Source organism: Bombyx mori, chromosome 4 (genome assembly GCF_030269925.1).
Source record: "Bombyx mori chromosome 4, ASM3026992v2".
Classification (NCBI taxonomy): Eukaryota; Metazoa; Arthropoda; class Insecta; order Lepidoptera; family Bombycidae; genus Bombyx; species Bombyx mori.
In genome coordinates, this window is record NC_085110.1 from 14,766,703 (window position 1) to 14,978,207 (window position 211,505).

General features: G+C 37.2%; 3 protein-coding genes, 4 long non-coding RNA genes and 2 other non-coding genes across 20 annotated transcripts; 4 read left to right on the top strand and 5 right to left on the bottom strand.

The window, feature by feature from the left end:
- Positions 1 to 2,386: 2,386 nt before the first annotated feature.
- LOC101739329 (transcription factor Sp3) lies at positions 2,387 to 27,269 on the top strand. 12 transcript variants are annotated; one of them, XM_021351108.3, is made up of 17 exons: positions 2,767 to 2,926; positions 5,333 to 5,450; positions 5,882 to 6,198; positions 8,274 to 8,348; positions 10,202 to 10,318; positions 10,949 to 11,059; positions 13,096 to 13,198; positions 14,107 to 14,304; positions 15,721 to 15,869; positions 16,679 to 16,759; positions 17,088 to 17,150; positions 18,663 to 18,806; positions 20,778 to 20,913; positions 22,568 to 22,757; positions 23,561 to 23,707; positions 24,195 to 24,339; positions 24,685 to 27,269. In XM_021351108.3, exons 1-17 carry the CDS (start codon positions 2,867 to 2,869, stop codon positions 24,850 to 24,852), a joined length of 2,322 nt encoding a protein of 773 aa, XP_021206783.2. In that variant the 5' UTR covers positions 2,767 to 2,866; the 3' UTR covers positions 24,853 to 27,269. The 12 variants fall into 12 exon arrangements, with proteins under 12 accessions (XP_062524335.1, XP_021206783.2, XP_062524333.1 ...); XM_021351107.3 differs by lacking the exon at positions 2,767 to 2,926 and adding an exon at positions 3,743 to 3,892; XM_038021891.2 differs by lacking the exon at positions 2,767 to 2,926 and adding an exon at positions 3,987 to 4,000.
- On the bottom strand, positions 16,933 to 19,298 carry LOC134198820 (uncharacterized). The gene is made up of 2 exons (XR_009973038.1): positions 19,178 to 19,298; positions 16,933 to 18,861 (listed from the first exon to the last, which is right to left on the bottom strand). It is a non-coding gene; the product is annotated as an uncharacterized LOC134198820 (long non-coding RNA).
- Positions 27,270 to 30,097: 2,828 nt separating the features above from the next.
- Positions 30,098 to 85,824, top strand: LOC110386026 (uncharacterized). The gene is made up of 2 exons (XR_009973036.1): positions 30,098 to 30,563; positions 85,450 to 85,824. It is a non-coding gene; the product is annotated as an uncharacterized LOC110386026 (long non-coding RNA).
- A 2,423-nt stretch (positions 85,825 to 88,247) lies between these two features.
- Positions 88,248 to 126,921, top strand: LOC134198819 (uncharacterized). Its single transcript, XR_009973037.1, has 3 exons — positions 88,248 to 88,636; positions 108,607 to 108,652; positions 126,465 to 126,921. It is a non-coding gene; the product is annotated as an uncharacterized LOC134198819 (long non-coding RNA).
- Positions 117,608 to 123,366, bottom strand: LOC134198818 (uncharacterized). The gene is made up of 2 exons (XR_009973035.1): positions 122,874 to 123,366; positions 117,608 to 118,658 (listed from the first exon to the last, which is right to left on the bottom strand). It is a non-coding gene; the product is annotated as an uncharacterized LOC134198818 (long non-coding RNA).
- Positions 126,922 to 143,242: 16,321 nt separating the features above from the next.
- Mir263a (microRNA mir-263a) lies at positions 143,243 to 143,337 on the top strand. Its single transcript, NR_107242.1, has one exon. It is a non-coding gene; the product is annotated as a microRNA mir-263a (primary transcript).
- A 7,408-nt stretch (positions 143,338 to 150,745) lies between these two features.
- Positions 150,746 to 153,274, bottom strand: LOC105842305 (uncharacterized). Its single transcript, XR_009973034.1, has 2 exons — positions 152,120 to 153,274; positions 150,746 to 150,929 (listed from the first exon to the last, which is right to left on the bottom strand). It is a non-coding gene; the product is annotated as an uncharacterized LOC105842305 (transcript).
- Positions 153,275 to 164,939: 11,665 nt separating this feature from the next.
- Positions 164,940 to 166,414, bottom strand: LOC110386035 (chymotrypsin). Its single transcript, XM_038010573.1, has 2 exons — positions 165,998 to 166,414; positions 164,940 to 165,086 (listed from the first exon to the last, which is right to left on the bottom strand). Exons 1-2 carry the CDS (start codon positions 166,412 to 166,414, stop codon positions 164,940 to 164,942), a joined length of 564 nt encoding a protein of 187 aa, XP_037866501.1.
- Positions 166,415 to 176,327: 9,913 nt separating this feature from the next.
- On the bottom strand, positions 176,328 to 177,806 carry LOC110386022 (chymotrypsin-like). The gene is made up of 2 exons (XM_038010574.1): positions 177,390 to 177,806; positions 176,328 to 176,474 (listed from the first exon to the last, which is right to left on the bottom strand). The coding sequence occupies exons 1-2, from the start codon at positions 177,804 to 177,806 to the stop codon at positions 176,328 to 176,330; spliced, it is 564 nt and encodes a 187-aa protein (XP_037866502.1).
- Positions 177,807 to 211,505: the final 33,699 nt, after the last annotated feature.

Here is a 211,505-nt window from a genome sequence, read left to right on the forward strand (position 1 = left end):
AATAAATACTATTATTGAACGGGTTCTTACTACGATTTTTAGTTTTAATGAGTTCCCGAAATTTGGGCATTCTTCTAAGAGCCATGATCGTAGAAGACTGTGCGCAGGACGTTAGAAGCAAAAAAATCTGTCTACCCTCTTCTAGACCGTCTTCGGAAGCTTCCACTGAAATCCGATCACTTTTCCCGACAACGTAGATTCGGTATCTACAGTTATTTAAAAAAACTTTAAGAACAAATTGTTTTATCTAAGACTACATAGCATTCTGTGTTTCAAAGAAGTTCGAAAAATCTGTTTCATGTTTTAAAATAAGTAGAAAACGAGGAGCAAGCCTAGCTGCGTATGCTCGTACGCACGCTTAAGTTCGGCTCCTCTTATCTATGACGTACTTATTTGGTGGCAGGTAATGTTTTGTTAATCAGCTAATTGACGTGAGATGCAGCATGACTCATAAGAACTAGGGCGTGTCTGGACGCGGGGCGGGTAGCGCAATCGGTCCGGCCCGCCCACGATTACTTCCGCATCCGTCAGATCATCAACTCTTCATCTCTAGTATAATAACTAAAAATTATCTACCACTGATTCCCCCTTAAAACTTCACCACAGTATTGAATAGAAGGGCTTAGTTTACAGCGATTGTACCTTTATTGGTTTATCACATCTAATCATGAAATAGTTTGACTAATGCCAATTCAACATTAATATCGCACTAAAGTGTCACTAATGCCGTTCTATTCATCTAACGCTACGAGTTTCTATGTCTTAAGTATATACGAGTAAACTAACACAACACTGTCATCATCTTGAGAAGCAAAGGGATGCTCACGCAATCAATTTATTGATCGTTTACTGGCTAGCTACAAAACAATCAATAAAGCCTGACCGAGCTCAAGCATTTGAAATAGTGTTGTGTGCCTATTATGACGGAACTTGCAAGATACTCTTCTATTTGAGTATGCCACAAATCAATTCAAGCGCTCATGAGTGTTGGTGATGCACGGCTAATCGTTTTACTATAATAACATGAAGCTTTTCCTAGGTAAGGAGTCTAGAAAACACTTAAAATTAGATAGGTAGACTACTGTTGTCAACATAGGTGAAAAAAGTACATATGGCAGTAAAATAACAAACACTCGAGAAAGATTGATGAATGAATAAAACGAGAATGCCACCCTCTGCCGGAGACTCATTCTTAAATAATAGGGTGTTTGGATTATAGCCACGGGCCATTTTTATTGAAATAAAATAACTTGAAGAATTAAGCCAAGAGACAAGTTTTTTTTTTCAATTAAAACACATAGTTGTTCTTCACAGTACTTTATATTTATATTGAAAAGCGAATCAAAAAATATATTTTCTTATAAGGAAATAGCGTTGAACAATAATTCTGCGGAAACTATAGTGTTTTATGAACGACACTCGATTCTATGATTCAGTTTCCCGTCCCGGTCGAAGAAAAATTAAACTGTTCTTTATTCATTAACATCAACGTAAAGTATAATTTGTATCGGAATTCTCAATCCCGTCTAAACAATGAGTTCAATTGATTTCATCACTCGCTTCGTTCGTAAACAGATATACTCAAAGCGTATCACGTCATTTAGCTACTGTGTACCACATTTCCAAGTCAAGGTACACCCATACTGCGTCACTCACAGTTCAGTAATGTCGCATAAATAACCACACTACTTAAGCCCAAACAACTTTGTTTCTTACGTATTAAAGTCTAATTTAGTTTGATATTTTCTTAGGGACTAGTGAACTGAGATCGCATGTTTCTATCGTGTATTTTAGAGAAATTTGGACATTAGAGAGAATTGTATAAAGATCAAATCACTTTTAGGAGTTGAATTTTAATTAGGCACAGGATACATGCTCTCATGGGACATTCGTGCATAATGGACTTGAGTAAAGTGAATCAGCCGACGCTTGACAAAATTGCGGTTTGACTTTCACTCTTATTCTGAACCTGTCTAAACCTATAAATAATGAGAGCGTTGGATCTTCATAATATAGTTTGTTATTAGTTTTTTAGAAAGTTTTGTGAATCACTGCTATTATTTAATTTCAAATTTTATTCAATTGTTTTGTAAAATGAGATATTAAAAGCAAAGTATTTAATAACAAGTGAGGGTTTTTAAATTTTTAACCATCAAAGCGGAATTCTGTGTCTGATTTTGAATATAGAATTAGATTTTTGATGCATATTTTACATATTTAACACCATATCGGTATCAAGCACTTTGAGTGGTGAAACCCTTTATCTAAAAATCACAACGAGCAACTTGTTCTTATCGATTGTTTACAGACCACGTGTAGATGTGCAATGCATCTGACGCGTCGAGCGTAACAAACATCGTGACATGTGTGCATTTTTTGCCCGCCCAAGGAGGCCGCTGGTGCGAGGTTATACACCCATTATTACGTCCTTCCTACTTTCGATTATTATTATCGGGCGGCAGCGACGCACCCGCGACGGGGAGGAGTAGAAAAGCGCAGCTGCTACCTACCAATAATCAAGATCTGTCTCGGTTAGAGCGAGACGGAGCTCACATTAATTATTAAAAAGTTAGAAGATATAGTTCGTGGCGCAATTGCCAAATTAAAATAATATGTACATGACATTCTCTACGAATCCAAAAACGTATCTATCAATATTGGCCTTTAAATTTCGGTCTTAATTATTAGAATATCTGAATAAAGTTTCTGTTGCCCGAACGTGATGGGAGGCGGATCTACGAAAATTGCCGAGCGTATTCGTCATGACTCGTCAGTTCACTCGCCGCAGTTTGGCGGCCGGTCGTGAGGATGGTGCGTTCTATACGTAGACAAAGAATTATTTTTGTTTGCCATCATAAAGTAGATAATGTCGCCTGAGCCTACAAAAGTGCAGGTGGAATACATCAACGAGGAAAAACCTATAAAGGTAATTCGCACAAAGTGAAAGGATTCTGTGTTATTGTGTAACATATCGGACGCCAGCGGGCAGTGGTCTCGTGTTGGCGCAGGGGGAGGGCGGGGCGAACGCGGCCCCGGCCGTGTGGGGCCCGCCAGGCCACACGCAGGAGGTTGTGACCGTATTGCGAGCTACTCCCTTGCCGAAATAGAAACAGCATCCTCCTACGGAGTTGCTTCCCACCTATTTATAAACACAACTCAATCAGTTTATTGGAATACCATATTTATCAAAAGACAGCAACAGCACCATGCATGCCTAATTATAGAACAAAATATCCAACGTGACATGATTCTTTTAAAACAGGCTTTATGAATTCACATTTTGATCTTTGGACGAGTTTATGAATTACCTAAATTATTATGCATAATGAGGGTTGTTTAATAGTTTACCAGATGTATAAAATCACAGTCATGCGATTTCTGGTGGGTGGATCAAAGGGCGGCAGCGGCCTTGCCTACGACGACTCCCGGCACTTGTTAGGAAAAGGCGTGTCGATACAACTATTGTAACTTTGTTTCAAACTACATAAAATATATTATAATTTAAAACAATGATGAAAATATTGAACTTCACTCCAAAATTATTTTTGTGTTGGTCATAATTTAATTGTCAACGCTACTTAGTTATGGATACTCGTATTTGTATAGGCCTAGTTAAACTAGCTGATATTTTATATTCATATCTATTGATTGACTGAATGGTTTATTTATCGGAAACAAGAATGAGATGTTTTAAATAGCGAATGTTTGTCTATGAAGAAAAAAAATCTTGAACGAACAACGCCAATGTAGTAAACAATCATCGAACGGTATCGTTTAAAAAGTTAAAGAGTTTGACAGATCTTCCTTGAAATTTGTTACCTACTTGAAAATGGTTTTACCGCCAAATTATAAAGTTTTCAAAGCAATGTTTCCGTTAGATTTATCTGTTATGGTAGTATGAATTACTAGATTAAAAACTTCCATAATAATATGTAGCTAGTAGCGTAATAACTTATTGGATGTACATCTTGTATAGGAATAAGAAGGGTCACCACGGCTGGTGAGAAGACGCCCTTGCATTTTTTTGAAAAGTCAATCTAATGCTCTCCCTAATATTTTAACGACTTCCTGTAAAATTGTTGTAATCTATAAATACTTAGTTTAATTTAATTTGTTTCATACCAAAATAATAATTATGAAATCCTAGCCTACTGTAAACATTATATTTACAATAAAAGGCATAACTTTAATTTCTCTTGAATCTTTAATATTTTATACAAGGTAGATTCAGTAATCAGTCTAATATTTTTATCTATCATTGTTGCAACTCTTTAAAAAAATATGTATATTTTGAGTTTAAATTAGCAGATTTTTGAGTGCTTAGAACAATATCAGTGTTTAGGTCACACTAAAATGTATATTATTATTGTTTGAATAAATTATGCATAGCACAATAGAGGTGGTAAAATAATTTAAATGTCTAAAGTGCTGTATTTAAATGTGATGTGTCAGAATGAATATGTGCAAATAATAAAATAGGTTTTAATTTTTGGACTCCTACTTTTGGACTATGTTACTTATGAACTGTACTTATATACTATAGTATTATAAAATATCTCTTAAAGGAGTATAAAATCTAAATATAAGAAGTTGTTTAAAATTAGCTACATTTCTAAATGGATAGCTAAATTTCTAAAAAAAAAATCATGCATATTGAAGTTATGTGTAAAGGAAAATCGCCATAAGAAATCCATTTTTTTTAATTTAAAAAGTCACATATTTGAAAAAAAAACTTAAGCTAAACCTACTATGAAAATTGAATAGGATTCATAGTGGCCAGTAAAAAAAATTTTAGTAGCCGTGAATAATATTCGAACCATATGTTATAGTTATAACCATATATTCAAGGTTATGAATTAATTTTGTAGAGCATGTAAGGTAATATTAGCTTTTCTTAAAATAGAAATGAACTTCCCATAAAATTAAAATATTATTGAATGAAATAAAATTGCAAAATTAGTAAGTCTACAGTAAAAATTAGTTGAGAGCTAAGCTAAATATTTAGTATTCAAGTCGGTAATTTGCCACTGGTTTTGAATATATAAGTTCTAAGCTATGTAATTTATTCGGTATGCCTGTCATAATATTGCACACTTTTCTTTCGTTGTGGATTACATAAAAAAATTGTTGTAATGTGATAATTTACACTAGTTTTGTATGATCTGTACTGTAAATAATAAATTTTTGAATTTTTTGTTTCTTATAAAACAATATATTTTTTTGTTTCGGCTATCCTACTGAAGTTCATCCTATAGAAATAATAGTATTTACTATTTGGATAAAAATCAAAACACATACTCAATTTACTATTATAAACGTGATTGTGTTTCAGGAGGGCAGCGGCAGCCAGTCGCCCCTGGCCTTATTGGCTGCTACTTGCAGTCGTCTCGGTGCTGCCAACATGGGGCCCGAACAGCAGCAGTCAGATAAAGAGCAGCAACATCACTTCAGTTAGTATTGCATTGTCTGGTTAGAAGCGAATGCAATAAGCCTCACTTATTTCAATGTTTCATAATGATATTTATATCAATACTACTAGCTGCACCCGTCCGCTTAGCTGGGCATTTAAAATTAACATTATTATTTCTCACCCCCACAAAGATTCTCATCATTAACACCCCCGCAACTGGTGTAGGGAGTCCAACACTCATATAAATATTAGCCTATCCATTTAGTACGTGTATTTTCTACATGGATACCAAGTTTCAAGTCAATCGGATGCATGGTTCAGTAGTTATAACGGAATATCCATAAAAACCACTGTAGATTTATATATTAGTATAGATACATATATCATATTTGACAATAAGTTCTCTAATACTGAATTAGTATAATAAATATTATTAGATTATTCAGTTCTGATGATGGTTTTAACAATTAGGTCCACAACAACAACAGACACAACAGCAGCAAGTGCAACAGGCACAGCAACAGCAACAAGTGCAGCAACAGCAAGTGCAACAACAGGTTCAACAACAGCAAGTGCAACAGCAACAAGTACAACAACAACAAGTGCAACAACAACAAGTTCAGCAACAGCAAGTGCAACAGGCACAACTTATACAACAACAAGTGCAAGGTGACGCAGCAACAATAGCTGCAATACAACAACAGTATTTACAACAACAGCAGCAGCAGCCGCAGTTAAGGGTTATTAGTTCTGCTGTAGTGCAGCAGTTGCGAGCTCAAGGATTATCAGTGAGTTTTTATTTTTAATGACTCTTTTGTTTGAAGCTATTCAATAGACAAGATATGTTTATATTGATTTATTTAATTGATATATTTTGTACACACAGCTGTTAGAAGAAAAGCGACAATAAAAATACAGAGAGAGAAATACAAGGGCACTACTTATTTCATGTTGAAATCTCTTCCGGTAGGGCCGTAGAAGGCGCATTTACGTTGTAGATGTCTATGGGCTCCAGTAACCACTTAACACCAGGTGGGCTGTGAGATCGTCCACACATATAAGCAATAAAAAAAAAAAGAAAAAAAGAAGAATTAGGAACACAAACCTAGTGTATACAGTAAACATTACATATAATAGTTAGGATTATGTAGGATTAGTAGTTAGGATTATGTAGGATATTAAATAGTAAGGCTCTAGTAACCACTTAACATCAGGTGGGCTGTGAGCTCGTCCACCCATATAAGCAATAAAAAAAAAACTCTTTCGTAGAACCATTTGATAGAAGGAATGAAAGAGAAAGAGCGATAATGAGCATGTTGCCTTAAATGGACTCCCTGGTTTGTGATATGTCGAGCGATTCAGAACCATACGTGGAGTCCTAAAGCTGTTTCGGTAGCTTTGAGATTAGGCTGGTCGTTTTTGAAGGCACAGCGATAAATACTACAAGTGGAGTTGTCACTAAAACAAGTATCGAAGATCGATGCGACCATCGTAGCCGTTGTTCAAACTCTGGTACAGTGCCCAGTCAAGTAGAACTGCGGATCGCGAGGGTTGCCAGCGACTGGATTATTAAGTATAAATCGACTGCCACATACTCATCCCACAGCCCTAACATGTGGTTTGTTGACTTGGCGATTGTACTTATAAAAACAAAGAACTTATGTGCCAATCGACAATGAGTCCGAATAATTATTCTGAAAAATATACAACTCAATTATAAATTCAAATAGACTGTTGAATGTGTGAGCATTTAATTTTATGTATGAACGTCATGAATGAATCTTTACTTGTTTTTTTGTTTTGTATATTAGACAGATTACATAATATGAGCTGTAGGTAACCAGTTCTTTTGAGTCTGAGTCACAAAAACAACACATTACAACACAACATTTTAAATATAATAATATAGACTTCTGTTTACGAAACACACTTATCCGGATTACTTTATAGTTAATTTAACATACTATAAGATACATAAGATCTCATTTGAGGATGGACAAGTCTGTTCGGCGGGCAGTCCGTGGGTTTCGTCACCAATTGGGTGTTTGTTTCTGATTCGGATAAATTCATACCATCATCAATTTCTGTGAAGATAAAAATAACGTATTTTCTTTGGTATAATTATACATGAGGCCGTCAGCGCAAAAGTGGCCTAAGCTTACCACAGTTAGTATGCAGGCAATTAGGTTTGAATTTTCATGAATTTGAATTTGAGTAGGCAAATAAACAATACGCGCAAAAATAATGTTTACAAAGCTACCTGTTATCTATGGGTGAAACTATGGATAGGCCGGTTTTGCATCAAAAGTTATTATATCTATACATATAAATAAAATTGGAGTGTCTGTTTGTAATATTAAAATAACCGCCTTTTACTACATGCATATGAATATATATACGGTACATACAACAAAATAACATTTTATATAATATTTGTCTGTCTGTCTGTCTGTTTGTTTGTTCCAGCTAATCTCTGGAACGGCTGGACCGATTTTGACGGGACTTTCACTGATAAGCTAGGTAGCTGATGATATAAGGAGTAACTTAGGCTACTTTTTTTAGACTAGCTTCGCCCCGCGGCCTCACCCGCGGTACGACAATAACCGCGGGTAACATCGCGGGACTCAACTATCAATAATAAAATTTAATGTTTCCGAAGCGAAGCGAGGGCGGGTCGCTAGTTTTAAATAAATTCCAATATACGTCATATAAGCTTAAATATAAAAAATTGTGGGTTAGGCCACTTTTGCGCTGATGGCCTCACATATAATAGTTTTCTCGAAGTCTTGCAGACCGACCTTAGTCTCCCTGAGTTGTTTTTTCTGTCTGCACTTACAAAAAAAAAAACGTTCTATTGTTGCAGGGCAATGAGTTGTCGGCGGCTATTGTGAATGCCGCGAACAGTGTTCCGAATGGCATTCAAGTTCAGCAGCCACAGGTACGTTACAACGTAAATAAAGCAGTTTATTTGGATTTTAATAAGCACATTCCTAATAAATAAATGAAATATCAAATAATAATAATAATAATAAAAAGTGCGCTTCGGAACTGGTGGTAGGACCTCTTGTGAGTCAGCGCGGGTGGGTACCACCACCCTGCCTATTTCTGCCGTAAAGCAGTAATGCGTTTCGGTTTGAAGGGTGGGGCAGCCGTTGTAACTATACTTGAGACCTTAGAACTTATATCTCAAGGTGGGTGGCGCATTTACGTTGTGGATGTCTATGGGCTCCAGTAACCACTTAATACCAGGTGGGCTGTGAGCTCGTCCACCCATCTAAGCAATAAAAAAAAAACAATGATTTTAACTTTGAATTCGGAATTTAACACGTCAACTGCCATGTAGGTCACCGGTGTCCTACGTGGCGCACTGAAGTAATTATTTCGATTTCTCTCTTCAATCTTCTTACTAAGGCGCCGGAATATCGGAATTGATTCTGGGAACGATGCTGAGAAACAATCTATTTCTAAGAGACTTAAAAGACTAAAACATACATTCACAAACAAAAGAAAGCAAATTTAGGCAATCCAGGCTCATTAGTAACAAAAATCGACATAGTTACTTCAGTGCGCCACGTAGGGCACCGGTGACCTACACGGCAGTTAACGTGTTAAGGTAATTTTAGTATTAACACACTTGGCCTCCTGTTTATATATTTAAAGGAAAGTTTCAAACGTACTTTTTATCAATTTTAAGACGTCCGAATAACTTGGAAATCAGTGCACGTATCAATGACAATAAAATAAGGTCACATATACAGGGTTAACAGTATAAAAAAATATATTTGAATTTTTAATGTGACCAGTTATTCAGACTGTAGTACAAATAAGATTTGTCTCAATACAATATCGAATGTAAAGAAATGAGTTTTACTATCGGCCCTACAATATTAATGAGTGAAGGCTAGCTTAGAAACTTCGTTGTTACGAATTCCTTGCTTAACTATCAGTCAAGTATTCAACTATCAGTCACGCTTTGGTAAATAACTCTGTTTTAACAAATATTATACGCATATCATAAATCGGTCTTCGCTCAGAAAACTGGTAATCTGTAAATCTGGTAGTTTTACTAGTCGTAGGACCTCTTGTGAGTCCGCACGGGTAGGTACCACCACTCTGCCCATTTCTGCCATGAAGCAGTAATGCGTTTCGGTTTTAAGGGTGGGACAGCCGTTGTAATTATACTGAGACCTTAGAACTTATATCTCAAGGTGAGTGGCGGCATTTACTTTATAGAGGTCTATTGGCTCTGCTAACCACTTGACACCAGGTGGGATGTGAGCTAGTCCACACATCTAAGCAATAAAAATAAATAAAAACAAAACGAAAATGACGGTTTGTGACGTCACCGCCATTAAGATGCTAACGTGCAAGAGAGATAGCGATATGCACCCACTACGCCCATCCCCTTTGTGCGCTTTACTACCCGTGTCCTGCGCAGAAGATGTTTAACCTAGCCTTGTATACAGCGGTTCGTTTTATTAATGACTAGCTGACCCGGCAGACTTCGTAGTGCCTCAGTCGATAAATAAAAGACCTAAACTTTTGTATAAAATAAACTTAAAACAAACAAAAGTAATCCGTCCGACGGGTAACACATCAAAGGAAAAACAAAATTGTTATTTTTATTTAATTCCAAGCATTTTCATATTTATCAACCTTTTAAACCTCTGGACTTCCAAAAATAATTCAAGACCAAAATTAGCCAAATCGGTCCAGCCGTTCTCGAGTTTTAGCGAGACTAACGAACGGCAATTCATTTTTATATATATAGATAATTTTCTTATATTCCAGGTTATTTCTATGCAGCAGCTGCAGTCGCTACTGGGCGGCGGCGTGGTGCCGAACGAAGGTGCTACATATCAGAACTCACCGCAACAACTCTTGCAAATACATCCGCAACTGTTGCAGGTATTGATATTTCGCGAAGCAATTGCTCTTGAGTTGTTAGGTCTCCTTCGGAGGCGCTCGGGCAGCTAGCAAATCCCACCACACCTGGCTGAGCCTTTGCTCGCCCACCTGTCCTGGTGAAACTGGAAAGGCCTCCGGGCCACCAGTAATCTTTCATTAATAAAAAAAAAGGTAATCATATTTACAATACAATTGAGACTTCAACCTCAAGTCTAAGATGGGTGACGGCTTTTACTTTGTTAAACCCGTGAGCTCGTTCAACCTATGTAAACAATAAAAAGGAAATATGTTCAATTTAAGAAATCTTCAAAGGTCTGGCTTCAGAGAAAATCAATTATATCCTTTTTTTTTAAGAACTCTTAGCATCTTCATAAAAATCAAGCTTTCTAGAGATAATAAAAAAATAAAAAAAATTAATGTAATTAATTAGCTAGTCATATTAGAGATAAAGTCACACAATCGGGAAAACGATACTGTTTTCTTTCAAGATCTTTGTTTTATAAAATTAATAATATTCTTCTTTAACCCACTCGAATATTTTTGTCTAGTTTCATTGTGGAGTGGGGCACTGGTTTATAATTATAATATTTTTACGTCAGTTACTGTTATGTTTATAATATCCCTCCCCAGCAACAACCGGGCGGAGTGTACGGCGGTTGCCTGGTGGGCGGCGTGGCTCCCATGCAAGCCGTCACCGTCGACGGGCAGGATGCTCTCTTCATACCAGCGCAACACGCTCAGGTACTACAATCCATATTACAATGTCAATAATCCCATCCTCGCGGATCGTTTGGAACCTCTGGGTCTGCAGGAGGGACTTCGTTTCCCTCTGTATTTTGTACCGTATGTTCCATGGGGAGTGCTCTGAGGAATTGTTTAATATTATCCCCTCATCTCCTTTTTATCATCGCACCTCCCGCCATCGGAGCAGAGTTCATCCATATTATCTGAAACCGCTGCGTTCATCGACAGTGCGTTTCCAGAGGTATTTTTGCCACATGCCATCTGGCTATGAAATGAGCTCCACTCTACGGTGTTTCCCGAGCACTGACATGTCGTTCTTTAAAAGAGGCTTGTGGAGAGTATTAAGCGGTAGGCAGCGGCTTGGCTCTGCCCCTGAAATCCATGGGGGACGGTAACCACTCACCATCAGGTGGACCGTATGCTCGTCTGCCTACAAGGGCAAAAAAATAAATCCACATGAGCTTTCTCGGCTCAATCAGCTCTAGAATGTGGAGGGTAGAGGTAAGGAGAACCGTCTCATATGAGATAAGCTTGAAAAAGTGTCCCATTTTCAGCACTAAATAACAGTTTAAAAATCCTCCAGAATGGCGCTGGCATAGGCACAGGGTATGATATGAATTGAGCAGTTGTTATCTGATAGAAGTCTGCTGAGTTAGGAAATTTAATATATTTAATGACTAGAGTAGATAGTGACAGTGTAATACATATACAAGACCTCACATGTTTATGTAGTCCAAATTAATTTCGTCAATATAACCTAAAATTATTGCTGTGGTAAAACGTGGAGACATCGATTGCATTTTCTTATCAGCTTTAAATAAAATACTTTTTGTGATTTTGTAGTGCTTACAGTTCTTTCGTCCTTTTTATTTCTCTATCTTATTCTAATAACTTTCAGCGCCTTTTTTAAATTTACCCGGTTGCTACTGTGGCGCCACTCTTATTTAGTAGATTTTAACGGACACTTTCACACACAGAGACGGTTCTCCTTACCTCTACCCTCCATGCCCTAGAATTCGTAACACGTATGCTGTTACCTACCTTCAAACATACGACCGAATGCTCATTAGTATTATATGTTTGAACCAATCCTCAGACCCGACGCAGTAGTGCCTTGTGACATAAAGTCGTCGTGGCCTAAAGGATAAGACGTCCAGTGCATTCGTATGTAGCGATGCACCCGTGTTCGAAGCCCGCAGGCGGGTACCAATTTTTGTAATGAAATACGTACTTAACAAATGTTCACGATTGACTTCCACAATGAAGGAATAACATGATGTAATAAAAATTCAACCCGCAAAATTAAAATTTCCGTAATTACTGGTGGTAGGACCTTTTGTGAGTCCGCGCGGGTGTACCACCACCCTGCTTATTTCTACCGTGTAGCGGTAATGCGTTTCGATTTGAAGGTTAGGGCAGCCGTTGTAACTATACTGAGACCTTAGAACTCATATCTCAAGGTGGTTGCATTTACGTTGTAGATGCTTATGGGCTCCGGTAACCACTTCACACCAGGTGGGCCGTGAGCTCGTCCACCCAAATATGCAATAAAAAAAAACATAAATGGGCAGGATGGTCGGTCTACCTATCATCACTAACTTTATATCTAAGGTGGACAGCGTTGTCTATGTTGTTGAGTCTATGAGTTCCAATTACCACTTAACACGAGACGTGTCGTCAATTCGTCTGTCTATCTACCCTAATAAATACATCTAAAAAAATTTTTTTTATTGCCTAGACAAGCGAAGGGGTACCTAGTCTTAAGACACTCTTAACACTTCTTATGAATATTGCCATTCCCCTTGAGACTTGTGACCGAAGTGTCGAGTCCTTTTGTAGACAGAGCCTATGACAGTTTTGCGGCAGAAATCAGAACGAGCTTTTATGTCACCATTTTTTTTTTTTAATTATTTTTCAGGCAATAAGACTATTTATTAGAAATCTATACATAAATTCGCATTTTTTATAAAGGATCTCTATCAATGTTTCTGGTTTATTGGATGTTCGGTTAAACAATGTGATTTTCTTTCCAGAACTTCTCCGGTATGGGACAAGTCAGTCTCGTGAACGGACAGCTGGTCAGAACGCCGGTACTGCCGGCTGGCTTCCTGCAAAACGTCATGCATCTACCAACAGGTAAACTAAACCAATAAAAAATAAATAAAAATAATAACATACATATCACATTTATAGACCTTATTTGTTTAATTACATCAGAATACATCGTAACGTTTAGTTAACATCCAGACCATCACATTAGCTTCGGGAATGCTTAAGGGATTTTCATTTTCTTTGCTTATCCAAATACTAAATACTTTTTTTTATTATTATTCTTTAAATATTGAAACGATAAAGCGTATTACTCTTCAATAATAGTAAACAGCGACCTCAGAAAGTCGTTTGATTATCTTAAAAATAGTCGTTGTACTCGAAGGAGATACACTATGTCGTTTTACATAAAAACTATTTATTTCAAACCACTATCTAATGCATGTACGTAACCCGAACTTAATCATGGTTACTTTCACTAGATGATGCGTTTTATTTGGATGTGTCCAGTGTGCAGAATAATGATTTGTATGCAGACGGCGTAGGATTGAATTTGGAATCTAACGTTAGCTACTTAAGCCAGTTTGACATTTGTTATTCATTGATAGAATTGAATTAGCAAAGATAGGAAAAGCCGGAAAGAGAGTTACTATTTTTTATTTATTATAGCTGACCCGGCAGACTTCGTAAAACAAAATTGTTATTTTTATTTAATTCCGAGCATTTTCGTATGTATCTACCTTTTAAACCTTCTCTGGACTTCCACAAATAATTCAAAACCAAAATTAGCCAAATCGGTCCAGCCGTTCTCGAGTTTTAGCGAGACTAACGAACAGCAATTCATTTTTATATATAGATATAAATCTGTTAGTAACAACGACTGCATACAAGTGAGAATTGTGCACGCAACACCTCCAATAAAACCGTCGCATGCCTGTCGCTTCTAACAACTGTCATACTAATACGTGTTTTCCCCGGCCCGTTCCCCGGCACAGAGCAACAGGCCACCGTCACGATCCCGGGCACTAACCTATCCATACCCTTGAGCGCTTTGACCGGGAACCAGCCGATGATCACGATCCCCGGGGCGAACGTTACGTTACCGGGGATACAAATACAAGGACAGTCCGTCCCTTGTAGCTCGGTCGCCGACAAGCAAAAGGACAAGGAGCCGTCCAGCCCCACTGCGCAAGGTACCGCGTGTTACCGTGCTGGAGAACCTTCTCGATGCTTCTATTCCGATATCGATTGCTTAATTATCAACACGTCACAAACTACAGCTACTGGCAGTGATTGGTACATTTGCAATGCTAATTTACTCTTTATAATGTCATAATGTACACCCATTTCACGGTTTGCTATCTCATTTTGTATGTTTGTTTGCTCTGCTTTTTTTATATATGATTTGTCATTACTAAATGAGACACCGTAAATACGGGTTTTTATTTCATTGCAAATTAGTTTAGAGATAAAGAAAATATGCTTACAATAATCGAAATAAAATAGTCAAAGCTTTCTTCGAATAATTGTGCGAGAAAAATCATTTTAAATACATCACGGTCCACTTGATGTTAAGTATTTACCGGAGCCCATAGATACCAACAACGTAAATGCCGCCACCCACCTTGATATATAAGTTCTAAGGTCTCAGTATAGTTACAATAATATGAGTATGGCTTAGATTAAGTAAGCATATATAATACCAATCAATACTTTGTAGTAAATGTGGCAAGATTGATATATTTTGTTTAAAATATTTAATAGAAGCATATGAAAATTTTCTCCACTAGTAATCATTCATTCATTCCTTTTTCACTCATTGTAATAGCTTTTGTGTACTTTCTTGAATTATGAGCTTGGTTTTTGCACAACATCTTTTCACTTGTAGACTTCACCCATCATTTATTTAGTTTTCATGCAAGGACTATTAATATTATTTGCCTTTTTAGACAATAAAATATATTTGCACACAAAAACACTTAGTTGTTCTGGTTTAAAACATTGAAGAAATAAATAGATCTTGAATGATCACATATAATATTGAAATATAAAATAATTTAGTTAATACATTGAACAATTAAAACATACTTTCAACAAGGAGAGGGTAGGATGAATTTTGGAAAGGGTGTAATCGGGCCAGTCAGTTGGAATGGATCTAAATCTATTACAATTTTAGTATTGAGAAGATTAGTAGCGAGACAGCTGGAGGTTTAATCGCGAGAAATTTGCTGAAGAATATGAAGGCTAATCATAGTGGTCATCTTGTTGTGGAACTTCAGAATTGAACTGGGGTTTTGTTCAGTTATAATATTTTTATGGGTTCAGATTTGCTTTGAGAATTTCAATGTTCTTACTTTAATTCAAAATCATAGTTTTGCAGCACCACGTACAGTGCGGTGTGGTCTGTATTAAAAAAAAGCAATGACATCTTCAGATTTGAAGAGTTTCAATGTTCTTAATTTAATTCAAAATCATAGTTTTGCAGCACCACGTACATTGCGGTGTGGTCTGTATTTTCAAATAAAAACAATGACACATCAACTCGCCCACGCGGTGGGTGTGTGGGTGGGTGGGGTGAGTGCGGTTGTGCATAGTGAATGTGCGTGCAGGAGGCGGCGTGGCGGTCCGCGGGGGTATGGTGCCCGTGCAGGTGCCGGTCAGTGCCAACGGGCACACGGTGTACCAGACGCTGCATCTGCCACTGCACGCCGCGCACCACGCGCCGCACCATCTCCAGATCATACCGCAGCTGCAGCAGGTACAGTAGCTTAGGGGGACTAGAGACTAGAGTTAGAACAGGGACAAATCAGGGATGTCACAATTCTTTTGTTGAATAATTAGATTTAACTTTGTTGAACTGAAAATGACTTTTATTTAGTGTTTAAGAATATTAAATAGTTTAAATTCAGTCATCAAATTTTTGTAACTCATTAAAAATATTAAAAAGTTAATTACCTAAAGTTAGGTACCTATTTAACAACTAAATAGTGCCCCAGCCCTATCAAAAAACTATTGTCCCCATACGTAACCTGATTCACCCCAAAGTTTACTCTTAATTCTTTTTAATCTAATGAATTTAATCTACGGTAGCTCGACCCTTCACACTACTGACAACCGATGAATTATCGCTTTCCGAACGTCAGAAAGCAGACCCATTTAATAGATACTAGTTTGTAAGTAGTCATGGTCGCTCATAGATATTGGCAGTAGATAAGTCTGTATCTAAGTACAGGACTTTTCAGTTACAGAATATGGTTGCGTTGTGGCTCATCAGCAATTAATCTGTTGTATCTATTAGTTGTCATAAAATATGTTTCGAAAGTCAACTCAAAAAATAAACCAAATTACTGAAAATCTTAGTAATTTTAGTTAGTGTTATCGTCATTTCTAAATACTTGATTTTTAATGAAATATCGACACGTATACAGTAACTTTAAAATTATTGTTAGCTCTACTTTATATGTTCATATACATATATGACTCTAAACTGTATTGTTATGATTATAGCAAGAGTTCAGCATTATTATTATAATATATGAATAATATAATATAATGATGTTTTTGTAGATGCAAGCGCAGCCGCAAGTGGCGAACGTCCTGACGCCGTCCGGTCAGATTCAGCAGATACAAATAGCATCGTTGGGTAATGTAAGTACTCTGTGAAATTTGAATATTGTTAATGGCTAGGGAAAATGTACCAAAAGTGAATAGAAAAAACTCATTGAAATTCCATCACATCCCTTGAAGGTAGTTTGATTTATTTGGATTTGGTAGTTTATATGGCATAAAAATTATAATGAAGTAAGATAAAATAATAAACATTTTTCATTATATATTTTTTTATATACGTACTATTTTAACAATTATTACGTTAATGAGTAATGTATATTGAATTACGTCCGCATTAAGAGTTTTAAAAGTGTATTATTGGAACATACGTGCTGTATATAAAATGCTGGGTTTGGTTTCGGTACAGCAAGGGGCTGGCACACAGGCGGCCGTGAGTTCGGCCTCCACACCTACCACGATAACACTGCAGGTAATTGACGTACCTAAGCCGCAATAGGTATGCGCGGGCTGCAAGGGATCAGCTCACGAAACTCGAAACGGTCACCGCTGTAACATAACGGGAAAATATTATAATGTTTATTGACTAATCCAAGTATCACTTTAATATTATTTTGTATATTTCTGGACCCCGCAATGTAAAGCACACTAAACTCGAAGTTCATAAACGATCCTTCGGGCGCTTATCCGCATTTTTGCTGCTACCTTCTAAACTGATTTTATTTTTGCAGTTAAATCACGTTAAACTTTTGATAATAAAATGATAGATAAATCTTTAAGTTTATTGATTAACCCCCGAGCTTAGCACGCTTTACATTGAGGGCTGAAAGATATCCAAGGGTTAAAGCAGTATTTTGATAAGGAAATCCGAATTGTTTTCAATTTATGCTAAGGCAGTGGTTACCGCTTCGATAATATACAAAATGTTCTCACTGCGAGTAATATTGGGCTTTTATAATACCCTATTCGGATATTATGGAGAAGACGGTTTATTTATTTGCCCCTTTTTTTGATAGGCATTGCGCAATAGAAATTTTTGGGGCATCTTCCTTTTTAGATATTAACCTAACTTTTTTGTAAAAGCGATCTCTTTGCGAACATACGTTTTGTATTTGTACAATTTTTTATACAAAACAATGAAAGAAGTTCCATTATTATTTTACGATTTCACTTTGTCATGCTGTAAGTTCCGCCCCGGCTGTCTTCGAATCAGATGCTGTAACAATCCAGGGTGATTGTTATCCGCGATCATCTGATGATTTAACTAAAGGATTTTAAAGTAGTGCTTATACTCTTACTGCAGTAAAGTAAGCTCAGTGAATTCTCGCGGTGAGGTACATTTAAAAAATGACCAAATGTTTGATGGTTTTATATGGTTTTTGTCTGTCACAAGCTATATTTTCCTAGGTTAAGTCAGATAATTAAAATAAAGATCTATCGAGATGCGAACACGCTTCTTAAAATTGAAAAAATTGAAAGAGCTAAATGTTAGTCTAAGACTAAAACCTAATACTAATTATTATTGAAGGTATTCGCAGAGATGCACATAAATAGTGGCAAAAAGTGTGATATTTCCTAGGTTAAAGTCAGATAATTAAAGTAAATTTCTATCGAGATGCGAATACCCTCAATAAAATTTAAAGTATTAAAAGAGCTAAATATTAGCCTAAGACTAAAACCTAATACTAATTATTATTGAAGGTACTCGTAGAGATGCACATAAATAGTGGCAAAGAGTTGATAAGCGACATCATTATAATTAATATTTATCAATTCGCTCTGCCTACTGTTACTAATAGATGTGAAAACCATTAAACATAGGTCTCTGGTAGTCTTAAACTTAACAGCATGCATTATTTTGGTTTATTTATTTATTTTTCAATTATAAACGTTTTATTTATACACTAACATTCCAATTCATTTTTATTAATGTATTATTCTAACGAAAGATTGAATATTGTCAAATTAAACGCTGCACGGAAAGGCGGTATCGAATCCGATGCAAGCGGAGACTGCAACGGTCCAACAGCAACAGCCCACTCAGACAATAATAACGAGCACGCCGTCCGGACAGCAGGTCACCGTCATACCGGCCCAGGCTAACGTGCAGACGTCCGAGGTCGTCCAGGTACCGCGCCCGGGAATGTTCCGACTCGTCAACCGGGAATATTGCTGAATCGTATCTGTAGTTTAGCGGAGGTAGAACTACATTAAGCAACCACTGAGACATGTTAAAATAAGAGTTGACATAAAGGCTATACCTATACTATACTTGAGACCTATACTTATACTTGAGACTATACCTGAGACCTTAGAACTTATATCTGAAGGTGGATGGCGTATTTACGTTGTGGATGTCTATGGGTTCCAGTAACCACTTAACACCAGGTGGGCTGTGAGCTCCTCCACCCACCGAAGCAATAAAAAATAAATTAAAAAAAGGCTGTAAATAAGTGGTCATAAATTCCCAAAAAAAAAAAAAAACTGAGACACACGTACAATGCGGCTTTAGAATAAATATACCACCGGAGTGCTTCTTTACTTCTATGACATGTATTTCAAACAAGGTTTGAAGGAAAGCAGTCGACGAGAACTTCCTTGAGAGACAATAAAAAAGGGGTTCATTCATTCTCTCAGGTAGATGAGGTTCTAAAGTTGTTAACATTGTGAGACGTGCTCTCTTACGTGGCCCACGTTTTGTCTAATGTAGTAGTTCGTAGTTGCTTTAAAATTAGATGTGCCCTTTACGTATACTAGTACTAGGAATTCTAGTGTAACAAATGTTACTGACGTATGTTATGTTATTATTTTATGTTTTTTTTAAATTTCATAGATTCTATTCATTTAAGTCAAATCCTCATTGTCATCTAATTAATACTTCTTCTATGTGCAAAATTAATGATGTCACGAAATTAAGTGATTGAGTTTTGATGAGAATGAGAATTATAATAAGTGAGGATTTTCGTAATTGCCCAGAGTACATACCTACTGACTGGAATCGTTCGTTTTTCCACGGTTGGTTTACAGTATGGAGGGTAGAGGCAAGAACTACATTATCTATGTATGAAAAAAGTCTGTCGAAAAGCGACCAATTAGGGTGGCGCCACCGTAGCAAGTGGTGTAATTTCAAAGATAGCGTCAAAAGTTATTTATAAAGTTATTTATAAATTTGCATCTGAGCATTCTTCACTACGTTTTGCCGCTGCTACATTTATGTTGTTACGGTAGCAAGTATCTATAGTATTTATAGGTAGATATTATACATTCTCCTTGCTACGCTAGTGATAGTTTGAAGGGTTTTTAAGTTGTAATTTGTTGTTTACGGCTGGACACTCAACTTGAGCACCAAATGCGACTCTACCCTCCACAATTTAAAGACACAATTCGTTTGACCCACAAAAAGAAACCTAGACTCTGTGAATAACTCAGCAAAATAAATAGGATTTCCTTAAGAATGCTCTGAGTTTTCTCTTGGGATAAAGATAGTATTTGATCAAAAGTCGATTTAACACTTTACTTGTACAGTATACAGTACTAGTAGATACTCAACGTTTTCCACTCCAGTTGTATTGTAGTCCATATTATTATAAAATGTGTACTATAAGTAGTTTGCGGCTAGTGTTCCATTTATCCGCTCCTTAATCAGATGGAGTTGAAACTTTTTACTCTATAGTGAGCGAGTGGTTTCGGACATACTAATATCAACGTGACTATTCTCGTCACTATTGTTGCGAGAGTTTTGCGAAGTGTGACGGTGTTCACCAGTAAACCAATATTAATATATACGAGTACGTATATTAAAAATCTGCAATACCTACATAATAACATTAATTTAGTGTGAACAAGTGTATTAGGCTTAGTAAAGTACTTTGTGTATGTAACAGCATGGAATTATATATATACATATATAGCTTTGCTCAAAATAACACCTGCTTGACACAATGCACTGCATGTTTCTTTGTTAAATGTCCGTATTTTGTTATAATCGATTTTAGAAGATCCGTTAGTTATTTATTCAAAATTTTAATAATTCTTTAGGTCTTGTTTAATAGTGCCTAATCATTTATCACATGTCAGTAATATCGTTACAATGGTACAGGTGCCAACCCTAGGCGTGGGTGGAGTAGGCGGCGCTGTTCAATTAGTACCAGCCCTGGGACTGCCGGGTGTTCAGTTCGCGCAGATACAACAACAACAACAACAACAGCAACCGCAGCAGCAGACCGTTAATATTGGTGAATATTTAAGACTTATAAGTTACAAAATCGGGAAATAGGGAATCTGAAAATGATTATTGTTTAATTAGATAGTAGGTAAGGCGTGTTCTAAAACATAGGGATAGCTAAGTTTTAATGTCTATGAACTCTAGTAATGACTTAGCATCAGGTGGACCAGAAACTCGTTGACGCATCAAAGCCGGTAGGCAGCGGCTTGGCTCTGCCCCTGGCATTGCTGAAGTCCATGGGCGACGGTAACCACTCACCATCAGGTGGGCCGTATGCTCGTCTGCCTACAAGGGCAATAAAAAAAAAATAAAAAAAAAAGCCAAAGGTAAAATATAACAAAAATTATCATTTTACTAAAAGTATTTCAGGTCATCCTATTTCACTATATTTAATCTCCTTTCATAATATTTTGTTCGATTTTAAGCAGTGATGTGTTTTGGCTTAAGGGTTGAGATAGCCGTTGAACTGTAAAACTGAGACTTAGAACTCATATCATAATGTGGATGGTGGCATTTATGTTGTTGTTGTCCGTGGTCTTCGGTAACCACTTAACATTAAGCTCACCGTGGGATCCCCCACCATCTAAGCAATACAAAATATATATAAAATATGTATTTAATATAATGATTTGCTGGAATATTAATTCATTACATACGTTCCATTTTACTTGTGTTAGAGTTACAAATTGTAAATGAATGTTGGCCTAAAAGACTAGAAGTCAGGCCATTAAAATAACTAAAAAAGGTGCGCGTGGGCAGGTCTTTGTTTTCTTTTGTAATTTGTTATTATTATTTTTTCTTTTTGTATAATTTTATTTAACAAGTACATATATAAACACCTGTTTTTAAGTGTTATTATCTAAATTGTATTGTGAAGTTTTAATAATTACCATCAATGCCGAGTCGACCATCAACAACCGGTAGGTACATCACAAGTTAAATTTTTGTTCGAAAACTTTAAACAATACAAAACATTTACTTGTTTTATAATAAAATATTTTATAATACTTGTATTAGTGAACAATGTTCGCCGAAGAATAATGTTGTTGCTTTGCGAAATAACCTCTAATTGTCTTCGTATGGGTCGCGTCATCACTAACTTAGAATTGCAGTAAAATGATATTCAATTAAAATGTGTTATTAATCGATTGTTATTGTAATTCGAATTGTGGAGGAGTACCTATAAAATCTGATGATTTATTTTTGGAATTTGTCATTCAGAATTATATAATTTTGTTGCACTCATACCAATGATAATCTTTCCTATTGAATTTAAGTGTCATGGATTCAGATGGCATACAGAAGTCACAGCTGTTTAATTTGACATCTTAGTTTTTTTAACATTCAAAATTATATAATTTTCTTACACTCATACCAATGATAATCTTTCCTATTGAATTTAAGTGTCATGGATTCAGATGGCATACAGAAGTCACAGCTGTATAATTTGACATCTTAGTTATTTTAAAATCTTGTATCTAATTTAAAAAAAACAATGTGTAAGTTTTAGATAACAAATAATACTAATTAATCTACAAACTACCTACGAGTAAACAAAGTATAATAATACAATGTCATACATTTATTAAACAGGTTAATACAACAGTATGAACAAATAATGCACAATTGAAGGTTTTTTGATTAACTGTTTAAACTTTCTACAGGGCAACAAATCCAGCAAGATCCAAATGAGCCGGGCAAGTGGCAGGTGGTGACTGTCAGTACGGCAAGCAGTACTGCAGCATCACCTCAAGAGTGTGAAGCAGCCAAACAAAGAGCAGAAAGCCCCAACTCTTCAAAAAAACACATGAAGCGAGTAGCTTGCACCTGTCCTAACTGTGATCAGGGAGAGAAGTAAGTATCATATGCAAACTGTTTGAAATCCAATATATTGTTGTGTTCTTGTGGATTTTGTGAGTTGTAGATATGGTTGAAAATACATGCTTACTATGAATTCTGAAATAAATGTGAAGCTTTTGTGTTATGTGGCATTTTGAGGGGTAACCGGACATTGGGCCAGGATAGTAAATATTTTATGTCTCCGAGCTCCTGCTGGCATTTGAATTGGTAGTATTTATTAATTTTTGTAAACTACCTAACATAAAATTAAAATGATTTCACCTGTTTATGAATACCATCGGGAAGAAATTGAAAAAGTAGAAGAGTTTTTTACAGTGGATTTTTTCATACAGTATTTTCTATTTGTGAAAATAAATAAAATTGAATGCCTGCTTATAAAATTTAACTCAATTCTCACTGTTGTATGATTTAAACATTGATAAAAAATTTAGAGGCAAAAAACTGTGATTTTGACTAAGCTTAAAATAATAGCATTAAATTACTAAATATGTTCATAAATTTAAATTTTGTCAGTGAAAATGGAATAAGTAAATACTGCAATAGTGATGTTATATCCAAATCTATGTTTTTGTCTTGCTTCAAGCATACATGTTGAAGCTAAGTCAAGGTAATTTTTCATACTAATTTTTGTACGCATTCCCTATTTAGAGACCTTACAAAATTTTGGACAGTATAATTGCATAAACTTCAAATATTTATTCACATATTGAACAAAAATAAATTGGCATACTGGTATACTATAATTCTTACTTTCAAAATTTAACTTCAGTCACAAAATAATGTTGAAACGTTTTTAGTCGTGTTGTCGACCGCAAGAAACAGCATGTGTGTCACATTGCTGGCTGCAACAAGGTATATGGAAAGACATCTCATTTACGAGCTCATCTCCGTTGGCATTCTGGAGAGAGACCCTTCTTGTGCAATTGGCTGTTTTGTGGAAAAAGGTAAATTATTTGTATTATAATAGAAACTACTGGATATTGTGTATTATGTTATGTGTACTTGGATTTTAACCACTGAGTAATGTTACTAGCTGAAAAAATTAAGTAATAATAAAAAAAACTAAATAAAGTGTTCACTTGCATTGTTCGATCATAATTAGAAATTCTGTTGTTGCTAAATTTATACTTGGATGACTAACTGTTTGATTTAATTTCTATTCAGAAAAAGACGTGAAAATTAGTGTTTATTGGATCATTCCTATTAAACTAAGATGGTTTACTTATTCAATCTTAAGCATGCTATAGAAAAAATTAAAAAAAATTCAAATATAGTTATCAATTTTTAATATTTCAAGATTAATAATTTTTACATAAGATTACCAGGGCTATCTTGGTCATAGTCATATTAAAATTCACTCAACCTATCAAACAGAAAAAGCTAGTGCTAGTGCTAGTCTTGAAGATTGCCTAATTTTTGGAAAAAATGCAGGTTCACCAGATCGGATGAATTGCAAAGGCATCGTAGAACACACACAGGGGAGAAACGGTTTGAATGCCCCGAGTGCAGTAAACGTTTCATGAGGTCTGACCACCTTGCCAAACATGTTCGGATCCATACGAAAAATAGAATTACGGTATGACTTCTTATATAATTAATCACTTGAGAAACGAAAACGATAAAAACGCATGGTTTTAATTAGAGTTTTTTGAATGTTTTTTGCATTGCGAAAATAATGAAAATTTGAAACTAACAAATTTAACTCAAAATAGAACAGATTAAAATATGTCTTGAGTGGTGAGTTTCTTCAACTTCAAGGTTCAAGAGAACCTATGTGCACTAAGACAAGAACCTAATATAACACCACCTTAGTTCAACAGTAGCTAAAAGTTCCATGCACTTTGCTATATTATGACATAATATTAATTTCAAACTAAATACATGGCTTAAAACTAATAATATTTTAAATATTCTTTTACAGGAAGTAGCAACATCGACACAATCAATGTACTCTGATTCAGGTGATGATAGTTCAGATGAGAAAATGATGTTGACTATAGAGACCATCCATCCTGAGGGAGAGAGTGAAGATAAGCTTGTCATGATCCGTCCTGGACCAAAGGTTGAACCGGAACAACTGGACAGCTAGGACGAAGACAGCGACGAGTAAACGTCGTCGCTGTCAAAATAAATAAAGTTAATACTACTGTGTAGTATGTTTAGACTTGCAGAACTTGAGGGAATCACATAAACGATATTGTGAAACAGTGCACGCTTGTGGAATTTATGTTCTAGGCCAACAAGTCTTTAGTACAACAAAACATTGTGTTCTCACGGTTAGCAGTTTATTGGTAATAAACTGTCTAATTAATTTGGTATAGTTGACAGTTTGGTATAGTATGGGCGACTTCTGCATTGAAATCGCATGCGCAATACATACCCAATTTCCCAACTTAAAAGTGTTGAACTTGAGCTTAAACTTTAAATGTGCTATCTGCTTAGCTTAAAATAAAGTACTACGAACCTGAAGTGAGTGTTAATAGAAAGTGCATCAGTTATGAAATAATCGTTTTTTTTTTATTAGCTCTTTGCTAACTGTAGTTTCATGAGTGAAAATTTTAAAAAGTTGTGTTAAATTTTAATCGTTACGAAAGATTTATGTGTTAGTATGTTTTTTAAACATAAGCATGTATATAGATTACTCGAAATTCAATTTTTATTTTTGAATGAAACGTGTACTGTTGCAATCTATTTATATGGAAAAGTCGTGCAAAATTTGGTGATATTAAATTTGACTGAAATAAGGGACTATTGAATGTTAATTGAATGATAAGGGGTTAAATTTAAAGTATTTCATAAGAGAGTAATAATAATAAAAATTGTAAATAAAATATTTTTGTCACTGAAACACTGGTAGAAGATGTCTGTAGTGGATTTAAAATGTATAATATTAAAAAAAAAAACATTTCCACAAGTAGCCAAAGTGTGGTAGTATTTTTAATGCTCTTTAGATTTAAGATATTTCGAGTAAATAAAAATTCTGGAGAAAATAGTTTTAAGTAAACGCTGCAAAGTATTTTCGGAGTGTTAAAAATTTTTCTTCATTTTTGAGGGATGAAAAAATATCAGATCGCCGATTATTTATGTACAGCGTATCCATCTTATATAAGAATTATTTCGATAACAAATAATATGTTCATCTGTGATTCGATAATGAAATTTTGACAGGCCTGTCAGTGCTCATGTTCATAAGAAAATGGGAATGTATGTAAATGCACAATGTTTATATGTATGATGTTATTTAGGTACTTAATAACAATTTTTTATTGAGATTCAGGGCATTGAGTCATTTTAACTAACACACATTTTATGAGTATGTAAATAAACCATTACTGTAGCGCGTAATATGTGTCTGAAATAAACACTTATTTCATAGCAGATTAGTAATAAATATAAATAAACTTGGTTGCTACTGTATATTGTACTTTAAGATATTATTTCGAGATGTGACTTATTACTCGATTTTTACTAATCGACTTGTGTTTAATGCAAACATGTGTATACTTAGCTTGTTCTTCTATATGTTCATATAAAATTTGTAGGGTTGATTCCATTTCAATTGGATTTAATCTAACTGTAAAATATATTCAGGCATTATATATGAGTGACAATCTGTCAGTTTTTTAACTACCAACTAATAATTATTTTCTGATAATGTGAATGGCAACCAGATCATTTTGCGGACGCTGAAATATAATGATTCACTTTTAATATAAATATACGATTTACTTTTTTTATCCAATTTTATTCACATTAGTGAGGCCGACTAGTAACAGTAAATAATAAAACATTCCAAAACTACGAACTCTAAAAAAAAAACAAAAAGAATTATAGGATTAATTCCGTCAAAGTTAAGTGTGCCTGCATGGTGGACATAAATCACTTTTTTTGAAGCTATGATAGTGACATTTGCTGACATATTTAATGTTAGAGTTTGCACGATGTTTATTATTAGTTTTTATTTACGAACACACACAATAACCCATACTAACCTTATGTAATAAAACCTGTATGTACTAATTTAGTGCTCAGTGTTCTTGTTGAAAGATCGGCAGTATATCCCCACTTTATTTAACAAGCACTTGACGCTTGTTGATTATATAAAAGACCTGCAGCCGTTAAAAATTGAAATGCAATAAAATAGTTCGTCTTGAAAAAAATATTATGTTATTAAATCAAGCTGCACTACGTATAAAAATTGTTATTGAACTAATATTTGTTTTCCATATGCATTGGATAAAAATAGTAAATGCTTAAGTACAAGCAAAAGTGTGAGCCGGTTACTGTTGTTTTAATATTTACATATGTCTCTTTACATCGAATCATGTGGTGGGTCCAAATTTATAAACGAATCTGGCTAATTATATATTGAATGTAAATAAAATTAATTAACAAAACATCAGGAACGCATTAATTTTCTCTAAGCTGTGTATATGAATTATGCTAAACGTGTAAGTGTAAAAATGGTTTTATTGTTGGACTTGTTAATAAAGTATTTTATTATAACCTTCTTGTTTAATTCGTTGTAAAAACCTGTTATATAGGTACCTAAAGCAGTCATTATCATGTCTACTCGCCGGATCTTCTCAGTGGGTCGCGTTTCCGATCCGGTGGTAGATTCTGCGAAGCACTGATCTTCCTAGGGTCAGTGCTAGTTACATCGTCAGGTTTGAACCCCGTGAGCTCACCTACTCGTTCTGCGAATCTACTAAAGCACTTCGAGATTACTAGAATAGGTAGTAGAAAAAAAACTTGCCTATTGATTTCTTTAATTCCTCTGTAAACAAACAAAAGTAAAAAGACCAACAGAAAAAATAAATCTTGAATAAAAATAAGTAAGCAGTATGTAATCAAAAGGAGCTCCCGAAAACAGTTAATACAGTCAAACCTGGGTAAGTGAGAACTGGATAAGTAAGAAAACTCTATAAGTGAGAGTAATAGCAAGGACCCGTCATTTTAAGCTCCCAAAACCTCTATTAGCGAGAAACAGAAACCTCTGTAAGAGAGAGTCGTTTTTCCCTCATGGACCTCCGTAAGTGAGGCTGCTACTTATCTATACCTCTATAAGCGGCAGTCGAGCTTTATTTATTTATATTATTTAGGAGGAATAAATGACAAAACAAATTACAAATTTAACATCTGCTATTTTATGACTCATTCTTAACTTTTCTGGAACTTCCTTCCATTGTTTTTGAATTGTTTTCTCGTCATTAATGAACCTATGCTATTTCGTGGAACTAAATAACGTTGTTATTTTATCGTATTCTTTTATCGCATTATTTTCGAATGGACACGTGTGCCTGTGTACCGTCCTGTTTGTCGGACTTACTCAGTTTATCGTTAATCAATTGCGAAGGAAAGTTCTGTTCTGCATCATGTAAAAACGGAAAATTAAAGTACTGTCATTAAAGTCATAAACTTAAAATAGTGAATGCATTTGAATGCGGAAAATCGCGAATCGAAATTCGGAGGGAGCATTAGCGAGAAACTCGGGTTAGTGAAAAACCTCTATAAGCGAGAATGAGATTGTGCTCCCTTGAACTCTCGCTTATCCAGGTTTGACTGTATTCTCGACGTGATCATAATCGTCACTGAAAATTGTTTTTTATTCCATTCGTCATATACAGTATAACAATTTAATACTTATAGAATCCGTGTTGAAAATAACATAATGTAACAATTTAAAATAGGCCGTAGCGCAGGGTTATTGCCCTGACGAACGAAGCAATTGGTTACAAGGCGTCAATCAACTCGTGCAACGCGAGAGCGGTTGATGAACCTTGAGCTTAGTACGCTTTACATTGAATGCCACAAAAATACCTAAAAGATAAACATTTAGCAACAATAAGCATTCAAAATTAATGTGGTTTTAGTTTCATTTGCATTATTATTATTATAAGGGCGACTGTTTCCTTTATACCTTCAAGGTAATTTGCTATCTAGGAAAACCATTTGAAGGCTCGATAGTCTTACGGCTCGATAATATGAACTTTTATTATTGCCTATACAAATGTCCACCTGATGGTTGTATGAAAGAGATCGCTCTTAGCGATAAGATCGCCAATTGTACTTTTTTGTAATTAATGTTTCGCATTGTTTTTATTTTTTGGTGTACAATAAAGAATACTCTCTCTCTCTCTCTCTAAAAAACAGACTAGAAATTTTTCTCTAGAATTTTTTGTAACGCAGTTCCATTTCACAGAAATTTATAGGATAAACTTTTCTCGCCTATTAAAAATATGATGCTTTCTAGACTAGATACTAGAGCATTCCAAATTAATTTTTTTGGGGATAAAAACGGACAATGGATAGTGACAATGTGTCGTGTCATTGTTTTAGGAAGAAAGGTTTACTGGTCGCCCGGAGCCCTTTCCATTTTCACCATTTTCACGAGGTCTTCGATTCTTCCGTATTGTAATAAATATTTTAATTGTTATCCACGAATCGATTCCATATTAAACGTAATTTAATACATTTGATTTAAGCATGCGAACGTGCACACCCATTTGGAATTCTTAACGTTCGCCTTAGTCAACCGCACGTTAACTTGTGGTTGGAAATTGCTGATGTGTCCGGTGGTTACATCCCGGAGGAACACGCGATAGGATTTCCTGAATTATCGCAGATTAGAGTTTGCGTTGACGGTATCTTACTCATAGACTAGATTGTAAAATAAATCTCTGTAAAACAATTGAGCTGCTATTCTAGACTACTTGCAGTTTACTTCTTTGGATATATAACCTCTTTTCTACATAATGAGACGTCATATAATATTCAATGCTACAAACTAATAACATTACCATAGAGTAACGTGTTTTAAATTGCTTTATAAAATTAGCTACATCACCTTAAAAATGTTGATGTTTTGGCATGTAAAATATTGGCGACATCCTTTATATTTATTAGTTCCCGATTAACTATCAATTTATGATATACGAGTTTAAGAAAAAAATAATTTTTGCGGAAAATATTAAAATAAAGCTATCATCAAAATAACGATCTCAGTAAAAATAATAATCCTAATAAATGTATTATACAATAATGTAAACCAACATATTGGCGGGTTCCCAGTGCAAATCGTCGATGGCGCACTTACATCGCTTAATTAGCCCCTGTTTGTTCCGCAACAAGCCTCTCAACATAATTGCTCTCCAGCGCGATTCGAGTTAACAATCTGGCGTGGTTGGGTTGTATTGCACTCTTATCGCGATGTAACTAACTCGTGTCTTGTATACCGTTCATTTTTATCTTTCTTGTTGGCAGAACACAGATAATTCATTCTTGTAATTCATAAAATGGTCGTTGCTTTTACTTCTACGCTCAAATTACAAAAGTTGTGTCGTGAAATGTCAAAATATATGAATCTTTACTATTGACGTTTGTTACTAATGTTAAACTGCGGTAAATCATTCTGATTCTGTTGTTCAGTTCAGTTTAATTCCTGATTTGTCGAGAAATGAAGGCAGCATTCGAATCAAACTATCATAAAACGATAACCGCTACAATTCAGGTCGTCGCGTCGGTGAGCATTTCGCGTGTCGCTACGCGACTAATGGCCGCCATTAGTGTGCCGTGAAATCATAAGACGATTGGCGACCGCTGCCCACAAAACGAAATGTTTCATTTTTATCGTTTACACGGCGGTTCGGTGTTTCGATACTTAGAAAATAAACACTTTATGTATATTATTAACGTTCCGTTTCAAACTAAGATGCCAGAATGAATGTTTTAAAACGGAGTTTCCTATCTACTTTAATCTATGAATAATTGAGAAAAAACTAACCGGAAGAAAACACTGAGGTAAATCAAGATTTAATAGCACTTCTAGATTTATGACGTTATTCATTATTTAGCAGTTGAGTACCATTTAGGTAGGCGGTTGTGCTAAAGTTTCCTGGCATATGATATAATTATAAGATATAATAATGATATTAACGAAGGCGTGTAGTAAAATTCACTTTATATTACTACACAAAGTATTATGTTAAGTAGCAGTAGATAGACACTAAAAGAGAATCATAATGGTATTTACCGTTGATAGTAAAAGGCGAGCAAGAAAGCAAGACGTGGTTCCGCGCTCGGCTGAGCTTCCACGCTGCCTTCACATCTAATGAAAGATACGCGATAAAAGTTAATTATGCCTAGCTGCCTAATTGCGGTCCTCGGTAAAAATATAATTATGCGCCTGTGCGTTATAATTCATTGACCGTTTATGCGTAATTTCACTTTACACATCACCTTTACTATGGCGATTGAAGCAAATACATACCTACCTTAATCATCTAACCCAACCTATTCGATATTATATTTATTTATTTTTGATTCTTCTTCTTCTTCTTCTTAGTCGCATACTTCATTGCTAAAGGTCGTGTCCCTGAAAGCCCTTCGTGGCTCTTTGTACCACCAGCTTCCATTTCCTTCGGTTTTCGGCTTCTCTCAGGGCGGTCATAACAGAGAGTCCAGTGAGAGCAGTTATCTGATCTGACCAACGGTTTGGGGCCGGCCGGCGCGGCGGCGGGTCTTTTTTATTTTTTTCCGCTCTGTTGTCCGAATCGTCCACGACTCTGCACCATAGAGAAAAATCGAGAAAACCAACGTCCGGACTAATCTCATCTTGGTAGCATTGGAGACTTTTCTGTCCTGCCAAATACGTGTAATTTTTGATTATGTACATATATTTAAATGAAATTAAAATAACTATTTTTCGTTCGTTTCGTTAGTTTTAAATTTCAGTTGTTTATCAGATTAAAATGTGATATTTTTTTTACAAAAGTTTTCTTTTCAAACATCTCCAAGCTAGAATTAGCTCCTGTGCTAAAACACAATACAGAGACGTGCAAATATATCGAATACACACCAAATGTACCACATGATTAAATAGATAAGGTATTTACCAGGACCATAGGAATTAATCACAATGTGAATGTCACTATCCATATCCATATAATATCGAAGTTTTAATTCTTTGACATTTTGCGCATCCATCGTTATTTCAGCTGTGGTCTAAACGGAATGCTGTCAAAGGTGTTCACTATACCAAGCTCATAGCCTTGCTTTGTTCTTCAAGTCGTTGGTCAGATGGTCCGTCAGGTTTGACGGTAGGCAGCGGCTTGGCTCTGCCCCTGGTATTGTTGTAGCCCATGGGCAACGGTAACCACTCACCATCAGGTAGGCCGTATGCTCGTCTGCCTACAAGGGCAATAAAAAATAATATAAAAAAAACATAAGGAAAGGCACTAATTCTGCCACATGATATGGCATAGGAACAAGATACACGGAAATTGAATTCTCTGTTCTTTTCATAGTCATCGTCGACGCCCTAGACACGTCCTTACGGATCCATCAGATCCAGTAACCCTTGCATTAGACGCCATTAGCTCTAACACTAGGAGTAGGCATCCCGGTAACCGTATTCGTCGAACTCAGCAAAGAGTTCGACGTGCAACCTAACCTATACATCAGCCCGCTGAGTTTCTTGCCAGATCTTGTCAGCGGATTCCGATCCGGTAGTAGATTCATTCGCGAAGCAGCTACTCTTGAGTTGTTAGATATCCTTTGGAGGCGCTCGGGTAGCTGTTAGCAAATCCTACCCCTCCTGGCTGAGCCCATGCTCGTCCACCTGTCCTTGTAAAACTAGAAAGGCCTCCGGGCCACCAGTAAACTCTCAAACATAAAAAAACACGAGCGTCAAAATGGACGCACCGCAGAGTTTTCTTTATAACCTCTTATATTTTCGGTTGTAAACCTTACCAACTCAGCCACGTGTATTAAAAAAAGAATGAAATCTTAGTACTTCAAACATTTCAAGTTTATTTTGTGTTACTGTTTATCAAGTGAGGACATTACTTATGGGATTGAGGTCCAGTCTCAATTTTAATATAAAACAGCTGTCTCGTCCTTAAAATCGGCACGTATTAGTGCTTAGGGCAGCAGGATATTGTTACCTACAAAATGTCCTCTCGCCGTATCACTAATATACCACATTGCTTTAAAGATTAGGTAAAAGAAAGAAAAAGATGAGAGCTTTCAATACGCTTTTATTGGTTTGGTGTTATTGTGTGTGGCTTATGCGTGTTTGTTTGTGTGTAACCGATTTTTTTAACGACATTTTCGTCGAGTCCTAGACGTCCGATTAACTTAAATATTTGGACACGCATCAAGGTACGATGACAATGCAAAAAGTTTATAATTTTGCTCTGATATCTTGACCACTATAAACAAGATATGATAGATATAATAAATTGTTAAGTGTATTTTTCTAGTTTTCAAGCTACATTTTTTTTTAAACAGTGAAGCTTTTTTCTTGATCAAGCTGCTAAGTGTGGTCGAGTAAGTACTGCAAGTAAATAAACTTGCGTGTAAAGGTCACAATTTCTAGTTATTCCTAGCAGGTGTGATGATCAATTCACCTGCTTGTGGCACCACGGTTGGCGCGTGTCAATCCACGCGTGACGGTCGACGACTTACAACATCCGTACCTTATAATTGACGATCAAGGAGCATTATGGCAAAGATATGGATAGATGCAGTAGTTTATTTTTATATCAATTACTCCTTTATTCTATCAAATAGAAAGGAAGCGCCTTGGATTTAACTGCGGTGTCTTTCGTACTGATTACTATGATGAAGATATCATCCACTTCGCGTCTTACGATGGTGACTGATCTAACATGTGCTTATATGTGGTTAGCATATCGAAATATCCTTTTGAATATACGATCACACGTCGCGCTGTACATCTGGTCCTGATTCGAATATGAATATGTATAAGTTGTATAAGAGCTTAAGTCGATTCTTCCCAATTTGACGCTTTCTTCTTCTCGTAAGGCAAGACTCTTTAATTTATTTAGACCTGTTCTGACATTAGAAGAGTAAATGTATTGAGCATCTTTTTCCCTGTTGACTTGAAGTGGATTACTTGCACACATAACACGAAAAAAAGGTCACAGAATTACTAATATTGTTTTGGTTAAAATACATCGAATTCTCAATATTTATAATAGACTAGCGGCCCTATCGGTCTTTAACGAAAATTTCAAAGATATATGACGTTGTTTTATTTTTTTAAGTAAATAACACTTATTGCGGCGTAACTATAGTGATATAACTATATGCTGTTGAGACAATTTTTGTAAATAATAATGTGCTCTACAAAGTCGTAGTACATTAATTTAATTCTATCATGAATAGTTTTCGCAGGGCCCGCGATGTAAAGAACATTTTAGGTAATATTTTTACACCTTGGGTTATATTATTGAAGTTTTAGTAAGGATCCGTAATTTTATTAAAAAAATAAAATAGCCTATGTCACTCGGGAATAGTGTAGCTTCCAAACAGCGAAAGAATTTTTCAAATCGGTTCAGTAGTTTCGGAGCATATCCAATACAAACAAACAAACAAACAAATCTTTCCTCTTTATAATATTAGTATAGAGAAGTATAGATAGATATAAAATTCATAATTCAAGAAGTAATTCAGAAGCCAAGACATAAACGTGTACAGACATTTTTTGTGCGGTAGCCATTTGTAAACACAGCCTAAGATTGAAGGGATCGCTTCGTAGTATGATGGCATTTGTGAAATGCCACATCCATATTATTATCCGGAATTCACGAGAACGAATGCAATGAAGCATGATCGTAACGACTTCACTGGTCAACAGGAATATTTTCGATGCAATATTCATCTATTCAATTCTATACTGTTGTAAGACCATAAGACAGAATTGTATTCATTCAGTAATCTTACAAAAAAGTAAAATAAAATACCAAATGCAAATAATATGAATGTTTATTTATCCGATTCGATATCAGCAATTTTGTTTATAGGTTTTTTATTCATAAATTTATTTTCAAAACATATCACACATGTTTTGAGTAGTTATTGGCAATACTGATGACATTCAAAACCGAAAAGCTATTAATTAAATAAAAAAATCTTTTTTCTTTTTTGGTGAAATGGAAATGGTATTTTCGAAAGATATTTTTTTTTATTGCTTAGATGGGTGGACGAGCTCACAGCTCACCTGGTGTTAAGTGGTTACTGGAGCCCATAGACATCCACAACGTAAATGCGCCACCCACACCTTTAGGCTTTATTCTAAAATAATTTTAAAGAACATTCCGAAATACCCCGAGTTCGTGTGACGGAACAATTGTAGAATTATTTCTTTTAAAATAATTATAAAAAAAGCAGTTTTGGTATTTCGTATTCGTAATCCTCGGAGGTTTTTAATAATACATAATGGCGTATAGAGGTATGAAGCAGGACTGGTGAGCAGTCGACCGTAACAGAGCGTCGGTTCTTGACCGCACTTCACTAACGAAATCTCACGCGGACTAGCATTAAACAAATTAAATCATAGTTTAGAAAACGGATATATCGGAATCCGTATAGAAGATTTTACAAGGTCTTGTGGTACAATGTTGAAACAACTTACTTCTAGTACCGATTATTTGCTGAAACTGAATCAGATTTATGTCGGAAAACGAGAAATTGACTTATTTTGTTTGTTATAAGTATTTCGTGATAAGTTTAGTTTGTTTCTTCTCAATAAATTAAGGTTTATTTATGTAATCTTTTATTAAAAATATTTTATTAAAAATTACTGATAGTAAACTTTTTCGGAAGCAATTTTTCACATGGGTTGAAGAGTTTTAATTCTCTGCAGTGAATACACAACAAACTATATTACTACTAGACTATCTTTATATTTTTCTTTATTCTCTTCTCAATGAACTTCTTCGAATAAAACTCTTACTAGTGATCTACGTATGCCGTGGCAATTGCTCTACTGGGTTACTATCATCCCAAGTATTTTCACCGCTAAGCATTCGCATTTCGATCAGAAAGGTAGTCGAATTAGAATTCTGTTGATATTGCCAGCGCGTGGCTCACAGTAGGCGACTTTTTGCATCATCTTTACCGAATAAGCAACAGTCATATGAACTTAAAATGGATATATTCATACTAAAATAGTGTGATAACAAAAAACAAGATATAAATGTACACGTGGATATTATTTCTCGAAATAACCTTTAACTTGCTTCAATTTCTGTTGTATGATTTATATTTTTAAGCTATTGCATAGCTTTTATCGCGGGCCTTGAGCGCGGCGACCGAATCACGAAATTCCGTAACGAAAAAAACCTTACACCCCTGACTCCGCCTACCATGTAGCTCGCGTTCAACATATTCACACGTTGCGCTTGTGTAGTGTTTTTGAATAAGCTCGTGGCGTGACGTCACACTGCATGCGCATCATGAAAAGTCTGCCCATCTCTTTCTCGCGCGGTCTAGCTTATGAGTGTGTAGGGGACAGTTAAGGTTTTGCTTTTATTAATGTTTAATATAGCGTGGTCTTGTTTTATTATTGTTTTAATATTAAATTATCATTGTCTAATTATAATTGCATAAGTTGATAAAAAATGCTATGCAATAGCTTTACCGCGGCAGTTCCCGAGTGCCACACGTTTTTTTTTATTTTTAGTTATTCTGTTGTTTTTTTATGTGTTAGGAGATGTGGCGCCTCGAAGTGCTGAGCAACCGAGCATGACTGAAAGACGGTTCTTGATCGCGCTCGACGACTAACTTGAAATTTTTAAAACGATTGTTCGAAAAGTGGTTTTGGTAAAACACACTTTTGATGAGTTTGGGTTTTTCTTGGGATTTTTACATTGACTTATGTTTGAGGATTTTAATTAAAAAGGAAACTTTGCTGATTACTTACATAATTTATGCACTTTCTTAGTTTGTTGTATGTGGTAATTCATAAACGAAATTATCGTTGTGATCAAATTAAGTTTAAAAACATTAAGTATTCGTTGATTTTCTTATTCACTTTAGCGCTTCGAAACGCTTAAGCGATTGAAAAATGTGGCATTCTACTTATAAGTGCATTGGGATCGGCTACTTATAAAGAAAAAGACGAGACGATTGCTGAAATAATTTTGGTTTATTAGTGTATGTTTGCTGACAGTATTATAAATTATATTAATTTGAAAAATCTGCTAGTGTCCGTTCGTAGTTTATTGTATCCGCGTGTGAAGCTTAGCCTAGCTTGTTTTATATGGTTTTTTTAATAATAATCTTACCGAATAACTCATAAAATAAAACATTATACTGGTTATTTTTTTCGTGACTTTTGATTGTGTAATTTAATATATTAAAATGTTATTGGTAATATTATTGGGTGGTGGTACCTACCCGTGCGGACTTACAAGAGGTCCTACCACCAGTAATTACGCAATTTATAATTATGCAGGTTTGATTTTTATTACACGATGTTATTTCTTCACCGTGGAAAACAATCGTGAAGATTTCTTAAGTACGTATTTTATTAAGAAAATTGGTACCCGCATGCGGGATTCGAGCACCGGTACATTGCTGGATACGAATGCATCGGACGTCTTATCCTTTAGGCCACGACGAGTTCCATTTTGGTGAGCGATTTCACGGGAGCCTTGCTCTTTTAAACATGCATTTATTATAGCTGACTCTTCATCTGTTTGGGTCTCTCTCGACGGTCTCTAAGCTGGCCTACAGCAGAGACCCGAAATATTTAAGGGATTTATTCCGATTTTGCGTTGCGTACTAGAATAGAATGTTTGAAACTGTTGAACAGAGATTCGGTGTTTTTTTACACAAACAAAGTATTCAGTGAATAAAATAAAAATAAAAACTCTAGTTTTATTGAAGAGAATTCTAAAAATTGTTTATTTGTAAGTGTGATGTTTTAAGTTCTTAATAAAAAATAAAAAAAACGATTTCAAATCAAAACAAGTAGCCTGTTCTCAACTCGACTAACATGTTGTTATTGTGGTGTGAACGCATCCTAAAACGATTTGGGCGGGAAAGATTAGTCGTGATTTTGTAAGTTTTTGTCTTTTTCTTTAGATGTCGAAAAAATGTCGTCGGGTCTTCGTACCGTCCGCCGACCGTGACGAGCGATGATCGCCGCTCTGAGAATTGACTCACACGGTTTGTTAAATAAATAACATTTGAAAAATATAATATTCTTTATTAAAGTTTTTGAAAGTATTCGTTTGAGATTGAATATTAAATCTGGCCGTTTTAGATATTGTTAAATGTTTGAAATAACACCTAATCTATCGTAGCATCTATGGTGCGTTGATAATATGACCTATGACAGAAAAGTACATGAAATGCCAACAAAAAGTACAGTTTTATCAATCGCGTAGGATATACATATCAAGAGATAGCATGGAATCTCTATAATGTTTAATTATGTGTTTATCATTATGTGCTTTTATTTGAAATTGTTTTTAACGACTAGGTAAATATATTCGTCAAATTAATTTTAAATCGCACTAGATATAAAAAGGGCATAATGTAAATAGCCCTTTATTAACACTACAGTTGAAACCTCGACCCATAAATTAATGACGCAGTAAATTGATTTAAATGTACTTTTAGTGGTGAGTACAGTTTTCATAGGCAACCTCACACTCAAGTGCTAACTCCAAGTTAAATTCCAATGAATACCGACTAATTGAATAGTCTGACAATTTCACACATCATTGTTAAGGCGAGTGACTTTTGATATTATAGTGATGAAAAGAAAATTGTTTCTTTTTTTCTTTTTTTTTTTAGTTAGACGGTTAGCGTGGCATGGACATGTGATGCGTAGAGAGAAGATGCGTGTTACTAGGAGATGTATGGAAATGGTAGTGCAAGGTAGAGGGGGAACAGGTCGACCGAAGAAGACATAGATGGAGTGTGTGAATGACGATATAAGAGAGAGAGGAGTAAGTGTTGAGATGACGACTGACAAAAGAGAATGGAATAGAAAAATTCGCTGTGCGGACCCCTCCTAACGGGATACGGTGGAGAAAAAGAAGAAGATTTAGTAGAACGATGTCACGGCCCACCTGTTTTTAAGCGGCTACTGGTTTCATTTATCACGTAAGGGTCCCGAGGGCGAGTGAGCGTTAAAAAAATATATCTTCATCTTGGAATAAAAACTATTCTTACATAATATTTTCGAACCTTCTCCGCGGGATCTAGAAGTCTCCAGAATTATGTTAATGTAAGTCACGAAAAGATATACTTTATTACAATGTGAACACTACCGATGATCTTTAGACATGAAATCGAAGTTTTAATTGAATTTTATGACGGCCGTACCATCCTTTATATCGGAGCGTATGACTTTTGCAGCAGAAATAGGCAGGAAGGTAGTACCTGCTCATGTTTGATCCCCAGTACGCGAGTATAATTGAAGACATGACTGGATGAAGGGGATGTGATACAATTTGTTATTTTTGAGAAAACGGGTAACAAACTTTTGTTACTTGTACTTTATCTTCGTACATAGGCTTTAAGCCCGGAGTTTTAAGGTCTAATATAGTTTATAGGTACATAACACTTTCATTCAATGTAAAAACACAAATCTTAAAAATGGTACTTAGCCCTCTTATGCCCCATCCACTCTTGCCTTCAAATATTAGAGAACGTTGCTGCCCAGTCTTCTGTCACTATCTTAATGACGAAACTAGAGGAAGAGTGGGTGGTATTTTGTAACCTGGTAACTAAGACCCTTAAGTCATGTTTTATTTTAATTTTTATTCTTATGAAAATTTATAATATAATATGGAGTAAAATAAAATGAAGATGATTAATTTGAGACATTACACAACTGGAATGAAATTAAATGAAATGAGATGAGATGATATGGGATGAAATATAATCTCAGTAGAATGGTGGTCATTTACTGAAATTTTTTCAGTGGACTTTTTGGAGGATCCCGAGAAATTACGTCCAGCGGCTTTGTTTCATTTTCCCACATTTGTGCACTCTTACAATTAAACAATAATTAATAAACCACCGTTATTACACATTTAAACCTGAAGAAACACTAAATAGGCAAAATAAAACAAATCACACAACTTCACTCCTCGCGTTCCCCCCAAAAAGTCCGGAAAAGTGGGAGCGTTCTAAGCCGAAACTACCCTCAAAATTGAGTATTATCCATATATTAATTGTCGAGAGTAGTTTAAAAATCAAATGCTCGAACTGGGTCTAGATGTCAGCGCTGCACTTTACCAACCGGCTGATCGCGCCAATAGAAGGCATAACAGGCGAAAGAGTGTTACAGAGTCACGGCTCTCAGTACTTCTCAGCCATGAAGGAAGGACCAAGAAGAAGAAATAGAGTTATAAAAGTAGTTAAAAAATAATAATATCATCGTCGCCTATCATAAACTGAATACCACTGCCTCAATTCAGAAATGAGGTAAGAGTCACAGTCTTCTTATCCATACATTGACGACCGTGAATCCCAGTGAACAAGGTTCAAATTCGTTCATATGTTTTTTTTTCGTTGCTTTTCACGCGTTTTCTCTTCAGTGTCTTCATTTACGAAATGGTCTATTATATAATTTGTGGTTAGAAGACAAGCTGAATCCGGAAAACTGTGGTTTACGATCGACGTGCACCAATAACGTTCCTAATCTATTTCAATATAGTCGCAGTACCGTAAACTTTATAAATGATCGTCTACTTGAAGTTTATGGAAGACTCAATGGCTTTAGTTTTATGCCTATTCACCGAAAACTCTGTTTCATGTCCCATAAATATTACACTTGCGAGCAAACGTCTTTATACACTGAGAAGCTTTTGATTTATAAATGCAGTTTTGACAACAAAATCTAACTGCATTAGAAACAAAATTAGGGCTTACAACGCGCCTGTATTGTTAGTCCGCACTGATCATTGACAACGAAAGCTTCGTAAGTGTCTATAGCTTAAAGGATAAGATGCCTGATTTTTTTATTGCCTGTATGCATGGACCATCTCACAGTCCACCGGGTGTTAAGAGGTTACTGGAGCCCATAGACATCTACAACGTAAATGCCGCCACCCATCTTGAGATATGAGTTCTAAGGTTTCAGTATAGTTACAACGGCTGCCCCACCTTTCAAACCGAAACGCATTGCTGATTCACGTCAGAAATAAGTAGGGTGATGGTACCTACAGCGGATTCGCGGAACTGGATCTGCTCTTGAAAGTTTCCGAAGCTCATTTTATTTTTTTATAAAAACTTTGGTGTTGAGGATAGCCACAAAAATGTAAAGCGCTGATTGACAGCCTTGCTCTCTCTGCCACTGTTGTTTGTTAAGCACGTGTATTTTAATGTTTTTAATTTAATTTTATCAATCCTGGAAGAACTAGGCGTCTCCTCAAGACTCTCCACGATTTGCTTACGTAGGATTTTAGAGTTATTCGGCCAGGTTGCGAGGAAAAAGGGTGACAATCTCGAAAAACTTCTCATCATCGGCTAAGTGGAAGGAAAGAGGCCTAGGGGGCGTAGTCCCATGCGCTGGTCCGATCAGATTAAGACGACTTTGGAATCCAGCATCAATGTCGCTATCCACTGCGCGGAGGACAGGAGCGAATGGAAGAACATAGTCCTAACAAAAGTGCTCCGTAAAGGTCACGACCCTCAGCACTGAGGAATACGACGCACGGAGGACGAGGAGGATTTTATTTATTTTTATTTCATATAAAATTTACGAAATTTTACGTTTCCGTTCTCGTAACGTAAGATAAGATCGTCATTGCGGAGAAATCGCTCATAATGATGATTCACGCTCTAAATACAACTTAGAAACGGGACGGTGATTTTAAGACATTTACACTTTTTTTTTTTTTGGAAATGAAAAGAAATAAATATCATGGTCAGTTAATATGAAGAAACTAAGATTTGTCTGATTTTTCAGGGATTGGCACATTTGTGTACGTTTGATTTTTTTGTTATTATTATAATAATATAATATATTTAACTCTACGCTAAATGGCCACATATGTGGGCATATTTTTGAATGAATGAATTTTCACTATTTTTGTTATTGTTGTTTAATTATTATGTTTTTTATAATTTAAATTGAACTAATCACAATAAGGAATTAACTAGATTACTTATTTTTGTACTTTAAAAAATCGTCCCTGAAGAGATTAATTTGAGAAAACTACTATGACTTGAGTTTCAAAGAAGCGGTTTCTATTATTATTAAACAGTCCATTCAGTACTTTTCCAGTAGACTTATTTATTTAATAGCAATTGATTGAAAAATTGAAAAAAGTTTGATTAAAAATAACCTTTTTTTTTTTAAATATAATTGTAAATATTTTAAATAAAAACATGTCCTGTGCGAATCGCGTATCCGTCTAATTATTTTAAAAGGCTGAATAAATTTATCAATCGCTAATAAAACTCAAGTTTTTGCGCGGATGTAAAATTGATACGAATTTTACAAGAAGTTTGTCGCCTGGTCAGTAACGGGAGTTTCAATTAGTCAGCATATTTATTAAGGCTACGGCGTACCACAAAAGCGACAGTAGCAGAATAAATTTTTAATCGTTCGAATTAATTTAAATGGCCAACTATATAAATTTTACGAGTACCACAGATTTAACTTAATGTAATTAACAATCGAGATAAAAATTGGCTTCCTTTTGACATTAAATTACGACTCGGGATATCGTAAAATTATTTTTTGTACTGATTAGTTTCTCTACATTGTCTGACAGAATCTTTTGTTCCGCCATCTTTTTTTATAATATATTGTTGCCATACTACTTAAAGAGCTTTTTTTAATAAATAAAAAAGGTAGTTTCATTACAAAACCTGGCCCAATTACGCCATGTAGGGTAATTTTAAAGATAACGCAATATACTAATTAAATTAAAATTTTCAAGTTAGCCCACTCGATAAATAAAACACCTAAACTTTTGTATAAAATAAACTTAAAAAAAACAAAAGGAATCCGTCCGACGGGGGACACATCAAAGGAAAAACAAAATTGTCATTTTTATTTAATTCCGAGCATTTTCATATTTATCCTTTACCGTTACCTTTACCTTTTAAACCTTATCTGAACTTCCAAAAATAATTCAAGACCAAAATTAGCCAAATCGGTCCAGCCGTTCTCGAGTTTTAGCGAGACTAACGAACAGTAATTCACTTTTATATATATAGATAATAATTTGCTGCTTGCAGCTGGACATTCAATGGTTTTACTGGTGGTAGAACCTTTTGTGAGTCCGCGTGGGTGGGTACCACCACCCTGCCTATTTTTGCCGTGAAGCATTAATGCGTTTCGGTTTGAAGGGTGGGGCAGCCGTTGTAACTATACTTGAGACCTTATATCTCAAGGTGGGTGGCGCGTTTACGTTGTCTAAGGGCTCCAGTATCCACTTAACACCAGGTGGGCTGTGAGCTCGTCCACCCATCTAAACTTGTCTCCCACATGCGACATTTCTCCTTATAGTACATATATTAATAGTATAAACATCCTTATAGTATACAGTATACCATATTATATGCTATAGTAAACAGTATACAGACATTCCATTTTAGTAAAAAAACGTTTGACTCAATGAAAATATTCTGCACAATAAATAGGATTTCCTCAAGAAGACTCTCAGTTTGTATTTACTCTTTAGATAAATATCGTTTCTGATCGAAATTCGCTTTAATACTATGATTATCTTCCTTCCTTGCTTACCCTCTGTAATACAAACTTTATTGGATAAACGACGCTCCCATGTGGCATAGAACAAACAAACTTACAAACATAGACATTCACTGTTAGATTATATCACGCTTTCGATCCGTATAAAATATCTTAGTACATTCGAATTGGCATTAGCTCAGTTTTTTTGGTAATTTGTAATTTATTTTATTTTTCTTTGTGTTCGTGGTAGTTTGAAAAGCGGTGACGTCTGTTCAACAAGTTCACGATGTATCAGAAAAACGTAAATATTATGAAGTCATTCCCAAAAACGAAATTAATTTTAAAATTAATTTAAATGAAACTAAAATTGAGTAATTAATAATAATAAACAATTACTAATTAAGCAAATAAAAATAATTAAACTAAACTTAATTTAGCATTAATGTTTCAAATAATAGCGGATTATCAAAAATCTGCTGTTAGGAGTCACCATCGCGAACGATTGAGATGTGTTTCATATCACCAGTGTGCTTAGTGCGAGTTTTTTAACGTTCTTTAGAGCGTAAAAGTTAATCCAAATTTATATGCAATGCCTCTAGCGGCAAACTTGCCTATGCATGCTTCGCCCAGTAAACATAAAAGAGATAGCAAGCACTCAGGTATCAAATATTCAATCATTCAAATCGTTGAAGACGTAACGTTCCCGAAACTGAGAAACTTTTAAAGTGAAAATCGTTCTTGTACGTATTATTTGCAGGCGAACCTACGATACTGTAGGTTATACACTCGAGCGGGAAAGTGAGCACAGGCTATCAAAAATTTTAAAATTAATAATTGAAAACGTTCTCATGGAAAGACTCGAATGCGTCAGATTTTGATTGTGTATACCTACTATTGTATGCGCACTCAGCAAATGTAGCGGCCAATGTGGACAAGTAAAACACAACTATAAATAAATTTATAAAAAAACTCGAAGAACCAGGCGCAAAAACTCAAAACAATTAATTATGAGGTATCTAAGGAATTTTCAAAATAATAAAAAATAGATTCTCGAAGAGCCAAACGATATCGTTCTAAATATTCGCATCGAATCGATCATCGTTCGATCCTTGAATCGATTCGACGCGAAATATAAATGGTATCGCTCAAAGTTCGTTAAACTCTGGATAATGGCGGTGATCTATATTACTTCAGCAGAAATAAATCCGATATGGAGGTATTCAATACTATTTATTTCAAGGATTATAGAGTCTCGAAGTAATGTTATAGTAAGGGTCAATCTATCTAGCGGACTTTTCAACGAAGTTATGGAATGCATTCCTTCTCCTACTCTTCACCAAAACTCATAAACGCTTATTTGGAATAGCAGATGTTATAAAGTTTTACAAATTGTTTCTTCAACACACAAACCTAGTTGTATAAAACTAGCATTGGTTATAACAACATAGTCAACTGTTCAATTTTGTATAAAAAAAAAACTAAAAAATACTTTTATGGCTGAGAGTATAATAGGTATTAAAAATGCTAGTCCTCTTAATTTAAGGCACAGCGATAGTTTTTCGTTTTAAAACGATATTAAATCGCCTGTGTCTTACATTTTTAACTTAGGTACCGCCGAAGGGTGTGACTACGATACTTGGCGACGACGAATCCACTATATTGTAAAAGGAGGCGGCAGAACTGGAGATGGAGAGCTCTCTTTCTCTCTGGGTCCCGAGCCGCTGCCTTTAAGGCGGCGGTCCGATGGAGGGTATTCGTCCAGCTCTGGCCCCTGTGGGCAGTGGTGATGGTCATGGGGTGACTGACGGGTAGAAGCTGTGTCGCACTTTACCTTGTCTCTAGCGCACTGGCACCAGGAGGATAGGACAATGCGTCCGTGGTCCTATACGTGTGGTCCGCGTTTCCGTCGTTGCTGTCATAAGCGGACGTACTGTGGAAGAGCAACCCGGTCGACGGTGTGACGGGTTTCGACCTGGAAGACTGGTTCTGACCCAGCGGAGTATCCCGGAACACTAGCGACACTGCCCGGGGGCCTCACTAGCCACCGTATCGCGGAGACCGGCATCATTAATCGTAGACGATCGCCTAGACGACCTGTGGCTTTGAGAGTTTGGTTGTAGTGTTGACCGCAGGGACTCGACTCCCTTCCTCTGCTCGGGATCTGACACCGGGTACCCCCTAGGCGTGGACCCCTCGTATGAGGTTCGGCCTTCTGCCCGAAAAGAAGGTACTATACATAAATAATAGGTCTCTGTCAAAAAATACCGGGAAAAGAACAATATTCTTAATACACAAAATGTTAATTATTTATCCAAATTTATTTTATCGCTTTCAAAGTATGCTCTTATGCGATTGTGTTTTCGGAGAATATTAAGATCTTCATTCTGGAACGTGGCATGTTTCATACCGAACAGAAAAAAACGAGTTTGGAACCATAAAAAAAATCAGCCATTTCCGATACTTTTTAGAGTTAATCTGTACAAGAACAAACATACAATCAAATGAAGAAACCAAGAATAATAATTTCCAACAAAATTAATTTTTAGACCGTAGTCAAAATAAATGTTAAATTACACTGAATATGGACAGTGAATGAGTAATGTAAGGGAAATAAGATGTAATTTTGTTTGTATATTTATGAGGTCAGTGTTGATCGATCTTCGTGTATTGATGTGATGACGGGGCGGCCGCCTCCCGGATAATGACGCGCTATGCACTACAAGCAAGGTTGATACGTAAGACTGTGTATTAAATTTACTATTAATTTTCAATAAATTAGTTGATCTATGGTTTATTTTATTGTTGGGTGAGACCCTAAGCATATTGTTGGGCCCGCGGTCTACTCCCAAAATATGCAGACTGTCAAGTCCCACATACCCTACGTGCCCACTAGGCGCGGATACCTCGTATGAGTTTAGCCCATCTGCCCGATAAAAAAAAACCATAAAAATAGTAATAAATATATTACCTGTGTGGTATTAATATTATATTTTCTATTTGTACCGGGAATATTGGTGATGGGAAAACATTTGGCCGACATTCCGCCCTTTGAGGATCTTTTGTATCGTTCCTTCAATTTCGACTTCTAATCTGTAAACACCGCTCATATGTTGAAGACAGGATAAATACTTGGTCCGCATATTATGCATTGCCTAAGATGCCCATTCTTGTAATTTCTAGTCTCACAATATGTGATGCATAAGTTCCACTTCTTCCGCGGAAAATCGGCAACCCTCGACGTTTTACGGTTGACATTACTGCCAGGTAAGCCGTTGTGGTTTTTTAACTTGGCTAGCATGTAAAATCTCTATATATAAAAATGAATTGTTGTTCGTTAGTCTCGCTAAAACTCTAAATAAATTTGGCTAATTTTGGTCTTGAATTATTTGTATAAGTCCAGAGAAGGTTTAAAAGGTAGATAAATATAAAAATGCTCGGAATGAAATAAAAATAACAATTTTGTTTTTCCTTTGATGTGTGCCGGTCGGACGGATTCCTTTTGTTTGTCTTAAGTTTATTTTATACAAAAGCTTAGGTGTTTTATTTATCGATTGAGGCACTACGAAGTCTGCCGGGTCAGCTAGTCAATAATAAAATGAAATTATATTATTATTGACGTTTTCAGCCCTGGCTGTTATAGGCATGCGCGGGCTGTCTAATGTATGAATGACTCTAGCGACCGTCCATTACTAGAGGTATGCGACGGAAACTGCGACCGTAGGAATGTATTCAGAGCTTTCATCACACACGTAACATTAAAATAACGATCACACTTCGAAGCTGTATAGTAGAATCTATCTTCTATCTGTATATATAAAAATGAATTGCTGTTCGTTAGTCTCGCTAAAACTCAAGAACGGCTGGACCGATTTGGCTAATTTTAGTCTTGATTAATTTTTGGAAGTCCAGAGAAGGTTTAAAAGGTAGATCAATATGAAAATGCTTGGAATTAAATAGAAATAACAATTTTGTTTTCCCTTTGATGTGTCCCCCGTCGGACGGAAGTCTTTTGTTTGTTTTAAGTTTATTTTATTTTTAAGCTTAGATTTTTTATTTATCGATTGAGGCACTACGAAGACTGCCGGGTCAGCTAGTTCTCTTATAAATATACTAGATAGACGTGATATTGGTAGAGCGTATTGTAAGCTCGCAAGGATAGATAACCACCCTATTTCTGCCTCTACAGTATATCTTGCCTAATTCTGCCGCGAATCAGTCATCTGTACCGGTTTAAGAGTGGGCAGATGTTTTCGTGTATGTGAGTTCATTTTCCGGTTTAGTGCGATGAAAAAAAAAGTAATGGAATATTTTCTTAGCATCCGACCAAGATGGCTGACATAAAGTCATCAGGGTGAGGATTTCGTTGATCAGGCATCCTTGAAGTGGGCCACGCGTTTGGTTGTAGTGTTGGCTGCAGTTACTCCTTCTACCTCTCTTTGTTTCTGCTTTGGAGACTCGAGCGCTCAGGTGCAGGGTGCAGAGTGCTGGAAAGTAGTTTAGTTACTTAGCCAAATCGTCGCCGAATCATTACTGCAAAATCATGTTGATAAATGCAGTGTTAACTTTAAGTTCACAAATATTGATATAAAGGACATAATTGATACTTTCAAGCTCATTAATATTAAGAAAACTGGTGATTTATGGGGAATTTCAATTAATGTTATAAAATCCATTATTGATATAATTGCACCTTACCTTGCTACAATATTTAATGACTGTATTGATGGTGGTGTGTTTCCTGATCTAATGAAATATAGTAAAATAATACCTTTATTTAAATCTGGTAGTACTTTTGACCCCTCTAACTTTAGGCCCATTTCAGTACTACCTACATTGAGTAAAATTTTTGAAAAAATTATTCTGGAACAACTTTTGAACCACTTCAATTCCAATAACCTGCTTCATAACAAACAATATGGATTCACTAGAGGTCGGTCAACTATTGATGCAGGTGTAGATCTCATTAAAAATATTTTTCAGGCTTGGGAAGAGTCTCATAATGCCCTTGGGGTTTTCTGCGACTTATCTAAAGCTTTTGATTGTGTTGAGCATAATACATTGTTGAGGAAATTACACCATTATGGTATTAGGGGCGTTTCATTAGAACTTATTAAATCTTATTTATCCGGAAGAATCCAAAAAGTAGACGTTAAAGGAACCAGATCTTCCGGTGTCTTACTTAATATGGGTGTTCCTCAGGGTTCCATATTGGGTCCCTTCCTATTTCTTGTATATATCAATGATTTACCTAAGTTTATTGAAACCCGTCACGAGGTCGTATTATTCGCTGATGATACATCATTATTGTTTAAAATTAAACGACATTTGGAAGATTATGACGATGTGAATGATGCTATCTCGCGCGTGGTACATTGGTTTAGTGTTAATAATCTGTTATTAAATAACAAAAAAACAAAATGTATAAAATTTACCACACCTAATGTTAGACAAGTTGACACTAATATTACTGTAAGTGGAGAGACACTGGAGCTTGTGGATTCGACAGTTTTTCTTGGTATAACAGTTGATTCCAAGCTGCAGTGGGGTCCTCACATATGCAAGTTAGCGAGTAGGCTTAGTTCTGCAGCGTTTGCGGTAAAAAAAATACGAATGTATATTAATGAAGATACGGCACGCCTGGTTTATTTTAGTTATTTTTTTTTATGTCCTATGGCATTTTGCTATGGGGCAATGCTGCCGATGTCGAAACGATTTTCATCCTGCAGAAGAGGGCTATTCGTGCTATTTATAATATGCACCCGAGGGAATCCTTGAGGGACAAGTTTAAGGAAATCAAAATTCTAACTTTAGCGTCCCAATACATTTTTGAAAATTTATTGTACGTGCGTAAAAACATTGAAGAATTCCCCAGAGTCTGCGATTTGCACAATGTGAACACTAGGAACAAACATAGGCTTGCGTTGCCGGCGGCTCGAATTAAGAAAATAAGCAACTCTTTTAGGGGGCTGGGTGTACAGCTTTTCAACAAGATCCCACTAAACGTTCAACTACTACCTGTTCATAGATTTAAGAAAACTGTTAAGGAACGTTTGTGCAACAAGGCATATTATAAAGTTAAGGATTATTTACTAGATGGCACTACGTGGGAATGAGGCGCTCGCTCCTGGCCTTTTCATTTTTCATTATTATTATTTTTAATTGTATTTTTTTGACTTGTTTTTTCTTTTATTGTGAATATTTCTATTTATTTAAAAAAAAGAAAATATTTGAGAAAAAACAAAAAAAAAAAGCCCGCTGAGTTTGTTTCGCCGGTTCTTCTCAGGACTGTGGCTTTTTTTGGAACCGGTGGTAGAGTTAACATTGTTATTTGTATTTTGACATTCAACAAGTGTGTCATACTGACATCTAAGTTGAAATAAATGATTTTGAATTTGAATTTGAATTGAAATGTAATTTGACAGTTCCACATACCCTGTGTATACCGTTCCGCGAAGGACCTCGTGAGGAGATTCGGTCCCCCAATAAAAAAAAAGATGTGTGGTGTCGTTGGGACACCGGATAGGAACAAAGTTCCTTATTATAAAAATATTAATTTTAAGTTTTATTCGAGGTATAAAGAAAATAATTATTCGGGTATACATTTTTTACTATGATTTTTTTATTGACAAAAAAAACTACTTTACAAAGTTATCAACTTTATTTTATTCACAATGATTTATAAAAATTATATATGTCGGCGGCGGCGGCGGGGATGGCTAAGCGGTAGTTTCCGTCATCACTCGTATTTGGTTGAACTCAGTTTATAAAAAGTCAAGAAAACCTTTTGAATAATAATTATTGAAACTCAACACACACAACTTTCACAATGACAGGATAAACCGACAGTTTCGTTGCACATACCGACAGACCGACCGACTGACTGACTGACTGACTGACAGAGACTCACTGACTGAGACGGACGGAATGACTGTCTGACACGGAATGTCACGACTCTGTCCACGTACCGCCATTTTATACTGTGGCGTGTGGAGTCTACCCTTCATTTTGTGATATTTATCAAAACAACATTTCATCATTTAAAATAATAATCAAAACCACCGTCTTAATATTACTAAAAGTCGTTATTCACGACATATAATAATAATATACAAAGAAACAGCTATTTATATGAATAATAATAATAACCCTCATCACGTAGACTATACATTAGACACTGTATAGTTATCATATTAAGACTATACATAAATAATAAAAATCTTACGTTACGGACGTTTTTTCTCGGTTAGGGTACCCCTCCGCATCGTCCCATAAGAAACTTCGTTCCAAAAAACCGAGAATCCTAAAGACACTTCCAATTTGGGGCCGAATAACCGTGTGTGATTTGTTCCCAGGTACTATTTGTTATTAGTATCGTGTCCGAGTGAATAAAAACGACAAATTTGTCGCGAAGATACCGCAAAATGATTTACTTCGGTATATGTACGCTTTCTAAATTCATCAATACGTTAAAATGGTTTCGTTCGTGTGAAATTCGACTAGTAACGTTACGAACATTCAATTTCTCGATAATGTCGCGTTCATATCGTTTCAATATGAAATCTATCCGAGATTGGCTTACGTGCTGACACCGTGGGAGAGGCCCGTGTACCACTCTTGTGCACATTGAATGGTACGGTTTCTAGTTTTCTATCTTAAAAATTTGTATTTAGAAAGCAATGGTTGTAGATCTTTTTTGAAAACTTCTGCTATTTTTCTCAGGCTTTAATGATTATACTAGAAAATTGATATTATTTTTGAAATTACTTTTACTAGGTTTATTCTCGTATTTTACGTACGTACGTATGTACTATTTCCAATGTTAAGAATAAATGTCGGAAATATTATATTGACAGTTAAAGCGCGAGATTAAGCCTTGAAACTAGTTTTAATTATGTCTCCGACTCTTGAACACCGAAGAAAATACCTACATGCAATTGTTCTTTGTAGTTGTAAATCATAGTTATTAGTGCATGACACTAAAATCGCTAAATTGTTGTTTTAATTAATTATTTTTATTCAATCTTTAACAGCACGTATTTGTTTTTAAACGTAATTATATTTATTAAATAAATTTAGGATGAGAAAGTTTGCTAGGTATTTTTAAGACAAAGCTTTACCGTTTAAATTATTTTTTTAAATATTTTCCGATTTCTCCGCAATTTGCGGATTGAATTTGTTTTTTTTTCGTTTGAATGAGTTAATAATCTGAGGTGTTTTGTTGAGTAAATCGATGTAATTTCTTTTTGAAATTAGGTTCCACTCTGTGGTTTTTTTTAATGAATACAATCGTGTGATTAATGTTCTTATGTAATATATCTATTTTGTACCACTAAATAAAATCTAAATAAGCTAATCTTTTTTCGGGACAAGCCCAGATCAGCTCGTATGCGGCGGCTGTTCTTTGTGTAACCAGTGTATGATTTTATTTATTTTTAATTTATTGCTTAGGTGGTTGGACGAGCTCACAGCCCACCTGGTGTTAAGTGGTTACTGGAGCCCACAGACATCTTCAACGTAAATGCGCCATCCACCTTGAGACATAAGTTCTAAGGTCTCAGTATAGTTACAACAGCTGCCCCACCGATGAAGTCGTCGTGGCCTAAAGGATAAGACGTCCGGTGCATTCGTATCGAGCGATGCACTTGTGTTCGAATCTCGCTGGCGCGTACCAATTTTTCTAATGAAATACGTACTCAACAAATGTTCACGATTGACTTCCACGGTGAAGGAATAACATCGTGCAATAAAAATCAAACCCGCAAAACTATAATTTGCGTAATTACTGGTGGTAGGACCTCTTGTGAGTCCGCACGGGTAGGTACCACCGCCCCGCCTATTTCTGCCGTGAAGCAGTAATGCGTTTCGGTTTGAAGGGTGGGGCAGCCGTTGTGACTATACTGAGACCTTAGAACTATATCTCAAGGTGTCTGGCGCATTTACATTGTAGATGTCTATGGGCTCCAGTAACCACTTAACACCAGGTGGGCTGTGAGCTCGTCCACACATGCAAGCAATAAAAAATAAAAAAAACCTTCAAATCGAGACGCATTACTGCTTCACGGCAGAAATAGGCAGGGTGGTGGTACCTACCCGCGAGGACTCACAAGAGGTCCTGTCACCATTATGTAAGGATAGTTTTTGATAAATTTGAGGAGAGATGTCTGTTTCCATATCCGACAATTGACTTTTCCTTCTTTACTTATAGCTTATTTACAAATTAATGTATGTAATATAAATGCGTGTGATTTTTTTAAGTTAACCGGATGTAAATAAAGTCGGTTAAAATGAAGTTCAAAGAGTCTGAATGATTTCATACAAACAAACATACATACATCAAACCATTCCGATTCAGGCACCCGTCGCGTGCTGACGTGCTCATCTACCGTTCGATTGCCCGACCTCGGTTTGGGGCACATCTGGCGTCCAAGTGTTTTTCTCGGAAGTGACTACCTGTGCTAATTGCGTCGCATCGTCGTCTGTGAGCGGGCGGACCCCTAAATTCCAGGAATTCGTTCGGTAACTTAGTGGCCCGTTTGCAAGCGGACGGCTGTGTGCCGCAATTAATTGCGATTATTACAATTTTTGGGGCCTCGCCGTAAGGCGAGTGTGTTTTTAAAGTCCCGGGGCAGCCCCCCCTGGGCACTCGTCTATTATAATGGAGTCCACGGTCGATCTCTTTGCAGAATTTCTTCGCCTTAGGTACCCAACGCTATCGGCAGAATTTTTAGAATTCAAGACCCATCACGCAGCGAACTCGCCGGCGGTCTCCGTCGCTCCCATCGCTCCTGCGTCGTCCATTGCGGCCTCCGTCACGCCCGCCGATCCTGTGTCCCCGATACTCGCGCCCAAAACTTCTGCGTCGACCGTTGCAGCTTCCGCCCCAACCGTGCGTTCGTCGGCGACCTACGTTGCTTCCGTGCGTTCGTCCACGGCCTCCGTCGTGTCTGCGTCGTCTACTGCGCCCGCTAAAACACCCACCCGCAGGTCGCCCGCGCCCTCCTCATCCGATTCAGAGTCGGACATGGAGGTCGACCCTTCCCCCGCCGCCACGACTGATGGATTCACAGTAGTCCAAAAAGGTAAAAAGCGTGCTGCGGAGGCCCGAGCTTCCGCGGCCGCTAAAGTAAGCAAAGCCGCGAACGCGTCGCGTCCCCGCCCTCCGACCCCCGTCGCTCCCGCTGTCCGTGCAACACCGTCGCCGCGTCCAGTGGCACAATCTAAAACTCAGACCCCTCCCCCGGTAATCCTTCAAGACAAGGCAGCTTGGGACCGAGTTTCCCTGGCCCTTAAGGCCAAAAATATTAATTTTGTCAGCGCCCGTAATCTCGCCAACGGGATTCAAATAAAAATAACGACACCCGACGACCATAGGGCCCTCTCAAGTTACCTCCGAAAGGAGCGTATAAGCTTCCACACTTATACGCTCCAGGAGGAGCGCGAACTCCGCGTTGTCATACGTGGAATTCCGAAGGAGCTAGATGCCGATCTCGTCAAGGCTGATCTGATAGAACAAGGCCTACCAGTAAATTCCGTGCACCGCATGCACACCGGCCGCGGTAGGGAGCCATACAATATGGTTCTAGTCGCCCTCCAGCCTACCCCCGAGGGTAAGCACATTTTTAACATACGGACCGTCTGTAAGCTCTCCGGTATCGCCGTCGAAGTCCCCCATAAAAAAGGCACTCCTAGTCAGTGCCATAACTGCCAACTGTACGGGCACTCTTCCCGTAACTGTCACGCGCGCCCCCGATGTGTTAAGTGTATGGGCGATCACGCCACGGCCCTCTGCGCTCGCGACCAAAAAACCGCGACGGAACCGCCTAGCTGCGTCCTGTGTCGAACACAGGGTCACCCCGCGAACTACCGTGGATGCCCCCGAGCTCCAAAAATAAATCGCCGCGTCGCCCGCCAAAACCGCCTCCGAGCTTCCCGCCTAGACATCAAAGCCTCAGCACCCTCTGTGCCGAAGGCTAAGCCTGCCTTCGTGCCGGCGCCGGTGCCCAGCGGCTCGGCCTGGGCTAAACCGTTGCCGTACACGAACACGGCTGCAGCTCCTCCCTCCGCGATTCGTCCCGCCCCCGCGATACGTCGCTCCCCCGCGATTCATTCCTCCCCCGCGACCAGCACTCCGACCGCGTCCGATAACCTCGCTCTAGCGATCGACTTTTTTCAGTCGATCAACTTTGAGCGTGTTAACGCCTTGGGTGACGCCATTCGCGCCGCCTCCACTGCACAACACTTCATCGCCGTTGTGCAGGAATACGCTGACGTATACGCGTCGTTAAATACGTACGTCCTCCCCTCACTCCGCCGGTAATCAATGGCGTACATTAGTAGAATAAAGCCCTTATCCGTAACGATAGGATTTTTTAACGCTTACGGTCTCGCAAATCAACGTGATCAGGTTTGTGATTTTTTGCGTGACCATCAAATTGACATTTTCTTAGTGCAGGAGACCCTACTCAAGCCCGCGCGTCGCGACCCTAAAATCGCGAACTATAACATGGTTAGGAACGACAGGCTCACTGCTCGTGGTGGTGGTACCGTCATTTACTATAGAAGAGCCCTGCATTGCGTCCCGCTCGATCCTCCCGCGCTCGCTAACATCGAAGCATCAGTGTGCCGAATCTCACTGACGGGTCACGCGCCGATCGTTATCGCGTCCGTTTATCTTCCTCCGGATAAGATCGTTCTAAGCAGTGATATCGAGGCGCTACTCGGCATGGGAAGCTCTGTCATTCTGGCGGGCGACCTAAATTGTAAACACATCAGGTGGAACTCACACACCACAACCCCTAATGGCAGGCGGCTCGACGCGTTAGTCGATGATCTCGCCTTCGATATCATCGCTCCGCTAACCCCGACTCACTACCCGCTAAATATCGCGCATCGCCCCGATATACTCGACATAGCGTTATTAAAAAACGTAACTCTGCGCTTACACTCGATTGAAGTAGTTTCAGAGTTAGATTCAGACCACCGTCCCGTCATTATGAAGCTCGGTCGCGCTCCCGATTCCGTTCCCGTCACGAGGACTGTGGTGGATTGGCACACGCTGGGCATTAGCCTGGCTGAATCTGATCCACCATCGCTCCCGTTTAGCCCGGACTCTACCCCGTCTCCTCAGGATACCGCTGAAGCCATAGACATCGTAACGTCACACATCACCTCGACATTAGATAGGTCATCGAAGCAAGTTGTGGCGGAGGACTTCCTTCACCGCTTCAAATTGCCCGACGATATTAGGGAACTCCTTAGAGCTAAGAACGCCTCGATCCGCGCCTACGATAGGTATCCTACAGTGGAAAATCGTACTCGAATGCGTGCCCTACAACGCGACGTAAAGTCTCGCATCGCCGAAGTCCGAGATGCCAGATGGTCTGATTTCTTAGAAGGACTCGCGCCCTCTCAAAGATCTTACTACCGCTTAGCTCGTACTCTCAAATCGGATACGGTCGTAGCTATGCCCCCCCTCGTAGGCCCCTCAGGCCAACTCGCGGCGTCCGATGATGAAGAAAAAGCAGAGCTGCTGGCCGATACATTACAAACCCAGTGCACGCCCAGCACTCAATCCGTGGACCCTGTTCATGTAGAATTAGTAGACAGTGAGGTAAAACGCAGAGCCTCCTTGCCACCCTCGGATGCGTTACCACCCGTCACCCCGATGGAAGTTAAAGACTTGATCAAAGACCTACGTCCTCGCAAAGCTCCCGGTTCCGACGGTATATCTAACCGCGTTATTAAACTTCTACCCATCCAACTCATCGTGATGTTGGCATCTATCTTCAATGCCGCTATGGCTAACTGTATCTTTCCCGCGGTGTGGAAAGAAGCGAACGTTATCGGCATACACAAACCCGGTAAACCAAAAAATAATCCGACGAGTTACCGCCCGATTAGCCTCCTCATGTCTCTGGGCAAACTGTATGAGCGTCTGCTCTACAAACGCCTCAGAGACTTCGTCTCATCAAAGGGCATTCTCATCGATGAACAATTCGGATTCCGTGCAAATCACTCATGCGTACAACAGGTGCACCGCCTCACGGAGCACATTCTCGTGGGACTTAACCGACCAAAACCGATCTACACGGGAGCCCTCTTCTTCGACGTCGCAAAAGCGTTCGACAAAGTCTGGCACAACGGTTTGATTTTCAAACTTTTCAACATGGGCGTACCGGACAGTCTCGTGCTCATCATACGGGACTTCTTGTCTAACCGCTCTTTTCGATATCGAGTAGAGGGAACCCGCTCCTCCCCGCGACCACTCACGGCTGGAGTCCCGCAAGGCTCCGTTCTTTCTCCGCTCCTATTTAGTTTATTTGTCAATGATATTCCCCGGTCGCCGCCGACCCAGCTAGCCTTATTCGCTGACGACACAACCGTTTACTACTCAAGTAGAAACAAGTCCCTAATCGCGAGTAAGCTCCAGAGTGCAGCGTTAACCCTCGGACAGTGGTTCCGAAAATGGCGCATAGACATCAACCCAGCGAAAAGCACAGCAGTGTTATTTCAAAGGGGAAACTCTCCGCTTATTTCCTCCCGCATTAGGAGGAGAAATATCACACCCCCGATCACCCTCTTCGGCCAACCTATACCCTGGACCAGGAAGGTCAAGTACCTGGGAGTCACCCTGGATGCATCCATGACATTCCGCCCGCATATAAAAATAGTCCGTGACCGTGCCGCATTTATTCTCGGTAGACTCTATCCCATGATCTGTAAGCGGAGTAAAATGTCCCTTCGGAACAAGGTGACACTTTACAAAACTTGCATAAGGCCCGTCATGACTTACGCGAGTGTGGTGTTCGCTCACGCGGCCCGCACACACATAGACACCCTCCAATCCCTACAATCCCGCTTTTGCAGGTTAGCCGTCGGGGCTCCGTGGTTCGTGAGGAACGTCGACCTACACGACGACCTGGGCCTCGAATCGATCCGCAAACACATGAAGTCAGTGTCGGAACGTTACTTCGATAAGGCTATGCGTCATGATAATCGCCTTATCGTAGCCGCCGCTGACTACTCCCCGAATCCTGATCATGCAGGAGTCAGTCACCGTCGACGCCCTAGACACGTCCTTACGGATCCATCAGATCCAATAACCTTTGCATTAGACGCCTTCAGCTCTAACACTAGGAGCAGGCTTAGGGACCCCGGTAACCGTACTCGTCGAACTCGACAAAGAGTTCGCCGTGCAACCTAACCCATTCATCAGCCCGCTGAGTTTCTCGCCGGATCTTCTCAGCGGGTCGCGATTCCGATCCGGTAGTAGATTCATTCGCGAAGCAGCTACTCTTGAGCTGTTAGGTCTCCTTCGGAGGCGCTCGGGTAGCTGTTAGCAAATTCCACCCCTCCTGGCTGAGCCTTTGCTCGCCCACCTGTCCTGGTGAAGCTGGAAAGGCCTCCGGGCCACCAGTAATCTTTCAATCATAAAAAAAAAAAAAAAAAAAAAAAAACATCAAACCAAATTATAATAATAAAAGTGTGCTAAAGAGTGACTCGGTAGTAGTTAGCGCACCTGACTTTTGCGCCTAGGGTCGTGGGTTCGATTCCCACTTTTTATTTATTTATTGCTTAGATGTGTGGACGAGGTCACAGCCCACCTGGTGTTAAGTGGTTACTGGAGCCCATAGACATCTACAACGTAAAGGCGCCGTAATTAGGTAGGCAGCGGCTTGGCTCTGCCCCTGGCATTGCTGAAGTCCATGGGCGACGGTAACCACTCGCCATCAGGTGGGCCGTATGCTCGTCTGCCTACAAGGGCAATAAAAAAAAACCCACCTTGAGATATAAGTTCTAAGGTCTCAAATATAGTAACAACGGCTACCCCACCCTTCAAACTGAAACGCATTACTGCTTCACGGCAGAAATAGGCACGGTGGTGGTACCTACCCGTGCGGACTTACAAGAGGTCATACCGCCAGTAATTAAGCAAATTATAATTTTGCGGGTTTGATTTTTATTACACGATGTTATTCCTTCACTATGGATGTCAATCGTGAACATTTGTTAAGTGCGTATTTCATTATAAAGAATGGTACCCGCCTGCGGGATTCGAACACCGGTGCATTGCTAAATGCGAATGCACCGGACGTCTTATCCTTTAGGCCACGACGACTATATCGGGCAAACATTCCTATGATCAACAGGTATGTTTGGTCTTTGTGTGGGTGTTTATTATCTATATATGTATATATTTAAACGTATATAAATATGTCTTCCATATCCATCCTAATTTGGGACCAGATGATCGTACGACATTTGTTCCTATATATTATTATAAAAACAGCTATTTAATAATAAAAAACAATAAAACATATTTTTTACGTCATACGTACTGAGAAATCGTGAAGTAGTAATCATCTATTGTTAGTACAATCACTCTGATATTATAATAAGAAATCAAAGCCCACAGAAGTCTCAATTTAGTTTAATTTAGCTGTCAGTTGCAATGTACATTCCGTTTGGTATCGGCTAGGATTTAGCATTAGGGATGTAGTATAAAATATTATTTGAAAGTGATAACTTTAGTTTTAGAAATATCGATAAGTTTACCATAGCTAAAAATTGTAATGAGATTTTATTTATTAAGTTAATTTTTGTCAATATTTTTGAGTTTAAATTCACGTAGTTATTGATTGTGTTGTCCATAATTTGGTTATATTATGTGCTGACTTGTCGTTTAGGACAACATAATTCAAAGTATGTTTTCAATCTCATATTTTAAAGTGAGACTGTATTCACGGTTTGATGTGGAATCACACATAATAAATAAATAAAAAACCCTGTTAAATAAAAGTCCTGAACTTTCAAAAAAACTTTGTCACACACACACACACGCCAAGCACACGCACACGCACAGGTACACGCAGACGCATACACAAACACGCACACACACTCACAAAGAAGAATCATTTGTTCTGAATACTGCTAATATTTAATTTTTCAAGTAAGCGTACGTTCAAGCGTGAATTGCATGCGCATCATACACTTTTTTTCTCCTTTCCTAAGCTGATAGCCTTGAGAGGCTATTTCAGCGTAACCTTAACTAGTAGGTGAGCTCACGGGGCTCAAGCCGGAGTAATACTAACACTGACCCTAGCAAGAGTAGCGCTTCGCAGAATCTACCCCAGGATCGGATGGGTTAATTCGCTCGTCGAGCCTTTCGTCGCAAGCGACGGGTTCGACGAGGACGATGACCGGTGCTTGTGGTACCTAAAAGCACCAACGTACACAAGTTACATTAAACTACTTTACAAAACGATTACAGCGTTGTGTCCGCTTTTATGTGTGTAAGCAGTGTGAATTCGGCTTTACGTTTTGTCGAATTGAACAGAATTGTACAACAGGGTAATGGGCCGTTGATGAAACGTAATGAAAGTCCTACTATTGATAAATTTTCAAAATGTGAAGACTTACCTCCATAGAATTGGCAGTTTTAAAACTACATAAATTCAAATTTGGAAATCTGATTATATTAAAGTTACGCGCAGAAGAGGCAGCCCTATTCGTTACCAATGGGATTCCATCACCTGCTGGCCGGCATTGCGTAAATGACATTCCTGGGAAGCTGTTTTTTGGTGGAACTCACCGGAACGGATCCGGACATTCCGTTTCGAGTATTCAGATATTCAACCTCACGATGTGAGTCGAAAAAATAATTGAAAACTTCCGACTGAACAACAGTCTTTAGATAAAGTCAATTTTAAAATTGTTTGAGAAGTAGTTGTGGTAAAGCCTAAAATTATGCCTTTAAATCTTAGATGTTTTTAGTTGTAGGCTTGTCTTGGAACATTGGGGTTAAAATGACCTTGGATATGTTTTATAAATAAAGTAAAAAAAAACTTCTTGTTCTTGACGTGAGCAGTATAACGAAGTAAGTAATCTATATAGGTATATATAAAAACGAATTGCTGTTCGTTAGTCTCGCTAAAACTCGAGAGCGGTTGGACCGATTTGGCTAATTTTGGTCTTGAATTATTTGTGGAAGTCCAGAGAAGGTTTAAAAGGTAGATAAATATGAAAATGCTCGGAATTAAATAAAAATAATAATTTTGTTTTCCCTTTGATGTGTCCCCCGTCGGACGGATTCCTTTTGTTTGTTTTAAGTTTATTTTATACAAAAGCTTAGGTCTTATATTTATCGATTGAGGCACTACGAAGTCTGCCGGGTCAGCTAGTGTAATATAAAACGTAAACGAAATTTTTTAGAATTCTTCTAAAATGAATCGTATGAAGATATCCATAACACATAAGAACCGATTGAAATACGAAAAATTGAATTCGTATGCCTAATGACCTTATTGAGTAATCGTCGAGCAAATGGTATGTGGTTACTGTAACTCATTTATGAGGATTCTGCGGTCATGATTATTACAGAGCGTTGCGAGAGGCATGCGAACGGTATCTTAGGTGTCTAGGCTCTATCTTAGTATCTTAGGTGAAAATTATGCTTATAAGATTTCTAAGTGACGTACTTAGGTGAGCAGTTGGACATTTACCTCATCTTGCGTACATTCAAGTGAAAGCAATACATATTTTAATATATTAGTAAGTTATAGTTATGTAAAGCCTTATTTATCATTGAAAACATAAGTACTTCGTGCGATTAACATCTATATTCACATTTTGAATTGGTTATTCTTTTTTTTAATAGCCTTTTCTTACAATATAATAATAGTAATTGCAACAGATTAAAAATAATCTTATAACTTAAATTTGATTATAAAATAATATTAACTTTTTACATTCATTTATTTTTTTGTAAAAAAAAAGAGGGCTTCTTCCAAAGAAATCAAATAATCTCAATGCTGGGCCATCTGTATCCAATTTTTGCCCCCTGTCGTTGTGATGTTATCCTGCCATCACGTGGAAGGCTTTCCTTTTTATCGCTTTCCTTCTGAACCATTCCACGAAGTAATTCTTTAGGTCTATCTTTCGTTTTGCAGTCACAATACATAGTCCGCCCAAAATTGGCTACTTAGCTAGTTTTTATTTGATCAGTGTTGTACTTTTTTAGCCTTTATAGGCAAACGAGTATACAGCCTATCTGATGATGAATGGTAATCGTTGTTCATCAGCGGCACAGCCAAGTCGCTGCTTACCACTGAGTATCTCGTTCGAAAAATTTCATGCTAAAGCCAGATGGTACGTACCAGAAAATATCTTTTGAAACGCGGTATGATTTTGTGACTGCGTGTGCAACAAAACATGTAGCTTTCTTTATACATTTATTTTTATTTTATTTTTAAACCAAACCACCATTTATTTTTAAACCAAAGTTTCATAAATAAACTAACTGACGTGCTAAAGAATAATACTTGCATAGATATTAACTTTTATCTGGGCTGGACTGTTATCTCATATACCCTTCACTTAAGCATTTGGATTTTTTTTGGTTTATACGGCAAGTATTAGGCTGAAGTTGGTGATAAATTTCAAATTTTCAATTAATTTTTAAACTTTCAGAGATTGCAATCTAGATTTTACAGTTTAGAACAACAATGTATTAATTTATTCATGATTTATTTGGATCTTGAACTAGTCGGAAGAATATATAAGTATATAAACATTAATCTATATAAAACGTACAAGGATCTTATATGCCTTTTTGTTATTTCGTTGAGAATTTTAAATGAAATAAGAACAAAATAAAGAAGAAATGTTCGAATGTCATTCCTAAAAAACTTGCCTCGTGGGAAACTCTCTGGTTAGCTATAAGAGTAATTACAAGAGAAATAGTTGAAATATTTTAGGTTTCTAACTGCAAATTTTATAAGAATAAATTAACTTCTTTAAAAATTTAGGATACCTTAATGTATTTTTATTTATTTATTTTTTATTGCTTAGATGTGTGGACGAGCTCACAGCCCACCTGGTGTTAAGTGGTTACTGGAGCCCATAGACATCTACAACGTAAATGCGCCACACACCTTGAGATATAGTTCTAAGGTCTCAGTATAGTCACAACGGCTGCCCCACCCTTCAAACCGAAATGCATTACTGCTTCACGGCAGAAATAGGCAGGGTGGTGGTACCTACCCGTGCGGACTCACAAGAGGTCCTACCACCAGAAATGTTACCTATTGTATGCTTTTAATTAGTTTTGTTTATAGATTCATGAAAAATACTAAAAAATAATAGAATCTATATAAGTAAATGATAGACTTCTACTATGTACTTTTACTGGTGGTAGGACCTCTTCGATTTTACTGGTGGTAGGACCTCTGGGAGTCCGCACGGATAGGTACCACCGCCCTGCCTATTTCTGCGGTGAAGCAGTAATGCGTTTCGGTTTGATGGGTGGGGCAGCTATTGTAACTATACTGAGACCTTAGAATTTATATCTCAAGGTGAGTAGTGCATTTACGTTGTTGATGTCTATGGGCTCCAGTAACCACTTAATACCAGGTGGGCTGTGAGCTCGTCCACATATCTAAGCAATAAAAAAAATTTTTTAAGTTTGATCACGTCTCTTGGTATGCGTAGTTGGGCCGTGTTATCCTTTAGGCCACGAAGACCCCTTCTATCACGAAGCAGGCTATTCGTTCTGGTTTGAAGTGTGGGATAACCGTTTTACAATCCAATCGAGACTTCCGCGTCTTCGCCTTCCTCTGAAGGAGATCAGCGTTCGTTTATTCCCAGTTGTCCTGTGAGTTCGTCCACGCATTTAATGAAATTAGAGGTCCCGCAGTAGTCGAAATTCGACTATAATTAATTGGAATTGTAAGTTTGTACACTATTATGGTTGTATTTTATACTTCTATAATCATATATTTCGCCAAGACTATACTATAAAAAATATTAACAAAGACTAACAATATTTAATCTATTCTAAATTTGACAACAGACGTCAAGAACAAAAGTTTGACAATAAATAGTATGCATGCGTGTGTGCGTCAAATACATGGTATGTAGTGTGTGTAATGTTTTCTTTATTGATTTAATGTATCTTTTATGCATTATTTAAAAAAAATATTAGCATTGTGCACTTCTTCTCTATATTCTCTATAAGTGTGGAAAATTTCATACTCCTCCGTCCGCGCAATTTTCGTAAAAAGGTATACAAAGTTTTTGCTTCAATATATGAAATAAAAAAGGGCCCTTACTATTGAGATCCTATAATCTGAACTCTGAGTTGAGGTAAAAATAATTATTGTGTAAATGAAACCATCTTTTGATTTTTTAATGAGAAATAAGACAGATGCTTTTTCCACCGACGGAGGCTAGAGATATACACTAATTCAAAATATTTAACAATTTTCTAATAAACAAAAAAAAAAGCATTTTCGTGCATGAAAATATAGGTAATTTTCATTTTATTTACATCGTTAATATTATTAATAAACTTAGTTCCCAATTAGTGAACTAAACGAGGATCTTCAGTAAATAAAATTTGCGATTCAAGAATTAAATAATAATTCCATAGACATTTGACTATTTCTTCTCTCTTCTTTTGAAAAATCTCATATAACTGAACACAGAACGGGTGCAACGACCGCACGATTTTATCTTTTACGCCACATTTGACGGCTAAACAGTTTCGGCACGGATCGAGAATGCGCATCCTTCACTAAGCGTGTTCGGATCACATCGATTTACCGACGGCAATACTACATAATCCAATAAGAGTTATAAAAATACTAATTTGAAAATATAAATGAAAATACTAATGACTATGAAAATACTAATGTATTTTCAGCTGTCCAGTACAATGTAGATACGGATTGCCAGTGGTCACAGCTGTCGAAGATGATAGATGAACGCAATAATGTTGGCCTTGTGCAGCTTGTGCTACGTTTGTTGGAATTCAATTAAAACCTTCTATTGTTTTAGGCATTTATTTCTCACTAGCTGACTCGGCTGAGACCTAAACTTTTGTATAAAATAAACTTAAAACAAACAAAAGGAATCCGTCCGACATTAAAGAAAAAACAAAATTGTTATGTATATATGTGGGATGGTATGGCGAAATCTAGTGGATATTTAGTTTAACAACAAAATCTTTTATTCTTTCAAAAAATACTACATACACATTCGTAACATCGTTATGTCCAACTTATATCTGTCATTTATATTTTCTTCTTTTAAAAATAAAACTCGTGTGCCAGTGTGAATTAACCAAAAAGTACCGATATCCCACTCGGCCATTCCTACCCATTCGTCTGCCTCAGACGAATCAGTTCATAGCTTAATAAAATTAGCAAGGCTAGTCGTATGTATCGGACCTCCTCCATTCCCAATCTTCAACTTTTAGTCGTCCTCTTCTATGATTCTCTCTTATAATTTCTTTTTCCATCTTCTTTGGTACAGCGATAAAACTACTTCCATTCTTCTCTTTGTACAGTATTCTATTTTGTGTCAAATGATTCTGGTAAGGTACTTTAACCAACTTCTTGCAGTCTTCTTTCTCTAACTTCTTATAATCTTCTTTCTCTAACTTCTTGTAATCTCCTTTTTTTAATTTCTTGTAGTCTTCTTTGACCTCGTCCTTCTCAACAACAATAGCACAAAGTGGAATCTTCTCCATTAAAATACCATTTCTTGTAAACTTTACTTCGAATTCACGCAGTATGGGGTTGCCAATGATCAGCTTTACAGGTATTATATCATCTTCTACAATGTAAAATTTGATATCCGTAACAGCATTATCAATCTGTAGCTGAGTAGTAAAAACACCTTTGATAAGTAGTTCTTTGTTAGCAATGCCCGTAAGACGAACTTCTGAATTCTTGTCATAATTTTGGATATTATTTTCAATTTTTTCAAATTCTGATTGTATAATAAGGTTCGCGTCACTACCTGTATCGATAAAAGCCACCATCTCTGTTCCATTCAATAACACTTTCTTGTAAGGGATTTTTTCTTCTTCGTTTTTCTTCTGAATAATTAAAGACTTCTTAACTTCATTCTTACATTCGTTTCCCTTGTGACCGAATTCATTACACTTAAAGCATTTAATGCCCTTTGTACAACAGGAGGATTGATGGTCTAAATCACCACAGTTATAGCATCTTTTAAAATGCGGTTTTCTTGATGGCGATGTGCCTGCATCTGCATTTACTCGCGGAACTGCCTGGTGATATGATTGTGTACTCATTTTCTTCCGAATATCACTGTAATCGTCCAGCTTCTTTCGAAAATCACTGTAGATGTCTAGCTTCTTTCGAAAATCTTTCAAGTCTGTAGCTCCATATAAAATTGCTTTGTTAGATTCAGGATCATTGATACCATCTATGACGTATTCCATTAAAGCAGCATCATCTACTCTTCCATGCAGTGCTATTTCTTTCATAACTAAAAAGTATTGTTGTATAGTTTCATCATTTTTTATCTTTCGTGAAATAAGCTTCTTGTGAATCTTAGCACTATTAACCTTAGGGCCAAATTCTTCAATAAGGGCTTCCTTCAAAGTAGGATAGTCTTTAACTCTACCAATAGATCTTAAAAATAACTTTGCTGTTCCACCCAAAAGTTTCTTTGCATAGATCAATCTTTCCACTTTGGTCCACTTCATCAAATCAGCAACATCTTCAAATTCATCAAAAAACTCCGAAATCGGGTAAGTATCATCTCCGGTGAAAGGTGTCATGGACTGCTCCAAATCACGAAACGAGATATGCACCTCAACGTCTTCTCTTTCGTCATTATCATTATTCTTCTTAGGAGGCATTTTTTACTTTAGGATTTTTATGCAAAAAAAAGATAATAGTCTCGTTGAACTCGTAAATAAATAGTCGTAGTAGTCGTTAATAACAATTTTCAAAATCAGTCTTCTTCTTAAGTAGGTAATCTTCAGTAAATAATCTTATGTAATCTTCATAATAAGTCTGCATAAAATAATGTTACACGAAACTTCATCAATAATCTGCATCATAAAATCGTTATTTTTACACGTCTCCAAGTCTTGGATGCACAATGAAAATGCACTATAGCAGTCAACTTATCTCTGTAAAAATTCGTCAATCCACTGTGATTTATCACCGAACGACATCCTGAACAGTATCGTGGATGGTATCCCGGACGAGCCCCCAAAAAGATGTGGGATGGTATGGCGAAATCTAGTGGATATTTAGTTTAACAACAAAATCTTTTATTCTTTCAAAAAATACTACATACACATTCGTAACATCGTTATGTCCAACTTATATCTGTCATTTATATTTTCTTCTTTTAAAAATAAAACTCGTGTGCCAGTGTGAATTAACCAAAAAGTACCGATATCCCACTTATATATATAATTCCGAGCATTTTCATATTTATCTACCTTTTAAGCCTTCTCTGGACTTCCACAAATAATTCAAGACCATAACTAGCCAAATCGGTCCAGCCATTCTCGAGTTTTAGCGAGACTAACGAACAGCAATTCATTTTTATATATATAGATTAAATTAAATAGATAGAAGATAGATTAGCCTTCAAAACAGTTCGAGCACTCGTATCCGATCCGGACTCCTCAAGTGAGCGGTGCGCTTAATCTAGCTTCAGATACTCGTGACGGTGGAACGTTTTTGTTCTGTTAATGGTGCAACTACAGCTTCGTGTGACCGAAGCCATCTATCGATTGCCAACGATTTACCGGAGAAACCATTTAGGGTACTGAATGATTCTTCGTTGACTGTAATTTCAAATTATTTATTGTATTTCATATTTTTACTGGTGGTAGGACATTTTGTGAGTCCGCGCGGGTAGGTACCACCACCCTGCCTATTTCTGCCGTGAAGCACTAATGCGTTTCGGTTTGAAGGGTGGCGCAGCCGTCGTAACTATACTTGAGACCTTAGAACTTATATCTCAAGGTGGGTGGCGCATTTACGTTGTAGATGGGCTGTGAGATCGTCCACTTATCTAAGCAATAAAAAAAAATGAAACACGTGTGCGTTTTATCAGATTTCATTAATGACTAGAATCCCTTTATAATTTCAAAAGGGTTCTTTTTGTTATATAATTGAGGCTTCGTCTTTAAAGTAGGTAGGTACTAGCTTTTACGTTGTGGTGTCCATGTTAAACCAACATTTAATATCAGTTCCTCGGCCCGTTTATACATATTATGTAGTAATAGATAAAATAAAGATGATCGAAATAATTTTGTATCAATCCTCTTTGAAAAGAACATTTGAATTTCTAACTACATATTATGTACATGATTGTTTTGCCGCAAAAATAGAAATGTGGTTTTTAACCTAAAAGGCAACGCATTCTCCGAGTATATTCTCTATCATCTAAAAAAAAAAAAAAACTGTTGGTATGATTCGAGACATGACATCTATGATTCAATAACGCGTTAATTTTGTTTATTGTACAGCTATCATGAGATTTGGAATTATTTGACGTCGCTTAAGGTTATTCGTTTAAAAGAGAACATATACATTACATTACATTTAGTCTTTTGTTCTGTTTTTGTCGGAGATAAAGATACTTTTACGATTAGTTCTCGTATTTATTGTTTTCATTAAATTATTTCCGACGAAGTCGCGAGAGAATACGTTAAGAGTAACTTAACTATAATAGTATTCGCAACGTCGGAAATAATTAAATGACTGCAATAAGTATTGATTAGAGATTAAAACTTAAAAGTACTTTTTTCTTACCTATTTGCTGGTAGCCTAGGGGGCTATACAAGCCACGTCCGGACGCGTAGGTGAAGTCACGGGCGAATTTGCTAACGCTATCAACTAAGAGTTTTTTTTGAGATCTCGCGGCTCAAACTAGAAGGCTTTGATGGAAACGCGACCCACTGAGAAGATCCGGCGAGAAATTCAGTGGGCTGCCTCCCTGGGGTAGCAAAAGCAGTGCAATGCAGTTGGCGGAAACGCGAGCCACTGAGAAGATCCGGCGAGAAACTCAGTGGGCTGTGTCTATGGGGTAGCAAAAGCAGTGCAATGCAGTTGGAGGAACCGCGACCCACTGAGAAGATCCGGCGAGAAACTCCGTGGGCTGTGTCTCTGGGGTAGCAAGAGTAGTGCTTCGCAGCATCTACGAGAAACTCAATGGGCTGTGTCTGTAAGTTAGTCCGCTCGTCAAACGCTTTGATCAACAGATCGACGTGTTCGACGAGGACGGTGACCGGGCTTAATGATGTTACCAGTACATTGCGTGTAGCTCAGGAAGGCTGTAGTGAAAGTATTAGAATTCAATATTTTTTTTATTGATATCACATCAGCCTAGTTCTAATAACTACCAACGTCTTCGGTTCCGGAAAGAATTCGCCTAGACCACGCCGGTGCAGCTATAATTGAGGCAACAAAAAATACTAGTTACAAAGTTGAAAATATAAAAATTTTGTTGTGTAGAAGAAACGAGAAACACCCGTTGTTCAAGTTTGGTGTTTCTTCATTGAAAACGTTGATAGTGATCTTTATGAATTAAAATTTAGCGATTTTGTGTGTTCCCACGGCGGGCTACATTCTTTATAAGTCATGTTTGTTACACGAGCTTTTAATCTTTCTAGGGATAGAAAAATTGTTTTGAACTAAAGCTGTGGAAGAAACCTATAGTGATCTTGCTAAGAAATAGGCAGCGGCTTGGCTCTGCCCTTGGCATTGCTGAAGTCCATGGGCGACGGTAACCACTCACCATCTGGTGGGCCGTATGATCGTTTGCCTACAAGGGCAATAAAAAAAAAAAGTAGTTAGCATGGCATGTGATTAGGAAAAGTATGGATTTAAATGATTCATATGGATATGGGATTTCTAGCTGGAGAATCCTAATAATTCTGCCCGGCTATTAACAAGACAATACACGTGCTTCCTACACCCGCTTTTGTTTTTAGACCTACCTGCCAGTAAGTATCCTCGAGAGGATATTTTGGCTTCAATTTGGTTGATGGCTCGCCTCACGATCTCTCAGCCTGAGAGAATTTGCTCACATATGTCCTAACAAGAGTAATAATATAATATAATATATAAATATTTACTAACAATCACGCCACGTTAACTGGTCCCGTGATAAGTTCGTAAAGAACTTGTGTTACAGATACCAGATAACGGAAATAAATGTAAGATTTTTATTATACACATACATATATTTAATATACATCCATAGCCCTGGAAAACACATTTATATTTATCATACAAATATCTTCCCTTAGCGGGATTCGAACCCGCGACCCCCTTGTGTAGTGACTATGTCACTTACCACTACACCAGACGGCCGTTGAGTAGTGCTTCTCCGAATCTACCACCGCATACATTCGAGTTCGACGAAACTGGTGACTGGGTGACTGGTTCTTGAAATGATTGAAAGCACCGAGAATGACTCCCAGTAACTATAAATGCTAATTTCATATAATCCTTTTATCGGTGACCACACGTACACAGTCGAAAACACGTTTTTTTTATTCCTTAAAGGGGTGAAAGAGCTCACAGCCCACCTGGTGTTAAGTGGTCACTAGAGCCCATAGACATCTATAACGTAAATGCGCCACCCACCTTGAGATATAAGTTCTAAAGTGTCAATATAATTACAACGGCTACCCCACCCTTCAAACCGAAATGCATTGCTGCTTCACGGCAGAAATAGGCAAGGTGGTGGTACCTACCCGTGGGGACTCACAAGAGGTGCTACCATCAGTTGCGGGTTTGAATGTTCACGATTGACTTCCACGGTGAAGGAATAACATCGTGTAATAAAAATGAAATCCGCAAAATTATAATTTGCATAGTGACTGGTATTAGGACCTGTTGTGAGTCCGCACGGGTAGGTACCACCACCCTGCCTATTTCTGCCATGAAGCAGTAATGCGTTTCGGTTTAAAGGGTGGGACAGCCGTTGTACTAAACTTAAGACCTTAGAACTCGTGTGTCAAGGTGGGTGGCGCCATTTACATTATAGATGTCTAGGCTCCGGTAATAACTTAAAACCAGGTGGGCTGTGAGCTCATCCACCGATGTATGCAATAAAAATAAAATTAAAATACACTTTAACAATTATACAACTGTATACTTAATGTTATATATAAATAATTAAAGATACAATAAAAAATTTGCATGTCGAATATCATGTTGTGTTACACATTAATGCTAAATGCACTTATTATAATGCATGATTGTAATTGCGACAGAGTTCATTGACAGCAGGCCACGTTATAAGCGGCACGAGCAGAATCTGCAAATTTAATTGTTTCAAGAAAATCAATGTGTCATTGTGTTTTGTTTTGTAAATTCTGAGAGGTTTTCACAATGACAGTGTGTAATTGTGCTAAATTTTTTTATTTGTTACGAAAGATTCAACTAAATATATTGGACTAAACCGAGTTTTGATTTGGCTATCCCGAAGTGTTTTATGTTTAAATATACTGCCGTACGCTGTTGTATGTTAGTAATAGTATCATAATATGTTAGAAGCCTCCGCTCCCTCCGCTAAAGTATCTAAACTAATTATTCTATAATTTGAACTTGAGTCATTCAATTCAAGTTAAAAGACACGCGAATGAACAAACAAAATCATGAAACATTCACACTTATACTAGGTTTTTACACCTTTTACTAACGAAATTCCCGTTTAGTATACAAAAAGTTATAGTCATTTTTCTATCATATTTATAAAAAAATATGTCTTTCAATCAAAATGCACCCAAAGTATCAATGCACATCTGCCAGCGCAGTCGTAATTTTAATCTTTCAATGCCTTTCTCAAGTAGTTTGTTCTCTTGAAGAAGAAAAAGTGTAGAAGGCTTATGTTTTGTCGATATTTCTGTTAATAGAGTGAAGTATCAAAAAAGTAGCCTATGGAAACCTTGAATTCGTAGCGTTAGCTATTTTGGAACAGAAGTTAATTGGGAAATGTTTGAATTGTGCTAACGTTATTTTCAAGATATTTTTGCATGTAGTTTTGAACATTAAGACTGTCGCGATTGGTCTGCGCAGAAAATTCACCCGCTCGGTGAAAGATTTTCCCTTTTTAGTTTCCTCCCTAACTTCTTTATCGGCATTGGTGCTTGCGTTTCATAAATAAGTTTATATGCCTATAAAACTCCACGATTGTGTAAGCACGCCTCCTAACAATGCAAAGAGATGTGATGGAGGTTGAGGTATTGACGAGCGCGATGTCCGCCAGCAATGGGGCGACTATGCAATCAACAGTGTCCAAGGACAGAGATTGGGCATTGCTTAGACAAAATTCTAAAGCTCCTTCTCGTATGGTCGGTTGTACTATAGCTATATATATCACGCGTTAGTGATGTCAACAATTTGTTTTGGGTATGCGCCCGTTAAACTTACCAATAGCATTGGGGGCTTTCGTCCACAATAATCGCTGTTTTGTCTCGTCTCTATTTACATTTACGATTCCACGGGCTATGCATATGCGCCATGCGAACAACTTCACGGGTGTAGCTAGTACCTATTAGAATGTTATAATACAAAATGTTAATAGTACTGGTTTTCAAAAAGCCACAGTCGCAAAGAGCTCGCAAAACAAACTCGTTGGGTTTGTCGTATTTATGCGCTTATGTTGTTATTTCTGTTTTAAAAATAATTTATAATTCTTTTCTTAAAAAAAAACGAAATATTAATATTAATAAAACGAATAGTTCTCAGCGAACATCTCATTACTATTTCGCACTCTCCATTAAATAATCATAGACTTTCAATTGAAATGCTGCACAAGTGTTCCTTAATAATTTTCTTAAAGCGTATTAACATGGTTAATAAATTTTATGAAATGTTATTAGTAATGACGCACGCTGACCACCAATAAGGGTAGCTTATTATATGTATAAGTTTTGCTCATAGTATTGGACCATCTGGGAATTCAACTTTATTCTGTTATAGCCGTACTGGCCCGCTTCGCTGGGCATTTAAAATTAACATTATTATTTACTGTCATTATTATTAGGGAGTCCAACACTCATATTAATATTAGCCTATCCCTTAAGTACATGTATTTTCTACATGGATACCAAGTTTCAAGTCAATCGGATGCATGGTTCAGTAGTTATAACGGAACATCCTTAAAAACCACTGTAGATTTATATATTAGTATAGATTCAGATCGGTACCAAAATAAGTCACATTTTATTTGTCTGTAACCTCTAGTTTTAAGCAACTCTACGGAAGCTCAGAGTTCCCAAGCTCTGAATAAGCTCTGATCATTAGAGCGAAGAAGTCGCGTAAATCCTTTGTTGCCATGTAACGAACAGATTAGTTTGAGCAATCGGTTAGGTACCGTACGTATTTATTGTAAACGATACTTGGGCGTTTTTTTTTAAATTAAATGATTATTTTTGACGTGTAATTAGTAAGAAATTGTACATTGAAATGTTTTCGAGAATAGCGGACAAATAAAGAAATATAATGAATAAATTTCTTTGTGTGATATTAAAAAAATACAGATTTTTTTCATTTGGTATATTATACATATAATGTATTATTTTATTTATATCAAAATACAGTTTAGCTTAGTAAAACTATAGCACAAATTGAGTTGCTCTTATGAAGAGAAACAACATTTAAAGCTATTGCTTCACCACTATTTTTATATGTTTTTATATTTTAATATTTCAAAAATGCTTTTTATATGTCTAATGTTCTAATGTTTCAATAATCGAAATTCTATTTATGTCATCTAAAGAAGAATGTTATAAATAACATATTAACCTCTTTTAGGATTAATCGTATAGAGGTTACATACATTTGTAATTTTCTTTTGATTTAAAAAGAACACATCAAAACTTATTATAAATTAATTAATTATTAATAAATTATCAAATTTTTTTTCTTCTCTGATCTTCTCTGAAGATCTTCAGAGAATATATAGTGCTATTCACGAACTTAATTTCTTTAATCTTAAAAATAAAATTCTATTTTATACTGAAATTTGGTTTGACTTTGTTACATTCATTATTCCAGACCTTATTATGATAGATATTCATTATTATAAGTATGTTAATCATGCATTTAAAAATATTTTTAAAGTCAGCCATAACAACAAACATTCCATAGAAAATAGTCCGTGGAAATACAATTAATCACGTTCATAAAGAATTTAGAAACTCAGTGTTAATTAACCTATACAACGAATCTTATGCTTATTTAATTATTAATAACGAATATTATTAATTACAACGTCCATTACTGAGAACTTGGGAGGTCGACGAACCTCCTTGCACGATATAGCGAGACGTGGTATGAAAACGTAACAAATAGGGTAGATCTCCAAAATTAGAAACGAAAATTAGTAAATATAACCGTGTGCCTTAGAATAGTCTGCCACTGTGGTATGTGGGGAGAGAAAGAGAGAAAGAGAAAGAAATCATTAAGTGAAAATGAGTTATAAGTGTAGTTAAAAGCGGCGTATATGCTTTGTCATTATTTGACATGCGAATTTTAGTGCAGTGCAAGATACTATGATATTATATAATTTACCATTCATTCATCCATAATTCAACTAATAATTAAGAAACCTATTTATTTTCAATGTCGTCCCTAGGAAAATCATTTATGTAATAATAATTTTCACTAATAAGGTTATCTTTTAGTCTTTTCTTCAAATGAAAATCGTCTAGGTCTCTTAATTTCTTTGGTAGTTTATTAAATATCCTAACGCCCATACCTAGTATACTATTAGCCTTTAAAGTAGTTTTGGATTTTGGAAAAAATCGTTTGTATAATGAATCTAGACCCTTTAGTAAGTACATATATCAAGTTGGAAGTCGGAAATGCACTCTTTTCTTTTGTTACTTAGATGTGTGGATGAGATCACCACCCACCCAGCTTTAAGTGGTTACTGGAACCCATAGACATCTACAACGTAAATGCAGCAACCCAGCTTAAGATATGAGTTCTAAGGTCCCAACTTCTCTAGTCTTCTTTATACAACAACGGTAAAACCGCTGCCTTACCCCTCAAACCGAAACGCATTACTACTTCACGGCAGAATTAGGCGGGGTGGTGGTACCTACCCGTTGTGGACTTACAAGACGTCCTACGTCCTACATTTGTTAAGTATTTATTTCATTAGCAAAATTGGTACCAGCATCCGGGGTTTGAATACCGCCACAGTTGCATCGTTTGATACGAATATACCCAGGGATCTTAACTTTTAAGCCATGACGACTTCAAAACTTTTCACATTAGGCTCATATTGATGTTTGAAGGTTTTTTTTCGCACTTTTATAACACTAATAACATACAACCGTGTACTTCCGTTATTGATTTCAAGTTATTAAATAAGTAATTACATATAACTACAGCTTTAAGTGCACGGCGTTGCAAAAACGCTGAAAAATAGATTTCGCCAAAATTAAAGGTCGTGTTAAAATCCTTTAAATATTACTATTATCACATTACTATATGTATTTTTCTAGATTATTAAGTATGACAAAGTGTTTTATATGAGTTATAACAGTGACGCAAATTCAAAAGTGAACAAGTTCAAATTCACGATTGGGAATTTAAAACTGTAAGGTTTGCTTTAAAAGCTCTCGGGTTGTTCATGATGCTGATGTTTTAGCCTTCCGTGACGTGCAAACAATAGATTAATGTAAAAAGCTTCCATTCTGTCGGCTAAATACGACTCGAACACTGATAACATAAAAACCAAACGATCAAATCCTGCATATTCATTCTTATTTGTAAGATTTTCTGGAATATATTCAATTTTATTTATTTACTTAATATTATTGTATTTAATTTTAAATAAATAATATCTCTGTCTAGTAGTTTGTTATTAATTCCCTTGAAGTTAATCTCCAAACTTAATAATATGCACAACTCGAACCAGAACTCATATATCTATGATTTTCTTTCCTTTTTCTCCTCCTCCTCGCGTCGTTTTCCTCATTACTGAGGGTCGAGACTCCCCCGCTGCATCAGTTTCTCCCATACGACTTCCCTCCATCTGCCGCGATCCTTTGCTTCATGAAGGGCATTATGGAAATTGATGCTCAGAGAAGATCGTATTTGGTCCGACCATCTCGTGGGACTGCGTCCTCTGGGACGTTTGCCATCTACCTTTCCTGTCACCATCAGCTGTTCAAGATTGTGACCCTCTTTACGAGCAATATGTCCGAAGAATTCCAGCACCCTACGAAGGCATATAGTGGAGAGTCTGGCTTTGATATGAAGCTCTCTCAGAATAGACACGTTGGTGCGAAAGGCGGTCCATGGAATCTGTAGCATTTTTTTTTTTTTTTTTTTACCATAGACTTTTCTTTTTACCATAGATTTATTTACAAAACATGTAAGGACATATTTTTGTATCAGTAAATTATTTGCATTTAACTAGCGAAATCAAGGAATATAACGAGTCTAAATAAACTATAAAGAGGTAAATGACCTTCGATTCATGTTTTCGTTAGAACAATAGCAGTCATAGAGCACAGAGCACTAGTTATGTTTTATGTAATTACGCTTGTTCATGTCCCGTGACGCGAACGGTTCACGGACACTTCGAGAAATCATTCTGCGTTTTATTTCATGCTTTGCTGTATAAAATAATGGACTTGTTTTTTAATGTTTTCTTTGTTGGTAACGGTTATTTATATAAAAAATATTTTGAGCAAAAAATAATTTTTGTAAGAAATTTTAAAGCCATAGGTAATCTTCTTTTTTAAATACATATATGTCTTGATCATGAAGCTAGGGACTCAACGATATATTTATATTTTTAGCTTTTTAAAAGTTATAGTTATTTGCGGGAATGTCGACGTACCATGTACATGTTAATGCTTACTCGTAGTTAAAAAGTCCAATTATTATATATGTTCAATTTAACGCGAAACAACAATTTAACATTTACAATTACGAGTAGAAAATGAGGAGTGTAATTTTACGTTTTAGTTTTGGCGGGGTTTCTGTCTTCACCACAGACTATATCAATGTGTAGAGAACGCTGACAGTGGCTTTATGTAAATACATCTACAATCCATCACAGTTACATTTACTATAGACATAGAAGGCTAAACTTCTTCTGAGGTTCATGAATTCATGGCTCTTAGCTATCGGAGCCTAAATAATCCAGAGTAAATTGGGTTGCCAATTTTATAACTTGAAGTTAAGTGGTTTGTATATTAACTGTTTTCTTCAAACTGGAACGCACTGTTGCTTCAGGCCAGAAAAATAGAGAGGATGTCAGCTTTGGCCCACAGTACCGTTTTCACAGAAGCGAGAATTTAAGCGATATTAAACATTCCGATAAAGAGCCAATAAACTTGGTCACTAAACTAATGTATGTCTGAGGCGCGAATGCGACCTTCGACCCAGCAGTTAGGGGCATTAAATACGACAAAATCGGGAGAGATAAAACTATATACTAACATCACTTGGTCCCGATACAAACTTACAGGGTATGTACAATTTTAAGTCACGAATATGTACCTATATAAGTGTTTTTCACCTGAAGCGGATCACGGTTGGTATTGATTTGCGAAAGACAAAAAGGTAACGCATATAACCATATAAGCTCATTTATGATGCCAGGCCCTTTAAGTGTTTTTCTTAGATTACGAGACTACAGGATTGAATTAAAAAACTGGTTTAATTAGAGAAACTTTTACTTGATATTGTATTATACCCTTAATGGCGGTTTATGGTCAGCGATGCCACTTAACATCCGGTAGACGCTCTGGTTGTTACTAAAAAACAACCAATTAAGTACATAATGCCACAATTTTATTCATATTTTAGTTGTAAATTCGTGTAAAAGCATTTTAACACGAATTACTTATGGTCAAGCAAGCACGAATCTTTCATTAGTGCCTTTTTTTTTTTTTTTTTTTTTTTCCACAGGAGAAAATCGCCGGATCCCCACCCGCGCGGCAGGTGGGGTATGTGGGAGTTGAACCTCACTAAAAACTCCTGCCGCTCACAACCGGCGCCCTACCTCGGACCGGGCCGGAGCCCAGTCGGGGCTATTGAAACGGCGGGACAGGGTTGACGCAGAGCACATTACATCCATCCCACCGTCCCACGGACGCCGGACCGGTGGCCGCCAGCGAAACGACCACCGGTTCCCTCGTTCAGCGGGCCGAGAGCCCGCTTTGATGGCGCCGCGTTACACCTTCCCCCAGAGCGGTCGGGGGAACGCGGTCTACCATCACCCGGCTTCCTATTGCGGGTGAGCGTGCAGAGCACGCCACCCCTCGTCTGGGTCCCTCCCCGCACAAAACGGGTGGGACCCCTAGCTCTTAGGGGGCCAGGTCACGGATACGACCCCGGTCCCGACCCCCTGCTCGGCGGCGGCGGGTTTCCGCGTAGTGAGGAGAGCTTTCCCTCACTCGCCCCGCCGCCTCCTTCTGCGAGATGGTGCACTCGCAGAAGTCGAGCATAGCCTTCCATGACTCATCGCTGCCAAGCATCGACGCCACGACGCCAGGCAGCGACAAGTCAGGTCCTATCTTTGCGACCAGGACACGGCGCTGCACCTCCCAAGCGGGGCAGACAGCGAGCGTATGCTCCGCCGTGTCCAGGTCGTGTCCACAATGGTGACACCTCGTCGTCGGCTCAGCCCCTATCCGGCGCAGGTACTTCCCGAAGCATCCGTGCCCGGTCAGCACCTGCACCAGACGAAAGGTGAGACGTCCCTCGCCACGATTCACCCAGTCATCAAAGACCGGGTAAACCGCCTCGACGGTCCGTAGCCCCCACGTGGGGTTGGCCAATCGCCTCGACCACGACTCGAGCACGGACCGCCGAGAATGGGCCTTCCGCGCCCGCAGCTCACTCTCGGGGACCCGCGCCACGCCCCGAGCACGAAGCTCGCTGCGCCACCGATAGTCGGCAGCGAGCGACTCCGCCTCCAGCTCCCATGGCGGCGTCCCCGCCAAAACACACGCCGCCTCGAAGGAGACGGTGCGATATCCGCGGATGACCCTGATGGCAACGGTGCGCTGCGGCCGGCGCAAGAACCGAGCCATAGTGGCCCGGTTGCGCGGCTCAGCCCACACAGGTGCACCGTACAGGGCCATCGATCGCACCACCCCCGCGTAGAGACGGCGCACAACCTGATCCGGTCCCCCAATATTCGGGAGCAGCCGGCTCAAAGAACCGGCCGTCCCCATTCATTAGTGCCTAACGGATGTTCGGTGTGCGGTTCCGTAGATTTTGTTCAACATAATCGTAAATTTATCTTGTTTATAAGTTTATTATGAGAACTAAAGCCGTTTTAATAATTATGTACGCGACCGTTACGTGTAAAATTGAGTCAGGTAGTCAAAATGATAATGGTTTGTACGACTCGTTTCTAACTACTATACCAAGGTTCTAGTCGGTAGGCATAATATTATCTAATGCGTGCTTAAGAACGACTTGAAAGAATAATATCACTATGATTTATGCATATTTTTTTATGTATATTTGTTACTCTTTACGCAAAATTATTGAATGGATTTTGATGTAACTGTACAATAATATAGCTGACACACCAAAATAAGATATAAGCTATAATTTATTATAATACATTTTGAAGTCGTCGTGGCTTAAAAGATAAGACGTCCGGTGCATTCGTGTTGAAGTGATGCACCGGTGTTCGAATCCCGCAGGCGGGTACCAATTTTTCTAATGAAATACGTACTAAACAAATGTTCACGATTGACTTCCATGGTGAAGGAATAACATCGTGTAATAAAAATCAAACCTGCAAAATTATAATTTGCGTAATTATTGGTGGTAGGACCTCTTGTGAGTCCGCGCGGGTAAGTACCACCACCCTGCCTATTTCTGCGGTGAAGCAGTGATGCGTTTCGGTTTGAAGGGTGGGGTAGCCGTTGTAACTATACTGAGACCTTATATCTCAAGGTGGGTGGCACATTTACGTTGTAGATGTCTATGGGCTTCAGTAACCACTTAACACCAGTTGGGCTGTGAGTTCGTCTATCCATATAGGAAATAACAAAAAAAATCTATCTCTTATGTGTAAGCCATTATCGCCAAAATAGTGAACCATAAATACAATAAAAATTGATAATTTATTTATAACGCACATTTGCTAGTAAAAAATTTATCCTTATATCAAAATAAATACTTTTATCGCATCTGGTATTTAAAGTAGTTAAACTTTGCCATTTACACTACATCATTTGGACAAATATTTGAATAGTTATGACTATAAACTGAGGGCGGCATATTATGAAAAATGAGAAAGAAAATTCAATAAGATATAGATAAAATTCAATACCCGAAGCGAAGCGAGGGCGATTTGGTAGTATATACATAAAGTTTCAGTTATGAGGAAGAAGGCATGTTTCGAAATGGGTGGCGGCATTGGTTTGATGTTTATTGACTACGATATCCGCTTTATCCTAAGTTAACTGTGCGGGAAGTTTATCGTTTGAGGACAAATAATCGCGACTTCAACTCAAGCCAAATTCTATCATAATTATTTCGAAGTAGCAGTATAGTATCCGGCAATAAATATTGCACATCCATCAATGGAAAGAGCCAATCGGCTAACTTCGGCTTGCTTTACTTACTTGGGAATGCATTACGAATAAAGCATTCTTTCCGTCACACGATACACTAACAATCCGCTATGTTTTTTAAAAATCCTACCTATGCTGATAGCCTTGAGAGACTATATCAGCGTTACCCTAGCGTGTAGGTAAGCTCTCGGGGCTCAAACCGGAGGTGTTGCTAACACTGACCCTAGCTAGAACAGTGCTTCGCAGAATCTACCACCGGTTCGGAAAAGCGACTCACTTAGAAAATTCGGCGAGAAACTCAGTGGGTTATGTCTATGGGTTAATTTACTCGCCGAGCCCTTCGTCGTAAGCGACGGGTCCGGCGAGAACGGTGACCGGTGCTTGAGGTACCTAAAAGCACAGTTAATGGATCGGGATCCGCAATGACGTGCTTAGGGCGTCGTTGACTGTTTACCATTAGGTCCACAGGATCGGGGATGTAATTTTCGGCGGCCACGACAAGTGGATTTTCGTGTCGTCCGCTATGTACATCACATAGGTAGTGTGCGACAGAGATAACGCTCTGGCGAGCCGAAGTAAGTTATTTGTCTCTTTTCAAAGGTCGATTTCCAATATTTATCGTCGGGTACTGTACATGTTTTCCTATTTTATTTTCCAATTCTTGAAAATATGCGTTCGTTTAGTTCCATATTTAATAAATAAATTGGTTAGTCGTACCCATTGGGCAGGGTTTAATACTTATAATACTTGGCCATATTTGGTCTTTGATACTGAAAAGGCAAGGTGGTAATATTCTAAACCAATAATATCACATAGCGAAAGCTTTTCCATGTTTTTTAAACGCCCTACGTGTCTCCGTTGCAACGTTGGCACGCGAAGAGACGAAACGAGAAACATTTATAATTTTAAATAGATCTATTATTAAACACCAGTCATTAATGGTATTTATTATCTCGTTTAAAAGGTTAAGCCGGGTTGTTTGATATCGAGTTTCACGCAAGCCGTAGTGAATTCTAAAGGCGCGTGCTCCGGACAGCTGCTCGCGCAGATGCGACCGCGCATTTGTCCGGCACCGCGCCCGCTGCAAGGAATTATTCAATTTTAATTAACTAGCAAACGTCGGTTGCTTCGTTCGTGTTTTAAAAAGTCTTCCGGTCGGACATATTGAAAACTAGCAGCCGCATAGCGGCGAACGGTCGATGTTCACCATAAAGACACAAAAAAGGCAAAAGAAACCGGGGGAATTCGTTGTATGATGGATATTAATTCTGTAAGGATCATTTTTTATAGAAAATAAAAGTATGTGGCTCGAATTATCATTGTTTCTCGGTGCCTGAAATTGATAGATAATGAAAGAAACGGTTTTTTTCTGAGTTTAATTAAATACTAGATCCTGTAGTTTGTTCCGGCTTTATAAGGGTATATGGAACGATATCATATTTCTACATATTTTTAATGCGAAATAATTGTAAGGAGACCGTTAACACGAGCAATCGTTTGTTGATGTCTATGGGCTGTATTTAAAATCCGGAGAATCGGGAGGTCTGCATATGTAATGAAAAAGAGCACATACTAGCAGTAGACAGGAACCAGGATTCATTCGGCAAGGACATTAAGACGTGAATGTTGCTTTTTATTGCCTTAGATGTTAAAAACTTAGGTAAGAGCAAAATTTAAAATTATCTCTTTTCTTTGGCAAGTCTAGTTAAAATAGAATAGTCCTAATAAAAAACAAACACTTTAAAGATAACACAATTTTTAAGCTCGGCAGTAATTCATTATCGAAACGCATATTTGTCGAAAATCAAACGAACAAATCGTCGTTGTCAAACCAGAATCTGCTATGTGCACTTTTTGAGATTTTTCTTTTTGACCTTTTCGTATAGTTCACAGCCCTATTTACCGTATAAAAAAAACTGTTATGTGTCTACAGCTTTAATATTAATCTATAGCTTTCATTTGATATAGTTCTTAAAAATTCATCTTCATATAAAATTTTACACGAAAATGTTTTTATATTACTCGTTAATTCAAAATAGAGTTTTTGCACATAGCAGATTTTGGTTTGACAGCGACGAAATGTCAAATAATTATTTATCAAGTTTCATTAAATTAAGATTTGTTAGTGCGCTTACAAATAGATGCTTTGTTGTCTACGAGTATGCGTCTACGTACAAGACGTTATCCGTCGGTATTTGTCAGCGATGCGCCTATTAGATCTTTCGATAACGTTTAACGCATACGTTTACGGCATCTTTTGACGTCATTTCAATTAAATCTCACATTATTTTGTTGTTGCAATTAATTATCATGCTAGTTTTATCATTAAAGCACGAGCGGCTAATAGAGAGCTCTTGGATTTTATGATAATCCTTTTAAACATTTGAGCGCGAACCGTCGATACATCGACTCTCTATTAATGCGTATAAAATGCGGAGCGTCGGAATAGCGATTATTTGTGCAGTTTGATTATAGCACTTTTAATAAGTTCATAAAGAACATTTTGAAATAACGGCTTAAAATTATTTTGTTGTGTATTTTTGTAAATTTTTTTTTAGTCAAAGTTTTTCATAAGGTCGGTATCAATTCAGTATCCTAGACTATATATTCAGTATACCTATTCAGTATTAATCAGCCACAAACTTGAATATTCAAATAACAAGTGTGAGGTTTGTTAACTTAATATTATTATGTCGGTTGAAATAGCTGGCCGGATTTAAGCTTAGCCAGTGATCAATTAAATTAGCATAGAAATGTATTTTTATGTTAGGTCATCTAACTTAAACGTGCGGCGATTCAAAAAAACGAATAACGCCATCTATCGAGGTCTGCTATGAACTTTTAACTACTAACATAAAATTAAATGAAAAAATCGTGATTGTCAAATATTATTAACCGACTCAGTAGTTCACTAATAATCAACGGTAGGCCTTTTTATTTATTTATTTATTAATACGTGAAGCAAAAACTTTGTACCCCTTTTTACGAAAATTGCGCGGACGGAGGAGTATGAAATTTCCCACACTTATAGAGAATATAGAGAAGAAGTGCAGAATGCTAATATTTTTTTAAAATTATGAATTACAAATACATTAAATCAATAAAGAAAACATTACACACACTACCATGTATTTGACACAACACACATATATATATATAAACATACACTTTGTTTATTGTCAAACTTTTGTAATTGCTTAAAGTCTGTAGTGAAATTGAGAATAGGTTAATATTCTTTATCTTTAATATTACGAGTATTTGTCTATAGTGTAGTCTTGGCGAAATCTGTGACTATAGAAATATAATAGTCTTTGACAATAAAATCATAATAATGTCCAAACTTATAATTTTAATTAATTAAAGTCGAATTTCGACTACTGCGGGAACACTAGTACAGATAATTTTATTATAAGCTATCTGTGGCAACCTAATCACAGGATAGTCTGTCGGAGGCAATGTAAATGCTTCCGCCCACGGCATAAGTTCGAAGACTAGAATGCCTCGGATCGAACGGCCATAATGTTCTATTTAGGGTTCCTGGAAAAAGGCGCCATATTTTTTAAAACTCCTAGTGCTTGTCTTTCTAATTTTTCGTAACAGTATAGATTTACGTTTAGAAATTGCAAGAATTTTTATGCTAAATATTACAAAAATTCATTCAAACTTCCTAAGTCTTCGTAATCGCAAATACTGTACTAAATTATTTCATTCATAAAACTGACCACACCCACGCAATCACGAAACCAGTGCTATAGGCAGCGCGGATGTGAACTCAGGGCGAGGCTGGGACCAGTTTTTACGTCCTTCCCTCAGGATACGGCCTCTCATCCGGCGATCTGTCGCGACCGTTCACTCGAATTGGAGGTAATGACGACGTAATTACGTACATTACATTTTAAATGAATGTTTAAGGATTATTGTAGTACCTGTTTTTAACACGCTCTGCTTACTACGACCTGTAAATATGTAGGTACACATATAACTATGAATCTTTCAATGTCATTTTCAATAACTTTAACGCCAATTAAGTGTATTATTATCTATGCTTAACGCATCCGATTGACTTAAGCATTTGTACCCGTATTAAAGATCAATATTAAAAGACTAATGTCCTGATCAGTGTCATTGGGATTAAAAAGACAGCTTTAATTAATTATTTTTTTCGGTGACCAGTATTGTTAATTACCAAGAGTAGTAGATTATCTGTGTGCTTGGTGCGAGTTTCTTAACTTTCTCGATAGCGTAAAAGTTAGCCCAAAGTATGCAGTTGGAATAGCGCCCCTAGCGGCAAACGTACGCAAACGGTCCCATTCCATACAAATATGAGCTAACTTTTACGCTATCGAGAACGTTAAAGAACTCGCACTAAGCACACCTTGCGGGTCGGGGATTCGATATTAGAATGTGAATTCCGAGGACAATAATCGACAAACGAAATCTCAATCTGCGTTTCAAATTTGGATTTAGGTTTTTCCTATTCTTCAAACAAAATTCACGATTGTTTATTACGAACCGGACAGAAAGCCGATTGCAACTCGCCTGCGTCCGTATTCACGATTGGAAACATGAGGTAAGCTAGATAGGAAATTTTTAAAACAACTGAAAACATCTTCATTTAAATATGTTATTCGGAAGTTTTGGAACGAAGTTCCTTATGGAACATTGCGGAGGGGTACCCTAACCGGGATAAAACGTCCGTAACGTAAGATTTTTATTAGTAATGCACATACAGAGTACGACTTAAATTTGTAATAATGTACAAAAAATAACATATTTTTTTATCATTCATTGACCACGATCTCAAAGCGTTCGTTTGCGCAATACACTAACTCTTATGCAAACAGCCGTGAATGAAGTGTACCACAATAAGTTCGCACGTTACCGAATGACCGTGGGTTGTTACGAAACCTCCAGTTTTATTTTCTTTATACCTCGAATAGAACCTAAATTAATATTTTTATAATAATTCGTTTCTATCCGGTGTCCCACGACAACACACATCTTTTTTTTATTAAAGTTATTAGTGGCCAATAATTTCAGACGAGAATACTCGGGCCCAAGCCAACGTAAGTCAACGACTACCTTCGAGTTTATAATTTTACAGTGTTCAATTTTACCGTTGTGGATTCTATTTGAAGTCAACACCTGCAGCTGTTATCAGCAGGTGACGTGTCCCACAATCGTTGTGCCCGCTTCGCCTTATGCCGCCTTTTCACGGCATTGGCCCGAACTTCAATGTTTATTGTTCGATAATTTGGTGAATATTAACAAAAACTAATACTAATTACTAACACGCAAAGATACCATACAATTATTCCGGTCTACCACTGTTTATTATTGCGAACAGTGAACCTTCAACTACGTCTTGGTGCTTGTTCAAATTTTACATATAAAACTAAGCATATGTACCGATATTTTATACCGGTCATCGTCCTCGTCGAACCCGTCGCTTGCGACGAAGGGCTCGAGGAGTGAATTAACACAGCCCACTCAGTTTCTCACCGGATCTTCTCAGTGGGTCGCGTTTCCGATCCGGTGGAAGATTCTGCAAAGCACGGCTCTTGCTAGGGTTCGCGTTAGCAACGTCGTCAGGTTTGAGCCCCGTGAGCTCACTTACAAGCTCGGCGAATCTAGAACAACCCCTCGACGTTACTAGAATAGGTAGAAAGAGAAAGAAGATATTTTATATATGTGTATATTCACAGGATGTGTAGATTGAAGAAAACTTTCTGAGAACAAAATCCATTTAAATAATTATATTTCTTTCGTAAGAGCATTAATATCAGTGTGAAGCTATCTGCAATAATTACATTACGGGTAGCATTAAAACTCAGATTTTATTTCGCTTGCAGATTCGAAGCCCATTATAATGCTGTTGACATAACCACGCTTCCGGATGTAAGGAACTGTTTCAGTAATACGTACCTAAGCTAAGAGCCGGAATTATCAACTTTAGTGGAGCGTGTTTAAGGTTTAAATTTCTGGATTGCAACAAAGTAAAATAAGCCCCACAATACGGCAGGATTCGATACATTTTGTTCGGCAGCTATCAATACATCAGTCGCTGTAAGTGGGCAGTTAGAATTTATAAAAGTATTTCACTCTAACTTTATTATTGCAATATTTGTATTTTTTTTAAATTTTATTTGCAATGTTTAATTCGATTGTATATTCATTACGGCTATGTTTTACACATATTTTATTTCAATTAAAATTAATTTCCTGTATTATTTTGTAATTATTGAAATGTTGCCTTATATGATTAGATTAAGTTTCAAGCCAATCGGAAAAGAAACAGAAGCCCATCTCGGAGTATATCCGAAAATCTATAGGTACTATAAAAATGTGTATGGAATTTTAATGTAACAATGTTTCGATTGTTCTTTTTTTATTTTTATTTTTTATTGCTTAGATGTGTGGACGAGCTCACAGCCCAACTGGTGTTAAGTGGTTACTGGAGCCCATAGACATCTACAGCGTAAATGCACCACACACCTTGAGATATAAGTTCTAAGGTCTCAGTATAGTTACAACGGCTGCCCCACCCTTCAAACCGAAACGCATTACTGCTTCACGGCAGAAATAGGCGAATTCAGTGAAAACGCGGTTTATTTCATATTTATCACAACACAATCATTTTGTTCCTATCGATTTTGGTTCCAGAAACTTTTACTAAAACGTTGGTATTAATTCAGCACTTCGTTATCAAAACGGTAGTTGTAATTATTAACACCGAATAAATGAACAAGAAAACACGAAAACAATATTTCCTGTTCACTGTAACAGTGAAATAATGAAACATGTTTCCATTTATCAAAGTTACGTAATTAATTGTTTTTTTTTGTTGTTGTATAAAACATAATTTGTATTTTTTTTATATGGGCAGACGAGCATACGGCCCACCTGATGGTGAGTGGTTACCGTCGCTCATGGACGTCAGCAATGCCAGGGGCAGAGCCAAGCCGCTGCCTACCGCTTAATACTCTCCACAAGCCTCGTTTGAAGAAGAACATGTCATAGCGCTCGGGAAACACCGTGGAGGGGAGCTCATTCCATAGCCGGATGGTACGTGGCAAAAAAGATCTCTGGAAACGCACTGTGGATGAACGTAGTGGCTCCAGGTTAATTAGTAAATTTTAACAAAGTAATGTTAGCAGTTCGTTCATTGGTTGGCAATAAATGCTTAGTATTTGTGTTAAATCACTTTTTTATTAACCACGCATTTGGTTAAATGCGTGGACAAGTTCAACATATTTATTATTATGTATATATCAACAACGTAAAAGCCGCTTTGTGAAATTAGTTCTGAGTATCAGTTTTACAGTACGTCTGCCGCATCCTTCAAGCCGAAACGCACTACTGCTTCACGGCAGAAATAGGCAGAGTGGTGGTACCTACCCGTATGGATCCACAAGACGCCATACTAATAATAAAATTCTTAAGGGAACCTATATTCCCAATCTTGCCATATTCGCAAACTATATTCCCAAGGGAATATTTTTCGCCGATCCGAAATAGTTTTTGAGAATTGCTGGATTTCTTAGTCCTTGAAATTTCTAGAAATTATACCTAGCCGGATTTTCAACAAGAAAAGAGTTGTTGGGTGCCTATACTGTTAAAAAATGTACCTTTTAACAAAAACGTTCTTATTTTATTTATAAATCTTCATGCTGCGTTTGCTGCACAACACACGTTTGTCACGGTTACACCATACTCCATCTCCTTGTCTTTATCGCATTTTGACTTGAGATGTTTCTTATATGCATGTCGAAGATTCCTAAAAACATCTGGTTCTGGCAATAGTTCAATATAAAAACGGATAATATCCGAGAATTGTATAGCTATTCGAATGTTGACAACACTGCTTTTCTCGTGTAAGAGTTTGTTTGAAATAGTATTTCTTTAGTTTCAAGCTACTGAAATAATGAATAATCTCCGACAAAAACAGTCCATGTTAGTTTGATTTGAATTACGACCGAAAACCAGACTGCAACAAAGACGAACGTAGATGAATTGTAAAATTAATAGGATAAGGTTGGAAAATGGGGCGGTGAAAGAAATACTAAATTAAAATTAATGTTACCCCTGTGGTTTTATCACAACAGCGTAATAGTCGTAGTGGCAGATCGAAGTGGTGATCATCAAATACTATTAAAAAAAATTCATTCATTTAAACTACAAAGGTATTAAGTAATACCTATTTACTATAGATTCATATCTGTATATTGGATATATGAAAACTTTATTTTGAAATCATTGACTATCAAGATAACATACTAATTAATGACACAATCGATAATGATAAAACGCCGCTTCCACCAGCTCGTATCGTTCACAAATAACAAACGAACAGATTTGTAAATAAGAAATAATAATAAAATCGTCATTTATAGCTGTAGTTTACATCGAAACCGGCTTCGGACATCCGATGTATGTATTGTTTGTATTTACAAGCACTCGAATAACAATGGGTTAGGCAATCGTTGTCGCGGCCGAGCTCACTCAGCGCCCGCAGTGACATCGTCGCCTGCTGTGTCAACTTTATCATTGTTTCGCATTTTCGCTTACATCATTTACATTTTTAGCGTCATCTTCAAAATTAAAAGTCGTTATTTCAGTTACGAAAGCGCATTTAGCACGAGGCATCGTTTTACCGCGCCGCTGTAAATCATCGATCGACCAGGGTCTCGTGTAGGCGCGTGAGTCAGGTGTAGCAAGTAAACATAGGGTGCCGCCGACCCTCATTGTGTGGACCGGTGGCGCGAACATTCGCGGCACGTCCTATGTTCGACGTTTTGTTTTGGAGCACCATCCGGTTCCTAGTGGTGGGGGAGAGGGGACAGGTGGGCGCAGGTAACGCGATCGACCTGAGCCAGTCCATCTCGGTGTGTCGGGCTGCGCGAGCGCCTCGCCCGTAATAAATACTAACTAGTATGGAAATGGCTAGTCATTCCGCGACAGGTGCGCGCCCGCGGCGTTCGTGCACGTGTGCTGTTAGTGAGTGCGCAGCCGCTGCCTCCCGCACCAGCATGGCCAAAGGTGAGTTTTCTTCCTCAAAAATTCGTTTGCTTCGTTCTTTTCATAGAAAGAGCGTCCGGTGACGCGCATCTGCCGTACCGTTTCGACGCAGCTGCTGTTCTTTGAATAAACAGGCCACGATGTTTTTTAGTTTGACATTCGTCTCCCGTTGTGCCCTTCGGCGGTTCTAAGGGCTCTAATACAATTAAGAGCGGTTAAGAAATGCCGGGTTGGTTCACACGTTACCTTACGTCACACGTCGTGGTATATTTCGCGTGTCTGTGTAAATATTAGTATCGATAAGAGTCGCGAGTGCGTGTACTGCACTACTGTTATCGATTCCACACATGCGTCACGTCAATTGTTATCTCTGGCGGATCTGGGTCATTGTTCTTTTTTAATTCGTGAACTGGTACTGTATTTTTTAATAGTTTGGATCAAAATTCCGTAAGTTCGTTTTTAATCCCTTTAATTTTATGATTGCCAGTACTCAAAATACACGTATACCTACATACTCCATTTAGGTTAAGAATGATTAGCAGTTTTCAACTTTACACATAAAAAAACCGCTCGTTTGCAGACAAAAATGATTATAATATTAAAATACACATTTATTGTACCAATAGATGTACGCATGACTGATACACAACAAAGCTATAGGACAGAGAAAGCCATAAAAAAATTCCGAATACTGTCGCAAACTCCGGTTTTTTTCGTCTATCTTATCTCGCTTGGCAATCCAAAGTAAAAAATGAATTACAGAATTACATTTGTCATTTTTAAATATTAACTATTTAACTAGAAGCGGTAGTATCGCTTGCAGTCAAACCTCCACCTTCAAATAATTCACTTTTAGCGAGTATTTGTGTGCACAAGTTTAATACAGTATATTTTTAATTGAACAAGTTTCATTTCTATCTTACAAATTAAAACGAAAACGTGTGATATTTTCGTTTTAACTAATAACAATAATCCTAATAAAATCAAAACTTTATGCATTAAACATAAATAGTTTTCGGCGGTAGTTTTGAACAATTGGTTGCCAAGCAATTACATACAAGCAAATGATAAAATATTCAGAGGATGGTAGGTAGATCGGCAACTCGATTTTCAAATCGTAACGAATCGATTGAATCGTAAATTTAAACGATTCCCAGAAATCTAGAGACTAATGTTCGGTTGCCACGACAACGTGTCAACATTATATTTTTGTGCAATTATTTTTATTTCACTATGCCGCGTGTCATTTTTCTATCAGGTAACAAAAATATCATTAATAAATAGTTAATTAAAGGTTTAGAACAAGAAATCACAATATAAATTTTATTTAGGAAAACAGTACATACTGGAAAATAATAAATTACGTATATGGGAAAGTTCATTAACCTGTTAGTGTTAAAAAAAAATTAAGTATAAGTTAAACGGTTTTGTTCATGTTTCGTATTGTAAAATGAATGACATCTCTTATTAGAATTGGAAACCATACATCTGTATTTATGTATAGAGGAAAAGACAAAAAGCAGTGAAGTACCATTTTCTTTGTGTACCGATTTTTTGGCTTAGTAACAATTAATGAGCTTTAGTATTTGTTATCAACAAAAAAAACTTGAAATATTCAGAATTTTACTTAAAAATTTAAATTATAAAGTAAATAGGAGGATGTATTACATAAAATCAATACATAAAACGATGTTCAGTGGTTATTGTTAAATTTAATTTAATTATCAATTGGAATATTACATTTAGTATCCTTTCGGCTGTACGCTCATCTCTATTCTCTGCGATGACACAATCTACATACATTTCGGAACACTCTCATCTTATTTTCGTCATAAAACTAATGCAAATTTTTCATGTAATGTTATTTGTTTATTGACACACGTTATTATATGAGGCTTAAGTGGGTTTTTACGGCCGCGATGACGGTTTTGTCGCCGGCCATTATTACATGCTTCGTTCTTTATGGCTTCGTCAATTCAAATATTGTCACTGTTTTTGTTTGCTATTAAATGATAAATTGCAAATGTTAAAACCTATCACTGAGTCATTGACTTCGTTTACGTTTCCTGTCAAGGTAATGAGCTTCGCCTTAAGTCGACTCAAATGTATCGCATTGGCTGCAATAAACATTTAGTTGATGAGCTAATTTTAAATGACGTCATTCCGTTTCCTATTCCTAATATTTTGGAAATTTATTTTTATATTGTTGTTGGAAAGATGTGTTTTTTTTTCTAATTGTTTTGCAATCTGTCGCCAACCTTAAGGTAAATGGCTGAGGTGTGGTATTCCTTTGAAAAAAAATATATATGAATTAGTTTAAGGCATGGAGTTAATAAGCTAACTCTATGGTTTAAGGTTTTTAGGATTCGAAGTTTGAGGAAAGAGGTCGAAGACGAACGTTTCGAACAGGCAGTGATAATTTAAATTAATTGGAACACCATACTTGTAAAGATACAAGGAAGAGAAATAATCCGAAGAAGAATTATTTAAAAAACATTACATATGAGTGAGAATTTCTGAGCTTGTGTTTTTTTATAAGCGTAATCATAAAAAAGTACTATACATGAGGTACTTACTATTTAAATATGTCTTTATTAGTTTGAAATGTTTCTGGATGAAATGGAATGGAATCATTTAATGTAATTTTCACTTGCGTTAAGGCGTGTGATTAACTTGAAATTTTGTACACCTAACAAGGACCGATGACATAACAATAATTTATTACATTAGTCTAATGTCCTGTCATCTGTCAACAGGATAAAAAATACGCTCTTTGTTGAGTGCAGCTTTTCATGCACGTTCTCATACGTGTATAGTTGTTAAACTATATTTTTATTTAAGCAACTTACTACATATTAAGTTGTACGTAGTAACTTGCTTAAACATTCGTGTTTCTAAGTCGTTTTTTCGATGTGATGAAACTTAATATAGGTTGTTGGGCGATTAATAAAAGGTTTCTGGCGAAATATTGCATGTAATGACAGCTTGATGTTTTTTAACAAACGAGTTGATTTCATAAATTAAATTGACAGTGAATTAAATTAAAAAAAAAAAAATATATTAAATAAAAAAAAAAAACAAAATTCCCTCAAATAAATTACCGTATTTATAAAAATAATAGAACCTATTGTCTTCACCGAAATAAAGTAGTTTTAAAAATTACATTTATACAAACACCGACGCCAACAACTTCACACGGCAACAAATTACCGTATCATTTCGTATTCCCACGTGAAAGCTGGAAAATCAAGTGTCTATACTGTCATAAGAGCAATAAAACAACACGTACGGCAGGATTGCTTGTTACATAAATGTTCGCTGTTGCTTTGTCATTATTTTAATGTGTTATTTATACTTTCTAGAAAATATTACACAGATAGAAATAGGTACTTGTTTAGTCGTTTTAAAAGTAATTAACTGAACCGCACTTACGAATATTAATGTTTGTGACTATAGAGTAAGTGTAGACAGAAGAGAAACGAATTCATGTTTAAGAACGTTAAATTGGGATTCCGTTGCAATATTTTTCAATGGGATTTAAAAAGTATTTTTTCCGTGAGTATTTAAATAGCTTTTAAAAAATTAATCGAATGATTCATAGAATTTAGTATGAAATATATAAATAAATCGTAATTCGACTAGCAGATCGGATCGCGGTATCCGCGCTGCTTTTTAGTCTGGTATCGTCACGCATCGTCTCTTCATAACGGAACCAACACAGATAACTCGAACTATGCGAAGCTACCGAATATCTATTCGAGTCGTTGAATACTCTTTTAGCAGTATTGAGAACAATAAACGCATAAGTTAATTCAAACAGATTTCTGTTTATTTTTGGTGTAGACACTTGCATAACGCCAAATGCACATCGCTATTGTCGGAACAACAAGTATGTTGAAATCTGAATAATGCTTAATATTAGGACTGGCTCGTGTTTGACTTTTATTACTAATTGCTTGATCGTCTGCCAACGTATGCTGATAAAAATACAAATTTTAATAGCAATAAACAAAATAAGAGCGTTGTTTGTAATAATAATAATCTGTCCTACATGACACTGACAGAAGTGACATTTTTTTTTTTTAAGAGATTTTATGACCTGGTAACTAAGACCTTTAAGTCATGTCTTATTTTACTTTATATTCTTAATTTTATGAAAAATGATAATATGGAGTGAAATGAAATGAAAATGATTAATTTGAGACATTAATCAACTGAGATGAAATTTAATGAAATGAAATGATATGGGATGAAATATAATCGCAGTAAAATGGTGGTCATTTACTGAGATTTTTTCAGTGGACTTTTTGGAGGAACCCGAGAAGTTACGTCAAGCAGCTTTGTTTCATTTTCCCACATTTGTGCACTTTCACAGATATTAAACAGTTAATAAACCACCATTATTACACATTTAAACCTGAAGAAACACTAAATAGACAAAATAAAACAAATCACACAACTTCACTCCTCGCGTTCCCGCCAAAAAGTCACAGAAGTGACAGAGTTGTGAAGGGAACAGATAATCACAAGGAAAAAAAATCTATCCACAGATTACAGAAGAAATTTTGCTAACAGCTGCTCCTGTTATCTCTTCGCGCTTATTTGTCAAGAACTCAGTCAGTGACAATAAACAAAGTCACATCACAATTGATAGATGCCGACAAAAAATCCAATTAAAACAATCGAATACAAACCGCGAACGTAACTGGTGTTTTTTCTTATGTAGCGTTTAAAAGTCGTTGCGTTTTATTTTTGCGCTATTAATTAATTTAATCTGTGGCACAATGAGGCGGGCGGACTCTGAACGCGAAGGACTATTCTGTTTATATATTTTACAAAGTTTGTTGCTTGATTTAGAAACACAATCACTGCATCAATGTTGTGTTTGTATTAAAATTTTGGTAATTAGGCCTGGATACTGTGATAGCTGATGAGTATTCACCAAAATGAAGGCTATTGAATTAACGTCCATTTTACTTTGAAGAAACATCAAATTATCATGTCAAATTTTAAGTACGGTTTTTGTTTCATCTTTTTTTTTTTTTTTTTTTATTGCCTTTGTAGGCAGACGGGCATACGGCCCACCTGATGGTGAGTGGTTACCGTCGCCCATGGACTTCAGCAATGCCAGGGGCAGAGCCAAGCCGCTGCCTACCGCTTAATACTCTCCACAAGCCTCGTTTGAAGAAGGACATGTCATAGCGCTCGGGAAACACCGTGGAGGGGAGCTCATTCCATAGCCGGATGGTACGTGGCAAAAAAGACCTCTGGAAACGCACTGTGGATGATCGCAGTGGCTCCAGGTAGTATGGATGAACTCTACTCCGGTGGCGGGCGGTGCGATGGTAAAAACGAGATGCTGGTATCATCTCGAACAATTCCTCAGAGCACTCCCCATGGAACATACGGTACAAAATACAGAGGGAACCGAAGTCCCTCCGCAGACCCAGAGGCTCCAAACGATCCGAGAGAATGGGATTATCGACAATCCGAACGGCCCTCCTCTGTATGGAGTCAAATGGAAGAAGCTGGTATTTGGGAGCCCCAGCCCAGAGATGGGAGCAGTACTCCATGCGAGGCCGGACTTGTGCTTTATAAAGCAAAAGTCTTTGTCCAGGCGTGAAGTACCGCTTCGCTCTGTTGAGGACTCCCAGCATTTTGGACGCCAACTTGGCTTTGCCTTCCAAATGACTCCGAAACTGGACATCGCTCGAAATGTCGACCCCAAGTATCCCGATACTCTCGGAAGGTTGCAGGGATACTCCTTGGAATTGCGGCGCCATGACAAAGGGGTCCTTCTTCGCAGTGAACGCGCAAACTTGTGTCTTTATCGGGTTGAATTGAACCAAGTTCAATTCACCCCATTCGGAGACTCGCCCCAGAGAGTTCTCCACTTCAGACACAAGTTTTGATCGTCTCTCTTGCACCACGCTCCGAGAGAGACTCTGATGGCCGATATATCGCGCATCCCCCGTGCTGTCATCCGCATAGCAATGCATGCCATCAATAGACAGCATGTCATTGATATACAGGATGAAAAGCGTGGGGGAGAGCACCGAACCTTGTGGAACGCCAGCGTTAATGGTCATGGTATCAGAACAGTCACCGTCTACAACGACCGTGATGCTCCGCCCACCCAAAAAGCTAGCGATCCACTTGCAGAGACCCTCGGGGATCTAGCTTTCCTAATAAAACCAAAGAATAATTGGAGCGAACAATATTTATTTTAATGATGTATCACAATTGCGTTCACATTGTTAGAGATATGACGAATCTAGTCTGTTCGAGAACTCGGACCATGAAATTGTGTGCACGAGGCGTATCGGCAATTTGCGTCAGTTTTTTTTTCATCACAGTCACGACAGGCCGGATTCCTCGTCGAGCCAATCGCTGGCTAGAGACGGTGTAATTGGGAGAAACTACGCCACCGCAAACGCTCGAGATCCATTGTCGACCAACTTAATGAGAACTTTGAAAACCGACTAAGTATCTAAAATGGTTAGTGTTTTAGAGACACGAAGGACCAGATTTGATTTGCCGGTCTGTAATGACACTGTCTTCTGGCTGTGTGTAAAGTGACTCTTTCGGCCCTTTTGTCCCGGTGATAGCGGTTTGTGTGATGCTGATGGTTCTTCGGCGGATGTAGAATTGACCACTCGTCGGCGATGATTATGTATTTTTTGTTCTGCCTTTTTTTTATGGACAGATTGTCATCTTATAACATGAATTATTGAATGTAGGTATGTAAGTATTTCGGTTTCGGACTTAAAATTTTATTTTGATGTTTTAGTGAATTAAGGAATTTTAATGTTTTTTAAGAGTGTCACGAACTTATGCGCGCCATTTAACCTATCATTATGCATAATTAATTTCATGGAGCATATATACAATATGAGTTAAATTATAAATTAATAAATTTTGTGATTGTTTTGGTGAATAATTAAATTAATGAATAACTTCTAACGTGCCTTCTTTGATTGAGTGAAAAAATTAATAATTTATAATTTCCACAACTTCCACAACTTCAAGGTGTTTTTTCAAGCCTAACTTAAAAAAAAATAGGCTAAAAATATGGAATGTTCGGTTTTGAAAAACGTTTAAGCGTAAACGCGTTTATATTCATACATAGAAAGCAGAAACAGCATTGTAACGCGCTAATTGATTTCGATAAACGTTACGTGCTGTACTCACCACGGCAGCGGCTTTCTAATCACGAGAACAATAAGGGGCGTTACGAGCCTAGTCACTCGCATCAGATCGAAACACGAATGTATCAAACTGGATCATTTATTTTATTGTTGAAATTCCATTACTGTAATATGTATATCTGTGGTTTTTTTTTATATTCGAAAGTGTGAATTCGAAATAGGTTTTTAGCAATAGTTAGACAAACGGATCTCAGTACTGGATGCCTCTTGCGAGAAATCGTTTTTTTTTAACTTGTGGATAATGTCATATTTGAACGTCATAATATCATAGATACGTTTATATATCCATGATACGAATATAAGAAAATTAGTTTAATCGTCAAAATGTTACTACTAAATCTCTAAGCTTCATCAAGAACTTAGCTTAGCTTAAATCATTAATCTTGATTCCGATAGCCGTATCATACTTATTTTATAGTTCATAAAACGGCCAATCTCTTCACTATGTGCCCGATACATAAATATTTCAAATTAAACTTGGCGGAAATGTAAAAATGTACGACGTAATGCCTATAAAATTTATTCGATACAATTACCTTTACTCTTTACTGCAAATCATATATCAATAATAATGTTGTAAAATTAAAGGAAATTATGATTTTAAATTACATTATCAATTAATTGCCTTTCTGTTTGGACCACTTCCGAGTTGAAAGACATCAGATAAGGACTACATGCTTAGCTTAGCTTGTTCAGTCGAACGAACATAACGTAATATATACATATATATAGCTTGGGCTTTGAAGATGGTCTAAGATATTATCTTTGCCTTCGAGATCTGTCCGGCAATTGTACGGGAGATTTAATTATATACTTTTTCGCGGTTCGCAGACACGACTTAAATTATTTTTACGTTTTAATCAATAGCGTTTAATATTTCCGACGTTTTCAGTACAATAGTATCGATATCAATCTAGTACGTGATCGAACGACTAAGTTGTGATTTGTCGAAATTTTAATATCGCATTTACAACCATTTTGTAGATTATCAATCATCACTTGACATTTACGTTTCTCGGTACGCAGAAAAAACTAACAGTATCTTATGGTTCTTGACGATAAGAGAATCCCAGGTTTTAGATTAGATAAACCCCAACCATCTTCTGCCTTGAATATTGAATATATTTTTTTATTTCAATAGCCTCGCGTGCCTACCGCCGCGGGTCGATGTAACTTGTTTTCTTTTGCAAGTATTTGTATTTCGCGAAATGCCAAATCATTACAGAAAAAGAAAACCGATGAAGCCTACATTAAACCGAATCTTTTTATTAGATTTGATCATGTTCATTTTTCATGTACACTTTGTGTCTGTATTTATTCTTAATTTTCATAATATAAATAATATATTAGTAATATATAATAACTTAGCGTATTTAGTGTAATAAAATAAATTTTATAAGCGACAAATTTATGTTTTTTAGCCAAGACACGCTATTCTAACGAATTATTTCGTAACGTAAAGAGGGTAAAGGATATTGATACGTGATTTTTGTTCTTTAACGGAATTTCTCGCCAATATTTTAAATGCTTATTTAATATTTATAATTTAAAAAATCTGAAGGTAGAGTAATATTTTTTGTATACGAATACAAGGATGTGCGGTGGAATAAGAGAATGAAAGAAATTCGCTGAAACTTGATTCTTGCTAATGTTTCGAATATTCGGTTGGTCTCCGAGCATTCGTGCCCACTGAGTTTCTCGCCGGATCTTCTCAGTGGGTCGCGATTCCGATCCGGTGGTAGATTCTGCGAAGCACTGCTCTTGTTCGGGCCAGTGTTAGCATCACTCCGGCTTGAGCCCCGTGAGCTCACGTACTAGTTAAGGTTACGCTGAAATAGCCTCTAAAGGCTATCAGCTTAGGTAGGGAAATAGTATAGTAGAAGGAGCATTCGTTAAGTGGAAGGTCTTCCCTTCGTCGCCATCGTCCCTGAAACAAGCGATAGAATTATCCATGTATTGCTGACTCACCATTAAGCTGTAATGCATGTCCTGCACCCTGTTGCCGGTTGCCGCTAGGAGCGCTGTTCCAACTCCATACGAATTTGAGTTAGCTTTTACGCGATCGAGAAGTTAAAAAACTCGCCCTAGCACACTGCATCTGTAAGCGGGATTGTGGTGCCTTTTTTTCCTACCTAAGCTGAGAGGCCTTGAGAGGCTATATTAGCTTCGCCTTAACGTGTGGGTGAGCTCACGGGGCTCAAACCGGAGTGTTGCTAGAACATGGCTTCGCAGAATCTACCACCGAATCGGAAACGCGACTCACTGAGAAGATCCGGCGAGAAACTCAGTGAGCTGTGGTGCCTATCAGTAATACGCTTTATAAAGTTTGCAAGTTTCATTGTATTCCACGTTGTCATTCTCTCACCGTGGAAGTCGGTTATGATCAACTGGTATGTACGTATTCATTATCTTAGAAACATGTCGTAACGTTTCATATATGCACGCGATAGTGCAGTCAGCAATTACCGCTACGCTAACGTTACGAAAACCGTTACCGATATATGTATAACAGTTTTAACTGCATCAAGACGTTACTGTTTATAACTGTATCATACGGTTTTTTTTTTCTTGCGTTGCGTGAAAAAGAGAATGCTGTTTAATAATTAATAATGGGATTATACGTTTTGTTGCTTTGCTAATGCTGCTGTTAAAAGTTGTTAAAAATGATTTCGAGTTTAGATCTTAAATAGTTGTGCTTGTGTAATTAGGAAATTAAATTTTTTATTGCAGTTGTTTTTTAATACTAATGTTAATCTCTATATATAAAAATGAATTGCTGTTCGTTAGTCTCGCTAAAACTCGAGAACGGCTGAACCGATTTGGCTAATTTTGGTCTTGAATTTTTGTGGAAGTCCATAGAAGGTTTAAAAGGTAGATAAATATGAAAATGCTCGGAATTAAATAAAAATAACAATTTTGTTTTTCCTTTGATATGTCCCCCGTTGGTCGGTCGGTGAATGATTCTTTCAATACCAATAATTACTTTGAAATAAATTTGAGATAACGTTTGGTTGCGTGCGTTTATAGAACAAACATTTATAAATTTAATTACTGTTTTAGTGTGAAAGTAAATGGACTCCAAATAAAATGAGTACACGGCCAGAGCTCTTATCCAAGCTTTAAAGGTTATGTTTAAAAAAATATGACAGAATATCTTAGTGACAATAATATTGGGCTCAAGTTTATTTAACAAGAGCGATCATTCAATGCCTACAAATGCATATTGTTGTCAGCGCTATCGGGGTAGTTTCCTACTTATTGTATTATAAAGGAAGACGTGTTATAATATGAATCAATCGTATCGGTTACAAAGAAGCCGCATGCACATTACGAAATGAGTTCTCACGTATTGTTATCATAATGAGACTGCATATACATAATCGAGCCAAATATACGTATGTACGTAAATGAACGGTCTTAAATAATTACCTAATATCGTTCTAGAATCTTCACAAATTATATTGGCTAACCAATAAATTAGAGAGTAATGTTGGTAAAACGACATGAGTAATATAATATAGTCCCTTTGATTCTTTGGTGAACAACTGTGATGTCATAGCTACTGGTGGCAGGACCTCTTGTGAGTTCGCACGGGTAAGTACCACCTCCCTGCTGCCTATTTCAGCGTTTCGGTTTGAAGGGTGGAGCAGCCCTTGTACCTATACTGAGACCTTAGGACTTATATCTCAAGTTGCGTGGCGCATTTACGTTGTAGATGTCTATGGGCTCCGGTAATCACTTAACACCAGGTGGGCTGTGAGCTCGTCCACCCATCTAAGCAATAAATAATAAAAAATAAGAATAACAAGTATATAGAGTGCTCAAAGCTACCTTCGGCGTATAGTACCTACTATAATTTAATTATCATCACAACGAGAAGTCTATGAGACAAGTCATTCGGCCTTCGTTCGAAGTACGTAGCGAGTTTCAATTCAGTTTTCGACACCATGATTCAGCGCTACCCGCGTAATTGAAGTCAGTAATGCAACGTAATTGTACATTTGGATAATAGATTTTTTTTCTCTCTTTAAAACCGTCATACTGCCACATTGATGTGTGGGGCACAAACTAAGACGGTATTAAGCTATTTCTGTTATTTTCAAACTGGTTTTGATTCAGCTCAAAGCATTCGACATATTTCCAAGGTTCATAATATAATTTTAATCGACTATTTATATTGATGATTCTGTACGACGCGACGCATCTTGTCGCTTAGACTAACAGTACATATCGCGGAAGTAAAATATTAAATATGTTTTTTTTTAACATTAAGGACAAATTACTGAAAATTTTCCAAGATACATCTTTTTTTTTATGATTGACTCATTACTAGTGGCTCGGAGGCCTTTCCAGTTTCACCAGGACAGGTGTTCGAGCAAAAGCTCAGCCAGGAGGGGTGGGACTTGAGAACGGCCGCCCGAGCGCCTCCGAAGAAGACCTAACAACTCAAGAGCTTATCAAATGAATCTACTACCGGATTGGAATCGCAACCCGCTGAGAAGATCCGGAGAGAAACTCAGCGGATTAGGTTGTACGTCGAACTCTTTGCCAAGTTTGACGAGTACGGTTACCGGGGTAAGATACATCTCCATATATATGATGTGTTCATAAGCAACTATTATAGCGTATTGTTTTATTATGGAACTAACATAAAATACGAACTAAATCTACGGTGATCTGCAGTTTTTTTTAAGCTAAAGATTAAGCATTTTTCGAGATGTATGGACATTGTACGTAAAACAATTGCAGTCTCACACAATCTATCTCTGTGTACCGTTAGAGAAATGACAGTACTTCCGCCTACCCGTATCAGTTCAATGACTTACTGGAAATTTTGATGATTCAAAATATAAATTAGTATTGTTTATAGATTTGAGACACGTATTTTAAGAGATATAGTTTAAAAACTTAAAATCACTAACACGCTTATTAAATAGCAAACCGAATTGACAATTAATTTCTAGTCTTTTTAGCTTTGTTGATACGAATTAGGTCATTTTAGAGCAAAATTATAAAATGAACGCATTGTCAGGTCATTCCTGGCCGTCGCGGGCTTATGACAGGATTTGGGGAAGGCCTATGCGAAAGCAAAACAATCTTTGCAGGTGTCAAATGTGTAGAAAGGTTACATTAATAGTAGGTACCTAAATATGAATTAAGGTTGTTAATAAATGCTTCTTTATCTTTATCATCGGCCCTTGATGCGTGTGCAAATATTCAAGTTAGTTGGGAGTGTTGTAGCCGGTTAAAATCACGTTCAAAGATTCAGTTACGTACAAACTTCAGTAAACAGTCGACGTCACTCTAAACACGTCATTACGGATCATCCCGATCCATAAACGGTGCTTTTAGGTACCTCAAGCAGCGGTCACCGTCGTCGCCGAACCCGTCGCTTGCGACGAAGGGCTCTATGAGTAAATTAACCCATAGACACAGCCGTTTCCGATCCGGTGGTAAATTCTGCGAAGCACTGCTCTTACTAGGGCCAGTGTTAGCAACACTCCCGGTTTGAGACCCGTGAGCTCACCTACACGTCAAGGAGAAGCTGAAATAGCCTCTCAAGGCTATCAGCATAGGCAGGAAAAAAAAGTACAACCTAACATACATATATATGTACCGAGCTAATAAAGCGTGTTAAAAATGGATATAATTTGTTTATAGAGATATCTGACTGCTATCCTCGGTGGCTTTCGCTGAATGCACGAAAAATATCTATGAAATTGTTGACCGGTCACTTTTCCTAAGGCGACAGAAGCGCCAACAACAATGTTTCAATTCAATAATAACATCTTCGAGAACATACAGTTCGCAATCAAACAAAATAAAATTTTATTTTGATTAGAATAAGTGCTATAAAGTATTAAATTAAGTGTTCGTGTAAAAACGTGAAATAAATGCAACCGTAAGCTAATATTAATTTAATGTTAACATAATCAAAGATTATTTTTATTTCGGTATTTACAAAATCAGCTAAAAATGCAACAAAGCAAAATGTAAATGTGCTTAATTTACACATTTTAATTACCGAAGACTGTATGTAACACGCCCTTTCTTTCCATACTTGTTTAAAATTATTTAACAATCAAATGAAAATTTGACTAGAATTTTATTGTACTCGTCTCGTTCGATTTCGGGCTCAATCTGGACATTACGAATATACAAACCTTTGTATAGTAACAAAATAGAGTTCGTGAGTTCCGTAATCGACCGTAATTTGAACTACAATGGTGCGCGGTCAACGTACAAAAATATTTCCATGCAATTAAATATTCATTACGTGAACGCCCGCGGACAAACATTTACCATCATTACGGATGCATAAAAACATTTGGACATATTTTTCGTGTATAAAGACATCTAACTACGCTCCAGGCCGCATTGATGTTCACGAATTTGTTCGTTGACAGAGATTATACTTTGTTGTTTTATAGTACTTACAACAAAACAAAATAAATTTTAATGAACTAATCTATAAAATAACGATATCAGTATTATTGTTCGAACGGTAAGATAGCATGGTAGTAAGGGAGAATAACGATAGGCTATAGCGTAATACATTTTAATGATACAATAGAACAGTATTATTTGAGCGTATAGCAGAATACTTTTATAATTAACATTCGTTTTTAATTTTACTGTAGGTTAGAAAGCTAGAAGATTTGACAGTTCACTTTTAATACCAACGTAATAATAGCAGTGTGTTTAGTGTTGTATGAAAAGAGTGGGTGGTTTACTAATCGAATTTTCGTGTTTTTTTATTAATAAGCCGCGCAGATCGTATCTGTCAATATAATTAACAGGACTGCCGGTTTTGCAAATTGACGATTCTAGTGAACGATATACTATGATTTCGATATTCATGACCAAATTTGATCCATTTATTTATTAAAAAATAAGTAGGTAGCACAACTATATTAAATCTATTATTATTATTTATAAACTTCATATTTTCTCTATTTCGTTAATTTATTTATTTAGTTGCAAAGCAGTTACAAAGTGAACATCAAACAAAACATTGACAAATTGACAATAAGTAGGTACATGGCAGATGTCACCTCAATTATATAGGTGCAATCGACAGTGCAATAGTTGACAACATTATGAAATTACAAAAGTTAAAAAAGTAAAAAGTTATTTAATAAACGCCACGATTGATTTAGAAAATAGTAGTTCAATACAAATAATAATTTAAGTACATCGACTAAATCAGAAATCTCCTTTGCCTTTACCGTAGAGGAGTAATAAATAAAAAAAATAACATTAGATATTAAATTAAAATTGAAGAAAAGAAAAACACAATATCAAGTAACGGCATTTGAGTATTCCCACGCTCCCGACTCCATTCCGTTGTGACGCAGGCCGTATGCTAATCGTCGCTCACAATGGCCGTCTTCAAATATGATAATTGCTTTAATAAGCACCTTTGAATCACAATCAAACAGAATTACAGGCGGATTGCGGCTGCCGTTTGTTTGAACTCGTATTTTGGGGTTAAAATTGAATTGATTTATTCGGTTTTCATATAACTACATATTATTTTCACTTCGTACGTTTATTTCAAGCCTGGGAGCATTAACTAACATGAAAGTGATCTGGAATGTTGGTTTTCCTTTAAATCCAAATTGATTAGTTAGCGTTCGACCAGAAAGTGCGGTATTAAAATATCATTAAACTGTCCAATGAGTGTTAAGGTGTGTATTTCTAATCTGTTTAGTTATGTGCCATTACTGTCGTTCTCGTCTGATAGCTGTGTGTGGTGATTGTGTGCGAGGTGGAATCTGTTTTCATAGGATTTGCAAACCGTGGTATATGAGACTAGAAGCCAGTAATGAGAGAGTAATTTTTCTGAATGAAACATCTCAACTATGCTTGCATGTATTAAATTTTTTTTTACTTACTCTACATAAAAAATAAGCAGTAAAATTACGGTTATTCTCATATATTTTGTGTTCATAGTGTATAATGTAGTTATCTAAATAATTTTAAACAAAAATCTTGTTAAAGAAGTACCTTGTTATAAGAGGGTCTTGGGGATTTTTTATTTTCGTGTTCGAGTGGAATCCTGTTGTAAAATACCGTAAAAATGTTATAGGAGGGTTACATGGCAAAAGATAAATAAAATTTGGCGGTATTTTATTACTGTAAAATATTGTTCCTTCACCATTAAAGTCCTTCGTAAGCACGTGTTAAGTGCGTTTTTCCTTAAAATCATTGATACCTGCGAGTATTTTATATGGGCTTTAAAAGCCTGAGTTTTTTTTTGACGTTCGCTGTTATTGAAATTTTCGATGAATTTACAAATTTCTTTTTCAAAATATTATTGTTTATGCCCGAATGAACTTTGATCGAATTAATTTCAGTAAGCAATTTTGAAACATAGCTTTCCAATAGTCCGTAATTTTGAATTTGCATTTCATTGGTATCTGAAATACAATAACTAGCGTATCTAAAGAAAAAATAATTGTGATTGTATTTTTCAAATATAATTATCGAGAATAGAGCTGATCTTTTGCATCCTAAATAGTATTTGGACGAGGTAATTATCTTCACATATTAAATGGAAAAAAGGGTTTGGTTTCCGTATTCTATATGCATAAAAATGAATTGCTGTTCGTTAGTTTCGCTAAAACTCGAGAACGGTTGAACCGATTTGGCTAATTTTGGTCTTGAATTATTTGTGGAAGCCCAGAGAAGGTTTAAAAGTTAGATAAATATGAAAATGCTCTGAATTAAATAAAAATAACAATTTTGTTTTCCCTTTGATGTGTCTCTCTTCGGACGGATTCCTTTTGTTTGTTTTAATTTTATTTTATACAAAAGTTTCGGTCTTTTATTTATCGATTGAGGCACTACGAAGTCTGCCGGGTCAATTAGTCTGAAATAAATAATTTAATTACAACAAACCGTTATCGTATTATCCTTAAAAAACAGTGAACAAAGAAAGGTACATAAACAGCATTCACAAACGCTTTAAAAAAATAGAAAATAGACAAAAACCGCAAACCTCCGGGCCGCAACGGTGATTAGATAACCGAGACGGTCATTCACCCCGCCTTGCAACCATCATACAGCCTTATACTTTAGCTCCTCTCCACAATTACAAGTTTTAATGTTTATTGTACAAGTAAATTGTTTCTTAATAGTCCTATTTATTAATTGTTTGTTAGGTTCTAATAAAAAGTTTATTAATGATTTATTGAAAACGTTGTTTCCTGATCACGTTTTTTTTTTAAATAGGTTTTCTTTTTATTATTCTTAAAATATTTAAAATTATAAACGTTCAACCTACTATAACACGTTTTACGAATCATGCTAATTATAATTTGTGTGTCTCAGCCGTGAGAGATGCAGTTACAATATTACATGTCTCTAGTAACGAAGATAGGGTAAAAAAATAGGCTTTGTGTTTCTTTTTTAATTTGATGAAATTGTCTAGGATTCTGGTGCAGGGGGAGGGTGATGGGAGAGATGTGCTTCGCACTAAGCACTTTACTTTCTCCACTTTCTTTGCCTTTTCATGAGTTTGACTCATGCGAGGTTCGGACGTGGGTTGTTGAGCGACAGGAGGTTTTAGTCAGTTCGACTCCGACATACCTCGCCCTCCGTCCCCAGTGGAGGGCGGAAGTCCGGCGATTTCCTCCTGACAAAAAAAAGGATTCTGGTTCGTTGATCAAATTCTTCATTTAAAACGATTAAGTAATGGAATTGAATAAAATATCTCAGTAAAATAAAGAGGTTTATGGAAGAAACCGAAAAACTATGTCCAGTGTCCACGTCTAGGTGGGCAGCGAATTGCTGAAGTCCATGGGCGACGGTAGCCCCTCACCATCAGGTGGGCCGTATGCTCGTCTATCTACAAGGGCAACAAAAAAGGCACATTCATTATTCCACACTTGAGCACACTCAAAGATGATAAACGGTTAATAGGCCATCATTATTACGTTTTTAAGCCTGTAGTAAAATAAAAGTTCACATAACTTCACTCGTAGCGTTCCCACCAAAAGTTGACTACGTATAGTATTTGTCAATACTACAGACAGAAGATTGAGAAGTATCAGCTGCCTAAGACTAAGTATCATCATTATTAAATATAGAAAATTTTTCTGACTGTCACCTAATCATCCAATGACGTGATATTTCTGATATTGAAATTTAAATGAGTCTGTTAATACGATAATTTCTTTCAACTTACGTTAGAGTAATGATTTATTTGGAATTAATAAGTTTATCTGTACAATTAATTAAATATGACTGAAGTATTAGTTTGTGATATTAAAATAAAGGCTTTTATTTGCTGGACTACAACTACAATGTAGTTTGCTTCTTCGATTGTTCGGGAGTCATAAATATATTTGAAACTGCATTGAACAAAATAAAAATGGTTGATAACAAATATTATGAAATCTGTAAAATCAATCAATAAATACGTTTAAATTTAATAGTTTGTACAACAAAACTAAGAAGACTGCTACCATTCCTTTCCCATGGCGTCTGCCGTGAGAAAGATTTCTATCCACGTCAACAATTCTACTTGTGCAAAAAGCCGCCGCCCGTCTTCGGCAAACGGAAGGAAGGTCACACGAGAATTGATACAATTAAAAGAATAATAACACATACGAAGAATTTATTTCAATGCGAACGAACGTTGCTTTGTCGTCAATTTTTTTATTATTTCCGTGTAATTCTGTTTGCTGATAAAAATTTCTATTTTTCATGAAATTCGTTTATATTTTAGCGGCAGTTTAAATACCGTTAAAAAAGGCGCGATTGGCGCCATGTTGTTTTTAAAAATGATGATACATTTAAACGTGCATGAAAATAGCAATAAGACAGACAGAGACAGAGAGAGAGAGTATTCTTTATTGTACACCAACAAAAGAAACAATACGAAACATTAAATATAAAAAAAAGTACAATTGGCGGTCTTATCAATTCTTAAGAATAAAAATAACAACGTATTTTTCGTCATTACCCGACCATAATTAATGAAATAATGTATTTTTATCTGATAAAACAATAATAAAAAAACGTAGGTGCTTTGTTACGATTATTAAATTACCATACGATAAATTTTCTTAATCGAATCGATTTCATAGTATTTAGTTCAAGTACGGTCACGATCGACATTACAAGGATCTCTGGGGTACGCTTTCAGCATTATACCGGATGATATTATAGGCATTATTAAATCAAAATACAAAAGTATCGGCCTACAGATACAGATCAGCCCTTTACGAACAATCGGCCCCGACAATTTACAGACAGGCGAATTGAATACGAAGTTTCTAATGGATCGCTGATTTTGTGAATAGTTCATCTAATGAGCACGGTACTGGTTATTACAAGCTATAAAATGTTTATTGTGTGTTACACTAAAAATCTTTTTATATACTATGATTAGTTGTTAAGGATTCACTTCTTAAGTTCTTTGATTCGAAAAAAAAAAAAACTAACTTTGTAGGTTTCTTAAATTTTTTTCTTTAAAGTGTTACTCTAATATTCCAATCGTTTTTATTCAAAGATACAAAACAGAACAACGAGTCAAGGAAAATATATTTAGTTTGTCATAAAATAAACAGTCTCTCGTAAATAGTACGTGAACTCATGTGTTTAATCATGTTTTTCTATTAAAAAAAGAGATAGCTATCTTCCTTATTTGCGCTTTACGAAGTGTACCGATAAATAGGAATTTCACGCCTACCGTACAGATCAGAACAGATTATGTTTCGAGAAATAATATACTAATCTAGACATTGCAGGGGGAGACTATCTGTTGATCGGAAGAACAACAATAGGCCAAAATGAAGCGGCGAAAGCCCAACAATAAGCGTTTAACGTCTCACGTTCTATTATATGCTTACAGTTTTCCGTGATATTAAGTTTAATGGAACGATAAATTTCAATTTTCGAATACGTACTTTTGTCTTGACAACATCGTGCCACAGCACGGCACTATGCAGCCTATTCATAGACAAAGGTTCTTTTTTTAAAGTATAGCAATAGATTCTTTGCGATACTATTGTGGCCAGTTTATACATATAAGTTTCAATTATTAACTACATACATATGTCTATATTCGGATAAATAAAAAATGATGTAGATCTTAATGAAATGATGTTGATTTATTTGAGACTGTAATAAATTGAGATGAAATTATACGAAACAAGATTAGATAGGGAATGGTGGTTATAATATAATTACTGAGACTTCAGTGGACTTTTTGGAAGACCCCAGAAGTCACGTCCAGCGTGCTGGTCTCATTTCCCCATATTTGTGCACTGTCACGGATGCTTAGCTGTAATAACCCACAATTTTTACACGTTTAAAATTGAAGAAACACTAAATGAACAAATAAAATAATTCATTCAACTTCGCTCCTGTCATTCCCGCCAAAACGTCTAGGCAAAAGGTTAACCTTTATTTTATTCTTTTTGTGTGACGTTTCATTTTCATTTCGTATACCATGGGAAATCGTAATACTATTTTATTTACTAATCTAGTACATATGTACTACGATAAATATTACATACCTATTATTTTTATCGTTGTTATTTTTATTTTTTTTCGATCGTGTTTCAAGCTGACTGTCAATGTCATAATATAGCACTGTGTAAATAAATAAATTACGACATATTTTAATTGCAATACCTTCTTATTAATTATCTACTTCTTTTACAAAATTACTTGTGCTTTTTCATTCTTGACATAAACGTAATCTTGTGCTACAAATTAAAAACTTTAAGAGTACCTTTTCTTAATACCGTTTTATTTTATTTGTTACAGGAACAAAAATTTCGAAGAGGATGAAAACTGAAAATTACTTCAATAAGTAAGTGATTTTTTTTTTGTAATACAAAGCAATAAACACGGAATGTGAATTTATTGTTATTTTGCGAGCCCCGCAATTCAGTATATGTCAAAATATGCAAATTAAAGAAAAACATAATCATAAAGCATGAGATATTTCGGTTTACTTGGAAGTAGCTTGGTCTTATAATTTATTAAAAAAAACATTCACATCTTGCCTTTATGTGCGTATTGTACGCAGGAAAACTTTCAGATGGACAGATTTAAGATCAGATAACCAATTAATCAAGTCAAACTTGAACCACAAAAATAAACGAAATCCACGTTGCGTGTAAATGAATTCAATTTGATTTTCCAGAAATGTAATGATAGGTAGGTAGGTAATGCAATAGAGAAATAAAAAAAAAACATCAAAAGAACGTTAATTCCGTGACTGAAACTTCAAATCGATGGTATCGACTTGTTAGAAAAACGCTTTTCGAATCCGAAATTCTTAGTAGAATATTTTTATATTAAACTTCACCAAGAAATATAATCGAGGAACATGGTAATTGCCGTGACGTGTTCACTCGTCACGCAACGATGACTGCCCCCAACCATGGTACTTTTCAACTGGCCGACTAATCTATCGAAATACCTTAGTTTTATATACATCGCTGTATTCATTGTATTGTCGAACAACATAGTGCAAGTAAATACAGCAATGAAATGCGGTACGGCGAAGCGATAGTTTAGTTGTGTGTAGAAAGTGGAGGCTGTGCCAGTCGAAGTCCAAGGTCTGTAGTGTGCCGTGTGTCACTTGTTTTCAGTATCTGTGTATAAATAAATGGTTTTTGACGATTCTTAAATTGGTTATATTATTACTAAATTCGAACGAAAAATAGATTTTTAGTTCTATTTGAATGTAGTTTTAGAGTTAAATTGGAAAAACACTAAAGTTAGTGCTATCGACTACTGATTTTTTTTGTAAATTGTATTTTCTTTTATAGATATAAAATTATCAAACAGGGAAAAATAGCATATCAATAGCAATCGAATAAGTAGCTGTTCGTTAATAACGAGTAGTTTAATATTGTGACGTAAATATGTATTAATTTAATCTACTGATTATTTGATATTCAAACGAAAAACTTCTGTAGAATAAAACAGAAACACGTAAGTAGGTTTCTGAGTTTTGTATTTGTAAGCAATAGAACAGATTACAACTTCGGATCAAAGTACAAAATATAGCTGACACAAATTATGTATCAGCTTTACACAGTATTAACTGTAAATAACAAGCAAATGTAGTAATTTTCTTGGAATTACGTAAAATAGAACGCTGATGCTACAATCTTTATAATTTACTAAATTGAATATTGAATTTGGTTTTTTATTGAAAACTGCTCACTTTTATTTTTAAATTGGAATAAATTGAAAATGGTTTCTTGTTTATAGAATTTAAGTGCATGTATTTTATGTACCATTTTGTATAATAACCGAACGAAAATGCAAAGTATTTCTTGCTAATTTATATCTTATTAATATGTCCTAATTTTCCTTACACGTACTTAAAATGGTTACTTATGTGAAAAGGAATATAAACACTTTAATATCGACTCCATTACCTGTTCAATATCAAGTTAAATTTGTTAAATATCTGAAATTAATTAACTGTCAATTCGTGACCAAAATGGAGGCAAAAGTGTCGTTGCGCTTAATAAATGTCGGATTACTTTTTCATAAACGTTAATAAAATGCTCATGTCATCGGATACCTTTGCCTGTTAATAAGGAAAGTTTAAAAGTACATTTAATACAGGCGCCTGTTGCGCCGACATTCGATATTTGACGCGCGTTCTCGTATTGGCCGGCTTGAGGTCATTGTCTCATCTTCGTCAGTGTTACCTATATAAACCTTTACCATTTAGATCTTATCTTACCTTGGCTCTACTTTCTAAGTAATAAACCTATTATTGAACATAGCTGTTCTTTTAAGTATTTTCTTGTGCGTCTCAATCATCGAATCTTCTATTCTTTATTGTTTGCTATATTTGGTTTTAATTATTGGCTAATTTTTGACTTCTAATGTCTAATATTTTTTGAGCCACACTCGGTTTTACTTCAGCTATGTGACACGACGTTTTCACACATATGTATTTTCAATATTTTCGGAAAAGAGATATGTACAATTCCTATTTTATTAAATTATGAACTTGTTAGAAAGTTAATAGTACAAGACTTGCTTATTTTGATTCTGTAGACAGATATTATATAATAGGTACTCAGTTAAGAACTGACCTTCCGCTTTAGTAAAGGTGATTTCCTCAATGTCAAAAGTTATTTTATGTAAAATGTTTAATTATGTATTTAATGCTATATTTAAGAATATAAATTAGTTATATCTAGTAAACACTGTAGATATAAGAATTGAACGCAAACGTGGAGCTTGTCGTATGTAATGTCAATATAACATTTTCTTCGGTTTTCGCGACACAAAACTATTTTTAGGGTTTAATCTAAATAATAAGAGACTAGCTCTAACTTGAAAACTTTATAATATTCAAAACATTGGAAAAATGTTTTTAAATGATAATATTAGGTACATACACGCGAGATTAAATACTAAAAGTAGTTTTAATTAAGCATATTTTGTTTTTACATTGTGTCACTCGATACGTTTAATATCGATATATCGACCAAAACAAACAATTGTTATAAGTTTTGTGAACTTCGGTTATGTTACTTTAATAGAAGCCCAGTTTAGATCGAAATTTTCACTGGTTATGGTGATATTTCCATGAGAAAAGAATGTTCAGAATAGGTCCAATTCTACATTCAAAATAATATGTATCCATTTAGTTTTGGCAGTTTTTGGCGGGAATGCGAGTTGCTAAATTGTATGAATTGCTTTATTTTATTAATTTGATGTTTCATTGCCTTTAGATTTGTAAAAATGGTGGCTTATTAACAGTACAGCATCCGTTAATGTTCACAAATGTGGGAAAATGAAACAAAGCCGCTCGATGCGGTTTCGAGGTTTCTTCCAAAAAGTCATCAGAAGTCTCAGTAAATAACCACCATTTACGGGGTCTTTATTTAATCCTATCTAATCTCGTTTCATTTATTTTCATCCCAATAAATTACAGTTTCAAATAAATCAACTTTATCTCATTTCGCTCCATATAATTTTTCATTTAACAGAATGAGTAGGTACCTATGTGTTTATAATTGAAGATTTTTATAAATTCGACATTGGCAACACAAGAAGCGAATTGCTATACGTAGAAAAAAATAGAAGAGCAAGATGGAGTATTATATTATATCAAAAACATTTACCGCAGTCTTCGATTATTTTATAACATTCTAAAGACATCATAACGCGATTTTATTACATTGTAAAATTTTAACACAACAATCTTTTTTTGTTATCCTATTTTTTCGTCAATTTACGGTAATATTATTTTTGGTTACAAATGTTTTATTTTATTAGTTTTTTTAATCAAATAACGTACATAAGTATTATTTATGTCAAAGAATTTAAAGACAGTTTTGACAGACTTAACAGTAATTTTTGTGACGTATATTAAAATGAGTGTCACATTTTATTTTGTCAAAGTATCTATATATTAATACGTGAAGCAAAAACTTTGTATCCCTTTTTACGAAAATTGTGCGGACGGAGGAGTATGAATTTTTCCACACTTATAGAGAATATAGAGAAGAAGAGCACAGTGCAAATATTTTTTTAAAATAATGCATAAAAAATACATTAAATCAATAAAGAAAACATTACACACACTATATACCATGTATTTGACGCACACACAGGAATGCATACTATTTATTGTCAAACAATTAATTGTTCTTGGCGTCTGTTGTCAAATTGAGAATAGATTAAATATTATGTGCCTTTGTTAATATTTTTTATAGTGTAGTCTTGGCGAAATTTGTGATTATAGAAGTATAAAATACAATCATAATAGTGTACAAACTTACAGTTCCAATTAATTATAGTCGAATTTCGACTACTGCGGGACTTCTAGTTTAACATAAATTACACCAAAATTCACCATGACCGATCTTTGTGACGTGAGAGTTCGGGGAATGGTATCCTAAACCTACTGCTGTGGGCTGAAAGATAGATAAGACTCCAAAATTTTTTTTTGAAAGGGTATGACAATCTGTCTTTATGTTTCGGGAATGCACGTAGCCGTTTCTTTTCCACGAATGCGTTAATATTGGTAGTACTTAAAAGAGTTTGTTTGCTTTTTACGCTCACGTATACGGAAAAGAATCTTAAAACTATTTTTTAAACTCTTATGTTGATAATAACAATAGGGATGCGTCTTGTGAAATATATAAAACTGTTACGACTGTATACAGTAAATATAACGACCCCACATACTGTTGAAAGCTAGATTAGTTTAATGATTATTCGCGATCGTTAATCTCGATATCGATACCGAGGATCGATTATCTCGTTAGTTTAATCGATAATAACCAGGATCCGCAGTATATGTTGCGGCTATAGGAGTTGTAGTTAAGATCGTTTTTACCGTGTTCATTGACTCGGGTGTCTTCTCGATCAATCACGATGTGGTTCTTAAGAAAAAGTTACCGGCTTATAGCAGCCATGATTGATTTTTATTTTTCCGGATGAATTTCTAGGTACATCTTAATAAATGGACGTGCAGTGTTGGGCGTAGAAGGAAATTCCACAATAACGATCAATCTATCAATAAGCCATAATACAATAAAAAAGAAGATTACACTTTACAATTTATTTTAGTTCCAATACTTTTTATTTGTTTAATATTGATTTATAGTTTAGGATCAAAATAAAGTAGGTGGTAAATAAGGTAAGTCAGATGTCAGGGAATATAGAGATTCACCACTATTATGCGTTTTTATAACAAGCTTTTAGCATTGTATGTTACATGTATGTTTATTTGTATGTTAAGGAATCTTTGGAAGTCGTTGTCACCGTCAAGGCATTCGATTAAGGTCGGTCCTACCGATCTAAGAGGCCCTACCACCATTTTTACTAGTGGTAGGACCTCTTCTGAGTCCTCACGGGTAGGTATCACCACCTTGCCTATTTCTGCCGTGAAGCAGTAATGCGTTTCGGTTAGATGGGTGGGGCAGCCGTTGTAACTATACTGAGACCTGAGAACTTATATCTCAAGGTGGGGGGCGCGTTTACGTCGGGTAGGTGGGCTGTGAGCTCGTCCCCCAGCTAAGCAATAAAAAAAAAAATAGAAGCTCTATGACCCTGATCAGTATCGAAGGGATAAAAAAGAAAGCTGAAATCATTAAAACTAGTACGGATTAAAACTTAAGCGTGTTTTTTACCGTATATAATTTCAATGATGCTCAAAGCTTACTCTCCTCCCCCTCGTCATAGTATAAAAAATAAATTGAACTCAAAGGAGTTTTTAATTCTGGCACACGTGTTTTAGCGAAAAGGTCCGGTAAAGCGTTACATTGTGGAAGCACGTGTGTCATAAATAGGGTCACTGTCCACGCAGGTGTGACTATCCATCATATATGAAAAAGGTGTATATTTTTTGTTAATAGCGCAACGTGCTGATAGTGCAATAATAAAAATAAAACATTCTTATTCTAGAAGAGTCTGCCCGCGTAATGTTGAATTCATTAAATATGTTCGATAAAAGTTCATGGACTTCGAATACGGGGGTACGCCTAAGACGGTGTTCATTAGAAAATGAATGAGGAATTCAAAATATGTCATAAATTTTTATGTAATTAATTAATAGTTATGCCACTTATTTGTTTATAAAGGTGAATCGAATAAAACAATGATGATGATGACAAACAATTTGTATTTAGAAATGTTTCTTTCATTGTATTTAATAATTCATGAAAGTTTTTTAATATCCATATTATATGATAGACAAATAATAATTGGCATCGTTGAGAAAGTTACTATCTAATATCAAACTCATTACATTTTTCATGATGGCGAAATCTAAGCAAAAGTTCTAATTTATCATTAATTGAGTATTAAAACGTTTACTACTCAATTAATGATAAATTAACTTACTACTACTTTACTACCTTATATAGTTAAGTGTAGATTTACTGTAATTAAACAAATTGTTAACGTAAAATTAATTGCAATAAGTAGTGCAGAATCAACGGTACCTAACTCCTTCTTTACATTTATCATCTAAACCTCTAAGTACCAGCCTGCCCGACCTATTTACTAAGGCTGTACTCATTATTTTCATATAAGCTATTTATAGTGGGTTCCTGTGGGAAGAGTATTCCTGCTTGCTTGTTAGAACTCAAAACCGTATCAGAGGATCTCTTATTACGAAGATTTCAATCAAGGCATTGGAATCTTCCTTAATAAGTAGGTGACTTGCGTGTATAAATCAGTTTTTAAACAGATTATAATCAGAGTTACTGGAGGGAGGGCGTCATGCGAGACCACACGGGTGGGTACCACCACTCTGCCTTTTTTATGAAGGAAGGACTGCTAGTTGGCTTTCTATTTTCACTAGGACATGTGGGTGAGCAAATGTTCAGTTAAGAGGATTGGGATTTGCTAACAGCTGCCCGAGCGCCTCCAAAGGAGGCCTAACCGGATCAGAAACTCATGGGCTGTGTATGGATTAGGTTGTACGTCGGACTCTGCTGAGTTCGACGAGCACGGTTACCAGGATCCCTAAGCCTGCTCCTAGTGTTAGAGCTGAAGGCGTCTAATGCAAGAATTATTGGATCTGATGGATCCGTAAGGTACGGGGAGTAGTCAGTGGCGGCAACGATAAGGCGATTATCATGACACATAGCCTTATCAACGTCGTTACGACGCTGACTAGGTGTTTCCGGATCAGTTCGAGAAAGCCACCACCCTACCTATTTTTGCGATTTGTTTCGGTTTGAAGACTTGGGCGCCCGTTATACTATAACAACTGAAACTCATGGTTATCATTTTGTAATGTCTACGGGCTTTGGTAGATCATCAAATTTTTTAAGCTATTGTATAGCTTTTATCGCGGGTTTTGAGCGCGGCGACCGAATCAAGAAATTCCGTAACGAAATTAAAACCTAACACCCCCCACACCGCCTACCATGTAGCTCGCGTTCAACACATTCACACGTTGCGCTTGTATAGTGTTTGTGAATAAGCGCGCGGCATGACGTCGCACTGCATGCGTATCATGAAAAGTTTGCCCATCTCTTTCTCGCGCGGTCTAGCTTATGAGTGTGAAGGGGACAGTTAATGTTTATAAGCATAGCGGGGTCTTCCTTAATATTGTTTTAATATTAAATTATTATTGTCTAATTATAATTGCATAAGTTGATAAAAAATGCTATGAGCTTTACCGCGGCAATCCACGAGTGCCACACGTGTTCTTTATTTTATTTAAAATAACTTGCTTAAAATAGCGGGGTCTTCGCCGCTTAAGCTGTTATTGAAAATAACGCGAATTAGCTTATTCCGCACAGCGTTTTGTAATAACGTTACAACGTGATGCAAACGGTAGTCACGGTTTTTTTATATATATACAAAAAAACAAAAAAATTGAATTATAACAAAGAAAATTAATATTTATTCTGAACTGTATTTTCTTGTGAGAGCATTGTAACAATGGGAAGAGTTTACGTCAAACGCGAATAGAAATCGTGAGATTTTCATAAACGTTTATATCTTTTTTTAAGATACATAAACGGCACTAGGATACTGCTATTTCTCTCTGAGATAACAATCAATTATTTATTAATGATACAACCTTTTTGTTTGGATTTTTTTTTATTGCTTAGATGGGTGGACGAGCTCACAGCCCACCTGGCGTTAAGTGGTTACTGGTGCCCATAGACATCTAGAACGTAAATGCGCCACCCACCTTGAGATATAAGTTCTAAGTCTCAAGTATAGTTACAACGGCTGCCCCACCCTTCAAATCGAAACGCATTACTGCTTTCACGGCCGAAATAAGCAGGTCTGTGGTTCTTACCCGCGCGGACTCACAAGAGGTCCTACCACCAGTAATTACGCAAATTATAATTTTGCGGGTTTGATTTTTATTACACGATGTTATTCCTTCACCGTGGAAGTCAATCGTGAACATTTGTTAAGTACATATTTCATTAGAAAAATTGGTACCCGCCTGCGAGATTCGAACACCGGTGCATCGCTCAACATGAATGCACCGGACGTCTTACCCTTTAGCCCACGACGACTTCAACTACTAACATTATTGACAAATTGGGCATTCTAATTAGTAATTAGTGCTCTTGAAACCTGATGAACAGGTTTGGGCGTCTAATATCCGTATGTGTATATATTTAAACGTATTTAAGTAGGTATACGAGGAATCCTAGTTTGGGGTCAGATGACGATTGTGAATTGTCCACTATATTATATATATTTTTTAAATTATTATTATCGTACATAGGTGAGACATCACGGTTTGGCGGCGTAGTTTCACGAAAATTCTGTTTGTGTCAGTCGTGTTCCATTAGCTCGCTAATTAGGAAAACAAGCACCTAAATAAAATCTATATACTTATATGCATGCATATTATAAAATAGAAAATAGGTAAATGCATAGCTATTACATATCAACCGATAGTGAGCTGTTAAAATCAAGACGATAATATTAAATCGGAAGCTTTTAATAAAATATTTTCTATAAAAAACTTGATTTTTTCTGCAAAAATGGGAATTCCGCTCTCTGCTGTGATGAATACGAGTCTCTATATTCAAGAAGTTACGAACAAATTTAACTATCAAATTTATTCTACGTACGTCAATTATTATTTAAACACGAGCGATTGGTTACGAGCACGCGTTCCGATTGTCTGATGAGGGGGTATTAACATGTAAAGTATGTTTGGAATCGATAATCTAATGCGATTGTAAATCGAACGCTAGTTAGCTTTTCGGTAATTCTATAACTATGCAAGAAGTTGCCAACTCAAATTCGGTTGTTACGTAACGTTTTACTAATAATAAATACAATCTGATTTAAGTTTCGAAAGGTTTTTTTTTTATTCTTTCGTTAATTCGGCTAAGGTTTTATTTTGATTCAATTTTCAATGGTTCTAATCTTAAATTCCATTTTTAAATATTTCATGACGTATCAAATTTACGATTTCATAGACGAACGAATAACAATACCGACTAAAAAAAAAATTATGTAGGTACAACGATTTATTTTAATAACCAGTCCTTTCAATTATCGCATTCCTCGCACCGCTCTGAATAAGGTTCTGTATAGAGCCTTCATACTTCCAACTGGACACCTGTCGATAAGAACTGTCAACGATACGTAACGGCTACCGAACCGTGTCTTGTTATCGTATTGCTTTTCATACGCACACGTTTGCGTACATACATTAGCATTGTAAGCGGGCGGGAGTTCGACCGTGAACTTCGTACCGTGTGAACGAACTCGTTTAGGAGTCGAAATGCTCTCTCAATCGTGTTAGTTTGCTCGTTTGTCTATGGACGTGACTGCCAGGGACGGGCTCGTGCATCTGCGGGCACGCCGTGCGCTTTCCAAATCGATTCGTTCGCTCCGTTGTCTGGTTATTCACTGGGATAATTCGTGATTTTGAATATCGAATTTGTTGTTATGAACTTTGAAATAAGACGACTGATTGTCTCTGAGGAATTTAGGTGCGTGTTAATTGAATTAATAATGGTAGTTAGTATATTTAATCAAGTTATCCTGTTCTTCTGTTAGTGGTGGGTCAGTGTTTTGTGAATACCTTTGATCGGTCCTGCTAACAAGTCACGGAAAGGAATTTGATTTGGTTTCGAAAATTATAAAAAAAAATTGATTTGGAAGTTATGTGAAATTGATACTGTCACGCTTTGATGGTACTAAAACTTCTAAGCTAAGTAAGCATCAACTCGTAGGATAACCCATTCTAACCGGCGCCATCTAGGCGGGCTCCGGATAGCCTGTCGACCGAGAGGGCTGGTGGTCGTGGCGCCGACGACCGCCGGTCCGGCGTCTCGAGAGGGGTGATGGGAGAGATGGACTCCGCACTGAACGCTTCACTTTCCCCCCTTAAAAAAAAAGAAAAAAAAAAGTCAGCATCAACTCGCAATAACACTTAACATTAAGTAACTTCAATCCGTGTTCTGTTGAATAACAAAAAAAAATCATAAACAATATTGAGTCGGTAATTAACGATTATAACTAAATGCTCGCAAAGCAATTAATTATATAGATCGAAGCGCGGGTTTCTCGCACGTTTTAACTCCGCGTACATTCTCGCCTCTGCTCCCATATATTCGCCTGTCGGTCCGTACATCACCGGTCCCTATGTCAGAGACAGCTACGCGACTTGGCACGCACTGACCTACGACAGAACTAATGGGATTGTCGAATAAACAATCCCTACAATCGAATCAACTGTGAGAACTTTCTGCCTCATTGCGAATTATAATTAAAAACTACCAAATCATGAAGATAGTTAATGACGTTTCTTACTACATTTGGCATACGTCAACAGAATGTTTTACCATCAAATGTGTATTCTTTTTTTTTATTGGTTAGGTGGGTGGACGAGCTCACCGCACACCTGGTGTTACGTGGTTACTGGAGCCCATAGAAATCTATAACGTAAGTGCACCATCTACCTTGAGATATAAGTTCTAAGGTCCCAAGTATAGCTACAACGGCTGCCCCACTCTTCAAACCGAAACGCATTACTGTTTCACGGCAGAAATAGGCTGGGTGGTGGTAGGTACCACCGTGCGGACTCACAAGAGGTCCTACCACCAAGTAAAACACTACACTAAAAACACTACACATACTACACATTCACTATACATTTCGTCATGTAAAATTTTTTTTAACGCAGTACGCTATGATGACGTGTTATGGTTTGAACATTAGGAAACCGTCTTTGTTAACTAAGCCATTTAAATAGTATACGTTTACTTTTAACAAATGAATGCAAATCGTCTATTTGCACGACAAATACGTACAAAAGTAAATTATTTTTAACAGTTAACATAATAATACGAATTACGAACGTTGTAACATTTAAAACAAACGGACTTACTTTGATATTTGACTATGATTTTAGTTTGTATGCGTGATTGTTCAATCTACTAAAGAATTGATTTTAGTCTTTAATTATTCTCTTTTAATTAACGCTCAATACGTAGGTCGCATTTATACAGTGATAGGCGTTTTATTTATCTAAAGTGTGATTACGATTCTGTTTCGTTTGAAAGGTTTTATGCCAATGAATTTTACTCTTAATGTGCTTCATTTCATAGTCTAGTGATTTGCGAATTGCTTGCCGACTTGTAATACATCGTTACATTTTAAAAGTTACCTTTTGGTATTTATCACGAATCCGTGGTGGAAAATTCGGAATATCTAAGTGAATTTCTAGAATTTTTGAATTTTCGACTGTTTGTTTTGACCTTTTCTATTGGAAACTAAATCATCGTTCATGACGTGGGATAGTGACACTGACAGCTAGCCTAATGTCATTTTGACGGAACAAGACGAATTGTTGCCAAATAATAATTTTACTTTGCTCGAATATGTAACTAAAGACAGTAGAGTTGGACTTCTAGTGATCGCTCAATCATAGTTAATACACATGCTCAATGTAAAAGTTTTTTCTTAGCAGCTTAGTGCTAGGTTAAAAAGTTGAAGACACGTGAAATGTGACGCGCCGTTCTCTAGCGCTCTTTTAGAATTCTGCTTTTAGTAAATTTATAACATGAAGAGATCCCCAATTGATTGTTAGTGTGACAATTTGTTATGCCAATCCTATACCCGATCCTGTGGACCCAATGGTAAACAGTCGACGTCGCCCTAAACACGTCATTACGGATCCTCCCGATCCATTACCGGCGATTTTAGGTACCTCAAGCACCAGTCACTGTCCTCGCCGAACCCGTCGCTTGCGACGAAGGGCTCGACGAGTAAATTAACCCATAGACACAGCCCACTGAGTTTCTCGCCGGATCTTCTCAATGGGTGGCGTTTCCGATCCGGTGGTAGATTCTGCGAAGCACTGCTCTTGCTAGGGCCAGCGTTAGCAACAACTCTGGTTTGAGCCCCGAAAGCTCACCTACACGCTAGGCTAATGCTGATATAGCCTCTCAAGGCTATCAGCATATGTAGGAAAAAATATGTCAATCGACGAAAACTATTATTTACATTTACTAGATTAATGTAACCACGCCATTAGATGTGAACAAGTGGAATACCGCCGAATCATTTGAAATGAAATTTTAAACGGCTTATGCCATATCTAGATTCGTGAAATTTGCTAACTTGAAAATTAGCGTGAGGTTGGTTATTTAACGAGTTTCGGAACGCACAAAATATATAATGCTTCTAGCTTGAAAGTTTTAAGTTTAAGATACGGCTTAGAGATACATTTCGCATTAATAAAGGCCGAGCTCACATCTCACATCTCGCCGTTTTCCCATAGAGCTGCTACAACCTACAACCATAAAACACGTTGCCCGTGTCGTAACGAGGCCGCCCGCGTTCACACGCCGCGCCGCAGCCAGCTTCAAACGGAGTGATTGATACGAAATGCGCCAACTACTAATGCACGGATTAACGCCTTTTGTCTATTTGTACTTCGGTTTTTATGTGCACAAACAAATCAATGCTTTACAACTAAAGTCGGTAGAGACGTGAATCGTTTGGCTAAACTTTCAAAATGTCCTAGACTGTGTGGGATGTGGCTGTATGAAAAATCGAGATGTATGTTCTGAATGTCATTGACTTTTTGCTCTTCACGATATGTTGAAAGATTAGCATGGACCAGTGTTTCTAAGGCGCTATGAATAATGCCATGTACTAGAGACGATAGAAAAACTGCATTGGTGAAGGTTATTAACCTGATATGAAGTGGCTACCTAAAATTATTGGCCTTGCAATCATAGATATAACAATTAATATATAAAACTTGTAATGTCAGACACATTGTCAAGGTAAACACGTCAAGACATTCTCGTATATAAAACGCATTAGAAGCCTTCCACGGAAGAGAAAAAACAGCCTAACATTATTAGGCTTGTAGCAAGTTCTATTTAAATTCGATCTAGCTTAATCAAATCTAACAAACAAACTTCATTAAGGTAATCGAATAAAAATTAGCATTCGATAAAAACAAATAAAACGAACAGACAGCAGACACATGCCTATTTCAGTTGTGAAGCAGTAATGCGTTTCGGTTTGAAGGGTGGGGTAGCCGTTGTAACTATACTGATACCTTAGAACTCATATTTCAAGGTCGGTGGCGGCATCTACGTTGTAGATATCTGTGGGTTCCGGTAACTACTTAACATCAAGTCGGCCGTGAGCTCGTCCACCCATCTAAGCCATGAAAAAAAAATACGAGCACTACAATTAAATGCACTTTTTCATGAATAAAATTTAATTTATTCGAATAAAAGATTCATATACTAGTTGAGTCCATCGCTAAGATGGCTCATAGAATCAATAATTTGATCACAATGACTTTGCTGTTTTTTAAATATTTTAAATTTTGTAGCTGGGAAAATGTTACTTCGGTTAGAGGTATAATCAATATGAACTGATAATTTTACTGGTAAAAGAATATCATTTTGCTAGAGTAAGGTTGCCTTTTTTATCATAGAAATATGCAAAATAATAAATAACAAGTTTATCACATCTATTTAAGTTAGTTCCTGTACCAGTGTGCGAGAGAGAGAGCGACGATTTCAAACTACCCACAGGTTTTTATTTTTTTTATTGCTTAGATGGGTGGACGAGCTCACAGCCCACCTGGTGCTAATTGGTTAGTGGAGCCCATAGACATACACAACGTAAATGCGCCACCCACCTTGAGATATAATTTCTAAGGTCTCAAGTATAGTTACAACGGCTGCCCCACTCTTCAAACCGTAACGCATTACTGCTTCACGGCAGAAATAGGCAGGGTGGTGGTACCCACCCGCGCGGACTCACAAGAGGTCCTACCACCAGTCATTACGCAAATTATAATAAATAATTAATAGGAGTGGGTAAGAGAGATTTTTCCTTTGACTTATCAATCGTATGACCCCTGGACTTTATTAAAAACAACACTTGCACACAATTTCGAGGTTAATTTCGAGGAACAGAAATATTTTATTTTTTAATTTTAAAATTTATATTAAAATTTTATTACAGATAACTTAAAAAGGAAATACTTACAGTGAGAACAATTTATTCAGGGCTTTATAGTTTGCTTATCGTTTTGGACTATTAGCACTATTAAGATTGGTACTCACTTGTTTTTGAACGTCGAATAATCATTATATCGTTCAAGTTGTATCGCGCGATTGTTTTATTAAGGAAAAAAACGTATTGTGACTGTTATTATCACCGCTGATACATCTGACGCAGCACGAAAACATGTAAATCAAAACAACGAAGTAACGAAACAAGTGAATGATTCGTCATTGGTGTACTAATACACCGAAACCAGTTTACGATCAGCTATCGTTCAGTTCGGGCACCGGAACCTATGTTAATGCGATATAAAAACCCACATAGTATGGGTTCACGACCTTGATTTGCATTAAATAAATGACGAAGTACAAACGCTTAGACTAGAGTCATAATAAAAGCTATTGGCGATACAGGGCGTAGGAAAATTTTGCGAGTAGTGGAAAACAAGCGCGGATAAATTTACGTAGATTATATTCAAGTTCTTTGTTGAAATTGTTAGTAAATTATTGACATTGAATCGTAACTATCAATATATTTACTAAATTAATCTAAAGCCACTTTCAGACTACGCTATAATATAATAGTTTAAAGCTCATAGCACAAAAATATCGCACACCATACATTGTTATGGACACGCTCACACTGTACTGTACTATATATTATTGGCTAAGTATAGGCTACTATACTATATGGTACTATAGTATAGCTTAGTCTGAAAGCAGCTTAAGACAGTGAAAGCATGTTCGGGAGGGATCGACAAAGGAAAGATCTTCCACCGAGCGGACGAAATTGCTCGGTAGAGTAACTGTGGGAATGTTGTTGTTCGGTAATTGTATAAACGTAGCCCACTGAGTTTCTCGCCAGATCCTCTCAGTGGGTCGCGTTTCCGATCCTGTAGTAGATTCTGCGAAGCACGGCTCTTGCTAGTTCTTGTTAGCAACATCGTCAGTTTTGAGCCCCGTGAGCTCACCTACCTCACCTACTAATTAAGGTTACGCTGATATGGTCTCTCTAGACGATCAGCTTAGGTCGGGGAAAAAAAAAGTATAAACGTAAGCGTATCTTGAAAATGTTGTTAGCGAGAATCAGGCACCTGTCACATATCTTGCGTTCTAAGATAAGAGCCGCCACACATGTATGTTTCATGCACGATATCCTATTAATTAGGTGATATCTTAAAATACTCTATAAAATATTTTCTATTATAATATAAATGAATTTCCACAACAACTATTAAGCTTTCAAATAAATTTTAAACTGTGCTACATTTAATAGCTTTGCCATAGTACTAATCATAAAAAAAGTATAATAAGCTACTATAACAAAACAATTTTCTTAGTAATTAACTTACTTTATTCCTGATTAGAAGCGATTTAATGTACGTATTAAAACTAAAACAAGAAAAAACTGCTACAGATTATTAAATCTATGATGGCTTTTATCATAGCGTTATTAACATAAATTAAGCGCACGCGTTGGGAGATAAGTCGTTGTATGTATAAAAAGATCTATAGGAGAGATTCTGGTGATTATATTAGCACAACGTTAAATAAACGAACATTTTCAAATGATATTCTATGCTTTATTCGTTAGTGAATTTACGTAATTAAACTAATGAATACGTAATTAATTGAAATTATAAACCAGCGAAGTGTACGAAGGACTCACGTGAGATGCATTACTGATGGTTGGACCTCTTGTGAGTCCGCACGGGTAGGTACCAATACCCTGCCTATTTCTGCCGCGAAGCAGTAATGCGTTTCGGTTTGAAGGGTGGGACAGCCGTTGTAACTATATTGAGACCTTAGAACTTATATCTCAAGGTGGGTGGGGCATTTACGTTGTAGATGTCTATAGACTCCAGTAACCACTCAACACCAGGCTGTGAGCTCGTCCACCCATATAAGCAATAAAAAAAATGCATCAAGCGAGTTCTTTTCTATCAAAATTACGAACTCACGAAATAGAAGCTACTTAAACGACAGTGATTTAGGACCAAACTATGTAAATTAGTAGGTAGGTTAGTAGTTGATTTTCGTGTCAGCTATATCGTTTATAGTAACAATAAAATTGAACTAAGCATGAATGCTGCAGAAGCTCATAGACACAACGACGTTATTGCCGTTCTGTGTCTTGATAAAATATGAGATTAAGGTCTCATTTGAATTGAAATAATGACTATCACACGGTTGAAACCGGAACGTTGAACTGTTAATAATGATCAAGCGGTTCATCTAAAGGTGGTTGCGATTTATAGGCTCTTTCATGTCCGACTCTCATCATAGGGTTTTCAATTATTTACAGTTCGTATTTTCATTAATGCTTTATGGCTACCGAGTTTGTGTGGACTTAAAGACGATACTGTGTTCAATGATTTCATATTAAATTATAATACGAAAGGACTTCGCATTTGATCTCTTCTCTCTCGCTAATTGGGTTTGATTTCGATCGGATGCATGAGAATTATATAAGAAAAAACTAAACAAGTTTAATATGATCAGTTTTTTTTGTTGCGTAGTTGGGTGGACGAGCTCACAGCCCAGCTGGTGTTAAGTGGTTATTGGAGCCCATAGACATCTACAACGTAAATGCGCCACCCACCTTGAGATATAAGTTTTAAGATCTCAGTATAGTTACAACGGCTGCCCTACCCTTCAGACCGAAACGCATTACTGCTTCACGGCAGAAATAGGTAAGGCGGTGGTACCTACCCGTGCGGACTCACAAGAGGTCCTACCACCAGTAAAATCAGTTTTTTAAATAAAGGAATTGTTGCGGATAATTTCAGCTTCAAATTTGCGTATTGTATAGTTACGTACTTACTATACTTACGTATACAGCGTTAGAGTAAAGTTTTAGTAAAGCCGAATTATCCGAAAGTTCGTGGAGTCCAGGGGCGAAGCCCTGGCCGGGGTTGGGGGGGGGCGGAGCCCCTTCGTACTCCTAAAAAAAACAATTTAACTGTTTTTTAATTTTTAAATAAAGTACTACTAATTGAATAAGAACTGTCTGATGAACTCATCTTTGTTTAATACTTCACTATTAAATTTTATTGCCTTTTGTTTATTTTACTTTTATACTAAACACAATATTGCAAATTACCCGAGCACAACAATGGCGGAGAATTTTAGGTGCGTGAGAGCAGACGTAGACACTAACGCGCATGCGCACTTCTCAGTACACAGGGAGGAAAAGTTACACTTTCTTCCCTGTACAGCGGGACGAAAACCGAACTTTCGGCGTAGGTAGGAGAAAAAATGATTTGTAAAAGTTTTGGCTAGGTTATGAAACGTAGCTTATACAATGTTGCTTTATATAGCTAACATTACAACTCAACCTTTACAATTGACAGCTGTTTAAGCCCGCACACTCGATTGAACGCGCTAACGAATTTGATAAGCCGATGTAATTCACGTTAACATCATTGTAAAGCATTCACCTGTCATCGTTGTAACTAATTATTATAAGGGATCCCGTATTTATTATTATGATATAAAAGCTAATAAATTTTATTTCTTTGAAGATTATTCATTATGAGTTCGTTAACCTCTGAACTATACAGTGTGTAGTTGGATTGTGAATTTTCTTGTGGTGCTTGTCTTTGTGTGATATCATTTAGATCTTGGCTGATTTTCTTTTGTTTCTTGCAGATTACTTCGTGGATTGAACAGTTTGTTGGTGATGAACTAGGTAAGTATATACCAAAATTATTATACATTTTAACTATTTTTAGCTAAAATGGATTTATTATGATGATATGGAGAGGGAAAGAGGTCTACCAAAGAAGGCATGGAAGGAGTGTGTGAATGACGATATGAGAGAGAGAGAGGAGTGAGTGTTGAGGTCACGGCTGATAGAAGAGAATGGAAGAGAAAAATGAGCTGTGCCGACCTCTAGTGAGATAAGGTGAAGAAAAAGAAGAAGAACTATTTTTAGCTACTACTTTGAATTTGATCATAGTCTTTCAAATATGAAGGTAGATAGGATGAGTCAATTTATAGCTTTATGCATAAAATCACAGATATAGCATTGCTTCTTACTCAGCTTTTTTATGATCCGCAGAAATATGTAATATTGAAAAGTAAAGTTAATATTTTAAAGTAACAATACTTAGGCATTTTATGAAGAAATACTATCATAAATTTCAAATACATGAAATACTCTAGTCAATAAATAAGAAACAGAACCAATCTCATTTTTTATAATATATATTTTTTTAGTTTTTTACGTTTTAAAATTTTTATTCGTACATTTACTAATGATTCAAAAGAAACGTGCTCAAGGTTCATGACCTTTGTTTTTTTTTCTAAACGTCACGATTCGATTCGCTTCGAAAATCGATTTAAATTAAAAAATTAAAAAGCAATTAATGCTCGAATAAAAGTTTCGATTTTAAGGTTTACAAGAAAACGACATTGCAGGTACGAAAAAAATAGTAGCGGAACTTGCGACTAGACCCGGATGTTCATTTAAATGTGAATATTTTAAAATCGGATGTTCTGTTACGAAAGACGACGCAATACAGGATATCTGTGCGATCGGCAGCGGCCCCTACCACGGGTATCGATACTGCGTAATCGATATTACGATCGTGAGGATTAATCGTGCTTTAATGGAAGTTAGTTTAAAATTAGTACTTGTTTTACTCAAGTATGGAACTAATAGGATTTTAGTGTAAGGTAAACATTGGAAGAAACTGTCACAGATTCTCTCCTACAATTATTTATTTTGTATATATTACGTAATTCGATTGCAAAATAACACATTAGAAATTACTATATAATTTTACAATGATATATGTAATTGTCGTTACAAATTCTGTTTTTAAACAGTAGTCTTTAGTTTAATTGGTCCACTTCGATACAGAATAAATCTTAAATCAATGAAATATAACTTTTAGCTACCGTGTTAAAATTAATAATTATGTAATAAATTCTCTAGTCATAATTTCGCATTCTTGTAATCTTGTGCCGGGTTATATTATCACGGTCTTTCGGACTCTAACTTTCCTGGACTTATTTGAGACATTGAGTCCAGCGTTAATATGCGGATGGAGCAATAGTGTAGTGAACTAATAATTATAACAATTGTGGTATCCGGAGTGGAGTTTTCAATAATTACGATCGATGCCCCGTTGGCGTCAAATTGCAGGACATATTTTTGTTGTAGGACCTCTTGTGAGTCCGCACGGGTATGTACCATCACCCCGCCTATTTCTGCCGTGAAGCAGTAATCCATTTCGGTTTGAAGGGTGGGTCAGCCGTTGTAACTATACTGAGACCTTAGAACTTATATCTCAAGGAACGTGTCCCATTTACGTTATAGATATCTATGGGCTCCAGTAACTATTTAACACCAGGTGTGCTTTGAGCTCGTCCACACATCTAAGCAATAAATAAAAATATATATTAACTAAGCAAAATTCTTGTTTACAAAGTCCGACCTGATAATGTGCTATGTAAGCGGTGATTTATCGACTTTATACTTAGAACAAACTCAGCGCTACCTACGGGGTCGATATAGCGAAAAACAAAATGATAATTTATAATAAAATTGCAATCATACAAAATCGAGAATTAGTTCGAGAAATTACGAAACGAGTATTTTAGATTATAAACTAATGTCACTTATTTTCTTATACTAGAAGTTTGTAAACGTTTTTAGTGGATTTAAGGTATACATTTTAAAACTCCACCGTTACTTTCGGGATATTTTTTATATTACGTGTTCTCCAGTGTTGCCAGCTTTTCAATATTAAGATAAAGTTTCTTATTTATAGTCGACGACGGCTGCAGACCGTACAACCTGTACTCTGTACATGATGTTGTATGGCTACCGAGGCTGGTAGACTTCAGGAGGTGTTCCTGAAGTGAAGGAGTACAGTTGACCGCATCTACCACATAATATAAATTATAATCTTATACCTTTAAACGAGCAATTCTTATATATAAATATATATATAATCTGAATCACGGAAACGGCTCCAACGATTTTCATAAAATTTAGTATACAGGGGATTTTGGGGGCGATAAATCGATCTAGCTACGATTTATTTTCAGAAAATGTTGTTTAATTCGTGTTTTCCATAATCAACTCTTCCCGACATCTATTGGCGAATAATAATACTTTTTTTTTTAATTGAGGGCAACTAACTGCTTTAAAGACAACAATATGGCGTTATCAAAAAAAAAAGAGCAAAGCTCGGTCATCATCTAGTATAATATTAAAAGACATATTATTAGAGTTGTAAGTATAATAGGTAGAACACAACACAGCGACTAAAATTCCTTTTTCTTTTCTTACGGTATTTCACATATTAATTAACACATAGGTACATACTTTAAAAAATAATAAATTGGATCTAAGCATCACGACGCGTCATTAGTCGGCACGTAGGCAGAAACACCCACGCGTCGCGCGGCTGTCAAACTGTCCGGGAACAATTAACGGGCTTCCTTCGAAAAATATCCAAGTGTATTCGACCTTTGAACTTGACCTCCGCTTTATAGTAACAGTAAATCTGTCCATAGAAGAAAGTTAAATAAGTTTTGTCGGTTCGGCTTTTAGAAGTTCAAGTGAATTTAATTCTAATGGCGAGAGATTTAAGTAAGTTTTTCGTCTTTCGCGTCTCGTGATGAAACTTACAGAAATGCATAATGTAATTAAATGTTTGCCTATAGATTTAAAACGGCTCTCGCCGGATCTTCTCAATGGGTGGCGTTTCCGATCCGGTGGTAGATTCTGCATCATTTTTGCTAGGGCTAGTGTTAGCAACGCCCCCAGGTTTGAGCCCCGTGAGCTCGCCTACTTCTTAGGTTACGCTGACATAGCCTCTCAAGGCTACCAGCTTAGGTTAGAAAAAAAAGTTTAAAATGGCCATTTTCGAACTTTTAAATATTTTTTTCTGCACAAAGGCACTTGTTATTATTATGAAGTTTATGAGTTATTATTTTAATTATCGTTTCACTTCGTGTGATTTCAAATATTCTGATCATAAGTATTTTTTTCATATTTCGCGAGTCGTAGACATAAATATAGAATACTTTTACGGTTCAATCTAGCGTTTTTATTGTCCCTTTAATTATTATAATATATTATTTTCGAATACATTACAGTTTTATTGGTCGCGGACGATGACGGTGTTATTCTTGGACATTTTCAATGTTGTGTTAAATACAGTCTATTTGTCGATAAAAAATATTTCCAGATTTTAACCTCCGCTAAAATCTGAATCGGGCTGACAACATTTACAAGATAAACTAGCTCAAACAAATTCCGAGTAAGAAAATTAAGACGGTCTGTAGCAGAAGTTTAAGTTTAATGTTAATCAGTGTTTTGGTCGTAAAATTATCTGACTAATAATAGCTCATCATAAATTTTAATTTTAAACACTATTAGTGTAAATTATTACTTTTAGTGACAAATTGAGATCTTATAAATTTGGGTCAGTTAAATCATTGTTAGTGGTCTATTAATTTAATCTCATATAATAATATGTTGATCTTTTAATTGTACGCTATTAAGAATATATTATAGTTTATTATTTTGGGTTGATAAATATAAACGTGAAGCAAAAATCGGTTTTGAAACAGCACTCAACGGATGCTTAATTTGAAAATTTCCTCAAATCATTATTTGTTCATAACAATTGAATTTAAAAAATGATATAAATCACATTTTTAGGTAATCTCTATAAATAAAAATGAATTGCTGTTCGTTAGTCTCGCTAAAACTCGAGAACGGCTCGACCGATTTGGCTAATTTTGGTCTTGAATTATTCGTGGAAGTACATGGAATGTTTAAAGGGTGAGAAAATATAAAAAAGCTCGGAATTATATAACAACAAACGATTTTGTTTTTCCTTTGATGTGTGTCCCCTTGATGCGTCTTTTATTTATCGATTGAGGCACTACGAAGTCTGCCGGGTCAGGTAGTTTGAAATAAAAAAAAAAAAACTTTACTTTAAAATTAATTTTTACTCCTGTAGCGTAAGATTTATACTATAAGCAACACGAGATGGTATTGTAAAAAAATTTTCAAGTTTAATTGTTGAGTTAAATTCAGAAGTATTCTGGATCCGCATTACAGCCAATATTTCATACATTTCGTGTTATAAAACATATTTAATTTTATTTATTACTAGTTTCGTTCTGTGTATTACTACTTTTTCTTGGTTGCCAAAGTGGCAGTCATAGCATAAAGAATAAGTCGTCAAGTGCATTCATGTTGGTGTTTTAGGTAGGTACCACAAGCACCGGTCACCGTCCTCGTCGAACCCGTCGCTTGCGACGAAGGGCTCGACGAGTGAATTAACCCATAGACACAGCCCTCTGAGTTTCTCGCCGGATCTTCTCAGTGGGTCGCGTTTCCGATCCGTTGGTAGATTCTGCGAAGCACTGCTCTTGCTAGTGCCAGTGTTAGCAACACTCCGGTTTGAGCCCCGTGAGCTCACCTACATGTTAGGGCGAAGCTGAAATAGCCTCTCCAAGCTTTCAGCATAGGTAGGAATAAAAAAAAGCATGCATGCTAAACGAAGGGACTATATCGGTATTAAATTCTCGTAAGCTGGTAGTATTTTTCAAGCAAAAGCACAAATTTATATGTACATAAATATTCGCAAACGTCTTCCAGTATAATGAAAGTAAGTAAGCAATTGCAACTAAAGTAAGTATGGCGTACTAGGACTTGCAGTACTTTGTCGATTTCTTTCGCGATGCAGTAATGCGTTTCGGCTTGAAGGTACGGTGACCGTATTCACGTTGGGACGTCTATGGGCTCTGGTAACCCCTCAACACTAGGAGAACTGTGAGTTGGTTAAAACATCAATATGAAAAATAAGCCAAAACTGTTAAAATTAAGAAATACCTAAACAACTACTTTTAAGCTATGCTATAATATTGCTCGGCCATTCTATTGTGACACTCAATTTACATCTGCAAAATAAATCTTGTCCATTTTGTTGTTATAAGTTAACAAAAAATAATTCACCATAATCTCACATTCATATCAAACTCACAGCAATGATCATTAAAAGCATTTCGGACAAACGTGCTCGATTCTACAGAGTGACAACTTGACAAACCGTTTCCTCAAAATTACATTAAAAACCACGACGTAATTACGCGATCCTGTTCAATTTACCCATTCCAGATTTAGTTTTGCTCGTTACTCACTACAATGTTTGTATATTTGATACGATTTTGAACCTTAAATACATAACTGCAAGGCTCGATCGTGATCAATGTCACATGCGCCATGCGAGCGTGAGTCATCTTCAGTTTGCGCGCGAACCGGTCTAGAGGCCGGGCACACGAAACAAGACCGCACCGTGGATGTGGCATTTAAGGCCCTGTAGATGACATGCTTGTCGTCATTACGTTGTTTGTTTTTCGTTTATAATAATAAAATTTGGTATTTATAACAGAGTCGGACACGGCCTGTTTTATAATGAGCCCGTGGAGTATAAGTCATTTTCGTTCTGGTGTGACATTCTTGGTATTTTACCGAAGAACGTAAACGTGTTTGACCGACAGTCTTGTAATTAACTGGTTAATAGCTACAATTTGTTTTTGCCGTTGGCTCCACGGCGATTGTATCGGTAAATTAGGGTGTATAAAAATCACATATGAGACACTTTAAGCACTTTAGACTTATAAAAATGAGAGCGAGAATAAATTATTTTACGTTATAGTGATTTAATGGGACGCCCCAGATTTAAATTTGATTTTAATCATAATCGAGTCAATAGTTTAGTTAGTTATTGTGAAAAAAACGTACAATTCGTCAAGATGGTTTATCGGGCAGACGTGAGTAGAGGACGGCGATGACACAATATGTGGGCAGACGAGTCTAACTATAAATGTGTAGTATAAGCTTCGTTCATTATTAAAGTAACGTTATTTGGGTATTCAGTAATGAAGAAGAAATACAACCGAATAGAAGGTCGAGAACGGTTGACCGGTCAAATTGTACAGCGGAACAGTTTTTTATATTTGACGAATACAATAATTTCCTACTATGTAGGTACTTGAAATGCGCTTATAAATTGTTTGTTTCCAGAAATTGCAACGATTTGAAATTTAAAAAATTATAAAAAAAAAACAGCGCCGATCAATGTATAAACGTTATCGTACCTAATCAATGGTTATTTAAAAAAAGCACTAACCGTTAAGAATTTTACAGCCTCGGTGAATTAGTAAGTGTGAAACCGAATCCCACACACACGTAGCTAATCGATAACTTGTCCATAAAACTATTTGTGGCTCAACGATATCGATTGTAGGAAACCTATTCGAGTAATTTGAGCCGAACTTGCAGCAATATAAATACTCAAATTAAATAGTATTGTTTGATATCTAAACGGACGAATATACATAACGATCATATTTATCGATAATTAAGTAATTATATTTGTTGATTTTCGTGAACATACATCGCGTAGCATCTAGTGTAAAGCTAATCATTTGGAACATTGTTTCTGTGTCTATGGTTTATACTTTGACAATATCCATGCTAGTGTTTAACTCCAAGGAAGTGTTTGTTAGAAATTTGGCGGAGTTTACTCTTATTAGATTAATTCGTATAGTCATCAAAAATGAAAACAACTTTTTAATGTTAAGTAGGTAAAGGGATGTAAACCTCTGTTTTGTTTGTTTGATTTTTCTCTATAAAACACGAAACGCAATAAAGTTATTCGATTGTATTATGTCATCGTTATAACGCAGAGGCCGTTGCCTCTCGTACACTATGAATATTCAAACCAGTTTCACCGCGGCGGAACCCGTCCGAACGCGCCTCTGGCTCCCGATTCTCGGCTACTCGACATTGATGTCATTCTCGACAGGTGTTTCCGTCGTGTCCTCATAAATAAGGGTATTGTTGTTATAATGAATGGCCGCCACCAACACCTCGTTAATGTTCGACGTTTTAATGAGTTTCACAACTATTTCTTGACGGATTGCCACTGTTCTCGCTTAAATCGATACCGGCTCGGTAAGTAATTGTGCCTGCATTTTAGCGTCTGTTATTTACACGTTTTCAATGCTTCGGGGTGAGCGAGCACAGTGAATTCTGTTTGTGGTCGTTACAGACGCGACAGATGAAGTTAATGATACATCATTTTGTTTATTTCCAGTGCAAAATTACGAGTATGTCTCATGAAAGCTGGTAATTGACAGTGTGGCGGTAACTATGATATAACTAAGTTGACCATACGTCTCGCTCTGGGCGGGATTGTCCCGCTGTCCCCAACGAAAACAAAAATGTCCCGCTTTCATTTATCTGTTGTGCATAATATGTTTATTAGAAACTTACCGAATACTTACTTATCCCAAATCCTTATTGTATTACAAAATACATATTAAAGTAACTCTAATTTTGCTGTAGAAAAGTAGTTTTTTGTTGCGAAATTATTTATAAATACAATTTTAAGGACAAGTTGGTGTAAGATTTAAGATGTCAATGAGGGTAAGATACTACATGCATATGAATGTATATACGGTACATACACCAAAATAAATTTTTTTACAATTTTTGTCTGTCTGTCTGCTTGTTCCGGCTAATCTCTGAAACGGCTGGACCGATTTTGACGGGACTTTCTCTGATGATGATATAAGGAGTAACTTAGGCTACTTTTTTTAGACTAGCTTCGCCCCGCGGCGTCACCCGCGGTTATTGTCGTAACATCGCGGGACTCAGCTAGTGTCAAATAAATATGTAGACTGTGCGTTTAATTAGATATATTGATTGATTGATTGATTGATCTATTAGTATACTATTAGTATTGGTTTACTGCGTTAGTTTGTACTGGAGGCAGAGGGTATTCTGATAATGTTGTCTGAAAGTGAATGGCGGCCTTCAATTTGTCCACCAGACCAATACCTCCAGAAACTATTTTACACCAGACGAACCGTATAAACATAACCACAACTTACTTGTACATTAGTGATGATCTCATTATTATTGTTATCAAGTCGAACGCATCAAGAATGCAGCCCTGCAACAGTCTCATTGACCCATCTTCGATTCCGGCTACAATTTATTTCGAATCGTTATACAAGTTATAAAACTATTGTGTTAATATAATATGTAAATATAAATACGGCCATAAAGTCGTCATTTGTAAACGATACGATCGCTTTTTATTTGAAAACTTTCATTCAGTGAATAATACTATAAAGAACTGGTGGTCGTTTGTTAGTTTTGATGGCTAACCTGTTGGGAAGATAATTAAACATCGATATTTAAATAATTTACTAAATTTAAAAACGCAATCAAAATAAGTAGAACGCTGAAATGGAGATGGACAGGACATATCTTAAGAGAGAAATACGAGAAATGGACCAAAATAATTACAGAGTGGTACCCGCGGGATGGCTGTAGAAAAAAAGGAAGACAGCCAAAACGTTGGGAAGATGAAATAAAGAGTGTAGCCGGCCCACATTGGAGTCGAATGGCCAAAAATCGAGAATATTGGCAATCTTTAGAGGAGGCCTTTGTCGAGAGACAAGCTGTTTTTAAAACCACACCGAACGCCGAACGGAAACATTGATTATAAGTTGCACTTAAATTTAATTTATTATTAAGTAATGTATTAAGTTAGTAATTAGTAAGTAAACAACAATAAAGGCTTATTATTATTATTATTTAAACAATGACCCGTAATACCTACGTTGTTTAATTATTATGCGCAATAAAGTCAAACAACTTTGTAAAATATTATTCATTACAGCTTTACTATCGGTGAAAATTAATTGTTATTAATATGTTTGAATGTTCTATATTTACGTATTCTATTTGTATTAAATACTTTAAGCTAAAATCGTAAGAAGAAGATAAAGCATAAATACATTTTTAATAATGAAAAAAAAAAACATATAAAAGTTTTACTGCACAATGTGTATTGCAACTATTTTGCTAACAATACTGGCCAGTAATAATTTTGACAAATGAAATTGAGGTTAACAATTCTTGAAAATTGTCGAAATAGAAATTTTTTGATAGTGCAATTACAGCTGTAGCACCCATTGATTTTATTATCGACACTATTATGTTTATATTGCTGGTGTATCAAATTGATCGCGGGCACAATACGTTATCTATGCGAGTCACGTTTTATGACCAAAATGGTAACGGTTGCACACGTACCGACTCTGGAATCTGGGAGAGCCGATTCTGCTCTATACCACTATGGGCATTAGAATACATTATAATTATTTGGGTTATCGCCTCCTGGAGAATATTAATTTGGTAAGGTACGTACTCGTCGGCATGGGAACATTTTCTATTTGTATTTATAGCGGAACTGTTATACTACCTACTACTACTTATAGTCTCAGAGTGCTTGTAGAAAGCATATATGATATGTATAACAGGGCCGCGATGAGCACGAAAAAATGTAGTCAATTAGGATAGGAATGTAGTTCCTGGTCGGTCGGAGTTCCTTGTAAGAGCGAAATTTAAGGAATGCTAAAAATAAGTACACTTAAAATGAATTTACGGTTTAATCTTTTAGCGAGATTAAATCGTAAAATTATTTTTAATTATCTGAATAGCTCGTGAAAACATAAAATCCTAAAATTATGTATCTCTAACGAGAAATTTTCTCGGTAATATTCTTTTTTTTTTTTGTTGCTTAGATGGGTGGACGAACTCACAGTCCACCCTGGTGTTAAGTGGTTATTGGAGCCCATAGACATTTTCAACGTAAACGCGCCACCCACCTTGGATTTGTATCATTTCGTGTTATTGCGAGTTAATATAAGCCGTTAATTCGAAAAAAAGTTCGATCGGTGTACTCAAGCGGCTAAAACACAAAGTACATACACACACGTTAGTCCCACATTAATGGCGCGCGTAAGCCGGGAGCTTCGCCCCGGGGACCACACGCTGGAATTAATTAGGGCTCCTGTCGCACCTCCGCTCCGTGTCCGGGGCATCTGTTGCATTCGTTCCGGCGGCCCCGATCAAACGAGATCCCGACGACAGCTGTTTGTACACACACAGCCTGCCCCTGTTTTAACTTTTGTTGGACTTCTTACGAATTGAAACTGCATAAATTAAATTTTAGGTGATCAAAACATTCCGGGCTTTGCTTACAATGTAAATTAATCGAAAAAAAACAGGATTTAAATACTGTAGAGAACACAGGAAAACTAATAGTGTATCTAATAAAACAGCAAAACGAATAAAGGGTTCGAATCCCGCCAAGGGAGGATATTTGTATGATAAATATAAAAATGTCTTTTCCAGGGTTATGGATGTATATTAAATATATTATGTATGTGTATAATAAAAATCTTACATTTATTTCCGTTATCTGGTACCTGTAACACAAGTTCTTTACGAACTTACCACGGGACCAGTTAACGTGGCGTGATTGTTAGTAAATATTTATTTATTTATTATTATTTATTTATCTTAAATTGCCTAATTGCTTAACTAATAACTTAATTATGATAATATAATGGTATACTGCGTTTCTGTAATATTGCGAATTTAAGGTTTGATAGGTACATATCTATAGGATAATATGACATTATTATTATTAGCTATACCGAGAGATGTCCTGTCAGAATTGTAATTTTTCCCACTTCTCTTTAATTTTTAGATTACATTACACTAATATGCTTAATTTTCTCGATATATACATAAATATGTTATAGCCTTGTCACAGTTATGTGATTTCGATTATGATTCGGGACAAACAGACCTTAAAAAACAATGGTGATATCACTGTTTTCTTGATTCAACTGAATGAACTGAATGTAGTTTTCTTGCTACCGACTGAAGAATGAAAATAAGCGTAATGGTAATTCTCAAATTAATTACTTATCAAACTTGAGTAATATTCTTTTTATTGACAGATAGCGGCTAATCAAGCTCGCACTTCGCGGAGACTAGTCGTGACGAATTATTTTATTGTCTAGCGCAAGAAGCCTTTTTTTGGATCAGAAGTAAATCGCCGGACTTCCGCCTACGAGTTGGGGGCGGTAGGCGTGGCATGTCAGAGTTGAACCGACTAAAGCTCTACGTCAGCATAGAAAAACGGGTAGGTTTAAGAAGCTTGTTTTTCCAAACTTTGGAGCATCAAACTAGGAAGGTATATTCTGAATATCTACATTATCTCGAGGCACTTAATTAACATTGCTTAGTAATGAATTCTAGACCTGGATACTTTCCTATTCCGCAACTATTTTTGCGCCACGTTTTGATACGCTCATGGTCCTTAGCCAGAAAATTTTGCCAAATATAATGCGCCAAGGATAAGATGCGCCCCGTATGCGCAGAAGACGATGCAACAAACTTCTTTTTTAAGTAGTTTATTAGTGTAGATAATGTTAATACTAACCGGTACTCAACGTGGCAAAAATCTTGTCATTTTAAATGTGACGTCCGCTTATTCGTCTGAGGAGTAGGATATTTAAGTGATGATTAGTTTTTTTTTTTTTGATAAACCTGCCCAATTATCATTCTTCTTTCAAACTTTTATTTCGAAAATATTTTATTTTATTTCGGCTTTACCTACCGTTCTACCGGTCTACTGTTAGACTGATTCTTCAATTAAAACTATTGTCATTTATTAAAGCTATCTGTATTGCTTCATGTTGTAAGTACGAAATTTATGTAATCGTAGTAAAACTGATTGTTAGTCTTATTCAAATAATTATCTGAAATTCAGTGCAGTTTATTTTATTTCAATTACATCTGTTTAATGAATGTAATTATTTGTTTATATTATAATTGTCTTGACTAGGCGCTTATTAGAATGCTCTTACATCATGGCAGTTGTAAAACAAATGCTATTATCGTTTACAGCCGTAATTCGTTAATTTTACTTCAAGAAAATGTCGAAGTGTTTTTATTTATATATTATAGTGTTTTAAATGGATGAGTTAGAAAAAACAGAATGCGTCGTAAAATAAGAGTAGAATCAGAGTAATTACATTTAGCGCAATGAAAAGAAAAACATGAAGTTGTAAATATTTTATTCGGGATGAGCGGGATCTTGGGATTATTTCGAGTGTAATTAAGTATTTCCGTCAATGTCGCTCATCCTATACGGCCTATACCTCAAAATGGCCGGACAAACTTGACGTATTATTTCAAAACAAGAACCTTCACAGAGATGAAATAAAAAAATGAAAGAAAGATATTTTTTTGCCATTATAACGATAATTTACCAGAGGTGGTAAGTTTGGAAAAAAATATGTTTTTTTTTTCTATATTAACCATATAGTTATAGACCGATAAAATAAAAATTGTCGGTTTTAAAATTGTCCTTCATAACTTTCAGATTTCATCAATTTAGACATCAAAAACAGTCTAATTAACTCGAGTGCTTGTGATTAATACGTTGGCTCTGAATTTAGTCAAATGATTATTATTTATTTATTATGAATTTACTCAAATCGCCTAGCCCTCAATTCCAACACAAGATCTACTCGGACATTTTACGAAATAAAACCGGCACCCAAAAACAAACATTGTAATGCGGTTTTTGATTATTTTTCCCTTATTTGCTAATTGTATAGTGTTGTTTCATTGTTTTTATTTTCATCCCGTCGTTAATGAATCGAATGACTCAGTTTAGTGACTGACACATGACGCAGGTATACAGCCCGATAAAACGTCCTTTATCACATTACGCGAGATTTATCGGCGACAATTCAACAGATAAGATAGCCGGTTATTTATTACATAGTCGTTATAGCGCTATAGACAATGCAAATTTGCATTCTGCGAGCTTAGTACGATTTGATGTTTTGTTTCCCACCAAACTTGTTTGTTTCAAGGAGATGATTGAAATTAAAACAAAAGTCACATTAAATTTCTTAATTCTAAGCATCTCTATATTTTTATTTAATGAGATATCATAATATAATAATATAACAATTGAAGAGCTAATATAAAATGTGCATTTATTAATAAAACTCGTCTAGTTATTGACGATATATTTTTATTTATACTTTGTGGAATTCATTTAGCGGCAATTGTGCGTAGTTAGTTTTTTGTTGATGGTAAAAACAAATTTAAAGGAGTATTTGTGAAATATTCTTGGCTTTGAGGGCCTCGATGTGCTTGATATGTCGTCTTTTCGCATTAAAAGAGTACAATTTCCAAAAATATTCGAAATTGAGTTAATATGCGGCATCATTTTTGATATCATCAGTATTTTTCTCATAAATACTGTCAAAAGAGCGTAGTTTAGTTTAGTTTTTTTTTGTTCACTTATGTTTTGACTACTATTATCAAAATTAATACATAATTTTATCTTACTTTAAACAGATAATTTAACTGGTAAAAATAAAATAAAAATGTTGCAAAGATGAACTAGTATTAAAAATATCACATGTTAAACCTTTAAAACACTCTCCTGTCAAATCAGTAAGTTTTGAGACTATACAGTATTAATGCGAGAAGACGATGTGTTAATGAATCAATTTAACATAAATGAATTCAAAGTTTCTTTTCAGATAGTAAGTTTCGTGTCTTTTTTGTTTTTTTTTAGTAAATCTTCTTGTCCAAAAAGATTTGGTAAGGGTGTGTTGAGCGCGTATTCATGTTGTATTTTGCTATCGCCCCGGGTTTATAGTCCCGGGATTGAGAAATCAAGGTAATGGAGCAGAGTGGCTCAATGACCGGAGTCGCTTATTTCTTCTGGTAACAGTCGCCTATGACTGACCGGTTATTGATACATTGTATGGATTTATCGATAAACGTAATTATTTTTCCTAGCGATTGTTACATAGACCTGCTGAGTCGTAGCGAGGCATTAAATCTCAGCATGACTTGTGCGTTTACAAATCTATCGGGCCGTGTTCTCAGCCCCGCGTTCCCATGGTAACCCATTTGAATTGCTTTAATGGAGCTCGTTTGTTTTAATTGGATTTATAATTGGTAGCGACTGATTTACCGTCCATATGTCTTGGTGGTTCCATTTCTAATGGTCTCATTGCAGATATTGCTATTGGGATATTGAAAGCGTTGAATGTATCGCTTGCGCTCCGGCTGCGGGTCGTAGCGCATAAAGTTACGATTTATTATTACTTCCTTGAAGGGTAATCGTGAAACTTGCTGTTTTGGTTGTCGAATTCGAAACGTGGCAAGGTCAAGCGTCGTAAAAAGTAATTTGAAGGTTTTTTCCAACATTTTAATGGACTAATGAAACTCGGAGTATTAGTATTGAGATTAATGAATTGAAAGTAATTAAAGAAATATAATTTATACAATAAATGTCCAATTATCATTTTGTTTTAGTTTTGTTAACACAAAAATTTTAGCAATTCACGCTTCAATTTGCTTTGAGATCGGGCGGAAGGGAAAGTCCCTTCTTTAAATTACATACATGGTGATTACAATACGTGGAACCTATTTATATGTGTGTAGGTTTTATCGAATTATAATAATACATATGTGATTTATGCTAATATCGATGAAGGAAAGTAGTATTCAATTTGCAGGTTTTTATTTTATTTGGATCACTTTTTTTATATTTCAAAGCAATGACGATAGTTGGAACTTGACTTATACTTAGTTTTACCGTGAGTAGCATTGGATACATGTGGATGAAAACCTAACCGTCATAGGTGCTTAAGGTAGACAGCACAGGTTGTGGCAAATCTAAAGTGAATTATTACTAGCTTAGTAGACATCTTTCGGCTAATGATAAAAAGTTACGAGTTCTTGTATGATGTGAGTAATTCGAAGTTAATTTATCGTAGATATTGTAGATAGCTTTTAGCGACAAGACCGCCTAATGGTATTTTTGTGTTTGCAATAAAGTATAATGCATTTTCTGAACTTTACAAAGCCGTTTTCCAGCTAACTCTCCGTGTAAATTTCATATTGTAATACATATTATGTTATAGGCAGCTATTTACGATTAATTTAATCCCGAGCATACTAAATTAGCAACAAGGTTGCAAGATTTTTTATAAGTTCCTTCTATGCTCTATAAATGGCTAACAAATGTATATGAAATATTATGTTACATACGAAAATGTGAAACTCAATTATTGGGTGAAAATTATCAGAAAATAAACTAGGTTTTTTTTCAGAAGATCTTATATGAGCATGTGAAACATGTTTTACTGGTGGTAGGACCTTATGTGAGCACGGGTAGGTACCACCACCCCGCCCATTTCTGCCGTGAAGCACTAATGCGTTTCGGCTTGAAGGGTGGGGAAGCCGTTGTAACTATATTGAGACCTTAGAACTTATATCTCAAGGTGGGTGGCGCATTTACGTTGTAAATGTCTATGGGCTCCAGTACCCACTTAACACCAGGTGGGCTGTGAGCTCGTCCACAAATCTAAGCAATAAAAAAAAAGAAATAATAGACGTGTATATAAATAAATCTTGGGGTTGGAGAAACCATTGTTTCCGCGTCTGTGTAATAAATATTATAGATGGAAATTGAATAGATTAATTTTCCTTTAACAAAAACAAAAAATATGAACGCTAAATTGAATCGTCAGTGTTTTTCAATCAAATCCTATAATAACGTAATCTGAGTATCTTTTCATATCTATTGATCTCCAATCGTATTGATTAATACGCATCCGTTTTCACCGATGTACGATAATTAAGTTGATTCAATTTAGATGTAACGAATGAACACATTGGCGTGTGTTAAATGGTAATAGTCACGAGACGGTACACACCTGCCTTGAATGGAATTCACTTGAAACTTTAATAGATTATTCTAGAACATGTTCGACGAGCGCTATGTATTCACAGATAAAACGAGAAATATTTTCATTTGGAAAATATTATTTTATGTTTAATATTTGCAAAACATTCAGCAGACAATCTATGGACTATGGGGGTTCTCAATTCTATTTATTATTAACCTATATTTTTTAAATTTATTGTATTACGAATCAATTTGTCAAATATATGAAATAGTATGAAAACTTTTTTGTTTATGGAAATATTGTGTTAATTTCTTAGAGGATACCTGTGTTAGGTACGAGTATATTATTGATGATTTAAGATAGATATTGGTATTATGTGGCTGTCTCATGAAATACACGAATTTAATTTGGCTAACACGCCATAGTAACGAGGTTAATTATTATTTTTCACAGTAATTCAAAGCTTTCCTAAGTGACAATTCTTCTTCTCAGTCGTGTCACTCTTGACAGAGTGGCCGTGATCGTCATGTAGTGTTGGAAGGGGCAGACTTGATGCGTCTCACGATGTCGCGCCATCTCTCATATTTGACAATATTTGTAATTTAACATTGTATTATTGATAGATTATTTTAGATAAATCTATATGTAGGTTAAGTATATATATAATACATAAACGTGACTAATAAAAGAAAAATTTGGAACTTGAATACTTGAAGCGAACAAAGAAAATAACGAAGATTTAAAATGTGGATTGCGGCGGAGAGCTGATGAAATGACGTGATAGAAAATTTATCGATCCAAGCACAGGCAATGGCACTGGAAGAATTCACGGGTTCAGTTTATATATTCCCGTGATCTCTTAGTGGCATCACTGGTGCAGGACGACACTTCAACTGCTACATTAACACAGAAGAATCTACAGAAAAGAAAAAAGAAAGGAAACAACAGTCTACTCTTTCTCCGCCTTCTAGACGACTACAAATTTGCGGAGAAATAAGACGCGTACCTAGTCTGTGTCGGTTTTGTACCGCACAGCTTTTGTTCAAGTGTAGCTATGTATTTCGTGATTGTTAGATTATACAGTGTGTCCCAGAAAGATTGGATAATCCTGAAACACCTCATAGTAGCGCTGTTGGGGACTCAAAAAAATAAAAATAAAAATTTCTTGGGTAGGACCCAAATTAAAAATAAAAAAAATACCAAATTTCATGATTAAAATTTAAGTTGAGATTAACTTTTATAAAAAATTACACTAACTACTCATATGATTTCCTGCATATTCCGAGAATTTTTTTTTTTTTACTTTGTGTCCCCAATAGCTCTATTATGAGATGTTTCAGGATTGTCCATTCTTTCTGGGACACCTTGTATATAGTCAAAATACCGGATGTTAGGTAAATAATTTTACTAAATTTTAATTGAATCTCGTGGTCATTTTACATTTGTAGGCTCAATTTCATCTGCGAAAGAAAACCTTTATTTTTTGTAATTCGAATTACTTGTAGTTTAGACTTTTTGTTTCAACATCTACATATCTGAAGAAATCGTTGTATTGCGAATAACACGACATTGTATATTCTATTCCTCAGACGGAAAAAACAAAATGGCGCTGTGTCGGTCCAACAGCTGATTAAATTGTGGTTGAAGTTAAAGGTTTTCTAACGAGTTTCAAAACTCTTCTCGCATAAATTATTTTTGATGTCCTTTCGAAATGTAAAATGAAATAACATTAAAGCTTAGGTATATGTTTAAAAACGTTAAAAACGGACAAAAGATTATTGTTCATGACAGTACGATTTGGCACAAAAGACATGGCGTTTTAGTTTTTTATTTATTTATTTATACCGACTTATCTACCTTACTTTTTGTTCAGAGATTATTTAAATGATATTGTAATAACGGAAAGCAGAGCCGCCTTGCCTTTAATTTTCTGGTTGTGCCAATTCCCACCAACAATTTTTGTTATCTTATCTCAAACAAATAAATATCAATGATTGTATGTATTTTGTAAATATGAATACCACTCGATCGATACTTTTATTGGTATGTTTTATGTTGGTTATGCAATTTATATTCATGAGCTGTGTTAATGAAAAATTTGGGATGTATATAAGAGTAAATAAGTATATCTTTTTCATTTTAAATTGCATACTTTTAAATTAAACTTTTTTTTGGTATTATAGCCATAAATTAAAAGAAATTTCTTTTTTTTTTTCAACACATTACCAAGGGGCAAATTTTATTTTCAATTATTTGTAAATTTTTCAGTTCTATTTATTTACAAAATTAAATTTTAAATCTTTGTCTTATAAAAAATACAATGTTGGATTCTCAAATAATTGTTGGAATAGTTCCAACTATTTAGTTTGAAACTCCTAACAGGTATTCGTGTCAATAGAAGCCGTACAACGTTGAAATTGCGCAAAGCTTCTTGGTAACCACAACGATGTGCCGCCTAATTTTATATTAGAAAGTAAAAAGATACAACAACCGCTAACTTTTTACAAAAGGAATTATTTGTGGAAACTTAGCTTTTTGTGTAGCACACAGCACAGCCACGAGGTATTTCGATTAGATATTGTCTGTTTGGCATTTGATTGATGTGCATTATTGTCGAATTTATACTTTTTTTAATTCGTTTGATAAGGTGATACAAGGATTTGGCTTTTATTATGCAAGATATTTAAAAAGAAAACATCTCGGTTAAAGTTGTCACATCTCGTTTCATATTTAGTAGATATTTTCATTGCTACCTACTTTGTTGGACTGTAAAGCTGACCATGAATACTGCAGATCTAGTGGTGTCAAAATTAATCAGTTTTATTTGTATTAGTTTGGGCATAAGACTTCAAGGATTTCATGATAGTTCCACTTCAAAGAGATCCCCATTGTCCAATATTTATACGATATTTACTAGAGAGCGGACTGATGTATTAAACAATGATGTTTTGTTAATATAGAATAGTTCTTAAATAAATCCTTTTTTAACTTGGTTTCCCGATCTTTTAATTTATGTCATTGGCAAAAAGTAAACGCTATTGCCAAAAGAAAAAAAAAGAAAAAAATATCATTATTGTAGTATTTCATAGTTGAGATCGAATCTCATACAAAATGAAAACATTATTGTAGCTCTGTAACTGTTACCAGTCATAAAAAAATACAAGTCATTTTCGAAACTCGAAACGACAGTCGAACAAGTAAACCGATTTTTTCGTCGGTGCACCAAAAATCGATTAGTTTTTGTGCTGGAGAAATCGATACCGAAGCAAAAAGCTATCTTTCATAAGCAATGACGCGACTGTATTCCGAACCGTTAGGCATTAAGCGCCTAACTGTTACGATTTTGCTTAAGCAGCATTGGTTTTTATTTGTTCAATACGAAATCGAGTTGTAGGTGTGGGCTGGTGGTTTGTTTTTCGAAACAGTTCTGGCCACACGCGCTTTGAAATAGGAGAAGAATGGTCAAGTTTCAAAAGACACTCTCGTAAATTTCGTATCGAAAAAGGTGGGTAGGACTTTTTTCGTAATTTTCGTTAGAATGTATAAATATTCATTTACGATAATTTAAATATGTATATAAAAAGACAATTTACTTGCTTTTAATATGCTTTGCTATCCAGTTTATTTGGATGGTTGCAGAGTTAGGGTCCCTCAGATGTGAGTTTTTTTTTTTTTTTTATAAAATTATTTTTAGGATATTTTTCTCTGGAAGTATTGATTGTGACTGCAAATATTGTGAATGCATATGAAGATATTACGTTACTTCAAATCGCAAAATCTATAAAACGGTAAATTGCAAGGACAGTCATTTTTAATGTGACAAGCAAGAAATTTCATACACCTGCTTGTGGTAGAAATTAAATGTTCACGAAATTTTATTCATAAGAGATAATTAAAAATTCCTTTTGTCCTCTTTTGAATCTTGTTTTTTTTTTTATTTTTTATTAAGCCATTGTAACGATCGACTTGTTTTAAGTAGTAGATTACTCAGACGCGACAGATTTTTACTTTACTATAAAATTACTACTACCATAATAAGTGTTTGTAAAAGATATTTAGTGTTCAGAATTTGGGTCGAGCTTGCTTTACTCCCTTGTGTATATACACTGTAACCTTAACACAAGAAAAATCCTGTGTTTTAGCAACAAAATAAAAACTGTTTTAAAATCATTGAAAATAATACGAACACTGCAGTGATAGTTAACTTGATATTCGACTCGTGTCCTCAATCATTCAGTGATGCAAATGAATTAGTTTCGTTTCCCCCCGAAAGTGCATCACTTCCGATCGATCCCCATTCGTTCAATTCCTTAGAGTATAACGCTCCTTGTTAAGAACACAATGGAAATTTCATTGGAGTTTACATCGTGACGCCGGTCGATCTATGTATGCTCTAACGATATTTTAGTTTGCATTAAATTAGCATTGGTTCTTTACTCTAATATGATTTTTTTAAACCATATATATCTATATATATTAAAAATGAATTGCTGTTCGTTAGTCTCGCTAAAACTCGAGAACGGCTGGACCGATTTGGCTAATTTTGGTCTTGAATTATTCGTGAAAGTCCAGGGAAGGTTTAAAAGGTAAGATAGATAAATATGAAAATGCTCGGAATTGAATAAAAATAACAGAAAAAATTTCCTTCGACGTGTCCCCCGTCGGACGGATTCCTTTTGTTTGTTTTAAGTTTATTTTATACAAAAGTTTAGGTCTTTTATTTATCGATTGAGGCACTGCGAAGTCTGTCGGGTCAGCTAATTCTGTAATAAAAATACTATTTGTTCGTAGTCTAATCATGTAAATGGCAATTCCGCGGCTAATATTACTGGGTCCTCACTAAAAACCTCCGGGCTCTGTTGAGTTACATGTCTTGTAACTTCATTGATGACAAAAGGAGGCGTGGAAGAAGGAATTTGAAAAGATTGTCTTCTACTTAAAAGTGTTCTAGCGTCTACATTAAAACCACACTATTCGTCAATAAATAACGTCGAAATTATTATAATTTTAGACCATAATACTGTGCATAACACTGTGAAATATTGCAACATGAATGTAAATTGAAACAGGAATATATTGCAGGAAGTGACATACATTATTTCTCTATCGTATCCTAAATCAGTACTAGCACTTCTATAATCACATATAGGTGTGTGTAAGTGCTAACAATAGCGATATTTTGTAGCAGTACACACCTGCGTGTGACGTCATCGCCCGGAACCTACCCTGCGCCTTATCCATGAATTAGCATTTCCCGAGGCGAGACCTGCTTTCCTGTTTGACGGTAGGGCTGTAACGACGTAATAATTTAAGATAGACTTTCCTTATGTCAAACAGAGAATTAAGATTGAGATATAATTGGTGTATGTATGGTTTTCAAATTTATCTTATACCTTCCTGAAAACATCCGATGTACGAATTGGTTCAGGTATAATTGAAGACAAATCTTCAATCGTTTGTAACGTAAACAAAATAGGTTTAGTTTTTACTGATCAATATTTTTATTAGTTTGCCAATTTAAGTTTTTTTGTTTTATTGGTTAGATGGGTGGACGAGCTCACAGCCCACTTGATGTTAAGTGGTTACTGGAGCCCATAGACATCTACGATGTAAATGCGCCACCCACCTTGAAATCTAAGTTCTAAGGTCTCAGGTATAGTTACAACGGCTGCCCCACCCTTCAAACCGAAACGCATTACTGCTTCACGGCAGAAATAGGCAGGGTGGTGGTACCTACCCGTGCGGACTCACAAGAAGTCCTACCACCAGTAAAAGTTTTGTAATTTTAATTGTATACAACCCTGAGCGATTGGCGCGTTTGTAGCTCGATGTACTGCTGCTGCGGCTTGTAGTTGCAGTCAGGTAGTAGTCAGTAATGTTTAGCAGACGTAATAGGTAGAATAGTGCAAACCCTATTTATTTTGGTACCGAATTTCGAGGATGATTTCGTTCAACAAACATTTTTGTTCACGGGGTCATAACTTATTTGAGTTGCTTTTGTTAATTTAGAATAAATGTTTTCAAAATAGTCACTGGTCACGTCACTCGTTTGTCAATGTGTGGTAATCAAAACAAATCCTGACGTGGTATGAGCGTTAAGACAGCTCAATATCCAAACCAGGCTCTCTAACATCTGCCTCAAGAGGAAATTTGAGTTTTTCGGTCACATTGCCAGAAAGAGCGGTGACAATCTTGAAAAATTGATAGTAACTGGCAAGGTTGCAGGCAAAAGGTCTCGTGGCCACAATCCAATGCGCTGGTCCGACCAAATCCGCACCAGTCTCGATACCACAGTCTACGATGCCATACACACCGCTGAGAACAGAGGAAGATGGTGAAACGTCATCCAGAGAAGGATAATGGGAGGAGATGGTCGCGACCCTCAGACATCAGGAGTGCGACTCAGGGAGGAGGAGGATATGAGCGTGTTTGGGATACTACATTAATTGTCTAGCTGCCAGCCCTAATCGCAACAGCATGAATTATGCGACCCGCTCCACTACCCGTTTTTGTCGGGATCTTGTTTATGAATGAGCCCATGTATTTATAGACAGTTTTCCTTTACAAGTGTCGTAATTATCTCAACAAGGCTTGTAGTTTCAAGACTTGGAGATTGATATAGGATGCATTAAATTAAATAAACGCTTAGTATCTTCTACATTTTGTATCTGAAATGTTGTAGTGATTTGAAAATCGATACGATGAAACCCGGGACAATTTTGTTACGTTTCAGAATTTATTTATATGTCTAGTTTCTATTGCAAAGCTGTCACAAAATTGTTTCTGTTCAAATGATACTGATAGTATCCTGTCGGTTTGTTTTAATTTTTTTTATTTGTATTTTTCGTTCATAGATCACGCAAAAACTACTGATACCATTTTTAGTAAACTTTTGTATTTAAAAGTTTATATAGTTAACAATATATATTGTTTGAAGTCGTCGTGGCCTAAAGGATAAGACTTCCGGTGCATTCGTTGTTGCGATGCACCGGTGTTCGAATCCCGCAGGCGGGTACCAATTTTTCGAATGAAATACGTACTTAACAAATGTTCACGCTTGACTTCCACGGTGAAGGAATAACATCGTGTAATAAAAATCAAACCCGCAAAATTATAATTTGCGTAATCACTGGTGGTAGGACCTATTGTGAGTCCGCACGGGTAGGTACCACCGCCCTGCCTATTTCTGCCGTGAAGCAGTAATGCGTTTCGGTTTGAAGGGTGGGGTAGCCGTTGTAACTATACTGAGACCTTAGAACTTATATCTCAAGGTGGGTGGCGCATTTACGTTGTAGATGTCTATGGGCTCCAGTAACCACTTAACACCAGGTGGGCTGTGAGCTCGTCCACCCATCTAAGCAATAAAAAATAAAAAAAATAAAACTTATTTTTCTGCGATGATAGGAGTTGGACAAAAGGCAATGAAGACAAAAAATATATTCATAATGAAGTGCAAAAATTCTGAGGAGAATGATATTTGGATAAATAAATATTCTAGATTCCACGGCCCAAGGCAAGAGCTATTTTCATCTGTACTCATAAGCTGTGCAGAACTGTATTATCTGATAGATTAGATTATCTGATATATGATCAGAAACCGATATCTTTCACAGAATTTCATTTGGCTAGCTAGCGGCGAGGCGGTAAACACTTTTATCATTTTGATTTAATTGCGAAGATTGGGCCCGAATTATATTTATTTTTACCTCTTTTTCTGACATTCATTAAAAATTGGCCCTGAGCTAGGGTCACCTAGGGACCTAGAGAGCTAGGGTCTTTGCAACTAATATTAACCTTATAAATGTAATGATAACTTCAATCCAATACTCAACTTACAATTTTAGATTAATTTAACAATTATATCAATTTTTTCGGGTCGGGGTCGAACCTCATAGATAGGTCGAGTTATATGTGACACTTTGTACCCGAAGATGGTAACGCCCAGGACTGAAGATGTTCAAGGCCAAATTACTATATCCATAGACATCTACAACGTAAATGTCCACCTTGAGACATCAGTTGTAAGGTCTAAGTTTTAACAGTACAACAGCTGCCCTGCCCTTCAAACCGAAACGCATTATTGCTTCGCGGCAGAAATAAGCAGGTTTGATTTTTATTACACCATGTTATTCCTTCACCGTGGAAGTCAATCGTGAACATTTGTTAATTACGTATTTCATTGGAAAAATTAGTACCTGCCGGCGGGATTCGAACACCGGTACCTCGCTACATACGCATGCACCTTACGTCTTATCCTTTAGGCCACGACGACTTCGATTAATTAGTCGAATTATGTTTTATTCGTGATGATTTTTATTTTCAAAACAATCTGCGCGGTATAATCTCTTGCACGCCTTTATGATCCAATCCCGGTGCACAGCAACGCCAGTGTATACGCTGTAACCGTCCGCGATATATGACAACACACCGACTAGTATCTGTGGTTGGCTGGTCACTAAGCCATTGCCGGCGTCATCCCTGAAACATGTGAATAATTAATTTGAGTCCCCGTGCTTGTATCTTCGAGGCATTAGTCGTCGACTTCGGTTGAGTTCTGTCTCATGCGAGATCTGGACGAGGCTTAATGAGCAAAGAGAAGCTTAACTCTGTTCAGCTACCGTCCTGAGCGCGTAGATGAAAGTCCGGTACTTTCTTCCTGGCCCAACAAAAGGTACGGAAAATAGATCTTGTACTAGAAACTACAGGAGAAATTGTGGATACTTTACTAGCGCTACTGACATTAGAAACACATAAGTTTTGTCAAGCGTTGTAATGCAATCTTTACCTAAATCAAACACCTTGTTTAACGACAATATTATTTATTACGAATATCTTCATTCATTGAGCTTAGTTACAGCAAATGTCATGTAACTAATCCTTTAAAAATATTTGATAATGCATTGTAAACCTCGTCTGATAGATCAGGTAGAAACAGACAAAACGAAAGTAAAAACTTTTCTTATTAGCATAGGCAGCTTTACCTACCATACCTACTTTACCTACCATACCTACTTTACCTATGCCAGGGGCTCCTAAGCTTATTTTGTCTACTGCCTATTTTGAGAATAAATTATTTTTTACCGGCCCCATTTTTTCACCTATTATAAACCATTAAAGCGAGAGCTCAGTCGGTGTCTAAGAATCCTCTTAGATGAAATTACAAATCGCCTCCCAGGCCTCTACACAACACCCCCATTTTTTTTCTGGGTCTCTTACCGCCCCCCTTTAGGCCTGCATTGCCCACAAGGGGGCGTTATCGCCCACTTTGGGAAAGGCTGACCTATGCGGTCTAAGTTACACTATGTGCAATGGTGTTAGGGTGCACCAGCCTCGGCACTTTCAATGAACCGTTATATTTCTACCTATTCCATTTTGACCACACAGTTACTAGGGGACGCTAGGGTGATAATTGCACATGGGTGCTACACGGGTTAGAGACGTCTTTGCTTATCAGCATATTCGGGTAAGCGCTTAAAAGAGCTTATCAACAATACAAGCCTCAACCAAAGGTTTCTACTCTGAAAATAATAGCGTATCATTACTACCACTATTATTACTAAAGACGAACACTAAAGATGATGATGAATCATGGCCATGTAGTTTACTACAAGGCCATGTTTGATTTACGAGCTTAGTACATATCTCTAGCAGCTAAATCTATAACTTACTTATGATTATTTCCAATAATAGGTACACAGCACAGCGTTCCTCCTCCGACATTGTACCCTGTGATCTGTCTGCATTCTTGCTGCGTCATGATCTCTTGTTTTGTCGCTTTTAGCGATCGGCGGCTACTGAAATCCCCGAGTTTCTCCAACTGGAAATATTCATTTCATACTATTAAGCATGCACGTATTGTGTAAAGCGATTTATCACTTGATTTGACAGATGTTTTGGGCTGGTTTGAATGTTTTCTGGTAATACAATAAATAAATGTCCTGCTAAAAGGTTTATTTTAAGTTTTATCTGTATATATTCAGCTTTCGCCTTTCAAAAGTTCTACAGTTCTTACCCTTTTGCGAACCATTTAACGAAACAACGTATAATAATACTAGCTTTTGCCCGCGACTTCGTCCGCGTGGAATAGTTCACAAATAATGCTTTATTTTAGAACAAATTTGGTTAGTATAAAAAACGTTATAGTGAGCCAACCTTAACATATAGACATATGCTGTCGCGGACTTTTTTTTAGATCTTTTAAAGGGGAACAATTCTGTCATACATTATTTTAGCGAAACTTTAACCGTTTCTGCAGCGCACGAAGCGGAAGCTCTCAAGAGGTAAATATAGCCCCGATTTTGAAACATTCTTTATTGGTGCTCCGCTTGTATTGGTCTTACCGTGACGTTATATAGCATAAATTCGATAAATGAGCTATCTAACACTGAAATAATTTTTCAAATCGGACGAGTAGTTTCTGAGATTAGCGCGTTCAAACAGACAAACTCTTCATCTTTATAATATTAGTATAGATTGGTAAGACACGCCTCGAAGGTATCAACGATATATAAGTATAGCTACAATAACTCATTTTAATGAAGACAGTTAATGTTTACGTATATTTTAATCCAAATTAAATAAATAAATGAATAAGCCTTTATTGCTGTTAGAGTTTAACTTATTTAACTAAACATAAAATGATAATAATAGAGGTAAGAAAACTATAAAATTAACTTATACTAAAACATATCTCGGCATTCGGCTTATCTCTCCTCTTAACAGCTTGTCTTTCGACAAAGGCCTCCTCTAAGGATTTCCATTTGCTTTTGTCCTTTGCTGTACGTAACCATCCTGGCCCAGCTATTTGCTTCAAGTCGTCTTCCCATCGCTTCGCTTTTTTTTTTTTTTTTTTTTTATGATTGAAAGTTTACTGGTGGCCCGAAGGCCTTTCCAGTTTCACCAGGACAGGTGGGCGAGCAAAGGCTCAGCCAAGAGGGGTGGGATTTGCTAACAACTGCCCGAGCGCCTCCGAAGGAGACCTAACAACTCAAGAGCAATTGTTTCGCGAATGAATCTACTACCGGATCGGAATCGCGACCTGCTGAGAAGATCCGGCGAGAAACTCAGCGGGCTGATGCATGGGTTAGGTTGCACGTCGACCTCTTTGTCGAGTTCGATGAGTACGGTTACCGGGGTCCCTAAGCCTGCCCCTAGTATTAGAGCTGAAGGCATCTAATGCAAAGGTTATTGGATCTGATGGATCCGTAAGGACGTGCGCTTCGGCTGTCTTCCTCTGATTCTTTTGTTTTCTCTAGGGTATCATTCCGTTATTATTCTGGTCCATTTTTCTTTTTTTTCTCTCATCATATGTTCCGTCTCGTATACTCGTAGTATCTCCCGTTCCTGGATAGATTTTCTGTATTTTTGTGGCGGTGGACCGACGATCTAGTCAAAGTGGCTGGTAGGGACTAGATACTAAAGGCAAGAGACCGAAAAGAATAGGGTACATTTGAAGAGACCTACACTCGGCATTGGGTGAACACGGGTTGAAGAAGATAATTCAATATAATACCGCGCCATTAGAAATGGGTTTTGGAGAAATACATCGACCTTATCATTAAAAAAAATAATACTGATTAATATTTAAAATAATTGCCTGTTTACGGTTTTCACTGAAAATGTTTCAGTACTTTTATGCCAAAACACGTAATCATTGGTATTTGATTTTTATTAAGACCAGAATTATTTTCAATTCGTTTCGCTTCAGATTATTACAAATTTTCTCCTTCTTTTACCTGCTGTACTTTTTGTAGAGTACATTTATAATTCCGTCACGTAGATCCACGCAATCTCAGATGCTGCGTTTTGTTCGTTTTGTGATTAGACAATAGCATTAAAAAACAAAATTTAAAAATACTTACTTGAAAATAAACTGTCGAAATATCTTCGTGCACGTAACGACTGGATACTTTTTATAGAATTTTATACATATGTCTGGTGTAACGGCCGTCTGGTGTAGTGGTAAATGACATGGTTACTATACAAGGGGGTCGCGGGTTCGAATCCCGCCAAGGGAAGATATTTGTCTGATAAATATAAAATGTCTTTTCCAGGGTTATGGATGTATATTAAATATATGTATGTGTATAATAAAAATCTTACATTTATTTTCGTTATCTGGTACCTATAGTACAAGTTCTTTACGAACTTAGCACGGGACCAGTTAACGTGGCGTAATTGTTAGTAAATATTTATTTATTATAGGTAGTATTTGTCTTCACTGACGATTATATATTCAAAATAGTTTTTTTTAGTCTTCAAATCTAATGTAGAAATTGAGAATATAGTTTACTTACGCTTTGTTTGCCCCAACCCACTGAAAACAGATCAGTTCGTGGCACTGGATCTCTGATTGACAGCGGGATCTTCTTGATGCCCTGCCGAAGTGGTACTCTATAATCCAGAAACGCCACTGCCAGATTGTTCTTACCATTCACCTCATTATATTTTGGATTTATTTCATAATTCCCGACTCTTCTGATAACCGAAGAATCTTTTGGTACGTTTGATCCGAAAAACGCGTGAATTTCGCCGCTCTTGATCCGGATATCGTCCATGCAGTGCGCTGCCGTCAGAACAGCTTGGACCATTATAAGGGAAGCTCCACACGAAGTCGGCCTGGTGGTTTTGAAATGCAGAAAACAAGCGTAGGAATAATCGTGTATTCCAACTTCGTATCCTTTGTAAATCAGAGGTTCCAAATCTTTAGTAACATTTGTGTGTTTCGATAAAGCAAATGGCCCGAGGACAGTTAAAACGTATAAATATAACAACAGATTATTCATTTCTAATGAATCAAATAAATTGCATTTTAACTAGCACGTTACCCAGTTTAATGGCGTTTTCATTTGATTTTTAATTATTGCAGTTGCAAAACCATGAAAGTCAAATCATTATTTTATTGCCCGTAATTTTATTAACAAATCAATTTTAAAATGCAAACATTTAGCTTCGATACTTTTTAGAACCATTTTGAAAGCTATGAAACCTGGATTTGAGAACTTAGCTCGAAAGGTTTATTTTATTGCAAATCCATTAAAATTCATTTTATTTGGATGAATTTGATTTCAGAAATAAAACGATGTCATTTATAAGTCTGTTTTGAATTTCTATTCTTGAATTCATTAAATTTTCTATTAACATGAAAGTGTTCAATACATACATTTCCCTTTAAATTATGGAATATTTTTCTGGCTTTGTACTATGTTTTGCATAGAATCAGAATGAAGTAGCACCACATAAAAATGTAAATTATGAACTTAATAATGTACATAGAATAATGGAATGAAGGTTACATAGGAATAAATGTATTTCATATATCTTATTGTATAGGAAGATAGATTTTCTACCGAGTAGGTAGGTGTCTTCGTTCGCGGCGGACTGAACGCTGTTGTCAGAAACTTTGCATATTATATGCAATTTCTCCAAATAATTGTATTGTAATTTGCGTAATTACTGGTGGTAGGACCTGTTGTGAGTCCGCGCGGATAGGTACCCAACACTCTGCCTATTTCTGCCGTGAAGCAGTAATGCGTTTCGGTTCGAAGGGTGGGGCAGCCGTTGTAACTATACTGAGACTTTAGAACTTGTATCTCAAGGTGGGTGGCGCGTCTACGTTGTAGATGTCTATGGGCTCCAGTAACCACTTAAAACCAGGTGGGCTGTGAGCTCGGGTGGACGAGCTCTTCCACCCATCTTAGCAATAAAAAATAAAAAAAAGATCTTAAATGTACTTATGTCGTCGAGTCTAGTCTATACTGTGTTCTTATAGTCACGCATTTCACCTAGTAGGCCCAGAACATCAAAAATTGCTAATAAATTTTAATAAATTTGAATTAAAAATAGTGTAAGAAAAAATGATTTTATTGTAAAAAAGCGTCAAATTCAAATTTATTTTCTATTTTTTAGTTGGATTTTCTACAAAAGCGTAATTTGTTAGTTTTTTTAAACTATTATTTATTTCTGTAAAGCAGCCGTCAAGCAGTCATTATGAGAACACAATACTTTGCCTTCATGTCTTTAGGCGGGTGGCGGATTCAACCACATCCACAAGAGTTCACAAGAGAGAGAGTCTAAGGTGGTTGTGTGAAGTGAACTTATCTGCTCATAGGTGTTCTCTCAATTTGAAAAATAAGTATTATAAGTCTTCTTAAATTAATCCAGTACGTAATCTAATATAATAATAAATATATAAATGAAACAAAACGTGATAAGCGCATAACTTTCTGCTTTATTATTTGCACTAAAAGCAATTTACATTATATCTTTAACCTTAAATTCATCTAATTTGAAAAAAAAAAACTAACTTTCAATCTACCAGTTTTTGAAAACAAAATACCCGTTTGGCGTTGTGTTTGATCCAATCATAATAATAGCCAACGTCTGTGTAGAACACGACGTTAGGCGCTTTTAAAGGAATCTTGTGGGATACCAAACCTATTTGTATGTATCCTCGGACTATCAAAGCACTGCCTGAGTCACCCCTAGATACGAACCAAAATTTTATTATTCACTTTACTTCAGAAAGAAGAGTTCAAGTTTAAATTTTCAAGAGGTAGAGAGTAAATGAAAGAAGTTAAGAGTTGAAATTTAAACTTTCAAGAGGTACAACAGTAAATTAATAAGTGCTTAATCGCAAAATGGTTTGTAAATTGTTTTTTTTTGTTGCAATTTACTGTTATTTTATTTTGCAATTTACTGTTAATTTATTAATAATTTTGTATTTACTGGTGGTAGGACCTCTTGTGAGTCCGCGCGGGTGGGTACCACCACCCTGCCTATTTCTGCCGTGAAGCAGTAATGCGTTTCGGTTTGAAGGGTGGGGCAGCCGTTGTAACTATACTTGAGATCTTAGAACTTGTATCTCAAGGTGGGTGGCGCATTTACGTTGTGGATGTCTATGGGCTCCAGTAACCACTTAACACCAGGTGGGCTGTGAGCTCGTCCACCCATCTAAGCAATAAAAAAAAAAAAAAAGTAAAATGTTGTGTAAAGTGATTAAGTGAAATTTCCAATTTTTCTAAAAGGAGTTGTGTAAGAAGTTGTATTAATAAATTAACTGATCAAATTGCTGGGACTCTTATTGAATACCTAAATCAATAAACAAAGAATAATATACCTGTAGCGATTGACTTACATAGATGGATATTCTGAGGCTTTTGCATTGCTAGCGCAAATGGTTCCTGGTATTGCTTCATAGATTTTTTCTTTGTAGCAGCTATTCTGATTTCGGACAATTTGATCCAAATATTTTAACACAGGAATCACTCTGATATTGATTTCCTTTAAAAAAAACCTTTAAAAATTAGTATTTTGACAAAGGGTAATTTGTTAAAAACAAACATGAAATAAATCGTGTCTAAAAGAAGTAAATATAAGAAGACAATGTTCAAGTATATTGTTGTGGCTATGGAAACGTTTACTGATATGTTTATATATCTAATTGAACATTTATTGTGTGTGTGCTTTGATTACTATCTTTACTTTGATATTGTACTATTTAATTATTCTTATTAGTTTTATTATCTTTTTCTTAGTAGTTTTTATTTCTTCTTTCCCTTCGACTTTAATAGAATAGGTAGAAAAAAAAGTTTGTCGAATTGGTTAAGTATCGTGAAGCTAAATAAGAAATGGTTTCACTAAGATATTATTATAAGAAATAGTACAAAACAAAATTACGTCAACCACTCCCCAACCAGCGACAAATGCTTTTTCTTTATAAGGCGGGCTCCTCATCAGGGCTACTCGTTGTATTTTCGAAGTGAATTTCAACGGCTTAGATAGCCCAATGAGACCTAGATCCGAATGTAACGCCGACGGATCATAATTTTCATGTATAATGTATCTTCCAGCTTTTATTGTCAAACCCATATTTTTGTTTTCACTTCCGACAGTAACGAGAATTTCCTTTGCCTCTTCTAAGCAATGAGCCGCGGTCAGCAACATCATCTGATTGATTATCGATGATCCACATTGCCATTTGCGGACATTACCGGTTGGTGTGACGCAACCGGCTCTCAAAAAAGCTGAGTGGGGATATTCCTTGATTGACGCCAAATATCCGCCCACAATAAAACCAGACATCTCACATACTGTCCGTTCCGACCAAAGTAACAAAATTGAGATTACTTTCAACATAAGCATCGTAAATATGAATAGCAATTTTTTGAATGTTCTGTTGTTCGTAACCGTTAAATATTAATCCACGCTAATGTTCATCGTTAAATGATTTTATGATCCAATTAATAATTGGCTGGGTTTTAAAAAAAAAAAAACGATATTAATTATTGATGTACCTATATATCGTGGGGTGAAAGGCTATTTGGTTTAAGCGAAATTTTTGCAACTTTACAGCAGACATTAGTTTAAAAATTTTGAAAAAGAAAAATTTTTCTTCTGCTTTTTGAATGGTAGTAAACTTAAAGTAGTAAACTTAATTGAAGTTCAATTAAAAACATCGAACTTTTGATGTTAATCTATTTATATATATAAAAATGAATTGCTGTTCGTTAGTCTCGCTAAAACTCGAGAACGGCTGAACCATTTAGCTAATTTTGGTCTTTAATTATTCGTGGAAGTCCAGAGAAGGTTTAAAAGGTATATAAATATGAAAATGCTCGGAATTAAATAAAAATAACAATTTTGTTTGTCCTTTGATGTGTCCCCCATCGGACGGATTCCTTTTGTCTTTTATTTATCGATTGAGGCACTACGAAGTCTGCCGGGTCAGCTAGTACGAAATAAAACGGACCTTTAATTGCAAACAGAAATGTCCCTTAAACCAAACATCCTTTCACCCTTCGATATGTATTGTTTATTGTTTTTTTTTACTTACATTTTACGTTTTTCTTTTAAGGTCTTTACGGTGCATTTAGTGTTCAGTGAGTCATTACGGATCCTCCCGGTCCATTAACGGTGCTTTTAGGTACCTCAAACACCAGTCACCGTCCTCGTCGAACCCGTCGCTTGCGACGAAGGGCTCGACGAGTGAATTAACCCATAGACACAGCCCATTGAGTTTCTCGCCGAATCTTCTCAGTGGGTCGCGTTTCCGATTAGGTGGTAGATTCTACGAAGCACTGCTCTTGCTAGGGCCAGTGTTACAACACTCCCGGTTTGAGCCCCGTGAGCTCACTTACACCTTAAGGAGAAGCTGAAATAGCCTGTCAATGCTATCAGCATAGGTAGGAAAAAAAATGATTGACCGGAATTGTACAAAAGTTAGGCACGTGGTTCTTGTACGCCATCTTGAAAATCAAAGTATTTACTGCATTTGCAAAAAGTTTCAATGATTTGATTAAAACTAAAATAATTTTACTATTTAATGTCGTCGGGTTTTTTATTAACATTTTTTCTAATGTGTCTGTTCTTACAGTTTTTGTGGTCCCGGACGACCAAATTATTATTCCTCGATATTAGAATGAATTACCTTAAATTTTGTAAATAAACATGTACTTTTTTTTGCACACACGAAGAAGTAACTGTATTTTAAGGTCTGGCAGTTTGTTCGAATGTGAATGTCGAGAATATAATAAATAAACTAATAAACGAAAGATGAAACTGTAATTTTTTTTACTACGACTCGGTAAAGCCAAAGGTAGCACATTGAAGAATATAATGCATTAATTCAACTGAATCTATGATTCATGTCAACATCGAGGGGAATACGCCTTGAGCTGCACGTATAGAAGGTCCTACTAAATTACTTTTTTCACAGCCTACCTGATGGTTAGTAGTCACTGTCGCACATGGACATTATCAATACCAGAGACACGGGGCCAAGTTGGTGCCTACTGCTTTATGCTCCGCAAACCTCGCTTGTAGATGGTAATGTCATAACAGTCGGGAAGTTCAATCTAGAGACGCATACTTTAAATTTAAAAAAAAGTGGAAACGCTCTGCTTAACGTAGCGATTCCAGATACTACGGATGAACTTTGCTCTGGCGGCGGCAGGTGCGATGGTAAAGTGGAGATGAAGGATGAATTCCTGAAAGATTAATTCCTCAGAGCTTTCCTTACGGAACGATACAAAATACAGAGATAACCGAAGTCCCTACGTAGATCCAGAGCCTCCAAGCGATCCGCGAGAACGAGATTATTGACAATTCGAATGTCTTTCTTCTGTATGGAGTCAAATGGAAGTAGTTGGTACTTGGGAGCCCCAATTCAAAGATGGATCACGGCCAGACCAGACTTGTACTTTGTGATGCAGTGAGAGGAATACTCTTTTTAAATTTATTATTAGTAGCGCATTATTAATAATTTGAGTTGACTTTACCAATGGCTATAACCCATAAACGACGGTAGTCACTTTCCGGCACGTGAGCCGATGTGTCATTATTTAGTAAGAACAACACATTATTCTAGAAAATAACCACATACCTGTTTAAATGCATCTAAAAACTTGAAGCTTGATGCCATGAAAATTATGCTAAGAGGTTAGTGACAGTATTAACAGTTCTCAAACTATGGGATAATAATAAGAATAATAATAAATAAGAACTATGTACTAAGATATTTTATTTATTATAGTTATTGCAACTCAATTCCATAGCTTCTTGTGCGATCCAATCATAGTAATATCCGGTGTCTGTATATAAGGTGATGTAACTTAATTTGTGTCGGACCTTGGATGAGACCACGCCCACCTGAATGAAGCCCCGCACGACTAGGGCACTGCCAGAGTCACCTCTAAAAGAAATAACATGTAATGGAAATATATAAAGACTAGCTGTACCCGTCCGCTTCGCTGGACATTTTTCTCTCCCCCCCCACAAAGATTCTCATCATTAACACCCCCGCGACTGGTGTAGGGAGTCCAACACTCATATAAATATTAGCCTATACATTAAGTACATGTATTTCCTACATGGATACCAAGTTTCAAGTCAATCGGATACATGGTTCAGTTATAACGGAACATTCGTAAGAACCACTGTAGAATTATATATTAGTATAGACAGTGGCGGATTAAAGGTCCAGAGCGCCCTAGGCAATAACTTTATCGGCGCCCCTGTACCGGCCATAAATGACCATCATAATACTATAAATTTTAACTAGTTGTTTTTGCAATTATGATGACGTTGTATCATCAAACCCTAGACTTTAGTAGACCAAGACCCTTGTACTTACGCTAATGCGCGAATGAAATACAAACAAACCGGCAATATTGCATAATACGAGTATATCGATGCTTGTGCAATATAATCTATTATAGATTTAGAATATAGATCATCATTTAGTTCTTAATCGTCGATATACTATTTTATTTATTTATTTAAAAATTCTGAGCTCGCGCGCCCATGCGTCCACATCCAGTTGAGGTCGAGGACGAAGCGGGGTGGTTCCGGGACACGATGCGTCGCATCTGTGACGTGTCGATGCCCCGGATTAGCCCTCGACCTCCCAATCGCCAAGTGTACTGGTGGTCGCCCGAAATCGCGCAACTCCGCGTGGAGTGCATTCGGGCGAGGCGCCAGTGCGCGAGGCATCGCCTGCCGCGGCGCAACGATCCAGTGGCGTTCGCGGTGGTAGAGGCCCAGCTGTACGGCGCATTTCGCGTCGCGCAGAGGGCGTTGCAGCTGGCCATCAGAAGAGCCAAGGACCAACACATGGAGGGTCTCCTGGAGACGCTGGATGAGGATCCGTGGGGGCGACCCTATCACATGGTGCGCAATAAAATGCGCCCATGGGCCCCCCAATCACGGAGCGTTTCCAGCCTCAGCAGCTGCGGGACATCGTCTCGGCGCTGTTCCCGCAGGAGCAGGGGGGATTTGTCGCTCCCGCTATGGGCGCGCTGCTGGAATACGACGGCGATGCCCCTGCTGAGGTGCCCCATATAACAGGGGCGGAGCTCCATGTGGCAGTACGCAAAATGTGCGCAAAGGACACTGCACCTGGCCCGGACGGCGTCCATGGCCGGGTTTGGGCCTTGGCTCTTGGTGCCCTAGGGGACCGACTCTTGAGGCTTTATAACTCCTGCCTCGAGTCGGGACGGTTTCCTTCATCGTGGAGGACGGGCAGACTTGTGCTGTTGAGAATGGAGGGGCGCCCGGCTGATACTGCCGCCGGGTACCGTCCCATCGTGTTGTTGGATGAGGTGGGCAAACTGCTGGAACGCATTCTGGCAGCCCTCATCATCCAGCATCTGATCGGGGTGGGACCCGATCTGTCGGCGGAGCAGTATGGCTTCCGAGAGGGCCGCTCAACGGTGGATGCGATCCTTCGCGTGCGGGCCCTCTCGGAGGAGGCCGTCTGTGGGGGTGGGGTGGCTTTGGCAGTGTCGCTCGACATCGCCAATGCGTTTAACATCCTGCCCTGGTCCGTGATAGGGGGGGCGCTGGAAAGACACGGAGTGCCCCTCTACCTTCGCCGGCTGGTCGGCTCCTACTTGGAGGACAGATCGGTCACGTGTACCGGACACGGTGGGGTCGTGCATCGGTTCCCGGTCGTGCGCGGTGTTCCACAGGGGTCGGTACTCGGCCCTCTTTTGTGGAATATCGGGTATGACTGGGTACTGAGGGGTGCCCTCCTCCCGGGCCTAAGCGTAATCTGTTACGCAGACGACAAGCTGGTCGTGGCCCGGGGAGGGAGCTTTGCTGAGTCTGCTCGTCTTGCCACCGCTGGGGTAGCGCATGTCGTCGGCAAAATCAGGAGATTGGGCCTCGACGTGGCGCTCAGTAAATCCGAGGCCATGTGGTTCCACAGGGCCCGGAGAGTGCCACCTGTCAATGCCCATATCGTGGTTGGAGGCGTCCGGATCGGGGTCGGGGTGCAGTTAAAGTACCTCGGCCTCATTCTGGACAGTCCTTGGACCTTCCGTGCTCACTTTCAGCACCTGGTCCCTCGTTTGTTGGGGGTGGCTGGCGCGTTAAGCCGGCTTCTTCCCTACATCGGGGGGCCTGACCAGGTGACGCGCCGTCTCTATACGGGGGTGGTGCGGTCAATGGCCTTATACGGGGCACCCGTGTGGGGCCAGTCCCTGGCCGTGGGGGTAGTGAAGTTGCTGCAACGGCCGCAACGCACCATCGCGGTCAGGGTCATACGTGGTTATCGCACCATCTCTTTTGAGGCGGCGTGTGTACTGGCTGGGACGCCGCCTTGGGTCCTGGAGGCGGAGGCGCTCGCCGCTGACTATCAGTGGCGGGCTAACCTTCGTGCCTGGGGCGTGGCGCGTCCCAGCCTCAGTGTGGTCAGAGCGCGGAGGGCCCAATCTCGGCGGTCCGTGCTGGAGTCATGGTCCAGGCGGCTGGCCGATCCTTCGGCTGGCCGTAGGACCGTCGAGGCGATTCGCCCGATTCTTGTGGATTGGGTAAATCGTGACAGAGGACGCCTCACTTTCCGGCTCACGCAGGTGCTCACTGGGCATGGTTGCTTCGGTGAGTTCCTGCACCGGATCGGAGCCGAGCCGACGGCAGAGTGTTACCATTGTGGTTGCGACTTGGACACGGCGGAGCACACGCTCGTTGCTTGCCCCGCATGGGAGGGGTGGCGCCGTGTCCTCGTCGCAAAAATAGGAAACGACTTGTCGTTGCCGAGTGTTGTGGCATCGATGCTCGGCGACGACGAGTCGTGGAAGACGATGTTCGACTTCTGCGAGTGCACCATCTCGCAGAAGGAGGCGGCGGGGCGCGTGAGAGAGGCACAAGCCCGCCGCCGTCGAGCGGGGGCCAGGGAGGCGGATCTCGCCCAAGCCCTGGCCCTCTAAGTGTTTCGGGTCCCCCTCATATGTCGGTCTGGGGCCCGGCGAAGGGGGCCTAAGAAGACGACGTGCAAGCTGCTTTGCACGCGTTTTACGCAAGAGCATACGGGTGATGGAAGGCCGGCTATCCTCGACCCACGCTGGTTCTGACCCAGCGGGGTATTTCGTAGGATAACCCATTCAAACCGGCGCCATCTAGGCGGGCTTCAGACAGCCTGCCGACCGGGAGGGCTGGTGGTCGTGGCGCCGACGATCGCTGGCCCGGCGTCCCGAGGGGGACGGTGATGGGAGAGATGTGCTCCGCACTAAACGCTTCACTTTCCTCCCTTTGCCTCTTCATGAGTTCTGTCTCATGCGAGGTTTGGACGTTGGTTGTTGAGCGACAGGAGGTTTTAGTTGGTTCGACTCCATCCCCAGTGGAGGGTGGGAGACCGGCGATTTCCTCCGGACCAAAAAAAAAAAACCCGTGTATAATAGCTATTTTTGTCGACTGTCGGTTGTGCTATGTAGTTAATTACCCGAGGATGTTGGCAATTCTAGAGACCCAGTCAGACCATTGGCTATGAAGAATGGGCACTGTTCGAAGTTCGTTAAAATAAATTGTTTTTACTGGTATTCAGCGCAAATCTTGGCGTCGGTTCATAGTATAATTGCGGAAATGCATTGTGGATGAAAACTTTGGTTTCATGGCGGATGTTGCGAAGATAAAAATAAAGATGAGGAGATTCATCAATATTATTGAATTCCTCGGAGCATTCTTCATAAAGTATTTTTTTTTTCTTGAAACTTACAGGGCAACGGGGCCATTATGATTATTTACGCTGCAAATGATGCCATTAAGTGCGGTATGTCTGAGAATTTGAGAACATGATTTTCTGGTCATAATCTTCTCTCTAGCTTCTTGAAGGTAATTCGTCGCGATCTGTTTCTCTTCCTACAATAATGTGGATTGTTAATATTATAGTGAATATGTGTTAAAATATAATTATTTATGAACATGCAACAACATCTTTCTATATTAGCTTGGTTTTAGAGTAAACGCTTTGCCCATTGAGAAACGTAAGTTCAACCCCGTTAAAAAGCCAAGGAAACGCTATAAAAAAGAAATGAGCGCTTTGGAAAACCATGGCTGGATTATATCCACTGGAGCTTGCAGATTGTTTATTTGGAATTAGAGGGTTCTTCCGAAAAGACCGCTCACTGAACGAATTAAACTCCAATCGATGTACGATGTCCAATAGATGTAGGTATATGCGAAAAGATATATTAATTGAATTTAAAGTTTAGATGGGCCCTCCAGAGTTAAAAAGTAATATGGGAGAACATTCCTTCAATATTCAGATTGTAATCTAAAAATGTTTTTATTTATTGCTTAGATGGGTGGACGAGCTCACAGCCCACCTGGTGTCAAGTGGTTACTGTAGCCCATAGACATCTACAACGTAAATGCGCCACCCACCTTGAGATATAAGTTCTAAGATCTCAGTATAGTTACGACGGCTGCCCTACCCTACAGACCGAAACGCATTATTGCTTCACGGCAGAAATAGGCAGGGCGGTGCTACCTACCCGCGCGGACTCACAAGAGGTCCTACCACCAGTACGATGTCCAATAGATGTATGTGCGAAAAGATATATTAATTGAATTTAAAGTTTAGATGGGCCCTCCAAAGATAAAAAGTAATATGGGAATGCTTGACGAGAACATTCCTTCAATATTCAGATTGTGATCTCAAATATTCTTGCTGAACAGTATTGATACGCTACACATATGCGTTGTGCAGAAATTGTATTGATTATCTTTCCTTAACACCAACAGTGCGTAAGAGGCAAGGGAATACTTACATTAACAAATCCCCAGCCGGAAACGTAAGCTTCTTCGTCATACGGTGGGTATTTCATGAGCGCAACTCTGCTGCAGTTCGCGCTTAGCTTTAACTGTGTTTTTAGCAGCACCAGCGCTATATCATACACCGCTGATTCGCTGTCATGGCCAGAATGTATTGCGTATTTATGACCCGATGACGTTATACCTAGATCCTTGTTCTCGTGGCCGGTGTTAATTAAGATTCCTTTAATAATACCATTTCCGCAACACTTCAAGCAATGTGCCGCTGTCATGACTATGTTTTGAGTGATTATCGAAGCACCGCACCTCCAATTACTGACTTCACCGTCTAGAAGGCAACTGGTCCCCATAAACGCTGCATGGGGCTGCCTCTCTATCTTCACGTGTTCACCATCAATGATGAACGGATCCATTTTCCTGTCACATGCTATCAACGGTAGTAATGACAGTATAATAATAGCCTTTATTGACATACTCGGTCTGACTACGGAATTCGCTGTGTTTACCAGGATTGCGTTAGCGATCGAAGTTAATTACAGTATCGGCGAAAATGCAGGTAATTGCAGCACATAATTTTTTAATGCGTATCGCTAATGAATTGAAATTAATTTGATTGTAAGCTGTGCTGGTGCAACTTCAGAAATAGTCGTCGACTAAGAAATAAGACGCCCGGCGTACTACCATATCAAGCGATGCTACTATATCTGTGGTCATATCTCGCAGACGGATATTAATTTTATTAAGGGTACAAATGTTAAACGCATTGTTTCCACGAAAACTTACATAATAAAGGCATTGCGGAATTAAAATTAAACCTTGTTATTGATGTTAGATATCACAAAGCACGATATCACGAAGTAGCCATGTGCTCGTGTTTGGTGGGCGGAACGGGATAGCCGATTTTTCTACCTCATGTATCAAGGTGAGTGGCAGTAGTTACTTTGTGGCGTCTATGGGCTTCACTCAACCGTACCACGTAATATAGGTGATCCGTAATTATTCGTACATCCATCTATAAAGAAGAACTTAGAAAAAAGATTGAGTACGACTGGAGCTATGAAACGTTTTTCATATTAGTGGATTAAATGCTTTATGTTTATTTGCCTTGTTTAAAACTATGTCCTCCTTAAGCTATTGTCCCTAGCTCAAAATTAATAGCGTTTTATTCAGTCTCGTTTTCGTAAGGAGACCTTTTTTGTTTCCTACCTAAGCTGATAGCCTTGAGAGGCTATTTCAGCGTAACCTTAAATAGTAGGTGAGCTCACGGGATTCAAACCGGAGTAATGCTAGCACTGACCTAACTGCCTACCTGCTAGCTGCTAGCAAGAGCAATGCTTCGCAGAATCTGCCACCGGATCAGTGGGCGAGCATCTACCGAGCAAAGACATCCGTTTCCATCAAAACATAAATATATGTTCGAGTTGTAATAGCAGTTTTACTTCCTTATTTCCTTTAACTCTTACAGTAAAAACCTCTCATTATCGTAAAAAAATAAAGGTTTTGGACTGTCCACTGCACGAAGGCACTCGTTTCCCTCAAAACATACTTTTGAATATCTACTCATATGACGGTTTTTCGTTCTTATTTCGTTAAACTTTAGCAGCAAAAACATTTGCTTTGTTAATGTTACTCGACGATTGTTATGTCATTAAAATATGTATTTACGTCTTTGTTGCAAAAATATAATTATAGTAGAAGTACCTACGCTTGAAGACGCGTAGTTGACTTGTAACTATACTGAGACCCTTAGAACTTATATCTCAAGTAGGGTGGCGCATTTACGTTGTAGATGTCTATGGGCTCCAGTAACCACTTAACACCAGGTGGGCTGTGAGCTCGTCCACCCATCTAAGCAATAAAAAAAGTTGGATATTCATTGGTTTTCTGAATAAAATGTAGTTTTTCAAGCACCATCAACGTAAACGCTTTTTTTTAGTGCTTAGTTGTGTGGATGATCTCACAGCCCACCTGGTGTGAAGTGGTTACTGGAGCCCATAGACATCTACAACGTAAATGCGCCACCCATCTTAAGATATAAGTTCTAAGGTCTCAAGTATAGTTTTACAACGGCTGCCCCACCTTTCAAACCGAAATGCATTACTCTTTCACGGCAGAAATAGGCAGGGTGGTGGTACCTACCCGTGCGGACTCACAAGAGGTCCTAACACCAGTAATTACGCAAATTATAATTTTGCGGATTTGATTTTTATTACACGATGTTATTCCTTCACCGTGGAAGTCAATCGTGAACACTGGTTGAGTACGTATTTCATTAGAAAAATTGGTACCCGCCTGAGATTCGAACACCGGTGCATCGCTCAACGCGTATGCACCGGACGTCTTATCCTTTAGGCCACGACGACTTCAACGACGAATTTACCACTGGATAGGAATCGCGACCCGCCGAGAAGATCCGGCGAGAAGAGGGCTGATGCATGGGTTAGGTTGCACGTCGAACTCTTTGCCGAGTTCTACGAGTACGATTACCAGGATCCCTAAGGCTGCTCCTAGTGTTAGAGCTGAAGGCATCTAATGCTAGAGTTATTGGATCTGAAGGATCTGTAAGGACGTGTCTAGGGCGATGACGGTGACTGGCTCTTGCGTGATCAGAATTCGGAGAGTAGTCAGCGGCGGCAACGATAAGGCGATTATCATCACGAATAGTAGAAGTACTTACGCTGAAGATGCATAGTTGGATATTCATTGGATTTTCTGAATAAAATGTAAAGTTTTTCAAGCGACATCAACGTAAGCCTTTTCTATCTCGTCTACTCTACACAGGCAAACGAAGGGTTGTGCTACGGCTACTTGAAATATGAGACCGGTGTCATGAGTTTAAATGAAAAGTGTAATAAAATGAAGTAGAATCAGTACGGCGGTAGCAGTTTAACAAGACTACCATCTGATTGTTGTTTTGAAAGAACTTGAGAAACCAAAGCCAGCCATTTAAAAAAATGAAAATAACATTAATGTAACCTTAAAAAACTTAGGTTGACAAAATAAAACAAATCAAATAACTATACTTGAGACCTTAGAACTGATATAAAATATATCAAAGTGGGTGGCGCATTTTCATTGTAGATGTCTATGGGTTCCAGTAACCACTTAAGACCAGGTGGGCTGTGAGCTCGTCCACCAATCTAAGCAATAAAAAAAACAAAAAAAAAACAGTTATTATATTTTCTGCAAAAAACTGTTACAATAAATCAGTATACTTTTATTACAATAAACCTTTCAATTATCAAACCTGGTTCGCATTCAAAGCATATCAACCACGCCTTTGACATTTACGAGGTCAGTCCTTAACAAAAGCAATCTATTCATTGCAAAGATATTGCCTAGTTTTAGAGAAAATCTGATACAGTCCTCAGTAAGCTGTTTTCTGGCAATTACTTGTAGACTACCTAAATTATTACCTTCAAATAATTCGGAACAGCTCATTAAATTGTTTGAAAAATTGTGATAACAGTAGTAAACAGTAGACACAAAATTTATATAGTATCTTCTTGTTGGTAATTTGTTTCTTTTTAAGGGGAAATTTGTCGTCTAGTTTTACGACGAGCCAACATGATGTTAACTCACCTTGGCAGGCAATGGTCTAAGATTAGTTAGTTATTCAGCGTCGGAATTAGTGGGACGATGACACGGCATAATCTCGTATGTGGATGGTGAATTAGTAATAGGGCCTCAAAGAGACCGAGGTCACATATGGCGACATCGTTTGATTTAAGAACGGATTACTATTAAATAAAACTAACTGGAATACCAGTAACATCCAATCTGTTATTAGCCTAATAGTTGGTTTCTCGTAAAATAGCTTAGAAAAATATAATCGACTTAATACACAGCAACTATATGTGTAGTCTTCACCTTTACCACTACCTTGAGCTGGTATATTACAAAATATAAGGAAGCAGTTTTGTCTACGTGTATTGGTATTATCAAATAGCAGCATTACACTGGCTAAGATAAACAACTGCTATTTATAAGTCGCTTATAAGTTTACAGGAACATTTTGATAACGGTCGATAGTCTTCCGAGATTTATAGCTAAAGCCCAGGGGTAAGTACTGTCGAGTACCTACGCTACTTAGCTTGAACACCAACACTAACGATTTAATGACGCGTTGGACTAAAGAAAACATTTCTATATCTGCTGGTGAGTAAATATTTATTGATTTCTTTGATTCGTTTTTAAATATGCGCGAAGATTAGATTTAGTAAAGTCAAATTTAACTACATTTTCCCAATTGTTTATGCTATTACAGATTGATTGAAAGGCAGTGATTGTGGAACATATTCCCTATATAACCTCATAGTGTCCTATGATTGTACTTTTTGAAATATAAAAGCGTTATATAGACCTCTGTAGGATACCTTCCAAATTATATTTGTGTAAATGAATTAAATATTCTCTGAGTAAAATCGCTGTAACATCTATGTATACGGATGTTTGTTGTTATGCTTACGGGCGGTTGTGAGAAATTATTTCGTGTTACTGAAACTTAATTTTATTAATAAAAATATATTTATCAGTTTAGCTACTCACTAGAAGTTCATTGTTAGTTTAGTTTGGTTTGGTTAATGCTTCGTAAATACATTAAAACAAACCGAAGTGGCAATAAACATTATCAAGATGTTGCTTTATTCGTGGAAGTCCAGAGAAGGTTTAAAAGGTAAATAAATATGAAAATGCTCGGAATTAAATAAAAATAACAATTTTGTTTGTCCTTTGATGTGTCTCCCATAGGACGGATTCCTTTTGTCTTTTATTTATCGATTGAGGCACTACGAAGTCTGTCGGGTCAGCTAGTACGAAATAAAACGGACCTTTAATTGCAAACAGAAATGTCCCTTAAACCAAACATCCTTTCACCCTTCGATATGTATTGTTTATTGTTTTTTTTTACTTACATTTTACGTTTTTCTTTTAAGGTCTTTACGGTGCATTTAGTGTTCAGTGAGTCATTACGGATCCTCCCGGTCCATTAACGGTGCTTTTAGGTACCTCAAACACCAGTCACCGTCCTCGTCGAACCCGTCGCTTGCGACGAAGGGCTCGACGAGTGAATTAACCCATAGACACAGCCCATTGAGTTTCTCGCCGAATCTTCTCAGTGGGTCGCGTTTCCGATTAGGTGGTAGATTCTACGAAGCACTGCTCTTGCTAGGGCCAGTGTTACAACACTCCCGGTTTGCGTGAGCTCACTTATACCTTAAGGAGAAGCTGAAATAGCCTGTCAAGGCTATCAGCATAGGTAGGAAAAAAAAATGATTGACCGGAATTGTACAAAAGTTAGGCACGTGGTATTTTAAGGTCTGGCAGTTTGTTCGAATGTGAATGTCGAGAATATAATAAATAAACTAATAAACGAAAGATGAAACTGTATTTTTTTTTTACTACGACTCGGTAAAGCCGAAGGTAGCACATTGAGGAATATAATGCATTAATTCAACTGTATCTATGATTCATGTCAACATCGAGGGGAATACGCCTTGAGCTGCACGTATAGAAGGTCCTACTAAATTACTTTTTTCACAGCCTACCTGATGGTTAGTAGTCATGGTCGCACATGGACATTATCAATACCAGAGACACGGGGCCAAGTCGGTGTCTACTGCTTTATACTCCGCAAGCCTCGCTTGAAGATAGTAATGTCATAGCAGTCGGGACGGCAGGAGAAGTTCATTCTAGAGACGCATACTTTGAATTAAAAAAAAATCTGGAAACGCCCTGCTTAACGTAGCGATTCCAGATACTACGGATGAACTCTGCTCTGGCGGCGACAGGTGCGATGGTAAAGAGGAGATGAAGGATGAATTCCTGAAAGATTAATTCCTCAGAGCTTTCCTTATGGAACGGTACAAAATACAGAGAGAACCGAAGTCCCTACGTAGATCCAGAGCCTCCAAGCGATCCGCGAGAACGAGATTATTGACAATTCGAATGTCTTTCTTCTGTATGGAGTCAAATGGAAGTAGTTGGTACTTGGGAGCCCCAATTCAAAGATGGATCACGGCCAGACCAGACTTGTGCTTTGTGAGGCAGTGAGAGGAATACTCTTTTTAAATTTATTATTAGTAGCGCATTATTAATAATTTGAGTTGACTTTGCCAATGGCTATAACCCATAAACGACGGTAGTCACTTTCCGGCACGTGAGCCGATGTGTCATTATTTAGTAAGAACAACACATTATTCTATAAAATAACCACGTATCTGTTTAAATGTATCTCAAAACTTGAAGCTTGATGCCATCAAAATTATGCTAAGAGGTTAGTGACAGTATTAACAGTTCTCAAACTATGGGATAATAATAAGAATAATAATAAATAAGAACTATGTACTAAGATATTTTATTTATTATAGTTATTGCAACTCAATTCCATAGCTTCTTGTGCGATCCAATCATAGTAATATCCGGTGTCTGTATATAAGGTGATGTAACTTAATTTGTGTCGGACCTTGGATGAGACCACGCCCACCTGAATGAAGCCCCGCACGACTAGGGCACTGCCAGAGTCACCTCTAAAAGAAATAACATGTAATGGAAATATATAAAGACTAGCTGTACCCGTCCGCTTCGCTGGACATTTTTCTCTCCCCCCCCACAAAGATTCTCATCATTAACACCCCCGCGACTGGTGTAGGGAGTCCAACACTCATATAAATATTAGCCTATACATTAAGTACATGTATTTCCTACATGGATACCAAGTTTCAAGTCAATCGGATACATGGTTCAGTTATAACGGAACATTCGTAAGAACCACTGTAGAATTATATATTAGTATAGACAGTGGCGGATTAAAGGTCCAGAGCGCCCTAGGCAATAACTTTATCGGCGCCCCTGTACCGGCCATAAATGACCATCATAATACTATAAATTTTAACTAGTTGTTTTTGCAATTATGATGACGTTGTATCATCAAACCCTAGACTTTAGTAGACCAAGACCCTTGTACTTACGCTAATGCGCGAATGAAATACAAACAAACCGGCAATATTGCATAATACGAGTATATCGATGCTTGTGCAATATAATCTATTATAGATTTAGAATATAGATCATCATTTAGTTCTTAATCGTCGATATACTATTTTATTTATTTATTTAAAAATTCTGAGCTCGCGCGCCCATGCGTCCACATCCAGTTGAGGTCGAGGACGAAGCGGGGTGGTTCCGGGACACGATGCGTCGCATCTGTGACGTGTCGATGCCCCGGATTAGCCCTCGACCTCCCAATCGCCAAGTGTACTGGTGGTCGCCCGAAATCGCGCAACTCCGCGTGGAGTGCATTCGGGCGAGGCGCCAGTGCGCGAGGCATCGCCTGCCGCGGCGCAACGATCCAGTGGCGTTCGCGGTGGTAGAGGCCCAGCTGTACGGCGCATTTCGCGTCGCGCAGAGGGCGTTGCAGCTGGCCATCAGAAGAGCCAAGGACCAACACATGGAGGGTCTCCTGGAGACGCTGGATGAGGATCCGTGGGGGCGACCCTATCACATGGTGCGCAATAAAATGCGCCCATGGGCCCCCCAATCACGGAGCGTTTCCAGCCTCAGCAGCTGCGGGACATCGTCTCGGCGCTGTTCCCGCAGGAGCAGGGGGGATTTGTCGCTCCCGCTATGGGCGCGCTGCTGGAATACGACGGCGATGCCCCTGCTGAGGTGCCCCATATAACAGGGGCGGAGCTCCGTGTGGCAGTACGCAAAATGTGCGCAAAGGACACTGCACCTGGCCCGGACGGCGTCCATGGCCGGGTTTGGGCCTTGGCTCTTGATGCCCTAGGGGACCGACTCTTGAGGCTTTATAACTCCTGCCTCGAGTCGGGACGGTTTCCTTCATCGTGGAGGACGGGCAGACTTGTGCTGTTGAGAATGGAGGGGCGCCCGGCTGATACTGCCGCCGGGTACCGTCCCATCGTGTTGTTGGATGAGGTGGGCAAACTGCTGGAACGCATTCTGGCAGCCCTCATCATCCAGCATCTGATCGGGGTGGGACCCGATCTGTCGGCGGAGCAGTATGGCTTCCGAGAGGGCCGCTCAACGGTGGATGCGATCCTTCGCGTGCGGGCCCTCTCGGAGGAGGCCGTCTGTGGGGGTGGGGTGGCTTTGGCAGTGTCGCTCGACATCGCCAATGCGTTTAACATCCTGCCCTGGTCCGTGATAGGGGGGGCGCTGGAAAGACACGGAGTGCCCCTCTACCTTCGCCGGCTGGTCGGCTCCTACTTGGAGGACAGATCGGTCACGTCTACCGGACACGGTGGGGTCGTGCATCGGTTCCCGGTCGTGCGCGGTGTTCCACAGGGGTCGGTACGCGGCCCTCTTTTGTGGAATATCGGGTATGACTGGGTACTGAGGGGTGCCCTCCTCCCGGGCCTAAGCGTAATCTGTTACGCAGACGACAAGCTGGTCGTGGCCCGGGGAGGGAGCTTTGCTGAGTCTGCTCGTCTTGCCACCGCTGGGGTAGCGCATGTCGTCGGCAAAATCAGGAGATTGGGCCTCGACGTGGCGCTCAGTAAATCCGAGGCCATGTGGTTCCACAGGGCCCGGAGAGTGCCACCTGTCAATGCCCATATCGTGGTTGGAGGCGTCCGGATCGGGGTCGGGGTGCAGTTAAAGTACCTCGGCCTCATTCTGGACAGTCCTTGGACCTTCCGTGCTCACTTTCAGCACCTGGTCCCTCGTTTGTTGGGGGTGGCTGGCGCGTTAAGCCGGCTTCTTCCCAACATCGGGGGGCTTGACCAGGTGACGCGCCGTCTCTATACGGGGGTGGTGCGGTCAATGGCCTTATACGGGGCACCCGTGTGGGGCCAGTCCCTGGCCGTGGGGGTAGTGAAGTTGCTGCAACGGCCGCAACGCACCATCGCGGTCAGGGTCATACGTGGTTATCGCACCATCTCTTTTGAGGCGGCGTGTGTACTGGCTGGGACGCCGCCTTGGGTCCTGGAGGCGGAGGCGCTCGCCGCTGACTATCAGTGGCGGGCTAACCTTCGTGCCTGGGGCGTGGCGCGTCCCAGCCTCAGTGTGGTCAGAGCGCGGAGGGCCCAATCTCGGCGGTCCGTGCTGGAGTCATGGTCCAGGCGGCTGGCCGATCCTTCGGCTGGCCGTAGGACCGTCGAGGCGATTCGCCCGATTCTTGTGGATTGGGTAAATCGTGACAGAGGACGCCTCACTTTCCGGCTCACGCAGGTGCTCACTGGGCATGGTTGCTTCGGTGAGTTCCTGCACCGGATCGGAGCCGAGCCGACGGCAGAGTGTTACCATTGTGGTTGCGACTTGGACACGGCGGAGCACACGCTCGTTGCTTGCCCCGCATGGGAGGGGTGGCGCCGTGTCCTCGTCGCAAAAATAGGAAACGACTTGTCGTTGCCGAGTGTTGTGGCATCGATGCTCGGCGACGACGAGTCGTGGAAGACGATGTTCGACTTCTGCGAGTGCACCATCTCGCAGAAGGAGGCGGCGGGGCGCGTGAGAGAGGCACAAGCCCGCCGCCGTCGAGCGGGGGCCAGGGAGGCGGATCTCGCCCAAGCCCTGGCCCTCTAAGTGTTTCGGGTCCCCCTCATATGTCGGTCTGGGGCCCGGCGAAGGGGGCCTAAGAAGACGACGTGCAAGCTGCTTTGCACGCGTTTTACGCAAGAGCATACGGGTGATGGAAGGCCGGCTATCCTCGACCCACGCTGGTTCTGACCCAGCGGGGTATTTCGTAGGATAACCCATTCAAACCGGCGCCATCTAGGCGGGCTTCAGACAGCCTGCCGACCGGGAGGGCTGGTGGTCGTGGCGCCGACGATCGCTGGCCCGGCGTCCCGAGGGGGACGGTGATGGGAGAGATGTGCTCCGCACTAAACGCTTCACTTTCCTCCCTTTGCCTCTTCATGAGTTCTGTCTCATGCGAGGTTTGGACGTTGGTTGTTGAGCGACAGGAGGTTTTAGTTGGTTCGACTCCATCCCCAGTGGAGGGTGGGAGACCGGCGATTTCCTCCGGACCAAAAAAAAAAAAACCCGTGTATAATAGCTATTTTTGTCGACTGTCGGTTGTGCTATGTAGTTAATTACCCGAGGATGTTGGCAATTCTAGAGACCCAGTCAGACCATTGGCTATGAAGAATGGGCACTGTTCGAAGTTCGTTAAAATAAATTGTTTTTACTGGTATTCAGCGCAAATCTTGGCGTCGGTTCATAGTATAATTGCGGAAATGCATTGTGGATGAAAACTTTGGTTTCATGGCGGATGTTGCGAAGATAAAAATAAAGATGAGGAGATTCATCAATATTATTGAATTCCTCGGAGCATTCTTCATAAAGTATTTTTTTTTTTCTTGAAACTTACAGGGCAACGGGGCCATTATGATTATTTACGCTGCAAATGATGCCATTAAGTGCGGTATGTCTGAGAATTTGAGAACATGATTTTCTGGTCATAATCTTCTCTCTAGCTTCTTGAAGGTAATTCGTCGCGATCTGTTTCTCTTCCTACAATAATGTGGATTGTTAATATTATAGTGAATATGTGTTAAAATATAATTATTTATGAACATGCAACAACATCTTTCTATATTAGCTTGGTTTTAGAGTAAACGCTTTGCCCATTGAGAAACGTAAGTTCAACCCCGTTAAAAAGCCAAGGAAACGCTATAAAAAAGAAATGAGCGCTTTGGAAAACCATGGCTGGATTATATCCACTGGAGCTTGCAGATTGTTTATTTGGAATTAGAGGGTTCTTCCGAAAAGACCGCTCACTGAACGAATTAAACTCCAATCGATGTACGATGTCCAATAGATGTAGGTAGGTATATGCGAAAAGATATATTAATTGAATTTAAAGTTTAGATGGGCCCTCCCGAGTTAAAAAGTAATATGGGAGAACATTCCTTCAATATTCAGATTGTAATCTAAAAATGTTTTTATTTATTGCTTAGATGGGTGGACGAGCTCACAGCCCACCTGGTGTCAAGTGGTTACTGTAGCCCATAGACATCTACAACGTAAATGCGCCACCCACCTTGAGATATAAGTTCTAAGATCTCAGTATAGTTACCACGGATGCCCCATCCTTCAAACCGAAACGCATTATTGCTTCACGGCAGAAATAGGCAGGGCGGTGCTACCTACCCGCGCGGACTCACAAGAGGTCCTACCACCAGTACGATGTCCAATAGATGTATGTGCGAAAAGATATATTAATTGAATTTAAAGTTTAGATGGGCCCTCCAAAGATAAAAAGTAATATGGGAATGCTTGACGAGAACATTCCTTCAATATTCAGATTGTGATCTCAAATATTCTTGCTGAACAGTATTGATACGCTACACATATGCGTTGTGCAGAAATTGTATTGATTATCTTTCCTTAACACCAACAGTGCGTAAGAGGCAAGGGAATACTTACATTAACAAATCCCCAGCCGGAAACGTAAGCTTCTTCGTCATACGGTGGGTATTTCATGAGCGCAACTCTGCTGCAGTTCGCGCTTAGCTTTAACTGTGTTTTTAGCAGCACCAGCGCTATATCATACACCGCTGATTCGCTGTCATGGCCAGAATGTATTGCGTATTTATGACCCGATGACGTTATACCTAGATCCTTGTTCTCGTGGCCGGTGTGAATTAAGATTCCTTTAATAATACCATTTCCGCAACACTTCAAGCAATGTGCCGCTGTCATGACTATGTTTTGAGTGATTATCGAAGCACCGCACCTCCAATTACTGACTTCACCGTCTAGAAGGCAACTGGTCCCCATAAACGCTGCATGGGGCTGCCTCTCTATCTTCACGTGTTCACCATCAATGATGAACGGATCCATTTTCCTGTCACATGCTATCAACGGTAGTAATGACAGTATAATAATAGCCTTTATTGACATACTCGGTCTGACTACGGAATTCGCTGTGTTTACCAGGATTGCGTTAGCGATCGAAGTTAATTACAGTATCGGCGAAAATGCAGGTAATTGCAGCACATAATTTTTTAATGCGTATCGCTAATGAATTGAAATTAATTTGATTGTAAGCTGTGCTGGTGCAACTTCAGAAATAGTCGTCGACTAAGAAATAAGACTCCCGGCGTACTACCATATCAAGCGATGCTACTATATCTGTGGTCATATCTCGCAGACGGATATTAATTTTATTAAGGGTACAAATGTTAAACGCATTGTTTCCACGAAAACTTACATAATAAAGGCATTGCGGAATTAAAATTAAACCTTGTTATTGATGTTAGATATCACAAAGCACGATATCACGAAGTAGCCATGTGCTCGTGTTTGGTGGGCGGAACGGGATAGCCGATTTTTCTACCTCATGTATCAAGGTGAGTGGCAGTAGTTACTTTGTGGCGTCTATGGGCTTCACTCAACCGTACCACGTAATATAGGTGATCCGTAATCATTCGTACATCCATCTATAAAGAAGAACTTAGAAAAAGGATTGAGTACGACTGGAGCTATGAAACGTTTTTCATATTAGTGGATTAAATGCTTTATGTTTATTTGCCTTGTTTAAAACTATGTCCTCCTTAAGCTATTGTCCCTAGCCCCTCAAAATTAATAGCGTTTTATTCAGTCTCGTTTTCGTAAGGAGACCTTTTTTGTTTCCTACCTAAGCTGATAGCCTTGAGAGGCTATTTCAGCGTAACCTTAAATAGTAGGTGAGCTCACGGGATTCAAACCGGAGTAATGCTAGCACTGACCTAACTGCCTACCTGCTAGCTGCTAGCAAGAGCAATGCTTCGCAGAATCTGCCACCGGATCAGTGGGCGAGCATCTACCGAGCAAAGACATCCGTTTCCATCAAAACATAAATATATGTTCGAGTTGTAATAGCAGTTTTACTTCCTTATTTCCTTTAACTCTTACAGTAAAAACCTCTCATTATCGTAAAAAAATAAAGGTTTTGGACTGTCCACTGCACGAAGGCACTCGTTTCCCTCAAAACATACTTTTGAATATCTACTCATATGACGGTTTTTCGTTCTTATTTCGTTAAACTTTAGCAGCAAAAACATTTGCTTTGTTAATGTTACTCGACGATTGTTATGTCATTAAAATATGTATTTACGTCTTTGTTGCAAAAATATAATTATAGTAGAAGTACCTACGCTTGAAGACGCGTAGTTGACTTGTAACTATACTGAGACCCTTAGAACTTATATCTCAAGTAGGGTGGCGCATTTACGTTGTAGATGTCTATGGGCTCCAGTAACCACTTAACACCAGGTGGGCTGTGAGCTCGTCCACCCATCTAAGCAATAAAAAAAGTTGGATATTCATTGGTTTTCTGAATAAAATGTAGTTTTTCAAGCACCATCAACGTAAACGCTTTTTTTTAGTGCTTAGTTGTGTGGATGATCTCACAGCCCACCTGGTGTGAAGTGGTTACTGGAGCCCATAGACATCTACAACGTAAATGCGCCACCCATCTTAAGATATAAGTTCTAAGGTCTCAAGTATAGTTTTACAACGGCTGCCCCACCTTTCAAACCGAAATGCATTACTCTTTCACGGCAGAAATAGGCAGGGTGGTGGTACCTACCCGTGCGGACTCACAAGAGGTCCTAACACCAGTAATTACGCAAATTATAATTTTGCGGATTTGATTTTTATTACACGATGTTATTCCTTCACCGTGGAAGTCAATCGTGAACACTGGTTGAGTACGTATTTCATTAGAAAAATTGGTACCCGCCTGAGATTCGAACACCGGTGCATCGCTCAACGCGTATGCACCGGACGTCTTATCCTTTAGGCCACGACGACTTCAACGACGAATTTACCACTGGATAGGAATCGCGACCCGCCGAGAAGATCCGGCGAGAAGAGGGCTGATGCATGGGTTAGGTTGCACGTCGAACTCTTTGCCGAGTTCTACGAGTACGATTACCAGGATCCCTAAGGCTGCTCCTAGTGTTAGAGCTGAAGGCATCTAATGCTAGAGTTATTGGATCTGAAGGATCTGTAAGGACGTGTCTAGGGCGATGACGGTGACTGGCTCTTGCGTGATCAGAATTCGGAGAGTAGTCAGCGGCGGCAACGATAAGGCGATTATCATCACGAATAGTAGAAGTACTTACGCTGAAGATGCATAGTTGGATATTCATTGGATTTTCTGAATAAAATGTAAAGTTTTTCAAGCGACATCAACGTAAGCCTTTTCTATCTCGTCTACTCTACACAGGCAAACGAAGGGTTGCGCTACGGCTACTTGAAATATGAGACTGGTGTCATGAGTTTAAACGAAAAGTGTAATAAAATTAAGCAGAATCAGTACGGCGGTAGCAGTTTAACAAGACTACCATCTGATTGTTGTTTTGAAAGAACTTGAGAAACCAAAGCCAGCCATTTAAAAAAATGAAAATAACATTAATGTAACCTTAAAAAACTTAGGTTGACAAAATAAAACAAATCAAATAACTATACTTGAGACCTTAGAACTGATATATCAAAGTGGGTGGCGCATTTACGTTGTAGATGTCTATCGGTTCCAGTAACCACTTAACACCAGGTGGGCTGTGAGCTCGTCCACCCATCTAAGCAATAAAAAAAACAAAAAAAAACAGTTATTATATTTTCTGCAAAAAACTGTTACAATAAATCAGTATACTTTTATTACAATAAACCTTTCAATTATCAAACCTGGTTCGCATTCAAAGCATATCAACCACGCCTTTGACATTTACGAGGTCAGTCCTTAACAAAAGCAATCTATTCATTGCAAAGATATTGCCTAGTTTTAGAGAAAATCTGATACAGTCCTCAGTAAGCTGTTTTCTGGCAATTACTTGTAGACTACCTAAATTATTACCTTCAAATAATTCGGAACAGCTCATAAAATTGTTTTCTGCAAATTGTGATAATCGCAATTCAGTAAGTTTATATTAAGATTCAATTTCCACACTCTAATCAATATATGTACACCGTTGAACAAATTAAAATTATAAAATGCACCAATTCAAGAATGAGTGCGCACCTTTACAAGTTTGCCTGAAAATCAATAGTAGGTACCTACGTTGAATAATTAAAACAATTAAAATGACAATTGGTCCCTCCGGAATCCGGTTACTACACTGTTGAAGGTTTTTTATATTCACATGTTTGACCGCACAAACTATGTATTGACATTATTATATTTCAGGCAAATAATTTATTAAATAAAAAAGAGAACATAATATTCCTAAATAACCTAAAAGTACATGTTATTATCCGCAACACGCTTCGTCAGATTACAGAAATAGAGTTATCAGCAACATGCTTCGTCAAATTCCATACTAACAGTAGACACAAAAATCATATATAGTATCTTCTTGTTGGTAATTTCTGTTTCTTTTTAAGAGGAGATTTGTCGTCTAGTTTTACGACGAGCCAACACGATGTTAACTCACCTTGGCAGGCAATGGTCTAAGATTAGTTAGTTATTCAGCGTCGGAATTAGTGGGACGATGACACGGCACAATCTCGTATGTGGATGGTGAATTAGTAATAGGGCCTCAAAGATACCGAGGTTACATAAGGCGACATCGTTTGATTTAAGAACGGATTACTATTAAATAAAACTAACTGGAATACGAGTAACATCCAATCTGTTATTAGCCTAATAGTTGGTTTCTCGTAAAATATTATCTTAGAAAAATATAATCGACTTAACACACAGCAACTATATGTGTAAGTCTTCAACTGTACCACTACCTTGAGCTGGTATATTACAAAATATAAGGAAGCAGTTTTGTCTACGTGTATTGGTATTATCAAATAGCAGCATTACACTGGCTAAGATAAACAACTGCTATTTATAAGTCGCTTATAAGTTTACAGGATGGTTTAGATAACGGTCGATAGTCTTCCGAGATTTATAGCTAAAGCCCAGGGGTAAGTACTGTCGAGTACCTACGCTACTTAGCTTGAACACCAACACTAACGATTTAATGACCCGTTGGACTAAAGAAAACATTTCTACATCTGCTGGTGAGTAAATATTTATTGATTTCTTTGATTCGTTTTTAAATATGCGAGAAGATTAGATTTAGTAAAGTCAAATTTAACTACATTTTTCCAATTGTTTATGCTATTACAGATTGATTGAAAGGCAGTGATTGTGGAACATATTCCCTATATAACCTCATAGTGTCCTATGATTGTACTTTTTGAAATATAAAAGCGTTATATAGACCTCTGTAGGATACCTTCCAAATTATATTTGTGTAAATGAATTAAATATTCTCTGAGTAAAATCGCTGTAACATCTATGTATACGGATGTTTGTTGTTATGCTTACGGGCGGCTGTGAGAAATTATTTCGTGTTACTGAAACTTAATTTTATTAATAAAAATATATTTATCAGTTTAGCTACTCACTAGAAGTTCATTGTTAGTTTAGTTTGGTTGGGTTAATGCTTCGTAAATACATTAAAACAAACCGAAGTGGCAATAAACATTATCAAGATGTTGCTTTATTCGTGGAAGTCCAGAGAAGGTTTAAAAGGTAAATAAATATGAAAATGCTCGGAATTAAATAAAAATAACAATTTTGTTTGTCCTTTGATGTGTCTCCCATAGGACGGATTCCTTTTGTCTTTTATTTATCGATTGAGGCACTACGAAGTCTGCCGGGTCAGCTAGTACGAAATAAAACGGACCTTTAATTGCAAACAGAAATGTCCCTTAAACCAAACATCCTTTCACCCTTCGATATGTATTGTTTATTGTTTTTTTTTACTTACATTTTACGTTTTTCTTTTAAGGTCTTTACGGTACATTTAGTGTTCAGTGAGTCATTACGGATCCTCCCGGTCCATTAACGGTGCTTTTAGGTACCTCAAACACCAGTCACCGTCCTCGTCGAACCCGTCGCTTGCGACGAAGGGCTCGACGAGTGAATTAACCCATAGACACAGCCCATTGAGTTTCTCGCCGAATCTTCTCAGTGGGTCGCGTTTCCGATTAGGTGGTAGATTCTACGAAGCACTGCTCTTGCTAGGACCAGTGTTACAACACTCCCGGTTTGCGTGAGCTCACTTATACCTTAAGGAGAAGCTGAAATAGCCTGTCAAGGCTATCAGCATAGGTAGGAAAAAAAAATGATTGACCGGAATTGTACAAAAGTTAGGCACGTGGTTCTTGTACGCCATCTTGAAAATCAAAGTATATACTGCATTTGCAAAAAGTTTCAATGATTTGATTAAAACTAAAATAATTTTACTATTTAATGTCGGGTTTTTTATTAACATTTTTTCTAATGTTTCAGTTCTTCCAGTATTTGTGGTCCCGGACGACCAAATTATTATTCCTCGATATTAGAATGAATTACCTTAAATTTTGTAAATAAACATGTACTTTTTTTTGCACACACGAAGAAGTAACTGTATTTTAAGGTCTGGCAGTTTGTTCGAATGTGAATGTCGAGAATATAATAAATAAACTAATAAACGAAAGATGAAACTGTATTTTTTTTTTACTACGACTCGGTAAAGCCGAAGGTAGCACATTGAGGAATATAATGCATTAATTCAACTGTATCTATGATTCATGTCAACATCGAGGGGAATACGCCTTGAGCTGCACGTATAGAAGGTCCTACTAAATTACTTTTTTCACAGCCTACCTGATGGTTAGTAGTCATGGTCGCACATGGACATTATCAATACCAGAGACACGGGGCCAAGTCGGTGTCTACTGCTTTATACTCCGCAAGCCTTGCTTGAAGATGGTAATGTCATAGCAGTCGGGACGGCAGGAGAAGTTCATTCTAGAGACGCATACTTTGAATTAAAAAAAAATCTGGAAACGCCCTGCTTAACGTAGCGATTCCAGATACTACGGATGAACTCTGCTCTGGCGGCGACAGGTGCGATGGTAAAGAGGAGATGAAGGATGAATTCCTGAAAGATTAATTCCTCAGAGCTTTCCTTATGGAACGGTACAAAATACAGAGAGAACCGAAGTCCCTACGTAGATCCAGAGCCTCCAAGCGATCCGCGAGAACGAGATTATTGACAATTCGAATGTCTTTCTTCTGTATGGAGTCAAATGGAAGTAGTTGGTACTTGGGAGCCCCAATTCAAAGATGGATCACGGCCAGACCAGACTTGTGCTTTGTGAGGCAGTAAGAGGAATACTCTTTTTAAATTTATTATTAGTAGCGCATTATTAATAATTTGAGTTGACTTTACCAATGGCTATAACCCATAAACGACGGTAGTCACTTTCCGGCAAGTGAGCCGATGTGTCATTATTTAGTAAGAACAACACATTATTCTATAAAATAACCACGTACCTGTTTAAATGCATCTAAAAACTTGAAGCTTGATGCCATGAAAATTATGCTAAGAGGTTAGTGACAGTATTAACAGTTCTCAAACTATGGGATAATAATAAGAATAATAATAAATAAGAACTATGTACTAAGATATTTTATTTATTATAGTTATTGCAACTCAATTCCATAACTTTTTGTACGATCCAATCGTAGTGATATCCGGTGTCTGTATATATGGTGTAGTAAGCTGAATTGTGTAGGATCTTGGACGCGACCACGCCCACCTGAATGAAGCCCCGCACGACTAGGGCACTGCCAGAGTCACCTCTAAAAGAAATAACATGTAATGGAAATATATAAAGACTAGCTGTACCCGTCCGCTTCGCTGGACATTTTTCTCCCCTCCCCACAAAGATTCTCATCATTAACACCCCCGCAACTGGTGTAGGGAGTCCAACACTCATATAAATATTAGCCTATACATTAACTACATGTATTTTCTACATGGATACCAAGTTTCAAGTCAATCGGATGCATAGTTCAGTTATAACGGAACATTCGTAAAAACCACTGTAGATTTATATATTAGTATAGACAGTGGCAGATTAAAGGTCCAGAGCGCCCAAGGCAATAACTCTATCGGCGCCCCTGTACCGGCCATAAATGAACATCATAATACTATAAATTTTAACTAGTTGTTTTTGCAATTACGATGACGTTGTATCATCAAACCCTAGACTTTAGTTTACCAAGACCCTTGTACTTACGCTAATGCGCGAATGAAATACAAACAAACCGGCAATATTGCATAATACGAGTATATCGATGCTTGTGCAATATAATCTATTATAGATTTAGAATATAGATCATCATTTAGTTCTTAATCGTCGATATACTATTTTATTTCTTTATTTAAAAATTCTGAGCTCGCGCGCCCCTCGTAACTACACGCCCCTAGGCACGTGCCTATTTTGCTTTACGGATAATCCGCCTCTGAATATAGATTAAGTAGATAAAATGTAACGGAACGAAAGAAATTGCCTAATTAATGGTGTAGATACCCGTGTATAATAGCTATTTTTGTCGACTGTCGGTTGTGCTATGTAGTTAATTACCCGAGGATGTTGGCAATTCTAGAGACCCTTTTTTTTTTTTTTTTTTCCTGCCTAAGCTGATAGCCTTAGAGGCTATTTCAGCGTAACCGAGCTAGTAGGTGAGCTCACGGGGCTCAAACCTGATGACGTTGCTAACACGAACCCTAGCAAGAGCCGTGCTTCGCAGAATCTACCACCGGATCGGAAACGCGACCCACTGAGAAGATCCGGCGAGAAACTCAGTGGGCTGTGTCTGAGAGTTAATTTACTCGTCGAGCCCTTCGTCGCAAGCGACGGGTTCGACGAGAACGGTAACCGGTGCTTGAAGTACCTAAAAGCACCGTTAGTGGATCGGGAGGATCCGAGATGACGTGTTTTGGGCGACGTCGACTGCTTTCCATTCTGTCCGCAGGATCGGGAATGTAGTTACCGGCGGCCACGATGAGAGGGTTCTCGTGTCGTGCCGCTTTATCGAAGTGGCGCAACGACGCCGACTGAAGATACTTACTGATGGACTCTAAGTCCAGGTCGTCATGGAGGTCGATGTTCCTGACGAACCACGGGGCTCCGACGACTATCCTGCAAAACGGGATTGAATAATTTGGAAGGATTTTAAGTGAGTGCGGGCCGCGTGAGCGAACACACTACACTTGCATAGGTCATGACGGGGCGTATGCAAGTTTTGTAGAGTTTTGTCACCTTATTTCTAAGGGTCTAGAGACCCAGTCAGACCATTGGCTATGAAGAATGGCACTGTTTGAAGTTCGTTAAAAAACAATTAAATATTTTTCACAGCACACATCTTGGCGGGCGGTTCATATCATAATTGCGGAAATGCATTATGGAAGAAAACTTTGGTTTCATGGCGAACGTTGCGAAGATAAAAATAAAGATGAGGAGATTCATCAATATTATTGAATTCTTCGGAACATTCTTCATGGAGTATTTTTTTTGGTTCTTGAAACTTACAGGGCAGCGGAGCCATTATAATTATTTCCGCTGCAAATAGTGCCAACTGGGATATTTCTGAGAAATTGAGAACATGATTTTCTGGTCATAATCTTCTGTCTAGCTTCTTTAAGGTAAATCGTCCCGATCATTTTCTCGTCCTATATTAATGTGAAGTGTTAATATTATAGTGAATATTTGTTAAAATATAATTATTTATGAACATGCAACAACATCTTTCTATATTAGCTTGGTTTTAGAGTAAACGCTTTGCCCATAGAGAAACGTAAGTTCAACCCCGTTAAAAAGCCAAGGAAACGCTATAAAAAAGAAATGAGCGCTTTGGAAAACCATGGCTGGATTATATCCACTGGAGCTTGCAGATTGTTTATTTGGAATTAGAGGGTTCTTCCGAAAAGAACGCTCACCGAATGAATTAAACTCCAATCGATTTACGATGTCCAATAGATGTAGGTAGGTATATGCGAAAAGATATATTAATTGAATTTAAAGTTTAGATGGGCCCTCCGGAGTTAAAAAGTAATATGGGAATGCTTGATGAGAACATTCCTTCAATATTCAGATTGTAACCTAATTTTTTATTTATTTATTGCTTAGATGGGTGGACGAGCTCACAGCCCACCTGGTGTCAAGTGGTTACTGTAGCCCATAGACATCTACAACGTAAATGCGCCACCCACCTTGAGATATAAGTTCTAAGATCTCAATATAGTTACGACGGCTGCCCTACCCTTCAGACCGAAACTTATTACTGCTTCACGGCAGAAATAGGCGGGGCGGTGGTACCTAACCGCGCGGACTCACAAGAGGTCCTACCACCAGTAAATATATCAATAATTAATCCAATAAATAATCAAATATTCTTGCTGAACAGTATTGATACGCTACACATATGCGTTGCGCAGAAATTACATCGATTGTCTTTCCTTAACACCAACAGTACGTAAGAGGCAAGGGAATACTTACATTAACAAATCCCCAGCCGGAAACGTAAGCTACTTCGCCATACGGTGGGTATTTCATGAGCGCAACTCTGCTGCATTTCGCGCTTAACTTTAAGTGTGTTTTTAGCAGCACCAGCGCTATATCATACCCCGATATTACGCTGCTATAGCCAGAATGTATTGCGAACTTATGACCCGATGACTTTCTACCTAGATTCTTGTTCTCGTGGCCGGTGTGAAATAAGATTCCTTTAATAATACCATTTCGGCAACTGTCAAAGCAATGTGCCGCTGTCATGACTATGTTTTGAGTGATTATCGAAGCACCGCACCTCCAATTACTGACTTCACCGTTTACAAGGCAACTGGTCCCCGTAAACGCTGCATGGGGGTGCCTCTCTATCCTCACGTGTTCACCATCAATGATGAACGGATCCATTTTCCTATCACATGCTATCAGCGGTAGTAATGACAGTATAATAATAGCCTTTATTGACATACTCGGTCTGACTACGGAATTCGTTGTGTTTACCAGGATTGCGTTAGCGATCGAAGTTAATTACAGTATCGGCGAAAATGCAGGTAATTGCAGCACATAACTTTTTTAATGCGTATCGCTAATGAATTGAAATTAATTTGATTGTAAGCTGTGCTGGTGCAACTTCAGAAATAGTCGTCGACTAAGAAATAAGACGCCCGGCGTACTACCATATCAAGCGATGCTACTATATCTGTGGTCATATCTCGCAGACGGATATTAATTTTATTAAGGGTACAAATGTTAAACGCATTGTTTCCACGAAAACTTACATAATAAAGGCATTGCGGAATTAAAATTAAACCTTGTTATTGATGTTAGATATCACAAAGCACGATATCACGAAGTAGCCATGTGTTCGTGTTTGGTGGGCGGAACGGGATAGCCGATTTTTCTACCTCATGTATCAAGGTGAGTGGCAGTAGTCACTTTGTGGCGTCTATGGGCTTCACTCAACCGTACCACGTAATATAGGTGATCCGTAATCATTCGTACATCCATCTATAAAGAAGAACTTAGAAAAAGGATTGAGTACGACTGGAGCTATGAAACGTTTTTCATATTAGTGGATTAAATGCTTTATGTTTATTTGCCTTGTTTAAAACTATGTTCTCCTTAAGCTATTGTCCCTAGCCCCTCAAAATTAATAGCATTATATTCAGTCTCGTTTTCGTAAGGAGACCTTTTTTGTTTCCTACCTAAGCTGGCTGAAATAGCCTTGAGAGGCTATTTCAGCGTAACCTTAACTAGTAGGTGAGCTCACGGGGTTCAAACCGGAGTAATGCTAGCACTGACCTAACTGCCTACCTGCTAGCTGCTAGCAAGAGCAATGCTTCGCAGAATCTGCCACCGGATCAGTGGGCGAGCATTTACCGAGCAAAGACATCCGTTTCAATCAAAACACAAATATATGTTCGAGTTGTAATAGCAGTTTTACTTCCTTATTTCCTTTAACTCTTACAGTAAAAACCTCTCATTATCGTAAAAAAATAAAGGTTTTGGACTGTCCACTGCACGAAGACACTCGTTTCCCTCAACATATGCTTTTGAATATCTACTCATATTAATGTTTTTGGTTCTTATTTCTTCACCTGTACCACTACCTTGAGCTGGTATATTACAAAATAAAAGGAAGCAGTTTTGTCTACGTGTATTGGTATTATCAAATAGCAGCATTACACTGGCTAAGATAAACAACTGCTATTTATAAGTCGCTTATAAGTTTAAAGGATGGTTTAGATAACGGTCGATAGTCTTCCGAGATTTATAGCTAAAGCCCAGGGGTAAGTACTGTCGAGTACCTACGCTACTTAATTTGAACACCAACAGTAACGATTTAATGACGCGTTGGACTAAAGAAAACTTTTATACATCTGCTGGTGAGTAAATATTTATTGATTTCTTTGATTCGTTTTTAAATATGCGAGAAGATTAAATTTAGTAAAGTCAAATTTAACTACATTTTTCCAATTGTTTATGCTATTACAGATTGGTTGAAAGGCAGTGATTGTGGAACATATTCCTTATATAACCTCATAGTCTCCTATGATTGTACTTTTTGAAATATAAAAGCGTTATATAGACCTCTGTAGGATACCTTCCAAATTATATTTGTGTAAATTAATTAAATATTCTCTGAGTAAAATCGCTGTAACATCTTTGTATACGGATGTTTTTTATTATGCTTACGGGCGGCTGTGAGAAATTATTTCGTGTTACTGAAACTTAATTTTATTAATAAAAATATATTTATCAGTTTAGCTACTCACTAGAAGTTCATTGTTAGTTTAGTTTGGTTTGGTTAATGCTTCGTAAATACATTAAAACAAACCGAAGTGGCAATAAACATTATCAAGATGTTGCTTTTCTATGTTGTCGACTAAAATATCTAAGACTCATCTTCATTATAGAGCGAACCGAGCATAGCTAATGCATTCGACCGTTGATTCAGTTACTCTGGTTCACAAACTCATACAGTACTCGATTATGATTCGTAAATGTGTTAAATGTTCGTTTCAAATAAAATCAGCTGTGACCAAACACAAATTGATATCTCTATTTCACCATAGACTGTAATGAATATAATTTTTATTAAAAAAAAAAGTAGAAAGTTGGGTGATCGCGTGTTCTTTTCTTAAAAAATATGTAATAATTCAAATTAAGCTTACTATTTATGTACCGGATACATTGTTTACAGAATTTAATTTTTTTTCCTACGTAAGCTGATAGTGCAGAGATACCATAACAGCGTAACCTTAACTAGTAGGTGAGCTCGCGGGGCTCAAACTTGATGATGCTGCTAACACGAACCCTAACAAGACCCGTGCTTCGCAGAATCTACCACCGCATCGGAAACGCGATCCACTGAGAGGATCCGGCGAGAAACTCAGTGGGTTAATTTACTCGCCGAGCCCTTCGTCGCAAGCGACGAGTTCGACGAGAACGATGATTGGTGCTTGAGGTACCTAAAAGCACCGTTAGTGGATCGGGAGGATCAGAAATGACGTGTTTTGGGCGACGTCGACGAATTTAATTAATATCGCTTGTTAAAACGTCATTCAGTTTCATATGAAAATTGTGGCTGTAGAATATAACATCATATAGCTGACAATCAAAGCGCGATTCAGAAAATCTGTGGACTACTATCTATCAAGCATAAAATATCATGTTAAGTGGTGTCTTTTCGCAAAGTTGACTATCAGACAGATACAGCGGTAAATGCAGCGTTCCGATTATTGGAACCACGATCCAAATATATTTAAAGTAAGTGACGGTTGCAAGTCGCATGTACTACAGTCATCTTCAGAACTGAAAAAAGTTTTTAACGCTTATAATGCTTAGTGCCCAATTACACCCTTATAAGAAGCTAATTTTGTAAACAACGAAATGCCACTATTTATTTGTTTTAAATTCATGTGGAGGTTTATATTATTTCACAAAAGAAATACGATTTTTACACATCTTCCCCGATTGTTATTTCAGTCAATTAGAACATTAGTATTTATTCGACGAGTTTGAATCGAGTATCGTTAGAGTCTTACCGATGGTACGGTCGATGGGAGAGCACAAAGAAAAAGTACTGCAAATGGTCGGACCGTTAGGCGAAGAGCGGAATAACTGTCGTGTTCCGGTGCTGGACGCCGTTTCCAAAGCTTTGATTACTACTGCTTTATTATGCTTTCGGAACGAAGTATATTTTTTTCAATTTTTTTTTTCAAAGTGCTGACGATGAGAAACGTTGCGCCGTGACAATGGAGTTCAATCGTGTTAGATTTACGTCATCTTTTTTTAAAATTAATTCATAAATTAGTGAGATTCATAAATTAGATTTTTTTGTTCTTTAAGTGTTCATAAAATGTTTTATTTTACAATAATTTTGGCTTTGTATGTTCCGAATTAACCTAATAAACTTTTGTAGTTAATTATTATCGTTACGTTTCAAATTTATCGTCTAATTCAAAACACGCATTCGAGATTAATGTCCATATTTTCGAACCAAACATGCGAATGTATTCGAACAATTCACACTTCAATAACAAATCCACAACAACATTCCGATATTAGGTGTGAACATGAGAAACTTGCCATAGTTACTTACGATATATCGCGGCTTTCATCGAGCGAACTAGCTCCCAAATAATTCTAATGTATAATTCTTAAGATTAACATGATCAAAACATGTTTATGTGGAAACAAGACGAATTTTCCCGATACACTGCGCTGACAACACTAGCGTCGTGTCCGTACATAGAGTATAGATTAAATAGACAGAGTAGCAAACTTTAAATAATGCTTTAGATATTTTTTTTACACAACAATCCAGAATTTGTGCTCTATTCATTGTACATCACATAAAATTCGAAAAAAAAAACAATCAAGTACTATTGACTTTTAAACTTGTTTTACCCTTAACATTTTCAATAATTATATTTCTATCAGAAGATAACCTAGAAAAAATACACAGCAAGAATAGGTAGGATCTGCGAGCTCACGACATATTCTACCATCACTGCTTAATATAGAACCTAGGGAGTCTAAAAAGCTTAGAAAATTAAGGTAAATAGATTCCATATCAAGAATGGATCATACGAAGTTACAGGAGTAATTTGAAGATACCGAGGTTGCATTTTCCGATAAATAGCCAAAAACACTTAATACACATAGTGTTTAAGTCAACTGCTAGTTAACAAAAACAAATATAAAATTATTATATTAGATTTATTGTTTTTCGGTTCGGCCTGAAATCTGAAAACCGCGACAAGAACTCGTGTATAACGTGGATAAATTAAATAGTTGTTAAATAAAATAATTTTGCAGTATCGACGCGCCTTCTGTAATAAAATGATTATCGTTTATCCATCTAGTTACGGACAACGACATTAACATAAGGTGCGCACGCGCAAGACCGCCGGGCGCCTGACCGGTGCGCGCTCGTAGATTTATTGGCATTCACCGTGCTCAATGACACGGTCACTACACTCACTAGCACTACACTCCCAACTGGTCCTTTATATAACACTAACTATTAGCAGCGGCCACGCTCGTTGTATAAATAGCAGAAATAATAGAATCTTCAACGCCGCAGAGATCGTGTCTTTTTGATCGGCTTCAAACGTCGTTGTTATTCTAATACGCTTTTATTAGCTTCAGACGTATGTATGTATGTAACGGATTCTTTGAACATGATTTTGACCCGATTCAAAACGTCGGATTAACTCGAAATTTGGTATACTTATTAAGGACTGATGACAATACAAAAAAAAAAAAAAATAGAAAAAAAATATTGAAATTGAACTAAAAATAAACAATAGTTTAAAAAAACTAACAAAATACGCTTTTATAGAAAATCCAAATAGAAAATAAATTTTAATAAATTTGAATTATTTTATTGTAAAAAAAAGCGTGGGGTGCGTGGTATCAGTAGTTATAAATATTTTATGAATAGATATGAGTAGAAGTGTTATTTTGATAATATCCTAAAAAGCACCTCGCGCTTTTTTTACAATAAAATCATTTTTTCTTACACTATTTTTAAATTAAAATTTATGTTCTATTTTTTAGTTGGATTTTCTATAAAAGCGTATTTTGTTAGTTTTTTTAAACTATTATTTATTTCTCTTCCTCACCTAATCGCTGTTAGCCTCGAGGGGCTATTAAAGGTGAGCTCACCGGCTCAAGCTGAGAGAATTTGCTAACACTAGCCCTAGCAAAGGTTATACAGCCCAGCTGATGGAGTGGTTGCTGTCACCCATGGACTTTTTATTTATTGCTTAGATGGGGGGACGAGCTCCCATTACATCAGTAATGGGGCACGGTTAAACCTCTGCCTACCATTAAATGGTATGTAGGTAGGTAGGATGGTATCCACGAATCGGGGCAGTTATAATATACATACAAAAAATACATTCTTAATCTATCTCAATTTAATAATGAAAACTAAATCATTATCGAATATCTATATATTAATACGTGAAGCCAATACTTTGTACCCCTTTTTACGAAAATTACGCGGACGGAGGAGTATGAAATTTTCCACACTTTTAGAGAATATAGAGAAGAGGTGCAGAATGCTAATATTTTTTTATATGGTGCACAAAACAGACATTGAATCAATTAAAAATAAATTACACACACTACCATGTATTTGACACACACATGCTCGCATACTATTTGTTTATTGTCAAACTTTTCTTATTGTTTAAAGTCTGTGGTCAAATTTGAATAGATTAATATTGTTTGTCTTTATTAATATTTGTCTAGAGTGTAATCTTAGCGAAATCTGTGATTATAGAAGTTTTAAAAGTCTTTGACAATGGAATCATAGATAATACGACGCTAACGAAGTGGGAGGAGACGCGTAATAGCATCGACGATGTACCTACTTTACAACAATTCTTTAAGTTTTTGGTCGATCGTGCTGACGTTCTCGAGGCTTTAAATAGAAACAAATTTGATAGCCCTACCAAGACATTACTAAATACTTCGCGTCACTCAGCCCCTACTAATAATAATAAACCAATCCATGTGAAATCGTTTACCAGCACCACTCAAAATTATTCATCTTCTTGCATTATTTGTAAAGAAAACCATCGAATCTATAATTGTCCCATATTTATATCAAAAAACATAAAGGAAAGATGGTCTGAGGTTGAAAATTTAAAATTATTTATATATAAACTTATGATTTCAATTAATTATAGCCGAATTTCGACTAACGGGGACCACTAGTTTATCTAAATATCTATTTGCACATTACAAAGTTACACAGTGGGTAAGTAATGTGCCTTTGTGTTGGATTATGACGAAGGGCTACCAAGAACGTTCGATAAGTTCGTTGTACTTACTCCGATGTTTCTGAGAACCCCTCAGCATTGTAGTAGGTTCTTTGAAATTTACCCCACAAAATCTTTGACAGACCAAAACAATTTTAATTAATTTTAGCGGTAGGCAGCGGCTTGGCTCTGTCCCTGGCATTGCTGAAGTCCATGGGCGACGGTAACCACTCACCATCAGGTGGGCCGTATGCTCGTCTGCCTACAAGGACAATAAAAAAAAAAAGCCGCCTTGAAATATTGTGAATTATTTGCATGTAGCAAAATTACAAGTAAAAATTTTGATCATCTTATTTATCTAGTCGTCAGTTAATCTAAATATACATACGTGATTTATAATATAGTTTCTACATTTTCGTTTTTCGATTGGAATACAGTGTATTTGTTCAACATACTTTGCATTCGCGGTCTATGAGTATTTATTCTTGTTTTATGTGTATATTGCCAGTACCCATAACATAGGAACACAGTCATAGAAGATAATCATAGCTTGTGCGTATTTGTTATCAAACAATAAGGGTTTTTAATGTAATAGGTAATATGAAATGTAATAAAAATCTGCATATGTATATGTAATATTGCTCAGTAGCGATCAATTACAGAAGTATATCTACAGCAATGGACTACTGTACTTAGTCTGGCCATAAATACTGTTACAATTAAAAATAAAAGAAATTCTATTGCAAATAACATTTATTACTTTTACAGTGTGTTAGTTTAATACATAAATATAAAACAATTTAAAGTATAAAAAGCTTATTCGAAGTGGTCTCCATTGGCTGCAATACAGTCCTTTAAACGTTGAGGCCAGTTATCAATAGAAGCACGCACTCTTTCCATGGGAAAATTTTTGACTGCCAATCGTACGGATTGTTTTAGGGACTCCAAATTATCATGGCGCTTAGATCAAGCCGTACTCTCTAAAACTGACCATAAATCATAATCCAGCGGATTAAGATCGGGACTAGACGACGGCACTGGCGTCGTCTAGTCGTCTAGTAGAACGTTTCGGACTTCATCAGAGCTGAAGCAGTCTTCAGCTCTGATGAACCAACCAAGACTGCGTAGACCGAGTTTTATGACCTGGCGCCGAGTCTTGCTGGAAGGATCATTCTAGTTAATAAGTACTTATGCGAAGGCAGTTGCTCCTCACATCAAACAAGGCCATTGAACTGAATAAAATCTGCGTTACATTGTATTATATGTTTGCTAAAAACATACATGATATGTAATGATTGCATTTCGTTAAATTTATCATGTCAGGTTAAATTCTGACATTATTCGTGCTTAGTTTACTTTACTAGCTTCTATAGTAAACTGCGGGATTAGAACTTTTAAGTCTAATATTCAACTTGCCGTGAAGAAATGTTTTATTAATTTTGTGGCAATATAAAATTTAAAAACGTTACGTTTTATATTCATATATTGAAGTGTAATATCGCGTAGGAAGTGGCGGTCATTTAAATTTGGTCACCGAACGTTTGACATGTCCTACGACAAAGATATCATTATTATATTTAAATTAAATTAAGTAGGGCATGTTAACAATTTAGTTTATCAAGGCATCGTCCGTCAAAATATTCTTAAAGTAAGCTTAATAATGTCCACGTGTAGACTTTTCGGGCTTAGTTTACCAGCTACTAGTAAACCAAGCACGAATGATTTCCTTACACAAACTTAAATATCCACTCAAAATGCATATATTTATCGAATGTAAAACAATAAAGACACACCGTGGGAGGGGTCGGATGTATAATTAGGAACATGATAAAGCAAGAGTAATGACTTTCAATGGCGCAGTTCACGCCCACGCAATGCACCCGTTCCCATAACCGATACACGTAGCTTATAATATGACTAAAACCATTCTTACGCTTTAATTTCGCGTTTATTAGGTATTTTTAATTTAAAACTTATCAAATATTTGTATTTTGCCTGGGATTCGTATAAACTCGTCCACAGCCTGTATTTAAAAGTAGTTTTGAAGTTTGGCGTCCTAAAAAAGCTTACCGATAGACCGTGAAAGACAAATATTCGGAGATGGGTGTAGAGAAGATGTGTGATAGGCCTGGCTAGAAAAATTATTACTGGTGGTAGGACCTCTTGTGAGTCCGCACGGGTGGGTACCACCGTCTTGCCTATTTCTGCCGTGAAGCAGTGATGCGTTTCGGTTTGAAGGGTGGGGCAGCCATTGTAATTATACTGAGATCTTAGAACTTATATTTCAAGGTGGGTGGCGCATTTACGTTGTAGATATCTATGGGCTCCAGTAACCACTTAATATGAGGTGGGCTGTGAGCTCGTCCACCCATCTAAGCAATAATAATAAAAAAAAAACAATATACGTCCCACCCCCACACAATGGGACAATCTCTAACTTCTTCTTCTAGTGGTTGAAAATAATCCTTACTTTTTTTGCATTGAAAAAACATCACACTGATCTGAGACGATACTTTTGCTTATGCAAAGTCCTAATGTAAATTTAAGGTATTCAAATGTTCCGATGTTGCAAAAGATTACCAAGCAATATAACTATACTATACTGAGACCTTAGAACTATATCTCAAGGTGTGTGGCGCATTTACGTTGTAGATGTCTATGGGCTCCAGTAACCACTTAACACCAGGTGGGCTGTGAGCTCGTCCACACATCGAAGCAATAAAAAAAAAAAAAAACTTTATTTGACGCCGTTGAATAGTAATGATAATGGATTCGGTACCGCTGTTAATATTACCGCCAAAAATTAAGTTGAGGTAGTGGATAAAGTATAAATGCATTAATCGCTGCATAAAACAAAAGTAAGACAATACAGCAAAAAATTTGATGTTTGAAAGCTAGATACATAATCGCCCTCTGTATTGTGGTACGCGATTACTTTCATTGCCAAAGATTGTGGAGTGGTGTCTTCACCCTTCCCTTTGGCGGTTCCCACTGAAACTGAAGCCCATACGAGGAAAACTCTGGATAAGTTAGTGCACGATCTCCTTTTATCCATCATCTCACAATTTTATAAATAAACCAAATACAGTCCATTTAAAACCGAACGACAGGGCGTGTTATAATTAAGAATTTAATCTTATTGGAATCTATGTATGTGCTTGTTCCTTAATAAGATGTTATAAGCAGTTACTACTCGTATAGCTCAAATGTGAGCCAAAACATGAGCTTTGCCGATTTCCCTAAGACAGGTCGAAGTTTCAACGTCAGATATATTGATATATAAAAATGAACATCCCTATTCAATCGCCCAAAGTTAAGATTCAATCGCCCAAAGTTAAGATTTCCTCTCGCGGTGTTGTCGGAAACACAAATACAAAATTGCACTCAGTGCTATAGCCAGGGTCACCGACCGCTCGACCCGCTTGGGACATAAAGTCTATTCTGCCCTTAAAACCACAACGCATTACTGCTAAACAGTGGTAACAACAAGGACGATGTTACCAACCATTTGCTCGAGACGGATTTGTGTAGAAAATAGACGTAGTTGTTGAATTCTACATCTGGACCCTCCAATTATACTTAGACTCCTGTATAGGTGTATAAGTCCAAGCAAGAATTAGGTAAGAAAATAAATTTTAAAATGAAATTGAAAAAAACCTTAGCACTAAAAATATCATCTATAAAGTAATATATAAAATAGTATACTTTAAATTTAACTTCAAGACAATTGCAAGGTAATGAATACAGATTGGAATAAGTAAAGAAATAAAGCATTTTAGCGTGTGTGGGTGTGTTTAAGGATACCAGTATTTTTATTTCATTACCTGACTGACAAAAAAAGATTTAGAAAATGTACATGTTCACATAGGTTTAATATTCTCGAAGAACGGGTGTTATAAATTTGTCACAGAATCGGATGCATCAAATTTGTTTTTTTTCTCAAGTAGCCGTCACAAATCTCAGGCATTAAACCAGTTGAGAGACAAGGATCATTCTTAACACCAGCATTTAAATTGTTTTCATAATTGGCGGTGCCGCAAAGCATACGTCCTGGGGGCTTAGGATATGCAGGGATTTCGCATACACGTCGGCTCTAATGATTACAGAGCTGTAATCAATTAATTGGACTGAATTCTGTTTGTCGGTATTTTAACAAGTAAAGCGTTATATTTCACAGATCATACGAATTTCGAGAACTTTGAAATATCTTCTTTCATTTTAAGTTAATCTGGATGTACGGAGGGATTTCGGTCCTATCTGAGTTATGTATCATACGTTCCATGGGTAGTGCTCTGTGGAATAGTTGTAGAGTTGAGTCTGAGTTCGCACGGATAGGTACCACTACCCCGCCTATTTCTGCCGTGAAGCATTATGCGTTTCGGTTTGAAGGGCAGGGCTGCCGTTGTAACTATACTGAGACCTTAGAACTTATACCTCAAGGTGGGTGACGTATTTACTTTGTAGATGGCTATGGGCTCCAGTAACCACTTACCACCAGGTGGGCTGTGAGCTCGTTAACCCATCTAACCAATCCCTACATCTCCTTTGTACACCACGCCACCGGAGCAGAATATAATTGGATTTTCATACGATCTGAAACCACAGAACTCCTCAGTGGGTTTCTAGAGACGTACCATTTGGATCTAGAATGAACTCTCCTACACGGTGTCTCCCGAAAGTAGCAACTTGTCCTGTTTCAAACGAGGTTTGAGGAAAGTCCATAATAGGCAGTTTGTCTAGTTTGCTTCTTCTGCCAGAAACAACAGACTATCAATCAATAAGATAAAACAAGATTTTGCAATTATGCTTAAGATCCATATTTTTTTTTGCTAATGTAGTCGTTAGATTTTATTCCGAATAGATTGACTGATTAACAAACTATTACTTACCGTATACATAGCCACAATAAGTCAGTTTTCATTTCAATATTCAGTTGATTTATATAGAAGAACTAAAATAGTAAATTGCCGTTTGGATGGGCACTAAGACACTAGAACGGTCTACCGGTGTCATCACAAATAGGCTCTCATTACGCGCCTTAACGAGTATTCTCTATGCTAGCACGTGCCGCGATGTACACCAAGACTGTATTTACACCGATACCTATTAATTAGGAAAGATTTAGCGAAAATATCTCGACTGTTCTGGATTATAGATAGGGAATCAATTGAAAAAAATTGCCTATTAAATTCATTCTTATGAATGAAAATGCCTATTGATGTTAATAGGCACAATGAATTTTTTTAATTTAATCAATGTAATAATTAATTTAATAAGCATTTCAAATTTATTTAGTTGTTATAGAATGAGATAATCATTTGAATTTTTTCGTCTGCGAATCCAAGGCTTTCAATTAATTCATCACCCTCAAATTTTAAATGATTTTGGAGCAGATGAAGGAAAAATCAAACAATCCAAAATTGCATATTGTAAAGAAGTATTATAAAATGTATATATTTAATTTGGCAAAAACTAACATCCACTGTGATAAAACAAAACTGTAAGCTAATTTTTTTTAAATGTAAAATGTCCCGATCGATAGTTTCGGTATCTAATATTCCCTATGGTGTAATGTAAATTCGATTTAAATGTTCCCCGCAGTGAGCAGGTATGCGCAGCGCAGTAATAATTGATTTTCTTATGGGAAATAATCCTATCTTCCCAATGTTAATCGGGTATACTTTATTGAACAGTCTTCTTAGTTTGTGGTTTAATAAAGGGCTTGTTTTACCGTTAAATGACAATTTAATTTAGAGTTATATTTTTTATCTTGACTTGCGAGCTTAGCTGATTAGTGCGGATTTGATCTTGATGATTGATGACACTTTCCATCGAAAAATAATTTTAGAGAAGGAATACATTAAGCTGAATTATTTAAAAATAGCATTTTGGCGTCGATAACTTTCGTCGTTGCGGCTATGCGAGATTTGTTGTTAGATAAATATAAAGTATTAGTGTATATGCCTTCATAACCATCCATTTACGATTGTCTTACCCAAACCTCATTTGTATAAAAATAGCTATATGATACATGTCGTGAGTAGTTATTTAAGTGGTACTAGGCGGTCCACCCACTATGGAGATGTAAACAGTAATTTAGTTTAATATGTCGCTGCGTCACCATATTACAAGACCTCCATTACGTAAATTACGTATCCTTTGCTCGGATTGCAAGCGTTATAAGGGGATATAGTCATTAATTATTTATGTTCTATCCAATCTTAGATACTTCAGCGTTTCTTTTCGAGTATTGTGTGATAAATATTTAAACCGTTCTTGAAGTTCGAAAAATTTGTATTCTAATCTCTTTTTTGATTTCCTTCGGTCGGCCTGTATTCTTTTCTTATATACTATTTATGTGTCCTAGTAACAATAGCTTGTTTCCAATCTTCCTAGCTCTATAAATTTATTGTGTAATTATTAAAGTCTCAGCTGCTTGATTTGAGCACAAACCTAGCTCTAGGCATGGATATGTTTAACGTACAACATGTTAAGAGCTTCAAGGAGTGTCCAGACATAGCAAAGAGCAAAACAAATCTGTTCGTTATACGAATGTTATCCGAATATGGGAATCGAAAATATAATTCTCGGTCTAGCAGTCGGGAGTGCTACCTAGTGTGCCACTGAGTTAATAAATTAAACAGATTCTAGAATTGATATTGTATTTTGTACAAAAAAATTAGTGTTTCGTTATTGTAAGACTAGTATGATTCGAATTAAATTTCATCCAATTATGAAGGAGCGTCATATAAAGTTGTGTATTGCACCTGTTACTGACCGGGCACGCTCCGCCGAGCACGACGGCTGCCCAGCCATCCGTGAACCGGAGGAGCCGGTAAAAATATGGACTTGAAGTCGAAATACTTAGGTTTCGTTATGGTATTACGACTGATTAGTTTGGATTGTATGTTTGTGTGAATCGATTGATCTAACTGCGAATGAAGTCTGGCGCAGTTGACTGCATAGAGTTATGTTGTGCATAATCTATGCCATAGTCTATGATATAGTCTATGCTATAGACTATGTACAGCAAGTGAATAGTGATAGAGTAGATTTGCGAACATAATTTGTTGTCAATAATTATAAATTTTTAAATCGGATGAAAATTCACAGAACCCATACCTGCAGCGTCTCGAAGGATATCTTCATCCTATAGCTAACAAAATGTTTAAAGTTATAATTTAGCCGTTTCATTTTTAACCAAATTACGTATAGCAGATAGACAACGCCTCTTGATCATCATATTACCGCCCCATCAAACCCTCGAACGCAAACTCGTTTTTCCCTCAACGGCTTAAATTACAACGAAACGGGCATCCATTAATTGGACCAATTTTTTGGTACTTCATATAATACGTTATTAAATTCTTAACGCAACCAAGCGAGACAAATCTGTAGACTTTGAATAGCTTTGACGTAAATGGCCAAACGTGCCCAACTGTGTTTAATAGTACACGGAGGTTGGATCCAACGTGTTGTGTCCAAGTTAAAGTCAGGAAAATCATAGAAATCTTGAAGGCCAGAGGTGTTTGACCGGAGCGGCGGGCGGAACGCGAGGGCGTCACGCTCTGACAGGCGGGCGGGTAATGACATTGACTTCTTCATCCATATCTCACTAGATCTTGGAATCCGGAGTATAAATCGGACGAATGAAACTAAAACAATGTCCAATATGTTCATGGTATACCTATAAACACTACATAGATAGTATACATACATGCCACGTAGGATATATTCGTAGCAGATACTTACCTATTGTTTTAAGAACAAATATAAAACAATTGCAGTTATTAATAGTGCTCGAATCGTAACAAATGATGGTAGCACCGGAAGCTGTAAAGAATATAATGTTCCCTTAAAACGTTAATTTTAAGGCGACCTTTATTAACAAAATGCAATATTTGTGACTGCCTAGATCCATGTATTCCTTAATTAAGTGAAAAAATACATCATAGTATAGTAACCGGCAAACATCTTGAGCAAATGACCTTGACTGCGCAGAACCGAATTTTAGATCTCTTTGGTGGTGAGGGTGAGGCGCGACGGCAGGGGAAATCGTATCGAGCGCTTTATTGGTAGATCAGTCGAACCTTGCGTCCCGCACCGCGCCCTCATTCCGCTTGCTCCCAAAAGTACGCTTGCGTACAGTGTAAAGTTATTATATTATTAAAGTCTATCGTTATTAATCGTTAAGTTATAATTGCTTGTGGACTTTGTTGCCATTGCTATTTGTTGAGTGTTTGTTGATTTTTTATAAAACATACACTATGCCGCGACAAACCGGTGTAGTATTCAAAAGAAAGGGTAGAAAAATTGTGTACGACGTATATTGCTTCATTATAAAACAGGGGAAGAATGATATGGAAAAATTAAAACAGACTTCGGAAGTAACAAAACCATCAGTGAGGACTGTTAGGTGCATTATTAAGGAAGCTAAAGGCTCTGGCTTGCTCGCCGTGTTGCGGACTCCGGGTAAGAAAAGATCAGGGAAGAAGAAAGTTACGGGAATGGATAGTTTCGTTCAATCTGTAATAAAATGATGTAATCATAATAACTACATAACAAGCAGCGAAACTCCGTACCGTAGAAAGGCTTCGAAAATTTTAAAGAAGATATAAATTTTAATGGCTCGGAATGAAGCTTACGACGTATTATGAAAGAGCTAGGCTTTAGATGGAAAAAAAGAACAGAAAATAATCGGAAGCTGGTAATTGAAAAAAGTAACATTCGATTACTACGAATCGAATATCTTCAAAAAATAATTAATTATAGACAAAAAAGAAGACCGAATCGACCGAGTTGTAAACTACACCGATGAGCCCTATGTCGACTCATCACGATGATAGCGACTCGGGTGATGAAAACAGTGATGATGATGATGGTCAAGATCATGATAACGAAAAAAAAAAATACAAATACCAGCTTCGCTTCAACTGAACCAAGACCTGGCTCTAGTTTTGACTTAATAGAAGGAATATCTATGTATTTTACCCCAAGATTAAATTATTACAATTATTAACCTACATTTTTTGTTGATGTTCTAATAAATATATAAAAAAATACATATGTTGATTTTAATAATTTAATTGCATTATGACGCAGAGTAAATAATGTTTTTGCACGTGAGTGTACCATGCGCAAACTTACCCCCACTACGTCAACAAATGCTCAAGTTTGCCGGCTATTATACTAGTAAAAAAATGCATAAAAGAAACATGTACAAATGAAAATTTGTGGTTTAAAAAAAAATTAAAACCCTTACATAAGATGCCTTTTTTATTGCTTAAATGGGTGGTGGTAATGTTAATAGGGAATCGGATCCCATGAGCGTCAACAACATAAACACCACCTTGAGACATCGGTTGTTAGTCTCATTTGTAACAGTACTAACAATATGACGGCTGCCCCACCCTACACATCGAAGCGCATAACTGCTTGACGGCAGAAATAGGCAGGGCGCAGGCTCACTGCTAATAATTGTACGAATCTGATTTTAATTACACGATATTATGCTTTGACTGATTCGGTGGTGCAGTAATTAGCTTACCTGATTGTTGAGCCGAGGATCATCGTCAAAAATAATGTACATAATAATTATAATAATAAAGTCTACATTGTGCCACTGGTGTAATACACCTACTCCAATCTTTAAAAATATTAGACATAGCAGAGAACACGTACATGACCATACAAAAAGCCGCAATATTAATCACATGCCGTATAGTCCGTAAATTCTTGCAGGAAGATTTAAATATTCTGCAAGTAGAAAATGAAACTCACTTTGCATAGGTCCATGATCTTCATGATACCGAAATGTCTTAAATATTTCTAAAAATGCAATATCTTTAAAAATAATAATAAAATCACACAGAACCAGATTAATACATTTAGATAAATAAAAAAGGCAAAAGGAGGTGGCTCAGCTAATGCTGTTAAAGAAGATGAATCGAACCGCGCTGATTTTCAATCACCCCCGTTCCCCCTTTGGATTATTGCGGGGTTCAAGGCTAAGCCACTTGTGTACAGATCAGTATATATCAGTCACTGTTTCCTGTAGTACAGGGAGTCCAAGCTTAAGACCAAGCCAAGTTGAGACAAACGTGTGCATATTGACAAAAAAGCACGCAAAACTAAATAATGGATGTCGTTCGTGAACATCTATGGAATACGTTTTTCCTTAAACTAGAGGTCCCACAGTAGTCGAAATGGGACTATAATTAATCGAAATTATAAGTTTGTTCATTATTATGGTTCTATTGTCAAAGACTATTGTATTTCTATAGTCACAGATTTATTTATTTATTTATTTATTACACTTCATGTAAAATTTACATTGGCGGACTTAATGCCTAAGGCATTCTCTACCAGTCAACCAAAGGTAGTGCAGAGTAAATAGTGGTAGGTGCAATGAAATTTATATGAGGTAACGAATACATACAAAAAAAGTATATCTACATATATACAAAATCACATATACATATACATACATACATACATACATACATATATACACACATATATACATATAATAGTTTATACAGTATTAAAAGGAATATATTAATAAATTTCCTTAACTAATAACTTCATCAAGTTCATGACGATTCCGCTAACTTTTCCAACAGCATTCGCCGAACCCTTAACGATTTCACCAAGCAATGACAAAAGTTTGACAATAAACAAAGAGTAGGTATATGTGTTGTGTCAAATACATGATAGTGTGTGTACTGTTTCTTTTTTACTGATTTAATGTATTATTAATGCATAATTAAAAAAAAATTAGCATTCTGCATCCCTTCTCTATATTTTTTATAAGTGAATTTCATACTATTGAATTCTATAAGGGAATTTCATACTCCTACGTCCGCGCAATTTTCGTAAAAACGGGTACAAAGTTTTTGCTTCACGTATTAATATATAGATAAATAATATCTACGGAATCAGTATATTGGCACAGTCGCATCGCTTGAGACCAGTAGGTACGCAGGCGTCGTATTCATTAGACCACGACGATTTCATATTGCAGTAATAAAATAAGTGATTTTTCCGACCGCCGCGGATCGGAACACGCAAGAAGAATGATGTTACAATTGGTAATGAATGGTAATGGTGTTTAATTGATTGATGATTCGTTACGGCTCATTGGCTCAGACCGTACGTCGTTTGGTTTTCCGATACACTGGTTACACGTTCGATGTTATGATTATTATTTATTTATTTTATTTATTTATTTATACTTTATGCACAAAACAAAACTTGTACACAGGCGGACTTAATGCCATGGGCATTCTCTTCCAGTCGACCATAGGGTGGTGCAGAGATAATGCATGGTAGGTGCATTGACAAAAGAATAACAAACAAGAACAACAACAAAAAAAAAAAAGAGAACAAACTCTAAACAAAAATCTTCCTTAAAATAACATCTCAGTATTATAGAATACACATACTACAATTCAATATAACTATGTATAAAATAGTAAAATACATACATACACATAATTACACACAATAATATAGATGTAAAGTAATAATATATAAATACACATGAAAATACACAATTTAGTATTATAGTTAAGAGTGGCTAAAAGTAAATATATATATAATATAATAATAATAATTGAAAAATGAAATAAACTAGTTTGGAGATGATTCTTCCAGTTTTTTGTGGATGTGTTCGCGAACTTTGAGTTTAAAAGTAAAGCGATTGCTGATCATCTATACTAATGTTATAAAGAGGAAATCTTTGTTTGTTTGTTTGTTTGTATTGAATAGACTTCGTAACTACTGAACCGATTTGAAAAATTCTTTCACTGTTTCACTGTTGTTGTTTCATAGCTACACTATTCCAGAGTGAAATAGGTTAAATCTTTTTTGAAAAAAATTTGGGATCCTTACTAAAACTCCAATAATGTAACCCAAGGTGTAAAAAAATTACCTAAACTATTCATTATTACATCGCCTGCCCTGCGAAAACTATTGATGATAGAATAAAATAATGTACTACGACTTTGTAGAACACAGTTATGCTGCAAGAAGTGTTCTTTTATTTTAAAAAATAAAACGTCAAACATCGTTGAAATTTTTGTTAAAGACCCGAGCGGAGCCGGAGCGGGCCGCTAGTTTATAATAAAAGGAAAATATGGTGATATCTAGCACAATTATTTCGTTCCGAAGTAAGCGCGCATTCTATTTGCTTATTGCCTATATGAATGAACGAGCTGATGTCCACCCGGTTCTGAGTGGTTACTGGAGTCCACAGACATCACTACGAGAATATCGCCACCCACCCCGCCATCTGTGGTTACAATAATTATATGCTATAAATAAACGGGCTCCTATTTAATTACTGCAGTATGAAGCAGTTGTATTTGATTTTTAAATACCTCTATCAAGCATCTCAAGTATTTTTTGACTGGACTATTTTGGCATGTAATAATTCTTTACGTCACTCCCGACTAGTAATATCCTTGGAGACAATAAAGCGACGTGACAAACCATGTCAATCGAGAATCAATCGAATTGAAAATACAGGTAGCTGTTGTAACCCGAAAACAATATAGAAGTGTCAGTGGCATAGTGGCTAACAGAGCGGAACCGAGGTACACGGTTCGATGCACAGGAGCACGTTTCCTCACAATGCTTTAACGTTAACGATCGGACTATAAAAACCTTTGATTATAGCATTTCATGTAATTAAAATGACACTAACATCTCTTAAAGATTGACGTTTATTAATGGTATTTTTGAGTTAGGTAATTAAATTATAATGGGTCCAGAGTGAGAAGCATTCTGTTGTTGAACAGGTTTGTGATAAGACCGAGAGTAACAATGACGTAAGGAAATTCGCAGTCCAATATTAGAATGCATTCATATATTTATTTTAGCACGCAAGAATCGTAAGCTGAATTCTTTCATCCACCTCCAAATATACACGAAGAATAAAATTAACACGTATTTCAAGAAAAAAGCCGATTCGCAGATTTTACATACAAACTTCAGGACGTTACAGTGAAGAAACATTACTATAGCTGTTTTCTATTAGAAATAACATATGAGCTAATAGTTAACTTAATGTTTCATGGTTAGTGAAACCAATATTTGAACAAAATGTGGTCCAGATGAGAACAAAGTCATTTTTTCAAACTCAACAGATGTACCTAATAACTTTATTTTACTACATTTGCTTCAGTTTCGATTCTGATTCTAACAATAACAAAGAAACTCTACCAAAGAGTCCTCCTCTTTACCACCTTTCGTCTAGATATAGATTGACTTTAATTTAGATAACCTGAAAGGCATATCATGCAAAATGGTTAATGCTTCTTTAAGCCGGTGATAAATTGACTTATTATTTGACCAAGTAATTTCGATAAGTTTTTGATAATTCAAAAACTTATCGAAACGTTCCCATTTATGAGAACTCAGTTTTTCCCATTGTTAAAATAAAAGGAGCTGTCTCCAAAAAAGATTAATTGAACAGTTTGGTCTATTCGATTCTTTACTTTACCATTTGATCATCGTGATTCGGTACCTGCTGTTCCGTGGTTGGTTGACTCAGATGAAAATGGTGCCAATTTATGGTATGTTATTGTCGGTTTTAATCGATTAAAGTGGAATAAAAAGAACCTTTCTTTTAAGAAAATTAATCTTGATCATTTGGGTACGATGCATGCTATAAACAAATTACCTAACACAGAGCACGATAAAGTGGGAGTAAATTGTTTGCTCGAGACAGCTTCATTCTATGATCGCATTTGTATTTCCTTGTTTTAAACTGACTTAAAAAAGGCGAGGTGGGAGAGGTTCTCTCAATTCGACTGTGTTATTTTATGTGTGTTACCTCTTTTTCTATGTGAACCAATTTTGATGATCGTTTTTTTTTTTATGAAAATCGTAGCTTCTCCTGTAATACCATTTATCAAGATCTGACCAGTGGTTTTTTGAGTTATCCTTTATTTTTATTATATTAAATTTACTCTAAGTAGATTGACGATTTTATTATTTTTAATATTAAATTGTTGATGCCTGTAAAAAGAGAACATGAAATAAGTATCTCAATGGAATTCAAACAAAATGTTACCCCGCAGTTTTTTGCTGCAGTTGCTGTTTCAGGGCTGTAACTATTTTTGGAACCGTTGGTATAGATAACAGAATTTTACATTCAACGAGTATGTTTTTGATGACATTTCAGTTGAAACAAATTATATTCATTATGTATAATATGATGTCCATTAAATCATTCAGGTGTACTCTGATATTTTTTAAACTAGTAAGTTTTAATATTATGCACGGTATTTTTAAATATAAGTAATTTTTTGTCTTCCCAGACATATAAGTGTTTATTTAAGTACATAAACATATGTACATCTGATGCCCAATCAGTCCAATGTTAAGATAATTTAGATTTTGCAACAGAATGCAACATTATTTTGTTGCCAAATATGTAAGTGCATGTGTTACATACATACATTTGTTACACAATCAGTTGAGTTATTCATTAAACAACGGTACTAAGTTAACAACCAGACTATGAATTTTAATACGGATTGCTTTGAAAGTGTACTGTAAAATATTGCACGCAGATTGTGCGATAAAAGTTTGAGAGGCTCTGTTGGTCAGAGGCTCTCAAAGACACTAACGAGTAGGAGGTGAGAAAATAATCTTAAAATTAATCTTATTGCACTATTTTAATCTTACCATGAGCAAGTATTTCAATAGTTTCGTGATCTCAGCTATATTATACTAATATAGCAATGTTGATAAAAGTTGATTATTGTTACTATATAATACATACTGCTGCTTATTCATACGATATAATGAAATTATTATGGAGAAATTACTAACAATTATAACATTTTCTACGGCTTTCTCGAGTCGTGGACATAATTAAAACTAAAATAATTTAACAGTTTAACCTCGGGTATTTAATTGCCATTAACTAATTTATTATTATTTATTTAATTGTCGCTCTAGGTATCATTTTACTAGCGGGAAATAAGAAAAAACCTTTTGACGTCTCAAAAATGTCTTATGCCTCTATGGCATAACGTTACCGCGATTAATGTAAATTCGATTCATTGCTTGATTTTTGTAAATACTTGTTATGAATATACCCGCTATGTGCAACACGGACCCTTCAGATATTTTCTTAAGACGGGCCTGGCGCGTCGGTGGCCGCGAGTCGAATAGCCTAATGACCGCGGTCACTGACCTTCCAGCTCGAGATAATTAAATAAGTTATTTGAGAACATTATCATTACTCATAGACTTATAACACATCCGCTCATAGATCAGCTTGTATGCGGTGTTTGTTTCCACGAAAGATTTGCTGATTTGTTTTAACGTTTGACATCCACTCTATCTGTGTGCTTAGTGCGAATTTTTTAACGTTCTCGATAGCGTAAAAGTTAACTCAAATTTGTATGGAGTTGGCACGTTTGCCTACGTTTGCTACTAGGGGCGCTGTTCCAACTGTACCTAATTATACTAATTTGAGTTAACTTTTACGCTATTGAGAAATTTAAAAAACTCGCACTAAGCAGACTTGAAGTACAAAAGTATTGCCAGTAAATGATCATATAATGCTAATTTCTTGCTTGATTATAGCTTGATGGATAATTTCATGAGTAATTAGCATTTGTGTATCGGATCTGATCGAAGAAATAGCCAAACTTAATATTTTACGGTAGTGCAGTGCCTTTTGGGAGGTATTATGTGTGGTATTAGCGTTGAATAATCTTGATACGTTCTGTCGGCCACGCGCTCAGAATGAGGAAGTGACGATTGAATTATCTCAGCAACTTGTCTAGGATTGGGGTTGCCATGACTGCGTAGGCGGATATAATGAGATTAGTGTTTAGTGGCTCATCTTGAATTATGACTTTTTATTCTTATTGCGCACGATGTAATTTTTATTGTAACATATTAAAGGTTAAATAATTATTATTTGAAAGTTCTCTCCTAACTTATACATGTTCTAGAAATATCTAGACTGACCTTTGTTATATTTAATGATAGTTTCTGTAATGACCAAGATAATGAATGGACTGATCAGTATAGAGGTATGTTATTTGTTTGTTTTCAATGAAAAATATATAATATAATGGGTACTAATTCCGGAAGACTGGCCGTCGTCTAGTCCCGATCTTAATCCGCTGGATTATGATTTATGATCAGTTTTAGAGAGTACCGGCTTGCTTTAAACGCCATGATAATTTGGAGTCCCTAAAACAATCCGTACGATTGGCAGTGAAAATTTTTCCCATGGAAAGAGTGCGTGCTTCTATGGATAACTGGCCTCAACGTTTAAAGGACTGTATTGCAGCCAATGGAGACCACTTCGAATAAGCGTTTTATACTTTAAATTGTTTTATATTTATGTATTAAACTAACACACTGTAAAAGTAATAAATGTTATTTGCAATAGAATTTTTTTTTCCTTTGTCTCAGTATTTATGGAAAGACTAGGTATAACAGTGCCAATGTGATTTTGATACGATTAAAATAGCAGAGTGCAGAGACGAACAGAAATTATAGAGGTTCTTTTTCGTTATTTAGATACGAAACTTAAAAAAAAGAAGACGACCAGTGTTGTAAGCCCACACATAAGGGTTTCACCACCTCTCTGGTTATTTTTGCCACGAAGCAATCATGCGTTGTAGTTTAAAGACTACCTATGTTATTTGTCGTGACATAACATGAATGTCTCAAGAACGGCGACAATTATAAAGACCGAAATTACACACCCACTATCCAACACCAATATAATTCGGAACAAAAATGATATAAAATACCAGCACTACGAATGGATAATGAAATGGATAGTCAAAGGGCCTTAGATTACACGTATCATCTGGTCACGAAACGGAGTGACTATAACCGTATGGTGTCTGCACTAGCACTGCCCCATCTCTTTCCGTAGGTGTCGCAAAGGGGAACTAAAGCGTTCGCTGTATAAGCAGCAGTAGTCTTCGAATATTAAATCTATCAACTGGGACTTACTGGTGGCATATTGTAAGACCGCAAGTGTAGATATCCGGCCTATTTTTGCCGAGAAGTGATCGTGTGTTCTGTTTTGAAGAGTTTACAACGCAATCGAGACTTTGACCTTGTAAATATGGCTGGAGTTTCAACGTTTTGATATCTACGGCTTTCGAAGCCCAATACCAGCTCGTCTGGTCAAGGTCATAACAAATAGGAAAACCGATGTGATTTCAATAAGAGGATAATAATTCCGCGTATGCCACGACGTTATTCCTTCCTAAATATTTTTTTTGTAATGATGCCTAACTCCGCCATTGCCGGTCCCAAGCCCGGATGCAAAAGGAGGAGGGCTAGTCCAGAGGATATTGACCGTAAAACCAATGTGAGGTAATCGGCGCAGTAAGGTTACCAGAAGCCGTGAACCATTCGTTTAGAAAGTCTGTCTCTGTGGGCACGG

What these genes read in the sequence shown, in the direction of transcription:
- LOC101739329 (XM_021351107.3), top strand. Translation starts at nt 3,830, where the DNA reads ATGGTTTTACCGCCAAATTATAAAGTTTTCAAAGCAATGTTTCCGTTA. An exon ending in TTCAAGTTCAGCAGCCACAG is followed by an intron (nt 8,349 to 10,201) that starts GTACGTTACAAC and finishes CTTATATTCCAG; the next exon opens with GTTATTTCTATGCAGCAGCT. An exon ending in CTACCACGATAACACTGCAG is followed by an intron (nt 17,151 to 18,662) that starts GTAATTGACGTA and finishes CTGCACGGAAAG; the next exon opens with GCGGTATCGAATCCGATGCA.
- LOC110386035 (XM_038010573.1), bottom strand. Translation starts at nt 166,414, where the DNA reads ATGGATCCGTTCATCATTGATGGTGAACACGTGAAGATAGAGAGGCAG. An exon ending in CCGGCTGGGGATTTGTTAAT is followed by an intron (nt 165,087 to 165,997) that starts GTAAGTATTCCC and finishes ACATTATTGTAG; the next exon opens with GAAGAGAAACAGATCGCGAC.
- LOC110386022 (XM_038010574.1), bottom strand. Translation starts at nt 177,806, where the DNA reads ATGGATCCGTTCATCATTGATGGTGAACACGTGAAGATAGAGAGGCAG. An exon ending in CCGGCTGGGGATTTGTTAAT is followed by an intron (nt 176,475 to 177,389) that starts GTAAGTATTCCC and finishes ACATTATTGTAG; the next exon opens with GAAGAGAAACAGATCGCGAC.